A 256067-nucleotide genomic window follows, 5' to 3' on the forward strand; every position below is an offset into this window, starting at 1 on the left:
AACTACAGACCAACAGTACTGATAAACATACATGTAAAAATCCTCAACAAAATATTAGTAAACTGATTCAAACAATACTTTTAAAAGGATCTTATATCATGATCAAGTGGAATCTAACCCAGTTATGCAAGATTTTTCAATATCGGCAAATCAATCAATGTGATTCACCACATTAAAAAATAGAAGAATAAAAACCATATGGTCATTTGGATAGATGCATAAAAATCTTTTGACAAAATCCAACATCCATTTGTAATAAAAAAGACAACTCCAGAAAGAGAGGATAGAGGGAAAATGCCTCAACATAATAAAGGCCATATATGCCAAACCAACATCAGCCAACATCATACTCAACAGTGAAAAGTTGAAAACATTTTCTCTAAGAGCAGGAACAAGACAAGGATGCCCACTCATCATTTTTATTCAACATGCATTGGAAGTCCTAAGCATAACAATCAGAGAAGAAAAATAAATAAAAGGAATCCAAATTGGAAAGGAAGAAGTAAAAGCTTTCACTGATCACAGATAACTGTATGTCCACTCCAGTGTTCTTGCCTGGAGAATCCCAGGGACAGGGGAGCCTGTTGGGCTTCCGTCTATGGGGTCACACAGAGTCGGACACGACTGAAGTGACTTAGCAGCAGCAGCAGCAGAAAGCCCTAAAGGTGCCACTAGAAAAGTACTAGACCTCATGAATGAATACAGTAAGATTATAGGATACAAAATTTATACACAGAAATCTGCTGCATTTATATACGATAACAATGAACTATTAGGGAGAGAAATTAAGGAAACAATTTCATTTATCATTACATCAAAAAGAATAAGATACCTGGGAATAAAGTTACCTAAGGAGGTAAAAAACCTGTGCTTGGAAAGCCATTATAAGACACTGATGAAAGAAACTGAAGACAACACAATCAGATGGAAAGATGTATCAATACTATGTTCTTGGACTGGAAGAATCAATATTGCTAAAATTATCACACTACCCAAGGCAATCTACAGATTCAATGCAATCCCTATCAAGTTACCAATGATATTTTTTTTCATAGAAGAGAAATAATTGTGAAATTTGTATGGAAACACAAAAGACTCTAAATTACAAAAAAAAAAAAAATCTTGAGAAAGAGGAACAGAGCAGAAGGAATTACATTCCCTGACTTCAGATTATACTACAAAGTTAGAGTAATCAAAAGAGAATGGTACTGAAGCAATCTAAGTGTTCATCAACAGATGAATGGATAAAGAAGATGTGGCATATCCTATACACACACAGACACACACACACTGGAATATGTATATGTATATGTATATATATATATATATATATATAATGGAATACTACTCAGCTGTAAAAATAAATGAAATCTTGTCATTTGCAACAACATCAGTGGACCTAGAGGGCATTATGCAAGTGAAATAAGTCAGAGAAAGACAAATACTGTATGATACCACTTATATGTGGAATCTAAAAGATACAATAAACTAATGAATATAACAAAAAAGAAGCAGACCCACAGATACAGAGAACAAATTAGAGGTTACTGTGGGGGAGGTGGGAGGGGGGTTCAGGGAGGGGAACATACCCGTACACCTGGGGCGGATTCATGTCAACGTATGGCAAAACCAACCAATATAATATTGTAAAATAATTCAGTTCAGTTCAGTTTAGTTCAGTCACTCAGTCGTGTCCGACTCTCTGCGACCCCATGAATCACAGCACGCCAGGCCTCCCTGTCCATCACCAACACCCAGAGTTCACTCAAACTCATGTCCATAGAGTCGGTGATGCCATCCAGCCATCTCATTCTCTGTCGTCCCCTTCTCCTCCCGCCCCCAACCTTTCCCAGCATCAGAGTCTTTTCCAGTGAGTCAACTCATCGCATGAGGTGGCCAAAGTATTGCAGTTTCAGCTTTAGCATCAGTCCTTCCAATGAACACCCAGGATTGATCTCCTTTAGAATAGACTGGTTGGATCTCTTTGCAGTCCAAGGGACTCTCAAGAGTCTTCTCCAATTAGCCTCCAATAAAAAAGAAAAAAAGAAAAAAAAATAGAGGTTACTATGGGGAAAGGGTAGGGGGAGGGGCACAACAGGGGTACGGAATTAAAAGGTACAAACTACCATGTACAAAATAAGCTACAAGGAATACAGCCAATATTTGATAATATCTATAGATGTCTGTTGTGCTAGTTGCATAGTCGTGTCTGATTCTTTGGCACCCCATGAACAGAGGAGCCTGGCGGGTTACAGTCCACGGGATTCTCCAGGCAAGAATACTGGAGTGGGTTGCCATGCCCTCTTCCAGGGGATCTTCCCAACCCAGGGATTGAACCTGGGTCTCCTGCATCGCAGGCAGATTCTTTCCCATTTGAGCCACCTTAAATTGTGAATCACTATACTGTACACCTGTAACTTACATAATATTGTACCTCAACTATGCTTAAGCTTTAAAAAATGGGAAAAAAAGAAAAACATACACTCATTCACTCATTCACTTATTGAATACCTATTTCCTGAGCACCTACCATGAACAAGCACCTGGGGCAGGTGCCCAGTGGGTGGTTTGTGGGCAGGAGAAGGCTCAACTCAGGCACCTGGACCAGTTCCAGGCTCAGAAACAACGAAGGCAAATGGTGGGGGGAGGTTGGGGGAGGGTGAGGAGAGCGGGTGTGAGTTTGCATGCTTGTGTGCCTATAAGGCATTGCCAAGGAAGCCGTCTGTCCGCTGTTTGATTTCTGTGCTTCTCAATTCAGGCCAAGGTGGGGGGCCATCTGCTAAAGTGGGCACAGAGAAAACATTTTCGCTGTGGAGAAAATTGGCTTCTGAGGAGACAGGCTGTGTGCTCAGCACAGAACCAGCCTGCAGAGGAGACGCTGGAGGCAGCGGGCAGGGCTGGGGTGCAGGGAGGGAGGCTCTGCTCGCATGATCTTGCTCGGGGCTGGGGAGATGCCTGTGCTCCTGCCTCATCCTTGCGAGGGCCCAGGCCCATATGGTCAGTGTCTCTAAGGCATCAAACCCCTTCCTGAAACTTAGGGGTCTTTGCATGGAACTTGCATAGGGGGAGGACTGCATTCCTTTTTAATAGCTTTATTAAGACATAATTGACATAGCATAAAATTTACTCATTTAAAGTATACGACTCAATGGCTTTTGATATATTACATTACTAATTTTTAAAAATTGTGATAAATATATACAACATAAAATGTACTGTCTTAACCGTACAACTCATTGGTGTTATTATATTCACAGCATTATGCAACTATCACCACTATTTCTAAAACTTTTTCATCTACCCAAACAAAAATTTTGCACCCATTAAACACTGACTGCCTCCCCCTCCCCCAATCCCTGGTAACCTCTACTCTACTTTCTGTCTCTATGAATTGACCTATCTTAGGTACCGTATATAAATGAATCTCATACAGTATTTGTCCTTTTGTGTCAGACTTCTCGGCATGTTTTCCTGTAGGATGGGTCACAATGCCATTCCTTTACAGCTGAATAATATCCCATCTTAGTGACAGACCACCTTTATTTATCCGTTCATCTGCTGATGGGTCCATCTTTTGGCTATTGTGAATAGTGCTGCTAAGAATATGGGTGTGCAAGAGTCTGTTTTAGTCCTTCCTTTCAATCCTTTTGGGTATATACCTAGGAGTAGAATCATATGGTAATTCTATATATAGGTTTTGAGGAACTACCACACTGTTTTCTACAGTGGCTGCACCATTTACATTCCTACCAACAGTGTACTAGGTTCCAACATCTCCACCTACATTTGTAATTCCTGCTGTTGTTATTTGATGGTTGTCATCCTAATGGGTAAGGACTTCCCTGTAGCTCAAATGGTAAAGAATCTGACTGCGATGCAGGAGACTGAGGTTCGACCCCTGGGTTGGGAAGATCCTCTGGAGAAGGGGATGGCAATCCACTCCAGTATTGTTGCCTGGAGAATTCCATGGACAGAGAAGCCTGGGGTCTCAAAGAGTCAGACACAACTGAGCGACTAACACACACACACACACACACACACACACACACACACACACACACTCACACATCCTAATGGGTATGAGGTGCTATCTTACATGGGTTTGATTTGCACTTCCCTATGGAGATCAATCCTGGGTGTTCATTGGAAGAACTGATGCTAAAGCTGAAACTGCAATACTTTGGCCACCTCATGAGACGAGTTGACTCACTGGAAAAGACTCTGATGCTAGGAAAGGTTGGGGGCGGGAGGAGAAGGGGACGACAGAATGAGATGGCTGGATGGCATCACCGACTCTGTGGACATGAATTTGAGTGAACTCTGGGAGTTGGTGATGGACAGGGAGGCCTGGCGTGCTGTGATTCATGGGGTCACAGAGAGTCGGACATGACTGAGCGACTGAACTGAACTGAATGATTAGTGATATCATATCATATCACAAAATACTCATGATATATTGATTTTCATGTGCTTATGGGCATTTGTGCATCTTCTTTTCAAAATGTCCATTCAAACCCTTTGGCCATTTAATACTAGGTGTTTTTTATTGTTGAGTTGTAGAAATTTTGTATATATTCCTGATATTCATCCATTATTTGATATATGACTTGTGAATATTTTCTCACATTCTGTGGGTTGTCTTTTCACTCTCTTGATAGTATCCTTTGATACACAAAAGTTTTTTATTTTGAAGTCCAACTTATATTTTTTTCATTGCCTGTGCTTTTACTGTCATATCCAATAATTTGCTAGGCTAATGCTACTCATTTTTGATTCCCCAGCCCCATGTAAATTAGTCCTCCCTGTGATTCTGTCTCATTGCATCCGTATCCCCTTGGCAGTGCCAGCAACACCTGATTGGTCTGCACAGCTCCACATCCCCCCAACGCAGAACCCGGGCAAGCAGAGGTCTGGTCTGTTTCCTTCCTCCTAGAAGACCCTTCTGGCTAGAGCATTCTTGGCTCTGGTCTTTGCTCTTCAGAATTTTGGTTCTCTAAGAATTACAGAATGTTAGCGCAGATGTAGAAAGAAGAAAAAAACAACAGAAATGCTCTTTGAAATAAGGACTGTCTGCTTTCATGCACCAGTGGAACTGGTACTTGCCACATGCTGCCTTGACTAGGTTTAGGAAATTATCCCAATGGCTTTTGTTGGTCTGGAAGGTGGACTTACCCTCTCCCCTGACTTCAAGGGTTCAGGCAGGAAGAAAAAGGTAAAGGGAGCTGCTTGCACAGCAGCAAAAGGGACTGTGGTTTTTATAGACATCCTGGAAGGGAAGAGGTAAGAATCCGTGGAACAGAGAACTGGGGAAAGAGACGAAGTGGTGAAAGGCCAGGCAGGAAAGTCCAGTTGGCCAGAAATGCCCGTGTTGTCATCTGTAGCAAGTTGCTCCATCACCCAAACACCAGTGAATGTCTGCTTCCAGAAAGGCCCAGGCAAACGAAGCTCTGCACAAAGAAGTTGGCTGGTGTCCAGTGCAGACCCCCTATCGAGTGTGAAGCAGAAGCAGGAAACGTGAAGGCAGAAAAACATGGGGACCCTCGTGGGACCCTGAGTTTTCCACCTTATATGGATGGGAGCTGTGCTAGGGTGAGTTGTGTCCTGCTGAAATTCATATCCACTCAGAACTTGTGAACTTACTTGGAAATATGGTCTTTGCAGGTGTCATCAAGTTAAGGTACAGTCATACTGGATTAGAGGCGGCCTTCATTCAAAGCCTGGGAAATTTGGTCAAAAACACAGGGACATAGTGAGAGGGTCAAGTGAAGACAGGGCAGAGACTGGATGGTGCTCCACAAGCCAAGGATTGCCGGCAGTCACCAGAAGCTGGAGAGGCGCCTAGAGCGAATTCTGTCTCAGAAACTCCAAAAGAACCCTACTGACACTGTGATTTCAGACTTCCAGTCTCCAGACCGAGGGAATTAATTTCTATTGTTTGAAGCTCCCCAGCCTGTAGCATCCTATTATGGCAGCCCAAGATAACTCAGACAGTAAAGAATATGCTTGCAATGCAGGAGACTCGGGTTCAATCCCTGGGCTGGGAAGATCCTCTGAAGAAGGGAACGGCAACCCACTCCAGTATTCTTTCCTGGAGAATCCCGTGGACAGAGGGGCCTGGCAGGCTACAGTCCATGGGGTCACGAAGAGTTGGATACAACTGAGCAACTAGCATTCCTACTAAGAAATTAATGGTTGGGCTAACATCCTTCTATTTTAAGAGCTAAGGAAAGGGAGGCTGTAAGGTTGGAGGACTGGGAACATCAGGAGCTCCTTGGCTGGTGTGGGGTCCTAGCCTCCAGCTGAAGGAGCCAGAGTAGCTTTGGGCAGAGGGCAGGTCAAGCCTCAGAGCCCCAGTTTCTTTGCTCTTTAAGGCACAGGGGGTCATCAGACTGTTGGCATCCGGCAGCTCAAAGGGGAGGCTGAGTAGATGTCTGGTCAAAGCAGCTTCTGTCCATTACACACTCACCACGGCCAGGTTGGGTCTCTTAGCGCTACAGCTTCCCTGGTGGCTCAGAGGGTAAAGCGTCTGCCTGCAATGTGGGAGACCTGGGTTCAATCCCGGGGTCAGGAAGAACCCCTGGAGAAGGAAATGGCACCCCACTCCAGTACTCTTGCCTGGCAAATCCCATGGATAGAGAAGCCTGGTGGGCTGCAGTCCACGGGGTCCCGAAGAGTCGGACGCGACTGAGCGACTTCACTTTCACTTTCCACTGACTTTTGGTGCTGCAGCACAGACAGCAGTGCAGAATGGGGTCACCAACACTGGAAAACACCCAAGAGCTTTGGGAGGACAAGATTGCCCCTGGGGAACTGCCCAGCACTGTGACACTCTGGCCTGTGACCAGACTCTCCCTGTTGTGGATTTGGTGGCAATGTGGGGAGAGGAGCCAGAGATAAGGGGGGACGTGAGGATGAAGGATTCACTTAGTGGAAGGAAAGGAGATGGTGAGAACCCAAGGTAGGATAAAGGGACAGAGAGCAAGGTGGGGCAGGGGAGGGTCCCTGGGCAGAGAGACCGGGCAGAGGGCCTGAAGGGGCAGCAGTATGGCAGGAGAGAGCAAAAGCTGGGGTCAGGGAGGGTCAGGTCACACAGGGGCTTGAGAAGGAGAAAAGCAGCTCGCCTCGATGATATGCAGATCTCATAGCTCAACGATGTCTCTGTTATCAGACACGGCCAAAATGGATGGAGTCAGAAATAAGGGGCCTCTGCGGTCATCTCTGAACACAGAACATGGACTCCGTCCAGACCTAAACGTGGCCCTCAGGCCCCCTTTCCTCGCTGACTGGGGCGGGTTTACCATCGCCCATCCCTGTGCGCACCCCACTCCCTGCAGCGCACCGTTGCCCTCACTCAGCTCTGCTGCAGCTGTGTTCTAGGGGTCCTCGGATCGGAGGTGACTGACACCTCATGCACCACGGAAAGAGCTGCGAGTTTTACTCTGAATAATACGGGAAGCCACTGCATGGTTTTAGGAGGAGAAGTGTGATGTGAGTTTAGAAAGAAATGTCCTAAAAACCCATCGGGAGGTGCTCTGTGGACTGTGAGTGATGGCATGTGGAGCAGGGTTTCCTGTGGCTACTTGGTGCGGGAGGGGGCTTTTTCCGCCTGCAGGGCGGGAAGAAGTGACAGTGTGAACACATGGACAGCCTCTGTGTCCTACAACCACCTTCTAAGGAGCTTCTGAGAAAAGAACTTCACTGAAGCAAGCTAGACTGGGCTGTTTGCATCAGCTCCAGGCAGCTGGGGAGACAAGCATCCTAGTGGACAGTGCATAGGTGCCTAACCTCCCCCTTTCTGAGCCAAACACTCAAGACACCCTATAAGACAGAGTTTGTGGTGGGAACTCCCCAGTGGTCCAGCGGTTAAAACTCCACGCTTTCACTGCCAAATGCCTGAGTTTGATCCCTAGTCAAAGAACTAAAGAGAGGCAAAAAAAAAAAAAGACAAGAATTTGTGGAAAAGACAAGATCAATCCACACTGGCAGCCACCAAGGAGGCAGGACATAAGGCTCTACACAAATGTCCAATGTTTCAATCAGGATATGTGGTGATGTCATTCCCATGACCCTGTGTGTGCTCAGCCAGGAGGGCTAAAGGGCCAGACTTGTGAATAACTGGCTCCCGGGTTAGAAAGAGAGCTCAGAGGCAGGAGGCATACAGCCTCCCCTGTCCCAGTACACATATGTATTGCTTCCAACTTTTGCCTTGGAGGGTGGGCTAGCTAAGGGGGTTCTTTCAAAGTGCCAGGATAAAACATGTCTCCTTGTCTGATGAAACCATGTGGGAAGTGCATGTGTGGGTGGCTGAGTGGCGGGTCCTCCTTCAGTGAACCCATGGTCCAAAAGCATGATCAGTGGTCCCCAGGGATGGTAGAGGCAAAGTGTTGGCATTTTGCTTGCTTGCTTTTGCTGCCTCCTCATCTGACCTGGCTGTTTCTCCTATTTCTCTGAGGACTTTCACACCTGGAGGATGGAGCCCTTGGCTAGGCCTGCTTGCCTGAACTTCCCTCCTTGGATTGGCGGATTCCTCAAGCCCCATCTTGACCCTGTCTCCCACGATAGCACCCCTAGCCTAGAAGGCAGAGAGAACTTGGGACTGACTGTAGAAATGAGCACGGATCACTGTCACTTCCAGAACCCTCTCTGTATCAGGAAGGCTCAGGGAACCAGCACCTACATTAGTATCAGCTGTTTCAGTGTACATGTGTGCCCTTGAGTCCTTGTGTGTGTGTGTGTGTTGGGGAAGAAACAGGGATACTAGGGAGGGAAAACTCTTCAATCACATCTGGAGTCTCCATTCCCACACATAAGGGTCCATGGGGGCACTGCAGTACATGAATAGAGTTTTATTTGGGAAAAAAGTGTGTATGAAATATACTGAAAAAAAAAAAAAGCCTAGAAGAAAATATTCTGAAATGTCAGCAGTGGTTATATCTTGCGGTGGGATCAAGGATTTTTATACTTTCGTGTTTTACACCAAACATGTGTTGGTTATGTAATTTAAATTTTATTTATTTATTTTTAAACCAAATTCTCCAGCCAACTGTGCTTTTTTCCCAGTTGCAGTAACTTTCCTTTGAGTGAGATTTGGTTCTGGGTGAACCAAGCAACAAAACACTCCTCTCAAGTCCACACGGACTTAGTACTCTTTTTCATTTCTCCTTCCTGCGACAGTGTCCCTGTCCTCAGGTATTCTGCAGCCTAGAGGCATTCTCTCCCCACGACCTGCTCCTCCGCGAGGAAATGGGGGCGGAGGGGGCGGCGATACCTGAGGGAGGGTGGCGAACGGGGGAGGTGGGGTATCCCTCTGGGCGAGGGGTGGGTGATGTCGGCTTTGGCTCCTCAACACCGGGACAGTGGATGTAAAATGCTAGGATAACCTTAAAGGGATCGACTGGATTTTCCTGTCCCTGAACCTTCCTGAGGAGCTCTGGGGAGGAGGACGCCCGCGAACCCGATCGCAATAACGGGGATACCCACGCCGTGCGGGCACCCGGATACCGAGGCCTGGAGGCCAAATTCTGGGGCAGGACCGCGGGACCCAGACGCCTGGCGCGGTTGCCACGGCAATGCCCTCGGGCTCGCGGCGATTGGTGGCGCTTCAGGGGCGGGACCCAGGAGGCGCTCCCGCGAGAGCTTGGCCTTGTGGCTTCAGGCCTGAGTGGCCTTCTGGACTGTTACCCCCGCGTACGGTGCGGTAGCCGGTCTGTGCCCAGAATGGGCTCCTTCGCCCTCCTCCGCTGCGACCACCCTGGACCACCTTTAGTCGCTTTGAGTAATGCCCAACCTCTCGCCGGGTCTTCCAGCTCCACCCTTCCTTCAGTCCATGTTCCATCTTGTGGTTCCCGGTTTCCCTGAGTTACGGCTGTGCCGCGTCTGCCTCTACCGCACTGCTCCCCTACTTCAGCCTTGCTCACTCGTGACTGACCTTGCTTCATCAACCCCGAACCACTTGCTGGTCACTCTGTCTAGACTATGCCTCCTTAAGTGAGGTGACCACCTTAAAGTTACACCCCACATTCCCCATCCTCCCTGCCCTGATTTTTCTCCATAGGTCTTATCACCATCCAACACAGTTGATAATGTATTTATATGTTGTCTGAAAGTTCCATGGCCAAGTTTCATGGCCAACTGTCTTGTTCAGACCAGAGCAGGTGCTCAGTAGTTGTTGCAGGCTAAGCAGGTGGATGAGGGGTCTTCTCTCCTCATCCTCCCTAAGAAGGGTGTTGAATCCCTTGGGTCACCCTCTCTGGAAGGAGAACTGGCCAGGACTAGCTGACTGCCCACGTGCCAAGTGTCTTACTTTCAACATCTCACTCCCAAAGAGTGACCTCCCATTTCTGTGGGAGGCTCAAGGAGCCTCTGGGAGCCCTGTTCCTCCAAACACTGTCATCCTCAGCTCAGAATCCTTTGGTCTCCAGATGTCACTGGCTGTTGCTGGCAGTCCCTCCGGCGTGCCTCGCACTTTCCTGGGTGCTGAACTGTGTGAGAGGGTCTGGTGCTGCCTTCAGGGTTCTCAGTCTGGTGGGGGAGACAGAGAAGTGACTACCGCCACGCAGAGTGCAGTGCTGAGGATGGGCACCTGAGGCGCAGTGGAAGAGGGTGGGACCCCTCTAGAATGGGGCCTCTAGAATTCCTCCCAGTGGTCCGGGGGGCTCTTCTGGCGTGAAGTGTGCACCGTGAACAACAATTACTGGTTTTCTCCTCTGCGCAGACATGATTTCTGGGATTCAGCTCTCAGTGGCTGAGAAGCCTATACTTTTCTCAGGCGAGAAGCCAGACCAGCATCCAGGCTGCCCAGAATTGCATCCAAGTGTCCAGACAACTGGCTTCCCTGTGGGTGTGGGCAATGGGAGAGGGGCTTTTGCTTGGTGTGTGGCTTGAGTGAGCCAGGGCAGCCATATGCTGCCAGCCTCGTGGGGAGCAGGGCACAGGCCACCCCGGCAGCCAGATGCTCCTGGGCTAGTCTATGGCTCAAAGGCATTTCCTTCAGGCACTTCCTTCATTTCCTCCAGGTGGCTCCTCTCCACCCACTCTCCTGCCCTTGCCTCCCTCTTAGTGCCAAAGTCTAGGGTTCCAGGGCTGTGTCAGCATCGGGCCCTGCTGTACTGTCCTTCTGGCATGGGGCATGGTGGCCTGGAACGGACATCTGGTCTGCCTCAACCCCCATGGCCAGGGCATCTGTGGCCCCATGGAACGCAGTAGCAGGGAGGACAGCCGGAACCAGGGAAAGGCCATGCTCTGCTGTGCTTGCCAAGTGGCCGAGCATTCCTGGCATGGCTTACCTGGCATCACCCTTGCCACTGAGGCTTACTGAGGGCAACCCCCAAGGGCCCTGCCAGGATCCTTTTGCCAGGTTGTGTCTGCTCAGGCCAGGGAGGGAGGGACAGAGGCCACAACTGATGATGCCAGTCCAGTGGGATCTTGAACTCCAAAACAGTAGGAAAGGAGGGCAGCCCCTGCTCCTTGCCAATGATGTGCCCTCCCAGCTGGCAGAGGCATCCAGCCTGCTCTGCAGGAGTTGGATCTACAGCCTGAAAGGGCTTCATTTTACAGATGGGAAAACTGAGGCTCTGAGAGGGGATGGAAGCATATGTGTACTTGGTGGGCTTTACCTTGTTTGCCTGTCAGCACCCCCAGTGAGATCAGTGTCATTAACTCCATTTTATGAAAGAGGAACTGGGGATTGGAGAAATGAAGTGCCGTTTGCAAGCTGTCCTGGGTAAACCCCTTATCCGGCCCTGGCATGCACGGACCTGAAAAGGAGCCAGGGAAGTGCCCACACTTGCTTGTTTTGCCACAAGATGGAAAAGTGAGCCCAAGAACCTAAAGCTGAGGGAAGGGAGACCCAGGATCAAGGTGACCCTCCTGCAGGAAGCAAGAAGTCCTGAGGCCCGGCTGGGCTGGGAAGTTTGGAACCAGGCTGCCAAACGCAGCTGTAGCCACCAGGTCCTCCCTCCCCGCCATGCCCCCAGGTGTATGAAGTCACACTTGGTCACTGGGTCCTGAAGAAACAAGAAAACAACATCTTTGGCCTCCACCTGGCGTGTAGATGAGGCTAAGAGCATGACCCCTGCCCTCCTCTGCAGTCTCTCCCCTACCAGGCCTTCCTACAGGCCCTTCCCTTCCTACACCGCAGCTGTGGGAACCTATGCCCGAGAGATGCAGTACCCCAGGCCTAATACTATTCCAGACACGGAGGGGAGCCCCCACCATCACCATCATATCATCCATCATCGGCAACAGTGACAAGACTTGGTCACACCCCTTCAAAGGTCAGGCCAGTTCAGTTGGGAGCAAAAGGAGCAGCCTGTACCAGGTGACTGTGACAGAACAGATGGCCAAGGGGCAGAAAAGAAGCGCAGACGTCCCCAGAGACCCTCCCTTTGGAGCCAGAGAAGGGGACACAGAGGAAGGGGCTGGTCCTGAGATGGGAGGAGGCACCCTAGGCAGGGTCATCCAAGCAAGCTGCCCTGGAAGGGAGGGTGTGTCTGGAAGCCAGGTGCATGTCAGAGTGGCAGGGGCCAGGGGTCTGGGAGCCAGGCTGAGCAACAGGGTCGTGTCCATGGGCTTTGAGCCCAAGGTGGACAGACCGCAACCCAGCTCGTGGAAGCAGCTTTTCAGCAAGAGCCTTGAGCTTTCTTGGAAGCAGACTGAGTTTAAATTATAAATAAACAAATGAGAACTCTGCGGCAAAGCGTGGGCCAGTGGGAACATGGGGGAGACTGGAGACAGAGACCTCACTTGGGAGCTAATATTCCCCCTGAACTCAAACCTTCCTGCCCTCTCTTCCTAACCTGCCTCTGCCTCAGGGGCTTCTGGGCCTTCTGCTGAAGGTATCACCTGGGGTCTCAGGCTTCAGGGGCTGACCTTGGCTGGCCAGAAGAGGTCCGGTGTGGAGCCTGCATTGTGAGGAGTGGGGAGGCCCACCTGGCTTACACACCCAAGAGGTTCAGGCCCGAGTCTCTCTTGGACAAAAACAGGCCCCGGTGGACACTCATCCGTGTGGGAGGTGCCTTACCAAATGTTTGAAGGGGGAAAAAAAATCCCATTTTCTTAGCTTTTTTTTCTTTCTATTTTTTGATTATTTTTCTAGATGACTTCATTTCCAAGAAGGGTATAGGGGAGAGAAGGAGGACAGGGGAAGGAGGACAGGGGGCCTGAGGAGGGATGAAATGGGGAGAGTGGGTGCCAAGCCCAGGGAAAAATCTGTGGGGGACTCGAGGGCCACCTTGTCCTGACCAGGTGCTCCCAGCCCAGACTGTGTCTCCTTCCCCTGATCTCCATGGACTTCTTGGCCAGCTCCAGTCCCACAAAGTCCTGGGACAAAGGGAAGCTCCCATCCAGCCAGGATTAGCAGAAGGGCTTCTAGGAGCTTCTCTCTGGGGCATGACCTCCCTGCCCCACGGACAGAGGTCTCCTTACCCCCTCTACTGCTCAGAACCAGCAGTGTAGGACCCACTCTGGCTAGCTTGATGGAAAAGAGTTTCTGTCCAGTGGCCACACGCCCAGGAGCAACACCCCAACTACATCGTCTCCCCATTGGGCACAGACCCAGCAGCCCACACATGATAAGGCACTGATGCCCCAAAGCCAGGGCCTTCTGCCGCCACCCTTGCTAGAAAAGATTCAGGAGGATAAGTTTTTTGGTGTTGCCTGCTTCTGAGTCAGTCTGCCCAGGTGAATTGTGGTTGGTGGAGCCCAGGTCACATGCCCCCACTCTAGCTGCAAGGGAGTCAGGGAACACCAGCAAGGCAGGAAGACCCCAGCAAAGCAGTAGCCACCCCAGAACCCCTTTAGTTCACAGAGGACTTTACCGCCCAAACACCCAGCAGCTGCTGTACTCTGAGGGAGAAACCATCCCAGGCTTCTCTCCCAGTCTCCAGTGGCTGCTGGAGACCTTTGGTGTTCCTTGGCTGGTGGGTGCACTACTCCTGTCTCTGCCTCCAAGTTCAGAGTCGTCTCTGAGTCTCAAATCTCTCTCTGCTTTTCTCTTCTGACACCTGACACTGGATTTAGGACCTACTCTAATCCAGGATGATCTCATCTCGAGATCCTGAACTTGGTTATATCTGCAAAGACTCTTATTCTAGATATGGTCACGGTCTGAGGCTCCAAGATTCCATCTTTTGGGGGGTCCCACTTAATCCATTCCAAGAGGCATGAGAAATGGGCACTGAGAAGGGGTCAAGGGAGGAGGGGGAGAGGTGAGGCAGAAGGGACATTCAGGCAGGAGAAACCAGCTGTCCTAGCCCAGCACTCACCGGACCATTAAATCTCCTTTTGGCTCCTGAAACCTCAAGTCAGCTGTGGCTGCCCAGAGCTTTCCACCACCTCTGGTGTCCCCATCATTGTTTTTTCTCCAAGGCCAGGCACCATGAACAGCCCATCTTCTTGAGGGTTCCCAGGAGCCCCTGCACCTCAGACCCCCAAGATCCCCAAGTCCAGGAGGCAGGAGAAGATGCCCTGCCTTTCCTCCCCAGGCACAAGGGAAAGGGTGGGTCCCCCAATCTCATTTCTTGACTTCCCACTTCCCAGAGCCATCCTTTCCCCTTCCCCAAATCCTCCCTGTTGGAGTTTGGGCCATTTCTTCTAATGGGCTCATTCCCATCCTTGGCAGAAAATGCTGCTTGAGATGGAGAACCTTCAAGATGCATGGGTCAGAAACTAGAATATAAAAACATCTGTGTGCATTCCAAAGTTTACACTGCCCTTTGTCCTACATTGTCTCCTTAGATCCTCACTACTGCCTGCGAAGGAGATAGTAACCCCATTTTACAGAAGGGAAGACTGAGGCTGTCAGAGGCCTAATGACTTGTCTAATTTAAATAAACCTGAGATTCCCACCCCAAACGTCCAACTCTAGCTTCTAATGCTATTCCTACCAACTCTATCACACTGGGCTCAATCCCATGAAGAATCCTGTCCATGTTAGGACTCGAATCCTACTAGGAACAGTGAGCTCACCACCTAACAAAACAGCAAATTCCACTGACAGTCCTAAGTATCACAGAAGCTTCCTAATTGTAACTTGCCCCTTCAGCCCTGGCCTTGGCAATGGGCAATGCCCTGCCCTAGTCTTTTCCAGGACACATCTCTCCATTTCTCACCCATTTCTTGAAATGTCCCCTCCGGGTTACCCTCTCTAGAAGGGTTTCTGGCCTCTTGATGCCCCACCTACATCAAGGACACAGGTCCTTGAGTCATGAGGCAGCTGCGGAGGGTGACTTTGGACAGGTGTCCCCCGGCACTGTGCCCAAGTCAGGCGGAACTAAGGTGAGGACTGTGCCTGCTCTGGAGGTGACAGTCTCTTTGCCCATGACCAGGGTCGAGGGTAAGGCCTGGCCATCTGGCCACCTTGGCCATCTCAAGGGGGCCACCATGGGCGCTCCTGGGCAGAGGCAGTCACTGTGTCACAGCACAATGGCAATGTCACACATTGGGAAAGAAACAGAAAGGCAGCCACCAGCAAGCAGAGAGGCTAAGGAACAGCTGAGCTGAGTCACTGCAGCCGGGTGGGTGGAGGCGGCTGCAGGGGCGGGGTGGGGGCCTCCCAGGGATAGAGAGAGGAGGAGGGGAGTGCTAGGGCCCACCTAGCACCCTCCCCTGGGCTTTTGGAGTGTGGAGGGTCGAGGCATCTGCCCTCCCCATCCCGTGGGATGCCCAGGCATTTGAGCTGACCATTAGGATTGTCCAGCCAGCTGGCCTCCAGCTCCATTCCCAGCTCAGCCACCACCCGGCCCCCAGGCCTCCACCAGCCACGTCATCTTTCTAAGGCTCAGTCTCCCCCTCTGTCTAGTGGGGTAAGGGCTGCCTCCCCTACTCCTGGGCCAATTACTGAAGGCCACGGGGCCAAGTGCTCAGGGTGGCGTCTGACCCCCACGGGGGCGCTGAGTGTGCCCAGTGACTCTGCTCACCATCACTATGAACGAGAAGCCCTAAGGTTTTCCAAAGTGGGATTCTAGGGTTCGCCTAGTGGGCCTCCCTGACTCCTGCCCCTGCCCCTTCCAGTACCCCATGAGTGCATTGTTGAAGTTACTGGTGGTCTTCGGCTGTTTCCTTGTTGATTTCCCACACCTCCCCCTTCATGGGCTCCAGTGGCCCTGGGGGTCCAGGGTCCGGTAGGCTGCCCCAATCACCTACCGGGACCCACACTGCGTGGTTCCCACTATGGCCAGGCAGGGCTGCAGAAGCAGGCACCGATTCCCACTCTGCAGAGTGATTGCACCTGGCACACAGCACTTCTAAAACCTCTCTGGAAGCCACAGCAGACTGTGCTGGCATCCCCCTATCCGCACAGGAAGCCCCTCAGATGGCAGGATGCCCCCATCCTGCTGAAGCTCAGGGTTTAGGAACTGGAAGGCACGCTGAAGACGATCCAAACTCGCGCCCTCAGGCCCGCTGCCCAATGCCACCCAGTGATATCAGGGGAATCCCTGCCTCGGCCAGTGCTTCCAGGCCCCCCTCCCCATCGGTGGTTGTGCTGGGATTTCCTGAGCCCCTGGCCCAGGAACCAGCACCACGGGCCTCACCCCAAACCAGGAGCCCATGTGATCCCAGCCCCTCCCTCCCTGCGCTCCCGGCTCTCCCTCGGCGGGCGCCTGCTTCTCCCGCCCCCACGCTACCACGGGAAGGGGTTCCTATGGCACCCCTTCCCCCGCATACACTTAGCTCACTGGCAGCCCATCTGCCCCAGACAGTGAGCAGCAGATGCCTCTATGCACAGCGGTGCCTGAAGTGTGGCCCAGCGCCTGCTGGACGAGAAAATGCCAGCCCAGTGTGGGGCTCACGTGACACTAGGCTGGGGCAGGGGCCCCCTCATCCAAGGCGAGACCAGGTCATCCAGACAGCTCACCAGGGCCGAGAACCAAGATATCTGAGCCTGGAATCAGAGTGGCCCTGGAGAGGCAGCTCTCCAGCAGGTTGCTCCTTTGGGAGACAGGTTTCTACAGCTCCCCGACTCCCTGGGGAGGGCCCAAAGTGAGGGGGTTGGTGGACCCCATGGACAGACCCCACAGGGCCAGTCACTGCACAAAGCATGTATGAAGGCTTAGGGGAGAGGCTTCAAAGCACCCAGCTCCTGCACAAGTGTAGGACCCTCACCTGGGCCTCATAGGGCTCCTCATTCGGTCTGTCTTGGCCCCCTGGCCTTCTGGGCCCCAGCCTCACCCCAGCTCCCTCAGCAAGCTTCTCTTTCTCTCTCTCCTGAGTTCTTACAACCGATAGGGGCAAGCGGCAGAGCAGGGTCAAGGCACCCTAGAGCTGGGCTTCCTGGAGGGTGGTCACAGTTCCTGGATCCACTGGTCCCCAGACTCACCTACTGCTTCCAGGATGCCTGTGGCCAGTTGGCAAAGAGCCTTGTTTCCATGGCAGCAGCCTCTAGCCCTGGGTCCAGTGGGGAAAGGCTGGCTGAGGACCTCTGCTTTGCCCTCCCCAGCCCAGGGGCAGAGTCTGATAGCCCATGGGTGGCCAGCGGAGCACTAGAGGGCCAGCCCAGCCTGGGGGTGGGAACTGCTGGAGGGCTGCAGTGCCCCATCCACTGAGGTGAGGCGGTACACACACTCTTCCATCCTCAACAAAAACAGGAAAAGCTAGATTTTCCTGGTTCTGGAAAGAATTAGAACATTTCAAGGATCTGCACATGGGGCTGCTAGCTGCCAAGCCCTTATCTTGTTCATGGGCTCGTGCCCAGTGTCTCGTGTGAGACGTTGCGGGGAGAGAGGTGACACTGTCTTAGGCTGGTGTCAGCCAGCCTGCCTGGGGCAGAGGGATGGAGAGCTTGGCCTCTGAGGACCCCATTAGCTGAGACCCCAGAAGCCACGACAACTAAACTCACTCCCAAGCCCTGCAGCACCCCTCTCTCCCCCACGCTCACCCTTTGTTTTCCTCCCCTCCTCCCGGCACCAGGCAAGCACAAGCACTCGCACACACGCACGCCCCCAGGCCGCCTCTGCTCCCCTCACATCTTGCGTTTGTTTTGCTTCAGCAGGGCTCGAATGGGGACACGCTGCACTCTCACAATTGGCAGCTTGCTCCGATTCCCCTGTGCCCCCCCCATGGAGGTGCCATATGTCAGTGTCATGAATAAGCATGAGGCTCCACGGCTGGGGGGCTGGGAAATGGCAGCTGCCAATCACCGGCTGAGCAGACATGGGGTAGGGGCTACCATGGAGGGGGTCACCACTACCAGAGGGGTAAGCCAGGTGGGGGAGGGCATGGGCAGAGGCATGGGAAGAGGGTGGCATCGGAGCATGGTCCCTGGTCCTCACCGGGGGACACATCTCTAGGTGACCACTATGCTTTCCTGAAAACAAGCAAAACCCAAAAGGCAGGGTGTGACCATGTGGGGGTGGCCCTGCCTCTCAGCCTTGTCTCTGCCTGTGGGCCTGCTGGCCCACACTACCTCCTCCAGAATACCCTCCTTCTGGGCCAAATGCCTCATCTTGTGCCTCTCCCCAGCACGTGCTCCATCCGAGCCTCCCATTAGAGAGAGGGGACCCAGGCTTCACCTGCAGGGAGGAGGATGGAGACCCAAACTGAGCACCTGCACTGGACCAGGTACATCGACACAGGGCCCCACTCACTCTCACAAAACTCCTGGGAACTGGGATTATTAGCCCCGTTTTACAGGTAAGAAAACAGGCTTAGAAAAGTTTTAAGGAACTGTCTCCAAGTTTTACAGCTCAAGAGTCAGGGAGCTGAATTCTGCTCAGGTTTGCCAGTACACTGCCAGAGGCTCTGAGCACTGCGCCCAGAGTGCTGTTCTGTGTCTTCCCTGCCCTGGGTGCCTGCCACCTGACTGCCACCCAGGGCCTGGTTACTTCTCCTTTACCTCCCTGCCCTGCCCTCACCCCTGCAGAGTTTACCCTTCCCTGAGGAAGCTCTTATCATGCATCTTGGATCCTGCAGAGGCCACACAAGTCATGGGCACCTGTCTGCACATTTGTCCTTTCCCGGCACTGTCCCACCCCCTGACCAGCAGTGACTCATTCAGGCCCGACCCAGCCGGTGGCTGTGGAATGGATGAAGGAATGGACAGTCAGGCTGCAAGGTGAGAGCCATGCTCTGAGTGCACTGGCGTGACTACAGAAGTGTGTCCCAGGGAGTGGAGGCCAGACCCTGCCCGCCCCACACCCCAGGCCCTTCTTCTCATTCCCAGCCCTGCTGGAAGCTGAGGCAGGCGATTGAGTGGCCTGGATCAGATTAACTGCTCTGAGTTAACTGGCTGTCCCTCGCCTCCAGCATGACGGATCCCACTTGACATTTCCCTAGATAGTTAATTGATACCCAAGTAATTTGTCATGGAGACCTCGTTATATGCCAATTGGGTCCCCTAAGCTGTTAACGTCTGTGCCCCAGAAACAAGATTGGCAAGTTAATAATGAAGCCTTAATCATGCTATTCCCTGCTGGCATGGGAAGAGAATTACCCAGAGACAACATGGCGTGCTGCTGGGAAGAGACGGTGCTTTCTGAGGGGTTTAGGAACAGCATGTCCTGAGAGAGCCTGGCATCCCCTTCCCTCGGTTTCCCCAACCAGGTGCGCCTTCTTCTGGTGACAGTGGTCTCACTGTCCACAGAGGAATGCCCCTCCATGAGGCGGGCTATGGCTGACTCCATTCCCTGGCTCCAGGTTGGTCACCTGGTCCCCTCTCCCTTCCAGCCACAGTGATCAAATTAAGCAATGATTACAGTCCATCCAGAATCTAGGCCTGGGGCTTTTAAGTGGAGCCTTTGGGACAGAGGGACACACTTCGCCTGGGAACACTACAGGGGAGAAAGAAAGCCTGGGCTGCTGCCAGCTATCCAGCATCCAGAGGGGAGGCCCCCTGGGTCAAAGGGACAGGGTAGACGTGTGTTGCAGCCAGGCCACACATAGCCAGCTCTGCCCTGGAGTGAACTAACAAGCCCCTATTATTAGCTTAAGGTGGTTTAAGTTGGGTTTTGTCACATGTAATCCAGAGAGTTCTCAGCTCAAACACCTACAGGCCCTTATTTAAGGATTCAAGCATGTCTGCAGAGCCCAGGTGAAGTCTGCTCACAAGAGTGAGAAGAAGTCCTGGGCAGGAAGACAGCCCAATGCAGAAAGGCAAGGCCTGAACAGAGGGGATCCCAGTGGAAGAGGAGGAAAGCTAGAGCTTTCCCTAGCAGCTGGGGCTGGCAGCCCAGGCTGACATGATGGCATTGAGTTCAGCACCGTGGACAGCAGTGGCTTCCCCCCACACAACACTGAAGGCCCAAAGGAGGAAACAAGAGATCTCCCATCCACTTAGGAGACACAGGACAATGAGGTTCATCTGGAGGCTGTGGACAGACTCCTGAAAGATGTCACAGTGTCCTGTGTCTTGAAACAAAGACTCTTCTGGGTACTCAAAAATCCCCCTTTCCTGGTCTTGCCAGTTTCTAGGGTGGTGTTAGGGTGGAGTTGTACTTCTGAAGAAGAAACCAGATAATGCATCCATTGTAACAAAGGAGCCAACACAGGAGTGAGAGGAGGGTGAGAGAGGTCCCTGGTGCTGGATGTGCATCAGGTGTACAAGGCAACTGAGTCAGGTGGGTACAGAAGGAGTGACATATTAGTTATGCTTTGGCGGACTAAAATGTTATTCAGAACAAAAGTATATTCTCTTATAGTTTCTGAGGGGTAGGAACCTGGAAGCAGATGGGCCAGCTGGTTCTGGCTCAGCGTCTCATATGAGGTTGTAGTCAAGATGATGGCTAGGGCTGGGGGCACCTGAAGGCTTGATCAGGCTGGGGGGTGTACTTCCAAGATGGTGCCCTTATATGGTGACTGGCGGGTGGGATCAGTTCTCTGCCATGTGGACTTTACCGAGCAGTTTATAACACGGCAGCTGACCTCTCAAAGTGAATGATGAGCGGGAAGAGGGAGGGTGGGGGCACCATCAAGAAAAAAGTCCCAGTGTGTTTTAGGCCTAGCATCAGAAGTGACACACCTTCACTTCTGCACCTTCATACAGGTCACACAGATGGACCTAGTTCAGTGTGGCCAGGGGGTTATATCAGTCCCAAGAAAAAAAGCCCACAGGCTCCAAGAAAAAAAAAATAAATAAATTCAAGGGCCTGATGCTTTTAATGTACCAAAAAGGGATTTATATTTCTATTGCAGAGTTTGAGAATAACTAATGGATACACAGAAAATAACCAAGCCCAAAACATAAGGCAATTATCAAGTGCAGGAAAAACAAGAGGTTGTACAAAAATGATGTAACTACATTACATTACTCAGCTATGAATAGTATGTGCAAAGAAAGAATAAAGCAGACACTGACTTCTGATTCAGTGAAAATGAGAAGATGGAAGGAAAGTGTGTGGGGGGCTATGTGCAAGGAAACAAACTCTCAACTCCCATAGCAGAAAATCAATGGATAATTTCTAACTCCAGGGGAAAAAAAGAAGGAAGAGAAAAAAAAAGGCAACATTAGCATGGAATTTAGAAGTAAACATAAAAAAAAAAAAAAACCAACCCCACACCAAAAAAAGAAAAAGAAAAAAAACCCTAAAAACTAAAATAACGAAACTTTGCATTTGAGCAGGGGAAGTCAAGAAAGGAGAGGAGTGGGTGGGTTAGGATCTACTGGATTTTCATTACTGTTTGACTATTTAAACTATGCATATTTAAAACCCTGATTTAAAAAAAAAAAACAAAACACAACAAAACACCAAAACACCAGTGCAATTTAAGTAACTAAAAGACAAAAATACTCCAGCCTGCTCTCCACTCCCAACTCTCCATTGGGCACCTACAGCCCTGAGAAAGGGCCTAGGGAGCTGTCTCTTCTTCCTGGAAAGAACCCCCAACCCACACCCCATATGCTGGAGTCCTCCCCTGCTCCACCATGAGCCTCTAGCGGTCTCCCCGGTCTCTCTCTGAGTTAATCCAAGTTGGCTTACCTGTCTGTCTTGGGACTGCATTCTTCCTCCACTAGCCTACCTCCCACCTTCCCTGCCCCCTTCCCAGGTCTTCTGCTGGTTGGGTGGAGAGGAATCAGACTGGGGAGCACCCAACCCTGTCCACAAGCAACAACTGTGCCCCTGGCCCCTCCAGCCTGCATTCCCTACCCTGGCCCCAGTGCTGCCCATGATGGTAGGAAACCCAGAAGTTGCTCCTGTTTCCCAGGGAGGTGAAATGGGGATAGTGGGCTATGCTCCATCATTTCTATGACACCTCTCCTAATTACCCAGTGTACTATTCATTTGGATGTCAGTGCTGCTGCATGCCTGTGCCTTTAATTAATAATTTGGTAAAACTCCATGCAGAGCCTCGCCAGGGCAGTGCAACAGGGACTACTGGGGCTGGGTCAAACCTGCAGCGGGTGGGCCAGGCTGATGAGGACCCCCACCCTACCCCGACCCAGCAAGTGCAGAGGCCTTAGGCTGGAACCCAGGGCCCTGCTTCCTTGTCCCCAGGTGTTCCCATCAGACCACAGAGCCCCAGGTGAAGCCCCTTAGGGAACCCTTCCAGGGGAGGAAAGCAGACCCTGAGGGCTGTGTGTGTACCAGTGACTGGGGTCTAAGTTGGGGGATTGGCTCCCCTGCAGCCCAGACTGACCCTTGAGCCCTGGAGAGTTGAGACCCCAGGAGCCTAGGAGTGGGGAGGAGGTGTGATCGAAGAGGCCAAGGAGCCTGGCTCAGACACAAGCTCAAACAGGTCAATACCTGTGATCAAAAAGCAAGGGCACAGGGGAGGGATCTTTGGGGCAGCTGGGAACATGGCCGGGCCTCCTCCCTGTGATCTGGCCTTGACCCGATCATAAAGAACTCCCAGGCCTGGGTGTCCTCTGTTCCTGACTGCTCCAAAAGTAGGGAGGGTGGGCAGACTAGGGTCCTGGAGGCAGGTGCCATGAGGGCCCTGGATGTGACCTGAAATGGCCAGGCCTGCCCACCAGCTCATGGTAGCCTCCAGGCTCAGCCCCTGGGGACCTGGGAAAGGGGCACAGAGGCTACCAGGCTAACAGGAAGATCTATTTGGATCTGATTTGAATTATTGAGTGTTTCGAGACTTATTCTTAGTTCTGGGGCAGGCTGTGGTTTGTGAAGATGGATATCATCTCGGCCCTATTTTTAAGGCTCTGTGGGAAGGAGCCCAGACGCCACTGCAATTAAGGCTCCTGTGCAGCCTTCTGCAGGGCAGAGACCCTGGTGGCAGGGGGAGAGGCAGGCAGGACATGCCACCTCCAAGCCTCCGCCCCATTCCCACTGCTTTCTTGCTCTCCCATGAATGACCCCAGCCAGCAGGCCCTCAGGCTCCATGTTGGCCCCCTTCAGTTGCTTCAGCACCACCCCTATCTTTCCAACCCTTCCACATGAACTCCCAGCTTGGCCTACCCCTCCGAGATGCTCAGGGCTATGTCCACACCCACCACCCTGGCGTGAGTCAGAGATCCCAGCAAGCTGCTGACATGCGCTCTCTCTTCCTCTCATCTCTAATATGGCCTTGGTGTGGCCAGGAGACAGGACCAAGGGGCCAATGGGTCTGAGCACTGCTACAGATTCTCTTCCTCCAGGCTATAGCTGAAGCTAATTCCTTTAAAGTTCAGATGCCCACCCCACCCCCACCTCCGCCCATAAGCCTTCCATGACAGGCTTAAGCCCCCACTCAGCCCACCCAATCTCTGCTGTCCTTCAACTGCTTGGAACCTCTGAGGTCAGGCCAGGATTTAGGTGGGGCCATAATGAGATTCTGATGGGGTGTGATTTACAGTCTTTGGGGCTTGTGGGAAGAGATGGAAGCCCTTGAAAACAGAGCTAGGTTGAGTCCTGACTGTCTGAATCTTGCAGGGGACCCTGCCCTCCCACTGCTCACTCAAGCCAGAGGCACTGCAGAGGCATTGTGGGGGTGGGGAGAGCACTCCGTAGAAAAAGCACTCACCACCAGACTGACCCAAACTGCTAAAATCAGTGAACAGAGTGGAAACACTACTACCAACTTTATAGGAATAGAAAACTTCACAAACAGTTGTATGCCACCAACACACTAGACAATCTGGATGAAATGGACAAATTCCTAGGAACACACAAACTATCACGTGATTCAAGAACAGAAAATTTTCACAGACCTGTAACAAAGAGATTGAATCAGTAATCAAAACCCTCCCAACAAAGATAAGCACAGGGCCAGATGGCTTCACTGTGATTTTACCAAAGGGTTAACACGAATCAACACCGATCCTTCTCAGACTCTTTCAAAGAAGAAAAGAGGGAACACTTCCTCACTATTCTATGAAGCCAGTATTACCCTCATATCAAAGCCAGACAAAGACATCACAAGAAAAGAAAGCTACAGACCAGTATCCCTTATGAATATAGATGTAAAAGCCCTCAACAAAACACTACCAAATCAAATTCAGCAGCATAGTAAAAGGATTATGCGCTGTGACCAAGAGGGATTTATTCCATAAATGCAAGAGTGGCTCAAAATATTAAAGTCAATCAATATAATACATCACATTAACAGAATGAAGGAAAATGATCATTTCAAAGGTGCAGAAAAAACATTTGATAAATCCAACACCCTTTCATGATAAAAACACAGAGGAACTAGAAGGAACTTTCTCAAGCTGATAAAGGGCATCTATGAAAAACCCACAGCTAACATCATACTCTGTGGTGAAAGACTGAAAGCTTTCTCCCCCAAGATCAGGCACCCGTCTCTCTACTTCTGTAACAGATAGATTCAGATGGGAAAGGAAGAAATAAAACTTTCCCTATTTGCATAAAACATGATCTTATGTATAAAACCTTTAAGGAACACATACATACATACATACACACACACACATTAGTGCTAATAAATGAGTATAGCAAAATTGCCAGATATAAGATACAAAAATAGTTGTATTTTTATACACTTTCAATGGGAATTCAAAAATAAAACAGTAGTATCAAAAACAATAAAATATTTAGTAATAAATTTTACCAAAGGAAGGACAAGACATGTACAAGGAAAATCACAAAACATTGTTAAAAGTAATTAAAGAAGATATAAATAAATGAAAAGATCCTGAGTTCAGTGACGAAGAGGTAATACTGTTAAGACAGCAGTGCTCTCCAAATTGATCAGTGCGATCACTATCAAAATTCTAACTGCCTTTTTTTGGGGGGCAGAAATGGACAAGCTGGTTCTAAAATTCATGTGGAATTACAAAAGACCAAAATATCCGTATGCAAAAACTACCTCAAAATGGGCCAAAGATCTAAATGTAAGAGCTGAAACTACAAAACTCTTGGAGGAAATTTTTGTGACATCAGATTAGGCAACGCTTTCTTTGCTATGACACCAAAGCACAAGCAACAAATGAAAAATAGATAAATTGAACTTCATCAAATTTTAATACCTTCACTCGGAGGATGCAATCAAGAAAATGAAAGGTGACTTCCCTGGCAGTTCAGTGGTTAAGACTGCATTCCAATGCAGGGACTGTGGGTTTGATCCCTGGTTGATCCCAGGCTGTCCCTGCCTCTGACCACTAGTGTTCAGTGTGCAGCCCGGCCGGTGCTGTACACCCCCATTCCTCACTCACCGGGAAATGACTGCGCCCCCGCCGGCACGGACTCCACGTGGCTCCTCACACGCAGTCCCCCTACTGGATCAAACAAGTGCTCGGATCCTCGCAGGACGCAGACCCGAGGCAGGAGGGGCACTGCCAGCACAAGGGAGTCAGAAGCCGCAGGCACTGAGGTGCAGGTTCCAAAGCCACAACATCCCAGAGCCTGGGGTGAGTGGGCAGATGGCCCAGGGCCTGCTAGGGAGGGTGAGGTGAGGTGGGGCTCCCTGTGCACCCCCAGCTGTGATGAGCAGGTATTTTTTTCAGTTCCAGGACTGGGTGGACAGTGGAAGCAGAGGTGAGAAGAAAGACGTGCCAGTGTGGACATCTGGGGAGGACTGGAGATCAGAACCTGGGACAGGCCTTCCCGCCTGCAGGAGTCCCCTTGGAGGTGCCTGTGGAACATGCCAGAAGCTGCTGAGCCCAGCAGGCCTTTGAGTGGAGCCTATAAGCATGTGAGTGGCACCCAGCAGCCCACTTGACCCCAGGAGGTCCTCTGTACCCCAAAGCCCCCCACCCTGGAATGGTCCTGTGTCCTACTGCAATGTCCTAACAATGCCTTATACAGGGCTTCAAGAGCAGAGGTTAAGGAGAAGGGGGACAGCACCCTGCAAGCCCCAAACAGCTGGATGCCTTGCTCACTTGTCCCCTTTGCTTCTCCTAGGAGCCCAGGCCTGGAAGAGAGCTCCTTTCTTCTCATCATGAATGAAAGAAGAGACACCAGAGCAGAGAACCGAGGGAGTGCTAAGACCTGGGGCTTCCCAGGGTTTCTGTGCCAGGCTGTCATACCATGACAAGCAGCTCTTTCTTGAGAGGCAGCATAAATGGCAAGAAAGGCCTTCGAAGATTCTTCACATCTCTCGGCAAAGATCCCAGAGTTCTTAGGGAACCTCGGGGCCTGGGGGTGAGCTGGCAGGTGGAGGACTGGGGGCTGTGGGTGGAGCCATGTGCCCTTCTGGGATTTAGCTCACACTGAGGGGCATGGCCGGGCAGGGGCCAGAGTCAGGGATGAGGCAGAGCTGCTTCCCAAGGTGGAGATGCCTTTTGAGGCTGGGCCTCTGGGTGAAGAGGCTGGCAGGGCAGAGTGCATCAGGTTGGCAGGGATGGGGGAGAGCTATTGGCACTTGAATGCAGTGGGTTCCCCACCCTCACAGACCCTGGCCAGGACAACAGACGCCAACACCCACCCTTTCTGGCACCAGTTCCAGCCCTCCGCCTGACACCCCATCCCTTCAGCCTAAACTGCCCCTGTATGTCTCCTCCAAGCTCAGCCTCTTCCAGGTTAAGATGCAGCTCTTCTGCCCTCCTCCTAGCCCTGCATGTGCCAGAAGCAGACAGGCTGGAGACTGACAGGGCAGCCAGGGGCCAAGACCAACAGCAGCCACCCCAGTCTAGACCCTCCCCGGGCAAAGCAGGAGTGGCTTGGGTCGGCAGGGAGGTGGGTCCTGGTTTATAAATGATCACGAAGCGAAAGCAGCACGTGCACTCAGAGGAGCAGAGGGGCCAGGAGAAAGTATGGATGTATGCATAGTCTGGCAGCCATAAGCCCACCTGGGCACTTTCCGAACAGAACACAAAAACACCAGAAAACCCCCTGCGAACCTTGAATCCCTTCCTGTGCTCCTGGGAAATTAATGTCACGGGTTCTCTGGATCCGGTGCCCTGCCATGTGAGCTTTGTCTTCCAGTGAGCTTGCTCTGGGCCCCCAGGCCCCATGACCACAGAAGGGGAAGGTGGACACCCCAGTTCATCTGAGAATGGCTGTACCTGCTGCGTCCCCATGTCCTCAGACGTGGGTACTCCACCCACTCTGTGGGCCATTCCCTCAGTCCCATGAGTTGGAGCAGGGTTGCAGGAAGCCCAGGAGTCTCCCTGGCATCTAGCTCAGTGCCACCCCCAGTCCTTGCCCTACTGCCCCTGGGTGCCTGGACCTAGCGGCTTCAGCTCTGGGCTTCAAGGAACCCATCCTTACCTGCAGGCTCTTCTGAGACTCCTTGGGGGCACGCCTTTGGCCTTTGTGCCTCCTTGCTCCTGGTAATGACATCAAGAAATGACAGCATCAAACACCAGAGCCCCCCTCACTCCCCAGATGGTCTCTGGAAGCTGAGTCAACCTGGATCCTCAGGGGCTTGAGGACCCAGGTCAGAGGGCAAGGCAGATCCTGATGGCCAACCCCTACCCCTGGGAGAGTTCAGGGGTCCCCCCCAGCCCTCAAAGCAGCTTAGCCAAGCACAGGCCAGGAGGGGAAGGGAACACAGAGGAAACACTGTGCTTGCCAAGGACTCTGAGCAGGAGAGGACAGGCCTGACATGGAAGCTGCCGGCTGCCACCTTGCTGCCTCAGTCTCCTCAGCTGCGAAGTGAGCACAAGTGCCTGTCTTATGGAAGTGCTGTCAGGATTAAGTAAGCAGCCCCTGCACACATACGGCAGAATGAGAATCACTGTGTACCACACAGGTGAGGAAACAGGCCTGGAGGGAGCAAACGACACAGCTGGTGCAGAACCAGGCTGTGAGCTGGGACCTTCTGACTCCCTTGCCCTCTCTGTGGAACCCAAGGGCCTCACAGACAAATGGACCAAGGTAAGCAGGGGGCCGCCAGGGTGGGAGGTAAGCAGTGGACTGTGAGGGTTTCTGGAGAGCTCGCGCTGAACATGGAGTCCACACGGGTGCCCAGCACTCTCCTGTCCCCTCGGGAACTCTGCGTCTGCTGCCTGGCCCGGCAGGTCTGGCCGAGCTGCAGCACCAAGCTGAGAGAGGCCCGGCTACCGGAGACGGCCCCACGTGGGCGTGGCCCGGCCAGCCCAGCACTCACCTCCCCGCCTGCGGGCCAGGGGTCCCTTGGACTTCCCAGGTCCTGCGGATGGAGTCTCGGGAGCGGATGTCAGCCTGGGGACGAGGGCTAGAGTGAGAGGCGGTAGCTAGGGTCCCCAGCTGGCCTCTGGACCAGTTCCCACCCAGAAGGGTGGCCTCTCCTGGGAAAGCCCATGGGGCCCGGCCTTACAGGACAAGCAGTAGCAGCCCCATCATGTGTGGGTGCCAGGATGCTCAGGCCCTCTGGTCAAGGTGCTTGATGGCATGTCCCTAAAGGGCCTAAGGGAATCGGATGGGTGCCCCACTCCTGTTTCAGCTGGCTTTCAGTGGGTTTATAGCCTGTGTTTCCCTGTAAGTTTTGCTTGAGCCAATGTTTTTCCTGCTAAAACTCTCTTCTCTGAAGGTTATCCTCAGCCCAGCTTGTCTGTCCCCACTTTTGGTTCATCTGGCTCTCTGGGTAGTGCTGGAGAAGGAAATGGCAACCCACTCCAGTACTGTTGCCTGGAGAATTCCATGACCAGACAGTACAGTCCATGGGGCTGCAAAGAGTTGGACACAACTAAGCGACTAATGCTCAACGCTGGGTAGTGTTAGCTGTTAACTCTGTCTGTGGGGAAGTGTCTGGAAAATTCTGCAGTCACCAGAATCTAAGGGGGCTTGTGGCCCACAGGCCGGTATCAGACACATCCTTGGGAGAGGGGATCAGGCCTGAGGGGGGCCTCCAGAAACCTTCCACTTGGGTTCTCCCACTGGCTGACCCCCTTCCAGGGAGCCTGGCCTCAGGGAGGCCCCTGATCCCACCTCCAAGGGGCTTAGCCCCTTGGAGGGGCTTCGGGCCACAAGATTACAGGACACAACAGCTAATCCTCCTGACTGCTTCTACTTCAGATGATCGGGCAAGTGGGCAGGGTGGGCAGCAGGGTATTCCAAGGTCCTGGAGACTTGAGGTAGTACCTCCTCCCTTCCCCGAAAGCAGCCTGGCCTGGCCTGGGGGACAAACGGCCTGTGACCAATGGAGCCAGCCTTAAACCCCTCTCAGCTTCTCCTCTGAGCTTCCAGAGAGGTAGTCAGGAGAGCAAAACAAACACAGGTGCCTGGACCCAGAAAGAAGGCAGATGGAGAGACGGCCAGGGCCACTGGGCAGGCCCCGCCCCCTTTCCCAGAAGCGATGGGGGTGGAGGGGGGAGCTCCCGGATGCAGATGTTTGATTTTGCTCAAGAGCACACACGCAGTGTTGCCCACCTCTGACAGGCTGATGGCACTTTATGGGCTATCCCCCCACCTGCAAGGACACAGCGATTATCCACTCTGCGGCAAGGAGAGAGGTAGAGGGACAAAGACCTGCCCATAGTACCGGTTCAGTGGAGTCCCTGGTTCTGAGAGCCTGGGAAGAAATCTTCGGTCCTTGTTCCCAGCCCCACACCTGCCCCAACCCCTGCCCACAACGTTGCACAGGTGGGTGGGAATGGGAAAGGAAAGGTTTTCTGGGGCCAGGACACATGTCACAAGCTTGAGAACCCATGCATTTACAAACCCTGTGTGGGGAGGGAGGGAGTGAGGCTGAGGCTGTGGACACAGTGCGTCCACCTGGAAGCCACCCTAGGGGCCTAGGCTCTGTGGAGCCCTCGGCGCTGCTGGCATGGGCTTAACCAGTCGTGAGCATGCTGCTGCTGCCACCTGGAGGCCACTCTGCACACCAGCAGCTGGGAGGCCCCAAACCCCAGGCTCTCAGGATGGGCAAAGCAGAGCCAAGACCCTCGGGTTTCCTCGGCCAGGTTGCCTCCAGCTGATGCAGTACAGGCCTCAGACCTTGTTGGGAAGGCAAATCTGACAGAGTTCCCTGCCAAATCCCATCCAAAGCCCTGTGGTAAACCTGAAGACCTGCCGCAACACACACCGGCTTCCACCTGCTCCCCCAGGCCAGGGCTCCAGCCACACGTTCCCGAGTTTCTGGGCATCACACTCCTTCCTGCCCCATGGTCTTTCTAAATGCTGATCCTCGGGCCTGGACTGCCTGTCCCCCCTCTTCCAGCAGGCCTCTCCCTGAGGGCAGCTTCCCACAGATCCTCGACTCACGAGCTTTCCAGGAACTTGTACCCCCCGGGTACCTCCTTGTGGCCAAGACATCAAGGTGGCCCAAGGGCATCCTGCATGAGGTTCTATCTCCTGCACAGCAGACCAAGATTTTTCTCAGCTGGGCCAACTTGTCCACAAGAGTTCTGATCCCCTTTGGTCCCGAGTTGATGCTACGTGCCTGGTGTGGCCTGATTGGCATTTCTGGCACAAGTCTTCCTCGGCTGTGCCCAGTGGCCCTGCAGAGGCCCCCCAACCGAGGACGGCTGCTCCCTCCCAGGCCAGCTGGGCAGCTTGGGCCCTCAGGGGCTGGCATTTGAGCTGACATCAGCTGATTCACCCAGTGACCCAGGGTGCAGGAGGTTGAGAGGCTGAACACAGGGCCAGGCAGGGCAGGGCTCCAGGATGAGTCCTGGGAACTCTGTATCTTCCAGGCCCCTCTTCTCCCCTCCAGGGCCTGATGTGACCCAAACAGACTCTCCCACAGGTGCCTGTGGCATGCTCTTAAGCCCAAGGGCACAAGAAGAGTAGGTGTTGTGCGCTAGCCCACCCACCTGGCAGCCCACTCACCTGGCGCACAGGCTCCGGGATCCGAAACTTGCAGCAGCTGTGGGTCAGGCGCACAGCTGCCTCCAGGCTTATCTTGTGGCCCACAGAGACATAGAGTGGCTTGGTGCTGTGGTCGTGGCTTCTCAGGGCCTGTGACAAAGAGGGCGAGGTCAGGGCGCTGGGCAAGCTTTGTGGGTGAGAGGACTGACACATCTTAGCTGGCAGGCAGGAGCTTGGGGGACTGGCGGCACCTTCAGGGCACCTTCCTGCTGCTTCTCTTGGGGACAGGATAGGGCCAGTGAGGACCCAGAGGTCTCCTCCGCACAGTTTTGGAGGGGAGGAAGTAAAGATGCAGGGTCAGCCAGAGTGGCCAGGTCTGGGGTAAACACATTACACGGGTGCTAACCCAGGGCCCAGCTGAGGGGTCCACCTCACCAGGGCACAGACCCCTGGCCACTTACCCTGCCCAGGACGGTCCCAGAGCCTCCCATCAAAGGAAATGAGTCTCCTCCAGCCTTTAGGAGCTGTATCTGGAAAACAGAGAAAAAAAAACACCTTGGAGAATACCTTTCTCGGTAAAGAGCTGAAGGCAAGCCTGCTCATTTTCAAACCATGAGCAGTTGCTGGGCAAGGAGACGGAAGGGCCCATCCCGTGAGTGGGTCCTGCTTCCAGGCACCACCTACGGCACTGTCCCACCCTGACAAGACGCTCTCCTCTCAACCCTGCAGCAGAGAAGGGGCATAGTAACCCACCCAGGCCCCAGTGCTGGGGGTGGGGAAGCGCCAGGATGGTGCACACACAGGGCCACAACCCACTCAAGGCTGCTTATTTCCTGCTGCGTTCTCTCCTGCTACAAATTTGAGCACTTCTGATTCAATCTGACAGACTTTTTTGGGTGGTAGGGACTGGCTCGCTGAGTGGGTCGGGGCCCCTGTCAACTCAACAAACACGCGCTCCACTCAGGCATGGAGGAGCTGGAAGGATACGACAGACTCAATTGATCCCTGTTCCCAGTCGGCTGTCCAGGTGGGTGAGCCATGCATGTCACTGGCCCCCTCTGGAAGGGGTCCCAGAGGATGGGGATGCCCCAGGCAGGTAGGTGCCTCAGTTCCACGTGGGAGGAAAAGCATGGAATGTTGTACAGGCCCCAAATGCCCAGGCTGCAGTACCTACAGGCTCTGCTCCCAGTGGGCGCCACAGCAGTACGCAGGTCAGGGTAGACAGAGCAGGGGAGGCAAATGTGTGCCCAGAGGCTGGGAGAGGAGTTCTGGGTCTCCAGAGATGACCCACCACCCACGAGCAACACTGGTCTTCCTCCTTCTGGCCAGCGACCCAGGATGGGAAGGGAGGGTCCCAGCGGAGCCGGTTCACAGTAGGGCGGTCTGTGTCCTGCACCACACAGGCCCCCTCACCTTCTCCTTGTGCAGAGCATTGTTCTCGAGCCCGTCCACCTGCAGGAGTTTCTTGGCCACCCCGATGCAAGGCAGGTCTGTGAGGACACCAAGGTGGCAGGCCACCCCAAAACCTGCAGGGGGCAAAGGAAGGTGAGGATGGGGCAGTGAGCCCAGCAGTCAGGAGTCAGGGTGGGGGACACACCAGAGCCTCACCGAGCTCCCCCACATCAATGGAGGCCTGTTGGTGGGCAAGGACTGGGGGTACAGGCCTCAGAGCCCCAACTTGACCTTGAATCTGGCCCTCTGCCCCAACTTCCCAGCTGGCAGGCTGGATGGATGCCTCCCTCCGTCTGACTAGATTAGGAGCCTAATTACAATTAACATGCTCACATGTTTCACCTGCTTCTCCTTTCATTTTCTGGCACCTTCCACCCTCCCCTCCGTTTGTGGCTACCTTCAAGCCTCTGGGTCTCTGCCCTAACTGCCCCAGCACTTTGGGGTTCCTGCCAGAAGGCCAGGATAGCAGTGACTGGGGTCAAGGCCCAGGGCTGGCCTGCTAGTCCTGCACTAGCATCCAGGGTGGCTCTGGGCCCACAGGCTCCCAGGGCAGGGACTGAAAACACAATGCCAACCCTTCTTGACTCCTTCTGCTGCCTGACCTCCAGATTTGTATCTGAGGGTATGACAGCCCCTTCCCCTTGGTGGTTTTCTCCTAGGTCAAAGTTCCCATGTCGGTGGGGCACATGTGTCCATTCCTGCTTGGTTTCAGGCAAGGGTCTGCCTAGGACACAGGGCAGGCCGCCAGTGGGACAGGATAGCTGAGCTCAAAGTGATAAAAGTGAAAGTGTTAGTTGCTCAGTTGTGTCTGACTCTGCAACTTCATGGACTGCAGCTTGCCAGCCTCCTCAGTCCATGGAATTCTCCAGGCAAGAATACTGGAATGGGTTGACATTCCCTTCTCCAGGAGATCTTCCCAACCCAGGAATCAAACCCAGGCCTCCTGCAATGCAAGCAGATTCTTTACCACCTGAGCCACCAGGGAAATTCCAGCCAAGCTCAAGGTCTACGACTTGCTGGGCCAGTACACGTAATGGGGACAAGCAGGAAAGAGGTAGGGGTGAAGAGAAGCAGGGGCTCTTTACTAGGGGGTCTTGACAAGGAAAGCAAAACCAGAAGGAGCTGCAGGGCCAGGCTAGGGGCAGAGGGCCCATGGCCTGGTGCAGGAGGACTGCCCCCTCCAGATCCCTCTCCTACAACCCTCCTGGGCTGTCTTGGGAGCAGGATTACCTCGGTGGTGCAGCACCCCATTTCCATCCACAAAAAGGACCTGGAAGAGCCACAGGGGAAAGTCACAGTCAGCTGAGGCACCTCGCGTCCATCAGGCTGGGGCATCCCAGAGCAAGAGGAGGGACCCGGTTCTTTAGGTCTTATCCCTCTTGAGGCAAAAGCGCTTCTCCAGGAAGTTCATGGAACCTCTCCCTGCAATGGGGCAAGGCCTGCGGAGGGCCTTCGCTCCAGCCCAGTGAGGTACTTGCCTGGGGCATGAGGTGGGGTTCCCTCTGCCGAAGCCGCTGCACTGCATCCACCAGGAAAGGCAACTCTCGGAAGGCCAGGAAGCCCGAAACGTAGGGGGCTGTCAGGGTCACCATTCGGCAGTCCTCATACAGCACCTGCCACCAGGCACCCGGTCACCAGACATGCTCAGCCCTGGCCACCTCCCCCTGCCCACTCTCAGCCCTCGTCTGTCAATCCTCATCACTCTCGGTCTCCCAGGCTCACCCCCAAGTCCCCACTTCCCTTCCTCACTATCTGGGGACACGTGATCCACCCTACAGGTGGGCAGTGGGGATTCACATGCAGAAATTTCAAAGGCACTGGCCATACCTGGTCTGTACCAGGCCCTCCTCAGGCTGCCTCCTTTGCAAGTCAGAGCTGCTATCTTCCTGCCCACCCTGCTGCCAGCCCGTCTGGAGGCTCACAGAAGACCAAGCACAAGAAGCACCTGTGAATAAGGACGCCAGCATGTCCTATGAGCTGGAGCCTCGGGGAAGAAAAGGTCAGGTCTTCACAGAGGCTACACAGCAAGAAGGGCAACTCTTGCTTTATGAAAAGAGAGTTCAAATATTTCAGACAAAGGACAGGCGTGATCTGAGAGGCAGTCTGGAAGAGAACTAGATCCTCAGAGACTGGAGAGTCCAAAAGGAAAAATTCTGAGGCTGCAATTGCAAATAACCCCAGAGAGAGAAAGGGGCTTACCCCCGGAGATGTTGTGCTAAAAGGCCTGGCTGATGCTGGGAGGAGTAGGGGCCAGAGGTCTGAGGCAGACCTGCTGGGGAACATCGAGTTTCCACATGCTCTGGCAGACTGTTCTTCAAACTCAAAGTCCTACCACAGCATGGAAGAGGGGCTCCTGTTCCCACTTCATTAGAATGGTAAAAGACATGCTCAGAGCACAGGATGGCAGCCCTAAGTCCTTTACCCTTGAGTTTTCATTAGAGCCAGACCTGCTTGAGGTAGAGAATGTTTCCCACTAAGCACACTTCTCCAGAAACGTCGGATGTCCTGGATTGTTAGTAGCCACCCCCACCCCAATCTCTTGGTGACAGCTTTCAAAATGATACTTTCACCTCCCGCTCTGAGTCCTAACGGCATGTCCAAGTGAAGGAGTTACTCTATAGTGTTGGGGAAGCGCTTGTTATTCCAGTATTTTTATCAGTGACTCACAGGAGACTCGTAAAACTGCCAGTGACTTAGAGTGGGCAGGCCCCAGGTGGATGACAGACTGGAGAATTCAACTCCCAGTGACCCCAGCAGGCTGGAGTGCTGAACCCCATGCAGCAGAACGACTCTTCACAGGGACACAGGGGAGGTTCAAGTGTGGCCTGAGTTCCCATAGGCTGATGGTGGCTGCTTATGTCTGAATCTCTCTGAACAAGTTCCAGAAACCAGAGATCCACAGAAGAGGAGATAAACCTCCCCTTGCCCAACGCCCACAGCACAACCAGGAAACGACACAGTGCAACCGTCAGTGTGCACCCACACGTGGAAAGAAACAGCTCGGACGCACAGAGCCAGCTCCGGGCCCTGACTAGGGAGGCAGGTGGGGATGGGGCAGGGCAAGGGTGGGGAAGGGCCTACTGCTGGGAAGCCTGATGGAATGAGACCCAGGGGTCAGCCCTGGCCTTACCAAGAAGATGCTGCTCTGGGAGAAACAGATGAGCCCTGGGGCCTCATGGAAAAGACAGGGAGGATAGAAATGTAAGCTCCTTTGAAAACAAAAGTATCAAAGAATCAGAAGACACATCGGCCATTTTGCTTCAGAAAAGAACACCATTTATTAACATGACTACACTTCACATTTCAAGACTTAAGAAACCCAACGAGCCACCCAAACCCCCAGCCCTTGAGTTTCCTCTTTAAATATAACTTAAAAGTCAACAGTGAAAGGCTGTACACAAAAACTACAGAACTCAGAAGGCAACGATCAACGCTTTTGAGCTGATGAAACACTGGCCCCAACCAGTTGGGCATCAGAGGGAAATTAACAGAGAGCACAACCTGGCAGAAACAAAAACAGAACCATAAAAATCCTGGCAAGTTAGAAAACCCAGCATATGTATGATTGAAAAAGAGAAACAAAACTGTGGAGCTGAAATAATAAATAGAACTAACACTTAAAAGCACAATCTAAGAAATGTTCCCAAAATAAAAAGTGATCTGACCCCACACATTGAAAGACCCAACTGGGAACTCGGGGAAATTGACGTGGAAGAGCCAACCCAAGATGTATCTCAGTGGAAAAAAAGTAAACAGGCAACATACTGGACACCCCACACCCCCCAAAAAAATCCCCACAGCAATCATAATCTACTGGCAACAGTAACTATTTAACATAAAATATGTCAAAATCTTACAGATCAGAGAACACATTTCAGAGATTAAGGACCACTGGGGAAATGTGTAACGGAAGGGGTGATGGAATTATGTGTGTGTATTCTAAGGTGTGATGAGGACAGCGCTGGTATGCAGAAAAATGTCACTCTAGGACAAGTCTGCTGAGCTCTCACAAGCTCTGGGAGACACTCCCGAATCTCAGTGTGCACACACAGAGAAGACCGCAAAACCAGCTGAATCTTTAGAGTGACTACAGTGTTCCATGTGTTATTTCAACTTTTATGTGTGCACATTCTCAAGTTACAAATCTAGGACAGGGAAAAGGCAATTGTGTAGCATGTGGGCATGATCTGGATGGTCAGTAATCTCTGTGAAGATCTGCAAGTTTCAACTTAAGCTGGCATTAGGCTCACCAATGGATGAACCGAATGGCTGAACTGCACTTGAGGTACTCAATTCAGTTCTGGGTGCTGGATATAAAAACGAGCCCTGCTCACTGCAGGTGGGCCAGAGGGCCAGCAGCAAGAGGAGCTGGAAATCACCCCAGTGAGACTCAGGAGAACACAGAACGGTCTTCAATAGGAGGGTTTTCAGAGAAGGGAAGGGAAAGTTTGTCCTGTACTCTGCACCAGAAAGCAGAAGTAACAAACAAGTAAATTTCAGCTCTATGTGGAAAAGAACATGCTCTTCCAATTACGGAATGGGCTCTGTTGTGAGGCCACGATTTGTCAGGCATGACGAGAAAAGAGTTTCTGGCTGTGTGAATGGCAGACCAGAGACTCACAGCCTGGGTTTGCTATGGAATCACAGGAAGGATTGTCAAAATAAAAAAGCAAATATCAGTAAATGGAGAGGGGTCCGGGAATCTTTTTTTGAACAACTTTATTGAGATATAATTTGCTACCATAAAATTACTTGAAGAGTATAATTCAACCATTTCTGGTATTTACAGAGTCATTCAACCACTGCCATAATCTAACGTTAGAACATTTTTATCTCTCCTAGATAATTCTTATACTCATTAACAGTTACCCTCCATCTCAATCGCTAGCCCTTGGCAACCACAAAACTACTTTCTGTCTCTACGGATTTGCCTATGAAATCTTATTTCTAAACACACTTCCAGGTGATTCTGATTGCATAAAATCATAGATGGGCATTTGGGAGTCACTGGACTAGACTCTTGTAAGAGCATTCCTTAGACTAAGCATCCATAGCATAGGATGACAAGTGCTGACTACATCCAAGTGCTGGGGTTCTGGAAAAAATACAGTATAACCCTACCCTTGAGAACCTACAGATGGTGGGAAAAACAATATAAACCAGTAACTTCTTTTCTTTGAGATGGGTCGGGAACATCCCTGAGAGAAGGAAATGGCAACCCACTCCCGTATTCTTGTCTCGGAAATCCCGTGGACAGCGGAACCTGGCAGGCTACAGTCCATGGGGTTGCAAAGAGGCAGATATGACTTGGCAACTAAACAAGAAGGAGGAGAGACTATTCAAAATGATCACTGCAATGAATGGGAGTTGACTACCTCAATACGGAGTGCTCTGCTAATCGGCTGGAAGATCTGAGATGATCTCTTAAATCAGTAACTTTAATACAGTGTGAGAAGTACTGTAAGAACACAGGCAAAACAGAGACCCAGGACGGACAAGAAGGGGATTAATTCTGTAGGCAGAGAAAGGCACAGAGCAATGGGAACAAGTGAAATGAAAAGTGAGAAGCTGTCCTAAGAATTAACAGTAGCTTAGCATTTACTTTGTGAGGGCTTACCACATGCCCGTTACGTTAACTGCTTTCCACGCATGATCTCAAAGATTCCTCACCAAACTGAGTCAGGGATCAATATATTTCTGCTGAATTTTGACTAAAGGCTCTCTGAGTAAAGTGCAAAGACACTGAGGAAAGAAGATGGCAGCTTTGGGAGCAGGCAGAGGAGCATGGAGCGGGGAATGCTGACGCTGCAGAGCAGAAGTTTCCTTGTCAAGCTCTTCTTCAGCCAAGGTTTCCTGAGCTGCTGACTCCAAAGGAATGGTGGGTGCACTGTTCATTCATTCACTCACATATCTATTTGAGCATCTTCTCTGTGCCAGGTATCAAAGCTAAGTGCCAAGGCTACAACTGGTGTGCAAGAGGGTACAGTTTCTACTATTGTGGAGTTTACATTCTGGTGTGGGAGACACACAGGCCAATTCTATCCCAGCTGATAAAGAGGAATGAAAGGATGCTCTTGGTCTTGTAGGATGAGGTGGGGGGCTTACTGGAGGACCTAAGAGATGAGGAGGAGTTAGCCAGATGAAAAATATTCCAGGAGAGCAAACATCACTGCAAAGGTCAGGAAGGCAGATACAGCATGGAATGCTTAAGGAAGCTGAAGTCCTCCGGAATGGCAAGTGGGGAGTGGGTGATGAACGCGGGTGGTGGCCAGAAGTAAGCCTACTGTGAGTTACATTAAGCAGGGGTCAGATCATGAAGAGCCCTTATGCCTTGTTAGTGAGTGTTACTTTTATTTACTATGCGATCACAGGCTGGGCACTTGTTTTAAGTGAGCAGTGGTGACTGCTCACATTTGCTTTTTAGGAAAACTGCTCTGTTGGCAGCATGGAGAAAGGAGCCAGAGAAGATTCCGCCTGTCACCTATGCAAGAGGTGACAGTGGTACAGCAGCAGCAATAGAGACAAGGGGACAGACTCCAGTGATTTCAGGTGGTGGAAAAAATGAAGTTAGTGTGTGACCAGCTGAGGGGTATGGGAAGACAAAGATGTCCAGTGTCTTGGGCAACTTGGGGGTATGTTGCTGTGGGTCCCTGAGATGGGGAGCAAAAGATGACAGCCAAAACTGGAGATCATGAGTTAATTTGGATTTAGGTCACAGAATCTAGTCAGTTCTTGTTCCCCTCCTCTTTTCTTCAAAAGCTTTCTAATTTATTAGTGAACTCCCACAAGAGGAGAGCGAGGTACTACCCTGGCACTGTTCCCTGTCCAGAGCCCCGCCTCTCTCACTGATGCACCCGGGGACCCAGCGGTGCGGCCCCTGGCCAGAGGCCCCTAGAGGTTACCTCAAGCTCTGGGTAGCTGAGCACCACCAGGGAGGCGCAGGCGCTGCCACTGTCGTCCTTCACAAAAGACACGTCCACGCCCCCGACCCTCTGCAGGCCTGAGAAAGCGGGGTCCCGTTGCCAAGCCTCCGTGTCCCGGTCCACAACACGGGCCTTCAGCGAGGCTTGCTCCCTGAGAGTAGAAACAGGTCCAGCGGGCCGCCCGGCCCAGAAGCCCCGCACCCCGCGGTCCAGCTGCGGCCGCCCTCACGCGGAGTCCAGGCCCGGGAGTCGGGGCTCTACCAGGGACTCTCCCGGCCTCGAAGTCCCTCCCTCCCCTGGGACCCAGACGCGGTCCCGGAAGCTACAGCCCTTTCGCCCGCAAGCCCAAAGCAGGCCCAGGCCCCTGCGGCCCCAAGTCAGGGGTTATGAGGTCGGCGGTCCACGGGGAACCACGTCGCTCCAATCCCCGGACTCTGCGCGTCCCCTGCCTCATTACCGTTTCCAGTCCAACATGATTTCCTCAGGCGGCTTCTCAGCCGCCTTTCGGGCCATGACACTGCCCGGAGCGCCCCCTTCCTGCAGCGTCACTTCCGGAGCGCCGCGCGCAGGCGCCATGCCAGGGTCGTCGCCGTGGCAGCGCTTGCTGAGGCTCCTGGACAGCGCCGTCTGGTGGCCGGAGGCCTAGCTGGGCAGCCAGCCGTCAGTTGGCCTTCTTCCGTAGCCGTGGGGGAGGGAAAGTCTTACCCCTCCAGAGCTTCTGACGGGATCTGAAAGTTACACTGACAAACACAGATCTGCAGGAGAAAAGCATGTGTACATATTTTACTGAATTTCTCCGCGTACCTGCTTACCTTGTGGCTTAGCTGGTAAAGAATCCGCCCGCAGTGCGGGAGACCTGGATTGGGAAGATCTCCTGGAGAAGGGAAAGGCTACCCACTCCAGTATTCTGGCATGGAGAATTCCATGGACTGTGTAGTCCACGGGGTCTCCAAGAGTCGGTTACGACTGATCGACTTTCACTTCTACACGTACAGGGAGGGGACCTTTCACTGGAGAGTGGAGACCCAAAGAAGTGGCCAGAACGAAAGCTTTATACCTGTTAGAGAAAGAAACAATGAATTTGTGAAGAACTGATAAGGCACGAGAGGTATGGACTGTGGGTAGTAAATAGTGAAACCAGATCGAGCTTTCCTCACACAGACTTCTCGGCCCTAAACACCCTGACTCTGGTGATAAGAATGTCCCTCTCCTTCCTGGGAAGGGGACCATTCACCTGGGAGATTTGGAGCGAAAAATGGTTGAAGCAGGAGTGATTTTGCTGCTTCTGCCATTGTCTAAAATTTCTCTGGCTTAAGATCAATACACCAAGGTTCCATATTTTGGGGTAGTGTGCCCTGAATGCCAACACCAAGCATCTTCCGTTTACATGGTACCTTGACCTCAGTTTCAGCGACTCTTTTTGAGGACAGGACACAGTCCTTAGTGGGTCCAGCCTCATAAGTTTGACCTGGTGGATCTTGGTGAGCAGAAAAACTAAATAGGGACAACCTGTGGGGCATTGGCTGACCCCTGCTTGTCAGTTGAAGGAATAATGATTCCATTCTCTTTGTGATAGGTGTTGTGCAAGATGCTGAGGTTACAGCTTCCTGATGGTAGAACTGCAGTTGTGTTAAATGCTGACATGAAAATAATACGGGAGCCTGTTTAAACTGGTGGTGAAAGGAGACCTGAAGGTTGAGTACAAGAGAGCATTTTAGGCAAAGAGAACAGCACATGTAAAGGGCTGAGACAGCAAAGAGGTTGGTATATTTGATGTACTGAAGGGTGACCAGCTAGGCTGAGGTGCAGCGATTTAGCCAGTGGTTTATGTTCCACTCGGGGAATTGGGAGAAGTATCTGGATAAGTAATCTGAATGCAAATCTCAAGAGGAAAATACAGGACACTAGGACTTGGGTCTGAGTTTCAGGAAAGGCTTTATTGGCATTGACCACTGATGCGCCTGGAGGTGTGGGTAAGTTTTCAGCTGGGAGAGGGGATGAGGACTGTTTGCTGAGCACTCACAGCAGGCCAGGCACTGTGTTGATTTACCCACGCCCTCTTATTTCTCACCACAGCACTGAGGGGTATTTTACAGATGGGGAAATTGAGGGGTAAAGAGGTCAAGTTGCTTGCCTGAGGTCAGAGAGCAGGCAAATGGGAAGGCCAAGAATTACTCTGGGGTCCACCTTGACTGTACTGTGTGTCAGCCTGTCATGTTATAGAGCAGACAGGATGCAGAGGGCTTTCAATCCAGTAATCTGGAGCCATTCACTGGCCTGTGGAGGTGGAGACAGTTTTTGGGTGCTGAGGAGAGAGCAGTGGTCTGGATGGAGGTTCTGATGTGCTTCAGGGTATAGGCGTGGTGATGGGGAGGGAATGCTGGGGAATGTGGAAACACCCCAAGTGGGTCTCGGTGTGAAGGAAGGGGAGCAGGGTTCAAGGCAGGCCTTTATAGGACGTACAGTCACAGGGGTGGTTTCCGTGTGCTCCCGCTGGGCCCTTTCCTCTCCAGTTTCTCTCTGCTGTTGCCCCAGATGGCTTCCTGAAATAATCCCAGCTCCTCAGAAGGAAGCACAGCCCTGCTGTCCTCAGAATACACTTCAGTCTGATGAGGTGTGAATCTTGTCAGCATTTACTTTCTTGGGAGAAGGCACATTCCTGGTGTTTTTCCAGTTGGAAATGGGATTCGTAAGGTTTGAGCATGGGACTAATTAATAACTAGAGGGATCAGAAAAAGCAAAAAGCAATATAAATGCAAGTCATGGCATGGATGGATGGCTATTCAGCTCAAGGCCTCAGGCCTTCTCCTTCTATTAATATGTCCGCATCTAGTGTCTTTCCAGGTCCAGCTGATACAGTGACCTTATACTTGGCAAGAACATATTGAGATGTAGCAGTGTCCCTTTGTGGGTACAGGGGTAGCTTTATCCACTGAGCAAGGCCCTTCTTCACAGTGATTGTTTATCAGTAGAAGTTTGTTTCTGAAGTGGAATTGCCTGAACCTGGGAGGAAATGAAATAGCTTGTGACTGTCTCAGTTAAAACACGATGAAATCTTATAGTCATTATTGTTATTTAGTCGCTAAGTCGTGTCTGACTCTCTGTGACCCCATGGACTGCAGTGTTCCAGGCTTGCCTGTCCTTCACTATCTCCGGGAGTTTGCTCAAACTCATGTCCATTGAGTCAGTGATGCCATCCAACCATCTCATCCTCTGTTGTCCCCTTCTTCTGCCCTCAACCTTTCCCAGCATCAGGGTGTTTTACAATGAGTCAGCTCTTCCCCATCAGGTGGTAAAAGTATTGGAGCTTCAGCATCAGTCCTACCAATGAATATTCAGGGTTGATTTCCTTTAGGACTGACTGGTTTGATCTCCTTACCGTCCCAGGGACTCTCAAGAACCTTCTCCAGCACCACAATTCGAAACTATCAATTCTTCAGCACTCAGCCTTCTTTTTGGTCCAACTCTCACATCCATACATGACTACTGGAAAAACCATAGCTTTGACTACGTGAACCTTTGTTGGCAAAGTAATGTCTCTGCCTTTTAATATTTTGTCTAGGCTTGTCATAGCTTTCCTTCCAAGGAGCAAGCGTCTTTTTACTTTCATGGCTGCAGTCACCTTGTACAGTGACTTTGGAGCCCAAGAAAATAAAATCTGTCACTGTTTCAGCTTTTTCCCCAGGATGCCGTGATCTTTGTCTTTGGAATATTGAGTTTTAAGCTAGCTCTTTCACTTCTCTTTCACTGTCATCAAGAGACTCTTTAGTTTTTCTTCACTTTCTGCCATAAAGGCTGTATCATCTGCATATCTGAGGTGGCTGATATTTCTCCTGGCAGTCTTGATTCCAGCTTGTGACTCATCCAGCCTGACATTTTGCATGATGTACTCTGTATATAAGTTAACTAAGCAGGATGACAATATATAGCCTTGACATAATCCTCTCCCAATTTTGAACTGGTCCATTGTTCCATGTCCAGCTCTAACTTTTGCTTTTGGACCTGCATACAGGTTTCTCAGGAGACAGGTAAGGTGGACTGTTATTCCCATCTCTTTAAGAATTTTTTTACAGTTTGTTTTAATCCACACAGTCAAAGGCTTTAACATAGTCAATGAAACAAAAGTAGATGTTTTACTGGAATTCCCTTGCATTTTTTATGGTCCAATGAATGTTGGCAATTTGATCTCTGATTCCTCTGCCTTTTCTAAATCCAGCTTGTACATCTGGAAGTTCTCAGTTCATGTACTGCCGAAGCTAGCTTGAAGGATTTTAAGCATTACCTTGCTAGCATGTGAAATGAGCGCAATTGTGTGGTAGTTTGAACATTCTTTGGCATTGCCTTTTGTTGGGATTGGAATGAAAAGTGACTTTTTACAGTCCTGTGGCCACTGGGAAGTTTTCCAAATTTGCTGACATATTGAGTGCAGCACTTTATTAGCATCATCTTTTAGGATTTGAAATAGCTCAGCTGGAATTCCATCACCTGCACTAGCTTTGTTCATAGTTATGCTTCCTAAGGCTCACTTGACACCAGTGAAAGGTAAATAATTTACACACATAGTAAGGTCATAGAAAGAAGACAGTGATCAGGTGTGAAGAGTTCCAGGTTAAGTCATCATCATCCTAGTGACTGTCTGATATGTGAAGTCCAGAAAAATGAATATGAATGGAAACAAGAATGAGTAGGCTGGAGGGGAAGGTCAGGCAGGGTCAGTGGGAAGCTATGGAGGAAGGAAAGGTGGGTGGACTTGACAGACTGGGGACAGCAGGGGGCACATCTGTGAACCAGCACCTCCTCTTACTGTGGTTCCAGACCATGCGTTCTCTCCTGGAGGAACCCCTTCTTTTTAGAAGAGAAAATGCAGTTTTCCCCTAAAGCAGTGTTTTGCCACTTGAATGAAAGTGGGCTGCTGGAACCTTATTGTTTCTCTCTCAAGTGTCTTTCCTTCCTTTGCTGAGGAGCTGATTCCCCAAATCATAATCCAGCTCCCTGCCAGAGTCAGCTCTTACTTCTCATTGGCTGGAGCTCTGCTATCCTCCTGGAAAATCCTGTTAGGCAGAGACTGAGAGGGCAGCCTTCTAGGGTGAAGCTTTGGCCCCCGAGCCTGGAGACCAGGGAGCAGTGTGAAACTCCACGTCAATTCTGCTGTCATTTTGTGCAGAGCAAGTTTACCCTGTTACATTCTAAACCAGAGTGCACGTTTTCTGTCCAGAACCTTCCACATTTTGGACACCCCTGCAAGAACATTTCCACAAACACATGGAACCATTCCCCAGTCTCTTCCCCAGAAAGGATTCTTTAGCAAGTTTATTGAAACAGGTATGACAAGAATAACAAAATTTACATCTGCCTGTGCTCAACTGGTGTATTTCTGTACAAAAAGCAAGATAGTGTCAGCGAATGACAGTTAGCACTGTGAAAGCATAACATACAAAGCAACATAGCTTCATCGCCCCCTGCCCCCACCAACAACCCCTTTATAACAGCAGGGAAAAAATTCTCCCCTCACCCCAGAGGAGGTCTTCACAGGCTGGCCGGCTCCATCCCAATTCTGAGGTATCAAAGGAGTTCCAAGTGCAAACTGAAATGGTGAACAAGCAACTCCCCGACTCCCACATCCATTAAACACACAATCTAGGAAACGGATGTCCTTGCGGAGTGCCTTTGCATGTAATTATTAGATAAACATAGGTTACTATATACAAGTGGATGTGGTATCAGATCCTAGGTCCCTGTGCTCCCCTTCCTCAACCACAGTGAAGAGAAGCCAAAATAATGAAAACGAAGCACAGGTTGTTCTACAGCTCCCTCCAGTGGTGCTGAAGGGCCTACGTTGTCCTTGGCGAGCATTTTCTAATTTTGTAGCTCTCACCATTCTGTGGCCTAATTTCAAGTTGATTGAGTCATCATCTTATTCAGAATGTGTGTGAAAGACATTTGCCTCTGACATGTAAACAACTGTTGTCTCAGGGCTAACAGGTGCTGAGGTATCCAGGAACAGGAATTAGTCCAGAGAGGTCAGAAGCACCAAGGAGATTTTGAAAAAACGACACAACACTTACAGTGAGAATAGCAGCACAAGGTTGGGGTGCGTTGACTATTCTCTTTTTCCTTTATCAGAAACTTGACTGGTTGTATATTCTGTTTCTGTGCCTTGACTGAGACCCAAAGAAAGGACCAGGTAGTCATACACTTGGGAAAATCAAGACCACGCTAAAAACTTACGTTTATTTAGTAGAATTCTACAGAAGCAAAAACATCCCCCAGAAATGCCAGAACCATGCCTTTGATCCAACTTTACACTGATCAACTTTCACTTAGAATTTACCTAGAATACTAGAACTTTCAGGAAATCTGGCCTTCAATCCAGTCCCTTCATTTTGTAGATGTGGAAACTAAGTTACTAACAGTGTCCTTGACTCTTGGCCCAGCACTCTTCACAATGAAAGCTTTGGGGCTCTGACCCTTGAAATTTGGCAGTGAATCATTTGTGGGCATGGGTGAGGGCTGGCTAGTTTGGCATCAAGGCACTCGCAGAATGGCCTGACTTGTATTTGTATCTTCTTAGAGATCTAGAAGTATTTGTACAATTCTCTGAATTGAAAGGAATGGAAAAGGAAGAAAGCCAGCTTCTCTTTTGTGACTGTAGAATAAACTAGAAAAGAAGGCAAAATTAATAACCTTACTTTCCATCCCTCTCACCATGCAGTAGTCTGAGGAAGAAGGGCCTGGTGTGCTGGGTACGTGCATGGTAAGAGAATAGGACGCCTGGGGCACAGGTTTGTATGTGTGAAGCCGAGAAGCTATTTTTTGGTCTTTCTTAGAGGATGGTGCTTTATTCTAGTTCCATGTAATCATCAGTTCTCACCTCCCAATGAATGGTATTCAGAATATGAGGAGATAAGTTTCTGAATATACACATGTTCCTGAAACAGTTTGGCTCTCAAGAAGCTGTCAGCCAGCATAGCACATCTTGGTCTCAAATTTAGTGCTGTGCCCACAGCTTTCCTTCTAAGCACCCACCCGTGAGGAGGGAAGAGCCTTCTCTGCCCCAGTCCCCTGTAGAGACAGGGAACAATTCTATCTCATTTGTCGATTCCGTTTCAGTTCAGCAGCCATTTTCCACACAGCAACACAATTGGAAAGCAGTATCTCTTCTGGGAACTGAGATTCCATTTCAGGAGGAATGTCACTGTCTTTAGTCTCCATGTAACTCACCAGTGTATCTCTCAGGCTGAAAAACCAAGGAACAATAGACAGCGTTAAATAGTCACGTGACATAAGGAGTCATGGGATCACTGGTCAGTTTTTCAGGTCATCACAGGACTAAAGTCATCAAGGCCAGTAATACTGAGAGTCAGTTTAAAGACAACTAACCGCTGAGTTACTGACCTGGCACTAGAACTGAGGTCAAGGTTCTAGTACATCCCTGCTGCTCCCCACCCTGGAGTGCACACATTCTACGGGAAGGATCTCCCCTTGATAAGGGCCCAGCCAGATGGTTCTAAGCACTCTAGTAACACATCTGCTATACAAAAAACAAAGCCTCACCGTTCAAATAAAGCTTCTACTTTCCCTACACTAAAAAGTCCGGGATAGTATAGATTTCTTAAATAAGTTCAAAGAATACAAATGTAAATAGGCATATGCTACATAGCATAATGGAGGAAAATGGCAATTATGAAGCCCTATGTCAATGAGGAAGACTGGAGTTTATCTATTTAGAAAAACAATAAAGTGAAAATCCACACATTAAAGCACAAGGAAAAAACATGGGAGAATATTTTATAACTTTGGGACAGGACCCTTAGAGGTATATTTTCCTAAAGTCCTCATAGGAAAATTCTCTCAGATTTGGCTTCATAAAATTAAAGACTGAGATACAGCATTTGTAACATACCAGATAAAATATTAAGAAAAATACAAATAGTCCAAAAGAAAAATAATCAAGAGGCAGTTTGGAGGAAGATACATAAATAGCGGATAAATATTTTCAGCCTTACCAGTAAATGGGAAAATATAAGCAAAAACAAGAAACCATTTTTGGGCCATTAGATTGTTAAAAATATGAAAGATGGATAATATCCAGTGTTGGGTATTCTTTATACATTGGTGTAGCTTTTTCTATCAAAGTTAAAATGCACATCTCTCTGACATAGGAAGACCACTACTCATAATGCAAATATACGACTTTTGCAATTGATAATGGTTAATTGGACTTTCCTGATGGCTCAGGGGTAAACAATCTGCCTGCGATGCAGGAGACGCGGGTTCAGTCTCTGGGTCAGGAAGTGGGAAATGACAACCCACTGCAATAATCTTGCCTGGAGAATCCCATGGACAGAGGAGTCTGGCAGGCTACCATTCATGGGATTGCCAAAGAGTTGGACATGACTGAGTGACTAAACAACAATGGTAAATCAGCAGGAAACCAAATTCTGCAGTAAGACAAGAACAATTTCCATGACTATGGAAGACCTTGGGAGACATGGCAGAATGCTGTATGTGTGCCATGCTTGGCAGGCTTGCAAGCCCGTACCTCCACTCAGGGTTGAAACTCTCTGCAGTCTTGGGGTTCTTTAGCTTCAAGATCATCATTTCGTGAAGCTCCAGGAGGAAAGCATCCAGGCCAATCTGATTTAGGAAGGTGTTAAGCAGATTAGCATTTTCAGGGCTGAGATCAGCTTTGTACCTTGGAATGATTTCCCCAAATGGCTCCTGGAATGAAATAAGAACAAATGATAAATGGAAGCCTGGAAAGGGAATGTGCGGCTCCCTGGGTCCAGGTGGACAGGAAGAGGCCAGACTCACTTTTCCCAGGCGAAGTAGCTGTTCAGATTTGTGGGTAGAGAGGAACTGCCAGAGGGCGATGGTATGTTTTAACTGGCATCTGTTTAGGGCCTGAAAGAGAACAGAACTCTTGAATATGAGACCCTGTTTTCATTTGGCCCTGCACTGATTCCACCTCGTTCACTATGGAGGCCACCCCTGCTTCGTCCACTAATTTCCTGCCTCAACTCTGAAATGTCTCTGAAAGCCCTCTCCCACTGCAGCATCTCAGGGTCCACCAGCAGCATGCAGTCTGCATCCACACCTCAGCAGACTGTGCTTCCAAAATCTGTACATTCCAAGTACATCTCTGTGTCTCCTGTCAACGTGTTCTGTTTAAACTGTAGACTGGCTGAGGAACGAGGTGTTCTCGCCTCCCCTCCATTTCAGGGGCTGCCTAGATTGGTACCCCTGGGGGGTGGTATCCCAGTAGGAAGTGGGGAGACGAAAGAGGGACAATCCTAATTTCCTTTGGAAGAGGCCAGACACAAGACCCACCTTTGAAACCAGTGAGGTCTGATCGCCCATCTTCAGCGTGTCTTGGATATACACATTTAAGTGCATGTTTGGATCTCCGCCAGCTGCGCTCAGAAATCCCAACGTGACTTCTACGGCAGACAGAGCTTCACAGGCGTCACTGTAGGACTGCAGTTGTCCTCTGATGGCAGTGATGGCCGCATTGGGGAGGGGACTCTAGGAAGTCAAAAGCAGGATAGGGTCCACAGTTGGGGCATGCTGAGCACCACTATCCTGGAAGAGTCTTATCTTCATCACTGCCAAGGCCACAGAATGGGACAGGCTCTCTAATAACAGCAGTAGTCTGCACTTGGTGCTTCTTAAGTGTGAGCAATATTCAGGTATGTTATAGAAAGAGAGATGAACTCATTGAATGCTCAAATCAGCTTTGTGAGGTATGAATATGGACACACATACACATCACACAAATACACAGCCCCCACAAACACATACAACACACATAAATCAGAAAAGCAGGAATAAGTAAGTCCTCTGGACCTTTTGCCTCAGCATACACAGTCAAGACAGCACTACTAAAAAAATACAAGCACAAGACTTCAATCTGTTTATACTCAACAAGAAAACTTCTGCTCGGACTTCCTTGGTGGTCCGGTGGTTAAGAATCCTCCTTGCAATGCAGGGGATGCAGGTTCTGTCCCTGGCTAGGGAACTAAGATCCCACATGCCACGGAACAACTAAGCCTGCCTGCTGCAACTACTGACTGCGTACACTCAGGATCTCGTGTGCCACACGAGTGAGTCTGCGCGCCACAGTGATGTGGTGATGGTCCCGCATGCTGTGACTAAGCCCTGAGGCAGCCAAAATAATAAATACTTTCAAAAGATTTATGAAAAATAAAAAATCTTCTGCTGGTCCTGTGTGCCCTCTAGAAAAATCACGGGGCTCGGAACAGAGGGAGGCCCTGAAACTCTTTGGTGCTCATGGCAAATGCCCTGAGTGAGGACGGAAGAGTCCTAACATGGATGGAAACACTCTGATAAGACAGAAGCACATGCAAAAAAGGCTGATCATCACCTGTTGCATTTTGTTCTTGATGTCCATGAAGAGATGCTCATAGTTCCAGTCACGTCTGTATACCAGAGTGGGAATTCCCTAAAGTGAGAAAGAAAAAGACTGGAAATGGAATCCACTGTGGTGGTTGACATCAGATCACAATATATGCCTGAGCTGAGACTCAACTGAAGTCCCAGGGATTTCAGTGCATCACCCAGCAAAGCAGGCAGCTCCTTGTTGCCTCGTGATGTCTGTGTTTAACCTGGGATCTGTGGAAACGGTGACACAGTGAGGAACCCAGCCCGCCACATAGAACACTGTGGCCCTCGAACCACCAGTGGAAGCAGGTCGTGAGGACACCGTGCGGACACACTGAGCACAGACCGTGAACGAGGGAGCACTCAGCTGACAAAGCAGAATGAATTAAGGCTTGAGCTCGGACAGTTCGCCACCTAGCTGCGGGCAGGGAGGAAGCAGAAACAGAATGAAGTGCCACACCTTTGACGGGACCTGGAAGCAACAAGCAGAGCGCAGGTAAAGGACAGACCTGCAGTCTGCATTCAGGGAAGGGAGAGGGATCCAGCCTGTGCGGTCATGGGATTCAATGCAGGGAAGTGGATGGAGAGATGCAGATCTGGATGTCAGAAATGTGGGCGAAAGAGCCTGAAGGCAGAGACCGGTTGGGAGCTACTGCAGCAGTGGAGCTTAAGGACAGATGCTTCGAACTAGAGCAGCGGGCTGGTTGGTGAAATGGAGGCACCTGATGGGAGAGATGACAGACTGTTTGCAGACTAAAGGCAAAGGGGAAACAATGAGGTTCAGTGTGGGTGGCAGGTGGTGCCATTAACTACGGCAGAGAAATCTGGACTGAGTCCGCCGAGACCTGCAGTCACCCTTGGGGTACTGAGGTATGAACTGGACGCACAGACAGCTCTGCAGAGCCGTCAGCCCTGAGTGCAGGCGTGGTCACAGATACTGGGGGGTGTGGACGAAGGGTCCAGAGGATCCCTCCTCACTCTGAAACTGCTGTGATCAAAGCCACACTTGAGGCAACTTTTGCCAAACAGACACACAGACCACAGACATGTGGACCATGGACACGTGGGCCACGTCAATGCAGCAGGTCAGCCTTGCCTTGAGGGTCAGCCTAGGTTTGCCCTGCAGAAAGCGGCTGATGATCTGGCGCTGGATCTTCTCCAGGTCAAACTCCTGCAAGGTCTCCCCGCCCTGCTCCACGTGGTACTGACAGTTGGAGAGAATCAGTGGAATCAGGTCCCGCTCAACTTCGTAGCTGATGACGTGCAGGTCGGCAATCTCGGAGGCATCAATGGAGTAGCTGGAGACAGATAAACAGAGCTCAGGGTCCCAGTGAGATGCACATGGCCTGTCCATGCAGAGCCAGCTGCTGTCTGATGTTGCCGCAGGCTGTGCAGGTGAAGGGACACGCAAATCTGTGACACTTGTGAGCGCAGCTGAGGGGTTTCTGTTCAAGAAGGACCTGAAGCCTGGCTTGCTGTCTCTAGATCTAGTGACCCTATTTCCCTGTTTGTTCCCCCCACAAACGACTTCCTGCACTGAAAGGGCATCCCCTCCTGTCGGCCTGAGTGCTTACCTGTTGTCTTCTTTGGAGAACTTCTCTACCGCATAGACAATTTCATTGTGCAAGTTAATCAAGTAGCTGACTAAGGCGGTGGAACACAGGCCCCGGCCCTGGCGGCGAGGCAGGATGACTTCCAAGTCAGTGTCCAGATCAAGGTCGGAGCTGCAGTAGTCTTTAGGTAGCTTGATCTCACCTTTAAATGACAGAGGGGCAGTCACCTCCCTGCTGTTTCCTTCATAGCATCAGGACTGGGAGCCCACCACCGTGGGAAGGGGGGCAATGCAGAAGCCACCTCAACAGAACAGAGCTGAGAACCAAGAGTGCTTCTGTCTCCCACCTCTCTTTTATATGCTGACAAGTTTCAAACAGTCTTAGCTCCTTTTTGATACCGAATTTATAGACTCAAGAGGACTAAGGGGTTGCTCTTTCTGAAATGTTATGCACTCATCTTAGACACCCCCACAGGAGTCCACAGATCCAGCATTAGAGACACACAGCACGGTGCTGTGCACACACGGAACAGGCAGAGTTAGGCTGGAGAAAACAGGCCTTCCGAGAGGTGCTCCTGTAATGTTTTGTATTAAGGGGGATTTGACTTACCATTGGTCTCCAGCGATCGCCTCAGCTTGTTCCATGTTGACAAAAAAACAGTGATTCTGCTGCGGGCTAACTTCTTCAGCCCATCTAGCAAACAAAACACTTTTTAAGAACTCCAAGATAATACCTACTCCCAACAGAATTACTTGCTCTTTGACCCCACCTTCATATCATCACCAACACACTCTAAATGCTGTTTAAACTAAAGCTGAGTTTGAGGAACCAGAGAGAGAGGGAGATTCTGGACTGCTACAGCAAAAGCCTCTAACGTGTCCCAGGCATTCACAGCACCCACTGCTTCATGCTACAAACTTAGGGTACAGAACACACATTAGCCCTGACCTGGAGCCCCCGAGTTGGACCAACTCTTTGTGCCACAGCAGAGGTGGTCCTCATGCTCTGTGAGAGCGGAGCCTTACCTGAATCGTGACTGCTGATGAAACTCTGGATGGACCTGTATTCAGCTTCTGAAACATTCTGGAATCGTTTTACTAGATTCCTTTGCAGGGCCAAAATCTCAGGCAAGAATTTCACCAGTCTCAGCTCTGCCTCCTAGAGAAGGGAAGAACACCGGGAACACTTTTTAATGGACCTACATCATGTTCCTGGGAAACAGACGTTGGGGCTGGCTCAGTCCATGTATCTGTAGTTTAATATGGTCAGTGTGCCATTTTACATCACACACAGTGCTTGAGAATGGTGAAAGGCCAGTACCTTTCACTTCCTTCAGCAAGTACTTAACGACTGCTTACAATGTGTTGGCCAGTGTTCTACACTCTAAGGGTCACGAAGCGAACCTGTACGGCCAACACAGCAAATGTGTTTGCCAGAAGCTGATGAAAGAAAACAGCCTCTGGGGCCCATGAGATGGGCTGGGTGTGGAGAGGCACTGCTGAGAGCAGGAAGACTAAGCATGTAGGCAGTGATGCTTAGTGATGATCCGGTGTCATTCTGAAGACCTAGGTCCTTAGCTTCTTCAGTGTGATGGACCTGAGCACACCAGTGACAGACCACAGTGTTGCCATGATGGCCTTCCCACCGGGAATCCATTTTCATTAACTGACCCACCAAAATTTCTGCATCGTCTTACTTCTTGCTAGACTGCAAATACTGGTGCATGGAGGGAATGATTAGAAAATGTGTTTTAGAAAATAAAAATTCAAATGGATTAAAGTTAGAAAGAGTGTGTAATTCTGGCTCTAAAAGATATAATGCACACATTACTGCTCTGTTCCCCTGCAATCCTACCACCACCCTCACTCTGAATGGTTTAGGAACAGGGAAGATTTTTTGTTTGATTTGTTATGTATTCTCAACTAACGTCTTTTCATTCAACAGACACTCATTGATGACTAACTGCTCCAGGCACTGGGGGGATGAAGTTGAACAGATAAATGAAAGATTTTATTCTATTCTTTCTTGCTGATTGGGAGAAACCCTCCTGGCCAAGTACTTTACAGATTCCTACTGATTCCAACGCATGCATGTATTTCACCTGTGACTTTATGCTTCAAATGACTTGTACAGATGGATGTGTTTGGAGATCTCTATCCCTGAGTCTTCTGCCAGAGACATTTTCTTCAAAAATCAAAGTAGTTTAGTGACTGTCCCACCCTCAGGACTGATCAGACTAAATGAGAGCAGGGCCTTCACATCTCCAGGGGACATATAGGTGGCAGTCACAGTGAAGCAACCTCACCTTCTGTAGAAACTTCCAGAGGATGGGCACTGACTCTTTGCCGTTCTTTTGCTCCACGATGTGCTGGAGGTACTCAATGGTGATCCTTTTCCTGCAGCTCCACATCTTAGAGCAGTGAACCATGCTGTTTTTGGGCAGGTGGGGCAGGAAGGTCACTGGGTCACCGTACACGATTTTGGCCACAGGGTTGGAGCTGATGCGCTCATCTTGGCTGATCTGAGCATTCACCGCCAGGAGGGTTTTATCTAGATGCTAGGTGAGGAAAGTGACATGGGATCTGCACCTGGGATGCTAGGTTTTTGTCTCCTCAAACAGAAGTCTCAGACATCTATATTTTATTACCATAATTTTAAATACTTGCTGATTTATATTTCCCAATGGGCTTAGTTACTCTCAGTAACATTCTTATCTGACAGGGTTTATTTCTCTGCCTCGTTTGCACACTCTGCTATAAAAAGTAGTGGAGAGAAAATGACTGCCTGTACTTTCTGGATTCCCAGTAATTCCTCAGCTTGATATACCAGTCTGCCTTGGGAGTGGACAGGATGGGGGAGGGGGCAACAGGAGGGTGGGGTGACCAAATAGAGAACACCTAAATCTGTGACTTAGCCTAGGGTTTCTTTCTCTAAGGGACACTGCCAGAAGGGACAACAGAGCAAGTGCTCAGCAGAGGCCACAGAAACCCCTTCCCACATTTTCCCAGAGAAGGTAGCCCCATAGCTACTCGTCACTTACCTCTAGTTCGTGCAGAATAAGAGTCTGAACAAGCTTTTCCCAGCTGTTCCTCTTTTCTCTGGTTGACAATTCTGCATCAAAATTTAAAGACCCTACAAAGAAAAATGTGTGTGTTACCCAAGAAACAAAAACCACAGCAGTCTGCATAAAACACTGAAGAAATGTTTAATTATAATGCTCCTTTTGGGGGCAGGGGTGGATATATTTTCCTAAAGTAACCTGAGCATTTGAAAATGTTTCCTCCTGCTACCACCAAACTCATGATCTTTGTGAAGTACTTCAAATTCTAAAATCTCTAACCCATGTAATGATCATCTTAAAGCCATTCTGAACAAAAGTACTGAAAGGACAATACTTTAAATCAGAAGCCCAGGGGCAAAATAACAGTGACTAGTGGTACCACAGGTCTGAACTGCTGCCATCTGGGCTTGAAGACGGAGGCAGGGCCCTGTGGGTGCATTTGCTGCAGAATGCCATGGAAACCGTCAGTGTGCTTCTAGAATTTGGTCACTTTGTCAGTGAGATACTCGTTGAGCTTACCTAGTGTGAAACCACTCCAGAATGAGAAAATCAGATTTTGCTAAATGGAAAATATATACGGATGCTGAGTGAGTGAAAGTCGCTCAGTTGTGTCTCTTTGCGATCCCATGGACTCTACAGTCCATGGAATTCTCCAGGCCAGACTACTGGAGTGGGCAGCCTTTCCCTTCTCCAAGGGATCTTCCCAACCCAGGGATTGAACCTAGGTCTCCTGCATTGCAGGCAGACTCTTTATCAGCTGAGCCACAGGGAAGCCCATATGGATGCTGGTTTCTGGCAAAAAAAGCTCCTGAAGTGGGACTGGATTTTCTTGTCATGTGACAGAACTTTTTATTGCTATTGTTATTTTAAATAACATTGTCATTAGAGTGGTAATTTAAAAAGATTTTTGCAGATAACCTAAAAGAAAACAAAACTATTCTTCCACCACTCAGATACAACCCTCTTACTAACTTGTCTTATAGACCTCTTCTTTCTGTGTGGACTTTAAATTTTAAACTAGAAAATGAGTTTAATAGTTGTTAGCCTACTTTTACATGTAACAAATTATGGATGCATATACATATTAAGTCAGTCCACGAATGCAGTATTGTTTTAGGAAAAGAAGATTCTCCCCCCGCCCCGCAAAAAACAAAACAGATCTCCAATAGAAAAAGACCAAGTTCCAAGCGCTTATTAAACACTAGTCTCTTTGGTGTTTCTTTAAAGCACGTCGCTTCTTTTGGAAGCCATATGTTCCCCATGCAGTGGCTGAACGACATCCAAGGCTGATTTTTGAAACTAAAACCTCCTAAATATACTCGCACCAGCAGGGGGTCAATGGAAAAGCCAGGCAGGTTCTCCCCTCCCCGACTCTCTGGAAAGTGCACGTCTTTCTACCTCCCCCTCATCTCCTTCTGGGGTCGAGGAGTGCCCTGCTTCCTGTTGGCTGTGCCCCATGCCCCTGGCCCTGTGCCCAGCTCCTCACTGTGGCCCTGCTCTTGGAGAAGGCAGCACAGGACAAGGTGCACCACGCTGGCGGTCTCATCCGCGCTCCTCCCCAGCATGTTCATTAACTGCTCCAGGTCTCTCTGGATATGCTGCTGCAGAAACCCTTTTGGATCCCTCACCAGTGGTTTGATGATGTTCATCAAGTCCTGTGGGGGCAAGAGGACAAAATGTCAAGCAAGGTCTTGTTTGTGGAGGGGATGGCAAGTTCAGGAGAGGTCAGGAGGGGTGAAGAGCCAGTGCCAAGCCAGAGGACAGTCTCTAGGAGGGATGTCAGCGTGATTCAAACAGTATAGGCGACAGAAAGCTGAGGAGCAGAAATGAATGTGGTCTGAAAACGACTGCCTTCTATATCGTCAATGTGAAATAAAGAACTTTAAAAACCTAGACTTTTTGCTCTCATGGTTAATTAACTTAGATAAAATGCAACATGCTCTTTCTTTCCTCCCCAGAGTCACAGCAAAGACACAGGTAAAATCACGGTTATTTTAGCCTCTCCATTCCCAGGTGTGGACTGGAGACACAGAGCTATTCAGTAAAAACTGACTTTACACAATGTGACAAGCAGTTCCCTAACCACCATAGGCCACAGTGGGAAAAATTAGGATACGTGAATTTTACATTATGTTCTGTATTAGGTAACATGACTTACTCAAAATCCACAGGGGGTGACTAGGTCTTTAATTTTATTTTTTTCAACTATTAACAATGATTTATTAAATTTTTTTCATGATCTATTAAAATTTAAAAGTCAACATACAAATTACAAGAATGACAAAAATTCAGACTAAAATGGTTTAAATAATAAATTTTAATTTAAATTTTTATTTTAAGCCTTTTAAAATATTTTTATATAAAATTGTAATTCTAATGTTCGGTATCCATCTAATTGTCAAAGAATTGGTATCAGGCTTCAGCATGTTTCATCTAGACCTACATGCACAAATGTAGGTTGAAGATTTGTTTTACATTGTGGAGCATTCTTCATTTGTTACTATTGCCAATACAATTACTAATTCATGAGAACCCTGGGAACCACAGATTGGAACTTCAAAGAGGTATAAGAAAATAGTTCCTCGTTTCTCCTGGGAAAGGAAAGGATACTTAGTTATCAGAGAAGCAATGCATTCACACACTTTGAAAGGAAGGAGTGGACAAATTCATTGATCTGTCTTTCCCCTTATCCAAGTACTTCTGCACTCAGATCTCCCACACTTCCTAAGTAGTTTCTGCTTCTGATGTCAGTAAGGGCACAACAGAAATCTCTCAGCAAGCAGACATAGGAAGCAGTCTTGTGTTCAAGGGGCAAAATCAGAGAACTGGAGCAGAACAGGGTTAGCCACAATGAAACCAAGCAGGACCCGGCAGGGCCTTCCCAGGAACTGGGTAGGGCTTTTTAGATGAAAGGATTCACTATGAAAAAACTACCATAGAAACTAGTACATGATTGGGCAGTACAATGCTCTACCTGCGGACTCTGGCTGGCTCCCAGAAACATAGCCAAATGAGTGAGTAGCCGGATAAGAAGGAAGGCCACTGGGGACATCTGTCGGTCAGATACCACGGCCACACCTCTGGGTGGTGGGTTTCCCAGCACGTGGCCAGTCTGAGTTCTGTCCGTGGGGTCCCTGGAAAGGACAAGAGAAGGCAGGGTGAAGACTGAAGACCATTTCTTCTGGCTCTGGGGGCACACTTCAGAGTCTTAGGAACTAGAGACCAGGGTCACAGTTTTGAAAAAAATGATGTTGAAAGTTTCTTATTGTAATAAGCCCAGACCACTTTTCTGAGTCTTTTTCTTTATAGACAGGCCCTTTTGGCTGACCAAAAGCTCACAACAGTGTAAAGTGGCTGTTTGTGAGACTAGTGGTGGGGGAGAGGGGCAATATAATAGTAGGGGGTTTGAGGTACAAACTATTATGCATAAAATAAGCTACAAGGATATATTGTACAACACAGGCAATATAGCCAATATTTTATAACTATAAGCAGAATATAGCCTTTAAAATCATGAATTACAATACTGTACACCTGTAACTTATATAGTATTGTACATCAACTTCAGCAAAAAAAATAAAAGAAGCTTTTCTGATAAGCAGCCCTGAGATGACCTCTACAAACGGTTCAGCATCCACTTGACCCCGAAAACCCCACAAAATCATGCAAATCAAGATTCACATTAAGAACATTGGTGAAACTGCCCAGCCAATGAGGGGATGAATGTCTGAAAAGCCACCAAGTATCTGGAGGAGGTCACTTTACAGAAGCAGTGTGTGCCATTCCATTGCTACAGCGGTGGAGCTGGCCATGTGCACAGGCAAACACTGGGGCTGAAGGCAGGGTCGGTGGCCTAGAAACAGTGCGGAATGTTTACTGCACATGCTCAAAAATGCAGAAAGTGATGCTGAACTGAAGGACTTAGATGTAGATTATCCTGCTTATTGAGCACAGCCAGGTGAACAAACCCCAAAATGCGGCGTAGGACTTACAGAGCTCAGGGTTGGATCAATCCCTCCATGAGCTCTCCCTGCCACACTGAGATGATACTTTCGGAAAAAGAACAGACTGTTCCTAAACCAGAAGAGGAGGTTGCACAGAAGGAAAAGATATCCCAGAAGAAACTGAAGAAACAAAACTTAAGGTACGGGAATAAATGCTGCAAAAAATAAATGCAAATAAATAATAATAATGAAATAAAATCATTATCAAAACAAAACTGGCTGTTTGTTCTATTCCTGGGGCCATATGTCGGGATGGCGGTCTGGACCTGCTTCTTGCCCTGAATCAGTGGGGGAGCGGCAGGCAGACAAAAGAGACTGGAGTAGCTGACATTAACATGGAAGTATATACAAACTGGTTTCCTTTCCCACATTAAAAACTAGGATCCAATCTCTGCAAACGATTTGGCATCACAACCAGATGGGAGGTGCAGTGTGATGGCTATGTTCAGCTGAAATGATACTGGAGATTCTAGGACATTCTAATAGTTTATGGAGACAACAGTTTAGAATATTTTAAACTATAACAGCACCAAAATAGCTAGACTATAAGATCAATGTGGAGAGGTCACACCTCCTATTAAGGGAGCATTTACAACCATGCTTGTCTAATGAGTGGGGTTATGAGCTCAGATTTTTAGCTGGATTCTGAAGGATTTGATAGGATTGCCTAGGTCTCCTCTATTTTTCTCAAAAAAAAAAAAAAAAAAAGAGTAAGCTAAGAGTTTGTAAGTGACAGACTTAAACGTCCCCCTGAATCTGGTCACCCTGTTTATGTCAAGCAATTTCTACAGGGGTTGTAACCAAGGTTCAGCTGGAAGATATTTGAATTAAAAAGTATTAATATTAATAAGTATTAAGGTATGGTCTATTTTTGCATTAAAAGCCCAGTTAGCCAGTGACAGATCAAATGCCTCCCTACTGAATGACACAGAGACCTTGGTGTTGATATCCAACATGACCCAGATCCAAATGTACTATCGTAATTGATAATATATTTAGTATTGATTCATCAGCTGGAATAGAAACAGCCGCAAAGCACATGGTTCGATTATTTAGAAAGGAAATAGAAAATTACATACTCGATAACATGAAATCCCTCCTTCGGTTTGTGATTAATCCCTCCAATTGGAGCATGACAGTCAATACAAAAGCTCTGTTCCATTGGCATGCCACACTAGGAGAAACAAATGTGACCCCAGATCAGTTTGGACAAATCCCGAAGTATGAGCATACACTTAGCACAGAAGGCAGTGGATGCCACTAGGATTGCGTCCTTCAGTGTATGCACATGTCAGGTGGGGCTGCAGGAGCCCTGGGGGACAGGGCAGCCGCTCCAGGCCAACTATGCTGTGTGCGTCAGTTGCTCAGTCGTGTCCATCTCTCTGTCCAGGGGATTCCCCAGGCAAGAATACTGGAGTGGGTTGCCATTTCCTTCTTCAGCCAACTATGTTGTATGTGGGAAAATTTAGACTTTTTTTAAAAAATAGAGGCTATTAAGTTTTATTCCCAGTCACTTTATAGACAAATATACAAAACTCAATCTTTTACTTTCACATTCATCCCTGTTTTCCATTCATTCTCTGATGAGTTTAATGTTTCATTATCTAACACCAGGAATACTACAGTAGCTTCCAAACTGATTTCCTTAAATGGCATTTCCTTAATGACACTCCTTAATGCCATTTAGACTTTTCTATTTTTAAACAATATCACCATATGATTTACTATTTCCAAAGGTTCATTTTTCAAAATCAGATTGTGTGCTACTGTAAATACACTAATAGTCTGTAACAAACCAGTCTCAGATTCCTGGACCACAGAATTTCAGGACTGGGAGCAGTCTTAGGAAGAATCTATTTTAATCCCATTTCATGGACAATAATGTGAGAAGCTCAGAAATATAAGGTGCAAAGCATGTATCCGGTTTATCCTCCATGCTGCTTATTTACTGTATTAAATAATATTTGTCTGTCTCAGTTCAATAGCCTGTTCTGAGCAGGTATAGATGACATTATGAATGGCCCTAGCTAGATGCTTTGGGATTCAGAGATGAACAATACATGCGTCTTCCCCTCACAGGCTTACAAGCCACGCATCTCCTTTTCCTATCCTTCGCTGTCTAGACCCGATCTCCTTGCTGGGCTAGTAATCCAGCCTACAGTCTAGTCAACACCTTGTCATCACATAAAGATCTGTGTCACTGACTCTGTACTGCAGTGGCCAGGAAGGACTGCCAGCATGGTTCCAGCCCTGCAGCTTTGTCTTTCAGGGGACCTTGAGCAATATTTGGAGGCAGTTTTATTTGTCACACTGTGTGAGACAGGATACTACTGCCATCTGGTGAGTTGAGGCCAGGAATGCTTGTAGACCTGCAAGAATGCCCAGGCCAGCCCCACAATAAGGCCTTATGTCCACAGGGCTGAGGTCAAGAAACCCAGGCTGGAAAACCTTCATACTATTTGGAGGTTTAGTCAGAATACCTAGTGAAAGTGAAAGTCACTCAGTTGTGTCTGACTTTTTGCAACCCCATGGACTGCAGTCCATGGAATTCTCCAGGCCAGAATACTGAAGTGGGTAGCCTTTCCATTCTCCAGGGGATCTTCCCAACCCAGGGATCAAACCCAGGTCTCCTGCATTGCAGGCAGATTCTTTACCAGCTGAGCCACAAGGGAAGCCCAAGAATGCTGGAGAGGGTAGCCTATCCCTTCTCCAGCAGAGCTTCTCGACCCAGGAATCGAACTGGGGTCTCCTGCATTGCAGGTGGATTCTTTACCAACTGAGCTATGAGTGAAGCCCCATAGAACGGCTGTCAAAATGAGTCTGTGTTCTCCCCAAAGGTCCAGTCTCTCATTATCCTCCTCCTTCATGGACCCCTTCTCAGACCTGGAGGAGGAACACACATTTTGAACCCCCCCAAACCCTATCCCAAATACCAAGACTCACCTCTCCTACAGAGCACACGTGACCATTGGGACATGCTGTTGAAAGAACAGGACACAATGTTGGCTGGTGAGGCTTTGCCTAATGACCCACCGTTTAAACGGAAACCTACCTCCCTGGTTTCTGGTCTAACCAAATAATGATGTGGACTTGATGTCCCGAGCATGTTACCAGAAATCTTAAACTCTGCCAGTTTGCTAATAGATATTTGACACATACCAGGAGCTCAACTTGTATCAGTGAAAAATAGTATCTGTGTTTAATTTTACAAAGCAAAGAGAAACTAGATTGCAGGCTCATAATAGGGGTTATTTTTGGAGGCAAAATGGATAGTATTTTATACCCTCCTATTTATTCTCTTTGATTTGTTTTTTCTTTTTGCTGTGAGCAGGTTTTATAACAACTTTTAAAACATTATCTACTCAAGACAATGGCAAAATTTACATCAGGTTATGGGTTATATTTTTTCCTCCCTCAGTTCTATATTTCTAAAAGAACTATCTTTGGGTCAAAACCTTGGTTGTATTGTGAGCTAGCCCTAGACTGAGTTTCTGATGTGGTTCCCAGTGCCCCCATCTCCCCCAAAGGGCATATTCCGGGAAACAGAAGTGCATCTGAAAGGACCCTTTCCTTGTGACTAAGAAAAAGAATGATCTGGTTCATCCACAGTCAGCAGGTACCAGTTCCCACAAACTGTTCATGTTCTGCAAAGGCAGGAGAAGGCAGGTACCTTGGACCCTTCAGGCACAAACCCATGTACCCCAATTCTATACCAATGTTTCCTGTAGTTTGAGGTTGTTATTCAAAGCTCAGGAGTGGGATTCCACCACAGGCCAGCACTTACTGTACCACTTGACTCCTTCCAGACCCTTCCAATTCCTAGCTTGAGCCAGCAAGTCTTCAGGCATTGTTGGAAGAAAGGCATTCTGAAAAGTCATAAAAGCAGAGCTGGCTTTAGCTTAGTGAACACATCGACTGGCTGTCGCTGCTCAGCAAGAGGCCTTGAGTAAGAACATGACCTTGATTTTCTTTCTTCTCGACCCCAAAAGCTCTCTGTGAAGAACACAGAACAGCTCTCTATGCAATGACAAAGGGCAAGGCAAGTCTTTCACCATCGCTGTGGACTAAAGCATCAAGTGAGAAAGAGGAAGATGGCGAACCTGCAAGATAAACAGGTTCAACAGTGTCTGAGGTACCGGCTGGGTCTCTAAAGTCTTCCCTGTGAATGCAAAAGAAATCATATCCCAGTCTTACCACCATGAGCTGTGGGAAGAAGGCCAGATTCTTCAGGGGTCCTAAGACTAGGCTTTGTCCACAGAGAAGGATGGTTGCAGCATGAACAGCCATTTCTATTACTGTCCCTTCCAGGTTGCTGACCCCAGGACCTGTCCTCAGCAGGGGTAGTTCATTATTCACAAGGGATATTGCAAAAGGTCTGATATCAGGAGACAAGGTCTTGCTTTTCTCAATGAATTTCTTCAGAGCCTCACATTGCTGACAGGAAAGAAATTAAAATACACCAAATAAAAATATTATATGAATAGCAGGAGAAAAACCAAAGGTTTCCCTTATGTTAGTCATGCTTTTTGATACCAAAAACTTATCAAATATCTGCTTAAGAGGAATTCTCTGGTGGTCCAGTGTTAGGACTACCACTTTCACTGCCGAGGACCCGAGGTTCAATCCCTAGTTGGGGAACTGAGATCCTTCAAGACACAGGGGGCAGCCATAAATAAATAAATAAACAAATAAAGTTAGTTGCATTAAACATTTTTAAATCAAGACTAGAATGGCTAAATGATTACTGCCTGAAGGGGAATTATCCAGAGAAATCTCCTCTACAAACACAGAAACCACATATGCAAGCACTAGTTTTGATAATTCTGTTTTGGAAAACATTATTAAGACATTTTTGAGACAACTTTATTTTTATTTATTTATTTTAAATTTATTTGACTTCAATGGGTTTTAGTTGTGGCATGTGGGATCTAGTTCCCTGACCAGGGATTGAACCCAGGCCCCCTACATTGAGAGTGCAGTCTTAGCCACTGGACCACCAGGGAAGATCATAAATTATTTTTTTGACTTTAGTTTTAATTGTTACTCTAAAAGCTTTGGGTGAAACAGAAAGGAGTTCCTCTTCATAAGAATGCTGAAAACCTCCATCCAGAATTTTTAAAAACTATGGGCATAATTGTGTTCACGACTTTCTTTTTAAATAAATATTTATTTATTTGGTTGCATCCAGTCTTAGTTGTGATATGTGGGATCTATTTCCCTGACCAGAGATCACACCTGGGCCCCCTGCATTGTGAGCACGGAATCTTAGCCAGTGGACCACCGGGGCAGTCCCGGTGTTTGTGAATTTTATCTCTATTCAAAAAGTCCCTTCGAATCGTGAGACTATGAACACAGCCCTGGAGGCTGATACTCACCTGTGGCTTAGGATGGAGGTCTGCATTGTGGGATCTGTACAAAGCAGTGACCTCTCTAAAAAGTGCTAACAGTAGGTAGACAGCCTTCTGAGTTGTGGAGCTCTGACAGGCCTGAAAAAGCAAGGACATCAAGTGAGACTTTAAAAGTTATACAGATATAGCTCAGGGCCAGAATCTCATGTGATCTGTATGTGAATAAAGAACGAGATCAGTACTAAAGCCTTGGAGAGGGTGAGGGAGCCTTTCCCAAAACCATAGGCACCTGGAACCCTGCACCTCAGGACCATCTTCTAGAAAACAACTCTTCAAAAACATTCTCATATTAAACGCAATGCATATTTATTAAATAGCTTACAGCAGAAGTAACAGAGATCAGTATCTGTTCTCTTTCTGACTACTTCCCGGTCCCTTTTGGGAACTTTTGCTGAACTAAGATATTTATTTCCTCTTTTTCCAGCAAAGTGCCAAGGTAAATAAGGGCTCAAAAAAGAAATAAGAATGTAACAATTTAAAGATTGTATTTTTAAAAGCCTGCATCTATTAAAATAAACACGTGCATATGTCTCTATGGGAATTGTGAGGTTCTGCTTCCTGTGCCATTGCATCTCAGAGCAGAGGAATCCTGGAGGAAGCGGCTTTTCAGCAGGGTCTCAAAGAAAATAATGGACCTAAATGAATCAGAAAGGAGCTGCTGGTGGCCACTCACAAACCCAGCAACCCAAATCAACCACTGCCACTCCCCTGTTTGCCAGGGGAGCTCACGAGGCCATGGACATAGGACTTCCAAGGCAGCATGTCACCCTGTGGGGCTTCTTCCATTGCATCATTTGACCCTAACAAGACAAGACTTAGGCTGTGAGGGGCCACTGTGTACAGAGAGCAGCCGCCAGCCTGGCCTACCTCCAGAACAGTCTCAACAGCCAGGGGCTTGGATTCCAGAATGGCTTTGCCCACTGCATCTCGGACAGCCTTGTAGTCATTCCCGTGCACCAGATACCGATCCATCTGGCCTGGATGATCTCTCTGCAACCCCAAGAACACAGGTGTTAACCACGGTGGGTACAGTGTGCGAAATACTGAGCGAAGAACCTTCTTCATAGGTAAAGGAACCAGGCAATCCCTGAAGATTTAAGGGCAGTTGAACCAGGTTTCAACAGCTCACTGCTCTTTGGGAAGCACCTCCTCCTCAATGGATGAAGAGTGGGCAGAAGTCTAGGGGAGGTGATACTGTAGCTACTTTTCATATGAACTCAGAGTAGAGCACCAAAGGACTTACAAGTCGGGCCTAAGTTCCAGTTGGGAGGAAAAATAAGCCAGGAATTTTAGTGCCATTTTTGTAACTCCAGGACGGTAAAAATTAATTCATTTCTGGGCATTAGGAAAGGACAACTGAATAGTCCTGAAGCCAAAGTGACTGCAACTGTCATCCTTAGTCCTTTCCTGTCTTGCCGGCTGAGGATAAAAAGGGCTTATTTCACAGGATGAATGACTTTTAATTTATTAAAGGCTGAAGCCACAGAATCATTCTTTTGCTTTTCTTGTGTTGAACTCAATCAGAAGTGATGCCTACATATGCTTTGCAGGTAGATGACAAACCAGAAACACACACAGGCACACCTTTCCCCTAGGCAGATAACCGTGATGACAAGCTGGGTCAACTGAAACCCAAAGACAGAGGACCAGACCAGATGCAAGCATTTTCTGGGATGGATGTGGGAGAAGGTCAGGGAGGAATGGAGAGGCAGCAGCCCTCTTCCAGGGGTGCACGGGACAGGGGAGCTGAGACAGCACTGGGGCTGCCGGACTGCGCTTCTCACCTGCTGTGCGATGACGTCCTTAGGAAACACCCAGTGGGCCGGATGGCCCTCTCTGGAGAGGCTCTGCACAAACTCCATCCCCTGCTGGCTGGTGAGCTTCCTCACCAGGTACACTCGGTACCAGTCATTCTGGACCCGGGCACAGAAGCGCTTCACCTGCTGTAGGTAGCGATGCTTCTCCTCTGCCATCTCTGCAGAGCCAGTGAGAAAGGCCAAGTGATGGCTGAGGGTACCTGTTAGTTAACTCTCTGGAACAGAGGCTAGTAAAAGCTCTGCGCCCACCCTTTGGGAATTCACACTGAGAGAACTAATCTAGAAGAAAGGGGACATGGTACAGACCAGTATTATTCTGAGAACCAGCTTCCCACACTTCCTGAATGTCTAAACCATGGGGGCTCCCAGCCTGTGGTCAAGAAAGGTTGGGAAGAAGACCTGCCTGAGCCATCCTGAAGCTCGGCGAGGATCTCAGATGCCTTATCAAGACAGAGGCGGATGCGGGCCATCTTCTGCAGGTGCTCCACTGAGGCCTCGCCAGCAGGCCATCGGCTGCATCCCACTGGCTGGTATGTCGTAAGGAACTGGCCTTCCTCTCGCAGGTATTTCAATTCATCCCTTATGAAGAAAGCATTATTCTTCTCATGCATTGAATCCTAGGGAACATAGAACCAGAAAGAAAGGATATTATTCTTTTTTATTTACAAGACCCCCATCTTTGAAATTTCACCAGTGTGGTCATGGACAATGTAATAAGGATAAGAACAGTGTTGTGGGTTTGAGCGGATATTTTTTGAATCATGAAAAACGAATGAATACCTCTTTTTATTTTTATTTTAGGGACCAGAAGGAGGGAAAAAAATAAAAGCTATAATGAAAAGAAATGTTTTTAACCTAATCTAACTTTTCATATGCATTGTAAGATTTTTGGAAGAAACAAAAATACGAAGAGAATAAAAATTAGAAATATTCACAACCTCAGCACCTGCAGAGAAGCATCATCAACTTTCGTGACATATTCTCCAATGCCTTTTCCCCCCTCATGCTCATGCACATAATGCCAATCTACGCAATTTCTGAGGACAGAAGTAATGTTTCTGAAACATTTTTCCCCCTAAATGGAGTACAGCATCTGTTAATGTCACCACATAAGTTATATTCAGTAAATTTTTGGAAAAACACTATTCCATTGCATAAACCATGTGGTTCTGAGAGCCTGCAAAAGAAATGTAATGAGGTGATAGCTTACCTCCAGGCAGTTGCTAAAGAGCACGTACAGTTCGGTTTTATCTTCAGCCAGGAATGGTTTCTTTTCTAACTCGGACAAATAAGTCTGAATATACTCTTTCACGTCACAGAAGCTAGGGAAGGAGAAATATTATATATACCTGGTTAGCTAAGGTCTGGAAACCCATTTTTGTCAAAACAAAGGTATGAAGTATCTGTCTGCCTATTATTCATTTCCTGCTTCCTGTATAATTATATATATACATACATACATAGCTGGGAAGATCCCCTGGAGAACAGAATGGCAACTCACTCCAGTATTCTTGCCTGGAGAATTCCATGGACAGAAGAGCCTGGCAGACTGCAGTTCATGGGGTCACAAAGTGTGGGACACTACTGAGCAACTAACACTTCCACTTTCTCACGTACATAGATGTGTTTATATAGTTTATAACATGATTTTATGAAGAATATTTTAGCACCAACTTGGAGGAATATAAAATTCCAAATGTTAGATGGGCTTCCCAGGTGGTTCAGTGGTAAACAATCTGCCTGCTAATGCAGGAGACTTGGGTTTGATCCCTGGGTCAGGAAGATCCCCTGGAGGAAGAAATGGCAACCCACGCCAGTATATTTGCCTGGAGAATCCCATGGACAGAGAAGCCTGGCAGGCTATAGTCCATGGGACTGTAAAAGAGTCAGACATGACTTAGTGACTATACAATAACAATTTTATATCAGCTGTTCTCAAACTTTTGGCTCCAGGACTCCTTCACAGACTTAAAAATTAATGAGAACCACAAAGAGCTTGTGCTTCTATTGGTTACATCTTTAGATATTTACAATAACAGAAATTAAAACTAAGAAAAATTGAAAATATGCATCAATATTCATCATTTAAAATAACCATACTAAACTCATCACATATTAACATACATAATATTTAAAAAAATCTTTTCCAAAACAAAATTTCATTAGTAAGAAGGGCATTGTTTTTCAATCTTATAAATCTTTTTAACTGGTCTCATACATTATGTAGTTGGAAAAGGGAGAAATATTTTAGTAGTCTTTTCAGGTAAATATGGATACTTTCTTTTGATGCTACACCAAAAATGATAGATGATAATTTCTAAAGGTTAGTTCCAATGTGCAATCTGAAACCTTATCAATGTACTTTTCATAGTTAATTACATTAAAATCAAATGATCTGCCTTTCACGTCAGATAGATTTCTTTTTGATCAGTGCACAATTCCATGACATCAAGAACCAGTTACTTCATAAATACTGGTTGGCTGAGCTGTGCAAATTTTGCAAATGTTGACACATTTTTATTCTATATTTTACAAAACCTCACATTCATTAATATCACCACCCATGTTATCAAAAAGTTTGTATATATTAGAAAGCTGACAGGTTCATAAGGATACAAGTTTTCTTCCAACATTTTATTTTATTGTTTTTTATTTTAGCCATGCTCAGACTTGAAGGATCTTAATTACCTGACCAGGGATTGAACCTGGATCTTCAGCAATGAAAGCGTGCAGTCCTAACCACTGGATCACCAGGGAATTCCTCCAAACCTTTAAATATTTGCTTATAAGCTTGAATTTTATAATTAGCAACAAAACCCTCAGTTTGTGACAAGCTCACCTCACTTTTTTTCAAGAAAATGCCTGTCAACTAACTGCCCAGGTTTGAGTGTCGTTTGTCAGTCATTCTTTTAAGTACAAGTGGTATTTCACAAAAAAAGCTGCCAGATCAGGATGTAACTCAAAAACTGCAGGAATGGTTTTCCTTGAGACAACCTTGTACCTTGGTGTGCTGCTGGAGGCTTTGTGTGTACCTCTCATTATAATACAACATTAACATTCTTATCCTTAAGAGCAGGGATTTAGTAGAATTAGTAATTTTTATAGCTTCATCAAGGACATTACGTGAAACCGGCATTTTAAAAAATTACATGTGCATGGTGGTGACAGAAATAATGGCCACTTTCAGGGTCTTTCTCATGTTAAGATGCTAGCAGTTTTATCTTTCATTACTTTAGTAACATCAGTGCAAACACCAACAGTTGAAAAAGTCAGATGCCATCTTAGTGTTACTTGCAGTCTGGTCAACACTGTCCCATGCATAGGTCTGCCCAGACAGCAGGTGCCTACATTTCCATAAAGTATATAAGTCCAGTCTGATTCATTCTTAACACACAAAAGTACAAGAACCACAAAAAGCAATGACAGAAGCAAGTATTTTTCAACCCAGGGAATGACCATTCATATTTTTAAACTGTGTTTATGTCTCAAGATTTTTATTTAAAAATCAGTTCTATAAATTTTACTCTAAATATTCCAGAACAAAGCATTTACCTTTGAGTGTAGTTTGTACTCATATTAATGTGTTTGTACTTTATGTCAAGAGATATACATGTCAATGACACTTTTCTCTTTCTCTAAGCAAGGAGATTCACATGAATACAGACTTCACACATTTACCAAAATTAATGAAAATCACAGAATAGCAAGAGGCTCTTTTCATATCTCAAGGCAACTGTGTTTATATATGCCTTAAGAGCCATTTTCGGGTATAGCAAGAAACGTATTTTAAGAGTATTTTATTTGAAAATCCTGTTTGAAAAGACTATTTCATAAATAATGAGGAGGGGGGGCAGGCACCAAAACAAAATGTCTGTAGACAAGGCTGCAGTGGATCCCTGTTTTAAACATAAATTTAATCTCTATCTTAAGTCACATTTCAGACATTTAAGTTAGAAGTAGTTGTGTCTGTTGGAACTTTTCTTATAGCATCTTGAATTGCCATCACCTCAAGGTAAACTCTCTCAAGTTAGGACACAGGTTGAGAAACAGAGTATATTCCAAAAGATATCTTCTGAATACAGATCAGCTTTCTAAGAATTTTTAAAAATAGCATAATTCAACAAGCCCATTGAGCTGAGGTGCCATATGGGCTTCCTTGTTCATTTACAGAATCAGAGAAACTTAAGAGCAGAAGCAAAACTTAGACAACATCAAGTGCAAGGAGGTTGAGTGGAGATTCTAGGTTCAGTTCAGTTCAGTTCAGTCGCTCAGTCGTGTCCGACTCTCCGCGACCCCATGAATCACAGCATGCCAGGCCTCCCTGTCCATCACCAACTCCCGGAGTTCACTCAGACTCAAGTCCACAGAGTCGGTGATGCCATCCAGCCATCTCATCCTCGGTAGTCCCCTTCTCCTCCCGCCCCCAACCCTTCCCAGCATCAGAGTCTTTTCCAGTGAGTCAACTCGTCGCATGAGGTGGCCAAAGTATTGCAGTTTCAGCTTTAGCATCAGTCCTTCCAATGAACACCCAGGATCGATCTCCCTTAGAATGAACTGGTTGGATCTCCTTGCAGTACAAGGGACTCTCAAGAGTCTTCTCCAACACCACAGTTCAAAAGCATCAATTCTTCGGCGATCAGCTTTCTTCACAGTCCAACTCTCACATCCATACATGACCACGGGAAAAACCATAGCCTTGACTAGACGGACCTTTGTTGGCAAAGTAATGTCTCTGCTTTTTAATATGCTGTCTAGGTTGGTCATAACTTTCCTTCCAAGGAGCAAGTGTCTTTTAATTTCATGGCTGCAATCAGCATCTGCAGTGATTTTGGAGCCCAAAAAAATAAAGTCTGACAGGGTTTCCACTGTTTTTCCATCTATTTCCCATGAAGTGATGGGACCAGACGCCATGATCTTTGTTTTCTGAATGTTGAGCTTCAAGCCAACCTTTTCACTCTCCTCTTTCACTTTCATCAAGAGGCTTTTGAGTTCCTCTTCACTTTCTGCCATAAGGGTAGTGTCATCTGCATATCTAAGATTATTGATATTTCTCCCAGCAATCTTGATTCCAGCTTGTGCTTCTTCCAGCCCAGCGTTCCTCATGATGTACTCTGCATATAAGTTAAATAAGCAAGGTGACAATATACAGCCTTGACGCACTCCTTTTCCTATTTGGAACCAGTCTGTTGTTCCATGTACAGTCCTGACTGTTGCTTCCTGACCTGCATACAGGTTTCTCAAGAGGCAGGTCAGGTGGTCTGGTATTCCCATCTCTTTCAGAATTCTCCACAGTTTACTGTGATCCACACAGTCAAAGGCTTTGGCATAGTCAATGAAGCAGAAATAGATGCTCTTCTGGAACTCTCTTGCTTTCTCCATGATCCAGCGGATGTTGGCAATTTGATCTCTGGTGCCTCTGCCCTTTCTAAAACCTGCTTGAACATCTGGGAGTTCACGGTTTACATACTGCTGAAGCCTGGCTTGGAGTATTTTGAGCATCACTTCGCTAGCGTGTGAGATGAGTGCAATTGTGAGGTAGTTTGAGCATTCTTTGGCATTCCCTTTCATTCCCTTTGGAATGAAGACTGACCTTTTCCAGTCCTGTGGCCACTGCTGAGTTTTCCAAATTTGCTGGCATATTGAGTGCAGCACTTTCACAGCATCATCTTTCAAGATTTGAAATAGCTCAACTGGAATTCCATCACCTCCACTAGCTTTGTTCGTAGTGATGCTTTCTAAGGCCCACTTGACTTCACATTCCAAGATGTCTGGCTCTAGGTCAGTGATCACGTTATCATGACTATCTTGGTCATGAAGATCTTTTTTGTACAGTTCTTCTGTGTATTCCTGCCACCTCTTCTTAATATCTTCTGCTTCTGTTAGGTCCATACCATTTCTGTCCTTTATCAAGCCCATCTTTGCACAAAATGTTCCCTTGGAATCTCTAATTTTCTTGAAAAGATCTCTTGTTTTTCCTATTCTGTTGTTTTCCTCTATTTCTTTGCACTGATCACTGAGGAAGGCTTTCTTATCTCTCCTTGCTATTCTTTGGAACTCTGCATTCAGATGCTTATATCTTTCCTTTTCTCCTTTGCCTTTCGCCTCTCTTCTTTTCACAGCTATTTGTAAGGCCTCCTCAGACAGCCATTTTGCTTTTTTGCATTTCTTTTCCATGGGGATGGTCTTGGTCCCTGACTCCTGTACAATGTCACGAACCTCCGTCCAGAGTTCATCAGGCACTCTATCTATCAGATCTAGAATCTAAGTTACAGTCCAAAAAAGCTCAAAACTTCGTAGCTGTGGAACTGAGATGAGAACTGCAGATTCCGGACTCCCGACTTCCTGCACCCACATGTCTCGAAGCACTCTGTGCCCTTCCCCCAAATCTGTCTTCTTCTTCCTAAACACGTGCTTGTGGCCATACTGAACTCATGCCCAGCATGTGACATGCCAAGCATACAACCCATACAGATAAAGGAACCAGGGCGTCTCTTGCTAAAGAAGCTTTCCCAGATAGTGAGCTAGCTACCAGTTCTGCAAAGAATGCTTTGCGGCAAAGAAAAAGCCATGAGGAGAAAAAAAAATAAAGAATTCAAGGTGTTTCGGAGGCAACTCCACATTTGTGGTGCTCACCTGTATTTTAAAAGCAGTTTCAGTACCACTGAGCGGATCACGGGGGTCTTATCCACGACATCATCAAAAGGAGAAAGAGATTTTGTGTGTTCACGGCGTCCTAAAACCAGAAGGAGAAAGGTAGATCATGGTTCACATCAGACATAAAAAGTGAGATGAAGAACTGAATTTTTAACTCTATTGGAAGACAGCCACTCACGTCGGGGAGCCTCTCGAAGGAGCTCCTTCTCTACAAAGAGTAAGGATAGCAGGTCTCTGACCACTTCCTTCTGAGGTGGAGAATTGTCTTTGAAGCACATGGTAGAAACCAGGTCCACGAAGAAACTATTGCACATTTGCCGGAAGCGGGCATGTTTCTCAATGACCTCCCTTGGGAATGGTTAAAAACCATGGTTAAAAGTCTGATAAATTGTGTTCCAGAAGCCCTCCCTACAGAGTGCTTTGGGATTTGGATAGCTTTTTTCTTTAAATTAAAAGATGCAATTATCTCCTTATATTGATTAGAATCAGTCTCCAAAAACTGCAAAAGACAGTACGTACACTTGGCTCTTTTGAGAAAGACTTTGATCATTTGGACCATCTAGTAATAGCCTTTGTATCCCAAGAGTTTCTCAAAGCTCCCATCTACTGGACTTGTCTGTGCCCCACTTTTAGAAGGCATCAGAAGGGAAGAAAACTAACTGCTTGGGCTATTTTAATCAGTGCCCTGAAGGCACTTAGCCAGAGAAGAGCTAGCTTTATCCTCAAATCATAGAACATGGATGGTATTTACACATCAAGAGGATAAGCCAGCTGCATCTAAATTCTTTGGGTACTTGTGATGGCTTTAATTAGTTTACAACTTTCTGGGTTTTTTCCTCTAATTTTTCAATCTCCCTCTTCTGTACACATGCATGTCTTGGGGAAAGGATAATTTTCAGACACTAGGTGTTTATAAAGGTACATAAATAATTAGTTGTCTTTGTTAGGACACTTCTATGCTATGAGGCTTTCTAAGATCAATAGTATATTTTAAAAATAATTTTATTTACCTTCAGCAGTGCTGGGTCTTCACTGCTGTGCAGGTTTTTCCTCTAGTTGTGTTAAGCATGGGCTACTCTCTAGTTGCAGTGCTCAGGTTTCTCATTACGGCAGCTTCTCTAGTTGCGGAGCACAGGCTCTAGGGTGCCTGGGCTTCAGTAGTTGCGGTACATGGGCTCAATAGTTGGGGCTCAAAGGCTCTAGAGCACAGGCTCAATAACTGTGGTACACAGGCTTATTTGCTCCACCACATGTGGGATCTTCTCGGATCAGGGACCGAACCCATGTCTTTAGCATTGGCAGGTGGATTCTTTACCACTGAGCCACCAGGGAAGCCCAATAGTTATATTTTTGAATACTGTATTTGCAAAAATGGAAGAAAATGGAGGAAGCTTTCTCAAGAGAAAGGCTGTTTTACCTGTGCTCCTGGGAAACAGTTGGAGAGTATCTGTCTGGTAAGTCGGTTAAACACAAGGGGCATCCCATATGCCCTTGGGTGAGGTTAACTTCAATGCAGCGCAGGCAGAATACATGGTCACAGGGCAGGCAGACAGGATCCTGTGCATCTCCCAGGCAGATGGGGCATGGCTGAACCCCAAACCTAGAAGCCAAGAAGAGTGGTCAGTTCTAAAGCAGGGAAGTGGGACGTGAGGAGCAAAAAAAAAGCTTCCGAATTCTCAACCTTGTGATCCCTAACCCAAAATCTCACCTGGTGAAACTCTCGCTGACCTGGTCCTTACATTTACGAAGAGTAGTCATCACTGCCATGAAAGGCCTGTGGGTCTTCATGTCAGAGTCCTCTAGTAGGCACTGAAGGAGAAAGGCGTTGGCAGGAGAGCCGCGGCGGGGGGGGGGGGGCGTACAGTGAGGAAGAGCAGAGGTCAGCCAGGCAACAAAACATGGCATGCCCTCTGCCGCTGGTGGAGCCAGACAGTTCAGGCTCTGCTGTCTGTAGTGAAAGGCTTTTTAAAACTTTGTTTCACAATTTCTTTAACTTTGAATACCCTTTGTGACTATGCTGTTTTGGGGAGAAGACCAATATTCTCAGCTTTAGATTTTTCCCTTCTTCCTCTTTCTTTTTAAGGTCTACCCCCTCTTTCCATTATATTTCAAACTATAAATGATAATATAGTGACCGCCTGTGTATCCACCAAGCTTTAAGTAATCTTGGCATTTTCTGAATATTTGCTTTATCAGTTTCTGAATAACCAAATGTTACAGGTGCAGTTTCAACTTCAAGTATATCCCGTTCTACTCCCAGGCCCAGGGAACCATATTCCTAAATTCCCACTTCTACCAGATTTGCACCCATGCAACCCACTCCAGTATTCTTGCCTGGAGAATCCCATGGACAGAGGAACCTTGTGGGTTACAGTCCATGGGGTTGCAAGAGTCGGACACAACTGAGTGACTTTCACCATGCACGCATGCAACTCTGTATTAGGGACATCACACTATACCTAAGCTTGGCAAGTTCCAATTTTCATTGATAAAAGTAGGTTCAGATCATTCATGTTTACTACTGAATGGTCTACTTGTTGACAAATACACTGGTCATCTATTTTCCTGTTAAAGAACATTTAGAATGTTCACAATTCCTTGCAATTACAAACATTTCTGTACCCAACATTCTTCCATGTGTCTGAGTGGAAACAGGAAAATTCCCTAGGGTGTATATTTAGAAGTAGAAACACTGTTTCTTAGGAAAGATATATCTTTAATGATGTAAGATAGTGAGTTTAATTGATACACTTAGGGAATTTTCTGGTTAGATATGATGCTTGTTATAGGTGTTTTTAAACATAATATAGATATTATGTATACCCATGAGATTATCTGCTCAAGGAAATTTCCTTTCTATTCCTAATTCGGCAAGAGTATCCTTTTACCAAATTATATATTTTATGAAAAGCTTTTTTTGTACCTTTTGAAATAATCATTTGCAGTGTATTTTTTGATTTGTTATGTAACTGATGACATTTATAGGTTTTATAACTTTGAACTATCCTTGAATTCCAGGACTAATCTTACTTGGAAATTATGAGTTTTTAATACCCTGCTAAGTTTGATCTGTTAAATAAAATATTCAAAAATGGCCAAAGGACTTGAATAGACATTTTCCAAAGAAGGTATACAAACAGGCAATAAGCACATGAAAAAATACTCAACATCACTAGTCACTGCTGCTGCTGCTGCTGCTGCTGCTGCTGCTAAGTCGCTTCAGTCGTGTCCGACTCTGTGAGACCCCATAGACGGCAGCCTACCAGGCTCCCCCATCCCTAGGATTCTCCAGGCAAGAATACTGGAGTGGGCTGCCATTTCCTCCTCCAATGAAAGTGAAAAGTGAAAATGAAGTTGCTCAGTTGTGTCTAACTCTTTGCGACCCCATGGATTGCAGCCTACCAGGCTCCTCCACCCATGGGATTTTCCAGGCAAGAGGACTGGAGTGGGGTGCCATTACCTTCTCTGTCACTAGTCACTAGGGAAATACAAATCAAACCGCATTGAGTTAGTGCTCTGTGATGGCCTAGAGGGGTGGGGTGAGGGGAGGCGAGGCTCACCAGGGACACATGTCTACACACAGCTGATTCACGTTGTTGCACGCAGAAACTAACAACATGGTAAAGCAATTATACTGCAATAAAAAAACCCAACACCACAATGAGATACCACTGCATACCCATTGGGAGGGTTATTATTTTTTAAATGGAAAATAACAAGAATTGGTAGGGATGTGGAGAAGTTGGAGCCCTGGGTCATTGCTGGTGGGAATGTAAACTGGTGTGGCACTTGTGGGAAACAGTATGGTGATTCCTCAAAATGCCAAACATGGAATTACCATGTGATCCAGCAATTCCACTCTTAAGTACACACCCAAAAGAATTAAAGTAGTGACTAAATAGATACTTCTACGCCCAGGTTCATAGCGTCATTTCACCAAAAGGTGGAAACAACCCAAGTGTCCATCAACAGATGGCTGGATAAACAAAATGTGCTCTATCCATACAGTGGAATCTTACTCAGCCTTAAGGAGGAAGGCAATTCTGACACCTGCTACAATGTGGACAAACCTTGATAACATGAAATATGCTAGTTAAAAAGGACATTTCAGAGTCTGCACAGCAAAGCTGCTGGCAGTGCTTGTGTGAGGTTCCCAGTAGGCAGAGGCTGTTTTCCCTGAGAGGCCACTGATGCTGAAAGGTCAGTCACTTTTTCTGCAGGGTATTATCCTGTGTGGCACCAACTTTATAAAGGGCTTCAAGGGACAGAGACATGGGCCTTCCTGTGCCCTTAGTCCCACCAACAGCACTGTGTTTGGAAGTCCACAAGTCCAGTGGCATTCTCTTACACCCCTGTCTTCCTGATCATGGCAGTGGCAAGCTGCTCCCGCTGTGGGCCAGGCTGCTGGTCTTTCTAGGGCCACTGGAGGCCTGGTTGGAACGCCCCCTTCAGTCCTCCCAAGCAGATTTGCTGCATTGATAGTTCCTTTTCCTGCAAAAAACCCTAAATGACATACCTTGACTTGCCACTCAGGAGAGGGTAAAAATTAAACCATTAAATGCTGCAAATAGAGCAGCTTATGTGATGAAATCACTTTTCTTACTACATCCAGATAAACTGTCAGAGCAGAAAGGGAATATACCACCTCACTGACAGAGGGTAGGTCATGCTTCAGTTGTGCTTCTTCTTACAAAGAGGCAGACCTCTGGCTGCTAGGCGGAACCTTTGTGCTCACCTTATTCAACAAGGAGACATAGTCGGTCAACAGGTCGCGCAGCTCGGGAATTTGACTCTCCGTCTCCAGCAGCACGTGCTCCACAAAGAGCGAGATGGAGAAAATGCGATTCCAGTGGGTTCTGTCAAGAGAGGGGTTCCCTCACTCAGCTCTGACAAAAAGCACCTGAGACAGAAGGCAGAGGTGCAGGGAGGAAGTCTCAAGGCACAGGAGTTGAAAGTTAAGAAAAGGAGCAGATCTTAAAGAATTGAAATCATAGAGAGACTGTTCTCTCATCACTGTGAAATTATGTTAGAAATCAATATCAAAAGATATTTGAAAATAACCCACATATTTTCAAGTGCAATGTGACATTTATCAACAGAAATCTTTGACTTAGCCACTGAAAGCCTCAGTAAAGCTAGAAGACTGAAAACACACAGAGAAAACACACAGTGATTGCAGAGAAGAAAAGACTTAAATGAGAAACATCAGAGTGAGAAATTAATATCAAAGATACTTTAAAAACCCCATGTATTCAGAAAGTAAAGGTCCACTTTTAAATGGTAGGTGTACATAAGAAGCCATAACAAGGAAAATTAGAAAATATCTGTAACATAATAAAAATGAAAAGAGAATTTCTCAGAATTTGTTGTATGCAGCTGAAGCAACTGAATACAATGTGGAATCTTGAAAAAGACATGACAACAAATAATGGACACGAACAAAAAATTTTGTGAAATTTGAACAAAATCTGTACTTAATAATACCGCATCACATGTTAATTTCCTGCCTTTTTTTTTTTTTTACAATATGGTATTTCTTTATATTTTGAGAATTGAATTAGAAGTTTCAAACTTCATTCAAAAAAATTTAACTAAGATAATAAACTTTCTAGTCTTTAAGCAAGAATCCGTTCCGTTCCGTTCCGTCGCTCAGTCGTGTCCGACTCTTTGCGACCCCATGGACTGTATGTAGCCTACCAGGCTTCTCCGTCCATGGGATTCTCCAGGCAAGAATACTGGAGTGGGTTACCGTTTCCTTCTCCAGGGAATCTTCCCGACCCAGGGATCGAACCCGGGTCTCCCGCATTGGAGGCAGACGCTTTAACCTCTGAGCCACCAGGGAAGCCCAGCAAGAATATTAGATGCCAAAATACACGGGAGTGTATCAACATTATGGTGAATATAAATTAGAAATCTAGCATTCTATTCATATTAAGTCAAACACGTGGACTCAAAATGTCATAAATTTTTTTTGCTAAGCAAAAATTCATGCAATTTTAATGATACATACTACGTTTATATATACACATACATATCCGTATATGTACAAAAGCTTTTTTACTGTGCTAGATAAAGGCTTAAGAAAGAACAATAAACAAGAGACAGAAATTGGAAAACACAAACTAAATGAAACGGGAGCACTGAACATGAAATAGAAAAAGTGAAACAAACTAGACCAAAGTGAAAAATCATCACATAGTCCAACTTTTTAAACATGGGCAATCAGTAGAAACGCATCTGGAACTCTGGAGAGAAAAAGCAAAACATGGGCATTTGTATTTTTCAAAAAATTCCAAGATAATTCTGACATGCCTCTGGATTTTAAAAAGTATTACAGGTTTCTCTATTAAATGGTAGTTTTACTGATATAGAACTCTTATTATTTTCTGTGGACCAATCATAACAATGGTATTAAGTGAATAAATAATAGTTATATAATCACAATAGTAAAAGGTGTTTACAGTTTTCATGTTTCAATACCTTTAGACCATGAAATTTTCACACCTTGGATATGTTCTAATGTCTCTTAGTTTACAGTCTATGGGAACTTAAATAGAATTTGTATCCTACTGTTGTGTGAAAATTATAAAAAACTTAATTATGTTGAATTGGTTCATGATGCTTTTCATATCTACTGTATTTTTTATTTTTCTGTATAGTCATTCTATTAATTTTTGAGAGTTTGATATTGAAACTACAATTAAAAATCTTAATTAATCTACTTAAGAAATAATTGTAATATATGGTGGAACTGTATCTAACTTTGTTCTGTAGCTTCCAAGTCTCCTGTAAATGTGTTATACTTTCATAATTGAAAAAGTAAAAAAGAAAAAGAAAAAAAAGGAGCAGGCGAGAAGGTAAGTGAATTAGGTAGAAGCCCTTTGTGATGTTCTCCCTGACTTCTACCCACTTCTGTCTTTCTCCTCCCCACAGACTCCCAGCTCAGACAACTCAAGTTCTATGCCTCTGCCCATGTCTGGTGACTCCCATCTCGCCCTTAAAGGCCAGCCCAGGACTTGTCCTCTGGGAAGCCTACTCCGAGTTCACGCCCTTTCTCTGTCATCCTGCTGGGGTCCTTTGCAGCTGCTCCTTCTCCCTCAGGATCATAATCTGCTCACCTCCATATCACCCCCATCACTCTGTGCACTCCCTGAATGCTCACTTCTCTCCTCTGTTTTTCTAGGATCATTGAGATGCCTGGCGTTTAAGTAGGGTTCCACAGATGTTATAGAATGAAAGAGGAAAGGCCCACTTCCAGCAATGGGAACATCTGCCCTCTCTCTCTGATGTACCTGGGCCTCCTGGGTCTTACCTGACACCTCTGATGAAGTCTCTGGTCATCATCCCACAGCCCTGCATGTACCCTTCTGAGCAGAGGAGCTCCAGTGGCATGGAAAGATTCTTCACAGTCTGTAACCAAGCTTGAGGACTGGGCTTCAGGAGGCTTTTCGTCAGCATTTCAGCACAGGCCACTGCTGCCAACACATCCAGACTCTGGGGAGCAGAGAACAGGCCCATGACTGAGCATTCTGTCCCCCGACCCCACACTGGGCTGCTCTAAACCTTAAGTCGGAGATCCTGGTGTCTTTCTTGTGTTCCAGGCTTGGAGCTTCCTCTTTCATTGTCTTGGGATCTAGGAGGCATGAGTTAGATGTATTCTAACTGAGAAGCCACACTGACGTGTGTGCTGGTAAAGAAGTCTCCCAGTTGGAACAAGGCCCATAAGCTTTCCCTTCCCAGGGCTGTGGTGGGAGCACTCCTCCCTCCACACTCGCTTGAGGAGGCCAAGCTGGGCTACAGGCATGAAAGATCCCTAAGAGGGGCCATACCATCTCACGTGCAGCCCAGTTGTGGTTCCGTGTGCCTTTCGTAAGGCTTGGCAGAATTGGAGGGTGGATGGTCAAGATCCTGGAGAAGTTCTGTAGCCGGTGTCTGAACTGCTGGTAGGCGAGGTGCACGAACGGTAAGGAGACCTCCTCCTCTGGCCTTCCTGCATTCAGCTGACTGACGCAGGACCACAGGGCCATCTGCAGAACCTGGGATGAAAAACAAGCTTTGCTTATATTATTTGTAAAGTACTTTTAAAAAAGCTATATTTTGCTTGTGGAAAATGAGAACCATTCAAAAATGACAAAAAAGAAAATTAAAAACCACGCACACTACTAGTATCCCACATTCACTTTTCGGTGTTATCCCTTCTAGACATTTTAGATCCATACCTCGTCTCCCAGTGGCCCCCAAACTGGTGTCACAATGTAGTCCTGATCTTTTTCCACTTTATAAGCCTTGCTCTATCACAAGCACACCCGAAGAACACTGTTTTTAATGGCTGCACAATAACAATCAAATGGCTGTACTTTAACTGGTCCAACCCTTATGTTTTGACAAGTAAATTGTTTCTAATTTTCCATTTTTAGAAATAGAACTTAAAAGAACATTCCTATGAATAAAATATTTGTGCACATCTCTGATAATGTTCTCAAGGTCAAATCACCAGTTCAGATTTTATGCAGAAGTTCTCCATTCACCCCAGCGGCTTACAGAACCACCACACTCTTCATACCACCTTTGGCAATGGAGGAACTTCTGGCCATTTTTTAAAAACCAGTTTTGCCACATGGACAAAAATGATGGTAGCTGAAAGTTGTTCATGCCTTGTTGATTTACTAGTGAGGCTGAGAATTTTCCTCTGTTTTCTGGACATCTGTATAATTATTCTGTTAATAGTCAACTTATAACTTTCATTCGTTTTGAAAAATTAGGGGGTGTTCTTATTGATTCCTAAGAACACTTTCTTAACCCTTAATCATGCTGGTTCTATGCTCTCAAATCTGCCAGTTTGAAAGCTTCAATGTTTCCATTGAAATTTCAGTTACTCTTATTATTAACTTGCTGTGGTCAGCTAAATATTTACCTAGTTTTCTTCAAGAAAAACTAAACATTTATAAAGAAAGCATCACAGGACATTGGAGGCCTCCTTCCTATTACTAAAATCTCCATGTTTTAGGGGTGCTGAGAGGTGGGGCAAGTGTCCAGCCTCGAGGGTTCTGAAGGTGTGAGTGGCATTTTCTCACACCACTCTCCTCTGGGGCCACATTCTGTTCCACACACATTGCAGCTCCGGCAGTGGAGGAAGCTCCATGTTGGTATTTTGTCCACTTAAGCCATCTTGCCCTGACCCTGAGTCAGTACTTACGTTTAACTGTTCCCGAGTAGACACTCTCATGGTCAAGAGAAGAAAATCTTTCAGGTAACACTGAAGAAGCTCCTGCCGCTGGTCTACTGTGAGCTGAGCAAGAAAACATCCCAGTGGGGTCTTCTGAAAGAGTTCTAGTAACTTCTCTGCCAGTCCTGCGGGGAAGGGCAGGGGAGGTGGGGCGGGGAGGGAGACAGAGATCCACTGGGGTGAAGATGTTGACCATGACTCCCCTTACCCACCAAATGCCTTTTTATCTTCATTTCTGGACACTTCAGATGTTTTCCCAGTGAAATAACAAACAAAGTCAGAAGGAATGCTCTATTCTGGTTATAAAAGCCTGCATGTGTGCTAAGAAGTCACTTCAGTCATGTCTGACCTTTGCGTCCCCATGGACTGTAGCCTGCAAGGCTCCTCTGTCCATGGGATTCTCCAGGCAAGAACACTGGAGTAGGTTGCCATGCCCTCCTCCAGGGGATCTTTCCAATCCAGGGATGGAACCAATTTCTCTTACGTCTCCTACATTGACAGGTGGGATCTTTACCACTAGCGCCACCTGGGAAGCCCCATAAAAGCCTAGCTAGCCCTAAAGAGAATACAATCTGGGATAGATCAATATTTCCACAAGTAGTAAAGTGCTTTGGGAATCCAGGACCAAAGTGAACCAGGAACAAGTGGGCTGCCTTCCGGGAGCTGGGTCAAATGCTGCTCAAACCAAGAAGACTTCTAGTGGATGGGGTGCCGGCCCCCAAGTCATGTGCTATCATAGAATAGTAGGGTCAGTTTTTTGATAGGGTATGAAAAAGAGAAATACGCTCTCCTCAAGAGAGAGATTGTTTTGAGTTTGTTCAGAAAGAGTGACAGAAAGCTTATTGAGAAATCTAAGTTCATCTTCAAGTATTTTGACATGTATTTTTTAAAAGACATCTGGCCTTTATTTAAAGATTGAATTGTAATTGATGTACCATGTTACTTTCAGTGATCTGATGTCTTCCTATCTTATGAAATGATCACCATCATTAAAAACAAAAAAGCTATACATAAACTTTGAAAAGACTACTTCATGTATGAAAGATGACATTCCCAAAAGTGGAGTTTTCCTGGAATGCCTGAGGTCAGATGACTTGGCATATGACAACAGAGCAAGGGAGGACAATGACGGTTCAGTCTGGGCAAAGGTACTACTCTGGTCACTGGCACTTGCTGAGAGGGGTTCAGCCAGAGACATCCTGGTGTCCTACTTGTCCAGGGAACTCAAATGGAGGTGATGACCTATGACAGGGTATCAGGGTCTCCTCCTGTAGAACACATCCCCTCCCACCATTGCTGGGCTCACCTGCATCTCCTGTGATGTACTGAGTGTGGACCCACAACTCCTCCAGATAGTCCTTGATTCTCCAGCTAAATGGGACACTATTGGATGCCTTCTCTGAGAGGTTCATGTAGTTCTGCACCACGATGTAGGACATCTCTCCTTTAGACCTGCAACAGGCCAAACGAGGACCAAGAATTAAGTGGTGAGTGAGATGGCACTCAAGATGCAAGATGAGATCTACTTCTGATGCCAATTCCTCTCCATCTTCAAGTACTAGGAGGCTTAGTGGGCTGCAAAGACAGCCCCCTGGTCTACTGAACAGCTCATTTTTATACTAAAAAAAGAACTGAAGGATGATCTTACATCATCACTGGGTTTTACAGACAAAGCAAAAACAAACCACAGTTGGAAAGCTGCTTGAAATCTTGGGCAGAACCAGTCTGGTGATGTCTGAACCCACTCCTGCCCTATACCTGTGCAGAGAATCGGAGCCAAGCTAGGTTTTGGCAGGCCAGCGGAGCCTGAGTCACATAAGATCGGGCCTAGGGACAGGCTCTGAGGTTCCTGCCATTGGCAGGAGGAACAGGAAGGACAACATAAATGCTCCCTTACATGCAGCTTCCCCAGTGCAGATGAGGTGGAAGTAGGCAATTTTAACTGCAAAGGGTGCTCGGAGCACAAGGAAACGAAGAAAGTCAAGAATGAAGCAAGAATTTTTCAGAACTGTGTCAACGCTTTGTTACTGTCTTGTCATGCCCTTGAGGCTACAAAAAGGGCCAACTTCAGAGTGATTCTAAAATCCATCCTAGTATTTCATCAAAAATCTGGGACAGCCTATTAAGTTTGCTGCTACGTTATGGGTTTATTTCCCTTCCCAAGAAAAGAAAGTCTTCTATTCACCTGGTATCAATCGTCACAAGAGGAATGTTCAGAAGTTTAACGTCACTGAAAATAAACATCCAAAGATCTCTCGCCCAGGACGGAGAGTGTGGGCTGACCAGCAGCTCAAGGTTGCCGTCCCTGTCCACGCAGGAGATCACACTCGCCAGGAGAGGAGTCACAGCGCCCTGGACCCGCTTCCAGAGGGTCTGCCTGTGTGTGGGAGAGACAGGTCCACTCAGGTTAGAAGGACCACAGACCACACTGGGATGCCCACATCCTTTTCACATTTCGTGCCTTCATAGCAGTAACAAAACATCTGCTCTACTATTCCCACACTACAGCTGTGTTTTTCATGTTTTTTACATCATTTTTAAGTACCAGAAGAGATTAAATCAAACTAAGATTAGAGGCAGGTCAGGAAGCAACAGTTAGAAGTGGACATGGAACAACAGACTGGTTCCAAATAGGAAACGGAGTACGTCAAGGCTGTATATTGTCACCCTGCTTATTTAACTTATATGCAGAGTACATCATGAGAAACGCTGGGCTGGAAGAAGCACAAGCTGGAATCAAGATTGCTGAGAGAAATATCAATAACCTCAGATATGCAGATGACACCACCCTTATGGCAGAAAGTGAAGAAGAACTAAAGAGCCTCTTGATGAAAGTGAAAGAGGAGAGTGAAAAAATTGGCTTAAAGCTCAATATTCAGAAAACTAAGATCATGGCATCTGATCCCATCATTTCATGGCAAAGAGATGGGGAAACAGTGGAAACAATGGCCGACTTTATTTTTCTGGGTTCCAAAATCATTGCAGATGGTGATTGCAGCCATGGAATTAAAAGATGCTTACTCCTTAGAAGGAAAGTTATGACCAACCTAGACAGCATATTAAAAAGCAGAGACATTACTTTGCCAACAAAGGGCCGTCTAGTCAAGGCTATGGTTTTTCCAGTGGTCATGCACGGATGTGAGAGTTGAACTAGAAAGAAAGCAGAGTGCCGAAGAACTGATGCTTTTGAACTGTGGTGTTGGAGAAAACTCTTGAGAGTCCCTTGGACTGCAAGAAGATCCAACCAGTCCATCCTAAAGGAGATCAGTCCTGGGTGTTCATAAGGGTGTTCATAAGAAGGACTGATGTTGAAGCTGAAATTCCAATACTTTGGCCACCTGATACGAAGAATTGACTCATTTGAAAAGACTCTGATGCTGGAAAAGATTGAGGGCAGGAGGAGAAGGGGACAACAGAGGATGAGATGGTTGGATGGCATCACTGACTCGATGGACATGAGTTTGGGTGGACTTTAGAAGTTGGTGATGGACAGTGAGGCCTGGCATGCTGCAGTTCATGGGGTCACAAAGAGTCGGACACGACTGAGTGACTGAACTGAACTGAACTGAAGATTAGAGGCAGAACTTGAAAGGTCCTTAATTTTACTTCTAATAAACTGGAATTAGTTCATTGAAAAGGCCAAGTAGTATTGTTTTATTTTGCTATATACCTGTTTTCCAGAACAAGTCATCTATGCTCTATAAATAAATCAAAGAATGACCAAATTCACTTGAAAAGTATGTCATTTGAAGAAAAAAAAATCAGTTGTGAATAGAATATAATAAAGAAACCAAAGTAAATTCATTTCACATTACATTAAACAAGAAAGCATGTCTTTATCTAAATCGCTTCAGTTATGTATGACTTTTTGTGAACCTATAGACTGTAGCCTGCCAGGTTCCTCTGTCCATGGGATTCTCCAGGCAAGAATACTGGAGTGGATTGCCATGCCCTCCTCCAGGGGATCTTCCCGACCCAGGGATTGAACCTGTATCTCTTACATCTCCTGCAATGGCAGGCACGTTCTTTACCACTACCGCCACCTGGGAAGCCCTGTGAACACCAGCAAATGTAGGCAGTTCAGTAAGTGAAGGAGTGGTGTCAAGGGTACACAGAAAATAAAGATTTTTAAGAAGCATTTATCTTAAATCCATACCAAGAGAAACCAAGAGGAACCAAGAGAAACAAAAATAATTCCAGGTCCAAATCTGATCCTTCAGAAGGTACAACTGGGAAAGAAATGAAAAATAATTAGAGTAAAACACAGAAGCAGAAAAGCCCTACAGTTACAAAACCAGCATCAGTAAGCTCACATGGTCCATTCAACCTAGATGTTCCCACATGTCCTTCTTGCCAACAGTGTGGAGATACATCCATGCCTAATCCAAGCCTCTGGATGAGTTAAGAGTTCTCCTGGAGTCAAAGAAACTGAGGGCCAGACTGGTGAAGTCCCAGGTCTTAGCAACCTTGAAGGTGGGGTGGGCGACATCTTCCACCGCCCACCGTGGGATGCAGAGCAATACCCTCTCCCTCAACCACACACGTTGTCATGGGCTAGCCTTGAGAACAGCATCAAGGTTTGTAGAAAAAGGACCATGGACAATAAGTGAATACTTTGGGTCTTAATTTCATGGTTATCAAATAACTTCATGCAGGAGGTCTAGGAAAACAACGTTCTTCCCTCCCCTACAAATCTATCACCTCTTTAATCTACCAACCTAAAACGGCACCCCTGTCTATGGTGATGAACGTGGTGGTAAAAGTTTACATCTGATAAGAACAGATGTTCTGGTTTTTGTTTGTTTCGGTTTTTGCTGTGAAAAAATTTAAAACACACAAAAGTACACAAAAGAGTCAAGCAAACCCCATACAACTTACCACCCAGATTATCCTGTGCTCATCGGGAAAAAGAAGTTGATGGCTCTGAATTTCTCAGACATTTGGAAGGAAGCAGCCCCTCAGTTTGGAGAGCCGTGTGCCCAGTCCCCCGCCCCGGCTCCCCACCCGACCCTGGGTTTCCTTTCCTGGAGGTACCTGAATGTGCCGGCCTCCTGCAGAGCGTCCTGATTGGAGGCCTCCCTCACCACCCAGTCCTTCACATTGTAGATAGAGTTCTCCTCCTGCTTCATTAAAAGGACGTAGAGGCGCATCTTAGTGACCAGCAAGAAAGTGGCTGTGGAAAAGCAGAGCAGACATGCATTCAGCACATCCCTGGGCACTGAGCAGTGGGCTCGGCATCCCTGACCCATCCCAGCAGGAAGAGAAGCCCGTCTCCTTTGGCCAGGAAAAGTCTACAGAAATCCCAGAGGTGCGCGTAGATTGCCAGAGAGCTAGCTGCCTCTGGGAGCCATGGAGAGCCACAGCGGGGGGATGATTCATGGACCGAAGGAGAAGCCCAGGCTGGGGTGTGGACAAGAGGGGCTCCCATACCTCTGTACTCACCATCTTCGTCCAGGAGGCTGAGGAGGATAGACACCCTCCGAACGCTACGCTGACAGTCCTCATTCTGGTCTCTGAGCATGCCCACAGCGCCCTGAATACAGCTTCTCAGCAGCCTGGTGGTGTCCAGGATCTGCGTCTGTCGATAGACAATCAAGCCTTCCATTTCTGCCACTTACACGTCAAGAAAAGCCAGGTGATGCCAGAGATGAGGTCCAGGCACTGCATGCAGGGGGCACAGTTTTCCTCCTGCCCAAGTTCCTACCACATGTCCTTCTTAAGTTCCCCTTAGAATCACTGTGAGGGAATTCCCTGGCGGTCCAGTGGTAAGGACTTTGCACTTTCACTGCAGTGGGCCTGGGTTCAATCCCTGGTCAGGGAACTATTAATAAGACCCTGCAATCCATGTTGTGTGGCCAAAAAAAAAAAAAGAAGAAGAAATCCACTATAAGACAATCCTATGTGCCTGGGGACCTTGTCAGTGGTCAAGCAACAGAGCAAAACTGACCAGGGGACACCAGGAAAAGCCAAGGTCAGTTCTGCTGCTGGTGATCTCACCTGCCCTCACAGAGGTAGGGAGAGGAGTGCTGGGCTGAGCCCTGGCCAGCTGAGTCCACTCCTCGGACCCCTGGGTGTAAGTCTAAGGAAGGGGAGCCCACAGCCCGAGGGCTTAGAGGGCTAGAAAGAGTGAGAACATTATATGTTCTGGTCCGAAGCCTGGGCTATTGTTTGTCTCAGGTCTTTCTGTCTCCATTTTTACCTCTGCCGTTTGCTGTGATGTGACCGCCTCAGTTTCCATCACCTCCTCACCATATTCTTGGGCTTGGCGTCCCACCTCCACTGCAAAGAAGTAAAACAGTGGAGGTACTGTTCAGAGGTGGAAGTGGTGGTGGGGAGCGCTGGCAACATTGTGTGCTGGGGATCTATCCAGGTTTCCCTGGCACCAGTCCCAGGAAGGGGCCCCAAAGGAGAGACCGTCAGTCACACAGATCAGCCTCCATTAGCCCACTGGACGTGGTCCACCAGTGGCAACCTGAGCTTCCATCCTGGGCTCAGACGGCTGATCCAGAAGCCAGGGTAAACAGAATCTGACATGTTCCACAGGCACCTGCAAAGACCTTGTGGAAATACCGTCTTCTCCGGGCCTTGGAAGCAGCAGACGCTGCCCTGGTTTCAACAATACTCAGTTCAGCAAATGTGTCCTGAGCTCTTGTCAAGGGGCAGGTGTTGGACTGGGAGACAGTAGCCTAAGCACCTGTCCTCGCAGCAAACTGCACACCTCCTGGCTTCCGCTTCCACCATCCCACCTCCCCGAGGACCTTTTCTCCAGACTCACACTTAGGGGGATCTTCTGGTTTAAACAGCTGGCTGATGGCCACATCCTGCAGTTTAGTTATGTCTGAAACCATGACTGTGGATCTCCGGAGGTCGTCGATGTGCACAGAATGCCACAGCCCTGGGAAAACAAGCCCCGGAATCTTCCCTGTGTCCTCTGGTTTCTTCCTGACAGTTGTAAGCAGGGATACACCACTGTCCTGACATTTTAACACACTGTTGAATGAATGATTTGTATCCTAAAGTCTAATCCCTTGAATATACACAGGAAACATAGATGTCATGCTACAGATGTCAAAAACTTTAGCATGAAAATCAGTTTTAAGAACTGAAATGACTAACATAAAAAAGCATTTAGAGAAGGCTTATTATGCTTTTATAAATGTATTATTAAACTTTCTGTATCGTAATTAGTAGAGGGGTGTGAGACACCCGCAAGGTTTGCCTCTAATTAATTCCCTTGGACTGCAAGGAGATCCAACCAGTCCATCCTAAAGGAGATCAGTCCTGGGTGTTCATTGGAAGGACTGATGCTAAAGCTGAAGCTCCAATACTTTGGCCACCTCATGCGAAGAGTTGACTCACTAGAAAAGACTGATGCTGGAAGGGATTGGGGGCAGGAGGAGAAGGGGACAACAGAGGATGAGATGGCTGGATGGCATCACCGACTCAATGCATATGAGTTTGGGTGAACTCCGGGAGTTGGTGATGGACAGAGAGGCCTGGCATGCTGCGATTCATGGGTTCGCAAAGAGTCGGATATGAATGAGTGACTGAACTGAACTATGAAATTATTAAACTAAACTATAATATGCCCATTTGCTAGAATACCAATTTTCTCATACAGGAGATTCCTTGGAGATTCTTTTGGATCAGATACCAACAAAGCAAATATTACAATAAATCAAACCACACAAGTTTTTTGGTTTCGCAGTGTCTATAAAATTTTGTTTATACTACACTGTATTTTATTAAGTGTGAAATAGCATCATGTCTCAAAACACGATGTACATGCCTTAATTAAAAACTACTTGGGACATTCCTGGTGGTTCAGTTGTAAAGAATCCACCTGCCAAAGCAGGAGACACAGGTTCAGTCCCTGGTCTGGGAAGATTACACATGCCTCAGGGCAACTCCGCCAGTGCGTAACAACTCCTGAGCCCATGCAGCCTAGATCAGAGCTCTGCAGTAAGAGAAGCTACCGCAGTAAGTCTGAGCACCACAACTAGAGAAAGCCCAAGCAATGCAATGAAGACCCAGGGCGGCCAAAAGTAAACAAAAATACTGTACTGCACACACACAAAGGAAAACAACCAAAAAATACTATATTGCTAAAAAATGCTAACCATCATCCTAGCTTTCAGGAGTAGTAACACAAAAGGTCACTGATCACAGGTCACCATAGCACATACAATAATGAAAATGCTTGAAATATTTTGAGAATTATCTCAAACACATGAGATAATTCAGAGACATGACGTGAGCAAAGGCCTTTAGAAAAATGGCACTGAAAGACTTGGCACAAGCCTTCAATTTGTAAGAAATGCAGTATCTTTGGAGTGCAATTAAACAAGGTGTGCCTATGTAGTAAATATTTGGTGAGTCTTCCTCAGGAAAAAAAGAGAGAGATTTAAGATAGCATTTTCTGACCCCAGAAGCAGGCATTAAGTATCCACACATTCATAACAATGCTAGTGGGAAATCTCTCTCTGCTTTATCCATATAGTAAAAGGGGAGGAACCAGAGATTAATCAAGCATTTATCAACAAATAATGAAATTAAGTACTGTATGTTGCAGTAGCCAGTCTGAAGATGAAGTGATTTTTTGTTTTTTTGCATCAATCAGCTTTAAGAACAGAGAAGGAAATGGCACCCCACTCCTGTACTCTTGCCTGGAAAATCCCATGGACGGAGGAGCCTGGTAGGCTGCAGTCCATGAGGTCTCTAAGAGTCGGACACGAGTGAGTGACTTCACTTTCACTTTTCAGTTTCATGCACTGGAGAAGGGAATGGCAACCCACTCCAGTGTTCTTGCCTGGAGAATCCCAGGGATGGGGGAGCCTGGTGGGAGGCCATCTATGGGGTCGCACAGAGTCGGACACAACTGAAGCGACTTAGCAGCAGCAGCAGCAGCTTTAAGAAATCAAATTGCATTTGAAACAAATACAGTTGAGATTACATGTGTGTGCTCAGTCACTCAGTTGTGTCTAACTCTTTGCGACCCCATGGACTGTAGCCTGCTAGGCTCCTCTGCCCGTGGAAATTTTCCATGGACAGAAATTTTCTGGAAATTTCCCAGGCAAGGAAATGGAGTGGGTTGCCATTTCTTCCTCCAGGCAATCTTCCCGACCCAGAGATCCAACCTGCATCTCCTGTGTCTCCTGCATTGGCAGGCAGATTCTTTACCACTGAGCCACCTGGGAAGATCACTGAGATTAACACTCATCTTCTAATATCAGACTTTGTGCATCACAGGACCAAACAGTGACTTGGGGAAAGAATCCAGCAGGATTGCACGAGACTGCCTGCAATGCAGCAGACGTAGGTTTGGTCCCAGGGTTGGGAAGATACCCTGAAGATGGAAATGGCAACCCACTCCTGGAAAATCCCAGGGACAGAGGAGCCTGGCAGGCTACAGTCCATGGGGTCACAAGAGTTGGACATGACTTAGTGACTAAACCACCACACCACAGGACCAAATTAGAAATAACTTAAATATTACTATACAAACATATTCACAAATATTTTGGTCCTACCTCCATGGAATCCTACATAGGACGTTCCACTTCCCATCCGGGACAGTTTTATGATAAAATAGACTAAGATATAGTTCTTATTTCCTTGTATCTTGTTGATTTCATTTATAGCAGAATACCTATTTTGAAAACAAAAAAAGCAAAGACAAAATAAAACAAAAAAACTAAGAAAATAAACAAAATGAACATTGTAAAATGACTAAAGGGTGTCCTCAAAGAGGTCAAGTTTCATCTCACTTTTTTTAACTTCACACCTTCATGCTTGTTATCTTCTCTTACAAGAGAACAGGGGCAAGACTTCTCTAAATAGTCTCATTTCTTTCCCCCATTCCTGTGTTCCTCTCCTTTGAAATGGCATTTTTTATTGATCAGGAACCCTCTCTTATAATGCTTAATTAGCTTGGTCAGATGCTACTAAGGTTAAGGGTAGTGCTCTTGTCCATTTCAAGAAACAGAGTTCTGTGGACAACCAAAGGACAAAGACAATCATGATATGAAATATGGCTTCCAATGCTTTAGAAGGTCCAAAAACCACTTTTACTTTAACATCAAGTAATAAGGGGATGCAGTTAATTCTAAAAGCATCAAATTTCCACTACAAACAATTTAAAGCTGTCAAATAAATACAACTGAAAGCATTTAAATACCATTAAGGCCCCTGAACGTGCAGTAAATTCATATCACATAATTTAAAATGAATAATGACCAAATCATGTCAGCTAAAATATGTTTCAAGGATACTCGCTTATATCCTGCTAATATTCTGTTATTTATACTTCTTGCATTTGGCTGTTTTTCCGTTGTCAAGAGCCTTTTCTCTCTTGGTTTCTCTGGTCCATATTTCAGTTCAGTTCAGTCCCTCAGTCGTGTCCGACTCTCCACGACTCCATGAATCACAGCACGCCAGGCCTCCCTGTCCATCACCAACTCCCGGAGTTCACTCAAACTCATGTCCACAGAGTTGGTGATGCCATCCAGCCATCTCATTCTCTGTCGTCCCCTTCTCCTCCTGCCCCCAACCTTTCCTAGCATCAGAGTCTTTTCCAAAAATGGAGAATAATTTTTATTTCTGTGTTTATTCTGATACCGTACAGTTTTTAAGGAAGAAATTCTTTAGGAGCTCCTGAATAAATCTGGGGTATCCTATGTAGTTTCGGAGAAAAAGAAAAAGAAAACATACTTTGCTGAGGCGATGAGCTGAGCACTGTGACTTCCATCTTCAAAATCTGTTTGAATAACAAGGATTTTACAACTGGCTGTGTGAGCTAAGCAGTTTCTGAAAGAAAAAGGAAATTATCCAAGTGAGTTTCTGTCCTAAAAGTTGGTGATAATTTTCTCCACAGTGATGGGAAACATAAGGGGTATATAGGAAAACTATTCAAGTGGGATTTTCCTCTGGAAGGTGAGTAGACATTCCAGTGGAGAGAGAAAACCCCCAATAGATGCCTCCTGATGAGACATAAGGATGCTGGATTCAAAAAGGATGTTTTCACAGAGGATATCAGAGGTCAGGATACTTGGAGAAGTAAAACGCATCCTTTTCAGAGTCACATGTTCTCAAGGCTCACTAACCAAAGCTGGTTAGAAAACAGCAGTGGTTAATAGTCGCACATATGAAATACAAAGTGGTTGATCCCGAGGAGGGAGACGAGCGGGAGGGGAGGGCAGGGATCCTCACCGAACTTCCTTGAGGAAAGAGTACTCGGTGTCAAACTGCTGCAGTGACAGGATGGTGAGTTTCACGGCCCAGTCCTTTACTTCTGATTCTAAAAGTTCACAGTCATGACTGGTTAGCAGCCTGGAGAACGTAGTGATCTGCAAAGGCAGGAAATTAAAACCACTCAGTGGAATGCAAGAAAGCGTTGTTTCCTAGATTCAGATCCAAGAAACATGAGGATGCCCAGCAAATATCTTCTGTGGGCTCCTCATTGTGCAGCTGGTACACAGATCCAACTGGGAATCCAAACCCAGAGGAGTTTTCTAACATGAGGTGTTGCTGAGGCAAACAGAACCTACAGGATCAAAGGTATTGAAGAGAAGACTCATCCTGCCCCTAAGATGCCTTTGAATCTTCTTCCTAGATTCCAACATCTTTTCCTGCTTTGAACCCTGCTTGCGATGATACCTTAGCGCTCAGAACAAATACCACCTGTCCTTTGCAGTCTTACTTCAAACTTTCCATGGAGCTGGCCATTGAGGTCCATCTTCCCCACAGCTGTTAACCAAATCTCCCCTGCTACTGGATCACACCACACTGCAACTAGTACACTCCTTAAGGGCATGCTGCTAGGTCCTGAATCATTATCTCCAGGCTGGCCTTGCCACTGAGCTTCCTATTCCTATATCCAATTGATGACAGACTACCGAAATGTTACAGGAACACCAAAGCCCATCCCAAAAGGAATTCATTGTCACCTCCACCAGACTTGCTGCTCATAACTGGTTGGTGATTGGCAGGAAAGCTATGACAAACCTAGGCAGTGTATTAAAAAGCAAAGACATCACTTAGAGGTCTGCATAGTTAAAGCTATGGTCTTTCCAGTAGTCATGTATGGTTGTGAGAGCTGGACCATAAAGAAGGCAGAGTGCTGAAGAATTGATGTTTTCAAACTGTGGTGCTGGAGAAGACTCTGAGAGTCCCTTGGACAGCAAGGAGATCAAATCAGTCAATTTTAAAGGAAATCAACCCTGAATACTCATTGGAAGGACTGATGCTGAAGCTGAAGCACCAATATGCTGGCCACCTGATGCGAACAGCCAATTCACTGAAAAAGACCCTGATGCTGGGAAAGATTGAAGGCAGGAGGAGAAGGGGACAGCAGAGGATGAGATGGTTGGATGGCATCCCCAGTGCAACGGACAAAAAGTTGGGCAAACTCCAGGAGATGGTGAGAGATAGGGAGGCCTGGCGTGCTTTTTCAATGGGGTCACAAAGTCAGACACAACTTGCTGACTGAACAACAAAGATGTGATTAACCAAACTTCTGGTCAACCAGGGAAGAAACCATGGAGTCGTCCTAAGCCTCCTCCACCTCCCAGAGCCCCTATAAAGAATCAGGCTTTATCTCTGTCAGTATGAATCCTTACTATGTCTCAATTCCACCCGTCCATCCTTTGACTGAACTGGTTCTGCAGCCTCACTACTGGTATATCTTACCTGTGAGTCTTTCATCAGACTCTTATCCCGGTCCTCTCTCAGGTAGTGGGACACACTTCCATAAACATTTCTCCGTCACTCCCCTTACACAGGAAAGCAAAGCTCCTTGGTGCCACTGAAAAGACCCTCCACGAAGTCTCTCTGGCTATATCTCACTCCCAATCTCTCAGAACTTAGGGCCTTGAGCTTTAGGCTTCATCAGTAATTAACTCCTAGTTTCCTGCAAAGACTGGGTTTTTTAAACCTTAACATCCTTGCTCAAGGAGGACCCTCTGCTTATAATACCTTCCAAACCATACTTTACAATCAGCTTGACGGTCACCTCTTAAAGACGAGTTCGTGACCTCATCCTGATCTGTGTTGCTCCTCTTCGCCTCTGTGGATAACACTATCATAGGATATCGACAGTACCCATTCACGAGTGTCTTTCAACCTTACACTGTATGCTGACCAAGGACAAGCCCTGTGCCAGCTCATCTTTATATACGCAGAGTCCTTAGTGCAGTACTCAAATGTGCTATTTCTCTTGTTGAACTGAGCACTGTGCACAGCACTGCACAAAACGGGCACTCAAAACTTGGTAACTAAACATGTAAAAATATGTAGGTCTCCTTGCACTTACCACGAAGAGGAACCCAAAGTCTCAACACGTTTATTTATGGTTCCTATACACTGACTTGCAAAGAATCTTGAATTCTTGATGCTAGGAAGTCAAGGACCCAGAGGTGAAAGAGAAAAAGGGTAATATACAGAAAGATAATAACCTCTGTGAAGATGGCATGGCGTTCTGAATCCATTGTGCAAAGGTGAGCCTGGAGAAAGTCTGCAAAGGAGTTATGCTGCTGCCTGCAATAGTATTCTTCTGACAGGGACTGTGCAGTGAACTGGCCTAGTGAGGAAGCATTCAGCCGAACCACAGCGTCAGGGGTGGCACAATCCAGCAGCACTGACTTGGCCTGCTCAGAGACTTTCTGGTAAAGTTCATCAGTCAGGACCTTGTGCCCTAGCTGCTCTATGACCTGGAGCACCACAGAGGCACACGTGTCTGAGTGGTACCCAATGAAGACATCAGAAGGGCTGTATTTGGGTCTGGCTAGAAACTGCTCTGCTTTCACATCTATAAACTTCTCCACCCAGACCTTGAGCTCTTCCACGATATTCTTCTGCCATTTCTCCAAAACGGTGTTGATGTCCAGATAGTGCTTCTCCAGCCGGTTAATGAGGGGGATGGGGAAATGATTGTAGACGACATCTTTCTCCTCAATGACTATCAAGCGAAAGTCTGGGTGAACCCGACATTTGACCCGATGGGTCCCCAGACCAAGGTCCACGTACTTCTGACCGCCAAGGTAGACGTAGTATTGATTGAGTGCGTCGTAGAGGCTCTCATAGAGGTTCTGCAGGTTGAGCAGCACCACCATCTTGCCGGTTTCCATGCAGATCTTTACTCGGTTGATATTTCGACAGATCTGGGTGTACTCTTGATCTTTGGGAAAACTGGATCCAAAAATAATCTCTGGTTGGTCGGTAATGAAGAATGCCTGCTGCAGGATCTGCAGGGCCACGTAATTTCTGGTCAGCACAAGCAGGTAGCGGGACTCGGAGTCATCCAGCTCTCTGCCATGCACCTTCTGAAGATGGCCGTATATGTTCTGCTGGATCAGCTGCATGGTACTGACTTCCTCTGTGTACTTTGCCTCGGGTAAACTGGCTGAAAAGATGTCCAGGGCACGAATGTCGTCTTTGCCACTGAAGTTCCGAAGGACAGCTTGTGCGATGTCTTGAGGGGAAGGCTCCTTATTGGAAGCTTTTGCTGCAGCAAAGACCATTTTGATGAGGCTGTAGTAGTCACGAAGCCCAAAGAATTCCTTGTCCTGCCTCTTACACACTGTTTCATAGGCTTTAGCAAAGGATGTGAAGTATCCTCGGATTCTTTCTTGGACGAGGGGCTCTGAAGCGCAAATTCCCCTGGCACTCTCAATGAGCTCTCTTTTGTTGGGGCTGCCACGTGACACAAATATACCCCGGTTCATCTTGGCAGGATCCAGGGCCCAGTTGGAAATGCCTATGAAGCCAACTTTTTTGTGGGGGGCAGGATCATCTTCAATGCATCCATCTTCCAGCAATGGGTGCAGCGCCTTCAGGGGCATTTTTGGTGAATCTTCTGCTAGTCCAACCTCATCTAACACCACCACAGAGACATACTGCTCAAGGTCCTTCCCCTGCTGGAAACGGGCACACTGCTTGAAGGTGCCTATGATGCCCTGTGGGGTGGAATGTGGACTACACTGGAATGACACCAGATGGACCTCCTTCAGGTGCCTGAAGAGGTCCGAGTGTGCAGTCTGGCCTTGCATGGCATCTGCCACGATGGTCTTGGCAAGAGATTTGGAGCTGCCGGGCTTGCCCACCAAAAAGAGAGGAATCTTGAGCTCGATGCAGATAACCATCATGAAGACATTCTCCTTCAAAGCCAAGTTTCTGGCGATCGTTTTCCTCAGAGATACACCATTCAGAAAAAGATCCTGGGTTCGCATTATCTCATCCAGGATAACCCTGCTGTCATTATACGGTGCTGGAAAGAACCTGCAAATAGCTTCCCGATAAGATTCCTTCTTCTCTAAAGAGGCGTGGTAACATACCCCGATGGCCAGAACCAGGGACCAGAGGACCGGATATCTTTCAAAGTCATTTTGGATGACCCCAGTCTCAGAGAGAAAGGAATCCAACTTAGACAAGAGCATCTCACTATGGTCGTAAAACCATTTGAAAACTTTCACACAGCGTTCTACATCCCTGAGGCTGACAAAGCTGCACTCATTTTGTCTTTTCCTCATGAAACCCTGAGAGGCAGAAAGCACTTCCGTGATTACACGAGTCTCGCTCTGCACCATCACGATGGACTTCACCAGTCTCTGGACAATCTGATGGATGTAGAGCTTTTCTGCAGAGTCATTCAATTGTCCAAAGTCCCACACCAAGGGGATCAGGCTCGGCGGCAAAGCGTGGACACGGTATACCAGCTGCCTCAGGGGGATGGAGCCAAGCCTCTCGGCTGTCTCTTCTGCACTAACCCTGTACCCCAATCCGGCTGATTCCAGCCGGCAGATCATCTCCTGGGTGTGCTTCCGGTAAGGGTTGCAGGCGGCAATGATATGCAAGCCAGAATTCTTAGCCAGGGGCTGGCCACCCACTGTGTGGTCACACAGGACCTCTTTGATGCAGCTTATGGCCTCTGTGGTGTTGGCTTCATCAAAGAATAAGATGGTGTCCAACTGATATTGGGCCTTATTGATGTGGGCCAGCTCTTCAGCCTCCCTGACCTTGGAGTAGATCAGGTCGGCCGTTGTTCCTCCGTGGACCTTGACCAACTTCATGGTTTCAGCATCAGCACCCCCACGCCGCAGGTCACTAAGGAATTTAATGAGTCTGGTTTTCCCACAGCCGGTTTCTCCCATGATGATGACGGGGATGCCACACCGGAAACGCATCTCAATGGCAAGGATCTTCAGCATATTATCCGTTGTAAGCTCGTATGTTTCATCAGGGTCAGTGGCCCACTGGATACCCAATGCCAGGCACAGCTTTTCAAGTTTCTCATGTCTGGGCAGCTGGTCAAAGTCAACGTTGAAGGGCACCCTCTGAAGCAACAGTCCCTGGTACAGCTGCACGGTCATAACATCCTTCTTGATCACTTTCCCACTCAAGCAATCTATGGCATCAACACCACCGATCTGGTTGGATTGGAAATGGAAACCTATGAATGTCATGGACGTGTGGTCACTGTTGAAAAAAACATATGGGTGGGGCTCTGACTCCCACCTCTTCCGAAGAGAGAAAGGGGCGAGGTCTTCTTCTTTGACCCCATCCATAGTGAACGTGTACTTCCCTGGACTTTGGTCAGATGTGCAAAGTGTAGGTGTGGCAAAATCTCGGGCCATGAGGATCATGAAGGTGACCACAAAGTTCTTGAAGCCCATCAGTGTGTCTCCAACAAAGGTGGGATTACAGAAGAGAGAGGCCTCACAATCTTGGAGCTGGTAGTTCAGGAACCGAGCAAAGTTCCAAAGTTCTGACCAGGATGGGTTTATCACCCCGCAGTAAATCAGGAGGTGTTGGATGCATTCACCAGGGCTGCCCTCAACAGAACCTTTTTGGTACTGGAATGTGTCTAGGTTTTCTTTCTGATGGAACCTTCTTAAATATTGGTAAGGTCTCTGGAATAGTTCACTACGGAATGCTCTCTGATCCATTCCTGGCTCTTTGTAGCTCTGCTGAGGATCCAGCTCCATGTTGATTACTTCTTTGGGAGGTCTGCAGGTCACTTTGGGGAAGACGTCTAGAAAATTGAACTGGGGGACAAGTGCATTCTGGAAAGGAGAGACACAAATGAAATGAGTTATGGCTGAATTTCCCAAAAAGTGCTTTTGTGTTTTAATCCTCAACATGGTCTAGACTGCATGGACCTTTATGAAAAATCACTTTTCATGAAGGGATTTCTGTAGATACCTCTTTGCATGAGGTGTTACCTTCTGCACATTCAGGCATGGTGTGAGCTGCACTGTAAATAACAGAGCCCTTTTCCACTCAGCCTCTTGGAACTAAATCTCTCCATCAAGCACATACGTGCGTGTCTGTGTGTGTGTATGAGCATAAAACTCCCTTCAGTTAAGATATTGATATAATGGAAGTCTCTTTCCCATGTTAGCTGTCATTAAGAAAGACTGTGCTTCTCCTAGCAAATGAATTTTCTGCATTCCAGTCACCACTGGCATTTAACTCAGACACACAGCACTCACCTCAAAGAGAACAAATCTAAGGCACTATTAATTAATAAAAGAATCTATCTTTGTATCCCATGCATTATTTAAAAGTAAGTTTAAAGACTCTTCTTTACTAACACTGCACTCAGCTACTCTGCTAAGGCAAAAGTGGGGAATCATAAACATGAATAAAAGCCCCTGCCCCCACAGCAGCATGAGAGCGCCCTGATACATACCAGCTTCAGAGGCCTTCGTGGCAATGTCGAATTCCTTTCTAGAATTTCAATGATATATAAGTGGCATGGGTTCCGAAGCCACATCTTCCCATTTATATCCATTAAGTACTGGAGAATGAGGAGTTTGAAAAGAAACACCCAAATACCAGTCCGCACCTAAGGATAGAATCATATGGGTCTGTAAATACTTACACAAAAGACAGCAGTCCTCCCACCTCTAAGGACCCTTTATTCTGCTCTGTTTTACAATGATACTGAGTATCAATACATGTAGAAAGAAGAAATTCTTTATACTGGGGATAGGGTAGGGCAGGATGTGGAAGCTGTGTCTTTCCCTACCCAGCCGCTCAGCTAGAACCAGGGGGCAACTTACTGAACTGAAAGTGAAAATGTTAGTTGCTCGGTTGTGTCTGACTTTCTGCGACCCCGTGGACTGTAGCCTGACAGGCTCCTCTGTCCATGGGATTCTCCAGACAAGAACACTGGAGAGGGTAGCCATTCCTTTCTCCAGGGGATCTTCCCGACCAGGGATTAAACCCGGGTCTCCTGCGTTGCAGGCAGTTTCTTTACTGTCTGAACTATCAGGGAAGCTTGACTTACTGACGAGGTCACGTCAAAGTGGAATATTATGGGTCTCCTCTGATACTGGGCATCCAGGAAAGGTAGAAGGGACTCCAGGACTTCATTCTCATCCACCTGAGGGTCAATCAATCGAATAATTTTTCGAGGCACTTTTGCTCCATTAAACTGCATTTTCAGCTGGCTGTGCAACCTCTTCACAAAGAGAGACCTTCCTGTTGATGTGAACATATGAAAATTAGATGCCAGGGCTGCAGATCAAGACTGAGAATGTCCAGAAAATCACTTCTCTTCGTACAAAATTCAAAACCAATGCAACCTAACATCAGCTTAAAGACTATATATTTGAGCCCTCAAATTTCCTTGCTGTTCCCCACCCAACAGCCCTGCTGCTTCCTGGGACTAAGGATGGAAGTCTGAGGATGAGGTCAGGACAGCAGAGCTCGCTTCATGGGGGAGGGGAGCGAGTGTCGCTGGACAGAAGGGAGTACATTAAAGGGATGCAGTCAATAGACTGGAAATCATGATGGCAACTGAAGGTGGAGGCATCTGTTTCTTCTCAAGACAGAGGAAATACACCTTGTCCTGCTCAGGACCCACATCAACCCCAAAGTAGTCAATGGACTTAAAAAAGAGAGAAAGAAAAAACAGCAGAGAAGCCAGTTTAAAGGAGGAAGATGGCTCAGCCAAGCTGGGACCAGATGAGAAAAGTGTCCCGTTCCAGTGCGGGGCCTGATTTATAACTTCAGGTGAGTCAATCCTCCAGGGACTTAGATCCCCACCTGCAGAAGGGCTTATCTGAGCTCACCTCTCTCCCCGCTGGACAAGGAAGGGCCATCAGATGGTCCCTGGGACCGGGGACTCAGCAGCCATTATTACCTACACCTGCTCTCTCCGAGGCTACGATCCCAACACACATGCGGTCCTGGAACACGGCAGCGGCTGACGGGGTCTTTTCCGGGACTCGGAAGTGGTGAGCCAGGTAGGCCTGGATGTCCTTGAGGGGTGCCTGGGGGGTGACGAGGACCTTGTGCTGGCTGAAGGCCGAGGGGAGGTAGCAGTGCTCCCGCTCACAGTCACAGATCATCACGAGCCGGTAGCGCTTCCGGTGGGGCTGCATGCACAGCCTCCGGAAGAGCGCCTCTGCCCGGCAGGCCACCTCGTAGCTCAGCTGGTCCGCATACAGCAGGCTGTAGACCCCAAGTCCCTGGGAGCCTGGGGTCAGGCAGCGACGCAGGAGCAATGCCACCTCCTCGAACGTGGTTTCTGGGGTGCAGAGCAGCACTTCATCGTAGGTGGGCAGGGGCTGGTGTGGGGTTTGCATGTAGATGGCCAGGGCGGCTGGCAGCACCTCAGAGTGGCCACAGACGACGAGGCTGGGCTGGCCCTCCTGTAGGCCTTGGGGGAGCTCCCGCTGCACAGGGGGTCCAGCCATCCTCGCCAGGTGAGCCAGACAGTGGCCAAGGGCCTCCAGGTCCAGACAGTGAGGCAGGAAGGCACTCATGCATGTCATCCAGCATTTCATGATGACCTTCAGCTTGTCCACCAGTCTGGACTCAGAGAAGAGCAACAGTGGCAAGTCTTCCACCACTGTTCTCTCCTGGTGGGTGTTGGCCCTTCCACTGGGCCCCCTGCAGGCCTCCGAGACATCCCTTGGGGTGCAGTTGCCTTTGATGAAGGAGAGCATGGTGAGGGCAGCGTCGCTGGGCTTCTGCCTCCCAAGCTCCAAGCCCAGGTAAACCAGCTGCTCAGCAGTGTAGTAGTTGAGATAAAAATGCTCAGCTCGCTTCTCTGCCACGAACCTCTCCCAGTGGCCCAGGAAGTCCTCCATCTGCCGGCAGAGGGCTTCCAGCAGCTCAACGACTGGCCCGCCCTCCACCAGTGGGCCCATTAGCCTCAGACAGAAGTCCAGCCGGATGGAGGCACCCTTTAGCGGGGTGCAGTACACCTCGGCTGACCAGGCCCTGAACAGCATGTTTCCAGCAGAGTAAAGGTTTATAAAAGACTGGACAAGCCTCTGCACATTGCAGAACACCTGCAGAGAGAGGACATGTAGTCTAGAATAACACAAACAGATTTATAATTTGAAGGGCTGGGGTTCATGGCCCTCCATGGTTCACCGTGGGATCTCAAGCATGAGATTGATCATGGAAGGTCTTCCTGTCTTATTTCCATTGTCTCTTTCTTAGGAAGCAATATATTGTGAAGATAAAGGATATCATTTATAAAGTACAAATGAACTTTACAGATTAAAAACTCATAATCAAAAGGAGAGACTGTTACATAAACCAATATGCCTTTACCATTGTGGTTACTGAAGATTTTGATGAACGACGTCCAACTACATCTTTACGTATTTGGGGATGCTTGCTGATTTACGGAGTAAATGGACATCTCTTTGGGTCATGAATTCAAAATACATGCACTCTGCAAGACCCACTGGCTCTACTCTCCACAGTTTTAAGAGCAGAGTGATTCATATGAATTAAAGACAAACTTAGTCTCTTCTAACTTCCCAGGCACCTCAGCAGTGAGAATGCTCAGCCCAAAGTGATGGGATTAGGACACTTGTTCCAATGTAGATACAAATCCTTACCTCGGAAAATACCTCTACGACTTCAGCATTACTGTGTTCTTTCTTGCCAGACATCAGCATCAATTTGTTCAAAAGCTCTTTCAGCTCTTCTAAAGAGTAGTCTCGCTTCTCCTCATGGCCTCCCTGGCCCTCAGGAAGGATTAAACGAAGAACTGTGTCTGGGGAAATCTGTGGAACAGTGCACAGTCAGAGGTCGATTTGGGGAGGCAGAAACCCCCCGACAACAGCAGCCCATAAGAGCCTCCTGCAGCTGTGCCTGCGACGTGAGGCTCACCTTTCGGCCATCCGTGGGAGCCTTGATCACATAGATGCCTCTGCTGTTGATCGCTGTTGCCAGGGACAGAGACGAGAGCTCCACAGACCCATGACTCTCCTTCACTGTCTTCAGCCACTCAAGGTTCCGGGCAGAGTCACGCTGTCAGGACAGAAGGAGAGAAAACGGGCTGAAGTTTAGGCGTGATCTTCCTGCCACTCTCTCCACCTCTGCCTTCCAGGGACAAACACCTCCTCCCCTTCTCTGGCCCCGTGTGCCGTCACCCACAGGGGAGGCCTCTCTCATCTGCTGCCCACCACTGCCACGGGCTTTGGCTCTCCTTCCTGGGTCACGTGCTGTTGCTGCAATGGCTGTTCCTCTGTGTTCCCACCCAGTGCCCTGGATACGTGGATGGGGAGCGACAGGCATGAACTCAGCTCTCGGTGAGAAGGCGGCCTTCAGCCGGGCCCCTAACCGGGGATAATGCTGGCTGAGACAAGCATGTGAGCTTTGTGCTCCTGCCATTCCTCTTCCCCGCCTTCACCCCTAGTGGGGCTTCAGCCACCCTGTTAGGCAAGTTATGAACTATAGGCTTCCTTGTACCCTGGTGCAGCTGATTTATGTACACAGAAATGTTTACTTTTCTGATTAAAAAGGAATCTGTACCAATTGTGGAAAGTATGGAAAAATACCAGAATGCATAGCATATTAACTAACAATTAGCTCCATTGAGAGAAAACCACTGGTAACATTTTAGCACATTTCCTTTCAATCTTTTTTCCCACATATTTCCACCAGAGATCACTCTTATTTACAGGCAGTTTTATAGCCAGTTTTCTAACAATAGGACAGAGAAAGCACTTCTATATGTGAAGAAAAACTGTTTCTAACCATCCTTTTAAAAGGCTGCATTAAAAACCTGCCATGTGAGTTTGCAGTCATACTGCTAGTGTTTCTAAGTGACACTTTATTAAACTTAACCTGCTCTGGAGCCAGAAACGACTCACCAGTTTCGTGGGCAGGTTGTGGTCATTATCCAGAGCCTTCCACAGCTCTTTCAGGTGTTGCATGAACTCATCAAAACCCGCACTTGTGTCCAGCTCATAGAGCAGGGGCGCATAACCCTGCACAGCATCGTGGAAGCAAGCGACCCGGTCCACGTCAATGTCATTCTCCCCCGCAGAGATGGAGGCCAGGTCTACGAACACCTTCAGCTCGGTGATGCCTGGGGCAGAAGGGGTAGATGAATGCAGGGCTACCCTGTGATGACAGGAGCCCCAAATCTGGAACAGTGCTCCTTACTGATGCTATACCTGGATAGAGGATTTTTAGGGTTTTCCCACTCTTTGCTTCAATAAGAACCTGGGGCACTTTTTCTTTTGCCATTTATGTTGTTGTTTAGTGGCTAAGTCATATCCACCTCTTTTGCAATACCATGGACTAGCCTGCCAGGCTCCTCTGTCCATGGGATTTCCCAGGCAAGAATACTGGAGTGTGTCACCATTTCCTTCTCCAGGGGAGCTTCCTGACCCAGGGATCAAACCTGACTCTCCTGCTTGGCCAGCAGATTCTTTACCACTGAGCCACAAAGGAAGCCAAGTCATTTATGTTGATACTACTGAACAAGACCTGATCTTATTGAATAACACCAATGTCTGGGCATTGCATGTGGTTTTTTGTGTGTCTTGTTTCATGTAATCCATGTAATATTGCCATTTCATTATTAAAAGTAAGCTTAGCTGGTAAATAACACATTGACAGTCATCTACAATAAACCGCTGCTTACTAATTGAAAGAAGCAGTGAAGCTGGGATGAGATGAGCACATAGCCCATCCCCTGTCCCTGGACAGCAGGGCCACCCACCTTCCTTCTTTCCTGCCTCCTTCTTCCCTCCATGCATTAACTCTGCCAAAATCACCCAGGACCCAGAGCTAAAAAGACTGCCAAGCCTGTGCGCAACAGCAAGTAGATGCAATTACATCTAGAAAACAAGGCTGCCTTGGCTTCCAGTAAAAAAAATAATCAAGCAAAGGAAAAAGCTAAAGGGACATAATTTTTAAAAAATGATCGCCTGCTATTCACAGCATGCATCCAGAGTGAGAGGGGAAAAAAAATGTAGCCAAGGAAATGGCTTTTACACCAGCAAATGAGTGATACTATCTTGATATAAATTCTACCTACAAACCTAGGCATACCTTGCACATTTACCTAATGAATATAGATGAAAACCTGCCAGGAGACTAGATTTTAATTATTCCAATCACTAAAATAAAAGGAGAATTATGGGAGGTGATGGAGGGCTAGTTATAGTTACAATGGCAATCATAAGATATAAATGTATTAAAGCAATGTGTCATGTACCCTATGTTTACACAATGCTATAAGGAAAATAGTGAAGTGAAAGTCACTCAATCGTGTCCGACTCTTTGCCACCCCACTGACTATACAGTCCATGGGATTCTCCAGGCCAGCATACTGGAGTGGGTAGTCTGTCCCTTCTCCAGGGGATCTTCCCAACCCAGGGATCAAACCCTGGTCTCCCACATTGCAGGTGGATTTTTTACCAGCGGAGCCACAAGGGAAGCTCAAGAATACTGGAGTCGGTGGCCTATCCCTTCTCCAGCGGATCTTCCCATCCCAGGAATTAAACTGGGGTCTCCCGCAATTGCAGGCAGATTCTTTACCAACTGAGCTATGAGGAAAGCCCTTACATGTAAAATACATTTCAACTTAAAAAGTTTGAATATAAAAAATGCAGAACATGATCAAGGGAGTGACTGGCCAGAAGTTCAGGAAGACCACCGCGTGAACCATCTAAATACTCTCCAGCCTTCTGGCCACCACAGTGATGGACTGTACCTCTGAGAGCCTCCTGGACCCACATAATGAACTCCTTTCTCTGGGACAGCTCCTTCAGACACTGACACCGAGCCTCATCGATATCCTGCAGAAGCTTTTTGGCACGGATAATTTGCTGGTTGATACAGTCCAGTTTTTTGTGGCGAAAGTTGTCCAAGACAGTCTAAGAAAGTCACCAAAGAAAGTTGTCAAAGACAGTCTGCAAGACAAGGCAGCATGTGGGCTGAAACTGGCTCCTGGACCCCCAAGAAGAACTGTGCTGACCATCCCAATAGTCCCTCCCACCAAACTTCTAAAACTGACACTAGCAGTCACACTACTGGGAAACAAAGGTAAAAACAAAGCCCTTGGCATATTCAGACATTGAATAAAATACAAATAACCCTGAAGGAAGCTGTGAAATCATCTTGCCCAGTTTTTCAAAGCCAGAGATCTGCGATCTCCCCCACCTCCACCACCCCACCCTCAACCCCAGGAGTCCCCAGTAAATAACTTACAAAGCTTAGTAAGGTGTGGAGAACACTGAAGTCACCGGTCAGGCCCAAATTCTCTTTGACCTTCAAGATGACCTTGGCTGAGTCGACAGCCTGATGTAGGTGATGGTATTCCTTGATCTGCTGGACTCGCTCCTTGATCCAATCCTTCTGGTCTCTGGGATACAGAGCACACATGGTCTGGAGGTCTTCAGTTAGGTTTCTGTATTTATTCACAAAGTCCTTGAAGATGTCATCAATTTCCCCAAAGGTGACCTCCCCTGACTTCAGATCCTGATACAATTTTGTAAACCTTTTGATACAAGGACAATATAAACATTCATACACCTCTTCAGGCTGAAATATCTCCTTTTCCAAGTTCTCTTCTTGCTCACTCAGCTCCTGTGCGGCTTCTGCCCAGAAGATCTGGAAGATGTGACTGTCCTTTAGCAAATATGCCTTTTGGGCCATTTCGTGTACTTCAGGGCTCAGGTTATAATGTGTTGTCCACATCGAGGCAAGCAAGGTGGCTGACAAAGTCACTGTCACAACTTGGTTTAACGTTTTCCCATTGAGGTCTTCCGAATGTCTTTCAGCAATCTCTCCAAAGTCCACTATTGAAATCACAAGAGAATGTCAAGTCAAACTCTAGTCATAATATCCTTTTATTTTACTTTCCCAGTTTTCACTCCCCTTGTTGCTCTTAAGGAAATGCAAGTGAACATACTTGGTGGCATTTGTTCTCAATGCTCAATTTTGTGAGCGTCCCTAAATCTCCACCCTCGCATTGCTCATCAGTTTTCATGACAAAGAAGGCTTTGCAACTTCTGGGTGAAGATGACAATTTGAAATCTGCACATGTTTCCACTCCCTCCCAAATCCTGCTGCAATGATAGAACTGAGATTGTTTCTCAAAAGCCATAAAGCAACAGGGCTGGGAAGTATAGAAAAGGAGACCACAGCAACAAAACTTTGGAACTTGAAAAGCAGATGTGCTGAGGGTAAACAATGTTTCAAGCCTGAGAACTTGGGGTCTTAGCCCATAGTGGGGAAACCTGAGATTCTGCCAGGTGTCTGTCATCACAGAATTTCCCACATGCACAGACCCAGGCTGCAGACTCTGGAATTTGGGAGGTGGTGATGAAATAAGGAGGATTGGGCTGAAAGTCTGCATAACAAGTCATCCAACAGGGTCATTTTCATCCCAACCCATTCCATCAGCAGGCTGATGGCACCTCCTCCACCCTGGCATGCAACAGGTAGTTTATATTCTAGAGAGGCTCTAGAGGGCTCACAGAGGGCTCTCTGGATTGGGGGCAGAATAAAGGCATTTCCAGATACCTACCCTTCGTCAGGAAGCTAACGGTTGGTATGTGCCACTAAATTTGAGAAGCTAGAAAGGAGAAGAGAGGACACAGGGAGTAGAAGGAAGGACTGGGGCTAGATACGCATCTTAGATGCTGAGAACCCTCCAGCCCTCATTTCTGTCTTGACTCCTAGAGACGTGGCAGGCAGCCCTATATCTTCCAGGCAAGAGACTGGTGATCTGAGCAGCCCAAAAGAGAGGAGCTAAAGATACAGGCTATTTCAAAGCCTAGCCACCCCACCCTCAGAATCCCCCACCAGGGCGTTAGTCCCCTCTCTTAATATAAACAGATAAAAAAGATTTCTAGCCAGAGGGGCAAAGCCTTAAACATGAAAAATAGACATTAAAATATATTAAGAGATAAAAGCAACTTGGAGGAAAGAGGAAACTATTTAAGAAAACCTCTAAATAAAAAATATCAAAAATCTTGGAAAGATATGACACACTAACCATGAACCAGAACAGGATAGTATGGAAAAGCAAAAAGAGTTCTTGTAAATTAAATACAAGTAAGAAGAAAAAGTAAAAAATTTAATGTCAAGCTTAGAAAGAAAACTTAAGAAATTGCTCAGAAAACAGAACAAAACAAGACATGGAAAATAGGAGAGAAAATGTATGGAAATTAGATGCCTATTCCAGGAGGTCCAATATCCAACTGTGGATTCCAACAAGAGAAAAAGTAATCACTTAACTAACACACGAAGTTTCCCCAGAACTCAAGGACTTGGATTTCTAGATTACAAAGACCCACTTAAGTATGCCCAGTACAGCAGATGGGAAAGAGACCCATTCCAAGGAACATCATTATGACATTTCAGAATAAGGGGGACCCAAAAAAAAAAAATCTCAAGAGCTTCCAGGGAGAAAATATGCCATCCACAAAGGATTAGAATCCCAACCAACTCTAAACAGTGACCCTGCAGAGACAATGGAGCCACGACCCCCAAATCCTGAAGGAAAGATCTGCACCAAACAACAGATCTCCTGTGAGGGCAGACAGTTTCAGACAAGCAAGAACTCCTGGGCACCTTACTCAGGAGAAACAGAGTGTGTATTTCACCAAAACACAGGAGTGAGAGCAGGGAGCCATGACACCCAGGATACAGATCCAGCCGAGAAGAGAGGCAAGATACCCCTAGGATAGCTTATCTCTGGTTTGGTGAGACTCTATCTGAAAAAGCAAATGGATCTCCTTTTGAGGAAATTCAAACAGTTGGTAAAGAGTCTGGCGTTGAATTTAAACAATAAATATATTGAAAACAAAGCGTAGGACAAGATAAGAATTTTAAATCTAGAAAAGACAGTTTGCATAAGAAGTGGGAGAGAATAATGGCTCGGGTGTAAAGAGTGCATTTACATAGTCGTGACATTTAAACCCTGAGAGCTGATGAAATTAGGATAAAATTGGAGGGAAGTGAGATTGGAAAGGCTATGTGTACAAGACAGAAATTGGAAAAACAAGGAAATCTAAATCCTAATTTTCCATAAATGATAATGTTTAAACCTGAAAAATCAAGAAACAGGCTATTTAGAGCTATGTCAGTAATTACCAAAAATTTTTTAACTTTATTAACACATTAGAAAAAGCCTCCCCGCTCCAAGATAAAGGGCTGCTACTCTGATATGTTATTAATCATATTCTCCTTTGACCGTTCTCCCCTGCGGACCTTTCAATTTTGTTTACTTTAATGCTTTAAAAATATCACCTTTTATCATGTCTTTTACCCTCCCACACAACTTCAGGAGAGAGTCAACGTATGTCTTCTCTTTCTTTAGAATCAATAGTTCATTCTTCCTCTGACTCAGCACTTCCTTCATAGTGAGTTTTTTGTCTTGGGCTAATGAACTGAAAGAACTTTCACTCTCTGGGAAAAAAAAAAAGGAAAGGAAGTCAGTAGAACAAACAAATATCCATGTTGTGGCAAGCCATTTCTCAAACCTCCTGTGAATATGCTCCACATGCTGGGCTGTGTGGAGGGTGATGTCAGAGGCTGTATGCATGGCTACTCCAAGACGTCCCAGTGTCAGTCAGTAGGAATAAAAACCACCAGTATTCTAATGTGGTCAGTATTTTATCACTTTCCCTAATTTTCCTGAGGATTAGAAGCCATCCCCTGACAACTGCCTGGAGAGAGAAGCCATCATAAAGATGACAAAGATCACCTCTCTATAAGACACACCGGCAAAGAGAGATGCTTCTGCGCTCCTAACTCCTCAGGAGCCTGAAGTCCACATCTCAACATGATACTTACTTAACTGCCAAATGTCAAGGAACCGATCCATGTGTTCTAGGATCAGCTCCAGGTGCCCAACTAAAATTGTTCCATTGATGAGGTCATTTGTAACTTCTGTGAACACAGAGTCTGCAGTGGCCATCAGCTTCTTGCCTTCCTTGGTAATATTTGCTAATATTTTCTTGTTGGTTCCTGACCAAGTTAAGAAGAAAGTTAAAACGGTAGGCACCCCACTTCCTTCCCACATTAATGGATTTCCAGTAACCTCCTATTGCTCTGCCCCAACTTTCATATAATAAAGCAAAGTCATTCTGTCTTCCCAGGTATATTTCTCACATTCTTTAGCGGGCAGGATTTTCAAACATACTTAGTTTAACCACCAGAAATTTTCTTTCCCAGTAATATTAGGATCATACATTTGGGTCATGTCATTAAAAGCAAATATAGAAGCTTTATTCACAATTGCCAAATCTTGGAAGTACCCAAGATGTTCTTCAGTAGGTGACTGGACAAACTGCAGTCCACCCACACAACTGAATATTATTCGGTGGTTTAAGAAGTGAGCTACTAAAATGAACCTTTGATGCCTATTGTTAAGGAAAAGAAGCCAATCTGAAAATGCAACAGAGAGTATGATTCCAACCAGATCCCTTTCTGGAAAAAGGCACAACTGTATAGGAGAGCAGAGGGAAGGAATGAACTGCTGGAAAACAAGGAAGTCTGGGGCAGTGAAACTGTTCCGTAGGATACGGCAACAGTGGATGCACAACGCTGAACGTTTCTCAAATCCACAGAAAGTACAGGAGAAAACCCTAATGTCAGCACTGGACTTTACTTATTAATAACATATCAGTATTGGCTCATCAGTTATAACAATGGTACTGAAGCAAGATGTTAATAAGAGGAATTTGCGTGTGCTGAGTGGGTAGATACGGGAATACTCTGTACTTTCTGCTTAATTTTTCTGTCAACTTAAAATTGCTCTAAAATATGAGGTCTGTTAATTTAAAAGACACAAATGGAATATTTTCAAGTGAGTAGCTTTCAATAGACAACAACAAAACAAGAAGAGCCAAGTCAATCTTCTTATTTGATAACAACTCTGGCATGAGAAGAACTTGGGTGGTGGTGTTTTTTTTTTAAGACCATCTCAGTAATTTGATGAAATTGACACTCAAAATAATCTGTGGTGCTTTTCCATTAGCTCTGAACCTATGACTCACACATAAACCTGAATATAACATTTTTAGGGCAATACATGTTTCCCCTCTTTGGTCAAACTCTGGGGTCATGGAGGGTAGGGGTGGAAGAATCAGGCAGTACTTAGCTTTTGCTAAGGTTATCAGTACTGGACTGGACATTTACATGGATCTCAGAATAAGAAAGACAGGGCTTAAGATACAGACACACTGGGTTTGGATTTCAGTTCTTAACACTTATTATCGATGAGACCTTAGGTAAATCACATTACACTCTCCGCCTCAGCTCTTGGTCTGAGGTTACGTCAGCCCAGTAGCTGGAGTATAGCAGGTATTCCATGAATGGTGGCTTTCAGCGCTAGTTCTCAATTATAACACAAGATACTTTGAGCCTTCCTGGGTCTGTCCATCCAAGCTGCTTCTTTTAGCAAACATCAACCCAATCTAACTAACAGGTCAAATACTCTGCTGCCACTCTTGAGTCAGGAGGTGCCACTGGACAGATGTTCCCAGCACCCTCCATGAACATACCATATAACTTGAAGAGGTGCTTGATGTCTGGCCATGTGAGCAGGTGATTCAAAACCCCACCCAAGTCGTCTACAAACTCCCCTCTACTTGTTGGCCAGGACTTGGTGATCACAGCAGACACAAGGTTGCCACATTTCTGCAAGTCATTATAAGAGATTTTCCCAAGGATACTGGTTTGAGACTATAAAAACATGAATAAAGAGAGGGATATTTAGAAGGTTATATGGTTGATTTACTTTTTAATAAAGAAGAAAATTACCTACGCAACAGCATTTCATAAATCTCTCATAACTAGTTTTACAATGCCTCAAAAGCCAAAAGAGTAAATAAAATACTTAACTATTCTGAGGGCATTTCCATTTTCCTGTCCACTGTCTCCTTAAGACTGGACCCTGGGGATGTGGCAACAGGTACCCACAGACGATACTGACACAACCCACAAACCACCCCCCTTTTCTCTCGCTCAGTGCCATTTTTCTCGGAACTTTCACATTATTAAAAACATCAAACATGAGACAAGTAACCATGAATATTGGTACTTTGGCATTATTAACTGTAATTATTTTAAAGTTGCCTACAAACAACACGCACATTTTAATTCTCTTCCTAGGTGAATTGAGAAAATCTTTTCAACTCTAAATATTTTTCTCCCATAATGCTTTGTTAACCTTCGGGGTCTTTTACTGCATGCTAAGCAAGCGATAAAACCAAGGGTGGGTAAGTGGCAATGATAATAATGAGGCATTTAGGAAAAGCCTGCAAGATTGCTGGAGGTTGCAGGTGAGCTGCTATGATGCCAAACAATAGCAGGAAGCTGAGCAGCATTTCACAGAGTGGGTAGAGTCCTGGATTTCAGGGCGGGGAGGGGGATGCCCAGAGCCCACTCTTTGCTTGGGTGCAGAGTCTCAGAACCAGCAGTGCTTAATAGCCTTTGGCTGGTGATGTCAGAAAGCAAGGATGCATCCAGATGTGGTTCCAGAGTAGGAAAGGTTGTTCACCTGGCAGACCGAGCCCACGGCTTCAATGGCACACATCTCAAAGCATTTCGCCACACTGTCTTCAGCACCTGCAGCAACCCAGTTAGAGTTGCAGAAGGCAGAAATCTGGAAGAGAGGCATCTCCTGCAAGTCGGGAAGATGAGGGTGTGAGAGGTTAGGGGTGCTACACTCTCAGACCCTGTGCAATGAAAACACACTAAAATTTTCACTTTCCTAGTGTTGATTCAGCTCCCCATTACTGTGGCCTTCTTCCCATCCCATGAGAAACCTGTCCTCCCTGCCTCTAACCATTAGACAAAAAAGGCCAAAATACCTACTTAGCAGAAAAAGCATCCAGCACAGCAGCTTGCAAAAAACAGGTGAAACTGAAAGTCGCTCAGTCGTGTCCGACTCTCTGCGACCCTGTGGACTATACAGTCCATGGAACTCTCCAGGCCAGAATACTGCAGTGGGTAGTAGCCTTTCCCAAGGGATCTTCCCAATCCCAGGATCAAACCCAGGTCTCCTGCATTGGAGGCAGATTCTTTACCAGCTGAGCCACAAGGGAAGCCCAAGAATACTGGAGTGGGTAGCCTATCCCTTCTCCAGCGGATCTTCCCAACCCAGGAATCAAACCAGGGTCTCCTGCATTGCAGGCAGATTCTTTACCAACCGAGCTATCAGGGAAGCCTGCAAAATGCAGGTAAACTTTTAAAAACGATTTCTTCCTTGCTTCTCTTTTCCTAAAATGACCCATTTAACAATTACATATAACACTCTCATGCGTTTTTTAAAAGCTGGATCTTCTAGGGTCACAGGCCTCAATTAAAAATGGGGAGCACTTTTGTGTTTTCCCCCAGTTTTCACTGGATTTAACAAGGCTCTTGTCACAAACAGGCCACTTAGAGAGAAAAGCACATAGGCTTAGTTAGTGCCTATTAGAACTTCACACAAGCCAAGGGTTCCCCTGGTGGCCAGAAACTGTGCCCTTATTCTTTTCTGGTATACCATCTGTGGTCAAACTATTAAGGCTGAATCAGAAACAGAGTCACCTGAACCCCATGCCCTGTCCATTCAAATGCAGTCATCACATGTACTGGCTAGTTCATGTGGTCTGGTTCCAAAAAGAATATCCCCTGCCTTTCAGTACCTGTTTGAGCCTCCCTGCCATGTCCCCCAGCAAGGATTCCTTCCAGTCATACTCCATGGGGAAGTTTATTTCCACCAGTCGCCTCCAGACCTGCAAAATCCACAAGTAAGGGCCAGCCACTAAGACAGCTAGATGCCACCGTGGAAAGCTATGAAAGGAGACAATTATGGTCAGACAAAGAGCACAGTGCTTTGAGGACACGTGGGTTCAGACTCATTTTCGTCCAGTTGTCCACTGTGTCACTGGTGAGTCAGGGCAACCCACTTTAGCCTTATAAAACAACGGGTCCTGACTGGACCAGGTCACCACTACGGTCCACTACTGCTTTTCATCCAGAAAGGATTTCCCTCCATTGTTTTAATTTCAAAAAATTTCAAACTTAAGAGAAAGTTGCAATAACAGCGTAAGGACACCCATATACCTTCAGCTAGACTCCCCAGCATTTAAAGTGGCTGCTCCGCCTCTCTCCTTTGTGCTCCCTTTAGTCTGTCTAGAAACAGGCATTGTCTCTGCTGAACAGAGTCGCAGACGCCATGCCCCTTGGCCCCTGTGGCCCGCGCAGGCATTCTCAACCCCATGGCCCTTCTGCTACACACAGTCGTGCCGGTGTCACTCTGAGGTCCGTTCACTCAGGGGGACATCTTTCTCATCTTTCTCCTGCCCACATTTTGCCACTGTTCACTAGTCAACTGACTGGGTCCAGGGTCCAACTGAGGGACACACGGCTTTATCACGTCTCCTTTCTAGAGGAGTTCTCCAGCCTTTTCTTTCTTTCTTTGTGACACTGAAACATTTGCTTGCTTCCCCATTATGGTTTATTACAGGATGCTGAGGATAGTTCTTACGTTATATAGTAGGATCTTGTTGTCTCTGTTTTATACATAATAGAGTTTTTATCTGTTAATACCACACTCTTTAATTTATCCTTCCCCCACCTCCTTTCCCTTTTGGTAACCAACAGGTCTATTCTCTATGCCTGTGAGTTTATCTCTGTTTAATAAGTAAGTTCATTTGTGTTTTATTTTCAGTTCAGTTCAATTGCTCAGTTGTGTCTGACTCTTTATGACCCCATGGACTGCAGTACACCAGGCTGTACCAACTCCTGGAGCTTACTCAAACTCTTGTCCATCAGGTCGGTGATGCCATCCAACCATCTCATCCTCTGTCATTCCCTTCCTCTCCTGCTGTCAATCATTTCCAGTATCAGGGTTTTTTTCCAGTGAGTCATCGCATCAGGTGGCCAAAGCATTGGAGCTTCAGCTTCAGCATCAGTGCTTTCAATGAATATTCAAGTCTGATTTCCTTTAGGATTGACTGACTTGATCTCCTTGCTGTCCAAGGGACTCTCAACAGTCTTCTCCAACACCATAGTTCAAAAGCATCAATTCTTTGGCATTCAGCTTTCTTTCTGGTTCAACTCTCACATCCATACATGACTATTGGAAAAACCATAGCTTTAACTATACAGACCTTTGTCGGTAAAGTAATGTCTCTGCTTTCTAACATGCTGTCTAGGTTGGTCACAGCTTTTCTTCCAAGGAGCAAGCGTCTTTTAGTTTCATGGCTGCAGTCACCATCTGCAGTGACTTTGGAGCCCAATAAAAGAAAGTCTGCACTGTTTCCATTGTTTGCCCATCTATTTGCCATGAAGTGATGGGACTGGATGCCATGATCTTAGTCTTTGGAATGTTGAATTTTAAGCCAGCTTTTTCACTCTCTTTCACTTTCCTCTTCGCTTTCTGCCATAAGCCTGGTGTCATCTGCATATCTGAGGTTATAGTATTTGGGTTGTATTTTAGAGTCAGCATATAAGTGATAGTATTTAGTATCTGCCTTTTTCCATCTGACTTACTTCACTTAATATGATAATCTCTAGTATGATAATACTCCTCTGGCCATTACTCATTTTGATATTCAAATTGCCTAAGATTTGGCTAGTGAGAACCCCTGCAGGCTAACTTCTGTTTCCTTTTTTTGTGAAAAAAATGTAATAATCTTAGATGAACAGAAATATTGCAAAGATAGTACAGAGAGTTTCAATTAAACTGAGTGCTAACACTCTACGAAGCCACATACAGTTATGAGAACCAAGAAATTAGCATTGATAGATTGTCATCACCAAAACCACTAACTTTATTTGGATTTCACCACTTCTTCCCACAATCATTCTTTCGCCCTCCAGGGTATAACCGAGGATATCACCTGGGTCCTGTCTGCTTGTGAAATGTCACCACTTGATTTCAAGTACTTTTACTTTATGGTAATACAAGGTATTTCAGGCTGGTCTTGTACTTCTTCAGCCCCACCTTTAGAATCTGCTGTTCTTTCCAGAAGCACAGGGGTTTTTCTGTTTTGTGTTTTAGAGGGAATGGCATTTAGAAGTCGTGGCTGGGTTTGCTCACAGACCTGGGTGTCACCATCTCTAGGCCCTTTCAGTGGATGGAGTTAGGAAATATTGCTTTTTAAATCATGAGTTCACACTACACCTCTGGCTCTTTTCAAACCAGAGACCTCCTTTCCCCTCCCCTGCTCCATAAGTTCCCTCCTCCAGTGAGAAAGAGCCCAAGCTTCCAACAGCAGCAAGCCCTGTGTCCATCTGCCCAGCCTTGTAGTGCATACAACACAGCTTCAGGCTTGCTATGCTCATTGCCCTGCCAACCACAAAACTTCCAAATCAAGTTCAAGATTTACGTATGTTTTCACCTTAGACTCTGTCCCTGTGAGGGTGAGTGGTCAGAGTTCTGGGCTCTGAAGTGACGTGTTAGTTGCTCAGTTGTGTCCAACTCTTTATGACCCCGTGAACTGTAGCCCACCAGGTTCCTCTGTCTACGGAATTCTCCAGGCAAGAATACTGGAGTGGTTGCCATTCCTTTCTCCAGGGGATCTTCCCAACCCGGGGATCTTCCCAACCCAGGTATCAAACCCAGGTCTCCTACATTGCAGGCAGATTCTTTACCATCTGAGCCAGAATACTGATGTTTTGGGCTCTGGGTGTTCGGATCAATGATCTTCTCCCCTTGGTGTGGACAGGTGATGTGTCTGAATAAGGCTGAGAGGCAGTGAGAGCTATCTGTTTTTGTTCGTACACAGTCTCAGTGATGTGACTTTATGATGATCTCATTAAAGTATCCCTGGAAGGCAACAGCCAAAGTCAGAGGGCCACTTGCTTGGTTTGTTTGTGGCACTTCCTAGAACTCTGTCCTGGAGCCAATAGTCTTTAGGCCCTTCCTCCACCTCCTCCCCAGCATAAGATTCTGTCCACATCTCAGTTTCTGGAAGCCCTCCCTGCCTCCCAACCTTTTGGGTCTGATTTCTAATTTGCTCACATTCGGATGCTGCTCAGCCCAGTTTCCCTTTCATGGAAGCCTTGGTCTCACCTTATTTTCCACTGTCAACATCATAACCTGACCCATAACCTCAGCACAGCATCAGACATGAATGCCCTTCCCCAACGGCCACCATGCTCCAGCAAGCTCTGTCCCCCCGTCCCGGCGCCTCACACCTGGTGTGGGGACCACAGTCCACCCACCAGGGAGCCCATGCTCTCAGTCCTGTTAGGGGAGCAGCTGTCCATTCTGCAGAGGAGACCCCTGTGTCCCCTGCACTGGACTGGCTTACCTCAATCTCCTCACTGTAAGTGAAGGTGACAGATGAAAAATACCGAGTCTGGAACATGCTCTTTTTAAAAATTTCCTGAAGCCAAGATCTTGTAGCAGCAAGGGTCCCCTGGAAGATCGTCTTTACTGAATTCTTCTTTCCAGTTTCATTTCTGGGACCTCCTGCTGAATCCTGTCACCACAAAAAAGAGATGGAGTTGAATTGACCCCACACAGCAGACCCAAAGGATCATCCAGATACTTCTCCACCCGCCTCTACGGCTGACTCCACCTACGCACACGGCAGAGCCTGCACACTCACAGCACTTTCATTTCCCCGGTGTTTCAAGTTCACTCTGGGTGGACAGCATGGGGGTCGAGGTAGGAGAAGCGGTGGCATGGATGCCCCCTCAGGTGACCCCAGGTAACTGTAATAGAGGCGATACTGTCTCACCAACCAGTAGACCTCCTGGTCTCTGAGCGGAGAAAGGCTGACAGATAAGGGAGAAGGGTGTACCATGGGCTCAGAGCTTTCAGCAGCTCAGAGAGCCAAGCTCGTGTAAACCCTGTCCCCGAGTGACATGCTAGGGCCAGGAGGAAACCCAAATCCTTACCCTGGTGCTCTTTCCTTGAGGTTCTCCATTCATTCCCACCCCCTGAAAAGCCCCTTTTCCCGGGGGTCAAGGGCTCTAGGGATGGGGATTCCTCTTTCCTGCTCTCCTTCCCTTTCTCATCAGAAGCATCTTTACTACAAAGTGGATACAGCCATCAGCCCCACTTAGAAAGGGGCCTCTCCCAGTTCTGATGTGTATTCTCTTTTGCTTCAACCGAGTCCCACAGATTGTGTAAGTGCCAAGGCCCACCAAGGTGGATCTGCTGGTGTCACTCCCTCCTTCCAGAGATGGTTGGCCCAAGGGCTAGAGACATCAGAGTGAGGCGACTGCCCAAGGAGCTGATTGCTAAGTGGGAGACCAGCACAATCAGTAAACAGGGCAAGTAACAAGATAGGAAAGGCACATAAAGGGTGCTGGGGACTTCCCTATAGCTTGCATAGTAAAGAATCTGCCTGCAAAGCTGAAAACCCAGATTCGATCCCTGGGTCAGTAAGATCCCCTGGAGAAGGCAATGGCAACCCATTCTAGTATTCTTGCCTGGAGAATTTCATGGACGGAGTAGCCTAGCGGGCTACAGTCCATGGGGTTGCAAACAGTCAGACACGACTAAGCAACTAACACACAAAGGGTGCTACATCCAGTCTTGGTTGTGGGTGGGGGGGCAGGTTCTCCCCTGAAAGATTCAGGGAGCTCCGCGCAGAGTGTGAGGGGTAGGCTGGGTTATGTATGGGCAGGGGTACAGCTATGCTGGGAGAATAGCACACAGGATATGGGTGGTATGGGCCAGCAACAGCTCTCAGCTGAAAATGGGACATGCTGGCCCAAACTGAAAGTCACCAAACGGGCCAGCAACTTCTTGAATGATCCAGAAACTTTCGCAGGGTGTGCGTGCCACCTGCAATCTGGCCTGGCCTAGACCTAAGCTCCGTCTGCAGCCACGCAGCCGACCTGCAGAGCAGCAGGGTCCTCTCCTCCCTGTCCGCACACACCGCTCCCGTATTCTGTGGGGACGCCAGCCCCTCCAAAGGCCCCATGCTCCCGGGGCACCTTACGGACCTTCCAGTTCAGTATTACCCCACTGTGCTGCAACTATGTGCTCACTGGAGTACCCCCTCCTATGCATCCCTGCTGCCAAGCACCTCTCTTCTCCATCTGGGTGTGCCCTGCAACCAGCAGATGATGGGCTGTAAATGAACAACCCAAGACTAAAAATCTTCTCTAGAACTTTCACCTTTGCTTCTTGTTTTTCTCCACCTGATATCCTGTCAATCCTATCAACCCTTTATATTGGCATATAACCAAAAGCGTTTCAAAACCTCTTCATATACTTTGGTTTTATTTAATTTCAGTTTTGCAAAGCTTTTTGTTTTTATGGCACAGGTAGAGAATTTGGACCAGACTGTGCTTACACTAATCTGAGATCCCAACCAACATTCCAGACAGTTATTTCTGCAGGGACATATACCGTAAGTAACTAACAAATTTCACATTTCTTGAACACAGTTTATCTAGAAGTTGGCACCTGCCTAGGATGGTTTAAACAATATCCACTTCAGGAAAAAGCAATCATCCTACCAATGTTTATTTTTAAATGTTCCCTTGGTATTTTTTTAAAAAAACAAAAGCTAAAAGGAACAAAGATAAAATACACACTTAATTATATCACTAACGTCACAGTTTTGACCTGTCAAATGGTCAGTCTAAATAGGAGATCATCTATCACCTTCATGCGGAAGCTCAAACTCAGCCGGGTGAAGACCACACAACAATGCAAAAAAATGGGCTGTGGACACATGCAATATCACAGATGGATCGCAGAGGCGTGCTGAGCAATGAAAGCCAGACACAAAAAGGACAGAGTTCCATGACAGGGAAAACTAGCTTGTGGTGGTAGCAATCAGGAGAGTGCTTACCACTGGGAGGTGTGGAGGGAGGGGGCAGAACTCTGGACTGTTCCTACAGCTTGATGCGGGAGGTGGTGCTTGTGTGGAAAGGCTCTGAGGTGTGCACTGAGGTGTGTGGACCTTGCTACTGTATTTGAGTTTCAGTGAACAGGAAAAAGGCTCAGGTGGGAAACATGAGGCATGAACATGCATTTGGGTGAGGAGATTCTTGCTTGAAGTCCTGGCCACTTGCTGGGCTCTTGAATGTACCCAGGCACAGCTAATACTCGACACTTGAACTCCTGTACTGCCTCCTTCCTCCGTTCTTCCCTCTAACGTAAGCCCTGGAGGGCAAGCCTGCAGACCCTGGTTCACCAAAATAGCTTCATGAGCAGAACAAAACCCGGCATCAGGTATGTACTGACACACGTGATGGCAGGACCAGCCGCTCTGTCATTCCAGAAATCCTAGAATCAGCCTATCTCCTTTTTCAATAGAGGATGCCTCAGGTTCCATAGCTCTGCTGGGTATGGCATTATGTGTACATGTTCCACTTACCACTACAGGTTTAAGTATAATAATTCTGCAAACAATCTCAGCAGATAAGGCAGGCATCTCATAAAACGTGTGGGCTTTTGATATTCTGCAGGTAGTTTCGTGAAGTTTCAGGCACACAGTCAAGTAGGACTGTATCAAGGGCTCCTCAAGAATCCTAACCCACAAAGAGTTGAGAGAAATGAATGAAGTAATTTAGGAGGAATTAGAAAACAGTACCCATTATTCATGACAAGTTCCTTCCCTTTAAAACACCTACAAGGAAGGCATGTACTTGATCCCATATAGGATAACATCCAGAACATTTCCATTAATTTTGAACTTGTAACTAAGATAAAAAGGGAAAAAAGTCTTTTTGGTTTGCCTCCATGGTCTGAACTATTTTAACAAAAGCAAGTTAAACTATTTCCAAGTGTATTCCTTTGTTGGAAAATATTAAGAATGGATATTACCAAAGATTCAAATACCATACAATTTTTTAAAAAAAGAACCAGTAAGCTACAGGGAGGGAAAAAAGGAAAGAAATGCTAGAAGCATATGTCCTGTGCATGAAATTTCTTTCAGCTCTGAGTGGACCTGCTTATTGGCTGATACATGACCAGAGCTGAGAGGTAGGGAGCTGATCAGAGGAGGGTTTAGAAGGTGGCAAGAGACAGGAATTACTGGGGCGATTCTGTAAGACACAGAATTAGATGGGGTCCATGAAGTCCCAGGTGCTTGGCGTTAATGAAGATCTGACACTCCCACCTCCATCCTGAGCACTCTAAGAATTCAGGTGAGGCGATCCTGGCGGTGCTCCGAGAATCTAAAAAATTACCTTCCCTCCCACATTTGTTCATTTTGTACACTGTGCTTCCAGGGTGTCAGAGCTCACACATATTTGCAGGAGCAGATGATTTCAGATCATTACGGAAAACTACCTTTGTATTTATTTTCAGCTTCTTTGACTTGCAAAAAAAATCTGAAGACTAAATGCTGATAAGATGCAGGACACAAGCATGAATATGTAATATGATGATAATCACTTAAAAATAAATGACAAAAATGCACAGGAAAAAAATCAGATGAAAATAAACTGAAATGTTAGCACCTGATTTCTATGCTTTTCCCTTTTTAAAAAAGTAGGATGACTACATCAACACCTTGAAAAAAGACGTGGAATATATATTAATTTATGGCTTTACATTAACGAAAGCAAATATGGCATAAACCCAATCATAAGGGATAATCTTGTACAAGAGAGAGATTGCCTTTTATTTTTCTACTTACTTTTCCTCATAAATATCCAGAAGGTACAACAGCATTTTAAAAGTATTCTCAATACTCTAAGGTGGGGAAGAAAAGAAAAAAGGGAAGATTTAACCACGATGCCACTATCTTTGCTAAAACAGAACCAAAAAAAAAAATCTAACATAATAAGGCATAATAATTTTCTTTCTATAAACAAGCTTTAAGGGTCTCAAGTACTAATCTTATACCTGTTGTTAAAACTTAGGATTTAAAATTAAACCATTTTCTCCTCCCCAAAATGGGAAAGGACAATTGCAATTAGGACGTGGGCCAGCACGCAGGATAACTTCTAACCCTGACTTGCACAGTCTCACGTATCTGAAGGCTGTTGTTTTACTGAATTCTGTTTATTGAAACAGAATAAACTCAAGTAAATTAACCCCTTACCCTAAGAAATACTGACCCTTCCCAGTTCTCTTATATCTAAGTGCTTTACCAGGTCAGGTTTTCAGAAAAGGAGAATCACAAACTCTGACCGATTAGTTTTTACCTGCTTTTGTAAAGCAAGGTCTCAAGAGCCGATTCCAGACAACAAACCTCGAGGTTTCTTTGAGAGATTTCCTGAAGTCCTTCCAGACGGTACCAAGTCCCTAGAAGACAGTCCAGGACACGCGGGGGACACTGACTCAGGTACTCGATGAGGTGTTCCATGTAAGGAGCCAAGTTACTCAGAGGAAGCAAACTGAACCAGGATCGGAATAGATACTTATCTACATTCAGCAAATATCTGTTTTTTTCCATTAGCTGGAGTAATTGTTTCCTTATAAGGGAAAATTGGAACAAAAAAAAAAGGGCAGCAGTGAGATCAGTAAAAGAGACAAAGTTAATTAAAATTATGTTAGAAGGGATCTAGAAAGTTATAATTTCAAAAACAATTAAAATGCCAACAACTCAATCAAATAAGAAGTAAACAATAATATATTAAGAATTCAGCAACATGGATGAACTCTCAGGACATGATGCTCAGTGAAATCAGCCACTCACAAATGAACAAATAATTTGATTCCACTTATGTGAGGTCCCTAGAGAAGTCAGATTCATAGAGACAGACGGCAGAGTAGTGGGGACCAGGGACTGGTGGTGGTGGGAGAATCGTCTACTGATTATTGAGAACACAGTTTCAGTTTTATAAGATGGAAGGTTTTGGAGATGAATGGAGGTGCTGGTTGCACAAAAGAGTGAGTGTACTTAACACCACTTAAAATGATTAAAATGGTAAATTGTAGGTTATGTATATTTTACCACAATAATAAAAAAAATTCACCAAGAATTAAGTATTTTCAATACATGTATGTGTATGGCTGAGTCCCTTCACTGTTCACCTGAAACCATCCCCACACTGTTAATCTGCTGTACCCCAATACAAAATTAAAAGTTAAAAAAAAAAGAATTAAGTATTTTCCAGCTTTATTGAAATATGGCATATAATACTGTAAGTTTAGGGTTGATTTGATACGCTTACATACCGCAAAATGATTACCACAGTAACAATACTTGATACCCGCATCCATTGTATCATGTAGTTACCATTTCTTTTCTGTGATGAGAATCTTTAAGATCTAATCTCTGAGCAACTTTTAAGTAAACAATATAGTATCAACTAGCGTCACCATGTGGTACATTCAGTTCAGTTCAGTTCAGTTGCTCAGTCGTGTCCGACTTTCCATGACCCCATGAATCACAGCACGCCAGCCCTCCCTGTCCATCACCATCTCCCGGAGTTCACTCAAACTCATGTCCACAGAGTTGGTGATGCCATCCAGCCATCTCATTCTCGGCCGTCCCCTTCTCCTCCCGCCCCCAACCTTTCCCAGCATCAGAGTCTTTTCCAGTGAGTCAACTCGTCGCATGAGGTGGCCAAAGTATTGCAGTTTCAGCTTTAGCATCAGTCTTTCCAATGAACACCCAGGATCGATCTCCTCCAGAATGGACTGGTTGGATCTCCTTGCAGTACAAGGGACTCTCAAGAGTCTTCTCCAACACCACAGTTCAAAAGCATCAATTCTTCGGCGATCAGCTTTCTTCACAGTCCAACTCTCACATCCATACATGACCACGGGAAATTAGCTCTCTAGAATTAATTTGTCCTCAGAATACTGAAGTTTGTACTCTTTGACAAACATCATCACTTTTCCCCACCTCCCAGCCCTGGTAATCACCATCTTGTGAGTTTCACTTTTTCAGATTTCACATATGTGATATCATATCCATAGTATTTGCCTTTATCTGCCTTATCCCACTTAGCATAATGCCCTCAAGGTCTATCCATGCTTTGCAAGTGGCAGGATTCCCTTGCTTTCCTGACTGAGTAATATTTCGTCATGTATACATATATACGGTGTGTATATATACATCATATATATGCATACACACATACACACCAGTTCTTCTTTATCCATTCATTGACTGACGGATGCTTAGGTTGTTTCCACATCTTGGCTATTGTGAACGATGCCGCAATGAACGTAGGGGTGCAGATATCTCTTTGAGATACTTATTTCATTTCCTTGGGAAATATACCCACAAGTAGGATTGCTGGATCATATGGCAAGAGCTGGTTTAACTTTTGATGCCGTTTTCCATTGTCGGTGTGTCGAGAAACTGAGGAAGAGGTTGCCAGAGGAGAAGGTCCTCACAGAGGCAACGGTGAAGAGCCAGCCTCGCTTGGACGTCTCCAACGTTCTCATAAGCATCTTGTCCTTTGAAGCTGTCTCACTCAGCCCTTAACAATTCTTGGCATGCAGCCTAAGAAACACTCCCGAGCCTAAGGAACACTTTCTTTGCTCTTTTCATTTAGCCTCAGAAACACTCCCTGCACATGTAGTGCTTGAGCTAATTGAAAGCTGTGCTGGTAACCATGATTAATAGCTAGCTTGGGGGCTTAGGAAACTGATTACGCTTAGAAGTGGAGCCAGTATGTCTAGAAAAACTATGTAAACCTGATGTTATCAACATTCCGCAGGTGTCCGGATTTTTGTCATTGTTATAGCTTTAGAAGCCTTCCGTTCTGATCCCTTCTGTCGCTCAGTCGTGTCCAACTCTTTGCGACCCCGTGAACTGTAGCCTATCAGGCTTCTCCGTCCATGGGATTCTCCAGGCAAGAATACTGGAGTGGGTTACCGTTTCCTTCTCCAGGGGATCTTCCCAACCCAGGGATCGAACCCAGGTCTCATGCATTGGAGGCAGACGCTTTACCTCTGAGCCACCAGGGAAGCCCATTAGAAGCCTTACTTCCTTGTAAAACTATATAATAGCGCCTGGAAAATAAAGCCTCCAAGAAGGCTGTCCGTGTCCTTTTGTCAGAGGCAACTCCGCCGAGCTCCATACGGTGTAACAATTTAAGAACTAAGCATGTTGATGCATGATGCCCTGAATTCTACATGAACCCAGTTCAGGGAAGGTCTTTAAATTATTCTGTTCTGTAACACTGTACTGGACACCCAAAAATATGACAATGTGAAAGAAAATACTGTACAGCAGAGTGCCACAGAACTGACAGAGGTTACGAGAAACACGTGCATAAAGCTTCACAACATACTAAAGGCCACTTTTGCCTGAAAGATACAATATTTAAGGCCAATGCTAATGTTTGTTATTCTCCAGCTAAATTTCTTCTAGACAGTTGATCTCCAAGATAAATGACCCTTGAAAGTCATGGAAAGTATATGTAATTTTATAAATAATTTTAATTTGGCTTTAATTTCACTTAAAATTGTGAGGAAGCAATAATTTAATTTAGCTTGCTCACTATTTCAATCCCTAAAATCCTACAGGCTAGATCCTATTGGATTGGGGAAAGCAGATGAGACTTGGAATATAGTTTGACAAAAGACAAAGTAAATGGGGGATGTTATCTGTGCTTTGCAATAACTGCTAATATTAATTTTTGACTGAATTTGTATTTTTTATTTAGTTTTTATACTTAAATTTGATTTACCATTTTCCTTTTACAGACCGTGCTTTCTGTGTCTTCTCTAAAAAGTCTTTGCTTACCTCAAAATGGTACCTCACTGCTTACCTACAGAGTGAAAAGTCACTAATCTTTTTCAATTCCACTTTCGGGAATTTATCTTGAGGAAATAATTGGACACGGAAAATTACAAAGAAATGAATCAAAACATGCTTACAAAGCGAATGCGCAGAAACAATCCAAGTGTCCAGGAACAGAGAACTAGCGAAATAAAATTTGCAACACTAAGCAGTCATTACAATAGGTGTGTATTTACTGGCAAAAATAAAATCATTCATACAACTGATACAATACGCTGTTAAGAGAAAAAGGAAAGTTGGAAAACAGAATAAAACAGGATAAAAGATCTGTTATAGAAGTAGGGAGAGGGGGACAATTGGACGAAACCAGACAAAAGGCACAAATTTCCAGACATAAATAAGCGCTAGTGACGTAATATATAACATGATAAATATAATTAACAGTACAGTGGATTATACATAAAAGTTGTTAGGAGAGTAAATCCAAAGAGTTCGCATCAAAAAGGAAACATTTTTTTCTGTTGCTTTAATTTTGCACCTATGGACGATAGACGTTCACTAAACTTATCATTGGTCATCATTTCATGCTGTAAGTCAAATCATTATGCTATACTTCTTAAACAGTGCTGCGCCTCACTTATATCTCAAGAAAACTGTAAGAAAAATAAATAATATATCTTATGTCGTTTATTTTTAAATATATAAAGCACCCACATATCCACATTTGGACACAACCCTGCAAATACACAGGCCGAAGTGTATGATTATCTCTGTGGTTGCAGGCCATTTTTGTAGTTTTCCATTTCTTGCATGTTTAAAACTTTTTAAAGAAGTAATTATAAAGGAAGCAATATATTACTTCCATCACTAGAAGGAGAGGTAAGTGGACACTGGAAGTCCACTGGAGATCTCAGAAGCACAGTTATTATTCTAAAATTTACATACACACGTGCAGGTCCAAAACTTACTGATCTGGTCTTGTTTCCCGAAACTCTGAGAAGGAGATGCCTTCAAGGGCTGCCCAGGTGTCCTCAGGCTGCATGACTGAGCCCTGGGCTGGCGGGGACAGGTCCATGCAGTGGTGCAGCACAGGCAGGACACAAACCCAAAAGTCAACCTTTTTGTCCATGCACATTTGGCACAGGTTTACCAAGGACGCTCGCCAGCTAGAAAGGGAACAGAGATGGACGTGAGTCCAGCCAGGATGGCCAATGTGAGGCCCACCTGGGGGTCTGACATCCATTAGGAAGGGACAGCTCCTCGTACAGAGCAGGAAAGCACTCTGGGTATCTGACCAGGGAGAAACCTCAGGGCCCACTGGACACCCAACAAAAGTGTCAGGCACTGAACAGGCCCTCTTGCAGCCCCAGAGAAAACTCCCAAGGGCAGTGGGAGAGACACTCTCTTCCAGGGCACTCTCCATTTCGGTGGGAGAGACAGAGGCTCAGAGAGGCTTGTGATCTACAAAAGGTCCCTGGTGTCAGAGCTGAGGCTTAAACACAGGTCGTCTGCCAACAGTAAATCTAAATACGAAGCAACTTTCTACTTGTAAGTGGGGAGCCTATAAATAATACATGCCATGTTCCTTACAAACACATGTACCTTTGCCAGCATTTCTTTTCTCTTTCAAAATTTTATTAAGTCCTGGACAGGATTTAACTGGATGTTTAAAATTTGTAAAACCAGGAGACAAGTGTCCATTAAGACTGGCTGCTCAGAGAAGGCTACCCAAGATTATTCTTGAGTTCAATTCAAATTCAATTCCACCCAGTGAAATATAAGTGCCTTCAGGACAGGCCGCAGCCTCCACACTCCCAGTGCTCCCAGCCCTGTGCAATAGGCACAGCAGTGGCTCCTAAACTGGGAACGACAGTGGCTGAGGCCACGGTGAGGACATCCACGGTACTTCCACAAACATCTTTGAGTCCAGCTTCATTGTCTTACTATGACCCATCCCCCCAAACACAGGCCCACGGGGCTAAGACATGATACACCTTGCGTGTGTGCCTGCTCAGGCGCTTCATTTGTGTTCAACTCTTTGCTACCACATAAACTGCAAGAAAACTGGAGTGGGCTGCCATGCCTTCCAAGGGATCTTTCAGACCCAGGGATCAAACCCATGTCTCCTGCATTAGCAGGCAGATTTTTTACCACCGCACCACATGGGAAGCCCATGATACACCTCAAAGCCTCTCAAAAGCAAGTATTCAATAGAATATGTAATAAAATGAAAAATAGTACATAGACTAGGAAAAGGCTAGACTAATAAACACTGAAATGATAATAGTGAGTGGTAAAATTATGGGTCATTTTTTTCTTGTATGTTTTCACCCATTCTATGACAAGCTCTTATTTTTATAATCAGATAAAAACCATTAGAGAGCTAGGATATCTTTACACACACACACACACACACACACACACAACCTCTGAGATGTTTCAAAGATGTGTTTCAGGTCCCTGCAAAAGGCATCTGGTGATCTGGCTTCTGAGTGAAGGAGGTGACAGAGTGCAGCCAGGTCTTTTTCCAGTAAGAGGAAGTTGAATTTTTCCACTAACGAAAGGACAATCATGCCCATTCCCAATTTACTCTTCACTGGGCAGCCTTCAGGCAGAGGGTCTCCACCGTTTTCCAGAAATGGTGCCATTTTCTTTGTCAAACACTCCCATAGGTGCTTCCTCACCTGGCCCCAGGAGAAAAGGAAAACACATCACCATCACCATGGCATTGAACCCACCAGAGGTGTCAGGACATGCCTGTCACTGAGCTTAGTTTCCTGTGAGCTGGGTAGGGCCCTGAAGAATGAGGGGCAGGGAAATCTCTGGAGAGGAGTCACCCTCCACCTGCCTCCCCACTAAACCCTGAGCATCCCTTTCCCTGGGCCTTTGGGAGGTACCACCAGTGGTACATCCAGAGGCCTCAGCATGCTGGAGAGGATCTCAGGTGGGGGTCCTGAGCCTTGTAAGAGTTCACTAGTCATCTCAGACGTGGCTCCAGGTCTGTCTCAAAAATGCTTAAACCACACCACACAGTAGCTGGAGATGATGTGGAGGAGGATGCCAGTTTTCTTGTCATGGAGGGAAAGGGCAGGTGAGGAGGTGGGACCAGGTAGTGGAGGGGAAGGGTGGGACCAGTAATGGAGGTGGGTTTAGAGGAGTTGAAACTGCAAATGTTAGTCTCTCAGTTGTGTCCTACTCTTTGTGACCCCATGGACTGTAGCCTGCCAAGCTCCTCTGTCCATGGGATTTTCCTGGCAAGAAAACTGGAGTGGGTTGTCATTCCCTTCTCCAGGGGATCTTCCCAACCCTAGGACTGAACCCACGTCTCCTGCATTGCAGGCAGATTCTTTACCATCTGAGCCGCCAGGGAAGCCCTGGTGAGGACGTGGGAGGAGTCAAAAAATGAGGAGGACAAAGAATTCCCTAGAGGTGGCGCTAGGAGACAAGAGGCTGAAATAGCCTGCCCCATCCACCTGTTCACTGAGTCTTGGAGTCATCTGGCCACTAGATGGTGAGGTGAACGCCCAGGAGACAGAAAAGGGAGATGTTGCTGACACCCCTGAGACCTGGTACCTTCTTCTCTTCATACTGTAGAGCACTCCATGGCTGCTCTTCTCCTTCATAGATCATGGGCACACGGATGACAGAATAGAACTGCTGGAACTGGGTGAAAAAGTTCTTTAAATTGATGGCATTCCAGGTCTCAAGGATGCTGAAGATGTGGTCCAGCATGACAGAAGCTGCAATCTGCTTCCCTTTCACCAACTCTTTCCTCGTACCATCTGTTACATGATTCATCCATTTCTGTAATGTCCCAGGGGGCTTCATACAAATTATATCATCGTACTGATGCCAGTCTAAGAGTAAAGAGAATATTATACTTAGGGGCATCGAAACCCACTAGACCTGAACACTCCATCCTGGAAGGCCGATCTTGACCAGAAGAAACAAGATGAAGGAATCAAAGAAGGGAATGAAGGAGCCAAAGGAGAGAAGAAAGACAGGAAAATTACAGAATGTGGTAAACAGAAGGCAGCCAGCACTCACTCCATCCCGGTACCCAGCCGCAGATGAGCAACGTGCGACCTGACCCCAGAGGTAGCACAGATGTTTAGGACAAGTAACTTAGACACCCCGCAACTACCCTGAAAGTACTTGAAACATGCCTTTGTTGAACTAGATGGCTCAGCATACTTGGTACGTGAGTTCCTTAGAAAATTACCACAAGAAGGTAAAAAATTTCATACTGAAACTGCATCACTCACTAGGAATCATGCACCATTTTGGTATGTTGCTTGGTACAAGGGCTCATTTCCTCTGTCCTGGGAATAGTGGTAACCACTTCATGAAGGATGGTATAGGTCACACAACAGACAAAACAGCACTCAACATGGGGCAAGGGTTGAACTCATGGTTGCTCTTATAACCATCTGAAATGATGTGAGTGTAGACCTAGAAAACCCAGGAAAATCAATTGCCAAATAATTAGAAGGCAAAGAGGTCAGTGAGACACCAGAGGCAACATAAGTGCATAAAAATAGCCATGAAAATCAGAAAGTCAAGCCTCTGAACAGGCCTCCTGCCCCTTGTTGCCCAGCCTGTTGTCTTTGCTGGAAGGCCCTGCTCACACATCCCTGCCCCATCCCAGCCCTGTCCAACAATAACTCAGAATCACTATTTGGATCTGACCTCAAGCATCAGCTCCTGTGGAAGCTTTCCCTGCTCCAAACATTCTTCCAGAGAAAAGGTGAGTGAAAGCTGCTGGCCTGGGACGGCTAGTGCCATGGAGGTGGAGGAAGCTCCAGTCAGAGTCCTGGGCATGGGACACCCTCGACCCCAGGACAGTGGGGCAGGGAGGGACATTAATGGTCTTGGTCTCAAAGAATCTACTAGAAGATTAAAAATAAAATATTTAAGTTCCAACCTCCTAGAGAAAAGAGAAAAAATCCAAAAGCTGGTAAAAGCACAAAAAAGAACAAGGAAAACAAGGTAGACAGAAAGATAAGATAATTTGTCAAAAGTGAGTCTTCCATTGACAGTCACAGTTCATGCCAATGGGCTAAATTCATCCATTAAAGATGATCAGACTGGGAATTCCCTGGTGGTCCAGTGGTTAGGAGTCCACACTTCCACTTCAGAGGGCATAGGTTCAATCCTTGGTCTGGGAACTAAGATTCCCCCAAGTTGCACAGTAAAGCCCCCTGCTCCCAAACCTCCTCCGCCCCGCTGCGAAAAAAAAACCAAACAGACCAACTAAAGTCCAGCAAAACAGGGATGTGGCTGTAACAGCTGAATCTGAGAGAAAACTGAGGAGTTGGGACAAAAGCAAAGAGGCTGAGAGCGTGGGTGAGGAACACAGAGATGGCAGAGTCAGTTTCAGGCAAAACCCAGCACAAGGCAAAAGACACTGGAACGGAGAGAGTGCCAGCGATGGCTGTTTCTGCCACCAGCACATACATCTGCCCTCCGGTCTCCCTGCGCCACGGGGCGGAGCCCAGAATCTCCATTCTGCCTGCCTGCCTTGCAACGGTGGCTTCTACCAATGAGAGTGCTCACAGGAGGCTTAGAAGGAGGAAGGGGGGAGGGAAGACATCTCTCTGTTTACTGGGATCAATGAAAACTACATGTATTTAACACAGATAAACCACCATCACACCAAATGGAGCAAATTACAAAATTTTCCTCAATCAACAAAATTCCAGTGCCTTCCAGACACTCCTCACAAATCATGGATGATGTTAGGGGCTGGGGCACTTCCCCACCTGGGTCCAAGAAGTGACCTCCAGACCCTCAGAAGCCAGTGAAGGCCCTCCTTGGCCTTCCAACCAGCCCTTCCATTGGTTATTATGACTCACCTCCTTCCTGCTTAAAATGCCTGATTTAACCCAACCAACCCAGGTGCCATCTTCCAGGGAGCTCTAAGGTCAGTCTACCAACAGAACATCTAAATAGGACAGTCCACACCAAGAAGTAACTAAAGTACCCGTGGACTTCTGCAACAAGGAAGGAAAATTTCTAACACCAGTATTTTTTTAAAAAGCTTGCAAAATGTAATTACTGAAAAACTCGGACTTCCCTGCTGGTCCAGTGGCAAAGAATCCACGTACCTATACAGAGGACACATATTCAATCACTGTTACGGGAAGATTCCACATGCCATGGAGCAACTAAACCCATGCACCAAAACCACTGAAGCTCATGAACCCTAAAGCCCATCCTCTGCAATGAGAGAAGTCCCTGAAATGAGAAGCCCGAGCATAGCAACTAGAAAGAGCCCCTGCTAGCTACAACTAGACAAAGTCTAGGCAGCACTGAAGACCCAGAGTAAAAAAAAAAAAAAGAAAAATTCTATTTAGTACAATATCATGATCAACAAAGCATCTAAAAAATAAAGTTGCTTGGCAATTCTGAGTTAACACTCCAACTTAAAAATCTGTTTAATGAACAGTTCATACAACTCAATCAAAAAACAAACAACCCAATCAAAAAATGGGCAGAAAACCTAATAGACACTAATTCAAATAAGACATACAGAGAATCAACAGGCATATGAAAAGATGCTCAACATCACTAATTACTCAGTTCAGTTCAGTTCAGTTCGGTCGCTCAGTCGTGTCCAACTCTCCGCGACCCCAAGAATCACAGCACGCCAGGCCTCCCTGTTAGAAGAATGCAAATCAAAACTGCAATGAAGTATCACCTCACACTGGTCAGAGTGGTCATTATCAAAAAGTCAACAGATAAATGCTGGAGAGGGTGTAAAGAAAAGGGAACCCTCCTACCCTGTTGGTGGGAATGTAAACTGGTGCAGCCACTATGGAAAACAGTATGGAGGTTCCTCAAAAAACTAAAAATAGAGCTACCATATAATCCAGCAATCCTACTCCTAGGCATATACCCACAAACCATGAAAACTCTATTTTAAAAAGATACATGCACCCCAATGTTATTTACAATAGCCTGGCATGAAAGCAACCTAGGTGTCCATCAACAGATGAATGGACAGAGAAGACATGATATACACACATACACACTGGACTATTAGTCATTAAAAAAGAATGAAATATTGCCATATGCAGCAACTGGATGGGCCTAGACATTATCATATGAAGTCAGACAGAAAAAGACAAATATTATATGATATCACTTATATGTGGAATCAAAAAATAATACAAATTAATTTATTTACAAAACAGAAACAGATTCACACACAAAGTAAACAAACATGGTTACCAATCGGGAAAGTAGGTGAGGGGAGGATAAATTAGGAGTATAGGGTTAAGAGATACATACCTATATACAAAATAGGTAAGCAACAAGGATTTATTGTAATAGCACAGGGGAATATATTCAATATCTTGTAATAAGCTAATAAAGGAAAAAAATCCCCCAAAAATAAATACCTGAATAATTTTGCTGTACACCTGAAGCTAGCACAAAAACTAACTATACTTCAATAAAAGAGAGAGGGAAAGAAGAAAAGAAAATCTTTTCAATGGACTTTAAAATGACTGGCTCTGTATTAAAAAGTGCATCTCTGTCTGGTTTGACAGCTTAAGTACCAGGAACCAGCCAGATAAAATCTGGAGTGACTAAGGCAGTGCTTCTTAAGTAAGAGCAAATGAGACCTGCCATCCCAAATCACTACCATGTCTTCTGCAAAGACTAGTTTAGCACCAGCTCTTGTCTGATGAGGGATCATCTCAAGCATGGAAACAGCCAGTTTGGATCATCCAGCAAGTGCAGAGCAAAGTCAGAAAGGATCACGGGACTCTGCAATCAGCCCTCATAGAAGAGTCTTATAAAGGCAGGCAATCGAGTCAACACTTGGGCACATTTAAGAAGAGAACAAGACTCTAGTTTCTTCTCTCTTTGGGCAAGTTCAAAATAATCAAGCACCTGCCCCACTGACCTCTACTACTGTCAGACACCTAACAGAGATCCCCGCCATGGGCAGCATCAGTGGCAAAGACCCCTCCAGATGATTTCATCAAGTCACTCCCAGCTTTCAATCCTGCCTAGCTGAGGCCCCAGACATCAGAGAGCAGAAACCAGCCAGCCCTGTTGTGCTCCATCTAAACTCCTAACCTACAGAAGTAATGAATATAATAAAACTGTTTTATGCACCCCCAAAAAATAAATAAACAAAATAAAACACCTGGTCTTGGTAACAGACTGGTCCATCTCTCAAAAGCTGACAGATCAATCTTTTTAAATAAGAACTTTAATGTTAAGTAGGCTTTATCTAATAGTAGCTCAGATGGTAAAGAATCACTGCTGCCTCTCCATGCCCCAGTCCCCTCACGTCTCAGCGGATCCACCCTCTCTCCTTTCCCTTAGAAAACATCCACTACCTTGTTTACTCTTGTGAGTGCTTAAGTTAAACTGATCAGAAACATGCTGCCAAGCTCAGGCTTAGGAAACATAAAGCCGGGAGGTATGGCAGGGCCAATGCCAAGCAAAGGAGTCCCACAGAGGACAAGGAAAGCCTCTGTTCCAGAGAGGAACGTCCTGTCTCAGAGGCTGATCGATCAAGAGTCTTCGGCTTACCTCCCGAGTCCAGAAGGGAAGACTTCACTCGCAGACAGCGGTTCACGTACTCGCCTTTCTTTGGCTGTTCTTTGTAGATGAACTCATACTCCACAGGGTTCTTGCCTCGGCAGATAACGTACTTGTAAGGAATGGGTTTATCCACGTGCTGCTTGGAAATGGTGGTGCTGCCTTCAATGAGGGACCCGTTCTCATGTAAGTCTCTGTGAATAAACGGGACAGCAGTTGGTTATGTGAAAATCCTCTCCCAGAAATGTTCATTCTTCTCAAACAAAACACGGAGTGCAGACCTAATGCTATAAATCTATGCTGAAAGAGAGGATGCTTCCAGAAAAAGGCTCGCTTCCACACGGAGACAGAAAGAAGACCAAGATGAAGTATGACAAAGAACCGCATTATAGGGAAGAGTTTTTTGAAATATTCATCTTCAAAAGTTCTAAGAATTAACCTACTTGATCAGAATTATGATTTCAATAAATTTCAAAGACTGGACATTCTATACATTTCCTTATGGGCCAGCTGGGATATACTCACTTGCTATAGTGCATTTCACAAACATTATGAAACCATGCAGGCTTGCCGAGTTCTTTCCCACCTCTAACATATACTTTGTGTTGATCGGGGTTGAATCCAAAATGTTTAGAAATGATTGCATGGAAGTACACCATGATTTCTTCCGTGGAGCTCAGCAGGCTGGGGGAAAGTCACAGAAGAAAACACTGATTAGATCTGGTCTCTCTACCCCCTGCCCACACACATACGCAGGCGCACATGTGCACACACGATCTTGTTTCTGGGCGCGCAATAACACACAGCAAAGTGCAAGAGAGCCCTCACTTCAGATAGACTGCGCTCCATGTGGGTCCCCTGGGCTCTCCCTCTACGGCGGAGGAGGACAGTGGGCATAGGGTGGGGTGATCTCTGCCCAGCTCCAAAGAGCTGGGGATGACTGAGTAGTCTGGGGCATGACTGCCTCTCTCCTGACTTCTGTAAGGCCCAGGCTGCCTCCAGGAGACCCCAGGGACTGTATAATGGCAGAATTTCAACTGAGTATGGAATTGGGACAGGTGCCCCTCCCCTGCCTACCTCCTGAGCATTGCCCTTTGCCCTGAGAGTCAACAAAAAGGCAGCCTGGGACTCTCCCTTGGGGTGGCGTGGCCCTTTCCAGTGCCAGTGCTGGGTCGGGGCCAGGCCTGTGCCTCGCTGAGCCAGTTGCACCCACCTCTCCTTGGCTCGCTGTGTGCTCTGGTTCCTTTGCTCCTTCTCATTTTTCACAGGGGCTGCATTATTTCCTGTATTCCCCTCTGGCCTCTTCGGGTTCTTTGGCTTGGCTTTCTCATTTTCACCTGTTTTCCCTCCAGGAACAGCCGATTGGTCCTTGGTTGCAATTTCCTGGAACAGGCACCCAAACCCCAACCTTTAGACCAGGCTCCATGCTTGCCCCCAACACGGGACGCTTGTCACAGTCGCTAGACTGGTCACATCCCTTCCCTGCTCAGAACCTTCAAACGGCATCTGGTCCACCCACCACAGGCTCCAAGGACTCCTGTCCCAACCTCGTCAACTCCAGCCCCAACCCCGGCCTCTCTTCCCTTCACCTGCTCTTAGGAGAAGCAGCTTTCCTGCTGCCCCTAAACAAGCCCACCACACTCTCCCTTGGGGCCTTTGCATGTCCCTAGATAGGCACATGGCTTGCCTGTCACTCTTCAGTCCTTGGAGAGGCCCTGACTGGCACCCACCTCAGTCCCTTGCCCTACGTCTCTCCAGGGCACTTCACACCGTCTGGCTTTGCATGTCTTTCTCCCCACTAGAATGTGAGCTCCCAAAGGCAGGAACTGGTCTCATTCATGGCTATATCCCCAGCACCTAACACGTATTCACCAAATGATCAAGCTGTGGAAGGAACGGGACTAAAAGGAGCAGCCCATGGGATGGACAGCAAGAATGGGGAGGGTGTTCTGGAGAGGCGACCAGGCAGGCACGAGACACTTTACCTGGCGGTGGTTTCGGGAAGCAGGGACGCTTGTGGGCTGCTCTTTCGTTTCCTCAGTCTTATCTTTAACATCTTTCTCAGTTCCTTCCACTGAAACAGCTGACTTGGCTGCAGCATCACTTGCCTGGAAGGAATAAAGACCCCAAAACATCAGGGCCAAAATGACAAAATGCACAGGGAAACTTGGACTCAATGGCATAAGGGTCAGCCTCTTCCACCAGCCCAGGAACAGAGGCCAGCAGCTCAGGGTAGAGGGATAGCCCCTCCCACAGCCCCCCTCCCAGGAAGCAAGTCCCAGTGGACTCCCTTCCCAGACAGTGAAGTATTGTCAGAACTGCACTGCACAGCAAGGTGTTGAGACATGGCAGGCCAACCCTTGTCATCACTCCCCTAACTCACCCCAGAGGCAGGAGCCCTGGCCAGCTGCCCGGTGGTCTGCAGCTCTTTCCTGGGCTTGGAGGTGTCTGCCTTTGGCTCAGGCAGCAGGAGCTCCTGGGCAGTATCCTTCTCCCCAGGAGAGCCTTCACTGGCAGAAGTGGGGAGATCTTCACCCTTCGAGGGGCTCAGGGACTGGTGGTCACTCCCTTCTGGGAGGGTTCCTCCCAGAGTCTGGTCAGGAGGTGCTGGGCTGCTCAGAGACTCGGTGCCCACGGCTGCTTCTGCCTCTCCTGCAGCCTCACCTTGCAGAGGGTGGCCCATAGGTATTTTGCCCACACTTGGAGGCTGGCCTGGCTGGTGAGTGGGACTACTCTGCTGAGCTGGGCTTTGGCATGGAGTTGTGTCCTGGAGCTCAGGGTTTGCAAGCGAACTCAGACTACAGGGATCCAGTGAGGACGGGGACAAGGAATCCAGCTCTGCAGATGTGGAAGCATTCTTCCAATTCCTTTTCTTCCTTTTACTCCTTCTGCGCCGCTAAACAGAAAAAGAGACACTCATCTTGTTTCTCAGGTTTTCTATACTCTCACCAAGGGTTTCCTCCAATTTCCTTTCAATTTCTGAAGTACGTCAAGCATAGCTCAATCCAACCACCTTACAACTGCTAAATCCGCCATTCCTCTCTCTTGGAAAGAATGAAACCGAGCACTGAAACTGAGCACGAAGTGAATGGGCTGGTGAACAGAGTTGAGGGACAAGTGGGGAGCAGTGATGGTCACACACTTTGCTTTGCCCAATCCAAGCTGAGACCCTCATGTGGAATACCTTCCAACGGGAGGGCCCTGTAAAGATGGCTTTCAAATGTTAGAAAGTATGCACAGGCCCCGACATGTTAGACTCCTATATGGTATGTATTACATACAAAAGAGAGATGCAAAACTGGGCAGAAGTGCAAGTTGTTCCTTCCTGCACTTGCACTGGCACACTATGCTTCTGCCTGCAGATCCTCACTCAAAGGCAAGAATCCTCAGCTTCGGAATCAGAGACGAGCTCGTAGGAGCAGTTGTGGCAGGCCCCTGCGAGGACCCCGAAGGGCTGAATGCCCTGCATGCACGGCAGTCTTGGACTGCAGCAAAACGCTGATTAGTTCATTAAGTGCCAGTAACCTGTGACCCTCCCTGCCACTGAAGCCCCGTGTGGGCCTAGGGCTTGGCATCTTGCCGCTTGCCCGGGCTGAGTCCTCGGGAGAGGGAAATGGAAGACCTTGGGGTTTATCTGCACATGGGGTGGGACATCTTGTTCTGGGTCAGCTTCCAGATTTTCTCCAAGAAACCTGACCAAACTTCCAGCCCATCTGCTTGAAACAAGCAGCACAATGCACAGGCTGCCCTGAATGGCAATTTCCCAGCCTGACATCAATACCAGCTAACACTGTGGTGGAAAGAAGGAAGGTCATTCAAGGCGATCTGTATGCCAACTTCCAGGGCATACAGACCTCTGAAGATCTTGCCAACATACTGATGGTGACTCAGCACATCTGGGGGCACCTCGGGTTCTGCATTTCCATGGTGCTGCTGCCAGTCCAGGCTTGCTCTGTGAGCACTACCATGAGGCAGCTCCCCACTCCAGGCACCAGCATCTCCATTAGCTTTACAGGTGGTCCTGAAGTGCAGTCTCACTGGGAACCACGGATCAGACCAGCAGGAAGCTGTATGCAGACCCCACCCTTTTGGAAGGCAAGGCTGGCTTAAATTAAGTCGCTTATGTTGATATACCAAAAGGAGCCTGGAACTCTGTCTTAAGCACAAGGAACAAGAAAGTAAGACGAGTTCCTCCCCCATAAAACTGATGGTTTACTGGGAGAGAAAGACGAAAAATAGGTGGTTTTAGCTTGTTAGTAGGACTCAGAGTGGAGAAGGCAATGGCAAGCCACTCCAGTACTCTTGCCTAGAAAATCCCATGGGTGGAGGAGCCTTGTAGGCTGCAGTCCGTGGGGTCGCTAAGGGTCGGACACGACTGAGCGACTTCACTTTCACACATTGGAGAAGGAAATGGCAACCCACTCCAGTGTTCTTGCCTGGAGAATCCCAGGGATGGGGGAGCCTGGTGGGCTTCCGTCTATGGGGTCACACAGAGTCGGACACGACTGAAGTGACTTAGCAGCAGCAGGACTCAGAGGCTTCTAGCAAAGAGGCGCAGGTTGAGTCTGAAAGTCACTGAGAGCCAAGAAGGCAGTTTCATCAATCGGCAAAGATTACTGGGACCTGTGCATCTGAACGTGGCCAAAGCCACAGGCTACCTTCTAGGCTGACCGGCTCACCCAGAATCAAAGCTTATGCTTGGCCAGAAGACCCTGCGGACTGGCCCTCACTGTCTGTCAACCTCATCCCACCCTAGTCCTGCCCTGGCCTCCAGCATCAATCCTGTTTTTCACTTTCTGTACTTTAGGATGTTTTGGCATGTGGGGGGACCTTGATCATCCTGGAGGGACTGCCCCTCCCAGGGTTACTAATAACCCAGAGAGAGGTGGTGACTCCCCACAAGCACATCTTTCATCTGCCAATCACCCAACATGGAGCTCCTCCCTGCACCCACCGCCCACCTCCTTTACCAAACTCTCCCTTCAAGCCAACATTTCCAGCTCCAAATCACCACAGGGCCAAGTACAGGACATCTAGACCACCCTACAGCCCAGAGTCCACCAAGAGCATTCACATTAGCCAATTCTGAACCTCCTCAAACCTGCCTGCCCTGTCCCACAAGGCAGGCCCGGGGCCACTTTCTCCCCTTGCTCCTTCTCTCTCCCCTGCAGCCCTCCAGAAATGGCCCCTCCTCCTGGGAGCTGCGAGGAACACTGACCTCCTGTTTCATCACTAGTCACACAATCAGGGCGCCTCGGGCTTCCGGTTCCCTCTTTGGCCAGTCCCCTCCTTCACTTTCACTTTGTCCTCTGCCCCACACGCCTCGACAGACCACCTGGACACCCCTGGTAGGAAAGCAAACCTATACAGCCCTGCACTTGCTTTATTTTGTTCCTCAGTTCAGTTCAGTTCAGTCGCTCAGTTGTGTCCGACTCTTTGTGACCCCATGAATCACAGCACGCCAGGCCTCCCTGTCCATCACCAACTCCCAGAGTTCACTCAAACTCATGTCCATCGAGTCGGCGATGCCATCCAGCTATCTCATTCTCTGTCCTCCCACCCCCAATCCCTCCCAGCATCAGACTCTTTTCCAGTGAGTCAACTCGTCGCATGAGGTGGCCAAAGTACTGGAGTTTCAGCTTTAGCATCAGTCCTTCCAGTGAACACCCAGGATTGATCTCCTTTAGAATGGACTGGTTGGATCTCCTTGCAGTCCAAGGGACTCTCAAGAATCTTCTCCAGCACCACAGTTCAAAAGCATCAATTCTTCGGCGATCAGCTTTCTTTATAGTCCAACTCTCACATCCATACATGACCACGGGAAAAACCATAGCCTTGACTAGATGGACCTTTGTTGGCAAAGTAATGTCTCTGATTTTTAATATGCTATCTAGGTTGGTCATAACTTTCCTTCCAAGGAGTAAGTGTCTTTTAATTTCATGGCTGCAATCAGCATCTGCAGTGATTTTGGAGCCCCAAAAAATAAAGTCTGACACTGTTTCCACTGTTTCCCCATCTATTTCCCATGAAGTGATGGGACCAGATGCCATGATCTTCGTTTTCTGAATGTTGAGCTTCAAGAAAACCTTTTCCCTCTCCTCTTTCACTTTCATCAAGAGGCTTTTGAGTTCCTCTTCACTTTCTGCCATAAGGGTGGTGTCATCTGCATATCTGAGGTTATTGATATTTCTCCCGGCAGTCTTGATTTCAGCTTGTGCTTCTTCCAGCCCAGCATTCCTCATGATGTACTCTGCATATAAGTTAAATAAGCAGGGTGACAATATACAACCTTGACGTACTCCTTTTCCTATTTGGAACCAGTCTGTTGTTCCATGTCCAGTTCTAACTGTTGTTTCCTGACCTGCATACAGGTTTCTCAAGAGGCAGGTCAGGTGGTCTGGGATTCCCATCTCTTTCAGAATGTTCCACAGTTTATTGTGATCCACACAGTCAAAGGCTTTGGCATAGTCAATGAAGCAGAAATAGATGTTTTTCTGGAACTCTCTTGCTTTCTCCATGATCCAGCGGATGTTGGCAATCTGATCTCTGGTTCCTCTGCCTTTTCTAAAACCTGCTTGAATATCTGGAAGTTCACAGTTCACATATTGCTGAAGCCTGGCTTGGAGAATTTTGAGCATGACTTTACTAGCATGTGAGATGAATGCAATTGTGCGGTAGTTTGAGCATTCTTTGGCATTGCCTTTCTTTGGGATTGGGATGAAGACTGACCTTTTCCAGTCCTGTGGCCACTGCTGAGTTTTCCAAATTTGCTGGCATATTGAGTGCAGCACTTTCACAGCATCATCTTTCAGGATTTGAAATAGCTCAATTGGAATTCCATCACCTCCACTAGCTTTGTTCCTAGTGATGCTCTCTAAGGCCCACTTGACTTCACATTCCAAGATGTTTGGCTCCAGGTGAGTGATCACGCCATCGTGATTATCTTTGTCGTGATGATCTTTTTTGTACAGTTCTTCTGTGTATTCTTGCCATCTCTTCTTAATATCGTCTGCTTCTGTTAGGTCCATACCATTTCTGTCCTTTATGGAGCCCATCTTTGCATGAAACGTTCCCTTGATATCTCTAATTTTCTTGAAAAGATCTCTTGTTTTTCCTGTTCTACTGTTTCCTCTTATTTCTTTGCACTGATCGCTGAGGAAGGCTTTCTTATCTCTCCTTGCTATTTCTTGGAACTCTGCATTCAGATGCTTATATCTTTCCTTTTCTCCTTTGCTTTTCGCTTCTCTTCTTTTCACAGCTATTTATAAGGCCTCCTCAGACAGCCATTTTGCTTTTTGCATTTCTTTTCCATGCAGATGGTCTTGGTCCCTGTCTCCTGTACAATGTCACGAACCTCCGTCCAGAGTTCATCAGGCACTCTATCTATCAGATCTAGGCTCCGGCGGCACAGACGCAAGAGATGCCAGCTCCGCGCAACTGACCACGCACAGAAGCGTGGACGAGAGGAGCTACCCCACGCCCAAGGTCAGGGCGGTGGCCAAGAGGAGCTGTCCCACGTCCAAGAGGCGGTGGCTGTGTGGGCACAGGAGGGCCGAGAGGAGCTACTCCACGTTCAAGGTCAGGAGGGGCGGCCTTAAGGAGATACCCCTCGTCCAAGGTAAGGTATAGCGGCTGCACTTTGCTGGAGCAGCTGTGAAGAGATATTCCACGACCAAGGTAAGAGAAACCCAAATAAGACGGTAGGTATTGCGAGGGGGCATTTGAGGGCAGACACACTGAAATCATAATCCCATAAAACTAGTTGATCTGATCATATGGACCACAGCCCTGTCTAACTCAATGAAACTAAGCCATGCCGTGTGGGGCCACCCAAGATGGACGGGTCATGGTGGAGAGGTCTGACAGAATGTGGTCCACTGGAGAAGGGAATGGCAAACCACTTCAGTATACTTGCCTTGAGAACCCCATGAACAGTATCAAAAGGCAAAATGATAGGATACTGAATGAGGAACTCCCCAGGTCGGTAGGTGCCCAGTATGCTACTGGAGATCAGTGGAGAAATAACTCCAGAAAGAATGAAGGGATGGAGCCAAAGCGAAACAACTACCAGTTGTTGATGTGACTGGTGACAGAAGCAAAGTCCGATGCTGTAAAGAGCAATATTGCATAGGAACCTGGAATGTTAGGTCCATGAATCAAGGCAAATTGGAAGTGGTCAAACAGGAGATGGCAAGAGTGAATATAGACATTCTAGGAATCAGTGAACTAAAATGGACTGGAATGGGTGAATTTAACTCAGATGACCATTATATCTACTACTGTGGGCAGGAATCCCTTAGAAGAAATGGAGTAGCCATCATGGTCAACAAAAGAGTCCGAAATGCAGTACTTGGATGCAGTCTTAAAAATGACAGAATGATTTCTGTTCGTTTCCAGGGCAAACCATTCAATATTACAGTAATCCAAATCTATGCCCCAACCAGTAATGCTGAAGAAGCCAAAGTTGAACGGTTCTATGAAGACCTACAAGACCTTTTAGAACTAACACCCAAAAAAGATGTCCTTTTCATTATAGGGGACTGGAATGCAAAAGTAGGAAGTCAAGAAACACCTGGAGTAACAGGCAAATTTGGCCTTGGAGCACGGAATGAAGCAGGGCAAAGGCTAATAGAGTTTTGCCAAGAGAACGCACTGGTCGTAGCAAACACCCTCTTCCAACAACACAAGAGAAGACTCTACACATGGACATCACCAGATGGTCAACACCGAAATAAGATTGATTATATTCTTTGCAGTCAAAGATGGAGAAGCTCTATACAGTTAGTAAAAACAAGACCAGGAGCTGACTGTGGCTCAGATCATGAACTCCTTATTGCCAAATTCAGACTTAATTGAAGAAAGTAGGGATAACCACTAGACCATTCAGATATGACCTAAATCAAATCCCTTATGATTATACAGTGGAAGTAAGAAATAGATTTTGTTCCTCAGAAACCGTCAACTAAACATGCCTTTTATTTTCTCTTCCTTCCAGGAAGGAAGCCTCTGTTTTCTTCACTGCTGCGTCCACAGTGTCTAGAACAATCCCTGAGCCCCGGTAGGTGCCTAAATGCTTCTATCTCATTATATAAATTCCTCAGAAAGTCCCATGTCTCCCTGCAGCACCAGTATGTTTCCTCTGCCCCTGGGAAACACCCACCTCAGTCAGGTCTGTGACCAGATCCAAAAACAAAGAGTTTTGTATCAAACTATTAGTGAAATGAAAATTAAAACTATAATGAGATATCACCTCACAGCCAGAAAGACTGTCATAAAAAAAAAATCCACAAACAATATATGCTGGAGATGCGTGGAGAAAGGGAACCCTCCTACACTGTCGGTAGGAATATACATTGGTACAGCCACTATGGAGAACAGTATGGAGGTTCCTTAAAGTAAAAATAGAGCTGCCATATGATCCTGCGATCCCACTCCTGGGCATATATCTGGAGAAAAACATGATCCGAAAGGAAAAATGCACCCCAGTGTTTACTGTGGTACTGCTTACAATAGGCAAGACATGGAAGCAACCTAATGTCCGTTAACAGAGGAATGGATAAAAAAAAGCTGTGTTACATACACACAATGGAATATCACTCAGCCATTAAAAAGAATGCAATAAAGCCATTTGCAGCAACATGGATGGATCTAAAGAGTGTCGTACTGAGTAAAGTAAGTTAGAGAAGGAGAAATATTGTGTGGCATCCCTTATATATTGAATCTAAAAAGAAATGATACAGATGAACTTACTTACAAAATAGGAAGAGACTTAGAAAACGGACTTAGGATTGCCGGGGGAAGGGAGAGTAGTTTGGCATGGTCATGTACGCAGTGCTATGTTTAAAATGGACAGCCAATAAAGACCTATTGTATAGCACATGGAACTCTGCTCAATGTTATGTGGCAGCCTGGATAGGAGAGGAGTTTGGAGAAGAATGGACACATGTATATGGATGGCTGAGTCCCTTCACTATTCACCTGAAACTATCACAACATTGTTAACTGGCTTTACCACAATATAAAATAAAAAGTTCAAAAGAAAAAAAAAGTTTTGACTTCTGATTTGCAATTTGCCTTTCTCCTCTTTATCTCACTTTCTCCTTTTTTTTTTTTTTAAATCCCTATTCGATTGTGCTTTTTATAAGGTGCTTCAAAACCCTTAGAATAAGATTCAGATTTCACACAGGCAACTTAGTTCTCTCAATGCACATCAATGAGGCCACATGAGTGTCTGGCCCCTCACAGGTCTACAGGCAAGGCATGAGGCTAAACTCTCAACTTTTCCTTGACAAAAATCAAGTCTATATATCCATGTTACATATTTATGTATTCCTCATTACTGTGGTCTGTCACTCTGAACTCGTTAGTCAGGAATATGTACACTAAAACTAAACACTACTGATTAGGAATCCAGACCTGGGTCACAACGTCTGGGTGTGGGCAGTGGATGGGGTGGTTAGGAGGAGACCCCAATACTTCTGATGATGTCTTTGTTGATGATGGATGGTAGGGGATGAGTATCCACTAAAATAATCCTTCATCTGTGTTATAAATACTCTGTAGGGTGGGTGTAATATTGAATTAAAACATTTGTTAAGTGCAGGGTTTATTGACTTGGAAGGGATGCTAGAGAACTTTCTAGTGACTGAATGTCCTGTCACTGGATGGGGTAGGGGTTACAAAGCGGTACACACAGCAGAACATTCAGGGGGCTCTACCCTGAAGGCCTGTGTATTTCATTCAATACCAACTATACCTCAGTTCAAAGGCCATATACCAGCTCTAAATGCATACATAAAGGCTACTCCTATTTCTGCCTAGAGAGAATTAGTGAGAAAAAAAGTAACAGTTTGCTACTTCTTGGAGAGAAGGTAGGTTAGTCAGAATCAGTTCAGTTCAGTTCAAAGGCCATATACCAGCTCTAAATGTATACATAAAGGCTACTCCTATTTCTGCCTAGAGAGAATTAGTGAGAAAAAAAGTAACAGTTTGCTACTTCTTGGAAGGAAGGTGGGTTAGTCAGAATCAGTTCAGTTCAGTTCAGTCGCTCAGTCGTGTCCGACTCTTTGCGACCCCATGAATCACAGCACGCCAGGCCTCCCTGTCCATCACCAACTCCCAGAGTTCACTCAAACTCATGTCCATCGAGTCGGTGATGCCATCCAGCCATCTCATTCTCTGTCGTCCCCATCTCCTCCCACCCGCAATCCCTCCTAGCATCAGACTCTTTTCCAATGAGTCAACTCGTCGCATGAGGTGGCCAAATATTGGAGTTTCAGCTTTAGCATCAGTCCTTCCAATGAACACGCAGGACTGATCTCCTTTAGAATGGACTGGTTGGATCTCCTTGCAGTCCAAGGGACTCTCAAGAGTCTTCTCCAGCACCACAGTTCAAAATACATGTCTGATTTTATATTTTATAATGAGTGTCCTCAGAGAGCAGAGAGATCTCAGTTTTGAGGAGGGCAAGGCAGCTTTGTTCACTCCCCTGAATACTGGGTCAGGAGCACACGGAGGGGTGGGGGTGTGTGCTGTGGACCCTGAAAAGGCACATATGGCAGGGAGTGGGGGTGACAACTGAGAACACTGACTAGTTGGACAGAAGGTCTGTGAAGGTTTTGACAAAGGCTGAAGGGTTGGAGGCTAAGTGGGCCTGCAGCTCTGCCTAAACTCCCAGGGGTCCTCTGCCTCATTCTGCACTGACAGTGATTGGGATAGAGTAGGATGGTTAGCTAGTTTAAGAATCACTCTAGGGGATTACGAATGTAAAAGGAATTTTACGGGAGTTTGGGAAACTGTTGTAGGCTAATGTCTACTCAAGAAAAGAATCCAGTAACCTAGCAACAATCTACACTATCTTGAAGGAAGACCAAGTATCCAAGCATCAGGCACATTCGGGCCACAAGTTCTGATAATTAAAACACAAGACAGTAGATATGGTATCTGAATCTTGTTAGATGAAGTCAGGGAGTTAACGGTCCTTGAAGACTAGCATTTTGTAGCCAAGACAGGGACATAGGTGAAGGGGGAAAGAAACTAAGTGAAACAGGACATTATACTGAAACTTAACCCAGCCCAAACTCATTCTCCTGGCTGCACTGACAGGTCAGTATATTGGGAGATGAGCTGTTGGAACAGGAATAATGATTTTAATTGGAAAGTTAGCAGACTGAGAAGATGGCAGCCTAGCGTCTCAACAAACCATCTTCAGTTCGGTTCAGTTCAGTCGTTCAGTCGTGTCCAACTCTTTGCAACCCCATGAATCATAGCACGCCAGGAAACTCGGACTCCTTTTATACACAAGAGGGGGAGGGGGAGGAGCCCACTTAGGCACTGACCAGTGGCTGAGCAGGACCACTAACGGTCGCTGGTTTGACAGGTGCTAAGTTGCTTCAGCCGTTGTCCAACTCTTTGCAACCCTATGGCCTTAGCCTGCCAGGCTCCTCTGTCCATGGGATTCTCCAGACAAGAAGACTGGAGCAGCTTGCCAGGCCCTCCCCCAGAGGATCTTCCCAACCCAGGGATTGAACCCATGTCTCTTCTGTCTCCTGCACTGATAGGCAGGTTCTTTACCACTAGCGCCACGGTCCCTGGTTGACAGTTGCTTAGTAACAGTCACCTGTTTGGGGGAGGGGCCCATGCTGGCACCGAACAATGGCTGGGCAGGACCACTAACTGGTCCCTGATTGAGAGCTGCTCATTTTGGGGGAGGGGGAAACCACTGAGGCACCAACCAATGACTGAGTGGGGCTGCTATAGCTCCTGCCTGCCTCACCACTATTCCACCTTGACTAGAAAGGTGTGACACCAGAAAGCAGCCAGGTCTGAAGAAGTGGCCCCGGTGGCCCTCACAGTGTCCTCCAGCTCTCAGGGGAGTGAGATGCCCAAGCGGCAGAGACCGCGGTTGATGGGATCGTGGTCTAAGGTGGCAGATGCCTTGGGCTCAGCCCACTGCTCGCTTCAGTGGTCAGATCGTGACCAATGAGATGACCTGGGAGCTGGTGTCCCCAGAACAGAGCTTCCACCTGTCCACTTTCACAGTAGATGGCTTCCCAGGTGGCACTGGTGGTAAAGAACCTGCCTGCCAATGCAAAAGACATGAGAGATACGGGTTCCATCCCTGGATCTGAAAGATCCCTTGGAGGAGGGCATGGCAACTCACTCCAGTATTCTTGCTTGGAGAATCCCTTGGACAGAGGAGCCAGGTGGGCTATAGTCCATAGCGTCACAAAGAGTCAGACATGACTGAGGTGACTTAGCATGCACACATGGGTGGCAGGTACAGGGTCCCTTCTGGTGGGCTAGTGGGCTAGGCATGGCTGCCTAGAAAGGTGTGGTAGAGCAGTTCCTGCCTTAAGGGCACCAGGGAGAGAGGAGGGAAGGGCCCAACACACTTTGGGTTCCAGTTTGGGCTGTTCAGTTCAGTTCAGTTCAGTCGCTCAGTCATGTCCGACTCTCCGCGAGAGGCCGCAATTACAAAACCTGAGATCAACTGCCATATTTTAGTATATGTTACCACCATTTTGCTAACACACATATGATTTAAATAAAGCCATGATAGTCCCAGTTAGACCATATAGAGTTAAAGGAAGAACTAATGATGTAAGCCTTGATATCTACTCAAAAATGAGGAAGAAGGTGGTCTTCTCCTCTCCGCACTTTTGCTTTGATTATAAAAATGAAGCTCTCTTTGTTCTTGGGGTGACGCTCCCTTGCCTGCCTGCTTGTATCTGTCATAAGTGCCCTAGGCTAATAAACTCATTCTTTGTCTATCACTTTGCCTCACACTGAATAATTCTGGTGATGAGACAAAAGAACCTGAGCTTCAGTAGGTCCTGACACAAGGTGAGGGGTTTTAATTAAAAGACAGTGGGTTTGGACTTCTCTTGCGGTCCAGTGGTAAAGAATCCACCTGCCGATGCAGAAGATGCAGGTTTGATCCCTGGTCCAGGAAGATTACCTATGCCAAGTGTAAACTAAGCCTGTGAGCCACAACTACTGAAGCCCACACACCTCGAGCCTGTGCTCCACAACAGAAGCCACCACGATGAGAAGCCCACGCACCACAGCAGAGGAGCCACTGCTCGCTGCAAGTAGAGAAAGCCCTCACAGCAACAAAGACCCAGCACAGCCAATAAAGAAAAAGAGAGAGGGAGTGGGTTCAAGTCCTCTCCTAAGTCAGGGATCATGGGTTCAAGTCCCAGCCTGTGGACACAAGTCCCAGTCCGAGTTTGGGTTGGGTTTAAGTCCCATCTGAGAAAAAGCATGGTTTCAATAGAAAGTCCTGGGCCAATTCAGGAAGGACAGTGTCACCTTTCCACTGGCATCTGATCAAGCACTTCCTTCTAGCAAACAGGCACTGCCCAAGCTCCTTCTCTGCAGCCATCCTTCCCGCCATCTTTGGACCCCAGTAACCTTCCTCAGCTTCAGTTTCCTCTTTGGTAGAACTTGGATGACACATGTGGACAGTACTTTGATGGGGGAAGAGGGATGGGGAGGTCCATCCACAAACACAAGGCGGGCTTTGCAGAAGCAACAAGAGAAAAAAATCTGGGATGAGAACTAGAAATATCACGTGGACCCCCAGCCTGACAAATTCCAAGTAGCGGTGTCATCATTAGGACCAGTGCCAGCCTCTCAATTACACACTGGCCAACTGCAAAAGGGAGCAAAGACGCCACAGTAGGGACTGCCGAGGAGGAAGAGAGGCGCCACCAGGAAAAAAACGTGGCAAGAATCTCTACTAAGGGCACCACGAGATTCCTGGATTTGCTGAGAATGGGAGGTTCAAGGGACTCCTGGAGTGCTGGAGAGATGCTCAGACAGCCCCTTGCCCCGCCAGCTACCTGGTGCCCTGCTCCCACTCCCCAACTCCAGGAAATGATCCCTGGAACCTCCCATTCTCAGTTGAGTGGTTCCAGCAGCATTAACTCTACTCCAGCTGCAGGGTCAGCACAGCACCCTGGCTTGTTAGGAATGGGTACATGTCCCAGTAAGAGCCACTGAGATTTGAGGACAGCTTCCCCTGGGAAAGAGATGCTTCCTCTTTCTTCTCTGGAAGGCCCCCAAAGAGGCATTCTCTTATCCCTCTGAACAATGCAGTGGGAGGTGGGTAACCTGTGGAAGGGTCCAAGGTGTTGGAGACTGTTGAGAGGCCACGGAGCTAACTGACATGAGGAAGGCAGTGCAAAAACAGAGCTACCTGGACTTCGGGAATATCATCTAGGTGCCCGGATTAAGCCTTGTCTGCAGGTAAACGCCCGGATTAAACCTTGCTTGCAGTTAGGTCTACCCAAGGTCTTCCCAGTTACATGAGTGACAAATTCCCTTTATTGTATTAATTAACCTAAATTGGGGTTTCAACTGTTTGCAAGCAAAAGATTCCTAATGGTTAAAACAAACCTCAAAGTAGGTCATTTCCCTTTTTACAGAACTTCAAAGTAGGTTGTTTCCTTTATACAGAAGCCCCAAATAAGTCAAGGCAATCAACGTTCTAACAACTTTGGTGGCATAAGATGTCAGGCTCTGGTAGATACACGCGGGCCACAGCATCCTCAAGGCTCCAGGAGGACCCCTGTGTGACACATGCCCAACCCTCTGGTCACTACAGAAGGTAGTGGAGGCTTTGGATCCCATGAACAGGTGCCAGCTGCCCTCCCCATGGAACCTGGATCATGCTTGCCTTCTAGAAGAAGGGGTGCTGTCAGGAGGGAAAACATCAAGAAAGCACACACCATAGAGAGGGAGGTGACTCTGCAGAACCAAGAGGGTCTGGGAGGTGTGGCTGTGTAAAGATGGCAGTAAATGAAACATGGACCCCTGGAGGGACACGACCCAGTTCCTGGAAGACAACGATTATGAGAAGCGATGACAGGATGATAATAGCCCAACATGTGGACCCCAAACCACATCCCAGTCCCCAACAGCAGACTGGTAGACATCACCACACACCTGAGGCAGGAGCCACCAGTCAAACCCTCTTTTTAATGGAAACAAACCTGGGAACCTAAAAACATAATAGAAATGAACTTATTTACAAAACAGAAATAGACCTACAGACATAAAAACAAACATGGTTATCAAAGGCGAAAGGGGGGAGGGATAAATTAGAGGAGTTTGGGATTATCAGATATACACTACTATATATAAAGCAGATCATCAACAAGAATTTACTGAATAACCCAGGGAATTATATTCAATATCTTGTAATAAGCTATAATGGAAAAGATTCTGAAAAAGAATATGTAATACATATATTTAACACATGTATCAGTTCAGTTCAGTTCAGTTGCTCAGTCATGTCCGACTCTCCGCGACCCCATGAATCACAGCACGCCAGGCCTCCCTGTCCATCACCAACTCCCGGAGTACACTCAAACTCATGTCCACATGTATAGGTGTATAGTATCACCTTACTATACACCTGAAGAATTGTAAATCAACTACACTTCAATTTTTAAAATTGCAATAAAATAAGTAAATAAAACCAAATCCCACCTAACCAAGCGGCAACAGGGCAGCCTCTGGATGCTGATCATGTGCTCTGCTCCTGTCACCCCTCGAGGGGAACTCTCCCACATTTGCAGCCCACTTATCCCTTTCTCATGGGAACTGCCTTTTACATCTTTCACCCACTGTCCTGTTAGTACATGGATGTCTTATTTCTTTGAAAGAATTAGTTAGGTATTCCAGTTGTGAACCCTTTGTCACCATGTGGTGCAAATCTTTTCTAACCATCTGCTTCTCCATAGCATTGCTGAATGGTCTCCTCTAACCCAGAATCTGGAATATTTTATGCATCCCTATCTGCATTTAAGGGGTTGTTTTGGTGAGGCTCTGGAATAGCTACATAATTTTATAAATAGTCACCTATATTTTCTAGAACTTTCAGGGTGTCTTTTACATTAGTCAGCCAGTCTGGTATATATCTTAGTGTTTACGAGTAAAGAAGGGCTTCCCTGGTGGCTCAGTGGTAAAGAATCCACCTGCCAATATAGGAGATGTGAATCCGATCCTTGGGTCGGGAAGATCCCCTGGAAAAGGAAATGGTAACTCCACTCCAGTATTCTTGCCTGGGAAATCCCATAGACAGAGGAGCCTGGCAGGCTATAGTCCATGGGGTCACAAATGAGTTGGATGTGACTTAGCGACTAACCAACAACAACGAGAAAAGAATTGTTCTTTCCAAATGGTGAGCCACGGTTCAAATGCCCCTGCATCTAGATGTTCTATGTCAACCTTTTCCCTAATGGGTCTCTGTTACTCCATTAGGATGTTCTGTTGCTTTATATTGTTATGCTTATAGCTTACAACACATTTTGATGTCAAATCTCCCATTTATTGTTGTACTTGTCTACATTCTTTATAGGAACTCTCACCAATTTATACTCCAGATGGACTTTTAGTGTCTTTTATCAATTTCCAGAAACAAAACAAAGCCACTGGAAGCAATACTCCTTTTACACATTAATTGACTAACTGGATGTATACATCTGAGGAAAGAACTGGCATCTTTACAGTATTAAACCTTCCTTTTGGGAGAATTCGTTTGCAGTTTGCTTCCTGTTTTTAGATCATGAAGGGGCTCTCCACATCCGTTCAATATTTTCTATCAGTGCTCATGCACTGCGGTCCTCTGTATTTACAAGGTGCTTTTGGGTTTCTGTTTTTTGTTGCACCACATGGCTGGTGGGATCTTAGTTCCCCAATCACGGATTGAACTCAAGCCCCAGAAATGAAAACACCAAGTCCTAACCACTAGACCGCCAGGGAAGTCCCAAAGTGCTTCTGCTCTGAACTAACCAATAGATCAGAGCCCAGCGGCAAGACCACACCTCATTTACAGCCTTCCACCAGGCACCCAGGGCCCCCACATGCAGCAGCTGCTCAATAAATCTTTGTTAAATGACTCAATGGCCATCTTAGTCAGGAAAAAAGTCACCATTCTGTGAAAGGATGATAGTTAAACACATCACTCGTCAGTGTCTGAAGCCTCACTGCTTTTCCTCACAAGCAAAATTACTTCCATTACATATATTAGCTAGTCTCACTTCTGATATTATTAGTAAAACCCTCAAGACTCACAAATGCCATAGACAATCATAGAAGTCGGGACTAAGTTCAGCAGGCTTCCACGGCACAACCGGGGTTCAGAACACGAGCCCATAATCTCAGGTGCTGGCGACTGCAGGGGCTGGGTGCATTCTCCAAGCCCTAGTAGAGGTTTGGCCTGGACCCCCACCAGTCTGGTCCAAGCCCCTAAGGGAGACCCAGGCCCCCTTGCTCTTCTCCATGAAGAGACTCTTGCATGGCCTATGGAGCTTTCAGGGTAAGTTTCCCATGTGCCAAAGGAGATAGCTACACAAGAAATTAAAAGGTGGATGGAAAAGTAGGGATAGGGGACCACAGGGGCTTCCCCCTGGCTCAGTGGTAAAGAATCTGCTTGCAATGCAGGAGATACGGGTTCAACCTCTGGGTTGGTAAGATTCCCTGGAGAAGGAAATGGCAACCCACTTCAGTGGTCTTGCCGGGAAAATCCCATGGACAGAGACACACACGGGGTCCCAGAGTCAGACACAGTTAGGTAACTGAGCAGATACAGCACAGGGGGACCCCACACAATAAAGCTGAAATTCAACATTAGCAGAACATCCTCAGAGTCACAAGAGTTAAAACCCAAAGGCATGGCTACTGTGTCGACCAGACTGGATAGGAGTGGAAAAAGCCTCCCAACAGCAGAGAGGGTGTGGGGCTCGGTTCCATGCAAGCCTTGGCAGGGAGCATCGTGGGCCACTATTAATGCAAACTACCTGCTCAGAGTCTGGAGAGCACGTGTCAGTGACCTCAAACAGGGTTGCATCTTCTTTTCTTCTTTTGCAGGCAGAGTAACTAGCAGCTTCCAGCTCATCGGATGTGGGTGTGCCATCTGCCGCATCTACAAAACCCTCGGACACAACTCCCTGTTGAAACATGATCCCCTTCAGACAGAGTGGGGTGACCACAGGCACTGCTCCATCAGGGTCTAAGGGACCCCTAACTCAAACCCAAGTGGGGATGCTCTCGAGTGAGGATTGAACCAGCTCCCCAGGCCCCCGGGCATCCAGGTTCAGCAGGCACAGGGTCCCTGGTGTAGGGAACAAAAGAAAGGGTTCTGCAGGTGGCAGGCAGAGCAAATCCATGCAAGCATGCTGCCCCATATTAGAGTTGATGTCTGAAAGCCTTGGCACATCCGACCTTCTGTACAAGCAGGCCTGGAGCCTGGTTCTCTAAGCTCCATCCCAATGCCCAGGCCGGTACTTCCACACAGATGCAGCTGTGGAGACATTCCTGGAGGAGTAGGTAGCCCAGCACCTGAGGCCAGGCCTCAAGGGGGCTTTTGGGGATAGGGGCATGCAGGGTAGTGACCAGTCTCTCTGAATGGCACACCCCAAGGAGCACAGAGCCAGCCCTGTGCCATCCCTTCCTCCATCGAAGGAAGCAGTGAGGACCAGTGGGACTCACCACTGTGCCCCAGGCCACCGAGGGGAACAGGGCAGGACAGGGAACAGGGAAGTTGGGCCCAAAGCCAAGGCCTGGTTCCTGCACTGCAGCGGCTGCAGGTGAGCAGAGAGGTCCATTAGACCCTTGGGCACAGGTCAGGGGGGATACCTGGGCCTCCCACATGGGGGCCTCATGGCCAGCACTGTACCCAGGTAGAGGGAAGACAGGAAAGGTTGAGAGCCTCTGACTTGAGGGAGGCAGGCAGTCGGTGTGGAAAGGGAAGGGGAGTTCTCTGAGGGGCACTTGGAAAGGCCCAGTGAATGAGATGGGTCAGAGCACACTGGCAGCCCAAGTGCAAAGCCCATCCCAGTCAGCGCCTGGCACCCAGGCCAGCTCCCAGCAGGAAATCAAGGACAGGACCAAGATGACACTGGAAGGAACCACAGGATCAGTCAGCACCTTCAACCTGACTCCCTGGCTCCATCCTGTGCTCCTCTTCCTCGCGGTAGGTATAAAATATTTTTAAATTTTGTTGCTATGCCACACCGCAAGGCATGTGACAGCTTAGTTCCCTGACCAGGGATCAAACCCTCGCCACTTGCATTGGAAGGGGGAACTTAACCACTGGACCACCAGGAAAGTTCCTCCCTCACATCTTAAATATCTGGCGGAAATAACAGCTGGAGGCCACAGTACTTTCTGCTATATGGATGATACAGATGACACTCTCCAGGGTGGAATATTCAGGTGGACTCCAGCATTTGGCCATAAAACAGTAAGGCTGGGACTTCCCTGGTGGTCCAGTGGTTAAAAATCTGCCTTGCAATACAGGGGATGCCGGTTCGATCCCTGGTCCAGGAGGATCCCACATGCCACGGGACAGATAAGTCACAACTACTGAGCCCATGTGCTGCAACTACTGAAGCCCTAGAGCACACGCTCTGCAACAAGAAGCCTGTGCCCCACAACTGGAGACCAGCCTGACTCTCTGCACCTAGAGAAAGTCCGTGCACAGCAACAAAAACCCAATGCAGCCAAAAGCAAAGAAATAAACATTAAACACACACACACACACACACACACACACACACACACACTAAGGCGGCGACAAAATCCTCTACTGAACCCTCACATGCCTAAGGTTATTTTCTTATGATGACAGCAGGGAAGCAGAACAGGTCAAAGGGTACCTGCTTTACTAGGGGTCCCACCACATTACTCTCACCCGTAGCGAAAAACCTGCCCCACTGTTGCAAATGCTGACTTTTAATCCATTTTTTTCATTTAACAGGTTTAATATGAGACCTTGCAGCTCTTTTGAGTGTCTGATTTCAGAGGTGGGCAGCTATATGTTTAATGGCCATTTCCATCTTCTCTATTGTGGACCGTATCAATTGCTAGTCATCTTTCTATTGGGTAGGTTACTGTTTTCTACTTGATTTCTAAGAGTTTTTGACATATTGAGGCAACTCACTCTTATTTTAAAATATTTCTATGTAAATACAAATCTTTTTATGTACATGTGCATGCTAAGTCATGTCATTTCAGTCATATCCAACTCTTTGTGACCCTATGGAGTGTAGCCCACCAGGCTCCTCTGTCCAGGGGATTCTCTAGGCAAGAAAACCGGAGTGGGTTGCCATGCCCTCCTTCAGGGAATTTTCCCAACCCAGGGACTGAGCCTCCCTCTCCTATAGCTTCTGCATTGCAGGCGGATTCTTGACTGCTGAGCTACCTGGGAAGCCCTTTTAGGTACATACAAATATGTAAATGCATATTTCCCTAAACCATTCACTCTTCATTTATGCTCATCATACAAAGTTTTTAATTCTTTTAAGACTTTCTCTATAGTCAAATATACCAATCTTTTGTTTGTATTTTTCCTCTTTGCTTCAATTACTAGAAAATCTTCCCCATTCATGGGTCAGATAAATATTTATGTATATTTTTTCCAACTGTCATTATATACATTAGGGTCTGTTTCTGGGTTGTATTTCTGGTACATTGACTCCTCCCAAGATTCATTGTTTTAATGACTGGCTTTGAAACATGTTTTTGTTCATCTAATACAGCAAGTCCCACTTTAGGCATTTTTTTTCAACAATTTTCTTGGTTATTCTTGCCCATTTTTTCTTCCAAGGGAACCTTAAACTTACTCAATCAAGGTTTAAAAAAAGCTCGAATCCTGCTGGGCTCAATACTGCTTCAATCACACTGTCAAACGCTTACTTCCTAATGGTGCATATTCCTGATACTCACTTTAAAAGTATTTACAATAGCCAGGATACAGAAGCAACCTAAGTGTCCACTGACAGATGGATGGATAAGGAAGATGTGGTATAGATATGCGATGGAATATTACTCAGACATAAAAAGGAACAAAACTGGGTCATTTATACAGGTGTGGATGGACCTGGAGTCTGTTATACAGAGTGAAGTAAGTCAGAAAGAGAAAAATAAATATTGTTATATTAATGCATGTTATGTAGAATCTAGGAAAATGGTACAGATGAACCTAGTTCCAGGGCAGGAATGGAGACACAGATGTAGAGAATGGACATGTGGACACAGGGGAAGGGAAGGAGAGGGTGGGATGGATTGGGAGACTAGATTTGACAGTAAATACACTACCCATGTGTGAAACAGATAGCTAGTGGGGCCCTGCAGTATAGAACAGGGAGCTCAGCTTGGTGCTCTGTGACGACCTAGGTGGGTGGGATGGGGTAGGTGGGAGGGGATATATGTATACATATAGGTGATTCCTTTCATTATACAACAGAAACTAACACAACTTTGCAAAGCAATTATACTCCAGTAAAAAAAAAATTTAATAAATAAAAAATAAATTTGAAAAAGGAACTACAAAAAAATAGTTTACCCCAAATTTCAGTGTCCCACGTGGCCCAGGCTCAAAGCTGGCCATCCTGCTCTGGACAGGATTAGTGTCCAAGGAGAATGAAACACTCACACACTTCACAACTACCACACACACTCACAAACGCATATACCACACACATACTATGTGCACACATACACTCGAACGTGTGCACACACTCACATAGGCATGCACACACACACATAAGCATGCACACACACTCACAAGGAGCCACAATACTGCCAGCTGCAGCACCTCCCCCACCAGCCAACCATAAGGAACAACAAAGGTCCACATAGGAAACCGGCCCCAACCAGGCAGAGACAACGTCCCTCTCAGTCCTCCAAGAAACCTGGGAACAGACCCAGCTGCTTAGGTCTGGACAGGCTGGACTTCGGTGTGGGGAGCCCTCACTCACCCAGAAGGATGAATCTGTCCTAAATCTGTCAGACAACTCTCTGCAAGTCTCGTCTGGGCTCCTGCCTGGTCACTCAATCAGGAGACACTCCTAGGGTCTGACACTTACAGGGAGACAAGACGACTCAGCTTCCCCATCGAGGAATGGTGGCATTTCCAGAGCACCTCCATTTCCCCAGAGCCTGGAGGCACCTTAGGAACTGTCCGGTCCATGCAAAATGCCCAGAGCAGAGGCAGACACCCATGTGGCAGAAGCTCAGACACCCAGATGCAGCCCCGCCACAGCATCTAGGAGACACGACATGCTGGGTATGGTGGGAGAAAAAGGGAGGGGGATGCAGAGACCCTGCACGAATCAGGCACAGAAGGGGCGCTCTGCTGCAGCCCAGCATGCAGGGGCCAACAGGCAGGGCAGCAGTGAAGTGAAGCTGTCCTGGAGAGGACGCTGTAGGGACATTTGTTCAGCCACTGATGAAACCACAGCAGGAAACTGCATCCTTGCAAAGCTAGGAGATGGGCAGAACCACACCTCTCAGACCCACTTCCCCAGGGGCCAGACACTCACTCGCTTGGTTTGCCACGAAGCATTCGAACAGGGCTCATCTGGGTCTTCTTGCCAATCACCTGAGCCCAGGGACAAGGAGGAGCTGCTTTCCTCCCTCAGCTCCTGTCCACATTCCATCTCTCCCTCCGGGGCCGGTGTCTCCTTGAGGGTGCTCTGAGAACCTACAAAGGCAGATGCATGGGGGTCACATCTCAGAAAACAAGTGAAGGTCCCAAGGGAAGACCTGGACTCCTCCCATGAGCGCCGTTCAAGATTAGTCCTCTCCCCACTCAAGGTGCTGTCTTGGCTACAGAGAGTCAAGCCTGGTACAATTTCTGCTGTCAGGTGGGCAAGAGTGTATATCATGCGACATGCCAGGCTGGATGAAGCACAAGCTGGAAACAAGATTGCTGGGAGAAATATCAATAACTTCAGATATGCAGATGATACTACCCTTATTTATGGCAGAAAGTGAAGAAAAACTAAAGAGCCTCTTGATGAAAGTGAAAGAGGAAAGTGAAAAAGTTGGCTTAAAATTCAACATTCAGATAACTAAGATTACGGCATCCAGTCCCATCAATTCATGGCAAATAGATGGGGAAACAATGGAAACAGTGAGAGACTTTATTTTGGGGGGCTCCAAAATCACTGCAGATGGTGACTGCAGCCATGAAATTAAAAGACACTTGCTCCTTGGAAGAAAAGTTATGACCAACCTAGACAGCATATTAAGAAGCAGAGACATTACTTTGCCAACAGAGGTCTGCCTAGTCAAAACTATGGTTTTTCTAGTAGTTATGTATGGATGTGAGAGTTGAACTATAAAGAAAGCTGAATGCCGAAGAATTGATACTTTTAAACTGTGGTGTTGGAGAAGACTCTTGAGAGTCCCTTGGACTGCAAGGAGATCCAACCAGTTCCTCCTAAAGGATATCAGTCCTGAATATTCATTGGAAGCATTGATGCTGAAGCTGAAACTCCAGTACTTTGGCCACCTGAGGCGAACTGACTCATTTGAAAAGATCCTGATGCTGGGAACAGAGAAGGCAATGGCAACCCACTGCAGTACTCTTGCCTGGAAAATCCCATGGACGGAGGAGCTTGGTTGGCTGCAGTCCATGGGGTCGCTAAGAGTCAGACACGACTGAGCGACTTCACTTTCACGCATTGGAGGAGGAAATGGCAACCCACTCCAGTGTTCTTGCCTGCAGAATCCCAGGGATGGGGGAGCCTGGTGGGCTGCCATCTAGGGGGTCGCACAGAGTCGGACACGACTGAAACGACTTAGCAGCAGCAGCAGCTGGGAAAGATTGAAGACAGGAGAAGGGGATGACAAAGGATGAGATGGTTGAATGGCATCACCGACTTGATGGACATGAGCCTGAGCAAGCTTCAGAGTTGATGATGGACAGGGAAGCCTGGTGTCCTGCAGTTCATGGGGTCGCAAAGAGTTGGATACGACTGAGTGACTTAACTGAACTGAACAAATATATTAAACATCTACAAACATCTAAGGTTCATCTACAAATGAAACTTCAGGCCAAAGAACTAAATAAAACTGGGAGGATATTTGTAACACACAACAGCCTGGGGCCACTGTCCTTTGATAAACTGTGGGCATGCTGACCTCCTCTCTCTTCCACCAGCCTCCACTGCAGGGGGTGGGGCCCCCATTAGACTGATCCAATCAGAACCTGGCATTTCTCCAGTTCCAGTGATTGGCAGAAGTACAGCAGGGATCCAGGGCTGGTTACTGGGGTTTCTGACCCATCAACCCCTTCCTTCCGGTCAGACAAACACACCCTATGCTTGGAATCAACTAGTTTGCCTCCATGAAGGCAGCAGTCTGGGGACAAAGCAGGGCCGCTAGGACCTGAGAAAGATGCAGAGCTGTGCAGAGACCTAACTCCCTCAGTCTGGAAATGAGTGTGTGAGGCCCAGTGCACGCATCCCGCTAAGGAAGCAGGGAGCTGGGTGTCTGGTCATCTCCAATACAAACAGCCCCGGTGACTGAAAATCAATAAGAATAACTTTTAAAAAAGGGAATTCCCCAAAGAAAACAGGCAGTTCAAAGAAAAGGAATTATAAGTGAGCTCTTAACTTTTGAGAAGACACTTACTTACCCTATCAATCAAGGAAGTAGCAATAGAACCCAAGAGGTACCCCCTTCTACCAATCTGACTGGCCAATCAGACATGCTGGTGTGGCTGGAGATGAAACCTCGAAGAGCCTGCAGAGGAGAGAGGCTGAGGGGAAGCCTTGTGGATTTGAAGGTTTCCATTACAAATGCACAAGGCTGCTCCTTGGAGCTTGCCCTTGAGATACACTGGTACCAGGGGCAGATCCCTTGCCAGCATCCAGCCCAGCCACGTGCATTTATGGCAGAACAGGAGTCCAGGATAGGACCAGCTGCTGCGTGGCAGAGGTGAGGCCAGTCTCAACTAGAGGCCATGGTGCAGTGCCACACGATGGAAGCAGGGTGCTCTAGTTTTCCCCCACATGGAGGAAACATCTGGAAGGTGACACACCAAACAGTTAAGTGTTGTGTTCATAAGGGTGTGAAGAGTCGGGGCTGGGGGTAAGCTGAGGGGGTTTACCATTTTTTATATCCTCCCGCTGTAACATTTGAGTTATTCACACCAGCATGTATTACTTCTACACTTACCAATATAAAAAGGAAACTAGCCAGATTCAGTAAGAGCAAAACTTAAGAATCTCTACTGGGCACTCTGCATGTTAACCCATCAAGTACTTACAGCCACCCTGTGACCTTCTCAGGCCCCCAGTTGGCAAGGTGGGGAGCAGGATTTGAATCCAGGCTCTGAGGCCAGGATAGGCCCTGGGGATAGTGCCACGGCCACAGTCTTTTCCCCAGGACTACGGCTGAATCAGAGAAAATTCCTGTCCCTGCCTCATGAAGTATGGGCTCACCAGGTGCATGCACATTAGGCAGCATGACCTACCCTGAAGCATCTCTGCAAACAGATGGGAACAGACACAGAGATATCCAGAAAGTGCTAAGGGAGTCTAAGCTCTCCTTCAGACAGATCCCCAAATCTGGTTAATGGCTGATCAACCCACGAATAGGGGAGGAGGGCAGGGACCTCACAGGCAGCCTGAAAGCACTGCTGCAGAATTAGTTCAACCCAAATCAGTCAGTTACACAGACCCCACTTCTGGGCTCCCAAATGAACCCCAGCAGCAGCTCTGGGTCTGCTTCCCCCACCCTCCCACAGCAACCCTCACCCCTCCCTGCAGCTGCCTGCTCCTGAAGGCTAAAGAAAATCCCACATACCTCAAGCTTTCATATGAGGTTCCCTAGAGCAGTCAAAGTCACAGGGACAGAAGGTAGGATGGCAGATGCCAGGGGCTGGGGTTGGGGGAGGGAGGTTAGTGCCTAATGGTGACAGAGTTTCTGTGTGAAAAAAGGAAGAAGTTCTGGAGATGGATGGTGATGACTGGTTGCACAACAATGTGAATGTGCCTAATGCCACTGTTCTGTGTCAACTGAAAAAAAATATTCATAACCTCGGGAGTTCCCTGGTGGTCCAGTGGTTAAGAATCCACCTTGCAATGCAGGGGACGCAGGTTCTATTCCTGGTTGGGGAAGGAAGATCCCACATGCCTCAGAGCAACTAGGCCCACATGGCAACTACTGAGCCTGACACGGCCAAATAAACAAATAATCTAAAAAAAAAAAAAATTACTCATAATCTAAACATTGAGAGTTATGTATTTTATTCAGTGGGAATTCTTAGGACTTCAAGCCCCCGAGACAGGATCTCAAGTTATCCCACGAGAACTGCTCCATGGAGGCAAGGGGAGGAGCCGGGTGACACAGAAGCTTTGCAACGAAGGGCAGGGAGCCTGAACATCAAAAGATTATTGTAATTAAAGAAAACCAGGTAACCCAAGTTAAGAAATTTAGCACTTTTCTATGTATGGGAAGATGCAAATGTCTGGGCTCGCTGAAATCATTCATTTTGATAGGTGACTCAGCTATCTAGGGCCAGTATCTTGTTTTCACATCCAGAGTTCCTCAGGGCTTCCCGCAGGGAGTGGCTGCAGTCTGATGGCTGCTAGATAGCAGGTATTCTTTCCTTCCTGGGTTCCCTCAGGGCTCACCAGCTCACCATTCACAGTAGCTGCAACTGCTGGTGACTGTGACATCTTTATTGACATGACAGGAAATATTCCTGTCATATTTCTCAAATGTCCACTTAAATGTGTTTAAATTGGTAAATTGTGTGCATCAGTGCAAATAATCAATAATCAATCTATAATAAGGAATTGTTGTTCAGTCACTAAGTTGTGTACAACTCTTCTGTGACCCCATGGACTATAGCCTGCCAGGCTCCTCTGTCCATGCGATCTCCCAGGCAAGGATACTGGAGTGAGTTGCCATTTCCTTCCCCAGGGGACCTTCTCTTCCCAACCCAGGGATCGAATCCATGTCTCCTGCGATGGCAGGTGGATCCTTTACCACTGAGCCACCAGGGAAGCCCTCTAGAAGAGAGTTTTATTCAAGCAAAACTGAGGACTACAGCCCACGTGGCAGCCTCTCTATAGTTTTGAGGAACTGCTCCGATGAAGCCTGGTCTTCAGGTTTACACCTTGTCAGAACAAAGAACATACACCAAACATGAGAGGGGTACATCCATGAAGTAGATTATCATGTACACTGCAAGTCAGCATGACCCCGGTGTCTAGAAAGGGAATGTCAAGTCTGAGGGGGTTGTTGACGTGGACACCACAGCACAGGAGGCATCGATCCCTATCTTCAAAGCACTGTTGCTAACGGTTTAGCTAAAGCACACGTGTGAGGCATGTTTGACAGGCCATGAGTCAGGCTGTTCCAGTTCACACAAAGTTCAGGCTGAATCATGTATAAGCCGCAATGACTTTCCCATATCTAAGAGTTTGTGATCATCTCTCCCATCACTTGCGTTTAAATACTTTATCACAATTAAAAAAAATTAAAACCACTACATAGAACCATGCAATTCTCCCGGCCCACCCACTCCTCCCACCACCTGTGAGCCCTGGGTCAGGTGTGGTGGGCATTGAAGGGGAGCAGAATTTCCCACCTCAAAACAAGCTATTTAGCACCCAGGGTTATTTCCTGCTGAACGCAATGAAGACTCAGCAGATTTAAGAAGAGCTCTTGAATTCCCCCTTCAATGTTTTAAATTTACATCAGAAGGGGGGGTCTATAAGGAAGAGAGCCATTACTATAGACAGCTTTTAACCAAGAAACTTATCTACATAATAGAGCAACCTCTATTTTCCAAAAGTCTCTGCCTCCCTGTAAAAAGCCCTCTTCTTTGTAGCCCCAGATCCTAGCAGGCTCCTTAAGTCAGGATGTTACAGAAGCTTTAATTTCCTGACTGCCTTTTGGGTCTCAAACTTTTATGGGGCTCCTATACATATGAAATGTGAATCTGTCTCTTATCAATTTAATTGGTGAACAGCCAAAGAATTTAGTAGGGAAGAGGGAAATGTTTTGCTCCCTTGAAGCACAAATTCGACTGCTAGTGCAGGCAGCCACAGAAACCAAGTGTGGCCACATCTCTGGACCCACAAGTGGTGGCAGACAGGTGGTTCTTTCTCTAACCGGTGAGCCCTCCACAGTCACACCCAAACCCCAGGGGTTAACCCTCTCTCACGGCGGCTGCCTCTGAAGCTTCCCCAGTGGCTCTCAATCCTTCCCGGACTCCTAAGGGGTCTCAGACTGCTTATCTTACTGTTTTCTATTATAAAAACATAAACAAGAAAAACTTGGAAATGCAGAAAATAGAAGGAAAAATACATTTCCCAGAAGTCACCTCTCTTCCAAAAAATAATCTTTTAGCACTCAAGGAGGAAGTCCCACTTGGATACCCTGGGGCACCTGTCAGAAGAGTGGGGAACTGGGGTGGGGGAGGGCCTCCTGACCACCCTCTACCCTCTGCCTTGCTGGACCTAATGACATTGGAAGCCCTCCACCGCACACCAGATGCACATCACCCTTGGCAAAGCCAGCCACCCTCCACCTATGCCCAGGGTGGCCTGGAACTCTCCACACACTCCTGATTTGAGGCAGAAATTGTTAGATAGCATAAGAATTTGAGACATCAATTTCTTTTTTTTTTTTAATTTCAATTTTTCTCAAGTAAGCATCTCACTCTTTGTTCCCATTTCCAGGCGTTTAGAGGAATGCCTCCCTGGTCTGTAGGGTCATAAAACCTTCAAATCCAGGACAAGACAATCATTAACTGCTGTCCAGTTTATCAAGGAGAAAAACTCCAGGTAGACAATTAGCTCCTAAACACACATCTAGCCCCTCAATAATGGTCTGGGGTCTTGAGAAAGTGTTGAGGGATGGTGCTGAAATATATGGAAAAACTGAGAAACTAGGGGATCCAAGAAAGCTATAAAAATGACAAACTGGACACTGCGATGTTTACACTAATTGGTCAGAAAGGACGTATATTAAAATCACGAGCCAACCAAAAACTTACAGATCAATACTAGTAAAGATATGAAACTGCTGCAATCCTCGCCTTTTGGGAGGTTCTTCACTCCCTCTCATGTCTATGCTGAGGGCTTTGTATCTCTGTCTTCCAAAAATAAACTTTGCCTGTATGATTTTCTTAGTTTCCAGAATTCATTCTTTGGCTCCATGAACAGAACTTGGGTTTCACGTTTCACTTTCACGTCCTTATCTGGGTAGCCTCTCAGTCCCCTTCAGATTCAGTCGTCCTGGGTGTAAGAAGGGGTTAGCATAAGAACGGCCATCTTAGAGGCCGGAAAAACCATTTTTACTGAGTATGTGACTTGAGGGAAGAAGAACTAGATAAAACCTGGGAGACAAGTTAATCTTAAGTACCAAGAATGTGGGAGGCTTCGACACTGAAAATTAGGTAAACAGGTCTGATAAACTTATCTCGTTAAGACACCAGGATAGAGATATGCACAGCTGTGTGTGTGTGTATGAAAAATTCCTGTGAGTTAGGTAATTTAGAAATATCATGATTTGAAAATGCTATATAACCCCTTGGCTCTGAGTGCTCGGGGTCCTTGTTGAAACCCGCTGCGTCGGGCAGACACTTGGACCCCAGCTAGCTGGAAATAAACCTCGCCGTGTGTCTTGCATTATCGTGAGTGTCCTCTGTTCCTTTGAGGGAAGGGCGACTCCGGACCCTAACATTTGCGGGCTCGTCCGGGATCCCAAGACCCCTCCTCAAAGAGACAGACAACCTCCGATACAGAGGTTTGCACAAAAGCCGCGGCAGGAGGTTTGGCCACCTCCTAGAGGGGAGGACTGAAACAGGTCTCTGCTCGGTCCCAATTGAGAATTCTCGTGGAAGGGAAGAAGCCGGTTACGACCCTGGAGGCTCCATTACTGGAAGTCGTGGGAGACGTCCCCGACGAAGGGGTGCCTGAACGACATCCACAGTGGATGCCGTTTGGAACCCTAGGTAAGGGTCCTGAGTGTTGTGTGAATGAGACGGCACCTGTGAATGTGGTGTGGCAGACTGGCCAGGGGGTGTTGAAAAGCTCGGTTCGAATTTGTGTGTTCGCTGGAATTGTATCCCTTGTCTTTTTCTGGCTCTGCAAGGTCTGTTCAGGGGCGAATTGATCGCTGTAGCCGGCGTCAGGCCGAGGCCCAAGTATTCGCGCTGGAAGGCAGCTGGCTCTGCAAAGTCTGTTCAGGGGCGAATTGGTCGCCGTAGCCGGCGTAAGGCCGAGGCCCAGCATTCGCGCTGGAAGGCAGCTGGCTCTGCGGGAGAGAGGAGGTCTCTCCCGATCCGGAATCTGGTGGGCTGTGGACGCCCTTCGGTAAGGTTACTTTAAACTGCAGGAAGCCTCAGAGACCTAGTAGTGTGTTTTCGGCCGACGTTTGTCTGTCCTCCGTTTGTCGTGTTATCGTGTGTGCCGGCATTGTCTCTGTCTCTCTCCTGTGTCTTTTCTCTCCCGTAATCTATTCTGTGGTCATGGGTCAAGGAAGCTCTAACCCGCTCTCCCTTATGATGGATCATTTCTCTGACTTTAAATCTAGGGTGCGAGACTTGTCTCTGCTAGTGAAGAGGAACAAGCTGGTGACGCTCTGCTCCTTGGAGTGGCCCACTTTTAATGTCGGGTGGCCGAGAGAGGGAACCTTCAGCCTGCCCACCATCCGGGCTGTTGGGGGAAGGTTCCCACGCCCGGCCCTTCCAGCCACCCGGACCAGATGCCCTATATTCTGGTCTGGCAAGATCTGGTGGAAAACCCACCAGCATGGATAAAGCCTTTTGTTTCTATCCTTTTCACCCATAATCCCACCTGGGATGACTGTCAGTAGCTGTTACAGCTGCTCTTCACCACGGAAGAATGGGAGCGGATTCTATCGGAAGCTCGGAAACATGTCCCTGGTGTGGACGGGAGGCCCACCATGCAGCCGAACCTAATTGATGAGGGATTTCCATTGACCCGGCCCCAGTGGGACTTTGAGCGCGCAGAAGGTAAGGAGCATCTCCGAGTGTACCGCCAGACTATTACGGCAGGCCTCCGAGCAGCTGCCCGGAGACCAAGGAATTTGGCTAAGATAAAGTTGTTCAGGGATTGGTTTTGGCTATGGAGATTAAATGAAAATTATGCTGCAAATACAATCCCCAGAGCTCGGGTCAAGTAAAAAGGATGACTCGGACCCTAAAGGAAACATTGGCAAAATTGGCAATAGAGACTAGCGGGGACTGGGTGACTCTCCTTCCTTATGCCCTTTTATTGTTTATGGGGTCCCTCCGCCGACCCCCTATAGAATCAGTCCAACTGTTTTTATAAACTAGTAAATTTTATATTGTAATGTCTAATTCAAGACTAAAGACTCACACTGTGTCTGTCTTAATATGTCTTGGTATGTCTTTGTCTCTGAGTAATATTTTTGAAGTTAATTTGTAAATGAGCTCTATTTAATTGGCTTTAAAAAGGGTCAGTTCAGTTCAGTTCAGTCGCTCAGTCGTGTCCGACTCTCCGCGACCCCATGAATCACAGCACGCCAGGCCTCCCTGTCCATCACCAACTCCCGGAGTACACTCAAACTCATGTCCACAGAGTCGGTGATGCCATCCAGCCATCTCATTCTCTGTCGTCCCCTTCTCCTCCCGCCCCCAACCTTTCCCAGCATCAGAGTCTTTTCCAGTGAGTCAACTCGTCGCATGAGGTGGCCAAAGTATTGCAGTTTCAGCTTTAGCATCAGTCCCTCCAATGAACATCCAGGACTGATCTCCTTTAGAATGGACTGGTTGGATCTCCTTTCAGTATAAGGGACTCTCAAGAGTCTTCTCCAACACCACAGTTCAAAAGCATCGATTCTTCGGCGATCAGCTTTCTTCACAGTCCAACTCTCACATCCATACATGACCACAGGAAAAACCATTGCCTTGACTAGACGGACCTTGGTTGGCAAAGTAATGTCTCTGCTCTTTAATATACTATCAAGGTTGGTCATAACTTTCCTTCCAAGGAGCAAGCGTCTTTTAATTTCATGGCTGCAATCAGCATCTGCAGTGATTTTGGAGCCCAAAAAAACAAAGTCTGACACTGTTTCCACTGTTTTTCCATCTATTTCCCATGAAGTAAGCGCTTACAAATCAAACAATTCTAAATTAAATAATAAATTCCAAGTTCATGTAAACTGGAAAATATTCAGTATTAAATACCTGATATTAATGTTTGTTGATCTAATATAGACATGTCTAAGAGTCATCAACATTAAGCATATTCTCACTGTACCTAGGTTTAAGTTAAATGTTGTTATATTGTTATATCTGTTACAAGTTTGTCGACAAAGAAATTACCTTGAGTGAAAAAAAAAAACTTCTAAAAAATGTAAATGAGACATGAGCTTTTAGATAAACTCTATTAAGATTAAAAATGTCTGTCTAAAACAGTTTCTCTAGATTTTGGTAACCTGAATTTCTAAGGTTGTGCTAAATTAAGTAACAAAAGTTTATTGAATAGCTAGGTCATTTCCAAATAAAATAAGATTCTGAAACATTCACTACTGAATACTAACTTACAGAAAAACTAAAGATTTTAGACTATTAATAAATAATGTTTGATGTCATCCTGAGATGTTTGCTAAAATTTTTTAAGTTATCACTGGTATTTATGTTCACCAATCTATAGAATGCTAATATAAAGGTCAATTCTTGGTTGCTTAAGGGAAGTAAGATGTGTATGTTCAGTAAAGAAGGTATGAAAAATGAAGTTACATTTTATAGAGGAAAAAGGTAGTAGGTCTAATTTACAGTTGGCTGTTCCAGGATGGGAGAACAAATGGGTACAGAAAGTGATAAAATGGTTTTGTGGAAAGTGGACACCAAGGAAAGAGTTTTGTGTATAAATAAACGTTTTCTTGAGATGTTAAACTGCATTTGACAATAGATTTAAGTTTATTTGCCTCTTAAATGGTCTGTTCCATATTTGCCTCTGAAATCCTATATTGTTACTATGGCTGAGTGAATAGCTATTGTTTCAGTGACCTATAATCCCATCTGACTGAGTGCTCTAAACCTTTCTGATATTTGTTGACAAAACTTCCTAAATCAATCTGATGAAGCACTTTTGGCTTCTAGCTGACTTTGGGATGCTTCAGAGGGCCCCTGAAACATCCCAAAGGGAGATATTACACTAATTGGGTTCAACTTCCATGTTAAATTACATGGGAAGTACTGTCAAGTGGATAATAAGTCTTGGGTATATTGTATGGTTTATTGTGATCCACACAGTCAAAGGCTTTGGCATAGTCAATGAAGCAGAAATAGATGTTTTTCTGAAACTCTCTTGCTTTCTCCATGATCCAGCGGATGTTGGCAATTTGATCTCTGGTGCCTCTGCCTTTTCTAAAACCTGCTTGAACATCTGGGAGTTCACGGTTTACATACTGCTGAAGCCTGGCTTGGAGAATTTTGAGCATGACTTTACTAGCGTGTGAGATGAGTGCAATTGTGCGGTAGTTTGAGCATTCTTTGGCATTCCCTTTCTTTGGGATTGGAATGAAGACTGACCTCTTCCAGTCCTGTGGCCACTGCTGAGTTTTCCAAATCTGCTGGCATATTGAGTGCAGCACTTTCACAGCATCATCTTTCAAGACTTGAAATAGCTCAACTGGAATTCCATCACCTCCACTAGCTTTGTTCCTAGTGATGCTTTCTAAGGCCCACTTGACTTCACATTCCAAGATGTCTGGCTCTAGGTCAGTGATCACATTATCGTGACTATCTTGGTCGTGAAGATCTTTTTTGTACAGTTCTTCTGTGTATTCCTGCCACCTCTTCTTAATATCTTCTGCTTCTGTTAGGTCCCTACCATTTCTGTCCTTTATCGAGCCCATCTTTGCATGAAAAGTTCCCTTGGAATCTCTAATTTTCTTGAAGAGGTCTCTTGTTTTTCCTATTCTGTTGTTTTCCTCTATTTCTTTGCATTGATCACTGAGGAAGGCTTTCTTATCTCTCCTTGCTATTCTTTGGAACTCTGCATTTAGATGCTTATATCTTTCCTTTTCTCCTTTGCTTTTCGCCTCTCTTCTTTTTACAGCTATTTGTAAGGCCTCCTCAGACAGCCATTTCGCTCTTTTGCATTTCTTTTCCATGGGGATGGTCTTGGCCCCTGTCTCCTGTACAATGTCACGAACCTCCGTCCAGAGTTCATCAGGCACTCTATCAATCAGATCTAGTCCCTTAAATCTATTTCTCACTTCCACTGCATAATCATAAGGGATTTGATTGAGGTCATATCTGAATGGTCTAGTGGTTTTCCCTACTTTCTTCAATTTAAGTCTGAACTTCGCAATAAGGAGTTCATGATCTGAGCCACAGTCAGCTCCTGGTCTTGTTTTCGCTAACTGTATACAGCTTCTCCATCTTTGGTTGCAAAGAATATAATCAATCTGATTTCGGTGTTGACCATCTGGTGATGTCCATGTGTAGAGTCTTCTCTTGTGTTGTTGGAAGAGGGTGTTTGCTATGACCAGTGCATTCTCTTGAGAAACCTGTATGCAGGTCAGGAAGCAACAGTTAGAACCAGTCATGGAACAACAGACTGGTTCCAAATAGGAAAAGGTGTACGTCAAGGTTGTATATTGTCACCTTGCTTATTTAACTTATATGCAGAGTACATCATGAGGAACGCTGGGCTGGAAGAAGCACAAGCTGGAATCAAGATTGCTGGGAGAAATATCAATAACCTCAGATATGCAGATGACACTACCCTTATGGCAGAAAGTGAAGAGGAACTCAAAAGCCTCTTGGTGAAAGTGAAAGAGGAGAGTGAAAAGGTTGGCTTGAAGCTCAACATTCAGAAAACAAAGATCATGGCATCTGGTCCCATCACTTCATGGGAAATAGATGGAAAAACAGTGGAAACAGTGTCAGACTTTGTTTTTTTGGGCTGCAAAATCACTGCAGATGCTGATTGCAGCCATGAAATTAAAAGACGCTTGCTCCTTGGAAGGAAAGTTATGACCAACCTTGATAGTATATTAAAAAGCAGAGACATTACTTTGCCGACCAAGGTCCGTCTAGTCAAGGCAATGGTTTTTCCCGTGGTCATGTATGGATGTGAGAGTTGGACTGTGAAGAAAGCTGATCGCCGAAGAATCGATGCTTTTGAACTGTGGTGTTGGAGAAGACTCTTGAGAGTCCCTTATACTGCAAGGAGATCCAACCAGTCCATTCTAAAGGAGATCAATCCTGGATGTTCATTGGAGGGACTGATGCTAAAGCTGAAACTCCAATACTTTGGCCACCTCATGAGACGAGTTGACTCACTGGAAAAGACTCTGATGCTGGGAAAGGTTGGGGGCGGGAGGAGAAGGGGACGACGGAGAATGAGATGGCTGGATGGCATCACCGATTCTGTGGACATGAGTTTGAGTGAACTCCGGGAGTTGGTGATGGACAGGGAGGCCTGGCGTGCTGTGATTCATGGGGTCGCGGAGAGTCGGACACGACTGAGCGACTGAACTGAACTGAACTGAACTGAATATTGTATGGTAAATGTTACTAACACAGATATCCTAGAAACAATTTATATATAAATTCTGATATATTCAGGTAAAATGTTGCCATAATTCTGATTACTATCTTAAAGTGTTGTCACAGCACTAACCAAGTTTCTTGTGAAAATGCTTCCTCTTCCAGAAGATTTATAAAAAGGACTTTTGGATAAATACAAGTTTCTGAACTGGGTAAGAAATTAAAAGATTCTAGTGAGAGACCTGATGACTGTACAAAGGTTAACAAAAGGACCGAATGAACTGGCAAATATGCTTATAACTTTTATGGTTTCTGAAAAATTACAGGTTTGAATCTGTGTTTTCCAGATCTTAGGAAACCTTCCCCTCAAACTAATTATGACTTAACAGTAATTTGGTAAAATGGTATTTAATAGAAAAATTGAAGCATTTAACATTTTTCTCTATCTGACCCCTTCAGAGACTGGAAACTCTTAGGCTTCCAGTAACTTTATCAGATAAACTAAGAAGGTTATCTCACTAACAGATACAGAAATCTCAGTTTTGGAGACCTTAAGAAAGGGAGGAATTCACTCACATCTGTTAGGCAAAATCTGTGATAAGCCTTTGAGATGACTTTCCTAGCCCTGAAAGGTTTTAACGTTAAGTTTGAGACTCCATAAAAGTTTCAGCAAAGCAAAAAAAAAAAGAAAAGTCTATGGTTATATAAATAATCAGGTCAAGTTTATTGAGAACAGATCTATTTTGTAAACAAGTCTTAATTTGGTTATATTTGGTAAAAATGAGGGTGATTTTAGGGAGAAAAAGATATTTCAATGAATGTTGAATCCCAGTTTGTTAATGGAAGTCTGTATCTATTAAGACTCGTTTCCTGAATGATCTTTGCTGTTATGTGATATTAATATAGGATTTGTTTGAGTTCTTGAAGAGCACCCTAGGTTTGTTTCTGAAGCTTGTCTCAGTGATCTATCTTTGGATGAAGATCAGATGCCTCATGACCTGCAACCAGGACTAGAAAAAGACATAATTTAAGGGACTGTCTCCAACCTGGATGGAAGGACTTTTTTTCAGAAGAAGCTACTACACCAGGATGAGAAGACGACGACATCAGAGGTAGACAGCTTGCCCAAGATGCTGGACCTGATTCGTATGATCATTTATAATGTTTTCTTGACTTCTTAGACCTCTGCATATAAATCAAATGCTTTTCTACCATAGGCCTGATCCTCTGCTAGTTTTAGAAATTAATCCAATTGTCGGGTTTGTAGACATGTAAAAGCTCATTCTGCTTATACAAAAACTCTGTTAGACTTGTGCCATCCTAATGTCCTTAAACCATGGCAAAAGTCTGCTTCTAAATTGGAAAATGAAAAACAATAATTGGAAATCAGAGTCAGGGCTATGGGAAATCCAAGAGGGCTGCTTGGCTTCTCCCAGCTCCCTGACAAATCTCATTTTTTATTTGATGGGTTAAAGCCTTCCTGGCTACAGGGTTAATGCCTCCATAATGAAAAATCACGGAATATTAAGTTTTGTAAATTGTTAAATTAAGTTTATAGTTTTGTTAATGTCTAGTGTTTACTAAGACTCACTGCTGAGACAGTTCCTTGTTACATGATACTGCTAAAAGATTTAATTAAGTTATTAAAAAGGACACTCTAGGTTAGTTTCTAAGGCTTATCTCAGTAACCAATCTTCAGTTAAAGGTCAGATGCTCCACAATGTACAACCAGGAGATTAACACCAGGCTATAGCCTGGAGAATCCCAGGGACAGGGGAGCCTGGTGGGCTGCCGTCCATGGGGTCACACAGAGTCGGACACGACTGAAGTGACTTAGCAGCAGCAGCATAGTCATTTAACAAATGAAGTCAGGTGACTTGGGGTATACCAGGCTTTATCTAATGAAAGTTCTTGACTTATAATTCTTATTTTACTAATAACTGCTAGCTGGGAAAGGTTGGGGGCGGGAGGAGAAGGGGACGACGGAGAATGGGATGGCTGGATGGCATCACCGACTCTGTGGACATGAGTTTGGGTGTACTCCGGGGGTTGGTGTTGGACAGGGAGGCCTGGCGTGCTGTGATTCATGGGGTCGCGGAGAGTCGGACACGACTGAGTGACTGAACTGAACTGAACTGAACTGATGGCTATATTATTTTCTATGTCACTTGTTTCACTGAGCCTGTGATATAATGCTGATATGTGGTTCCATATGAGATCAATAATTGTAATAATGTGACTCTAGGTATGAGAAAAAGCAACAAGAGGGAATATTTTCCTGGACCAGGAGGCTAGTAAGACAGTGGTCCAGAGACTTTTGCTACTTGCAAGGCCTGGTCCAATTTTAGCACACTGAGTGGCCCATCGCTTCCCTAGACCTGGGAATGAGCGGGACACAATGCATGAAATGGTGTCACATGGTCAGATATGTGGCTATGAAGGGACCCTGCTGACTGAAAGTTGGTACTTGCCACCTGCCTCTACAAAGATTACGTCACGACCATTGCAAGCTGCTGACCTTCAACACCCCCTGAAAGAAGTTCAGGGTGAAAATCAGGAATGAGGCCCTCTGTGCTCTGAAAAAAACTGGCAGAACAGGCCTTCAGATAGTCAGATATTTTCAGAAAAAGGTTTTATGAGTTCCAATTCTTGCATCTTCTCATACCTGGAAAAACACTGACGTCATTAACGGTGACATCTGCTTTGGCTATTAAAAAAAAATTTTTTTTTTTACAATTAAAACTCAAAATAGAGTAGCTATGGTTCAGACATCCTGGGAAATAACTATTTCCCAGATATCCTGAAAAATGAGATTATGGGTGTGATTTCAGATTAGACGCTGTAACCTAATGTAGAACATAATGCTCCTGTAATGCATTTTTGCTTCTCTACTTTGCTTGCTGCTTGTAAAACCAAAGTTACTCCATTTTAAGATAAGGTTGTTTTTAAGTAAAGATTCCTAAAATTGTTTTTGAGTAAGGATGTATAATGATCCCTGGATCAAACTCTACCCACGGAGGAAGATTCCTCCGTTTGAACAACAGAAAAGGGGGGAATGTAAGAATGGGTTGGCATAAGAACGGCCATCTTAGAGGCCGGAAAAACCATTCTTACTGAGTATGTGACTTGAGGGAAGAAGAACTAGATAAAATCTGGGAGACAAGTTAATCTTAAGTACCAAGAATGTGGGTGGCTGCGACACTGAAAATTAGGTAAACGGGTCTGATGAGTTTATCTCGTTAAGACACCAGGATAGAGATATGCACAGCTGTGTGTGTGTGGAAAATTCCTGTGAGTTAGGTAATTTAGAAATATCATGATTTGAAAATGCTATATAACCCCTTGGCTCTGAGTGCTCGGGGTCCTTGTTGAAACCCGCTGCGTCGGGCAGACACTTGGACCCCAGCTAGCTGGAAATAAACCTCGCTGTGTGTCCTGCATTATCGTGAGTGTCCTCTGTTCCTTTGAGGGAAGGGCGACTCCGGACTCTAACACTGGGTACCTCCAGGAAGCTGCACCACGGCCTCTTCTGGTTCCAAGCCCTGCTCAAGTTCGCGAGGAACTTGCACCCGCAGCACCAGAGGGAGGCCAGTGTCCAGGATGCCCAGGGCTCCCGGCCTGGCAGACCTACAAATGACTAAAAGGTGGAGATAACCCCCTCAGCAGCCAAGCCTCCTAACAGTTTGGTTTCAGTTTCCATTCCTGTAAGTAGAGGCTAGGCTGGGTGAGAGAAGCCAGCAGGAAGTGGGTGGGGGACAGAAGAAGGAAACTGGCCATCTCATTCAACACCCAGGTCCTCAGCCCTACTGTGTGCCCCACACTGAGTGACCAGGGCCCAGCTCCTCCCCTCCCACCCCCAGCGATGGGTGAGGGACCACCCCCAGTGACCCAGCCCTAAGGACAATGGACCTGTTTAGCACTCACTGTGCTCACAGAGGATAAGCAGGCAACCTAGAAGCCGACCAGCTCCCCAAAGCTCTCAAAGACTTTGCCCCTGGAACTGGCAGAGATGCCAAGCATCTCAGAGGTATGGGCTGTCTACTTTGGTAGTGACCGAGCCCTGCTAAGGGTAGGGGCTCCAGAATGACCTCTGACTGGGCTGAGGTGGACGGCTGTCTTGCCTGCTCTCCCTACCTGCCTGGACATGCAAGACTCTAGAAGATGACCTGGTATTCTCAGACAAGGCTTTTTTTCCCTTGTTATGTTGGAAAACACATCAGTTGCTCTTAGCAGCCCTGTGAAAGCTCCTTGCACAAAATTAAAGGGAGGCCAGGAGGAGTGAGCTTTCCTGTTGACTCTCCCAAAGGGGTGAGTCTCAGGAGGCACCAGGCACAGGATTTGAGACTCAAATGAAGCCCTGATTTTCTGGCTCAGAGGTTAAAGCGTCTGCCTCCAATGCGGGAGACCCGGGTTTGATCCCTGGGTCGGGAAGATCCCCTGGAGAAGGAAACAGTAACCCACTCCAGTATTCTTGCCTGGAGAATCCCATGGACGGAGAAGCCTGGTAGGCTACAGTCCACGGGGTCGCAAAGAGTTGGACACGACTGAGCGACAGAACGGAATGGAACTCCATCTCATGTCAATTTAATTCTTAGACAAGCCAAAAGGACCTAGAAGGGAAGAGGAAAACTTCTTCCCAGACAATGCTAAGGCCAACAAGACCTCAACCACAGCTTCCTTCTAGGGAACTGGCTCTGGCTCCTGAGTTCAAAATCTTTTCTCTACCAGTTGTTAGCTGCGTGACTGTAAACAGTTACTTAACCTCTCCTTGCTTCGCTCCTGGCATTTGTAAAATGGGGGTTGATGATAGTTCCTCCCTCAATATCTAGCATAGCACTGGGCAAATCACAGCTTAGCTGATTAATATTGGTTTTATTTGTGCTTTTAGTCTCTGAGGTCCCAAAGACCCCCTCCTCCCAAGTCCCCCTAGTCAGGCAGATGTTCTAGTGACCAGGGTGGGGAGCTCTGGAAGGTGGGATATTATAACTGGATACCAAAACTTCATCCATGCCATGCCATGATTCAACATCTGGTCCAGGAATTGATGATCAGAGTGAATACCTGGCTGCCCACCAAGCACCTCCCAAAGGATTAGCAATAAGAAAAAATCAATAAGAAAAGCAGCAACAAAAAGTGGCCACCTCTCCATACCTCTTACACTCCAAAGAGTGCATCTGTAACAGGAGCACTTTGTACAAATGCAGCCGAAACAGAACCAATTAAAAGAACTGGGGGGCATCCACCTCATCCCTTATTCAAACTGCACCTTCTTCAGTTCACTCGGCAATTATTTATCGAGCACCTACTGTGTTCCAGGCAACATACGGGAGACTTGGGATAAAGCAATGAACAAGAGAGCAAGGTCTCTGAAGACCCACCACGGTGTCATCCGGGTGCTACTGGGACAAACAGCCTGGGGAAGTGCAGCTCGGAGTGAAGGGGTGGGGCAGACACAGTGTGCAGCTGGGTGGTTAGAGTGGCCTCCAGAAGAGGAGACAGTTGAGCAAAGATTGGAAGGCAGGGACAGGGGAAGCTGTGCTGCGCTCTAAGAAAAGGTGTGTTCCAGGCAGAGGGACCAGGCAGGGCAAAGGTCCTGCAGTCAGAGCGTGTCTAGCGTGTACTAGAAGGAGCAGGGAGACAGTCCAAGGTCCCAGGCATCAAGAGAATTGAGGACCCACCAGAGTCAGCAGGTGAGGACCACCTGACACGGTTCCTCCCTCATGCACCTATGAGCAACCCCTCATCAGGAAGGGGCCTGCGCAAGCTGAGCTGCAGGGACCCCTCCCCCACCAAGGGGGCCTGGGATGCCACTTTATACAGCACCCTCTAAAATCCACTAAGATCCCTCAGCTCAGCCCAACACTTCCCATTCCCTAAGGAGAAAGGAAACTCCAAGTTCTCTCCAAGAAATGAAACTGAAATCCTTTAAAAAGTGACAGATGCTTTCAGCAAAGGACCAGATAAAACTGTATTTCTAAAGAAAGTGCTTCCTCTAGAAACAGTTCTCCAGTCACAGAGACCTGCTAGCCTGGGATGCCTGCTGGTCAAGGTCTCCACTTCTAGGGATGGAAGAGGGACTGAGCGAACTGCCCTCCCCACTACCTGCACCAGGCTCCCCTGGGGCCTTACCTGGTACTCCTTCGGGGGCTGCAGGAAGCAGCCTCTGTCCACACTCGCTGCAGAACTTCGGGGCTTCCTCTTTGGAGATATGCCGGCAGGAAGGGCATTCCGTACTTCCAGGGAGAGGAATTCCTGGGGCTGACATGCTTCTGCCGATCTGGAAGCTAGAGTCTTGAGGCTGCCAGCTTTATACCCCACCACCTGTCATGTGACCACAACCTTGCTTCAGTTTCATTTTCTGAGAAAGTGAAATTGCAGCGGCCCAATTCTCCCTGCTCAATTGAAACCTAGTCTGATCACCGCCCCCGAGGTTCTTAAGTCTGCCTCACCCCAACCTCCCCTTCCATGTGGCTGCAGCACCCACTTCCTTTTCTGCTGCCCCCACCAGGGCCAGGCTTGCCCCTCCCAGCCTCCTGACACCACTCAGTGAGTCTAAAAATGTCCCCATCCAGCTGAGACTGGGAGCCAGTTCAGCTGAGCCAAGTGAGTGGTGACTGGGGTTAGTAGGGGAGCAGGCAGAGACTGGGGTACCTGCTGTATGCCCCAGGCAAGGGACTCAGACTCTAAATGGTTCACTGCAGAAATGCTGGCAGCAAATGGCTGAGTCAGAACCTGCCAAATGAACCAGCCTGCACAGGGCAGCCCAGGGCTACAGAGGATGGCAGTCAGGACTCTTAATAACGGGGCCAGTGGTCAAGATTCCTAATAATAGGAATTGCCATCTACTAACTTTGGCCACCTCATGCGACGAGTTGACTCACTGGAAAAGACTCTGATGCTAGGAGGGCTTGGGGGTGGGAGGAGACGGGGACGACAGAGAATGAGATGGCTGGATGGCATCACCAACTCTGTGGACATGAGCTTGAGTGAACTCCGGGAGTTGGTGATGGACAGGGAGGCCTGGTGTGCTGTGATTCATAGGGTCGTGGAGAGTCGGACACGACTGAGCGACTGAACTGAACTGAACTGAACTGAAGCCTACACTCTTCTTACAGACCATCTGGCACTCTGAACACCTTCCGTGGGAGTGGCAGCAAACCATGGTCAGGGTCATGTGCAAGGTCAGGACTCAGGCTGAGAATCTCCAGCTTCCAGAGACCACTGAGTTCATTCATGATGAGAGTGGAGACACGTATCTTGGTTCTTGGGGCATAAAGATCCACCTGTCACCCTTTTCTGTTGGCTTCAAACCCAATAATTCTGCTGGAGCAGTGGCCCAGTCAGCTCTTTCCCCAGCTGGGAGGGCAAGCAAAGGGCCCCATCAGAGAGCGACTCCCTGTCTGCCAGCCCCCTGAAGCCCCTGGGTCTCCTTCTCACTTCATCTGACACCACCAACTTGTTCTCCCCTGATGGTGGGCTGGGTAGGGGGAGAGCAGAACCAAAAACACCCAAAAACACCCTTAGGGTCCTGATCCCCACCTCCCTTCTCCCCCTCTGAACGCCCCCTGAAACCACCACCACTGTAGTCTGGGCACTCTCTCACTAAAAAACTCTCGATGACTCCCCAGGGCCCAGTCCTCTCTCCTAAGGTGCATTCCCTCTGTCCAAAGCTCTGCTTCCACACAGACCACAAAACTTACAGCAGGGATCAGAATTCCTCACTCAAGTGTCCTACTGTTTCTCCCCAGAGGCTTATGGGTTATGGCAGGTACCAACACTTCTCTATTCTCTCAGTTACCTGACTTTTTTCCTTCTGCCTTTTTCCAGCCACATCCCCCCAACCACCACCAAAGAAAACCAGGTGGTGGCCCCCACCTCACACTCCCCCATTCTCAGCCCTCCCTGGCTTCCCCCAAGGCCACGTCCCACTCCCAGCTGTCAAGGCCATCACGGGAAAGGTGCCAACTTGGCCTTCAGCCCCGGGCCACAGACAACTCTGATGAGTCAGACAACCCTGATAAGTCAGGAGCACCCTGCGCTCTGGACGGCCCGGTTATGTGGGCAGTGATCCCGGTCTCCTAAAAGAGGCTGTGAAATAAAAGATAACGGGCATTTTCCGCAACATCACTTTCCCGTTGTTGCAATTAGTGAAAGCCCAGGATTCAGTTCAGGGTAGAGGCAGAGGCCCCCTGGGTCTGGCGGTCCCCATCAGCTATCAGCCCCCGCCGCGTCCCCTCCCAGGGCAGGGAGCTCTTGGGCTCAAAGTCGGAGTCCAGCACTTCCCCGCGGGGAGTCCAACCCGAGGCTGGGCCCCCGGGAAGGTCTCTGGGGCCCGGGGAAAGCGCTCGGGCCCCGCCGCGCCCACCAGAGAGCAGGGTGAGCACTGCCCCGCGGGGCCGGGATGGACCGAGAACCTGCGGAGAAACCGAAACTTGGCGCCCGAGGAAGGAGGGGGCCGGCCCGGACGGCGGCCGGACGCGACGCACCGGGACGCAAGCGCCGCTCCCCGGCAGCGCCTCGGGCCCGGCCGCCGCGACCCAGGACCAGGCTCGGCGGGACCCCTGATCCGTGGGACCCTCTCGCACCTAGGGGAATGGCACACCGACCACTGGGACAGCCCGTCACCAGGGTAACTTGCGCCCCGCGCTCACGGGACCCGGCATCCCTCCCCATAAACCCGTATTCCTCCCCCTCGAGACCTGCGTCCCAGGTACCCGCGCCCGGGCCCCGCAACTGTGCCCCCCAGCCCGGCCCGCCAGCTCTCACCTAGGCGGCTCCCGAGCCCACTCTGCCGCCTGTAGGCAAGGTTTCGTTTCTCTAGTCCCGGGTCCCGCCCCTCCCGCTTCGGCAGGCTCTGCGGAGCTCACGTGGGTGTGGCCGGAATTCCCGGTCGAGTGGCGCCCTCCAGTGGACCCGGAGCCAGGCCCTGTTCAGTTCAGCTCAGTTCAGTGGCTCCGTCGTGTCCTTTTGCGACCCCATGTACTGCAGCACGCCAGGCCTCCCTGTCCATCGCCAGCTCCCCGAGTTTACTCAAACTCATTGTCCATTGAGTCGGTGATGCTATCCAACCATCTCATCCTCTGTCGTCCCCTTCTCCTTCTGCCCTCAATCTTTCCCAGCATCAGGGTCTTTTCCAGTGAGTCAGCTCGTCACATCAGGTGGCCAAAGTATTGGAGTTTCAGCTTCAGCATCAGTCCTTCCAAGAATATTCAGGACTGATTTCCTTTAGAATGGACTGGTTGGATCTCCTTGCAGTCCAAAGGACTCTCAAGAGTCTTCTCCAACACCACAGTTCTAAAGCATCAATTCTTGGGTGCTCAGTGTTCTTGCCTGGAGAATCGCAGGGACGGGGGAACCTGGTGGGCTGCTGTCTATGGGGTCGCACAGAGTCGGACACGACTGAAGCGACTTAGCAGCAGCAGCAGCTTTCTTTATAGTCCAACTCTCACATCCATACATGAATACTGGAAAAACTATAGCTTTGACTAGACGGACCTGTGTTGGCAAAGTAATGTCTCTGCTTTTAAAATATGCTGTCTAAGTTGGTCATAACTTTTCTTCCAAGGAACAAGTGTCTTTCAATTTCATGGCTGCAGTCACCATCTGCAGTGATTTTAGAGCCCCCCAAAAATAAAGTCTGTCACTGTTCCCACTGTCTCCCCATCTATTTGCCATGAAGTGATGGGACCAGACGTCATGATCTTAGTTATCTGAATGTTGAATTTTAAGCCAACTTTTTCACTCTCTTCTTTAACTTTCATCAAGAGGCTCTTTAGTTCTTCACTTTCTGCCATAAATAAGCCTGGTATCATTTGCATATCTGAAGTTATTGATATTTCTCCTGGCAATCTTAATTCCAGGTTGTGCTTCATCTAGCCCAGCGTTTCTTATGATGTACTCTGCATATAAGTTAAATAAGCAGGGTGACAATATACAGCCTTGACGTACTCCTTTCCCTATTTGGAACTGTTGTGCTAACTGTTGCTTCCTGACCTGCATACAGATTTCTCAAGAGGCAGGTCAGGTGGTCTGGTATTCCCATTTCTTTAAGAATTTTCCAGAGTTTGTTGTGGTCCACACAGTCAAAGGCTTTGGCATAATCAATAAAGCAGAAGTAGATGTTTTTCTGGAACTCTCTTGCTTTTTTGATGATCCAACAGATGTTGGCAATTTGATCTCTGGTTCCTCTGCCTTTTCTAAAACCAGCTTGAACATCTGGAAGTTCACAGTTCACGTACTGAGAAATCTGAGATATGCAGATGACACCACGCTTATGGCAGAAAGCGAAGAACTGAAGAGCCTCTTGATGAAAGTGAAAGTGGAGAGTGAAAAAGTTGGCTTAAAACTCAACATTCAGATAACTAAGATTATGACATCTGGTCCCATCACTTCATGGCAAATAGATGGGGAAACAGTGGAAACAGTGACAGACTTTATTTTGGGGGGGTTCTAAAATCACTGCAGATGGTGACTGCAGCCATGAAATTGAAAGATGCTTGCTCCTTGGAAGAAAAGTTATGACCAACCTAGACAGCATATTTAAAAGCAGAGACATTACTTTGCCAACACAGGTCCGTCTAGTCAAAGCTATAGTTTTTCCAGTAGTCATGTATGGATGTGAGAGTTGGAATAGAAAGAAAGCTGAGCACCGAAGAATTGATGCTTTTGAACTGTGGTGTTGGAGAAGACTCTTGAGAGTCCCTTGGACTGCAAGGAGATCCAACCAGTCCATCCGAAGGGAAATCAGTCCTGAATATTCATTGGAAGGACTGATGCTGAAGCTGAAACTCCAATACTTTGGCCACCTGATGTGACGAGCTGACTCATTGGAAAAGACCCTGATGCTGGGAAAGATTGAAGGCAGAAGGAGAAGGGGACGACAGAGGATGAGATGGTTGGATGGCATCACTGACTCAATGGACATGAGTTTGAGTAAACTCGGGGAGTTGGCGATGGACAGGGAGACCTGGCGTGATGCAGTCCAAAGGGTCGCAAAGAGTTGGACATAACTGAGTGACTGACCTGACTGACTGATTTTTTAATATCTTCTACTTCTGTTTGGTCCATACTGTTTCTGTCCTTTATTGTGCCCATCTTTGCATGAAATGTTCCCTTGGTATCTCTAATTTTCTTGAAGAGATCTCTAGTCTTTCCCATTCTATTGTTTTCCTCTATTTCTTTGCATTGATCACTGAGGAAGGCTTCCTTATCTCTCCTTGCTATTCTTTGGAACTCTCTATTCAGATGGTTATATCTTTCCTTTTCTCCTTTGCCTTTCACTTTTCTTCTTTTCTCAGCTATTTGTAAGGCCTCTTCAGGCAACTGTTTTGCCTTTTTGAATTTCTTTTTCTTGGGGATGGTTTTGATTACTGCTTCTGTACAATGTCATGAAGCTCTGTCCATAGTTCTTCAGGCTCTTTATTTCCTTCCAAATAAAGGAGATCAGTCCTGAACATTCACTGGAAGGGCTGATGCTGAAGCTGAAGCTCCAATACTTTGGCCGCCTGATGCGAAGATCTGACTTCTTAGAAAAAAACCCTAATGCTGGGAAAGATTGAAGGCAGGAGAAGGGGACGGCAGAGGGTGAGATGGTTGGATGGCATTACCGACTCGATGGACATGAATTTCAGTTGTTAGAGTTCGGAGTTGCCCTTCCCTCAAAGGAACAGAGGACACTCACGATAATGCAAGACACACAGCGAGGTTTATTTCCAGCTAGCTGGGGTCCAAGTCTCTGCCCGACGCAGCGGGTTTCAACAAGGACCCTAGCTAGCTGGAAATAAACCTCGCTGTGTGTCTTGCATTATCGTGAGTGTCCTCTGTTCCTTTGAGGGAAGGGTTAGCATAAGAACGGCCATCTTAGAGGCCGGAAAAACCATTTTTACTGAGTATGTGACTTGAGGGAAGAAGAACTAGATAAAACCTGGGAGACAAGTTAATCTTAAGTACCAAGAATATGGGCGGCTGCGACACTGAAAATTAGGTAAACAGGTCTGATAAACTTATCTCGTTAAGACACCAGGATAGAGATATGCACAGCTGTATGTGTGTGTGTGTGGAAAATTCCTGTGAGTTAGGTAATTTAGAAATATCATGATTTGAAAATGCTATATAACCCCTTAGCTCTGAGTGCTCGGAGTCCTTGTTGAAACCCGCTGTGTCGGGCAGACACTTGGACCCCAGCTAGCTGGAAATAAACCTCACTGTGTGTCTTGCATTATCATGAGTGTCCTCTGTTCCTTTGAGGGAAGGGCAACTCTGGACCCTAACACAGTAAGCTCTGGGAGTTGGTGATGGACAGGGAAGCCTGGTGTGCTGCAGTCCATGGGGTCACAGAGAGTCAGACACGAGTGAGCTGCTGGACTGAACTTGCTCCCGCTTTAGCCATGTTAGAAGGCTCCTTTAATTCTGTGTTGTTATGACTGCAATCAGTTCTGCCTGAAAGTAACTGTTTTCCAACCTTGACCTGCTATTGCCCAACAAAACAGAACATCTTACTGATGGAAATGTTTTTCTTAAGTTATGTTAATATAGCTTGTTTGCAAGTCTGTTTTCCTTCAAGAGGTATACAGTATATCTCACCCAGAGACATTCTCCTCCAGAAAGGATTCCCATTGTGCAGATCTGGATGTTGTGGGAGAACTCTCTCAGCCTTGAGGTGTTTCTTCTATCTGTGATCAACAGCTTGCTAACAAGTATAAGATGCCTTGCTAAAAATTGGCAAAGGTATATTCTCCTGCCCGCTTCTGATGTCTGTCAGAAGCTTCCTCTGTCTCTTTTATGCTTTACTAAAACTTTGCTACACAAAAGCTTCAAGTGGTCAAACCTTGTCTCTGGCCCCAGATCAAAATCCTCTCGTCTGGAGGCCAAGAATCCCAGGGTCGTATGCCTCACAGCCACAACCTATCTTGAGCGCCCACCTGAGAACACTTGTGAGGGTCCTCGCACAGGCCCATGTGATGCTACAAATGTCAGTTAGGATGAGCATCACTGTTTTATTAAAAGGCCCTGGGTTAACGTATATATATGAAATCTAGAAAAGTGATTCTGATGAACCTATTTGCAGGGCAGGAATAGAGATATTGGAAGGACTGATGCTGAAGCTGAATGAAACTCCAATACTTTGGCCACCTGATGTGACCAGGTGACTCGTTTGAAAAGACCCTGATGCTGGGAAAGATTGAGGGCAGGAGGAGAAGGGGATGACAGAGGATGAGATGGTTGGATGGCATCACCGACTCCATGGACATGAGTTTGGGTAAACTCTGGGAGTTGGTGATGGACAGGGAGGCCTGGCGTGCTGCGGTTCATTGGGTCGCAGAGTCAGACACGACTGAGTGACTGAACTGAACTGAACAGAGACACAAGAGAATGGACTTGTGAACACAGGGAGGTAAGGAGAGGGTGGGATGAATTGAGACGGTAGCATTGAAAACATATACATTTCCATGTGTAAAGTAGATAGCTGTACAACACAGGGAGCTCAGCCTGGTGCTCTGTGAGGACAGAGATGGGTAAGATGGGGCGGGGGCTGGGAGGGAGGCTCGAGAGGGAGGCGGTATGTGTATACTTATAGCTGATTCACATTGTCGTGAGGCAGAATCCAACACAGCATTGTAAAGCACTTGTCCTCTAATTAAAATTTTAAAAAACTTTTTTCTCACCACTACTATTCAACATAGTTCTGGAAGTTTTGGCCACAGCAATCAGAGCAGAAAAAGACATAAAAGGAATACAAATTGGAAAAGAAGAAGTAAAGCTTTCACTGTTTGCTGATGACATGATCCTCTACACAGAAAACCCTAAAGACTCTACCAGAAAACTACTAGAGTTAATCAATGATTACAGTAAAGTTGCAGGATATAAAATCAACACACAGAAATCCCTTGCATTCCTATACACTAATAATGAGAAAATAGAAAGAGAAATTAAGGAAACTATTCCATTCACTGTTGCAACGAAAACAATTAAATACTTAGGAATATATCTACCTAAGGAAACAAAAGACTTGTACATAGAAAACTATAAAACACTAGTGAAAGTAATCAAAGAGGACACGAATAGATGGAGAAATATACCGTGTTCGTGGATTGGAAGAATAAATATTGTAAAAATGAGTATACTACCCAAAGTAATTTATACATTCAATGCAATCCCTATCAAGCTACCAACAATATTTTTCACAGAACTAGAACAAATAATCTCACAATTTGTATGGAAATACAAAAAACCTCGAATAGCCAAAGCAATTTTGAGGAAGAAGAATGGAACTGGGGGAATTAACCTGCCGGACTTCAGGCTCTATTACAAAGCCACAGTCATCAAGACAGTATGGTACTGGCATAAAGACAGAAATATAGATCAATGGAACAAAATAGAAAGCCCAGAGATAAACCCACGCTCCTATGGACACCTTATCTTCGACAAAGGAGGCAAGAATATAAAATGGAGAAAAGACAGTCTCTTTAACAAGTGGTGCTGGGAAAACTGGTCAGCCACTTGTAAAAGAATGAAACTAGAACACTTCCTAACACCATACACCAAAATAAACTCAAAATGGATTAAAGATCTAAATGTAAGACCAGAAACTATAAAACTCCTAGAGGAGAACGTAGGCAAAACACTCTCCGACATAAATCACAGCAGGATCCTCCAAGACCCACCTCCCAGAATATTGGAAATAAAAGCAAAAATAAACAAATGGGACCTAATTAAAATCAAAAGCTTCTGCACAGCAAAGGAAACTCTAAGCAAGGTGAAAAGACAGCCTTCAGAATGGGAGAAAATAATAGCAAATGAAGCAACTGATAAAGGATTAATCTCCAAATTATACAAGCAGCTCCTGCAGCTTAATTCCAGAAAACTAAGTGACCCAATCAAAAAATGGGCCAAAGAACTAAACAGACATTTCTCCAAAGAAGACATAAAGATGGCTAACAAACACATGAAAAAATGCTCAACATCCCTCATCATCAGAGAAATGCAAATCAAAACCACAATGAGATACCATTTCACACCAGTCAGAATGGCTGCTATCCAAAAGTCTACATGCAATAAATGCTGGAGAGGGTGTGGAGAGAAGGGAACCCTCTTACACTGTTGGTGGGAATGCAAACTAGTACAGCCACTATGGAGAACAGTGTGGAGATTCCTCAGAAAACTGGAAATAGAACTGCCATATGATCCAGCGATCGCACTCCTGGGCATACACACCGAGGAAACCAGAATTGAAAGAGACACATGTACTCCAATGTTCATTGCAGCACTGTTTATAATAGCCAGGACATGGAAGCAACCTAGATGTCCATCTGCAGATGAATGGATAAGAAAGCTTTGGTACATATACACAATGGAGTATTTCTCAGCCATCAAAAAGAATGCATTTGAATCAGTTTTAATGAGGTGGATGAAATTGGAGCCAATTATACAGAGTGAAGTAAGCCAGAAAGAAGAACATCAGTACTGTATATTAACGCATATATATGGAATTTAGAAAAATGGTAACCTGAACCCTGTATAAGAGACTGCAAAAGAGACATAGGCATTTAGAACAATCTTTGGGACTCTGTGGGAGAGGGTGAAGGTGGAATGATTGGGGAGAATGGAATTGTAGCATGTATATTATCATAAGTGACCAGTCCAGGTTCGACGCATAAATTTTCCTCTGTTCATTTCTTTGCATTTGTGCTTTTTTAATAAAAATACTTTTAACTGTAAAAAAAAAATAAAAAATAAAAAAAATAAAAAACTTTTTAAATCAAAAAAGGAGGCCCAGGGTTCCCACCCATTTTCTCCTTTCCGACACCCACCAGACACACTGTCCTTCCTCTGGGCTGAGAACAGCAAGCTCTGTCCTTTCTGGGGTTCCCCTCCTGCAGTGCCTACCTCTTGCAAGGTTGGCTTCTCCCGGCCATTGATCCCCAGCATCTTTGTCTGAGCTTAGGCAGTGCTTAAGGATTTGGGGGAGGTCAGCAGAGCTTGGTTGGGCCTGTCAGTATGGGGACCTGTGAACCCTGCCGGTGCCCATATCAGAAACCTAGGCCAGCCCCAAGGTGATCCAGGGCATTGCTAAAGGACCAACAGAGTGGGCTCCACTGTCAGGATACCACACCAGGTGAGGTCAGAAGGAACATATCATGTGGCCTGAGAAAACACATTTACCTGCCAGATGCAGCATCTTTAGTTTTAAAACCCAACTCAGGGACTTCCCTGGCAGTCCAGTTGTTAAGATCTCGTGCTTCCACTGCAGGGGTCAGGGGTTCAATTCCTGGTCAGAGATCTAAGATCCTTACACAACATGTAGAGTGGCCAAAAATATAAGAAAATAAAACCCAACACAGCCTTAAGGAATTTGACTTCATCCAGTGAGAGACCAAACCCTACAAAGGAGGTGCCTTTAGGCCATTTGAAAACCCTCAGAGTCATCTTCCCTCCACCCTCTTCTCCATGTCCTTGTCCATTCCTTACAGGAACCATGAAACAGTAAAGGGATTTTTTAAAATCCAGCCTTGGAGAAATGGGGGAGGGGTGGTCCACTGTTCTGCCGTCCATTTAGTTTGTGGTTCAAGATAAATGTGGGACAAGCCAGCTGGCACGTCAGGTCACCTCCTCTAATGAGTCTCCCTTCAGCCTGGACAGTCCAGTGTTAGCCTGGCTGCTCAGGGCGCTCCCAGGCATGGACTTCAGAGTGACATCAGAACACCAATCTCTCCAACAGAGGAAGCCACTTATAGCAGGAGGCGTCGGTTTCCTACTTTCTGAGAAGTCAGCATGCGGCATGGACAGTGTGGACATTCTGTCTTGCAGGTGTTCCAAAGTAGATCAAGGTTCTGGACACTGGCCACGTCCAGGTGCTGAGGACCTAGTGGGAAGTGGCCCTGTCAATGTGTCAGCTAAACCAGAACGATGGTTAATAACCCAAAGAACTAAGTCAAAACACACAAACTGAATCAAATAAAGACAGAAAAGATGGAAAAGCCAGGTGTCAGGAGCCCATCTTGAATACTCACAGAGAAAACCCCTCACATTCCCTAGTCTGTATCAATGCAATAAATGTAGGCATTGAAACATGCACAAATTTTTTTTTTTTTTTTGGCTGCATCGGGTCTTAGTTGGGGAGAGCGGTCTCAGTTGCAGTGGGTGGGCTTAGTTGCCCTGAGGCATGTGGGATTTTAGTTCCCTGACCAGCGATCAAACCCATGTCCCCTGCATTGGAAGGCAGATTCTTAATTATTGCTTTGGAAGACAGATTCTCAACCACTGGACCAGCAGGGAAATCCTGTACTGTTTTTAAAAATAAAAATAATATAACATTAAACTGTGCAATATGGGATTAATGAAATTTGAAAATAAGATTGTCGTTTAGTTGCTAAGCCATGTCCAGCTCTTTTGTGACCCCACAGACTATAGCCTGCCAAGTTCCTCTGTCCATGGGATTTCCCAGGCAAGACTATTGGAGTGGGTTGCCATTTCCTTCTCCAGGGGATCTTCCTGATACAGGAATCAAACCCACATCTTCTGCACTGGCAAGTGAATTCTTTACCAATGAACCACCAGGGAAGCCCAGAAAATAAGATAGAAAATAACAGAATATGAGAACACTGGTAGGTACAATTTATTTTGTAGGGCTGAGGCAGGCACAGACAGAGATCAGCTGGGTGGAGGTGGATGGTGGGGTGGTATTATGAAGGAAGAAGGGGATGAGAAGCCAGAGTACTTGATGAACAGTTTCAGATGGCATCACCTCCCACTTTGTCCCCAAAAGATGGTGCTGTGGACATTGCTGGCTTCAGTCTGGACATCTCCTTTTGGTGCAGTGTTCACAAAGGGACTGGCTCCTCCACTTAGAAGATCTGCTTGTGGAAAATCTGCTAGTCATTATTCCCCAGGTCAGCTGCATGACAGGGGAGCCCCTGGACTTAGCCCCACAGCCCACCTGGCCAAAACCAGTATAGGGTATCTTCCTGATCCCTTAGATATTGGATCATTTGAAATTTCCTCCCTCTTGTTGTAACCACCAGCATTTGTAGAATGGATTCGGTTGGGCCTCAAACACACTTTGGGGTTGGTCTTGCTCCTTGCCTGCTTATCTGATAATCCTGGGGTCATCTGTAGGCAGGATGCTCTCCAGGGCACAGTTTGCTGGGAGGGTAAGTGTGGTAAGAGGCTGGAACAAAGGACCTTGTGGGGGAAGGTAGGCCAGGGACGTGGTTCTGCCCCACTGGGCCGCACAGCTCCATGGCCCTGCTCCAGATGAGAACGTCCAGACCCTCAAAGCAGGGCCTGTGTGACCGAGCAGGCTGAACATAACGCCCACAGTAAATCTAGAGCCATGCAGAATAACAGGGGCTTGTATTTCCTGGTTTCATTTTGCATCTATTTCCCAGCCTGCCTTCAGATCTTCCTTTCAGCTGTTTTTCCCCATGGAAAGACAGGCGCAAGATCTGCAGTTAAGTTTCTCACAAAACAGGCTTTGGAGTTCCACTTGGTTAAGGCAAAGTTTGACTGATGAAAGTTTTCCGGGCCTGGGTATTCTTGCTTGAGGATCATGGGGTCAGGTGTTTCCCAAGTGAGGCCCCAAAATTTGGTCCTGGGCCCGGCCCCAAAATTTGGTCCTGGCCCCAGCACCAAATTAGTTCATCCACCTTGGGCTGGCAGGCCTGCCTAGACAGAAGAACAGCCCATAAGGAACTGTGGTTCCTTTCTTATTTAGGGAGGCAGGAGGGGCAGAAGTAAGAGGAACACAACGAGATAACTTCATGGCTCCCATGATGGCACCTCCCTGTCCCTGTGTCTCTGTTCTCTTCTTATTAGGACGCCACTCAAGTCCAGTATGACATCATCTGAACTTAGTTCATTACATCAGCTAAGATCCTATTTCCAGAGAAGGTCACAGTCACAGGTGCCTATCATCAAGAATGTAACTCTTTGTCGGGGACACAATTCAGTCCCCTACAGGCACCAACTCCACGGGCTTTGCCAGAAGTCTCTAGAAGATTCAGCCATCAGCACTGCACAAAGATTCATAAGATTTAAATGAACTTGGGTCCTTTCAAGGATTAAAATTATTTTAAAAGGTGGGGAGGGAGAAACAGGCTCTTTGCCAACGTCAGCAGCAGAATTTACAAAGGTAGATAAATCTATGCAAAACATATTTTATAAAAATAATCATACTTTAGGCAGGAAAGGGTTTGCTATTCACCCCCGTGTTAGCCCAGGTTAGCTCTGCTCCAGGTTGACTTGATCTTTTTTTTTTTCCCTCTCTGGGAGGCCTACAGGATTCCAGTTTCCTGACCAGAGACTGAACCCAGGCCATGGCAGTGAAAGCAAGTCCTAGGTACTGGACTACCAGGGAATTCCCAGGTAGGTTTTATCTCAAAAAAGTCAGAGGCCCCTTCCCTACTCCAGCACTAACGGGGAAGCCCACTACTCCCCACCCCTATTAGCTCACAGAATACCCTCAACCTCCCCTGCCCACTGGGTGTGGGGCCTGCAGGGATGTGGCTGCAGAGCCCTCAGCTGCCACCTTTTGGGGCTGGTGGCACAGAGATTATTGCTCCTGGACACCATAGGCTGTACAGTGGGCATGACAGACCAGTCACAATGGTTACCCAGCATCGTTTCATTTTTGAGTAAATGAATTACTGGGGCGTGGGCAAGATGTGATTGCTGGCATTGCAGCCTGAGTCCTAAATCATTCTTCTTCTTCCTGTCCAACTTCGCTCCATCACCAGAGTTCTGCATCAAGCAGCTTCCTCCCGAGGTCAGTTCCCCCAAAACTGAATTTTTTTTTTATTCCAAGACTGAATTTTTAATAAAGTCAGACCTTGAGGGTGAGCTGCCTGACTTGCACTAGACATTCAGTTCATGTGGGAGAGGGTGAAAACAGAGGAGGGTCAGCAGATAGAATTTGAGGAGGTTCGATTCATGACAGCAGTGACTACTTCTTAAATGCCTATTGCACATATACCCCAAGGCTCCACTTTCCTCTTCAATTTAACGTGTGCAACAAGCCTTTGGAAGATGTGGAAATGAAGGGTCAGAGAGAATAGACAATTTACCCGATGTCATGCATCGAGAAATCAGGACAGCCTGGGCTCAAAGGCAGTTCTTTTTGTGCCTGCCCACACCATGCTGCCTCCTCGGTCGTGACTTTCAGAGTTTCTTGCCATTATCTGCAGAGTTCCAGTAGAGACAGACACAGGCACAGGCTCCGGAGAACGTGAGGCTTCCTAACCATTTTAGATTTGAACATTCTAAACCACATCATCAGATACAGCACTCAGGTGGCACTGAGCACTCCACATGTGGCTAGTTCGAGCTGAGATGTGCTGTGAGGGCACAGGTCACACCAGGTTTCAAAGATTTAGTATGAGAAAAGTAATATACTTCACTGGTAAACTTTACATAGATTTCATGTGGCACTAGGGCACTAGTGATAAAGAACCAGCCTGCCAATGCAGGAGACGTAAGAGATGTAGGTTTGATCCCTGGGTCAGGACGATCCCCTGGAGGAGGAAATAGCACTCCATTCCAGTACTCTTGCTGGGAGAATCCCATGGATAGAGGAGCCTGGTGGGCAACAGTCCATGGGATCACAAGGAGACACTACTGAGTGTCTGAGCATGTCGGAAATATTTATTTTAGATAAGTAAGAGGTATGTTAATTTCACCTGTTTGTTTTTACATGTTTTAGTATGGCTACTTGAAATGTTAAAATGGCCAGGTGGCTCACGTGGGGGCTTCACTACTGTACTGCTCTATGGCATCGTCTGTTGGACAGCGCTGTCCTGCATCACCATCATCATCATCATCTGTGTAGTCAGGGCCCCACCAGCTACTGTAACAAGCGGGCACTCAGACCCTACTTCTGGCCCACGTAACTGTGCTGGCCGGGGCTTGGCTCAGCTCAGCCAGGTGCCCTCCTTCACTCCATTGACCAAAACTCTGCCACTCACAATATGTGGCTTCCACGGGGCCCCTAAAAGATCATCTCCATGCCAGCCAACCAGAAACAGGGAGAGTGCCTGGAGGAGGGAGAATGAAAGGCCAGCTTAGAAATGGCACACACACTCCCCATGTACTGTGTTAGTCTGCTAGGGCTGCTGTGCCAAAGTGCCACAAACGGGACAGCTTTTTTTTTTTCAATATATTATCTTGGCCATGCTGCACAGCATGTGGCATCTTAGTTCCCCAACCAGGGATGGAACCCACACCCCTTGCTTTGGAAGCATGAAGTCTTAACCAGCGGATTGCCAGGGAAGTCCTGGAGCAGTTTAAACAACAGAACTTTACTGTCTCACAGTCTATGGGTCAGAAGTCCAAGATCAAGGTGTGGACAGGAAGAATCTGTTCTAGGCCTGCCGCCTGGATACTGGTGGTTTGGTGATGGCTGGCATTCTTGGCTTGTAGAAGCATCACCTCAGTCTCTGCCTTCATGTTCACATCGTGGTCTCCCTGTACATGCGTGTCTGTACCAAACCTCCCCACCCCTGTTTTCTTTAGCCATGCTGCCCGGTCTGCAGGATCTCAGTTCCCTGACCAGGAATTGAACCTGAGCCACAGTGGTGAAAGTCCGGAATCCTAACCACTAGGAAACCCTCCCCTTTTTTAAGGACACAGCCATATTGGATTAGGGCCCACCCTACTGCAAGTAATAACTCATTTTAACTAAATACATTTGCAATGACTCTATTTCCAAGTAAGGCCTTCCCAGGTGGCACTAGTGGTAAAGAATGTGCCCATCAATGCAAGTGACACAAGAGATGCAGTTCCCATTCTTGGGTCAGGAAGATTCCCTGGAGGAGTAAATGGCAACCTATTCCAGTAGTTTTGCCTGAAAAATTCCACGTACAAGAGGAGCCGCCTGGCTTAGGTTGATGGGGTTGCACAGTCGGACGCGACTAAACAGCACAGCTCATTTCCAAATAAGGTCCCATCCTGGGTACTGGGGGTTAGGATGCAACATATGAATTTTGTGAGGTGAGAGACACAATTCAGCCCACAACAGACACTACTGACTTGATCTGAGTCATGTGGCCACACTCACTACAGGTGAGGCAGGAAACTGCAGTCGTGTTGGTGATGTCACCACACCAGTCAACAGTGAAAGTGAAGTCACTCAGTCACTATACCCATGGGCTGAAGCCCACCAGGCTCCTCTGGCCATGGGCTTTCCAGGCAAGAATACTGGAGTGGGTTGCCATTTCACTCTCCAGGGGATCCTCCCGACCCAGGGATCGAACCCAGGTCTCCCGCATTGCAGGCAGACTCTTTACCACCTGAGCCACTAGGGAATCCTGTCAACAGCAAGGAAGGGCTTAATCAACGGTGTCATCAGAACAGTCACGTGGCTCAGAGAGCTTATCTAGCTGGTGAGTCGGGATGATGGAACCCAGCCCTGCATCTTCTGATGCCAAATTCTCTCCATACCTCTCTTTTTTAAAATTCATTTTTATTATAATTTTCAATGTGCTGTGCTTAGTTGTTCAGTCGCGTCCGACTCTGCCACCCCATGGACTGTAGCCTGCCAGGATCCTCTGTCTATGGGGATTCTCCAGGCAAGAATACTGGAGTGGGTTGCCATTTCCTACTCCAGGGGATCTTCCCAACCCAGGGATCGAACCCAGGTCTTCTGCACTGCAGGCAGATTCTTTACTGTCTGAGCCACCAGGGAAGACCTGTAATTTTCAATATGTCAATGCAACGTTCTTTGAAAAATTAAACCATACAGTTACTTATCAACCCAAGAAGGAAACACCATGAGTCTGATCTCTATCCTTCCAGGGTTTTACAAAGTCTCACACATGTATCACAGAATCGTTTACAGAGTGTGTTCACACAAATGGTTATCTCAAGATGGGTATCACTCTGCCCCTTGCTTTTTTCACCCAAAAATCTGTTAGTATCTACACCATCTCATTCCTTTAACTTCCACGTGACCCTCCACAGTTTTCATGTTCCGTGGTCAGGATACTTAGGTTGCTTTCATTTTCCAAAACTGCTAATGAGGTTGTGATAAACATCCTTGGCCTGCTTCCCAGGAGATGGGCTCATGTTTCGCCAGAGTGACTTCTGAGAATTGGAGTTGCCAAGTCACAGGTGGTGAGGGTTTCCAATGAAATTGTTCCCACCTAAGTGTATCGATTTGTCCAGTCCTGTGAATTAGATGATCTCTGGGTTCCAGAATGGGTTAGCTCAGTATGTGGGCACAGGTCCAAAAGGGACCACACCTCCATCCCAGCTTTGGGCAAATGTGGTCCAGTGGGCAGCTTCAAGACACACTTGCCTTACCCTAGACAGGAGAGGTTGGGAGAGAATGGACACATGTATATGTATGGCTGAGTCCCTTTGCTGTTTACCTGAAACTATCACATTGTCTGTTAATCAGCTATACCCCAATAAAAAATAAAAGTTTTCATGTTTATTTTTTTAAAGAGACAGCTGGCCTTGTAGAAAAAGAGAAACTGCCTAAGGTAAGGAAAGGTGATGTGTGAATGGCTGGTCAGGGGCCTAGAAGGAGAAACCCCAAAAGACGGAGGACAAGGAATCTGGAAAGACATGTGTTTTATGAGCAGGCCTGGCCCCTCACTCTGCTCAGATACTGGCCACGATGGCCTGGGCAGAACACTGGTGGCTCCAGGGCACCCCATCCAGGGCCATCTCACAGTGAGTTCTTTCTCAAACAGAGGCCAGGGGCATAACCTCCCTCAGCTAAAAATGATGGGGGTCAAATTCCAAACAGGCAAGTCTGTGTCTAGAGGGTTTGCAAAGTAAATTATGACGCATCTATGGAATAAGATACCATGGAGCCATTGATCATCATGTCTTCTCTATTTATTATCACAACGAATAATTCACAGCAATGACCGCATGAAAATGTGGATCACAGAGCACCACGGATGAAATGATCCCATTTACATGACTGTAAACACACATCCACATGCTAAGTACACACAAGTACAGGTACGGTGGAGGGAGGAGGCCGGAAGCTATCGCCAAAGTGGATGGAGGAGGGGAAGATTTCCAGTAGTTTTTACAATAAGCATGTATGGATTTTACAAAAACTCCAAAGCTATCACTTTTTTAAATTTAGAAAACGCAACAAAGTTACTTTTCATAGACACTTTTAAGTCTTTTGGCAAACCTTGGTTTTCCTCTCAACAACAGCACAGCCGCCGCAATCAAGAAGGGAACCCACCTGAGAGATGCCCGCCCTCCCCGTTTCCCCCAAAATCCAGGAAGGCACTGGGGCGAGAAGAGGGCTCCTCTCCTAGACCAGGCTGAAATCCCCAACCCTTTCCTTTCTCACCTGGTCTACCATTCTAGAAGGCTCCCTCCTAATCACTCTTTAAAAAAAAAGAGTGCGCATACAGGGAAGAGCAGGTAGGTACCTTTTCGGTCACCTCAGAGGAAGGGGTGAGTCCCACCTGTGGACTCCACACCGTTGCCCTCCCCTCCTCCGGGTCACCTGCTCAGCTTTCTCAGATCCATCTGCAAGGCGGCATCCAGCATCACAGTGACAAGAACCTTCCGGGAGACCCTCTGATGTCGGGCGACCCTCGGCAGCCCACTCAGGCCTTCAGCAGGGCAATCTTGTGTTCCGGTACAGAGTCTTCGTTGCCATTGTAGGGCTGGGTCCCCGGGTCTTGCTTCAGGTATTTCTCTGCAGAAAACACAAGGTTTTCAAACACTAAAAAAGAGAAACGAGGATGGGTCACTTCAGGGAATGGGATTAAAGGCTGGCATTTTGGGGGACCTTGAGTGCAGAGAGTTAAGGTTCCCGGGCTGGTACCCCCAGCCCTGGGCTGGTTTCACCTAAATCTCCATTATCATCCTCACCACTCTCGGTGCCATGATAACCCTCCTTATTGCCGGGCGGGTTCCTTGGCATGGCTGGGCCCAACCTGCTTATCCAGCTCCTACGGATCAGCTTCTGGCTGCTTCTAGCAGCAACATGGATGAATCTCACAGATACCAGGTTGAGCTAAGGAAGCCAGACACAGAATCCTTCTGATCGCACTACACGAAGTTCTACAACAGGCTACACTGACTGATGGTAGAAGAAATCAGGGCAGCACTTACTCTCAGTGGCAGTCAGCGGAATGAGGGAAATTTCTGGAATGATGGAGATGATCTCCACCCTAAATGGACACCCACTGCATTCATCTGTCAGGACTCAAACTCACACTTAGCATCCGTGTATTTCACTGTATGTGAACTGGGCCTCACAGACAATCCTAAAAGAGAAAACCCCAGAGCAGAAAGGGGTTTTCTACAACCTGCCTACTGTCTCACTCTCGTCAGAGTGCTCCCCACTCTCAGAGTCAAGCCCTGACCCTCCTGTCTCCCAGGGTTTCGGTCCTGTTGTCCTGGCCCCCCAGGGTGTGGGCAGTTGGGCTGCTGCGGCTCTATGATGACTGGCCACACTCACCTGCTTCCTCCAGGGTGCAGAAGTACAGGACACCCTTCAGGTCAGCAGACAGCAGGACACGGAGAACAGGGACCTATGGGACAGACAAGCGGTGATTCCGGGCGGGAATGCTCCTGCCCGAGCAAGTCACATCACAGGCTGCCTCACACCTCCGTGGGAGGAACATGTCTTAAGTGAATACTCTCTGGAAAACAAGGAGACGAGTGCTCTGCAAACACAGATTATAATGGAAGCAAGCAGAGCTCTGTAGCCTGAGGCCACGAGACAGGAGCCCGGCTGCCTTCATCACTGTGTGTCAGTGGGCAAGTCACTCAGCTTCTTTGGGCCTCGGTAGCCTCATCTTGGGAAATAGATGGAGAAACAGTGGAAACAGTGTCAGACTTTATTTTTGGGGGGCTCCAAAATCACTGCGAATGCTGACTGCAGCCATGAAATTAAAAGATGCTTACTCCTTGGAAGGAAAGTTATAACCAACCTAGACAGCACATTAAAAAGTAGCGACATTACTTTGCCAACAAAGGTCTGTCTAGTCAAGGCTATGATTTTTCCCGTGGTCATGTATGGATGTGAGAGTTGGACTGTGAAGAAAGCTGATCGCCGAAGAAATGATGCTTTTGAACTGTGGTGTTGGAGAAGACTCTTGCGAGTCCCTTGGACTGCAAGGAGATCCAACCAGTCCATTCTAAAGGAGATCAGTCCTGGGTGTTCATTGGAAGGACTGATGCTAAAGCTGAAACTCCAATACTTTGGCCACCTCATGCGAAGAGTTGACTCACTGGAAAAGACTCTGATGCTGGGAGGGGTTGGGGGCAGGAGAAGGGGACGACAGAGAATGAGATGGCTAGATGGCATCACCGACTCGATGGACATGAGTCTGAGTGAACTCCGGGAATTGGTGATAGACAGGGAGGCCTGGCGTGCTGTGATTCATGGGGTCGCCAAGAGTCAGACACGACTGAGCGACTGAACTGAACTGAGCCTCATCTTGACATGGGGAAGGTGACAACACAGCCCTCACCAGGCTACTTCCAGAGCAGGTGCCAACACCCACCTGTAGGCCGATGAGGGCAAGGGTGGCGCCCCGCTTGTGGAAGTCCTCCAGGAGCTCCCCAAGCCCCAGCACCACCGTGTAGTCGATGCTGCAGATGTGGGTGCAGTCCAGGGCCACGGAGCGCGGTGGGGATGCTGGAGGAAAAGGAGAGGTCACACCGGGTGCAGGCTACCACAGGAGGCCCTGGCCAGGGGCCTGGGGCCATGCAAGGTCATCAGGAGCACCTCCCCAGTGTGAATGGGAAAGGGAAAGGATAAGGACCCGAGCCATTAGTCGTTTGGGGACAACAGCAACTGTTTCCTTCACAGGGCAGACAAACAAGCCCCTTTCTCCCCTAAATGTCAACTCCCGGAAGCAGTGTGCCCTTAGGGACACATGTTGGGGACCTGCCAACCTTACTGCATGCAGACGGCGGGGGTGGGGGTTTCATTGGACACAACTCTGAAATGCCTGAGAACCCCTGGACCCAAGGGCAGGCGAGCTCCTTCTTGACAGTCGAGGGCAGGATCTGGGGTTCAGCAGGAGCCAGGCTGGGTGCAGAGAAGGTGGTGGAGAGCTGGGGGTGACCACAGCCCACATGGCCACGTACTTTCCAGAGCCCGGCTCAGTAATGCCTCTCGGAGGGTCTCGATTGCAGGGAAGTGCAGGCCACTCGCCGGCTGCAGGACTAGCATTGGACCCTCTGACACCTGGGGACAGCAGGGGAAAGCCAGTGAGCCCCGGAGGCCAATTCAACAGGGCAGCTCTGCCAGGCTTAAGGTGGATGCAGAGTGCAGAGCTGGCGGGAGCCCCCACCCATGGCCCCACCCACGGACCCAGGCACCGTAGAACAGCGTGCGGTTAATGCAGGAGGGTCATACCATCCACCAGGTGAAAGGTCACTCGGCAGTGCCTCAGGCCACAATCACACCGAGAGCCAAAGTGTAAGACAGTGGGATCAAGGGGTCAACCCATGGCATACTTCACCCCACTGGGCCCCCTGAGGCCAGTGGGTCCCCCTCAGGGAGGCAGATGGGCTACCTGTATTTTGGGTCTGGCCACGGAGTGCAGGAGAATCAGCACAGACACCAGGGTGCCTGCCAGGATGCCGTACTGGACTTCCCAGAAGCAGAGCAGGAACGTCACGCAGAGGGGCAACAGGTCCAGCCCTGGGAGAGGGGGTCCAGCTGAGAGGGGGACCCTCCTCGGCGAGCTCAGCTCCTAGCTTCCTGAGCCCTCTGATAAGGACGCCTCATGTATGGCTTTCATGTAACGAGTAAAGGTGTCTTGGACTCCCAAGCAGCCCCCGAGGGACTCCCCCCCCAGGGACTTGGGGACTGATGCTGCTGATAGGCCATGCCAGCTCAAGGGTGTCAGAGGCAGGAAGTCCCTCCCTGCCTGGCCGGCCTGGCCCCCGGCCCCTGGAACGAGGTCACAGTGGGCACTTCTCGGGACCAAGGATGAAGGGATGCAAAAGTCACATAAATCCCTCAACTCCTTTGAGAAACAGAGTAAAAACTTGTTATAGTAAATGAACTGCAGGTTCAGGGGACCTGGAGCTGCAATGATGGTGGAGAAGGGAGGTTGTGACGTGGGCCCTGCTGGACACCCCAAAGCCCCCACCTCGCCCCAACTGGGCTGGTGTGGGCAGCAGCCGACAGCAGGGGCAGGATCATTGATAGACCTCAGGGCCAACAGACAGGAAACATACTCTTCACTCGCCAGAGCGTCCTCACGATCTTGGTGTCGAACAGGGGGACCACAGCCATGATGATGACGGCAGCCAGGGCAGACTTGGGGATATAGTAGAAGAGCGAGGTCAGGTAGTCCAGCGACAGCAGTACCAGGGCTCCTGTGGGGGTGTGGGGGCGCCGTGACCGTGCGGCCCTGCCGTCCTGACTCCCACCCAGCAAGAAGCCCCTCTGGGGGCACAGAGCTGGGTGCCAGAGCCAACAGCACCCGCACCCCAGGCTCCTTCCTCTCCGTTCCCCCCATCTCATGGCCCTGGACATGGGAGAACACGGTGTGTGTGCTCGAGGGGTGCTCACCCGTCATCAGGCCCCCTGCTGGCGTGCACACTCCCGACTGGGCATTCACAGCCGTCCTGGAAGGTGAGAGAAACCCATCAGTGGCTGTCAGTTGGACCGGGAGAGCAGCGGAGGTCCACACAGCTGTGTCTGATCTCCAGGAATGGGGGCTCCCCTGGTGGGAGGGGTTGGGGTGGGGGAAATGGGAGCCCTCAGCAACGGCGCCACCTAGTGGAGATACTTAGACACTGGCGCACTGGGTCCTTTCACCAAGGGGGACTCCTGGGCCTTCTCAACCCAAAATAACTGATCGGCATGTCTGAGAAAGGCCTGGTTGTAAATCCAAATGTCCAACACTGTAATTGTGTTAGATATCAGAGGACACAAAATATGACCTTAACTAAACGGTTTGCAATCCAGTTATGCCAACAAGAGCATATAAAAATTAACTTGAAAATTAGAGGTTTTACTTCACAAATGCTAATATAGCACCTACCAAGTCACCAGAGATTTTCTTTAAACTCTCTAAATAATTTTCTGAGACATACAGCCCTGTCATGACTCTACTTTACAGACAGAGATGTTGAGATATGGGAGGTCGGGCCACGTGCCCTGTGCCCCCTCAACATAGTGGTTTCAGGTGTCAGGAAGGTTTAGTGCTCAGATAGGAGTGGGTTGGGTTCCAGGACTTGGCCTGAGGGCTGGGCACTGATGCCTCCTCTTCTCTTTCCAGCCATGTGCCTCCCTCCCACCCTGCCCTCCTGCTTTTCAGGGGTCCGTATGGTGACCCCACCTGACAGTCTGCCCCTTCTTCAGGCAGAGCTGCAGTCTTTCCCGTCCCTACTATCTTTCAGGAATTAACTCAAGCAACAAGATGCTAGGAACATTTCCATGCATGGGCATCTTTTTAATGTTAAACTGCAACACTGTGTGAGCATGTTCAGTCACTTCAGTTGTGCTGACCCTTGGCGACTCTATGGACTGTAGCCCACCAGGCTTCTCTATCCATGGGATTCTCCAGGCAAGGAATACTGGAGTGGGCTGCCATGCCCTCCTTCAGGAGATCTTCCCAATCCCAGGACTGAGCCCATGTCTCTTATGTCTCCTGCGTTGGCAGGCAGGTTCTTTACCCCTAGCTATCACCCGGGAAGCCCTCAACACTGCGTACTGTTGTAAAAGAAAACCAGCCAAAGAGGTGAGGAAGCAGCTGGAGTGCCCCGTCCTGCGTCCGTGTGAACTCAGTCAGAGCTGACCGAGGGGGAGAAGACGGATAGGGAGAACCATGAAAACGGTCTCAGGACATGGAAAAGACCCCGCAGGGGAGCCGGTTCTTCAAGTCAGAAGAAGACCTTGTCCCAGGCTGGGACCTCCCTGGAGACACAGAGAGGGAGCACATGGTCACTCACCGTCCAAAGCTGCCTGTGACCGGGTAAGAGGAGAAGAGGGAGCCCAGGATGTTGGTTAAGCCTAGGGAAAAAACAGAAGGAAAAGGTTCATGCAGGGGAAAGATCATGAAACAGAAAGGAAAAGGAGATATGAAGGAAGGACACAGAAACCACAAAGAAAGAGAAGACAGGAGGTGAGAGGATCTACCCAGGGGGGCACCCTGTATCGGGTTATCCCTCCCTCTAGGAAGGACAAAACAAACCATGATCTCTGCCAGGGTGCTGAGGTTGACTCCAGCTATGAAGCAATTCTGACCCTGGCCTTGCCTGTGTGAGTTAGATATGCCTTCTCCTGTGTATAACAGAACAAGGAATCCCACTGCCCAGAAGTGGGGCAGTGGCTGAAGAGGGCAAGTGTGCACAGGCCCAAAGTGCCCAGTCCTGCTGGGGTGCCTCATGGTCTGAGTTTCTTCAAAGCCACACTCCTTTCGTAAGATGACCAGCCAAAGTGAAGCCTTTGATTAATCTGCACTGGACATACCCACGCCTGGAGCCTGGCTGGGAACTCAGAATGGAGTTAATCAGCCCACATGCATCACCACTGGCTTGTCAGCACCCGCTTCAGTCAGTGGCCTTCACAAAGGCAACTACAGTATCGCAGTGCCACAAAACCCACAGCCAGTCCTAGGTTCAAGGCCTGCTCTCAAGACAGCTCAGATGACACTCAAGATATAGCCCGAAACAGTCAGGAAGGCTGGGGCCAACTTGAGTTCTAACTCAGCCACAGGGCGAAGCAAAGGCAGCCAAGATCCTGCAGGATCAGCAGGCTCACCTGAGATCGTACCTGGCCACATTCCTCAGCCATCTGATCCTTGCCCTGGAAAGCCCCTACTCCCAGCCCAAGAGGAACATTCCAGGTGTTTCTTGACACAGAACAGGCCACAGCCCTCAGGGTCAGGTACACAGCAGATGCTCAACGGGCCTCAGTCAGATTGGACACCAGATGTCGGTACCCTGCTCCGAGCGATTAAACTGAGCCACCTGAGATGGGCGCACGGGCCCCACTCGGGCCAGCCGTGCACCCCGCATGTCAGCACCACCATCGCCCAGACCCCGAGCCGCCCGCTGCTGGAGGCTTACCGATGGCCAGCAGCTCCTGGTTGGAGTTAATTCGGTAATTATTTTGAGAAGCTAAAGAGAACGGACAAAACATTGTTACTAGATATATATCATCGGGAAACTGTGAAACGATAAAAACAGGATACCAGTTTCTCCCTGTAGCACTATGTTTCATAAACATAAGGTATAAACACAGATAAAATATATCCGTATATGCAAAGGATATCTTTGCGTGTTTACAAAAAAATCAAAAAAGAGTTTTCTACTAGAAATAGAGTGAAATGTTGCTGCTGCTGCTAAGTCACTTCAGTTGTGTCCGACTCTGTGTGACCCCATAGACGGAAGCCCACCAGGCTCCCCCATCCCTGGGATTCTCCAGGCAGGAACACTGGAGTGGGTTGCCATTTCCTTCTCCAATGTGTGAAAGTGAAAAGTGAAAGTGAAGTCGCTCAGTCGTGTCCGACCCTTAGCGACCCCATGGACTGCAGCCTACCAGGCTCCTCCATCCACGGGATTTTCTAGGCAATAGTACTGGAGTGGCTTGCCATTGTACCAGCGGTTAATTGAGGTAGTGAGGGAGATTATAAGTGATTCATCTTTTCTTTATCCATTTCTGAACCGCCAATATTTTGTACAACAAATATTGCTTTTATAACAAGGGAAGGATGTTTTAAACTAAAAGCTCTCTGGTTACAAGTCATGATGACTAGAGAGCTTCAGATGAGGCCTAGAGAGATGAGCAGGAAGATATAGAGGGAAACCATGGAAGAGCATGAATCTTAAGACAGCAGTTGGCAAACTTTCTGTGGAGTGCCAGACTGTCAATACTTTAGTTCTGGTTTAATATTTACTTATTTGGCGACATCAGGTCTTAGTTGAGGCACAAGGGATCTTCTTTGCAGCGCACGGACTCTAGTTGCAGAGTGTGGGTTTAGTTGCCCTGTGGCATGTGGGATCTTAGTTCCCCAACCAAGGATCGAACTCATGTCCCCTGAGGAGTCTTAACCACTGGACCAACAGGGAAGTCCTCAATACTTTAGGTTTTTCTTTTTTTTAATCAAAAACATTTTTTAACGCTTTAGGTTTTGAGGATCACACCCTCTGTCACACTGCGCAGCTCCTCACTGTAACACAAAGTAGCCACATACCATGAAACAACTGAGCAAGAGACCATCTACCAACAAAACCTTATTTGTGTTGAAATAGGAATTTCATATACTTTTCATGTGTCCCCAAATCCTAATCTTCTTTAGATTTTTTTTCAAACGTTTAAAATGCAAAAGCCATTCTTAGGTGACGGGCAGCCGGCCGTAGCTTACTAAGCCTTGATCTAAGAGTGCAACAAGCTTTGCAAATGAGCCCAGAAAGTCAGCGGACTTGAAAAGAAAACAGAGTTTTCTAAGTAATAAACATGATGAGTAAAAGTTGTCACATGCAGATTCTAAGATATGCCCCTCCAAATTAAAAAAAAAAAAGGATCAGAAAAATAAAAACTAAACAAGAAAGATGAGAGCTGAACAGGTTGCAAACTGAAATGTAGTGTGGTCTTGAGTGATTGCTGGTGTTTGCAAAGGAAAACCCTTTAGAATGCTTTAGAATCTCCTTGGAATGGTCTAAGGATCCAGATGCTGGAACTTCAGGGAAAGAAAGAAACAGAATCCCGGCACTACCTGGGCTGAGCAGTAAACACAGTTTAGGTTCATAATAACACACATGTCATATATTTGAATTTTAACCTTTAGAGTCAAATTAGATCCAAACAAAGACTTAACCCTGTTACAGAACAGAAAGAACATGTCATCCTCATGGGCAACACAGAGCACAAGTCCAAGGAGCTAAGACAGACGCGGGGACACGTGAAGGGTTTGACAGCCCCAGCTCAGGCAGAGGGAATCAGTATTGAGCGGTGAACAGGTAAGTAGATGAACATTTCCCAGCCTCTGAGGGGGTGAGGAGGGGACAAACCAACTGTGTTCAGACACCTGGAAAGGGTACCTTGTTAAATTTTTAGGAATTTTGCTAACAGGTTGTCAAACACAGCCATTATTACCAATTAAATGAAAACTTTCAATTAAATTAATTACATTAAAAACAAATACTTAAAATGTGTCCATTCCTAATGTACTTTACTACCTTTCATTATGACCAATGAAATTACTCAGCTGTGTGCATACAATGGATAGCGACTATTTCATATCTCATCACAAGACCTGAATGCTCAGACTCCACATTCAGCTTGAAATCAGCTGGCAGCAGGAGGATGTACACCACACACAGAAAAGTTCAACTGGCGAAGGCTCAATGCAGGGCCTTTTATGTCCACAGAGAGCGGACTGTCAAATATTTCCAGCTACTGGAAGAGATTTTTCATTGACAATCCATTTTCACTATTTTTTTTCAAAAAACATAAAACTGTTACTGGGATAAAAATTCAAAGTTTTAAAAATCAGAGCAGATAAAAGCAAGCAGGAGAGCAGGCAAGCAAGGCAGGCTGAGCTCCGGGTTGAGGTTCCAGGGAGGGCGTGGGTGGTGAGCATCTTACCAAAGGATTTGGCCACTGCGATGCTCTCCAGGAGACCCATCAGGGGTACCACGACCAGCCCGGCCCCCATTCCCTGAGAGAGGAGAGAGGGGTGGTGAGTGACCCTCTGGGGAAGGACAGAACAGGTCTGACCAGACAGTGACCCGATAAGGCAAGCACTGGCTTGTCCATTCCTGACGGAAGCAAACATAACTTTAGCGGCAGGGCTGTGAGCTCACACTGCAAGGAGCATGACACAGAGCAGAACACAACAAATTCCTGCTCTGCCAGCGTCCACAATGGTGGAAACACCCCTGGGCTCGAGGTGGAAAAGATACCCATGGTGTCCCTTGAGGCTGTGCCTAATCAGGAATTCATTCACACCTGTCTCTGTACCAAAGACGCACCTTCCTGAGGATGCAGCAGTCTGAGCTGAGGTCATGCTGCCCGTCACTAAGCTGATGCATGAGGAGATAGAACCAGGACTAGGGGCACTGCAGCCTCGGCCAAACTGGCCAGGTTCCATCTCTACCCACCTGTACCATCTCGGTGAAGGAGATTGTCCCATTGGCAGTGGTCACTGAGAAGGGAGGGATGTGGGCATCAGGGAGTCCCTCAGGTGTCTTCCCAGTTAGAACAAAAGGCTGGTATCCGGTCACCTGGAAGGAGTATGCGACCAAGGCAGCAAAGGAGACCACCAGGGCGTTGCGAGCTAGGATAGATGGTGAGAATGAAGGACATTAGCAGGATAAGGAGGGTCATTTTCAGAGAAAATTATAATCCTACATATGTATGTACATACAAAGTTTGTTCTCTGACAATAATGGAGTTACATTAGAAATCAGTAGCAAAATACTAATTAGAAAATCACCAAATATTTGGAAACTAACTCCTAAAAGGCTCCTGGTTCAAAGGAGAAATGAAATAATTCACTCCTAAATAAGCCACAATTCAAAGGAGATGTCAAAATGGAAATTAGAAAGCATTTAGAAGTAAATGAAAGTGAAACTATAACCTATTAAAATTGTGGGCTGCAGCTAAACCAGTGGTGAACAGGGAAATTTATTATCCTGAACACTGTCTCAGAGAAGAAGGCAGGGCTCAAAGACTTCAGCTTCTGCCTTAAGAGGTTGAAATGGAAAGGTAAACTTAGGATCAGCCAATGCAAGGAAATAATAAATATCAGAGTAGAATCAATGAACTAGAAGAAAGCAATGGAGAGATCAATGTTGAGAGAATAGAGAGAATCAAAGTTCTGTGAGATAAATAAAACCAATAAACTTCTAGATCAGTTGATAAAGAAAAAGGGCAAGTGACCTGGGAGCACGTCCTCACTCTGCCTCATCCTTCCTAAGTGACCTTGAGAAGTCTTATTTGGTTTGTCTATTTTATCTTTCAGAGCCTTACTTCCCTCACTGGCAAAACAGGGAAAATAATATCCTATCCTCAAGGCTGTGATGAGAATCAAAAGAAGTGATGTTTGTGAAGTGCTTCCTGAGAGTCTGCATTTCCAGTAAGTTTCCAAGCTGCTCCGAGCCCACACTTTCAGTGTCAAACTTCTAGACAACAGAACCTGTTTTCATTATCTTACAGATGACTATACTAAAGTACATACAATTTTGAAAACAATTCATGCAAGTGCCAAGTGGCTAAGCTAGGACTTGAAGCCAGGAATTTTTCTTTCTTCTTAAACAGCTTTTTTTTTTTTTAAGTTACCTATAGATAACTGGAGAAATACAGAAAAAGGTATCTTAGAAGCTCAGAGAGTTGTTTTTATTTTTTGGCCACACCTTGCAGCATGCAAGATCACAGTTTCCAGATCAGGAATCGAACCTGTGCACCCTGAAGTTTCCACTGAATCACCAGGTAAGTCCCCAGGAATTTTCACTATAAACCCAGTGCTCTTCCATCCTCCCCACCATCTGGAGGGCTCAACATTTAACCATGGCCTTCAGGCTGCAGAACAGGGTCTGGTGAGTGACTCTAGGGACCGAGAACCAGCTGGAGAATCTGGAAGTGACTCAAGGGCTAAGAATCTAGCCACCCCTTCATCTCACATGTGGCTGGATTTCACGGCTGCCAAGGAGTAGGTCCAAGTTGGGTGATTTCTGTTGCCTTCAGCTCTGGGAAGGCCCACTAGGTATCAGCACTTCCTTGCTTTGCTATACTTGCCATTCTATCTCGGTGTCACCTACTGGTAGCTCGGTGGAGAGGTTTCTACTGACGCCCCACTCCCCTCCCTCACCCCCCGTACCAAGTGATGGCCCTTCAACCAGCCAACGGTCTCGTGAACTCTCCGCATCTGGCAGCCTTTCATCTCAGCCTTTCTTTATAGATCCTCTGGTTGATTCCAAGCCCAAAGCAAAATCTTTACCCTCTGGAGTGAAAAGTGAAAATCGCTCAGTCGTGTCTAACTCTTTGTGACCCCATGGACTATACAGTCCATGGAATTCTCCAGGCCAGAATACTGGAGTGGGTAGCCTTTCCCTTCTCCAGGGATTCAAACCCAGGGATTGAACCCAGGTCTACCACATTACAGGCAGATTCTTTCCAGCTGAGCCACAAGAGAAGCCCAAGAATACTGCAGTGGGTAGCCTATCCCTTCTCCAGCAGATCTTCCTGACCCAGGAATCAAACCAGGGTCTCCTGCACTGCAGGTGGATTCTTTACCAACTGAGGTATTAGGAAAGACCTTACCCTCTGCAGCTGCAGAGGGACCAGTTTGTCTCAGTGGAACTAGTTTTCTCCCCCAGAGACCTGCCAGGGTTTCTCCGCCTTCGCACTGTTGTTTTGGGTCAGATTATTCTTTGCCACGGGTGACTGTACATTGCAGGATGTTTAGCAATGTCCCTGGTCTCCACCCATCACATGCCAGAAACAGCTTTGCCCCACAGGGCTAACCAAAAATGTCTCTGGACATTGGCAAAAGTCCCACGGGTGGGGGGCAGGGGTGAGATGTACAAAGTCATTCCTGGCTGGGAACTTCTGCTGCTAAACCAGTTTCCAGGCTGGCTGCATATCAGAACCACCTAGTGAGTGGTTCCAATGTAGTCACCATTCCAGTTCCTGGGGTGACTACAATGTGAGCCCAGGTTATACAAGACAGCTGTGGAAATGCTCCCTCAGCCGGAAGTCTCCCTCACCTGTGGTGGCAGTCCAAACCAGCCCATGGCTGAGCCGCACTCCGGTGGGCATCTCGGGATGGACAGGAGGCACGTGGTCCCGCATCAGCTTCAGCACCAGCAGCAGCACCATGCAGACGAGCCCCAGCACCGCATCGCCCACCCTGCAGATGGACACCGGTCACTGCCCAACCCCACCGACAGCGCCGGCCTTCTGGCCGTTGGCTGCTGGGAAGTCTTCTCTCTCGAATGCTCTTTTTGCTTTTCCTAAGAAATCTGAGTCCCTATTCCACTTCAAATCTTTATTCAAAACTTAGTAGGTATGCAGGCCCTGGGGCTTCAGGGCCAGAACACAGTGGTAGTTGCACTACCACTCACAGTTTCAGTTTGTAGCTCTCTGGGCTACAAATGCCTCATTGGTTCTAGAAGACTCACTTCTGACCAGTCCATCTCCATCTCCACTGCCCCTGTGACCGCCACTAGGTATGCCTTATGGGCCAGGAACCTCAGCAGCAGATGGGAAGAAGATGAGGGTCACAGGGTTTCTCCCTGACTCCCTCCAAGTAGCTCCCCCTACAGCTCCCTCCAGGTCATTTCTTCCTCTTGCCTCTCCAGTCAGAGAGGGGTCCTGACCTATGGCCAGGAGCATCTTCTATTTGTTCCTTTAACCCACTGGCCCTCTGGGAGGTGCAGCTCCATCTGAGGGAGGCGTTTGCTGAGGGAACCGCCTCTACCTGCCGTCCATCCCTTGGGCACCTGCGTATCTGCTGGCCTCGGCCTCTCCCTGCCCTACGTCCTCCTTTTCGCTGAACTGTGAATTCTTTGAGTGACAAACTGCCTGCCCTTCCCTTCCGTGGTCTCTTCTTACTTCGACCATCTGAGAAAGCCCTGTATGGGGTCATGTTGACCAGCCCACTGGACTGACTGACGCAGAGCTTCTCAAACTTCAATCAATATGCTGGCCTGGGGCTCTTGTCAACGTGACCAGTTCAGCAGGTCTGGGCCGGCCAGAGTGTGTATATCTTACCAGCTGCCAGGTGATGCCAATGGTACTGCTCATGGGGCCCGGGTTTAAGCAGCAGGGCCCCAGAGGACTGGAATAAATGCCACCTGGGAGTGGAAATGGGGAGGGGACTGGGAAGTGGGTCTACAAGGAAGAGCTTACTAATACAGGGGGCAGAAACTCAGCCGACCGGGTACCTGGTCTCTCCGATGTTGTGGAAAGTGTAATACACTTGCAGGAAAAACTGCCTGGGGATGTGCTGCAGTCCCAGCAGGTTCTGTTCAAACAGAGACTGTGGTTAGACAACCTTCTGCAACAGAAATCCTGAGGCCTCTCCCTTGCAGCATCGTAATACCGTTCTAAACCTGGAGTCCCCTACCCCCAAGCGCCCTTCCTGAGGGAAAACACTTGCTGGTCCTACCGGGCTTATCAAGTCCATTCCCAAAGTCCCCCACGGGCAGATGAAAGTCATCCCTCCCCAAGGGAGAGGGGACGCAGAGGGCATTTCACAATGTCACGTTGCTTCAGGCCTTTGCAAATTATTTTCCTGTCCGAGGAAAATCAGTATGGGCGACCTCAAGCCAAGGAAACTGGTTCAACAAGTGCCCTGGTTAAGGGTCCAGGGTCCAGGGTCCAGGGTCCAGGGTCCGGAGTCCTGGGGCCCGGACCCGCCCAGGCAGACCCGGTTGCCCGAGGCCGGCAGCGCCCCGCCCTCCACGGCATAGGCCCCACCGCCATTGGCCCGAGACCGCGTCCGTCACTCGGAGGCCCGCCCGCCGGGCACCGCCCCCTACCGGAAGGAAAAATCTGCGCCGGCAGCCCGAGCCGCACGGGCGGGGGCGCCGGGGGGACCGGGCGGGGGGTGGGGTCGCCAAATCAGCAGTCCTCGTCAGGGAGAAGGGGCACCGCTCTGTGCTTTAGTTCTTTATCTGGCTGGGATCAGAAGGGGCAGTCGAGGTCAGACTCCCAGGGTGGTCAGGCTCCAAGGACCCCAAAATTCCCTGTGCACACAGCCATTGAAGGGGAAGGACACTGAGGAGGGCAGACACGGAGAGGGGTTTCTGTCCTGGGCAGGGGGCTCCTGTTTGGGCACGGGACTCCTGTTTGGGCAGGTCAAGAGGAACCCCACCTCACCCCAGCCTAAAGGCTCTCAGAAGGTTGTCATGATATAGTCAAGGTTTTGAAGACAGGGCCTAGGGTTGTCGAATAGGAATGTGTAAAGCGGTTACCCTCTCACTGTATTATGAAAAAATGAGCATTCTTGACACTAAAAATGAAGGATAATGTTTCCAGAATAAAGGACACAGCATCCCACGAAACAGCATTTGCCAAGCTTACCCTGACATATGTGTGTACATAATCTATTCTTTGAATTTACCCACATTGTTCTAGGCTGTTTCCTCCCCTGTAAATGGAGATAATGATAAACTTACCTCCCAGAGGACTTGTGAGAACTAAATGCAGGGTGCATTCAGTCCCACACCCAAATGGGTCAGCCACCTTAGTCTCTCTCACATGTACCCCTCTGGAGCTTTGTGTTCTCACTTTCTTACTTGGCCTCCATCCTTGAAGACTGTCACCGGCCAGACTGAAGCGGAGCCAGCCCAACTGTGGGAATCACACCATGGAGAGCCTGGCGTGTGCATGTGTCTGTGACCCTGAATCTCTACGATTCAGCTCAGTTTCATTCTGCACAGCACAGCTCGGGACAGCCATGTTGGAAGCAAAACAGTCCCTGCCCTCCAGGCACTCAGATGGAAGGAGCTTCCACCCAGTGGAAGGAGAACAAATGATATCCTCAGATGACCAATGACTACTGATTCCAATACTTGCCACAGACGTTTAAATGGAAACACAAAGGAGCATGATATTTGAAAAACATTGAATGAGAAGTTGGGGGTGGGAGACATAAAAATGAAATCACCTAGCTAAATTAGGTTGGGGGAGCAATTTGCTTGTCGAAATTTTGGCAGTATGCTTAAGACCTGATGGCTGAGTGTGTATTTGAGGCTGCAGAACTCTGTAAGGTGAACCAAACACTTAGGCATGAAAACTCTGACAAGTGTGGGGGCTGTCATCACTGGTTCCCCAAATTACCTTTGGTAGAACTTGGCCATCACTCAGGCGCTCCCCCAAAGGATGGTTTTATTAATGGAGACTCAGGTCAGCACCATAGGCTCTGGACCCTCAAAGAGCAAGAGTTTGACAGGCCCACACATATCAGGACACGGCCTTGGTCCTGTTAGCCAGTAGGTGCCCCAGGGCCAACTAGTGTGCCTACCTTGATCTGCCCAAAGCCGATGATGATGGCAGCAGCCGAGGTGAAACCTTTAATGACGGGACAGGAGATGAAGTCCAGCAGGAGCCCTGGACAGCCAAGAGGGAACACCACGCTGGTCCCAGCCCTACTGGTTCAACGTGGGCTGGGAGAGGTGACGGTTGGACCGCGGCTAAAGACTAGTGGAGGGCATGCCCTGTTTGGGCTGGTTTGGAGAGCAGGAGAGACTATGGACTAAGCCCCTGGGCACTTCTCCAAGTGTCCTGGCTGAGCATAATAGGGAAGGGCTGAGAGTCATCCTTCCTTAGACACACACACACACACACACACACACACACTGGGATAGCCCTTGAAATGCAAAGAAGGAACTGCTAAAGGCATGGCATCCCCAGGAGGAGAACTGTAGCCCCCCACCCTCATGGCAGGAAAGCCCAAGAGTCTTACCTAAGCGCAGTAACCCCATGCCTAACTGGATGCAGCCCGACAGAAAGGCCAGCAGCACAGCGTACGCAGGCTCGTGGAAGGTGTAGAAGGAGACCAGGAGGGACATGATAGCCGTGGGGCCCAGAGTCACATCTCGGGAGGTACCCAGAAAGAAATATACGAAGCACCCCATGAAGGCAGAGTAGAGGCCGTACTGTTGGGCAGAGAGAGCAATGAATACCCAGGAGGCTCATGGCACACCCCCAGGGGTCCCTGGTGTAGCTGACTGAGCAGAGGAATCTGTGTTGTCTATTGTGTATTCTGGGCACAGCAGTACATACAGGCAGGGCAAACTGCTTACCCTCTGTTACCCAAGGTTGTGGACCCACAGTGATTAGGGGCCTCTTTTCTACCCACAACCACCTGGGGTCTAGCGTTCTTATGTCTGAGTCCATGAGCCTGAGAAAGGGTTCTTAAAGCCAGGGTGAGTCATCTCGCTAGCCCCATCAGGCCATCCAGAACTAGCTTGGTGCCTGTGTGTGACAACTGTGACAAGAAGGGTTACAGGGGCACGTGTCTGCCCAAAGGCCATCACATGCTCTAGGTTATAAAATAAGGCTTTGTGAGACTGGAGCCCAGGGTGCCCCCTTGTCTGGAGGGGATACCATGCGTTTCTACTCTGCTCCTGGACGAGCACTAAGGCCTAGAGTTGGGTCAGGCTGAGGGGAAAGGAGGTGTGGGGCAGCAAGGGCAGCCATCTCACCTGGGGAGGGAGTCCAGCCACCTCAGCATAGGCCAGAGCCTGGGGAATGACTGTGAGCCCGACTGAGATCCCAGCGATGAAGTCCATCTTCAGGGCATACCAGGTGTAGTCAGGCAGCCAGCCCAGGAAAGGCAGCCACTTCTGCATGGTCTCAGTGGACCAGCAGCAGGACATAGGGGCAAAGCCCTTGGGTGGCTTCATAGGAGACATAGGAGGCGACATGTCTGGAGTGGGGGTAGAACACAGACCAGCAATCAGTGTCTGGGCTTCAGAAAACTCAGCAAAAAGGGAGGAGGGGGTTGCCCAGAGACATCAAGAGATGTGCCACTGGTCTACTCCCACGTAGGGGGGTGGAGCCAGACGGGTTAAATCTACCCCACACCTTTCTGATCTGAAACAGGAAACCAACAGCTTATATAGAGGAGCCCCCAATCGAAGGTGCAGTACCCACTCCTCAACGACTGCTCTCCCTGAACCCCACCTGCCCAGACCCTAGGTGCCTTCTCTTCCGCCATCACCTCTGGCCCAGGGAAAAAAAAAGATTTCTCAACGAGAAGCCTAAATACTAATGAGACTCTAGGTTTCGCTTCCCAGGAAAATTTATTTCCTTTTTTATTTCCCCCTCTCCCTGGAAATTTAACGGGGAGCAGTGCATAGAAAAGCAGGTCCACGGTGACAGCCACAGCTGTCCAGCGAGGAGTGGGAGGGGTGACTGGACGTGCGAGCGCACTGAGATTTTCCAAGTGCGCACCATAGAAGGCTCCACCCACTACGGCAGACTGCGGAGCTGTGGTGGGGGGGCTCCCATCCCAAGGCTGCGCCTCACCCCAACCCCCACCTGTGGCGTTTCATCTTTAGAGGAGCCCTAGGTTTTCTAGTCGGTTCTGAACGAACGTCAGCGGCTCCCCCACTAATTCGGGTCGCGCATTCTCTGGAGCCCCTGGCGCGCAAAGCCCGTCTCAGCCCACCCCCTACTCCCGGCCCCCGCGAGGATCTTACGGACAGAACCTGCCCCCGACCCCCAAAGCCTCTTGCCCCGGACGCTGGGGGTCTAAGGCGTGGGGATGCCACGCCAGCTGACCGTCTGTGGCCTGCTAGCCCCAGCAAGACGGAGGGTGTAGAGGACCTGGTGGGGATGAAGTGGGTGGGAGCGGGGTCCCTGCGGGAGGCGCCCGCACTCTCGGACCCCACGTCGCCCCCCGAGTCGGCCGCCCACCAGCGATCCCGGCCGGTACCCGGGCGGCTCGCTCACCCGGTCCCGGTCCCAGGCCCCGCCGCCGTCCGCCGCTCACTCACCGGACGCCAGAGCTCCGGGTCTCCCGTGGTCTCCGCAGCTCCGGGTTTCCCGTCGTCTCCGCAGCGGGTCTGCAGAAACCGGGGAGGGAGGAGGAGCGGGAGCGGGGGCGGGGCCTGGGCGGGCCTGGTGTGCACGTGACCGGGGGCGGGGCGGGGCGGCTCTGGTGCTCACGTGACCGCGGGGCGGGGAGCCCGGGCCGCGGGCCGGGCCAGGCGGGAGCCGCCACCATGCGAAGCTCTGGGCAGGTCTGCTGGGTGCTGCTGATCTCCGTGGGTCTCTGTTGTGTGCACCGGGCGCGCCCCCGGAACGTGCTGCTGATCCTCGGTAAGTGTTGACCGCTGACACCCCGGGTACTGCCCTCCACCGCCGCTGGTTGGCTTTCCCAGAAGTGGCCAGTGCTAACTCTCAGTGCCCTGCAGCCCCCATTTCCATTCATTCCCCGTCTCCTTTCTTTGCTGGCCCCAGACTCTTTATGGTCAACTCCTTGGAGAGGCAGGCAGAGGCGGCCCTGCCCACTGGAGGGTCTGGAGGTATCGGCACCAGCATTCACACTCCTCTCCTGACCCGGGTTCTGACCCTGTACCCCGGAGCAGCCTGGGTTAACCCTGCGGTCTCTGCCTCCGCAGGGGAGGCTGGGCGGTTTTCCAGAGATTACGGAGCGGATGCCAGAAGACGGGCTGGTGCCCACGGCCCCAAAGGCCCGCCAGGGTGCCCTCGGGCTCTCATCTTCTCCCCAGCAGTAATAACCCCCTGTTTGCCCTTCCTTTTTTAGACCCCATAGCGCTGTAGCTCAGCTCTCCTCCTCCTGGCTGAAGAGAGCAGCCTCCTACCCACCTCCACTGGCCCCCACCACCCCGAAACCCGAAGTTCTTCTAGCACACCCCCTGTTCATGAGACTTCCTGTTTGGGTAACCAGGGCCCAGCTCTCACAAGACAACACGATTCTTTCCTCTTTTGAGGTCTGGCTGTCTGCCAGGGTCTCTCTTTCTGATTAACATTGTGGTCTTGGGCAGGCCCTTCAGCTAATTGTAACACATTTAGCCCTGCACTGAGGGACTCCCTTCAGCTCCCCAATTCTTAGGGGCATGGGCAGAGAACTGCACGTGGATCCATATCCTCGTGCATGTCTTCAGAGCCCAGGACTGCATGGGTGTACCTGCCTGGATCTCAGGCCTACCTGAGTTTTCTCTCTGCCTCCTAACATGTTCACCCACTTTTCATACATGTCTGGTGGCATTCTCAAGTAACTGGCTTGCTGAATATCATGCCCACCTGGGAATCACACCTGCTAGGTATCACACCTGCCGAGGTATCATAACTGCCCAGCCATCAGCAGGACCCAGGTCTCTCTCCCATATGCTGCTCCTTCTGAGCCCGCCCACTGTGTTCTTTGTTTTCCATCTTCCTCAGCGGATGACGGAGGCTTTGAGAGTGGCGCCTACAACAACAGCGCCATCTCTACCCCTCACCTGGACGCCTTGGCCCGCCGGAGTCTTGTCTTCCGCAATGCCTTCACTTCTGTCAGCAGCTGCTCGCCTAGCCGAGCCAGCCTCCTCACTGGCCTGCCCCAGGTGAGGGCGGCAGCGGGGCAGGAGGAGGGAGTGCCCCGAGGCCTCTGCTGCTGAGAGCACTTCCCTTGTCTCCCTGGGCATTGTCCACCTTCCCTCCCTTAGCCCCAGCCAAATAGTCCAAGTGCAGCCCTGCTCCACCACGCTGTGACTGTGAGCAATCACTCACCTCTGTGAGCCTCAGTCTCCTCACCTGTAAGATGGGGTTATGATAACAGCTCACTCCTGGGATTACTATAGAATTGGCCAAGTTAACACCCTATGTGTAAAGCTCATAGTAAGATGCCTGGCGGGTATTTGCTCAGCCCAGTGTTCATTCTTGTCATGATATTGTCCCAGGAGCTTGTGTGACAGTAAAAGCTGCCGTTTAAGGCACTTCCTCTATTTTTATTGAGCCGATACACGTACATACATATATATATAAAATTTAAAAATTTACTGTTTTAAGGATACAGCTCAGTGGCATTAAGTACATTTACATTGTTGTGTAATCATCACCACCATCCAGGATGTTTTTATCACCCCAAACTGAAACTCCTTCCCCATTAAACAGTAATTCCTTCCCACTGCACCACCAGCCGCAACCACGAGTCAACTTTCTGTCTCTGTGAATTTGGTTACTCTCGGTACCTCGAGTAAGTGGAATCATATAGTATTTGCCTTTTTGTGACTGGCTGGTTCACTCAGCATGATGTCCCCAAGCTTCACCCGAGTAGTGGCACGTGTCAGTAACTCACTACTTTTCAAGGCTGAGTAACGTTCCACTGTGTGATAGAGCATATTTTGTTTATCGATTCATCTGTTAATGGGTTGATTAATGATATTAATCAATGTTAGCAGATTGTTAATGGGTTGATTGGGTTGATTCCACCTTTGGCTGTTGGAATAATGCTGCTGTGAATGCAGGTGTACATGGGAACTTACTCTTGATGTGTTACCTCACAACATTATTTTATGGGAGCACAGCTGTGGTCTGTGCGTTTCTTTCTGAGAGTCTGAGCCAGTGAGGAGAAGGCCTACATAAAGAGGAGACTGTGACCTGAACACAGAAGCTTCCTGAAAGGTAATCAGGCAGCTGTAGGCCATGCTCACCTCTGGACAGTGGGCTGCAGGAATAAGGACAGGGATTTACCTTCTTGTATCTCTCTAGTCTGAGTTTGTAACATGTATGACAATTTCTTTCATGCTGTAAAACGGCTTGCTGGGATGGCTTTCACTCAGTAGTGTGTGGTCTTAATAGAAAAATCGGAAAGTATAGATATGCAAAAAGAAGAAAATAAAAGCTACTCCTAATTTTGGTGTACATCCTCCCAGTCTGTTGTATTTCCTGCCAAAGTCCCATGGGAAGGACCTGTGGGCCTGTTGGGCAGGGAGTGCAAAACAGAGAAAACCTCTCCGAGGATACTAAATCAGGGGCCCGTGAAGGGCCAGGTTGGTGAGCCTGGGAGAGCAGGAGCATTGCAGGGGGCACGGAGGGCAGGGGTGGTAGGACCAATTAGCATCCTGCATCACAGTATCTCTGCTCGCAGCATCAGAACGGAATGTATGGCCTGCACCAGGATGTCCACCACTTCAACTCCTTCGACCGGGTGCAGAGCCTGCCGCTTCTGCTGGGCCAAGCTGGCATTCACACAGGTGAGGGGCTTCGTGTGGCCCCAGGGGCAAGAGAGCAACTTCCCATCCTGCCCCAGAGATCCCGACTGGGCATGGGCACATGCGAACAAGGGCTCTGCTGCCCTCCTGGAGGCCATAGCAAAACACGGGGTCTGGAGAGCAGAGAAGTGAGCAGAAGGGACTGGGAGACCAAAGGGCTCTGAACAGGCCTGTCTTCCTGGATCCAGGCATCATTGGGAAGAAGCACGTGGGGCCGGAGATGGTGTATCCATTTGACTTTGCGTACACGGAGGAGAATGGCTCTGTCCTCCAGGTCGGACGGAACATCACTAGAATTAAACTGCTGGTCCGGAAATTCCTGCAGACGCGGGGTGACAGGTGCGCAGAGAGTCCCGCCCCCTTACCACCCTCACCTAGCCAGACCTCTGGGCAGTTAATACTAGATGCGGCTCCCAGAATCTTTGGTTGGGATTCTTGGAGTCCTCAGACAGCTGGGGTGTGGGCGGGGGAGAAGATTCCAGATACTCAAGTAGATCTGATCAGAGGACGAGGAGACATGGGGAACCTGAAGTGGCACAGATCACAGGTTATCAGTTGTAGTGGAGTGGGCTGCCATTTCCTTCTCCAGGGAATCTTCTCAACTCAGGGATCGAACCCGCGTCTCTTGTATTGACACTTGGATTCTTTACCACTAGTGTCTCCTGGGGAGAAGGCAATGGCAAGCCACTCCAGTACTCTTGCCTGGAAAATCCCATGGATGGAGGAGCCTAGTAGGCTGCAGTCCATGGGATCGCTGAGTTGGACACGACTGAGCGACCTCACTTTCCCTTTTCACTTTCACACATTGGAGAAGGAAATGGCAGCCCACTCCAGTGTTCTTGCCTGGAGAATCCCAGGGACGGTGGAGCCTGGTGGGCTGCCGTCTATGGGGTCACACAGAGTCAGACACGACTGAAGTGACTTAGCAGCAGCAGCAGCAGCAGGGGAGTAGGCAAAGCTGAGGGACGTTCCTTCCTGAAGGATGAGGCTCCCCAGGGTAGAAGTAGGGTGATGGGTCAGCCATCTACCTGACCTTGACCTCAACACTCAAGCTCCTCCCTCTACCTGCAGGCCTTTTTTCCTCTATGTTGCCTTCCATGACCCCCACCGCTGCGGGCACTCCCAGCCACAGTACGGGGCGTTCTGTGAGAAGTTTGGCAATGGGGAGAGTGGCATGGGGCGGATTCCAGACTGGACCCCCCAGACCTACAACCCGAAAGATGTGCAGGTAGGAGGGCCCCTCTCCACGTTTCCAAGAACTACCTTTCTTCTTCCACTTTGTAAATCAGGGGACCTGTGCCCCTCTGGTGGGTTTGCAGCCCTGGCCCCAGGTGTGTAAGGAGAGATTCTCTGACTCATTGGAGCCAGGTCCCCATCCATGGGATGGCAGAGAAAAGGGAAAAGACATGGATGATGTTCCCAGAAGCAAGGATCTTCTGGATTAATCCATTCAGGAAGCAAGATGATTTCGGGCCCTGGGAGGAGGGCTGGCACCTGTATCTCCCACCCCAATTTAAAGACTGACCATTCTGTCTCCTCCCCCAACCCATCTGTTCTAATTTTGACTTCCCACCCACCTGCCCCATCTCAGGTGCCTTACTTCGTTCCTGACACCCCAGCCGCTCGAGCTGACCTGGCTGCTCAGTACACCACCATTGGCCGGATGGACCAAGGTGGGTTCAGGGAGCCCAGGCAATGGGATGGGGCACATCTCAGGCCCCCGTCTTAGAACAGAAGCCAGAAGTCACAATGTTGCGGGGTTGTGTTTCCTTAGGGGCCTCTGGGGGAGAGTTCTTCTTGCCTCTTCCAGCTTCCTGTGGCCCCAGGTATTCCTTGGCTTGTGGCTGCTTCACTCTGATCTCCGCTTCTGTTGTCACATGTCTTCCTTCCGCGTCTTCTCTTTAGTCTTGTCCCTCCTCTTTATATAAAGACACTCATCACTTGATTTAAGGACTGCTTAGGTACTTTAGGATTATGTCATCTCAAGATCCTTGACTTAGGATCTGCTGGGCAGGAGGCCTGGCTGGTAGAAAGGCAGGCAGGGATGACTGAAGGAATCGATGGTGCAGGATCTGATGAAGAAATGCAGGAGTGCACACACATTCCCATGACTGCACGTCTGCCTGTGTCTGAGCTCTGCTCTCCCCCAGGGATTGGACTCGTGCTCCAGGAGCTGCGTGGAGCAGGCGTCCTGAATGACACCCTGGTCATCTTCACGTCCGACAATGGGATCCCCTTCCCCAGCGGCAGGACCAACCTGTACTGGCCAGGCACTGCAGAGCCCATGCTGGTATCATCCCCCGAGCACCCAAAACGCTGGGGCCAGGTCAGTGAGGCCTACGTGAGCCTCTTAGGTAAGACTCTGCATCCCATACAGCAGGGATCAGGTGGGGGGGGGGAGGAAGTGAATGTTTAGTGGGACCACGATGTCCAGATGTTGCTCCTTACCCACTACCTTAGGTGGTTGCCACTCCACTTCAGTGAGAAAGGGGTGGTCACCCCCATTCTACAGTTGCAAAAATGAGGCTCAGAGACGTAAAGTAAGAAGCCCAAGGTCACACAGCTTGTAGGCCCCAAACTTGGATTCTAGTTTGGGTCTCACTGCCTTCACGCCTGTCATTTTTCCACTGGACCATTGGGGATCCAGATATCCCACTGCGCAGAGTCTGATTCAGTAGGTGTTGGATGGTGTCCAAGAATTTGCATTTCTGCCAACTTCCCAGATGATTCTGATGCGCCTTGAACCCACTTTGGGGGGGTCAGGGCAGTAGCCTGACTTGGGCCCCCATGGCTCAGGGCTCATATCCCCCTTTGGCCCCAAGGCAGGGAGTGTTATGGCTGCAACACAGAGCAGGAATAGGTCCCTAGGGGCCTTCCTCAAGGATTTTAGAATTCTGGGTATCACCGAATTGGGGCCTCCTGTTATATTGAAGGCATCATAGCCCGGAAGGTGACGCAGCAGCAACAGGTTGACCCATAGCAGCTTCTCCCTGTCGGTGATTTGATGTGCGAGGTGGCCCACCAGCTTCTTCCAGTGGCTTGGATTCACCCTTTCCAGGGGGCTGGACCTAGTGCCCTGGAGGACCTGCCCTGCTGAGATGCCATCTCCTTTCCAGATCTCACGCCCACCATCTTGGATTGGTTCTCCATCCCGTACCCTAGCTATGCCATCTTTGGCACAAAGACCGTTCGGCTCACTGGGCGGTCCCTCCTCCCAGTACTGGAGGCAGAACCCCTCTGGACCACAGTCTTCGGCAGCCAGAGCTACCACGAGGTCACCATGTCCTACCCCATGCGCTCCGTGCACCACCAGAGCTTCCACCTGGTGCACAACCTCCACTTCAAGATGCCCTTCCCCATCGACCAGGACTTCTACGTCTCGCCAACCTTTCAGGACCTGCTGAATCGCACCGCAGCTGGCCAGCCCACAGGCTGGTATAAGGACCTGCATCACTATTACTACAGGGAACGCTGGGAGCTCTACGACAGGAGCCAGGACCCCCATGAGACCCGCAACCTGGCCACCGACCCCCGCTACGCCCAGGTTCTGGAGCTGCTTCAGACCCAGCTGGTCAAGTGGCAGTGGGAGACCCATGACCCCTGGGTGTGTGCTCCGGATGGGGTGCTGGAGGAGAAGCTGGCTCCCCAGTGCCGGCCACTCCACAACGAACTGTGAGGCTCTTCCTGCCCCTACAGTAGGGGGCCCGCTGTCCTGAGTATGAGCCGCGTCCCGGCACATGAATTCCTGGGGGGTACCCAAGATGCTGCAGGATCCCCAACCTGTGACAATGTGAGGATGGTCCAGGAACTGGCCGGGGAAAAAGGGGTTGGGACATGGGGCTTCAGACCCTCTTGGTTCTTTGGAAACCACAGACATTCTTGTGCCACTCACCTGAGAGGAGATGGGTTTCCATGTGCCATGAGGGTGGCAGGTGGATGCAGACCACACTCAGTGTGGGGACAGCATCTGTCAATCCTGGCCTGGACAGGGAGCCTCTGAAGGACCTTTGGGCTTTCTTCTCCCTTCACTTTGCCCATAATCAGGCTCCAAACCCTGGGCTGGGTTTCCGTGAGACTGGTGATTCTTGGCTGATCCTTGAGTGACGGGTTTCATCCTGGGGTCTGTATGGGCAGAGCATACCCTTCTTTTTGAGAGGGTCCCAGGATGAAGATGCCACTGCTGAAGGCATGAAACTGCCCCATTCACTGGTGAATCCTGGATGAACACGAGTCTGTAGCACAGACAGCGCTCGTGGAGTGCTTCAGACCTACCCTGTCTCTGCCCACCTGGGAGCAGAAGCTCTGCCTGGGAAAGCCCAGAAAAGGGGCGTTCTCTCAAGCAAATGGGCTCCTGTCACCCTCCCCACCCCCGTCATATCCATCCTGTGGAACATGGGAGGGAAGCCACAGGCCTGAGCATTTTGTAAAAGCTTTTTATTTTAGTAAAATATATCAAAGTTCATTTTCTGAATGTGTTCATGACACAGGGGCCATCAGCAGGGCCTCCACTCTGTCCACACGATCTTCCTTTGCTCCTCCGTGATAGCCAGGCGGACGCAGCCGAGCAGGGCATCCAGGTCACTCCAGCTTTCGGGGGCCAGGCTGCTATATAGACAGGGCACTTTATCCAGCTCAGCCTCCTCCTGCCTGGCGGCCTCCAGGAGCTGATCCTCTGCGGTACTTAGCCGCTGCAGAGCCTTCCTGCCAGGGCCGGAGATGGGAGGGTGGCTTAGGGAGAGCCTTGCACCTGTCTCCCGGCACAGAGCCCCAGAAATCAGCTGCCAGCTTGGAATTCTAGGGGCCTGGATGGACCGATGATGCAACAGCCGTCTAGATGCCCTAGACACGGGTGGCCTGATTCGAGGTAACCCAACGCCTCATGAAGAAAATACAGCTGGGGCTCTAGATGATGTTGCACTAATGGAAGGTGGTCTAGTTTACAACTTCAGTTCTCAAATTATAAAGGGAGCAGCAGGACGTCTGGGTTTGTCCCAGTTATGAACCAGGTAGTGTTTTTCAGTCTCTCACCTGACATGGTTGGACTGTTGACTGTACCCCAGGAAATGTATGGACTTGGCTGAGGTCAGGTTCTAGGGACTCACCTTACTGTCCTCTGGGTTGCTCCTGGGGGCTGGCTGCAGGACCTTTGTCCTGGATGTTGTGGGGGAACTGCCCTGTGACACTCGGGGGCTGGCACGGGGTGAGATCCTGGAAACCCCGATGCAAGCTCCAGACATGTTCACCATGGGCCTCACGGGGAGTTCCCGTGCCTGTTCAAACCCCACCATCAGCCCCAAGGGGTGCACCTACTTGAATTTCTTTGCCACCTTCTCATTGATGGAGACATGGATAATGATGGGGAAGATCTCCATCCTGTGCAGGACACAGACACTGTCCAGCTGGATGTCCAGGAGGGCGTGGGTGTTCTGGGGGGCGTGGGGAGAGAAGTGAGCCTCAGCCTCAGAGGACACGAGGGGAGCCCACACTCAGGGAAAACATGGAGAGAAGTGTGCAGGCAGGAATGAAGTTTGCAAAGGGGATGGGGAAAAGAATTTGGGGATGCCCCTTTGTATATGAGCGTGCTTGCTGTACAGTTTTAAAAGTTTCCATCCATTTGACTTTTCACCTCTGATCTAGAAATCAGAGGCCACTAGGACTGAGGGAGGCCTTATGTGGAGCTCAGACCTTAGGAGTCGGCTCCATCAGCCTCTTTGGGGGTTAGAAAGAGACGGGGCCATTGTGCCTCTGGCTCACAGCTTTTCCTAACTGCTTTGTATCAACAGAAAATTTTATCATTCTCAGTGAGCTTTTCATATATTTGTCTGAACCTTAACATGGAGTGTTATCTCTATTTTATTCATTTATTTAACAAATGTTTATTAAACATCTGTGTTGAGGAAACAGATTCAAGGTCACGTGGACCCCACATGGTAGAAACAGGGTTTGATCTTTCTGTGATGGAGCCAGAGATGAGCTAGGCACCAATCCTGGGTGTTCCAGGGGGCCCTGGAGGTTGGCCCTTCCTGCCTTCTCCCCCCACCCTCCTCTGGAGATGGAGTTCCTCCCAGCCCTCACCCCACCCCTTACCTTTCCCATGAGGGACTCGACTGCTCTGCGGGTGACACAGTAGAGGCCACCAGATGCCTCTCTTTCCTGGATGATGTCCCCTCTCTGGCTGGAGGTGTCATACTCCTCCTGGCTCAAGTACTCTGAAGGTGACAGTTGATGGGGATGTCACACACCCAGCTGCTTCCTCAAGAGCCGGTGCTGAACACCCCCCACCCCCACAGACCCCTGTGAGCTCTAGGGGAAGCTCTTGCTAGGGTTTCCTCTTTATAAACCTGACTCTGCTCTCTCTGCTTTGGAGGAGTCTGTGCCCTGCACATTCACCCTGAACTCAGACACAGCAGGTGCCCAGTCAATGCCAGGAAGTGGGTGGATGGATGGAAGGTTGGGTGGAAGGAAGGTTGGAGGGAAAGAAGGAAGGATGGACAGATGTAGATAAACCCCTCTCCCATCACTTCTCAAGCCCCAGACTTACATATGCAACTTCTTACACCCAGAAAGCCCTTTAAGCCCTTAAATCAGTGGTTCTCAACCAGGGGAGACATTTCTGACTGTCACAGCTGTTGGGGAGGGGCTCTGCTCCTGGCATCAAGTGGGTTGTGGCCCAGGTATGTTACCCATCTGCGATGCAAAGGACAGCCCACAACAGAGAAGGACCCCAAATGTCATGCCCAGGCTGAAAACTCCTGCCCTGTATAAACATGTTAGAACACACCCAGACTTTTCCCTTCTTCCTGAATTCCACCCACTCTCCCAAGTGAGAACCACATGTGCCCTCCTGCTAGCCTCAACCCTCCAGGGCAGCACCAGACCCTGCAGACAGCTCTTGGGACTACCCTCTCTTCCCTGCTATGGCTTTGCTGCACCACCTCTGGCCCTGAGGGTTCCAGTGGTCTTTAGCTCACCCCTAGCCAAGCCCTTCTCCTGTCTGTTTTATATTCTGCTTTCAAAACAGTCATTCAAAGATCAGGCGCGATCCCGTCCCTTTGCCCACCGCATAACATGGCACTTCCAGGCACCCACCGCCTCCTCCCTGTCCTACCTCGGTACTTTGCACATTCTGCTTCTCAGCCTGGATTGCCTTGTTCTGCTCTCAAACTCCTGCCTGTTATCCCCACCCTCACCCCTATCCCTCTCCAAAGAATTCCCCTCTGGGCCACTTGGGGAGCTTAGACAAGTCAGCCTGCCACGTCTTTAAGTGTCTATTTCCAGAGGCACAGACTAGACACCCAGGGCCTGTAACCCTCTGCACAGAGCCTGACACACAGCAGGTGCTCACTGGAGGAACTGTGTGGACCACACCTGCTCCCCTCTGACCCTCTGTGAACTCCAGGAGAGAAGGACAGGGCCCTGTTCACCCTCATGTTGCAGCCCGACTCTGGGGCAGCCACCAACCAGGAATGGTGGATGGAAGAAAGTGCCAAGGAGCTAACTCCTGCCCTCCAGCCAGCTGAGCCACATTTCCTGCAGAGCAGGGCCACTGGGACCCAGGATTCCCACTGGCCAGTTCATCTCCATGGCTCTACATTGAGCGGCTTTGGGCAGGTGGATGGAGCCCTTTGGTTGTATGACTCCATGAAACACAAACCTAGCTGCCAGCAGAACTGCGCTTCCCCCGACAGCTCCCCCATCCCAAATCCATGTTCATCGGAAACCTCAGATTTTCACCTTATTTGGAAACAAGATCTTTGCAGATGCTGTTAGTTAAGAGGAGGTTGTACTGGAGTAGGGTGGTCTGAAATCCAATGACTGGCTCCTCATAAGGAAGTAATGTGAAGGCAGACGGACACACAGATAAGGAGGCAGAGATCAGAGTGTTATAGTCACAAGCCACCAGCAGCCACCAGAGCAGGAAGAGGCAGGAAGGATGCCCCCTGCCACAGACTTTGGAGGAAGGGCAGTCTGTGGAGACATCTTAACTTCAGACTTCCAGCCTTCAGAACACTAAGAGGATACATCTCTGCTGTCTTAAGCCCTCTGGTTTGTGGTCCTTTGTTTCGGCTGTCCCAGGACCACTCCTCTGTCACCCATGCCCTTGAAAGCAGATACAGCGTTCTGCCAAGGCCTTGCCCCGCCACCTGACAGTTAGGTGGACTCCCAGGTGAGAGTGTACCTGCTGGGCATTTCTTAAACCCTTGGAAGAGGCACAGCTTCTCAATCAGGATCTTCCCGACCACCCTGGGCACAAAGAGCACAGGCCGGGGCCGGCTGGGCCTGTGGGGGTGCACCAGGGTGTAGGGCACCAGGGTGAAGCAGCTCTCAGTCCAAAAGCACACGGTGGAGGGGTCTGTGGGAGGAAGGAGCCGTGAGTGGGCCAGGCGCCAGGCTGCAGCGGCCCCCGCCCCCAGGACGGCCTGTGTCTGTTCTGCTCGCTTCTGCACCCCGGCCCCTGCAGTAACACGGGCACACCGGGCTCCTGCATGATGCACCATGGCCTCCACACCTGCCCTGGCTGGTTTCTTTGTACTTGCTGATTAGATGTCCTGCTTCTCTAGGATCACCTTTATAGACTGCAGCTTAAATTCTTTTCCCCGTTTGGCTCACAGGAAGGATAGAAAACCTGAGTTTATCCTTCCAAACAGCCTGGAAGCTTCCTGTGTCTTCTTCCTTAGCCTCATCCTCAGGGACACATGATCCCAGTCCTTCCCTCCCTCCCTGGTCCCTGATCTCCTCTCCTGGTCATTTCGGTAATATTAGGTGCAGGTTGGGTTGGGAGGGTCCCCTGGAAGAGGGCATGGCAACCCACTCCAGTTTTCTTGCCTAGTGAATCCCATGGACAGAGGAGCCTGGGGACCATAGAGTCGCAAAGAGTCAGACGACTGAAGTGACTAAGGACACAGGCACTCAAAGCACTTTTCAAGAAGAAAATAAAACGATTTACCTCTCTCTAAATTCACTTCTGCTGATCTCATCACACAGTTTTACCTGTGCAGGGGTCTGTGCTGTGCTGGCCTCTGTCACAGCCACTGCCCCCGACCCCAGCTACTATATTCCCCGGGGCTTTTAAAAACGGCAGCCGTCTAATGGCCCACAGGTTTGTGGAGTGTTGGGCATTTGGAGTGTTTAGACTTTACTATTCTAAAAGGACCGCTGTCCAGATGATTGTACCAGTGGCTTCAGACCATCTTATTGGGGTAGGTTACAGAAGTAGGAGCATCGGTTAAAGGTCACTAAGGGTGTATAACAACTGCTTTCTAGAAAGTCACGTAGACATCAATTATGATTCTTAAAAGAGATTCTGGCCCAGATGAGTGGTGTTATCCTGACTAAGCTGCCCAACCACTGCGGCCCCTGAAGACCCTCCACCAGCTCCACCTGCCTCACCTTCTACCCGGCTCGGGTCTGACTGGCTCCCTTCAAAGCTTGACCACAGAGGGCTGCCCTTGGTTCTGTCCATACTGACAATGCGGACCAACTTCTGGGCTCCCCCAGAAGGCTGCTGGATGAGGGAGAAGGAACGTCATACATTGCTGGGGGCCTGCCCGCCCCCAAATCCAGGGTGATCTCTGGCCCCAGGCTGTGCCTACTTAACAGTCAGGAGGCCCAGGCCCAATGACGGGATGGGAGATGAGGGGTGGCCAAAGAGGGTCCTCAGGCTGAGCCCTCCCTAGGGAGGGCAGGGAGTGGGAGGCAGGAAGGAAGAGTAGGGCCGTCCCAGCCTAGCCCTGCCACGATCCCGGGGGCTGCCCTAGTGCCTTGCTCAGGGGCAGCTGAGTGTTCAGTGTTGGGGCAACCTAATGGTGCCCAGCCTCAGTGGGGAATAAGGATGGGGTGCGCGTGGCAGGCAAATGGGGTGACCTGGGAGCAAGAGGCAGGGAGCATACACGATATATCTGCACACAATAGATCTTGCAGGCTGGGCAGTATGCAGACCCAAGTGAAGGTTTGGATGGCAGGGAAGAGACACACCAGCTCACCCCCCCTCAGGTCAGCAGCCTACACTCTCCACATGGGACCCTCAGACAGTGCCCACAGTTTTCCAGCCCACCCCAGCAGGGCTGTGATTTTGCGGGTGGAAGGAGGGGTTAACTGCACCCTCCCTCAGGAGTATGTGAGTTGGGAGAGAAGGGAGGCCAGTGCGGGGAGAGGCAGAGCTCATCCGAGGGGGACCCCATGTCTAGGACCTGGACTGACTCGGTGAGCTCCCCACCTCACCTTGCGGGTCACGGTGCTCTGATGAGCCATGTCCTGGAGGAGGGCGATGAGCAGCTGCTGAGCCCTGTGCAGAGGAGAACAACCCCAGCCCAGCTGCAGGGAGGGCTGGACGGGAGAGGTGGGCCCCTGCACAGTGCTCTGGGACATACCCTGCCCCCACAATGGTCCTTCACCCCAGCAACCCTGTAGTCCCCTAGGGTTCTTAAACACCTGCAGAGCCCCAGCCCGCCCTTGGAGATGCTAACTGAATTGTTCTGAGGGAGGGTCCAGGCAACAGTCTGAGCGGGGTGGAGGCCACCACTCCAGGACCTCACTAGTCCCAGTGTGGCCTGAGGATTTCAGCCTGGCATCACTCAGAGAGGGCCTGGAAATGCAGGGTCTCAGGCCTCTCCCTGCATCTGCTGAGTCCGATCTCCAGGTGGCAGAATTTGTAGTGAGGCTTGAGAGAAGCCAGATGAGACACCATGCTTGGTGCCTTATGGTTGATCTATTATAGAACGTGATTCTGAGCAGGGGGACTGTTGCCCAGGGAGGGTGACTGGCTGTCCCAGTTGGCCCGGGATTGAGGGGGTCCCCCAGGACATGGGGCTTTCCAACAGTCCTGGACACACCTGCATGATGGGTCACCTTCCCCCAGGGGACACTGGCAATGTCTGGAGAGATTTTAGGTCGTCAGCACTGGCGGGGGGCCAGGGGCACTCCTGGCATCCAGCGGGTGGTGGCTGAGATGCTGCTCAGCGTTCCAAAAGGCCCAGGACGGCCCCCACGACAAACGATGCGCCAGCCCCAAACGCCCACAGTGCTGAGGGTGAGAAACTGGCCCCATATGCCCTAGAATGCTCTAGGATTCAGGTCCATCCCCTTTCACAAAGGAAACCTGTCCAAGCAGTGAACCTGGTGGGTTGCACATTGGAGATTCCACTTCTTGGAGGTGCCCCACCCCATATCCCTGGGCAGTGAAGGGAGCCTTGGGAAGGCTGTTTCTCCTGGGCAGGAGGGGACCTCCTGGATAAGTAAGACCAGGCAGTGTCCCTTCCCCTCCCCCGGGCAGGTCCCTGGGCTCTCTCTCGGGTGTGGGAGCCCAGGACGACTGCTCACCGTGTGTAGTTGGGGATGGTGCCATGTTCGGTGCCCTTGGTGCTGTAGGGGCCAATGCGGTGGGCGTGCCAGCAGCTGCTGCCCTGTAACAGGGTGTCTGTGACATGCAGGATGTCGTTGCAGCGCACCTGAAGCTCTCCCTCCGCCCGCCCCTCCAGGGCCAGATTGACCCGGATGTAGAAGGAGTCCCCTGACGTGGCCACTTTGGCCTCCAGGTCCTGGACCAGCTTCTTATAACCTGATCAAAGAGGACATGGGGACAGGTAAACCCAGAGCCATGATGCCCCGTGAGGACGGTTCTGCTTTGGGGGCCACTGCGGACTTAGGGCACAGCCTAGCTCTGCACTGGGCTGGGAGTGTTGGTGTCGGCGGCCTCTGGGGGAGGGTGGAGAGGATAGGGGAGTGTGTACCCTCCATGTTGACCTTCACAGACAGACGGCAGAAGCCATTCACCCTCTGGAGAAGTCCGACGGCCTGCTCCAGGGTCATGCCCTCCAGAACGGCCTTGGATGAGGGCTCGTAATCCACCTGATGGAAGATCATGAGGGTTACTTCTGCTGACCAGGCTTCTGCAGCTGCGGTCTAAGTACAGGCATGTGCCCTGTGGGAGACTCACTGCTTCCCAGACAGCCATCCGCCCCCATCAGAGCCCTGTGTCAGGACACCCTGATGCAGGGTCTCCAGGCTACACACATTTCCACCCCGGATCAGGTACTTAGATCGCCACTGGGCGCCAAGTTTCCACTCTCCAATATGCTCCATTCTACAGCATTCTGGAGCCGAGTCCTCAGCTTGGGACTATTGAGGTTTGGGGCCATCCTGGGCCCTGCAGGATGTTTTGCACCTTCTCTGACCTCCACCCACCAGATGCCAGGGCACCCCTCATGTCACCCCTTCCCCAGCTGTGAAATCCACAGGGCTCTTATCCACTCATTTGTTCCTGGTGTTTTGGTTTAGGAGAGTAAATACGTTTATAATGAGAAAAACAGAGATGTTTTTAATGCTGTTAGAATGGAATTGGCCCCATTCGAGTATCAGGACTGTCTCATAAAGGGGATCTGTTGCTTTAACCACAATGTGAGCTGACAATTGAGAACTCACCAGGACTGTTAGAAGTGTGACGAAGGGCTTTTGTGTTGGGTGGGCTGATGCTTACGTCAGGAGCTCCGTGTGTGATCATTCGAGACAGAGGAAAACTCAGCTCAGCCCATGGACAGTGGGGAGAAGCCGTGGGGTCCATGGAATCCTGATTGAGGGTGCAGCCCCTCCCTCCCCTTCTCAGCCCTACACCCCCACTACAGCCCCCTACCCTGGGAGGAATTGGTGATGCCTGTTTTTCAAATTTCCTGCTAATCTTAAAAGGCCTGATTCTTAATAATTCTGCTCTTGTTGTTGCTGCTGTTCAGTTGCCAAGTCGTGTCTGACTCTTTGTGACCCCATGGACTACAGCATGCTGGGCTTTGCTATCCTTCACCATCTCCCAGAATTTGCTCAAGTTCATGTCCATTGAATCAGTGATGCTTTTAGGTAACATCCAAGTGACCTCCCTGTCCATGTGTTCACTTAACAATAATTAGGTTATACATTTTTGTTTTCTGCAGTTTAATGGATATTTTATAGTAAAAAAAAATTTTTTGAATGTCCCCAAGGGTTAAAATGGTGAATGTTATTGTGTGTATTTTAACACAAATACATGAAGTGACAGTAAGATTATTACAATTAAAAAAAAAAGGCCCACATCAGAATCTTACGTAATCTCTATCAGAAGATTCCTGGCCAAGAGTGTTTCATCCCCAAATCCTGCTCAGCTGGTGCATAGTCCAGCATTCTACAGCTTGTAGGTCACCCTCGAGTTCAAGGATGTCAGGGTGGAGAAGGGCACAGAGTTCTGATGAGAGTCACTGGGACTCTAATCATTGTGTTACTCTGTTTTATGTCAGCCCAAGAAAGGAGCGTGGACCAATCCGATAATCCAACTTTGTCAAGTTGAATTCATGGCTGCCTGGATTACCTGGCCCTCACGCTAGCCCCACCCTCAAGAGGATGCTGGGGCCTCCAGGGGCTGGTGCCACACTCACCATGACAATCTGGGTGCCGGGGCGCAAAGCCATCTCATCTGCCGCAGAGCCCGGGGTGACCCGATGAATGAAGATGCCCGTGAGGTTCCCGCCAATAACGCTTATCTGCTCCAGCAGCGCATCCCCCTGGAAGGCCAGCACGGTAACCTGGCTCAGGATCTTGCGGGCTGGCCTCCGCCTCACTGGGAAGCAGCTGCAGGAAGGGAGGGGCTGGAGCTCAGGCATCCTAGAGCAGTAGCTTGGGTCTCCCCCAGGTCCCCTCTAGTCCCAGCATTCTGGAATTCTCCTTCCCAGGCCTCAAACAGGCTGACAGTGAGGACACAGTCCTCACTCTGCTTTGCCACCGGCTGGCCCCAGCCCTCTGCTCACCTGGCGGAGAGATAGAGGTCCCCAGAAGACGGCTGCAGGCTGTTCTCAGATTCAGGGAGGTCTAGGAGGAAGCCAGGGATTCAGTCATGGAGCTTGGCTAGCCCTCAAGGTCACCCCACTTCTGAAGGAGTTTTGGCTCACCTGTGCAACCTCAGTGTCACCCCCGCCCCAGGCACAGGCACCCCCCTACTTGTTCTGTGTTTTGCTGAGGCTGACCCTTCTCTTGCCCCTCCCTTCCTTGATGCCCAGAACCTTGATTCACCTCCACTAAAATAGGAGAGGCTGGTGGGGAACTGCATTTGTCAGGGTGTAAGAGAGGAGAAGGGGACGACAGAGAATGAGATGGCTGGATGGCATCACCGACTCTACGGACATGAGTTTGGGTGAACTCTGGGAGTTGGTGATGGACAGGGAGGCCTGGCGTGCTGTGATTCATGGGGTTGCAGAGAGTCGGACACGACTGAGCGACTGAACTGAACTGAACTGAATCTACATTGTGTCCTTTTGCGGTATTTGAGTTGTTAGCATTTTACAAAATAGGGAATCTGGAATCTGGACTTCTGTCTTCACTTGAGAAATCAAATCTGGCATAACTCTGGGCCTGTATTTCTGTGTGGCAGCCGCTGCTGGCACTGGTCATTGGCTGCCTCCTGACTCCCAGGTCACCCTGCTACCCAGCTGGCCACAGCAGGACTCCGAGTTGGCAATCTGCAGGGCTAGATGTCCTCAGAGTCTCCCCAAGGCCTATATTTTAATATGTAGCCTGTGAGGCAGATGGGCTGCCCCCAGCCCAGGTGTCAGCCTCCCTGCAGGTAAGGCTACGCTTCTCGCCTCCTGAGCTGCTCAGAGAACCAGAGGGCTCTCAGACAGCTAGTGGTCGCCAGTTTCAGGCAGCCTGTGCCCAGCTCACAGATAAACATACATTCGTGCTCACATTCAAAGCCAAGTGAAATTATACATTCCCGATGTATTTGAGGTCAAAAGTAAATAAACCAGGACTTGAAGCACAATCATTACAAAAGAAAAAAGAGCATTGACTCATCCTGTTTGTGATCTCACATCCAGGTTGGTTATATCTGGGGTGGAGCCTCTGTTATAAATAAAAATGGCAATGAATTTGTAAGAGGCAAAGTTTCTGGTCACATGACCCACAGAAAGCCCGAGGCCATCAGACCTAAAGGGGCTGCCAGGCGACAGCGTGGGGATACACGCACTCCCTGGTGGCTGTCAGGTGAAATTCAGACAAGACGCTAAGCTCCTGCTCTGTGCAAGACTCAAGGGGAGAGGCAAAGTGGGGGCCCTGTGAGGGGCCTGTGCCTTGAGAAGGAGACAGCACCAGTTAAGTGACAAATATGAGGAACAAGCCACAGGAGAAAGGGGAATGTCTCAGGTGCCAGCATGGGCAGAAATGTCCCCAGCAGGTGCCTCAGCAAGGAGCAGCGAGGATGGAAGCCAGTTGCTCTGGTGTCACTGGGAGGCCCAAGTGTGCGTGGGTCAGAACAGGGAGGGGCAGAGAGAGGATGTGTGTGTCTGGAGCTATCTGAACTTTATGCTGAGCTGGACGTGGAGGTGAACGCAACTCCTTTAGCCTCCAGGTGAAAACAAAAGGACACTCAGTGAACACAGCACATCTGGACACTCGTCTGAACTGCCAGGCTGTCTGGATTTTCCCAGAGGCTCAGGTCAGGGCAGTAGTCAGGTTCACTCTCTCTGCCCCTCCCCTGGGGTGTCTCACCTGCCTGCCTGAAGATCCCTGTCTTCTCCTTCCTGGCTCTGCTAGCCCAGCCAGGGGTGGTGGGGTGACTGCAGAGGTTTGGGGGTACACTCACCTGCCCGGTCTACAATCTCAAAATCCAAGTCTGCATTGCTCTTCTTAGCACCCAGGGAGCCTCCCTGGTCCACCTCCAGGATTTCTGGGCAGCTGCTGCAAAGCATAAGATGGAAGTCAATGTCCCAGGGAGCTACGGGCAGCTGGAGCCACTTGATCCTGTCCACAGCCCCACTCTACCTGGAAGACCAGGGGTCTTCCCAGAAGTCCTCTGTGGCCCGCTTGCACAGGGATTGCTGGCTGGGAGGCGCAGGACTGCTGGAGCGGAAGCTGTCCACCAGTTCTCGGCTGGACGTGGCACTCAGGTCAGACCAGAGCCGAGACTGGGGGAGAACACAGCAGAAGTCACCACGGGGCTCTCATGGGGATCCCCTAGGACACTATCCCTGCTGCCTCTACTGTGTAGCGTGTAGTGATAATAAGCCATGGCCTCCCACTGACAGGGCAGAGGAGGCAAGAGGAGGGGAAGGAGGAGCAAAGAGCCAAGCCACATTAATTGAGTGCCTACTATGTGTTGGCTACTCTGTTAGCTACTTCTAGATTTTATGTTGCTTAGTTCTTTATTTTTTAAGTTTTTTGGCCACCCTTCCACATATGGGATCTTAGTCCCTGACTAGGGATTGAGTCCATGCCCCCCTGCAGTGGAAGTGCAGAATCTTAACCACTGGACCTCCAAGGAAGTCACCTGTATGACTTAGTTCTTGACAATAAATCTATCTGGTGGGTAGCGTTGTCCCACTTTGGGGTGTGTCAGGTGGTGCTAGTGGTAAGTAATTTGCCTGCCAATGCAGGAGACATAAGAGACACAGGTTTGATCCCTGGATCGGGAAGATCCCCTGGAGAAGGAAATGGCAACCCATTCCAGTATTCTTGCCTGGAGAATCCCATAGACAGAGGAGTCTGGTGGGCTACAGTCCATGGGAGTCACAAAGAGTCAGGTGTGACTGAACATCTGAGCACACACACTGTCCCACTTTACATATAAGGCAACCAAGGCCAGAGAGGCTAAGATCCTGGCTAGTGAGGGTCATGTGCTGACGGGGTGGAAACATGCCAGATGCAGAGCGTGGAACTGGAGGATGCAGATGAAACATGTAGATCCATATGTAGCTCCCCTGTTCGCTTGATAAGCATTTCTTTAGCAGCTTTAAGCATCTCCTACATGCCAGACCCTCTTCTGTTCTGATAGACGAGGTCTGGTCCAGCCCCAGCAGTGGTGGAGGCACTGGCCATACCTCAGAGGAGCTGCCATCGCTGTCGTCCCGCGGGCAGAGGGCAAACATACGCACCAGCCGCTGCTTCCCCTTCGGACAGGGCTCCTTGGCCCCCACCTCCTGCTTGGGCTGCCAAAGATCCAGACAGATTGGTTAATTCAGGGAATATCCTAGGTTGCTCTTGGAGTTTCTACCGAGTGGCAACCCCTATATCTCCAGCTTCCTGAGTGGTTTCCTTTCCTGGGTTTCAAGGCAAAACATTTATGTCCCCTTCTCCCAGCCTGGGATACCTGGCACTGTGGGAACTGGCCACCAATGGGACTTGCAGCAACCAGCTTGGTGACTGCATTTTATCCTCTTTGGATAATACATGCTATTCTCTCCTGGTTATACAAATAATAGACACTATATGTATATCTATACATAGCCCACAAAGAATATTGGTGGGGAGGAATAGGCCAATTAGAGAAGAAAGCAAAATTGACCCATCCTCCCACACTCAGAGCAGCAAGCAGTTTGCTATCTATTCGTCAGTCTCTTTTCCATGCATACGTATATATTTTTTAACATGTTTGATACGGCAAGTGGGGGAGGGAAGAAGGGCTGGGACCCCTACTTAGGGAGGGGAAGGTCTGGCTGTGCCTCCCAGGTGTCCCTGGGCACCTCTGAAGAGTCTCACCCACCCACCGGGGTGTCTGGAGCTGGAGTTTCTGGCAAGACCATTATTAGAGGTTTTACAGTAATTTTAGTTCTTTGAGAATGCAGCTTCCTTCATTTCTATCACTCAGCTCTCAGGTGGTTTACTTTCAAGCATCCCAGGAAGACATCACCCACTAGACCAAGTGACTACCTGCACAGTTTCCTATGCTTGCTTTCTTCATTGAGCGCCGCACATTCCAGGTTCCAGAACCTTCCACCAAGCTAACCCTTCTATGACTTGCATGGTATTAGCATAAAAAGAGATGCAGAAGCAGACTCAGCCTGCCCCACTGGATACCGTCAACCTTTGACCACACTACACAATCTGCTCACAGGAGCAGCATTGTGGACAGAGCTGAATCCGGTGGTGCCAGTGGGCCCGTGTGGCTGGCTCAGGTCTGCCCCTACACCCTGCATCCTCCCCCCAGCAGTGCTCACCCCCGGTGACGACTCGGCCTGCACCTGCTGCCGCTGGACCTGCTGGCGCAGCTCGCAGACCTGGTCCATCAGCTCAAACACCTTCCTGCGGAGGGCGTCCTTCTCGGTCAGGTTCTGAGAAATCTCCATCTGGGCTCCGTCCCTCGCCGAGTAGGCCTGGAAGCCGAGATGGGAGACAGAAAGGATCGATGCCCAGAGGATAAAGAGGCTGTGTCGCAGGAGTCCAGCCAGAGAAAGCCCCTGTTTCTGGCCTGTGTTTACCCTGGACTCCCTGGGTGTGCAACACACACAGCTCGTTCTGTGGCTTACCACCATTTATGATTCGTGTAAAAGTTAGCAGTTTCAGTGACAGCCAATAAGGGGGTGCACACAAACACCTCCTGCTCGAAATGAAAGGAGGGCAGCAGGCAGCAGTGGCAGGGAGCTGAAAAGCATCCTGGGGACCAAGGAGCTAGACCGCGAGTCTGGAACCTGCTGCCACTGAGGTCAGGTGACCTGGCTGGCCAGCAATAAGCCACACCCAGAGTGGCCTTCCCGACCCTCCTGAGACCCCTCGGGGACTGCACCTTCGGTCCTCAGAGCCCCTCAGCCTGGCACCCAGGCCGGCCCCTCACTCCTCCCGGATACCTGGTCTCGCTCCTTCTGCAGCTCGACCACTTGGCTCTGCAGGGCGTTCATCTTCTCCTTGTAGATTTCACAATCCACCTTGGTTTTCTGGAACTGGAGCAGGGTCTGCTCCATCTCTTCCCAGTACTGGACGGAGGGGGACAAACATGGTCCACGGAGTTCAGTGACTCCGAGGGTAGGGCTGAGAATAGGGGTGAGGGAGTCTCAGGGAGAAGTGAGGGAGGTGGTTCTCGAGAGGAAATAAGGTGAATTGACACTCATTTCTTAAGTGCTAGATTTCAGGTGCATCTAGAGTTGCTGTGTTGATTATATTTTAATTTGATCACCAAAATATGCATAGGTCCTGCATGTCAAATTGTGTTTTGTTTGTTCCATGTCCCAAAAGGCATACCTATTTCCCCTCTGCCCACCTCATTCTCTTCCACTGTCCCCTTTCTCTCATCCTCCCCTTGCCTTTTACAGCAACTAACTAAATCCCTGGCTCTCACCCTGGGGCCCCCACACACTGGAAATCACTCTGTGTTTTAATCGCTTGTTTGCCTGACCTACTTTCTCATCACCCCACAAAGTAGATGTGGCCTTTAGCCCTGGATTCTGAGTTGGTGCCCAGTCTAGTTTGATAAAGGAATAAGCGAACAGGCCAATGCATTTCTTGGGCAAAGTTGGTTTTAAGCTCAGTGTGGATTAAAGAATCTGCTTCCTCATCCAGGCAGCCCGGCCCCTAAACACGGCCCAGCAGCGTCACCTGCTTTCGCTGTCTCTCAGCGGCCACCGCCCGCTCCCTCAGAGAGTGGATGCGGTCCACCAGCTCCTGCCTGCTCTCCAGGGCCTCATCCAGATTCTGCTCCAGAATGTCCTTCTCCACCTGGCACAAAGAGAGATCAGCCCAGGGACCCTGACCTCCCTGAAGGCCCCAGGGAAACATCCCCATCATCTCGTCCCAGGACAGGAGGCAGGAAGCTTCGAGTCCGGGTGTGGGGATGGATTTAGCTTTATTACTGCACGTTAGGCAGGAAAAAAGGCAAGATCAGCAATCAAAATGGGGAACATGCATTTCAGCTCCATGTGTGCGTGGCTAGGAGACAAAGTACAGGAAGCTGAAAGCCTCTGAGGGAAGGATAGCGCCTTGTTCTTTCAGGCAGTTTCAGCCTGCTTCCTCAATAGATCCAAAGGCAGAGGCTTCCAGGAGGATGAATATCAAGGGGTGAGGCTTCCCTCTTCAGGTTCACTTTTATGAACGATGGCACAGCTCAGGCCAGGTGACCCACAATGTCTATTGAAGGACGAGTTCAAAAAATAGATATCTATTGATCGAAAGGGACCGGAGAGGAGAGACAGATGATTTGCGTAATTTCAGGGTTTGCATAAACACGAACTTCTCTGCATCTTACAGTTCCCCACTCCCCTGTGCCTGCCTGAGCCGGATGGCGGAATATTTTGCAGGCAGAAAGTTCCCCCGCTTCCACAACCTTAAAGCTAATCTCATCAATTATAATCAGCCTCCATTTACTCCAAAACAACATAGCAGCAGCAAACGAGCTAAGACTTTTGAATACGTGCACAATAGCTTTCCATTTTGCCAGCATATGGGGTCTGGAAAGAAGAGGAAGGAGGGATGTGAGAAGGGGTGGTGAGGATGAGTCACAGGTTCATCTCACCCAGACCTTAGCTGCACCTCAGCAGAACCACCTGTCAGAAATCCCACAGTCCGGAGGCCCCAGGCCAAGGCCAGAGACGCTACCTGCTGGCCACCAGGGCAGGAAGTGGAGCCTTGGGGGGAGACCAGGGCAGGAAGCTGAGCCTTGGGGGCACCAGGACCCACCAGACTGAAGGTCAGGGAACGGAGCCTCTCATTCTCCTCCTTCAGGCGGCTCAGCTCCTCGTCTCCAGGCTCCAGGTCGCTGGCCATCTTCAGGGACCGCTCTCGAAACTCCCGCTCACAGGAAGAAGACATCTTCTCTCGCTGCAGCTCTTGCTTCATCAGATACAGCTGCCAGGGAGGAGAAGGAGGGGGAGAAGGTCACTGCTGTTTCTCCACTAGACCAGGAGCCGGGTGTGGTCCTCAGCCTTTCTCCTTAGTGATGACGCTTTTCATACTCACAAAGGTTCCTCTCCCAAGATTTCAAAATCCGTAAAGGGTTTAACCTAACAAATAGTCCCTGTAGGATGATAAAAGCGTTTTAGCTTTATCTTACAGGGGGGTGTAGGGGTTAAATCACTGAGCTGGGGTCTCCAGGAACAGAGAAAGGAGCCCTTGCCATCGGCTCTTGGATCTGACAGCCAATGCAGCCCGGGACGAACTAAGCCTCCTCCAGCATGGCCCTGCTTCTCCGCCTTTCCACATTCTGCTGAACATGTCAGATGAAGTGGGGGGGCAGCGAGAAGAAACCCCGGGGGAATCTACTGGAATTAGAGGTTTGGGTGTGAACTCATGATTTCTAAAATATGTGCATGTATGTGTGTATGCATACTTGCATGCATGGGTGCCCATGCATATCTGTAGGTGTAGGTATACTTGTGTATCTATGTGCATGCTTCCTAGTCCTCTCTGCTAAACCGGCTGAGGAGCAAAGATACCCCAGTAGCCATGAGCACACCTAGAGCCCAGATCTTGGTCACTAAAAGGAACTGGGGCCCCTTGAAGAAATGGCTGACTTTGGAGCTGAGGTGGGGTGGGTATGAGGTGATCTTAGAATATCTTGTGATGATGCAAAGAAAGTCAGTGCTAAGAAAACTTGATGGCATGTCATGTCCCAGGACATGACATATTGAAGGGGTTCCCACTGCCAAATCTAGGACACTTGAGCACCAAACTAAAGACAATGATATGTTACAGATTATTGGAAATAGGAACCCATGCATCTGTGCCAATAACAGATGCACAAGTTGGGAAAGGAAAGGCTCCTCTCACGGTCAGGATGCTGAGGCCAACTGGTCACCGGGGGGAGCACCTGGAGATGGGGCTCATTTTGCAGCCACCAGAGTAAAGATGTGCTCAGGCAAGAATCACTGGTCAGGCTAAGTCCAGGGGGAGGTGTCGACAGGAAGCTAGGGTGCTTGCTGCCCTCAAAACGCCTCTCCCATACCCCAGATTGCTTACCAGCTGCAGGGAGTAATAGTAAGAGTACTTTGGCGATTTTGGTACAATACCTGATCCTAGAATGGAGGAAAAATGCCATAAAGAATGTACTTTCAGTCAACTATAACACTGGAACACATACAGTAGATTTAAGGATTATATGACTGTAATTTTATGAAGTTGAAAACTGCACCACAATTATATAAGAGAGTATCCTATTTTTAGGAAATATACATCAAAATGTTTGGGGGTAAAGGGCCATGATGCGTGTGTGTACACATGGGGAGAGAAAGAGAGAGAGCACAGTGATAAAGAAAAGGTATGTGGATGTATTTGTATTTTTATCTGGATATTTTTGGGTAAATTCAAAATTCTTTCTAAATAAAATTTAGAAAACTAAAATCAAACAATGCCATAGTTAAAAGCAAATGCCAAAATGACAAGGAATGACTGTCTTCCATAAAGAACTCTTATAGATCAATAAGAAGATACAATAATTATCCCCAACAGAAATATGAGTAAAATACTGTTGGGGTCTGAGGGGGCCTCACTAGTAACATTCCTGTTCTCCCACCTGTATCCAAGACCAGCCGAGAAAGACAAAGGAGGAGCCAATAGAAGTCCCCTTGGTTACTGATGTAGTTGGAGGGGAGCAGGGCTGGGTGGTTCCACTATTCCATAACAGCCACCACTCCCAGACCAGACAGTCCCCCAGAGGTAGTATGGGGAGGAGGGCTCCCTATCGTGGGCACTTCACAGACCAGGCGATTGCAGGACAGGGTGGACTTGAGGCCACATAGCCTATTCGAGGGGACCCTGGCGGAGAAGTTTCCTGCAGGGGTGTTGCAGGGAGTGGGAGTAGGGGTTCCAAGAGATAGGCCAGCAAGTGCAAAGACCCAGAGCGGGCAGCAGCAGGTCAGGATGGGCACCCCGAGCTGTTACCTCTTCCTGCAGGCTGCGGCAGCGCGTGGTGGCCAGCTCCTTCTCCTGCAGTGCGTTGCTGTAGTGCAGCGAGAGACTCAGCATCTCGTCCTTCAGCTTCAGCACCTCGTGGAAGTGGGCGCTGACCTCGCGCTTCATGCGGCTGTGGTCGGCCTCCAGCTGACGCAGGCCCTCAGCGCGGGCCTCGGCCTGGTCCAGGCGCTCCTGCAGCTGCTGGCACTGCCGCAGCAGTGCCTCCTTCTGCCCCTTTTCCTGGCTCAGCTCCTCCTGCAGGCTCCCGATGGCCCCCGCCAGGCACTCGGTCAGCTTGGACGTCTCCATGAGCCCTGAGGGACAGGGCAGGTAGGCCAGGGGCTCCTCATCCTGCAGGGTCTTGCTTCCTGCGCCCACACTCTCAAGCAGGGCCCCCACCCTAATCTGTGGGTCACCTTAAATGCTTCCAGGCTCAACAGGACTCGATATTTCAGTTAAATAAATAGCATGACAGGTGATTTTTGTCCCTGTCTTGGCTTCCCTGTGGGACCTGGCTGTTTAAACCTAACTCCCATCCCCTGCCACCATCCAGCCGAACCTTGCTCGATGTTCATTCTCATGTCATCCTAAGGCAAACATAACAAAGAACACAAATCTGTATAGCAGAACCATCCCATAAATAGGGGCTGTGATGACAAACAGGCTGAAACACTTTCTTACCCACAGTTTTGAGTGATGTCGCCCTGCCCCTTCAAATACCTAAATCTCTCAACAACTCCTCCAGGGAAGCCTAAAATGACTCAGTTAATGAACAAGACCTCATCCCCCACCTGGCCGGTATAAATCTTTACTTAGCAGCTCCTCTCCTTTTTCCTGCCGTCGGCCCCTCCCAAGAGCCAGAGCTTGGCAGGACTGGGCAGGACCGAGTGGGACCCGGTTCCCTTCTGCCTCCAGCACCTCAAGGCAAAGGTTTTCTAGGAAAGGACACACTTCCTCTTTGCCTGCGCCTCTCAGATGCAGGTTCCAGGCCCTGCGAGGGGTCTGCTTTTGGGGTTGGATAGTCAGGGACAAAGCTTTTCATTTATAATCCAAGGCCATGGGCTCCGCCTACCCACTAGGGTTAGTGTGTGTGTGGGGGGTCTCCTCACCCCCACAGTCTGGAGGGTGTGTTTGGAGCACAGGGACAGGAATGTCTGCCCAGTTTGGAACAGCCTACAGTCAAGGAGGGACACCTGCTCACTCCTGGTTATATCACCAGATCTCACCACTGAAGTTTGTGAAGTCCACGCTGGGCTGCAGCCCGGTGACCAGGGTGTAGACATCAGGGTTGTGGAACTTCAGGCTCTCCAGGAAGGCAATGGCCCCATTCTTGCCTCGAGTCTTTAGTAAATCCAGCAAGTACCCTTGGGAGAGAGAACAGTCTTAGCTAGCCAGGCACTGGGTGGGCTTCCCATGAAGGAAGCAGAGCACAGCAGGGTGGCAGCCATCCTTGCACATCTAGGGATCAGGAGGTCAAAGAAGTTTTCCAGGGTCGATTTACTGCTTCCATGATAGCAGGTCAGACTCGAAAAGGGTCAGGCTGATATTTATTGAGGAACTGCTACAACCCAAGTGCTAAGAGTTGAGAATAAAAGACTCAAAAGGATAATCGTTCCTCTCCAGACCTCTCCCAGGTGTGTTGTGGACACATGCAGACACACATATACAAAACAGATGGGAGGAAAGAAGCAAATAGCAGTGCCCCCAGGGTCCGGTCCCAGAGAGGCTCGGGCCTTCCGAGCCCACCTAGATCCCATCACTCTCGGCTTGAATTAATTTCTCCCCTATGTAATGGTCATAAGGCAACAGGCACAAATAGTATCATGTTGTGCCTACCACTTACTGCCTGTTTTCAAAGGCCCAGGCTTTGAGATGAGTATCTGATAAAGAGTAACTCACTCCATTCTCCTAACAACTTCATATGATGAAGCTTTCCTATTTTTGAATGAATAAACACAGCTAGTCAGACAATCAGAATCAGCGCCAAAGACATCTGGAATGGGTTGAGTTGTGGCCCCCAAAGTTATGTCCACTTGGAAGCTGTCAATGGGACCTTGTTCGGAAAAGGCTTTGCAGATGTAATTAAGGTAAGGATCTCAAGAGGAGGTCCTCCTGAATTATGCAGGTAGGCCATAAATCCAATCACAAACGTTCTTATTTATAAAAGACAAAAAAGGAGAAGACAGAAAGAAGAACATGTGATGACAGAGGCAGAGATTGCAGTGATGTAGCCACAAACCAAGGATTCTGGGGCCACCAGAAGAAGAAAAAGGCAAAGGTTTTCTCCCCTAGAGCCTTCAGAGGGAGTTCAGCCCTTCTGACACCTTGATTTCAGGCTTTTGGTCTCCATAGTGTGAAAGAAGACGTTTCTGCAGTTTTAAGCCACCCAGTTTGTGGTCATCTGTGGTGGCATTTCTGGGGCACTAACCCAGTCCCATGACTTGACCTCAGGTCATCTCAAGGTCTTGCACTCCCTGCCCTCACACAGGCCTTTCCAGGGCCACCTGCGCCGAGCCGGCTCTGCAGTGGGCGGGAACACAGGTCCTCACCGACTCTCATGGCCGTATTGTTGAACCTGGGGCTGTGCAGCACCTCCTCCTCGTCCAGCTGGTCCAGCACCTTGGCCTGGCGCAGGTAGGGGGTGAGACGGCTGGGGCAGATGCTGCGCACGATCCTGCAGCGGTGGTCCTCCATCATCTCCCACAGCACCTCCTCGTTCAGGGAGGTCAGTGAGGAGTCCGTGCGGCACAGCTCTGCCATGGCCCGGCCTCAGCACCCTGGATGGGAAGGGTGGCCACGGAGGGCTGGGGTCAGAGAGACACAGCTTCCTGTCCAGGAGGTCATTCCATCCAAACCCTCTTCCCCAAGTCAGCAGTAGGGAGGAAATGACCAATTCAGAGAGGTCATGACACTCGCTCTGGCCCAGGTGTCCTGTGACCAGCAGGAGGATGCTGTCCATCCTTATAGTTGATATCAAGTCAATCCCTCAACCAGGAGCAGAGCAAGCAGAACAGGGTTTCTTTTGGATTCAGGAGACTGGATTTGCCTTTAAATCTCAGGAAGCTGCCCCTGGCCTGGGGAATGGGTGTCCTGAATGAGGGTGACATTACAAACCAGATGGATGGGGCTTTCCCTGGTGGTTCAGTGGTTAAGACTCTGTGATCCAATGCAGGGGGCCCAGGTTCAATCCCTGGTCAGGGAACTAGATTCCACATGCTACAACTAAAGATGCTGCATGCTACAACTAAAGATGCTGCATGCTACAGCTAAGACCTGGTACAGCTAAATAAATAAAAAATAAAATAAAATCTGTCTTATTGAAAAAACAAAACAAACCAGATGGATCTAGAACATGCATTCTTAGCAGGTGTAACAGAGCCCCCAAGGGGTCAAAAATTGATTCTTGAGCAAAAATTCTTACTCTTCTGTGTACTGGAGTGGGTTGCCGTTTCCTCCTACAGGGGATCTTCCTGACCCAGGGATCAAACCCAGGTCTCTTACGTCTCTTGCTTTGGCAGGCAGTTTCTTTACCACTAGCGCCACCTGGGAAGCCCATATAAAGCACAGATGTGCATAAACAGACAGTATATCTGTGAGGTTAATATCTCATGAAAGGGTGATTGGGGAAAGGGGAGACACAATCACATCCAAGCACAAGAACTTGTGTTAAGAGGACCTCAGAGGACACCCTGCCCAGACTGCCAGCCACAGAACCCACCCCAGATGCTCCCTGGCTTTGTAATGAGTCACCTCCACAGGTGAGCCCCCACTTGAGCCCCTCTCCTCCCTCCAGCCCTGGCACAAAGTCACTAGCCCACTGATCCATCCAAATACTTTAAGATGCTTTTCACCTGCAGCCTGTTTTAAGCATCCTAAAAAAATCCTGCAAAAGAGCTAAAATAGCCATATACCAGTCACACAGATTCAACCCATCTTAACACTTTGCGCCTGGTCTCCTTTTTAAGGACACGCAGTTAGAGACAGCCCAGTTCTGTTGTCTCCAGGTCCTGTCCCTCGCTCTCTTCCCTCAGGTAACTTCTGGACCATTTGATGCATATGAGTGTGTCTAAAACAACACAGGGCATCTTGTCATGTGCCCCCGGGAACCCCATAAACGGTGTGGTACTGGGCATGGCTCTATACTCAGACTGTTTATTCTTTTGTTGTTTATTTTTGCCATACCACGTGGCTTGTGGGATCTTAGTTCCCCCACCAGGGATCAGATCCGGGTCCATGGCAGTGACAGCCCAAGTCTTAACCACTGGATAGCCAAGGAAGTCCCTCAGCCTGTTTTTTGAGGTTTAGCAAATGGATACATGCAGCTTGATATATTTTTAAACTGTGTGCTGAATTCAATTATACTAAGAAACCACAGTTGGTGCTCCTATGGATGGGCCTTAGGTTGTTTCACCTTTTTCTCCAACACACGCAGTGCCACAGTGACTGTCCATGTACATCACTTTGAGCACAGGTGGGACAGTTTCTCTCAGACTGAGAATTCCTATGATTTGGTTCTTTTCATTTGGAATGGCAAGGTGGAGCAGCTGGAGTCAAATACCTGTATTTTTAAAAAAGCTTTTGGCTGTACCACATGACACGTGGGATCTTAGTTTCCTGACCAGGGGATTGAACCTGTCCCCCTGCTTGGAAACTGAGTCTTAACCATTGGACCACCAGGTTAATCCCTCATATACCTCTTGAAGAGGTCTATACATGAAAAATGCTTGGAAACTACAGCAAATCAACCCTTGTAAACTAAGAAAACAAGGAGATGGTCACTGGAGGGTCCTGTCCCCATAGACAGCCCCCTACAGTCCACACGAGGGGCCCCATCTTTAGCGAGGACTCACCCAAAACTGCTCACATTCGTTTTTGCAGGCACTCCTCGCAGTGGGATGGGATCCTGGGTCCCCTCTGAGGCCAGGTGCGGTGCCGGCAGGACGGGTCTGGGCGAGAAAAGCCTGAAAACCCGTGCTAAGATGATCTCATATCTATCTCAAGCCGCATGACTTGCACAGAAACTCAGAGTCTCGGCACCAAAGACTAATGCAAGCGGGGAGAAAAGCAGACTGTTCCAGGAAATAATTCGACAGATCTTTGATCCCTACCATTTGCTCAGGAACTATAAAAGCTTCCTTGGGGCTTGGAAGCAGGCTTGTAGAAGGAAAGTGAGCTTTGAACCCTAGGAGACCAAGGAGACTGCGCAGGTGCAATAGTCACACAGACTCCACTGATACCCTTCCCCTAAGTCTTGTACTCGGAAGGAGGGCTCTATCGACAGTTGTGGGTGGGAAAGGGGCCTGGGGACCTCACTGGTTGAGGAAGAAGAGGGAGCAAGTCAAGAATAGCAGTCCTGTCCTTAGGTGGTTCATTCCTGGTTTCTTCAGGGAACAGTTGATGGATGCTTAGGAATCAGGGTTTTATAGGTTGAACTGTGTCCATGAATCAGGGTTTTATATGTTGAAGTCTTCACTCCCAGTACCTGTGAATGTGGCTTTATTTCAAAATCATGGCAGATGTGATCAAGATAAAGTTGTTAGCGCGGGGCCTTGAATCCCTTATGACTTAGTGACCTTATAAGAAGAGAAGCAATCCAGAGACAGACTTACAGGGAGAAGTCATGGGGCAACCAAGGCAGAGATCAGAGCGATGCTCAAAGAAGCCAAGGGTCACCAAGGATTGCAAGCAATACCTGAGGCTCAGAGAAAGGCATTGGGCAGATTCTCCCTGAGACCTTCAGATGGAGTCTGGACCTGCTGGCACCTGGATTTTGGATTTCTGGTTTTTAGAACTCAGGGCAAATACATTTCTGTCATTTTAAGCCATGCGGTACGGTAATCTATTATGGCAGCCTTGGGAAACTAATACATTTGCACAAAGGGAATTTGCAAACTGGCTCAAGTCCTGGAGTGCCCAGCCATGTCCAAGCAGTCAACTACACACTTGAATGGAAGGCTCGCAAGCTCCTGGGATCTCTACCCAGTAGAAGTCTGCATCTCTTTGGTGTGGCCCTTCAAATCAGGATGACCTACCTTGCATCAGGACCAGCTATGCAATCCACAGAGCTCAGTACAAAATGAAAATATGGGCCCTTAGTTTAAAAAGTTTCCAGAAGTTCTAGACAGTGACAGCAGAGCATTAGACCAAGCACAGGGTCCTAGGGACAGGGCAGATTAGACGGATGGATGAATTAAAATATAGATTGAGGGACTGCTAGAGAGACAGACACATTGACATCATTCCATAAACATAAGAATGTTACATCCATGAAGCTGGCTCTGATTTGCATGATCAAGGGGTCTCCAGGCCCTCATTATGTAATTTATGCCTAAATTCCTATCGCAACCAAGTGATTCTCTTGTGATGATCAATGCCCTTCTGTGAGGTTCTCTTTTAGATGTCACTGGGGGAATAAGCACTTCTTGGCATCTAGAGGTGGGTGGGCTTGTCAAGAGATGGAGACCAAATGAGACGCACCTTCTCCATGGCTGCCAGACTGGTGACTTGGGGTCAGGACAGGCTTCTAACTGGTCAACCACCCAAGGACCCAGGACAGAGAATCATCTCCAGGAGCAGTCCTTCCCAGCCTCATCCAGCCCTGCCTCAAAAGGCCATAGTCTTTGTTTTCTCAGGCCCTGCCTGTCCTTCTGGAAACCAGGTGTGGCAGCAATAATATATCAGGTGCCCAGCCCCAGTGCTTGGCCAAAGGAGGCTGGGCCTGCAGGCACCTGACAGCCCTGCGCCCCCAGCCAAGCTCCCATCCCCTACCCCAGAGGCCCTGATACAGCTGAGTGCTTCTGCCCTCGGCCGATTTGGGTTCCCTGCCGGCCTCCTCCGTTCCACCCTTGTGTGTGCATGCTTAGTCGCTTTAGTGATGTCCAACTCATTGTGACCCCATGGACTGTAGCCCAACAGGCTGCTCTGTCCATGGGATTTCCCAGGCAAGAATACTGGAGCGGGTTGCTATGCCCTCCTCCAGGGAATCTTCCTGACCCAGAGATCAAAGCTGTGTCTCTTGCATCTCCTGCACTGGCAGCATTGGCAGATTCTTTACCACCAGCGCTACCTGGGAAGCGCCCCCATTCCACCCCTACGCTGGCTCAGTCCAGCACCCTATTCCCCTCAGTCAACCTCACTACCACCAGGACTGTGTTACATGCGTGCCAAGGTGCCTACGCAAGGGGTTCCCCTTGTGTCTTTTCAGATGACAACCTCGTGAGTGCTGCAGCTCTCACCGTGTCCAGTGCAAAGGCTCTGGGTCAGATTCCACACATAGAACCAGTCCAAATGGGAAACGTGCTGAATGAAGAAACTCACAGAGTCTCTCTTCAAGAGCCTTGCAAAATGAGTAAAAAAATGTAAACAAACAACAACTAAAAGAAACCCGCAGTCACAAAATACAAACAATGGAAAGGTAAACAAGTTTCTCCCCAAAGTTTTGAGAAACGTCGGAATATCAGATGAGCCCCAAAATGGATGAAGTGGTGCCAAGAGGCTCAGGGCTGCCAATGACAGAACCACATCTCAACGGAAGCATGTAGATTTTAAATAAAGTCTACCTTGTCATGGTTTTCATAATCTCTTAACTTAAGCAGGAATTTTTAAAGAAGTAATAGTTCTTAGAAACGTTTACACTGCATTTAGCAATTCAACCATAATCTTAAATGTGAGTAAAGTTAAAATTTTGCTTTTAAAACAGGTGGGGACTTCCTGGTGGTTCAGTGGTTAGGATTTTGCCTTCTAATGCAACAGGTTCAGGTTCAATTCCTGGTCAGGAGGCTAAGATCCTACATGCCTCATGGCCAAAAAACCAAAACATAAAACAGAAGCAATTGTAGCGAAGTCAATAAACACTTTAAAGATGGTCCATATTTAAAAAAATGTGTAACATGATCTCATGTTTATGGAATGATGTCAGTGTGTCTGTCTCTCTAGCAGTCCCTCAATCTATATTTTAATTCATCCATCCGTCTAATCTGCCCATCTTTCTCTCATTTGGGGTGTGTGTGTATGTGAAACTGCTTCTTAACCCCAAAACAGGATTTCTTAACCTTCCACTTCATAAAGAAGAGCATATTTATAAAATCCTGTGTTTCCCCACAAATTTCTTATAAAATATCCGTCTTAATACAAATCGAGCCTGAGCCTGAAGGTTCAAAAACAGATAAGAAATAAATACACCAGTCCTGAACAATGACCCTAAATGCCCTCCTTAGATTGGAGTCAATGGCCTGGATTAGTTGGCTCCAAGGAGACAGTGACCAAAAAATTTGGGCTCATGGAATATTGACTTCTATTTTTAGCCAATTACACCCTGGCGTGCTGATTTGTATTATATGATATAGTCGCCAGGGGTTGGGGCCAGGGGCAGCTCAAACTCTGGGCTCAAACTCTGGGAACTCCATATCCCCAGGTCTCCGTGGATGCCCTGTTGACAGGGACTTGCTGGGAAGCCTTCCCAAGGCTGGGTTGCCTTCCCAAGGCTGGGTCATAATGGGTGACACGCTCCTGTCCTGGGAGCGCCTTCTGGCTCAACTGCCACTCCTGCCCCTGCATGCCCATAGGACTCTCAAGGACTGTCTGTCTGTTCACAGAATCCCACTTCCACCAAAGGGAACTCGGAAAATCAGGGCCGGCTCAAGCGACAAGCTGCCTTACCAGCACAGCTAAAGACAGACATCTCTGGGACTCCCTAAACCTCAAGCAACTGCCCCTGACTCCTGGGACATGTCAGCCACACCAGGGTGTGCGTATAAGTAGGTATAATCGAGTAGAAGCTACGCTAGTTCTTGCTTCATGCAGTGAAGCAGCTTAAGAAAGGTTCCCAAATGGGAATTTAAAAGATGGGAGTTTCCTGGCAACTTAGCCTCAACATAAATAGGGGTTAGTCCTAATAGTAGAGAAAATTTAGCCCGGAGATTCTTAAGGATAGTTTAAACTCTATAAAATCCTCTTTTAACCCTACAGTAATTCTAGAGGGAGTCTTAAATCATAAGAGCCCTAAGCCTCTAAGATGTGGGTCCTCCTATTTCCCCATGTCAATATTCTTCTCATAGCCCAGGGCACAGATTTTTGCCTGCCTGTGAAGTAGGGGAGAAGCTGTGAACACATACATGTACACACATATACACACATACAGAGGCACATGCAGGACTCCAGAACAGGGGGAGTAGGTTACAGGAAGCTTAAGGGAATTGATGACCCACAAATACGGTGAGTGAAGCAAAAGGTCACCAAACACAAATGGGGTGCTCCCTTGAACCCCTCAGCTAACATCCCACACCAAAGTGTCATTGTAAATGTCTGGTTTTGCCCTTACCACCAAGAGGAAGCAGTTGGTCTTACTTTATTTGTTGTTGTTGTTTAATCGCTGAGTCATGTCCAACTGTTTTATGACCCCATGGACTGTTGCTTGCCAGGTTCCTCTGTCCGTGGGATTTCCCGGGTAAGACTACTGGAGTGGATTGCTACTTCCTTCTCCAGGGGATTTTCCTGACCCAAAAATTGAACCTGCATCTCCTGCATTGGCAGGAGGATTCTTTACCACTGAGCCACGATGGAAGACCTGGTCTTACTTTACACCTGAACTTAGAAACCTTCCTTTTCTTTCGTCCCAGGCAATGATGCTGAGATAAGAGTACTAAACAGAACATTTCTTTCATCCAGCATGGCCTGCACTGTCTTCGGTGGTACTTAGCAGCCAGCAGATGCTTAAGTAATTTAACCAAACAAAATGCAATGAGCTGATTTCTCCTCTTGTCCTCAAACCTGGCACACCTCCATGCCTTATAAGGAGGAAGCCAGCCCTTCCCATTCCCCCCTGCCCCACAAACAGCTCTTGGACCCCATGCCTGTCCTGTCCACCCTCCCTGGGTATGCTGACCTGCTCTCCTAGACGTAGACTCTGTACACTTGCCTTCGTCGTCCCTGAGAAACGATAGCTGATGGGCTACAGTCTCACCTGAGTAGCAGCAGCAGCAGACGAGCAGGTTTGACAGGTGCATCTGTCTGGGCCCTGCCTACAGAATCAGCACCTCACTCAAGCCTCCACGCATCACTGAAACTCCAATACGTTCCCACAGCAGGGAGGATGGGCATGAAGGGTGTGTTTGCCTTTGCCAGAACCACAGGAAGCTTCCGAGAACTGCCTGTGCATCTGGTCAACCCACAGAAGGTGGTGGTTGAGAAGATGGTGGAAAATCTTGGGGCGGATGGAATCTTATATATGAATAGTCAGCCCATAATTCTCCAGAAAGATCCTAGGAAGTTTAGAATCTTATATATGAATAGTCAGCCCATAATTCTCCAGAAAGATCCTAGGAAGTTTAGGGTAAACTCACATTAGCAATTCTGGGTAGTATCTAAATAGTCCCAATAGATCCATCTAAAATCAACATGGATACTTACTACTTAGATTTAAATGAAAGTCTTGGTTCTTCTATGTTAAGATGTATCCAGAATCTGATCATTCTTGCCATTTGTACTGCTGTGATCTGATCGGCGCCTACCAGGACGGCTGCAATGACCTCCTAGCTGCTTTCTCCATGACTCTCATAGTGAGTTCTCAACATAGCCGGCAGAGCCTCCTGTGTTGCTAGAGGATGAGTCAGGTTGTATCATTTCCTTTGCTCAAATTTCCAATCCTTAAGTCCTCACCCCACCCCACATGCTAGGCCCTGATTTCCTGGTGCTTGCTAATCTCATTAGCATTCACCTGCTCCTCGTATGGGGCCCCCTTGCTAGTCTTGGGGCTAGTCATGCCAGCCCCAGGGCCTTTGCACCTGCTATTCCTTCTACCTGCAGTGCTCTTTTTTTCACCTCTTTCAGGACTTCACTTAAGGGCGAATCTGAGAGGGCTTTCCAGCCACTCTGTTTAAAATCATAGACTTCCCACACTACTTCCCCTCCCCATTTCCCTGTTTCATTTTTCTCTATTGGCCTCACTGCTCCCTGACATATTATATATTCTAGTTATTTATCTGCTTTTTGTCTGACTCTCTATGACAAGCCTGACCCAGAGGACAACAGTTCTTTCCTTCCTTGTTTTCTGCTGTGTCCTCACTCTGAGTGATGCTCCATGAATACCGGTTGGGTGAATAAATAAACATTGGGTGCCTGGTTCACACTGATGCAGATGATAGACAAGAAAGAAGGGACAACCATAGCTCCAGGGCCTATATGAGTAAGAAGGATCTTGAGGATCATCCTTCTGACCAGGCACACAGCTAATTGATAGAGGGACAGCAACCAGAACCCAACACTCCTCCTCCTGGGGAGTATGAGAGATGGGACTGCAGCCACTCAGGGCAGAGCATGTAAGAACACAGATCTGACCTCAGACAAGGACACAAGTTCTTGGATCAGAGTCCCAGCCCTGCTGCACATCAGCTAACCTCTAGGTCAGGCTATTTAAATCCCTAAGTCTCAACTTTTTTATTTTTCCAGTGGAGAAAAATAGCAGTGGCTCCTGCTCATGGTGGGAAAGCACTTCTCCCCATGCCTGGTGCACAGAAAATTCTAGATAGTTATAAAAAACTGTCAAAATGTTGTCCTTCAAAGTAAAAGAGGCAGCTGGATGATGGTATTAAGGTGGCTAAAAAGCCTCGCAAAACCTCTGTTAAAAACAGAAATTCCTCGAGTTACGAGAACAGAGTTGAGGAAGCCCCAGGCCTCCAAGGACTGTGAGCTTTCTGAAGGCGAAAACCATTTCTTAGTCACCACTGGGGCATCAGGAGGACCCGACTGATAGTTATTGTGTGTGACACGAGACCCTAGCTGGGTACACACTTCTAGGGTCAACCAGGCGGCACTTTGGTAAGCTGGTTCAGTGGGAAGAGCATCTCCAGAGGAATTCCAAAGGGCTGGGAGGCACCAGGAAAGCCCCACCTGGTGAGCAGGGCCCAGGGCAGTGATCAAGAAAGGAGCACGGAGTGAGAAACAGACAGGTGTTGCGAACGTCCTGGAAGCTCTGTGGAGGGTCGTCGCCTTATCCACATGTAGGGAGTTGGGGGTTTGTTCTGGGTTTGCCTTGGAATGGAGATGCTGGAACCAGGTGCTACAGGAAAGGCCCCATAAGAACAAAGTGCAGGTCACAGCACAGAGCACCCAGGACAGGGGTTCAGGTTTACGATGGGGACCTCCAGCCCAGTACCCTGCGTGGGCAGCAGTCAAATGGATGACAAAGGCATCATAAGTCGGGGGAAGAGACGCCTCTTTGCTCGTCAAGCTAACGCTCAGGAGGATCCCGGGGCTTCTGTGGTTTAGGCTGTACCAGGTCTTACTTGTGGCTCAAGAGATCTTTATGGCTGTGTGTGGGATCCAATTCCCTGACCAGGGATCAAACCCATGTCCTTGGGCTGGGAGTGTGGAGGCTTAGCCACTGGACCACCAGGGAAGTCCTGACCCCAGGACTTCTACTGAGGCATTCTAAACAGGTTTTCAACAGGTGAGCTGGCCACCTGAGCAGGCATCTAGGGCTGGGCTGGGTGTGACTCAAAGGCCTCCACGTGGGAGCACGGACCCCTCACCCCGACCCTGGCCTGCATCAGTGCAAAGCGTGGGCCAGGGGAAATCAGGAAGCAGCGATTCCCACAGGAAGAGGTGACACTGCTCATTCCCTGCTTCTTTCTCACATTTGAACATGCAACTGCCTACCTAACAACTCCCTGATTACCTAGTCATCTCAGATTTAACTCAAGGAAATCAAATCATTCTTTTTTTTTTTTTTATCTTAGAGTGGGGTTGTGCTAAATTGCCCAGGCTGGGGTGCAGTGGTTATTCACAAGCACAGTTCCACTACTGATCAGCAGGGGAGTTTTGACCTGCTCTGTTTCTGAGCTGGGCCAATTCACCCCTCCTTAGGCAACCAGGTGGTCCTCTGCTCTCAAGAGGTCACGGTATTGATGCCAAATTTAGTGTGGAAACTATATAGGCATAATGTGTTACAGCTCAGAACTCCTGGGCTCAAGCACAGATATATATATTTTTAAATGTTTGTTAACTGAGGTGAAATTCACATAACAAAATTAACCATTTTAAAGTGAACAGTGGCATTTAGTGCATTCACAATGCTCTGCGACCATCTCCTCTATTGAGTACTAAAACATTTTTTCACTCAAAAAATAAAACAAAACCCTGTGTCCATTAAGCAGCTCCTCCCTCATTCCCTGGCAACCACCAAATTGTTTTCTGTTTCTATTCAGTTCAGTTCAGTTGCTCAGTTGTGTCCAACTATTTGCGACCCCATGGACTGCAGCACGCCAGGACTCCCTGGCCATCACCAGCTCCCGGAGTTTATTCAAACTCATGTCCATTGAGTCGGTGATGCCATCCAACCACTTCATCCTCTGTCGTCCCCTTCTCCTCCCACCTTCAATCTTTCCCAGCAACAGGGGCTTTTCAAATGAGTCAGTTCTTCGCATCAGGTGGCCCAAGTATTGCAGTTTCAGCTTCAGCATCAGTCCTTCCAAGAATATTCAGGACTGATTTCCTTTAGGATGGACTGGTTGGATCTCCTTGCTGTCCAAGGGACCCTCAAGAGTCTTCTCCAACACCAGAGTTCAAAAGCATCAATTCTTCAGAAATTCTTTGGCACTCAGCTTTCTTTATAGTCCAACTCTCACATCCATACATGACTACTGGAAAAACCATAGCTTTGACTAGACAGACCTTTGTTGGCAAAGTAATGTCTCTGCTTTTTAATGTGCTGTCTAGGTTAATATGCAGTTCATGGGGTGGCAAAGAGTCGGATACGACTGAGCAACTGAATTGAACTGAACTAGGTTGGTCATAACTTTTCTTCCAAGAAGCAAGTGTCTTTTAATTTCATGGCTGCAGTCACCATCTGCAGTGATTTTGGAGCCCCCAAAATAAAGTCTGTCACTGTTTCCATTGTTTCCTGATCTTTTTGCCATAAAGTGATGGGACCAGATCCATCACTGATCCTCTCTTTCATCAAGAGGCTCTTTAGTTCTTCTTTGCTTTCTGCCATAAGGGTGGTGTCATCTTGTCTCTATGGACTTGCCTATTTGGGACATTTCACATCAATGGAATCATACACATGTGCCCTTGGAGTTCTGACTTTTTTCATACAGCATAATGGCTAAAAAATGTCCCATCATGTGGATGGACCATGTTGAATTTATTCATTCATTCGTTTTGTGGACTCTGGGTGGTTCCCACCTTTTGGCTGCTGTGAGTCCTGTGGCTATGAACACATGAGCATATGTTTGCTTGATCTGTTGGTTTTGTTCATGGCTTTCCCATCTCATGATGGTACCCATCCAGATACTCACGCCTGAAACCCAGAAGTCAATCTTCGTTCTTTAAACCCTAACAGCCCCCTCTATCCCATATGTCGCTCCCTGTCCAGAATATCACCTGGGCCCTCCTCTCACATCTCCACTACATCAGCTCCAGCCACCACTACTGCCTCTCCAGTGGGGCCCCAGCTCTCAGCCCTTCTCTGGCTCTTTAACCCCAATCTCTCAACCTCTTACTGTAGCCAGGCCATCTTTCTACACTTGACCTTAGCCAAAAGAGTGAGAAGTGATAAGCCAGCTCACCTTCCCAAACTGGTTATCAGAATGAGTCCTCTCCCCGCAAAGAATGACCACCCTGAAGAGGCTCCTATGGCAACCATGATGCATTTAAACTGTTTCATAATCTATTGTTGCTGTTGTTCAGTCACCAAGTTGTATCTTACTCTTTATGACCCCATGGACTGCAGCACACCAGACTTTCTTGTTTCATTATCTCTCAGAGTTTGCTCAAACTCATGTCCACTGAGTTGGTGATGCTATCCATCCATCTCATTCTCTGCCGCCCCCTTCTCCTACCCTCAATCTTTCCCAGCATCAGGGTCTTTTCAAATGAGACGGATCTTCAAATCAGGTGGCCAAACATTGGAGTTTCAGTTTCAACATCAGTCCTCCTAATGAATATGCAGGGTTGATTTCCTTTGGGATTGACTGGTTTGATCTCCTTGTAGTCCACGGGACTCAGGAGTCTTCTCCAACACTACGGTTTGAAAGCATCAATATTTTGGTGCTCAGCCTTCAGGTGGCACTAGTGGTAAAGAACACGGCTGCTAATGCAGGAGACATAAGAGATGTGGATTCAATCCCTGGGTTGGGAAGCTCCCCTAGAGGAAGGCATGGCAATCCACTCCAGTATTCTTGCCTGGAGAATCCCATGGACAGAGGGGCTTGGTGGGCTACAGTCCATAGCATCGCACAGAGTCGGACACGACTGAAGCAACTTAGCACGCAAGCATGCAGCTTTCTTTATGGCCCAACTCTCACATCTATACATGACCACTGGAAAGACCATAACTTTGACTATACAGACCTTTGTTGGCAAAGTGATGTCTCTGCTTTTTAATATGCTGCCTAGGTTTGTCATAGCATTTCTTCCAACGAGCAAGAGTTTTTTAATCTCATGGCTGCAGACATCGTTTGCAGTGATTTCGGAACCCAACAAACTAAAGTCTGTCACTGTTTCCACTTTTCTCCCTTCTATTTGCCATGAAGTGATGGGGCCAGATGCCATGATCTTAGTTTTATTTTTTAATGTTGAGTTTAAGCCAGCTTTTTCACTCTCCTCTCTCACCCTCATCAAGAAGCTCTTTAGATCCTCTTCAATTTCTGCCATTAGAGTGGTATCATCTGCATATCTGAGGTGGTTGATATTTCTCCTGGCAATCTCGATTTCAGCTTGTGATTCATCCAGCCCAGCCTTTTGCATGATGTACTTTGCATGCAAGCTAAATAAGCAGGGTGACAATATATAGCCTTGAAGTATTTCTTTCCCAATTTTGAACCAGTCCATTGTTCCATGTCCAGTTCTAACTGTTGCTTCTTGACCTGCATACAGGTTTCTCAGGAGGCAGGTACGGTGGTTTGGTATTCCCATCTCTTTAAGAATTTTCCAGAGTTTGTTGTGATCCACACAGTCAAAGGCTTTCGAATAGCCAATGAAACATGTTTTTCTGGGATTCTCTTGCTTTTGCTATGATTCTATGGATATTGGCAATTTGACCTCTGGTTCCTCTGCTTTTTCTAAACCCAGCTTGTACATCAGTCTCTAAGACCTTTAATGATCTGGCTCAGTTCACCCCTTCTCCCACTCTACCTCTGGCCCACATTCTGGATTCTGTAACCAGGCTGGCTTTCTATCCTTTGATTGTGCCAATCCCCTGTTCACCTGGCAGCCTCCACCCTACCTGTCCCTTGTTCCTGGAACCTGGGGTGTGATTGTGGCCACCTCTTCTCACAATTCACGTGGCACTTTCTTCCAGTCACCTGGTAAATCCATCACCCACTAACTCTGCTACTTTGCCTCATTTTATTTGAATCACAGTAATTAAAAAACCTATAATTGTCTTATTGCCCTTCTCTGGAACACAAGCTCTGTGAGAGCAGCACTATCCGTCCTGTTTACCGCCCAGTCCAGCCACTGAAACAGTGCCTGCATCAGGAAGGTGAGGCCAAAATGTCAGATACCAGTCGTGTGGAGTCCCAGGTCTGGCTAGGTGGGGACCAGGTGGTGTTTAGTAGGATGCCCTGCCTGGCTGGGTGGGTTAGAGATGCTTGTGCCTACAAAGGAACAGTGTTTGCCATTTCACACCAGGTGATAGGTGCGGTTTCTGGTAGGAAGTTGCTCTTTGGGGACAGTCCCTAGGATCTGGGACATCAACTCCTGTGGTGATGACTCATGGAAACCTAGCCCAACCCAGAGCACTGCACCCAAACCTCCACCTACCCCAGACAAGAGGAGCTGCTTTGCGCATCTACACCCTGAGTCCAGTAAGGGTTCAGGGAAGAGGCAGGTCGGCTCCTCAGGTGCAGCTGCTCCTGTCTTGCCCACCACTCTGGCGAGAGCTGGGCGTTTGTCTTCCTCCTGCCCTCTTGGTCTGGACATCCAGGCACACCACGCTGGTGCCCCAGGGACAAAATAGACACGGGCCAGCCCTCCTTGAGATTAGTCTAATCTGGTGAGATAAACTCCCGCCGCCAAATTTGGAGACTGTGGGAAATGAGACAGAGGGCTGAACCCTGACGTAAAAGGCAGGTCCACCTGGGTGACAACTAGCCCTGGGACAAAGGGCATGGTAAGGCATAAAAATATAGTTTTTCAGGGATTCAGAGTGGGGCAGCTTTTACCCCTTGCTGTGTTGGAGGATACTTTAACTTGGCAGGTTGGGCCTTGGTTTTCCCAGCAGTAAAATGGTTAAGACAATATATATGACTACACTCCTTAGTTGAAATTGTGATGGAGGTTTCTGATAAGAATTGAAACATTAATCTGGACATTTAAGCAGTGAAATTATGTATTGACAGCTGAGCTGGGCTGTCAATTCCTGCTTTGAAAGTACAGTTTACTGTTAACAACAGGACTTTGAACTGTGTGGGTAACATCTACAGTGTTTTGGATCATATAAGACAATACTGATGTAGGTACAGAGAGACCAATAAGTCATCTTGTAAACAATGTAAACTTGGGCTATCAATAATCACAGTGCAGTGCCGGTAAATAAATGTATTTTCCTTATGATTTTTTTTTAAAAAAGCATTTATTTAGGCTGCACCAAGTCTTAGTTGCAGCACGTGGGACCTATTTCCCTGATCAGGGATCTACCTT

General features: G+C 48.0%; 5 protein-coding genes, 1 long non-coding RNA gene and 1 pseudogene across 22 annotated transcripts; 1 reads left to right on the top strand and 6 right to left on the bottom strand.

Moving 5' to 3' along the window:
- Positions 1-272: 272 nt before the first annotated feature.
- On the bottom strand, positions 273-15713 carry LOC148774776 (uncharacterized). Its single transcript, XR_016035564.1, has 3 exons — positions 6467-15713; positions 5641-5717; positions 273-2024 (listed from the first exon to the last, which is right to left on the bottom strand). It is a non-coding gene; the product is annotated as an uncharacterized LOC148774776 (long non-coding RNA).
- An 8341-nt stretch (positions 15714-24054) lies between these two features.
- On the bottom strand, positions 24055-39932 carry ENDOV (endonuclease V). 6 transcript variants are annotated; one of them, XM_055408390.2, is made up of 10 exons: positions 39831-39932; positions 39353-39524; positions 33929-34063; positions 33681-33720; positions 32412-32524; positions 31460-31528; positions 31020-31148; positions 28378-28451; positions 27537-27595; positions 24335-25660 (listed from the first exon to the last, which is right to left on the bottom strand). In XM_055408390.2, the coding sequence occupies exons 1-10, from the start codon at positions 39884-39886 to the stop codon at positions 25533-25535; spliced, it is 975 nt and encodes a 324-aa protein (XP_055264365.1). In that variant the 5' UTR covers positions 39887-39932; the 3' UTR covers positions 24335-25532. The 6 variants fall into 6 exon arrangements, with proteins under 6 accessions (XP_055264370.1, XP_055264365.1, XP_055264366.1 ...); XM_055408394.2 differs by lacking the exon at positions 24335-25660 and adding an exon at positions 25771-25959 and having other exon boundaries at positions 39831-39907; XM_055408395.2 differs by lacking the exon at positions 28378-28451 and having other exon boundaries at positions 24055-25660; positions 39831-39907.
- A 5637-nt stretch (positions 39933-45569) lies between these two features.
- RNF213 (ring finger protein 213) lies at positions 45570-179068 on the bottom strand. Of its 2 annotated transcripts, XM_055408396.2 has the most exons (69): positions 178968-179068; positions 176331-176522; positions 157225-157385; positions 152698-152847; positions 136272-136784; positions 135874-135996; positions 135102-135271; positions 134414-134572; positions 133880-134082; positions 128903-129186; positions 127757-128013; positions 126298-126495; positions 121877-122099; positions 121319-121374; positions 120053-120206; positions 117020-117190; positions 113402-113491; positions 112273-112395; positions 111275-111455; positions 109563-109736; positions 109017-109175; positions 105969-106558; positions 105472-105634; positions 103619-103836; positions 102633-102773; positions 102359-102526; positions 100642-101797; positions 99784-99977; positions 99184-99339; positions 94949-98554; positions 92706-92842; positions 92208-92303; positions 91028-91146; positions 88273-88392; positions 87697-87776; positions 86940-87075; positions 86532-86670; positions 83683-83874; positions 82804-82949; positions 81468-81622; positions 80101-80307; positions 79584-79765; positions 77007-77127; positions 73980-74080; positions 73689-73871; positions 72450-72619; positions 72251-72350; positions 66828-66939; positions 66021-66234; positions 65585-65775; positions 64668-64790; positions 63768-63878; positions 62587-62826; positions 62177-62258; positions 61336-61370; positions 59472-59566; positions 57363-57522; positions 55875-56043; positions 54368-54459; positions 53633-53884; positions 52353-52485; positions 51937-52020; positions 51349-51529; positions 50871-51072; positions 49758-49835; positions 48704-48898; positions 48188-48277; positions 47916-48094; positions 45570-46610 (listed from the first exon to the last, which is right to left on the bottom strand). In XM_055408396.2, exons 2-69 carry the CDS (start codon positions 176464-176466, stop codon positions 46457-46459), a joined length of 15633 nt encoding a protein of 5210 aa, XP_055264371.2. In that variant the 5' UTR covers positions 176467-176522; positions 178968-179068; the 3' UTR covers positions 45570-46456. The 2 variants fall into 2 exon arrangements, with proteins under 2 accessions (XP_055264371.2, XP_055264373.2); XM_055408398.2 differs by lacking the exon at positions 152698-152847.
- A 14950-nt stretch (positions 179069-194018) lies between these two features.
- Positions 194019-212743, bottom strand: SLC26A11 (solute carrier family 26 member 11). The gene is made up of 17 exons (XM_055408403.2): positions 212601-212743; positions 211305-211528; positions 210563-210755; positions 210122-210207; positions 208038-208117; positions 206859-207001; positions 204252-204427; positions 203737-203809; positions 201216-201266; positions 200097-200157; positions 198712-198767; positions 198375-198515; positions 197705-197832; positions 197274-197373; positions 196685-196818; positions 195634-195706; positions 194019-194865 (listed from the first exon to the last, which is right to left on the bottom strand). Exons 2-17 carry the CDS (start codon positions 211524-211526, stop codon positions 194774-194776), a joined length of 1809 nt encoding a protein of 602 aa, XP_055264378.2. The 5' UTR covers positions 211527-211528; positions 212601-212743; the 3' UTR covers positions 194019-194773.
- Positions 212744-212765: 22 nt separating this feature from the next.
- Positions 212766-220284, top strand: SGSH (N-sulfoglucosamine sulfohydrolase). 4 transcript variants are annotated; one of them, XM_088829267.1, is made up of 8 exons: positions 212766-212925; positions 214012-214172; positions 215684-215804; positions 216011-216161; positions 216894-217050; positions 217414-217495; positions 217973-218176; positions 218939-220284. In XM_088829267.1, exons 1-8 carry the CDS (start codon positions 212829-212831, stop codon positions 219496-219498), a joined length of 1533 nt encoding a protein of 510 aa, XP_088685393.1. In that variant the 5' UTR covers positions 212766-212828; the 3' UTR covers positions 219499-220284. The 4 variants fall into 4 exon arrangements, with proteins under 4 accessions (XP_088685393.1, XP_088685394.1, XP_055264379.1 ...); XM_088829268.1 differs by having other exon boundaries at positions 215699-215804; XM_055408404.2 differs by lacking the exon at positions 214012-214172 and having other exon boundaries at positions 212787-212925; positions 215699-215804.
- CARD14 (caspase recruitment domain family member 14) lies at positions 220240-243419 on the bottom strand. 8 transcript variants are annotated; one of them, XM_055408402.2, is made up of 23 exons: positions 243278-243388; positions 241849-241970; positions 240977-241204; positions 239654-239791; positions 238416-238741; positions 236217-236384; positions 235140-235259; positions 234395-234520; positions 233768-233923; positions 232652-232759; positions 231597-231739; positions 231418-231512; positions 229589-229649; positions 229220-229412; positions 227552-227669; positions 227142-227379; positions 226044-226107; positions 225213-225327; positions 224002-224175; positions 221910-222031; positions 221133-221248; positions 220925-221030; positions 220240-220523 (listed from the first exon to the last, which is right to left on the bottom strand). In XM_055408402.2, the coding sequence occupies exons 3-23, from the start codon at positions 241185-241187 to the stop codon at positions 220455-220457; spliced, it is 2967 nt and encodes a 988-aa protein (XP_055264377.2). In that variant the 5' UTR covers positions 241188-241204; positions 241849-241970; positions 243278-243388; the 3' UTR covers positions 220240-220454. The 8 variants fall into 8 exon arrangements, with proteins under 8 accessions (XP_055264377.2, XP_055264376.2, XP_088685390.1 ...); XM_055408401.2 differs by lacking the exon at positions 220925-221030 and having other exon boundaries at positions 225213-225324; positions 231418-231509; positions 243278-243387; XM_088829264.1 differs by lacking the exon at positions 220925-221030 and having other exon boundaries at positions 231418-231509; positions 243278-243386.
- A 7750-nt stretch (positions 243420-251169) lies between these two features.
- Positions 251170-251399, bottom strand: LOC148774777 (signal recognition particle RNA; annotated as a pseudogene).
- Positions 251400-256067: the final 4668 nt, after the last annotated feature.

Source organism: Moschus berezovskii, chromosome 20 (assembly GCF_049115385.1).
Source record: "Moschus berezovskii isolate FMDL1 chromosome 20, NW_MosBer_1.0, whole genome shotgun sequence".
NCBI classification, from domain to species: Eukaryota; Metazoa; Chordata; class Mammalia; order Artiodactyla; family Moschidae; genus Moschus; species Moschus berezovskii.

Coding starts and splice junctions, on each gene's coding strand:
- ENDOV (XM_055408389.2), bottom strand. CDS start 39,886: ATGGCCCGAAAGGCGGCTGAGAAGCCGCCTGAGGAAATCATGTTGGAC. Junction 39,525..39,830: donor ATCATGTTGGACTGGAAACG/GTAATGAGGCAG, acceptor TTCTACTCTCAG/GGAGCAAGCCTCGCTGAAGG. Junction 33,721..33,928: donor AACCCCACCTCATGCCCCAG/GCAAGTACCTCA, acceptor TGGCTCTTCCAG/GTCCTTTTTGTGGATGGAAA.
- RNF213 (XM_055408396.2), bottom strand. CDS start 176,466: ATGTCAGCCCCAGGAATTCCTCTCCCTGGAAGTACGGAATGCCCTTCC. Junction 48,899..49,757: donor TCAAGAACAAAATGCAACAG/GTGATGATCAGC, acceptor TTGACTTCCTAG/AGTCCCCTCCCCAATGCGGC. Junction 48,278..48,703: donor AGACCTCACTGGTTTCAAAG/GTGGGTCTTGTG, acceptor GTTCTCTTTCAG/GCCCTAAACAGATGCCAGTT.
- SLC26A11 (XM_055408403.2), bottom strand. CDS start 211,526: ATGTCGCCTCCTATGTCTCCTATGAAGCCACCCAAGGGCTTTGCCCCT. Junction 207,002..208,037: donor CACAACATCGGAGAGACCAG/GTACCCGGTCGG, acceptor GTCCATCTGCAG/GGTGGGCGATGCGGTGCTGG. Junction 195,707..196,684: donor TTGCCCTCATCGGCCTACAG/GTGGGTGTTGGC, acceptor TCTGTCCCATAG/GTCCCTGTTCTCCGTGTCCT.
- SGSH (XM_088829267.1), top strand. CDS start 212,829: ATGCGAAGCTCTGGGCAGGTCTGCTGGGTGCTGCTGATCTCCGTGGGT. Junction 215,805..216,010: donor CCAAGCTGGCATTCACACAG/GTGAGGGGCTTC, acceptor TCCTGGATCCAG/GCATCATTGGGAAGAAGCAC. Junction 216,162..216,893: donor CTGCAGACGCGGGGTGACAG/GTGCGCAGAGAG, acceptor CTCTACCTGCAG/GCCTTTTTTCCTCTATGTTG.
- CARD14 (XM_055408400.2), bottom strand. CDS start 241,187: ATGGCAGAGCTGTGCCGCACGGACTCCTCACTGACCTCCCTGAACGAG. Junction 238,742..239,653: donor GGACTTCACAAACTTCAGTG/GTGAGATCTGGT, acceptor CCTGTCCCTCAG/GGCTCATGGAGACGTCCAAG. Junction 233,924..234,394: donor TGCAGAAGGAGCGAGACCAG/GTATCCGGGAGG, acceptor CTCGGCTTCCAG/GCCTACTCGGCGAGGGACGG.